At 43.5% G+C, this 288,358-nt stretch overlaps 1 protein-coding gene across 4 annotated transcripts; it reads left to right on the top strand.

The window, feature by feature from the left end:
• The first annotated feature begins 60,147 nt into the window (after window positions 1-60,147).
• Window positions 60,148-183,183, top strand: TMEM72 (transmembrane protein 72). 4 transcript variants are annotated; one of them, XM_077454830.1, is made up of 5 exons: window positions 60,148-60,425; window positions 142,864-142,930; window positions 149,479-149,550; window positions 151,209-151,348; window positions 181,349-183,183. In XM_077454830.1, exons 1-5 carry the CDS (start codon window positions 60,356-60,358, stop codon window positions 181,816-181,818), a joined length of 819 nt encoding a protein of 272 aa, XP_077310956.1. In that variant the 5' UTR covers window positions 60,148-60,355; the 3' UTR covers window positions 181,819-183,183. The 4 variants fall into 4 exon arrangements, with proteins under 4 accessions (XP_077310956.1, XP_077310957.1, XP_077310958.1 ...); XM_077454832.1 differs by lacking the exon at window positions 60,148-60,425 and adding an exon at window positions 65,547-65,569; XM_077454831.1 differs by lacking the exon at window positions 149,479-149,550 and having other exon boundaries at window positions 60,149-60,425.
• The last annotated feature ends 105,175 nt before the right edge of the window (window positions 183,184-288,358 follow it).

Genomic DNA, 288,358 nt, shown 5'->3' on the forward strand with positions numbered 1-288,358 from the left:
AGACGATATGAGAAAACCGGAGTTAGACTTACCGGTAACTCTTTTTCTAGGAGTCTTCCAGGACAGCCTGGCTTCCCACCCAAAGTTGTTTAAATTGGACTAAGTGGTGAGGATGTGTATTAACGTGATTGTTAGTGTGTTATGTCTTTCAGAGCCTCCCGGCGGTTCTTGGAGTAAAACTGAGGAGGGCCTGGAGGACCACACCTTTTATTTAATTGGCTTGACATGTTTCCTGTCCCAGAGGGAGGAGCCCTATATCTCAAAGGCTGTCCTGGAAGACTCCTAGAAAAAGAGTTACCGGTAAGTCTAACTCCGTTTTTTTTTTTTGCTAGAAAATTACTTAGAAGCCCCAAACATCATATATTGTTTTTTTTCTAACACTCCTAGAGAATAAAATGGCGGTCATTGCAATACTTTTTTTCACACCGTATTTGCGCAGCGGTATTTTGGAAAAAAATCACTATTTTTAATAAAACAGTAAAATTAACCCAATTTTATTTTGTGAAAGATAATGTTACGCCGAGTAAATTGATACCCAAAATGTCACGCTTCGAAATTGCACCCGCTCGTGAAATGGTGACAAAATTTTACCCTTAATCTCCCTAGGCAACCTTTAAAAAATTCTACAGGTTGCAAGTTTTGCATTACAGGGGAGATATAGGGCTAGAATTATTGCTCTCGCTCTACCGATCATGGCAATATCTCACATGTGTGGTTTGAACACCGTTTTCATATGCCGGCACTACCCACGTATGCGTTCGCTTCTGTACGTGAGCTCGTCGGGACAGGGCGCGTTTAAAAAAAAAAATAATTTTTATTATTATTTATTTTACTTTTTATTTTTACACTGTTGAAAAAAAAAAAAAACATCCCTTGTAATAGAAAAAAAACATGACAGATCCTCTTAAATATGAGACCTGTGGTCAAAAAGTCCTCAATCTCATATTTAGACAAAAATGCAGGGGGGCCCTCTCCCGCCACCTATAAAAGTGATCTTACGGCGAATCCACCGCAGGCACCACTTTTATCTTATAGTGGACTGCCCGCTGAAGAAGGGGATACCAGGGTTTATGGCAGCTAGCTGCTGCCATAACAACAATATCCTCCTTCAAACAGCTGCCGTAAAACTGTGGCAGGCGGTCCATAAGTGGTTAAGGTTTGACCTCATATTATATGTTTTGGTAAATCCGAACACAAAAATCTGCAGAAAATTGAATAGTGTGTGTATGGGGGTCGTACTTCAGCCCTGGAAGACTTACCCCCTTGCAATACGGCACTGTAACTAACAATTTAACTGACAATTGCGTGGACAGGTGACATTGTACCCAAACAAAATTGATGTCCCTTCTTTCCCACAAACATGGCTTTCTTTTGGTGGAATTTGGTCACCTCTTTGGTTTTATTTTTTTTGCGCTACAAACAAAAAAGAGCAACCATTTTTGAAAGAAAAAAAAACAATATTTAAAAAACATATCCAATAAAAATATGTAAAATAATCGAATTTTTTCATCGATGTAGGCCAATTTGTATTCTGCTGCATATTTTTGGCAAAAAACAAATCCCAATTAGTGCAAAAGTTATCGCATCTACAAACTATGGGATAGATTTAGGGACAATTTTTAACGTGACTGCGACATTGCAGTATACAAATTGGACACTAAGTGACACTTTTTGGGGACCAATACAGTGATCAATGCTAAAAATAAAATGCACTGATACTTTATAAATGACACTGGCAGGGAAGGGGTTATCATCAGGGGCAATCAAAGGGTTAAATGTGTTCCCTATGTGTGCTTTCTAACTGTGTGGGGGATGCTCACACTAGACAAAGAGAGAGGTTGGTGTCCCTGATTAGTAGGAATCACAGATCTCTCTCTTCCTCTGTGACAGGACGACGGTGTACCTTGTTTACAAAGTGGTCGCGAGTGGCCGGCGGCCTTCGCGGCCGCCGGACCCACTGATTTGCACCCCTAAGTACAATCACAGTGGGAGCAGGTTGCCAGTGGCATGCAAGTGCGCCCCAGACAAGGAAGTGCAAACAATATACAGGTATGTTGTTTCGCGCAGCCAGGCCACCCTGCCACAGTATATGTACAGTCCGGAAGTAGTTAAAGTGGTATTAAACCCAAAACCAAAAGTGTAATATATCAATATGAATCATGAGATGTGTTGGTTGTATTAGTTCTCTTTTCTTAAGCTTTTTTCCCTCTGTTTTCACCTGAGCTCTGGCCAGTAACACATCATCTGTATTAGTGAGACACCACTCTGGAACGAGACACCTTTGGACAGCAGCATTGTCAGTCTGGGTGGAGGGGGTGTTAGATGTACTGGCACATTTAAATACGAAAACTCCAGCTCACAGCTATCTGTTTTAGATAGATTGAGTTTAAGGAAGTGGTGTGACAGCCAGGCTGATATAGCTGTTAGTAAATTAGTGAAACGTTAGTTACAGCAAACAGTTTTTTTTTTTCTTTTGCAATAAAGGTTTTGCATAGATCAGGGGCAGACTGACAACTCATGGGGCCCCTGGGCAACAGGAGGTCATGGGGCCCCCTGTGTCCCCGCCCACACTCCAGCCCCACCCCAGCTTGCACTCAATTCTGGGTCAAACCTGAGATAAACAGTGCACAGGGGGCAGCAGGGCAGAGCATGGGGGAACCATGGCAAAGTACAGAAGTCAGCAGGTCAGAGCACAGGGGTGTCAGGAGGGCACAACATATGTGTGTGTGTGTGTGTGTGTGTGGAAGGAAGGAGGGCACACTGCATGGGGAGCAGCAGGACACATTATGGGACACACCAGGGCACATTACAGGTTGGGGGGCACAGTAGGACACATTACATGAGGGGCAGCAGGGAACATATAGGACACATTAAATGGGAGGGGAGGCGGAGGGGCACATTATGGGGCACGGCAGGGCACATTACGGGGGCTAGCAGAGTACATTATGGGGCACAGCAGAGAACATTACATGGGGCAGGAGTGCACATTATGGGGTACAGCAGAGTATATTACATAGGGGCATGAGGGCACATTATGGGGCACAGCAGAGCACATTATGGGTGACATTACATGGGGCAAGAGGGCACATATAGGGCACAGTATGTTGAACACAGCAGAGCACATTATGGGGCACTGAATGATGCATCACGGGGCACACAGTAGAATGCATCATATGGCACACAGCAGGGTACAGAGCACATCACAAGTCCCACAGGAGGGAACTGGGCACACAGTGGGGCACATAGTAGGGCATGGGGCACACAGTAGGACACATCATGGGACACACCACAAGAGCACATCATGGGGCACACAGTAGGACATATCACAGGGCATACAGTAGGTCAAGGGACACATCACAGGGCACACATCAGGGCTCATCATGGGGAACACAGCAGGGCATGGGTCAGACAGCAGGGTATGGGGGCACGCATCAGAGCATGGGGCAGACAGCAGGGGATGAGGACGGGCAGCTGGGCATGGGACAGACAGCAGGCCATGGGGCACAGAGCAGGGTGTGGGGCACACATCATAGCATGGGGCACACATCATAGTATGGGGCACAGAGCAGGGCATGGGGGCAGACAGCAGGGCATGGGAGCACACATCAGAGCATGGGGCAAAGAGCAGGACATGGGGGCAGACAGCAGAGCAGCCAACAAGGTGCTTACTCAGGAACATGTCTCTGCCACAGACGTTGTTGTAGAACGTACAAGATAATGTCTCTGCTAGTGATGGCCGAACGGTTCGCCCGGCGGTCGTTTCGCGGCGAATTTCCGACATTCGCGGTCCGCACGTTCGAACGCCTTTTTCCGTCGTTCGCCGCGGCGGACTTACGTGTTTAATGTATACAAGAACTTTAACCTTTGGTGACACGTTTATCATGTGATACAGGACAGCCAATTGAGACATGACAGCACATGGACACTTGTACATTCCCCCTAACCTATAAATACACCCGATCCGGTGGCCATTTTACATTCTTTCTTCTGTTAAGATAGGGACAGGTTCCTGTGTGGAGTAGGGAGAGATAAACCACTAGCTATTTGGTACACAAAAGTTCTTTTCAGGACTGGTATAGGTGTTAGGTGTTGATAGGTTTGCTGTGCTGCTGATTCTTGCAGCAGCCTGAGTGTCTTTTGTTAGTTTAGAGAAAGGGAAAGGACGGTGTATGCTACAGGGACAGCCAGATTAGTCTTTCATCATCATCATCATCATCATCATCATTAGCTGTTACTATCAAGGTCCACAAAAGAGCTGTTCCAGTAACCACTAATCGTTCTCTTTTTTTGCCAATTTGTATAGGGACAGGAAGGAAGCAGTGTTGTCAGGCAGTGAGGGTAATTTTAAAGACTTGCTGTTATTATTAGTTCCACAAAGGTTCTTTTCAGGACTGGTATCAGTGGTACAGTAATAGGCTTGTACATGTATAATATTCTTTCTTCCAAATATAGAAAGGATATTATACTTGACTGCTGCCCTTCTGCTGCAGTCTGCTAAACATTCACAACTCACTTGTTCCACAAAAGTTCTTATAAGGACTGGTAACTTGGTATAGGGTGCTACGGTACATAGGCTTGAGTGCGGTACAGTCTGCTGTTCTGTAAGGACCGCTATCGGTCCACAATAGATAGGGTTGACGTGCACCACTGCTGACCGCTGCCCTATACTGCAGCAGTCCTTCAGCGGTATAGGGACTGACGTACAGTCTGCTAATCACTAACACACAACCTGCTTGTTCCACAAAAGTTCTTATAAGGACTGGTAACTTGGTATAGGGTGCTACGGTACATAGGCTTGAGTGCGGTACAGTCTGCTGTTCTGTAAGGACCGCTATCGGTCCACAATAGATAGGGTTGACGTGCACCACTGCTGACCGCTGCCCTATACTGCAGCAGTCCTTCAGCGGTATAGGGACTGACGTACAGTCTGCTAAACAATAATACACAACCTGCTTGGTCCACAAAAGTTCTTATAAGGACTGGTAACTTGGTATAGGGTGCTACGGTACATAGGCTTGAGTGCGGTACAGTCTGCTGTTCTGTAAGGACCGCTATCGGTCCACAATAGATAGGGTTGACGTGCACCACTGCTGACCGCTGCCCTATACTGCAGCAGTCCTTCAGCGGTATAGGGACTGACGTACAGTCTGCTAAACACTAATACACAACCTGCTTGGTCCACAAAAGTTCTTATAAGGACTGGTAACTTGGTATAGGGTGCTACGGTACATAGGCTTGAGTGCGGTACAGTCTGCTGTTCTGTAAGGACCGCTATCGGTCCACAATAGATAGGGTTGACGTGCACCACTGCTGACCGCTCACCTATACTGCAGCAGTCCTTCAGCGGTATAGGGACTGACGTACAGTCTGCTAATCACTAACACACAACCTGCTTGTTCCACAAAAGTTCTTATAAGGACTGGTAACTTGGTATAGGGTGCTACGGTACATAGGCTTGAGTGCGGTACAGTCTGCTGTTCTGTAAGGACCGCTATCGGTCCACAATAGATAGGGTTGACGTGCACCACTGCTGACCGCTGCCCTATACTGCAGCAGTCCTTCAGCGGTATAGGGACTGACGTACAGTCTGCTAAACACTAACACACAACCTGCTTGGTCCACAAAAGTTCTTATAAGGACTGGTAACTTGGTATAGGGTGCTACGGTACATAGGCTTGAGTGCGGTACAGTCTGCTGTTCTGTAAGGACCGCTATCGGTCCACAATAGATAGGGTTGACGTGCACCACTGCTGACCGCTGCCCTATACTGCAGCAGTCCTTCAGCGGTATAGGGACTGACGTACAGTCTGCTAAACACTAATACACAACCTGCTTGGTCCACAAAAGTTCTTATAAGGACTGGTAACTTGGTATAGGGTGCTACGGTACATAGGCTTGAGTGCGGTACAGTCTGCTGTTCTGTAAGGACCGCTATCGGTCCACAATAGATAGGGTTGACGTGCACCACTGCTGACCGCTCACCTATACTGCAGCAGTCCTTCAGCGGTATAGGGACTGACGTACAGTCTGCTAATCACTAACACACAACCTGCTTGTTCCACAAAAGTTCTTATAAGGACTGGTAACTTGGTATAGGGTGCTACGGTACATAGGCTTGAGTGCGGTACAGTCTGCTGTTCTGTAAGGACCGCTATCGGTCCACAATAGATAGGGTTGACGTGCACCACTGCTGACCGCTGCCCTATACTGCAGCAGTCCTTCAGCGGTATAGGGACTGACGTACAGTCTGCTAAACACTAATACACAACCTGCTTGGTCCACAAAAGTTCTTATAAGGACTGGTAACTTGGTATAGGGTGCTACGGTACATAGGCTTGAGTGCGGTACAGTCTGCTGTTCTGTAAGGACCGCTATCGGTCCACAATAGATAGGGTTGACGTGCACCACTGCTGACCGCTCACCTATACTGCAGCAGTCCTTCAGCGGTATAGGGACTGACGTACAGTCTGCTAATCACTAACACACAACCTGCTTGTTCCACAAAAGTTCTTATAAGGACTGGTAACTTGGTATAGGGTGCTACGGTACATAGGCTTGAGTGCGGTACAGTCTGCTGTTCTGTAAGGACCGCTATCGGTCCACAATAGATAGGGTTGACGTGCACCACTGCTGACCGCTGCCCTATACTGCAGCAGTCCTTCAGCGGTATAGGGACTGACGTACAGTCTGCTAAACACTAACACACAACCTGCTTGGTCCACAAAAGTTCTTATAAGGACTGGTAACTTGGTATAGGGTGCTACGGTACATAGGCTTGAGTGCGGTACAGTCTGCTGTTCTGTAAGGACCGCTATCGGTCCACAATAGATAGGGTTGACGTGCACCACTGCTGACCGCTGCCCTATACTGCAGCAGTCCTTCAGCGGTATAGGGACTGACGTACAGTCTGCTAAACACTAATACACAACCTGCTTGGTCCACAAAAGTTCTTATAAGGACTGGTAACTTGGTATAGGGTGCTACGGTACATAGGCTTGAGTGCGGTACAGTCTGCTGTTCTGTAAGGACCGCTATCGGTCCACAATAGATAGGGTTGACGTGCACCACTGCTGACCGCTCACCTATACTGCAGCAGTCCTTCAGCGGTATAGGGACTGACGTACAGTCTGCTAATCACTAACACACAACCTGCTTGTTCCACAAAAGTTCTTATAAGGACTGGTAACTTGGTATAGGGTGCTACGGTACATAGGCTTGAGTGCGGTACAGTCTGCTGTTCTGTAAGGACCGCTATCGGTCCACAATAGATAGGGTTGACGTGCACCACTGCTGACCGCTGCCCTATACTGCAGCAGTCCTTCAGCGGTATAGGGACTGACGTACAGTCTGCTAAACACTAATACACAACCTGCTTGGTCCACAAAAGTTCTTATAAGGACTGGTAACTTGGTATAGGGTGCTACGGTACATAGGCTTGAGTGCGGTACAGTCTGCTGTTCTGTAAGGACCGCTATCGGTCCACAATAGATAGGGTTGACGTGCACCACTGCTGACCGCTCACCTATACTGCAGCAGTCCTTCAGCGGTATAGGGACTGACGTACAGTCTGCTAATCACTAACACACAACCTGCTTGTTCCACAAAAGTTCTTATAAGGACTGGTAACTTGGTATAGGGTGCTACGGTACATAGGCTTGAGTGCGGTACAGTCTGCTGTTCTGTAAGGACCGCTATCGGTCCACAATAGATAGGGTTGACGTGCACCACTGCTGACCGCTGCCCTATACTGCAGCAGTCCTTCAGCGGTATAGGGACTGACGTACAGTCTGCTAAACACTAATACACAACCTGCTTGGTCCACAAAAGTTCTTATAAGGACTGGTAACTTGGTATAGGGTGCTACGGTACATAGGCTTGAGTGCGGTACAGTCTGCTGTTCTGTAAGGACCGCTATCGGTCCACAATAGATAGGGTTGACGTGCACCACTGCTGACCGCTCACCTATACTGCAGCAGTCCTTCAGCGGTATAGGGACTGACGTACAGTCTGCTAATCACTAACACACAACCTGCTTGTTCCACAAAAGTTCTTATAAGGACTGGTAACTTGGTATAGGGTGCTACGGTACATAGGCTTGAGTGCGGTACAGTCTGCTGTTCTGTAAGGACCGCTATCGGTCCACAATAGATAGGGTTGACGTGCACCACTGCTGACCGCTGCCCTATACTGCAGCAGTCCTTCAGCGGTATAGGGACTGACGTACAGTCTGCTAAACACTAATACACAACCTGCTTGGTCCACAAAAGTTCTTATAAGGACTGGTAACTTGGTATAGGGTGCTACGGTACATAGGCTTGAGTGCGGTACAGTCTGCTGTTCTGTAAGGACCGCTATCGGTCCACAATAGATAGGGTTGACGTGCACCACTGCTGACCGCTGCCCTATACTGCAGCAGTCCTTCAGCGGTATAGGGACTGACGTACAGTCTGCTAAACACTAATACACAACCTGCTTGGTCCACAAAAGTTCTTATAAGGACTGGTAACTTGGTATAGGGTGCTACGGTACATAGGCTTGAGTGCGGTACAGTCTGCTGTTCTGTAAGGACCGCTATAGGTCCACAATAGATAGGGTTGACGTGCACCACTGCTGACCGCTCACCTATACTGCAGCAGTCCTTCAGCGGTATAGGGACTAAGAGTTTTGTCACAGGGTCATTTAAAAAATGACATGCAGAGGAAGAGGCAGGCCCTTCCGCAGGGGTGGTAGGGGTAGGGCAGGAGCAACAGGCTTGAGCCAAAGTGGGAAGTTGCAGAAGGTGCGTTCAATTACTTTAAAGGATGCACCAGACTTGGTTGAGTGGCTCGCTCAGCCTTACTCTTCTGCACCCTCCTCATCCTCTCGATCTGCACCCTCTTCTTCACTCTCTGCTATGTGCACCCCCAAAGACACTACCACCAACAACACGACCACCACCACCACCACCACATACCTTCCGCTTGAGTCACTGGAATTATTTTCCGATCCATATCAAGAGGACATTTCTGATGCGCAGCCACTCTTGGTATTGGATCAGGAAGAGGAGGTAGCAACAAGCGCTACTCAGCAGTCTGACGCCAGTACCCAGATCAGCCCAAGGAGGAGGTTGGTCCCCGGTGTTGCTGCCTACTCTACTTATAGCGGTGGGGAAGGTGACGTTGATGATGACGTGTCTAGTGATGTCACGTGGGTGCCCACAAGAGAGGAAGAGGAGGGGAGTTCAGAGGGAGATATGGACCAGCAGATAGGGAGGAGAAGCAGCAATGACTTACATTGCACAGCAGGGACAAAGCAGACTGCAAATGTATCAGGAGCGAGTCATCGACCATGTACGGTCACATCTGGCGCTCCCAGGACACCGGCACATGGCTCCGCAGTGTGGGCTTTTTTTAACGTGTCCGCTGCTGACAATAGCGTTGCCATCTGCAATCTTTGCAGTCAACGCGTTAGTCGCGGTAAGCCCAATACTCACCTAGGGACGACCGCCTTAAGAAGGCACATGAGCAGCCATCACCGAGCCCAGTGGGAGCAACGGAACACACAAAGCCACACTGCAGGCTCTCACCGTCCAGCCTCGTCTTCTACTTCTCCTTCTCCTCTCTCCTCACAATTGTCCTCCACTCCACCTTCCATCACGCCAAGCTCACATTTTTCTGCAAAAAGGCAGGCTTCCGTGGGCCTAATGTTTGAGCGTAAAAAAATGATGACGCCGGATAACCCTCTTGCCCAACGGTTGGCGGCTGGCTTGTCAGAACTCATAGCCCGCCAACTACTGCCATATAAACTGGTGGACTCGGAGGCCTTTCGCAAATTTGTGGCCATTGGAACACCACAATGGAAGGTCCCAGGAAGGAAGTATTTCTCAGAGAAGGGCATCCCAGAGCTATATGGCCATGTTCAGCGGCAAGTGAATGTATCTCTGGCACACAGTGTCGGTGCCAAGATACATCTGACCACAGACACGTGGTCTAGCAAACACGGGCAGGGAAGGTATATCAGTTTTACTGCCCACTGGGTGAACCTTCTGACGGCCGTCAAGCATGTAACCCGTGGCACCCGTGTAGATTTGGTTTTACCGCCACGGATTGCATGCAGGCCTGACTCTTCTTCTCCTCCTCCTACTCCATCCTCCTCCCTCTCCTCCTCAGCTGCCTCCTCCTTTTCCGCTGCTAGCGTCTCTTCCACTGCACCGCCCAAGCTCCCCAGAACCTATTCCACATGCCAGGTGAGACGTTGCCATGCCGTGCTGCGTCTGTTGTGCCTGGAAGCAAAGAGCCACACTGGCCCGGCACTCCTTTCAGCTTTGCGTTCACAGGCAGATGAGTGGCTAACACCGCTCAATTTGACAGTTGGTAAAGTGGTGTGTGACAACGGTGCCAATCTGCTTAGCGCATTGAAACAGGGCAAAATCACGCACGTGCCGTGCATGGCACACGTCTTAAACTTGGTCGTGCAGCGATTCCTTGTCAAATACCCTGGGGTCCAGGACATCTTGCGGCAGGCAAGGAAAATCTCGGCCCATTTCAGAAGATCTTACACGGCCATGGCTCGCCTTGCTGACATTCAGCGGCGACACCATCTGCCGGTCAGACGTCTTATTTGCGATTGCCCGACGCGATGGAACTCAACCTTCTATATGCTTGATAGGCTGCTCCAGCAGAAACGTGCAGTTAACGTCTACCTGTATGAACTCTGCGAAAGAAACGGTTCTGGGGAGCTGGGTTTTTTTTCACCGCGCCAGTGGCTGCTCATGCGCGACACATGCAGACTTCTGCGGCCATTTGAGGAGATCACCAAACTGGTCAGTCGCAGCCATGGCGCCATCAGTGACATGGTACCTTATGCCTTCTTTCTGGAGCGTGCATTGCGTCGTGTCATTGATCAGGCTGTGGAGGAGCAGGAGCGGGAAGATGAGGAAGTCGCAATGCTGGATGAATTCCCAGGGGGGGCTACTCTATCTGAGACAAGTCAACAACAGGAGTCTGATGAGGAGTCAGAGGAGGATGGTGCCGGGGCGGATGAGCAGGAGCAAGAAGAGCATGCTTTAAACCTTTCTGGGATCCCTGTTGTGCGAGGATGGGGAGAGGAGAATGAAGAGGACGACATTATCCTGGATGATGAGCAGGAGCCAGGCCACCACACCGCTTCCACTTTAGTGCAAATGGGGGCCTTCATGCTCCAGTGTTTTAATAGGGACCCCCGTATAAAAAGCATGAGGGTCAAGGACCAGTACTGGGTGGCAACGTACTTAGACCCCCGGTACAAACACAAAATGGCGGAAATGTTACCGCCGTCGCAGAGGGCTGTCAGAATGCAGCACTTCCAGGCCTTGCTTCGAGAAATGCTGCATTCTGCTTTTGCGTGCGCTGGCAGAGGAGCAATTCCCACTCCCAGAGAAGGATTTGCGGGTACCAATCCAACAGCGCCTGCAAGAAGAGGCCGGTTTGAAGATGTGTTGGTGACTTCGGATATGAGGTCATTCTTTCAGCCGACCCATCGACAGGTGTCATCCGGATCCAGCATCAGGGAACGCCTAGACCGTCAGGTGTCCGACTACATTGGGTTAACGGCCGATGTGGACGCTCTGAGGAGTGATGAACCCCTAGACTACTGGGTGGGCAGGCTTGACCTCTGGCCAGAGCTTGCCCAATTTGCAATCGAACTGTTGGCTTGCCCCTCATCCAGTGTCCTGTCCGAAAGGACGTTCAGCGCAGCAGGGGGGATTGTGACCGATAAGCGTACTCGCCTAGCTCACCACAGTGTTAACTACCTCACATTTCTAAAAATGAATGAGGCATGGATCTCGGAGGAATTCAACACATGTGATCAGTAGACCATGTATATGTCTATAAACAATTTTTGGAATCAAGCACACAGACCTTCTTAATTCATTTGGCTCACTTCCCTGACCCAAAAAAGCACACCGTACTATATGCCCCTACCCTCCTCTTTGAAGAGGTTGAGCGGTGTCATATTTCTACTGGGGCTGCTTATTATGAGGGGTTCCCACCATCCCTGTGCTGTGCTGACTTCCTCCTGGGTGTTCTTATTATGAGGGGCTCCCACCATCCCTGTGCTGTGCTGACTTCCTCCTGGGGGTTCTTATTATGAGGGGATCACACCATCCCTGTGCTGTGCTGACTTCCTCCTGGGGCTGCTTACGGTGCTGCTGTCAGCGCTGTATGTCACGGAGCTGCTGTCAGCGCTGTATGTCACGGAGCTGCTGTCAGCGCTGTATGTCACGGAGCTGCTGTCAGCGCTGTATGTCACGGAGCTGCTGTCAGCGCTGTATGTCACGGAGCTGCTGTCAGCGCTGTATGTCACGGAGCTGCTGTCAGCGCTGTATGTCACGGAGCTGCTGTCAGCGCTGTATGTCACGGAGCTGCTGTCAGCGCTGTATGTCACGGAGCTGCTGTCAGCGCTGTATGTCACGGAGCTGCTGTCAGCGCTGTATGTCACGGTGCTGCTGTCAGCGCTGTATGTCACGGAGCTGCTGTCAGCGCTGTATGTCACGGAGCTGCTGTCAGTGCTGTATGTCACGGAGCTGCTGTCAGCGCTGTATGTCACGGAGCTGCTGTCAGCGCTGTATGTCACGGAGCTGCTGTCAGCGCTGTATGTCACGGTGCTGCTGTCAGCGCTGTATGTCACGGAGCTGCTGTCAGCGCTGTATGTCACGGAGCTGCTGTCAGCGCTGTATGTCACGGAGCTGCTGTCAGCGCTGTATGTCACGGAGCTGCTGTCAGCGCTGTATGTCACGGAGCTGCTGTCAGCGCTGTATGTCACGGTGCTGATGTCAGTGCTCTGTATTACGGTGCTGCTGTCAGTGCTCTGTATCTCCTGCACCCTCTTGTTTGCCTACCCTGGTCCCTGACCTTCCCTCTCCTCCATTGCCTTCATTAGCTCCATAGTCCTGAATTGTCAGAACAATTTCCCAAATAAAAAAAAAATGCTTGTAGTTATCGATCCCAAATTCACCTCATACATGTATTATGCTATTGTCCAGGTGGTGGGACTACGTGCTACCCCCTAATAATTACCCCGTGGCCGCAAATTCGACCTAAAGGTTTGCGAAATTCGCCTCCCATTGAAGTCAATGGAGCCCGCGGCGAACGGTCGTTTTCGCGAACGTTTGTGTCCGTTCGCGTTTCGCGTTCGCGAAACGTCCCGTCGGAAGTTCGTCCATCACTAGTCTCTGCCACAGACGTTGTTGTAGAACACATAGGAAAAGTAACTTGAAGAAGACTCATATGATACCTGAATCTTTCAGCTAGCTTGGCGACATCCACGAGACCGGATTCTCTTGGGTATTTCAGCCCTTCCAGGCTCTTACTAAGAAACCAACCCGCACGCGGTCTTCTTCTGAAGAGTCCTCCCCTGGAATGCTTGAAGTTACTGGGTCTCTTCCAAACCAGAGACAGCACCCAACCACCTCAGAATCCTCCTTTCTTTTCCTTGCCTCGGGCTAGCCAGCCACGAGACATCAAAATCAGGTGGATCCGCACCCCAGGCCATAGCCTTCCTGGGGGCTGGTCAAGAGGACCAGGACCATGAAGTCAGTACATCATTCTGGACCGGAACCCCGAACCACGTGACACCCGCATCTTAAAATACCCTCTCCCAGAAAGAACAGCGAGAGTGCCACTCCCACTGGGCGGGCTCTGAGAGAGAGTAACTTAAGCACCTAACCAGACCATAGTTCCAAGCCTGCCAGAAGAGACAGTGCCCCCCTGTGGCCAGGCTGAACATCTCACAGTCCAGTCAGACTGATGCCGAAGTCTAATTTACAATTGTATCAAAACCAAACTGCAGTTCAGCCATAACTTTAACTTTGAAAAACGCATAGCGCGTGCTCTTCAGGAGCCACAACTACATTTTTATAACCTAACCTTACTTTAAACGTATACACAACTTTATCCCTGACCTGCCTGCTGTGTTCCTTGGCCTTCATGATGCTTTTTGTTCACCAAGGTTCTTTAACAAACCTCCGAGGGCTTCACAGAACAGCTGTTTTTATACTGAGATTAAATTACACACAGATGGACTCTATTTACTAATTAGGTGACTTCTGAAGGCAATTGGTTCCACTAGATTTTAGGTAGGGGTATCAATGAAAGGGGACTGAATACAAATGGACGCCACACTTTTAACATATTTATTTGTAAAAAAATGTGAAAACCATTTATCATTTTCCTTCCACTTCAAAATTATGTGCCACTTTGTGTTAGTCGATCACATAAAATTCCAATAGAATACATTTATGTTTTTGGTTGTAACATGACAAAATGTGAAAAATTTCAAAGGGTATGAATACTTTTTCAAGGCACTGTAAATAAAAGCTGATCATTGTAAGCATTCCCGTCAGTGGAAGATGGTTTGTCTCAACCCTCTAACTGCCACTTCTGCAAGAAAGCTTAGTCCATTGAAAACAGACTTCCTGACCAGATTACCGGGTAAAAATGAGCGGGAAAGCTAGTACCGACGCTAGGAAAAGCAGCACCAAAAACGTGACTTTATCCACGTTTTGCATTGGTGTCAATGCGCATTTAGCTGCGCTAGCTTTCAGAAGCGTTTTTGGGTCTCTCTTCAAAATCAATGGTTCCCTATGGAAGCCCATTGATTTGAATAGAAGTTGCACCAGAAGTCAGATCAAGACAATCCGACTTGCGGTGCATCTTGTGTGCTGAGAATCTTGAAGGGGAACCCAAGCAAAATGTAAAAGCATTTTTTGTGTGAGTTTCCCAAGAGGTTAAGATCTTGAGGGGTCTCCCCAAACTCTAATCTGAGCATGCAGCCCAGAAGGTCAGGAAAGGGGGAGTGAGCGAGCGTCCCCCCTCCTGGACCCTACCAAACCACATGCCCTCAACATGGGAGTGGATACTTTGGGGCAGTGAGGGGCCCTGTGCCTACCCACCCCAAAGCACCTTATCCCCATGTTGATGAGGAAAAGGGCCTCTTCCCGACAACCCTTGCCATTGGTTGTTGGGGTATGCGGGCGGGGCTTATCGGAATCTGAAAGCCGCTTCCAGGGGATTCCCCAAGATCCTGGCCCCCCGTGAGGTACCTCTACCCATTCACCTAAAAAAAAGTATCAAAAATAAACACACTACACAGGTATTTAAAGTATTTTATTAAGTCAGCGCCAGCTCTTCTGGTGACATCTTCTTCCTTTGCCAGTCCTTCTCCCACTCTGGTTCTTCTCCTCTCTGCGCTGTCTTCTCTCTCTGCTGTCTTCTCGCTCTTTTGTTGGGTCTTTTCCCTCTGTTCTTCTTCTGATGTTGACTTGATGTGATCTCCCGGTGTAATGCTGGGTCTGCCGTGTGCAATGACTTATATTGACATGGGGCAGGGCCAGCCGATGATGTAATTTTAAGACCACGCCTCTTGTGATGTCATCACACAATCAGGCCCCTGGTGACATCAAGAGCACTTTTCTGATTTTCCAAGCTGCGTGCTCGATAAGGGTCTTGTATGGATCTTGGCATGGGGGGTTCCCCTTAAGATCCATACCAGACCGAAGGGTCTGGTATCGTCTTGGGGGGGGGGGGGGGGAGAACTTCACGCAACAACAATACAATGGTTCCCCTTCAAGATTCTCAGCACACAAGTCACACCGAAAGTCAGATCATCTTGATCCGACTTCTGGTGTGACTTCTATTCAAATCAATGGGCTCCCATAGGGAACCACTGATTTTGAATAGAGGCAGAGAAACACCGGACGAGGCTTAACGCTGTGCATACAGCGTTAAGCCTCATTAAAAATTGCGTTTAACACCTTTTACTGGCGTCTGGCATTTTTACAGCTCTAGCACTGGAGCCTCAGAATGCGCTGGTCCTGGTTTTTTTTTGGAGCTTAAAAATGCTTATGCCACCTAAACGCCTTGGTGGGCATGAGGCCATAGGCTAATATGGAGAGGCATTTTTTGTTTTTTTTTTTTTTTGTTTTTTGTTTTTTTCTTTCAAAATATTTTATTTTGTTCAGAAATGAAGTAGTACAGAGATGCTGACACATCAAATAGAGCTAAACAAGCTCAAGTAACAACAAAGATAATTTGAAAAATCATATAACAGTAAAGTCAATCTTAGAAGCCTGTTGGGGAGGTTTGGTAGCGAGACAATAATGTAGGGAGATCTGAACTAGATAGGTTACCGTTTCTCCTATTAGAGGAGGGGACCTCAAAGGGGTTCTACCGGAAGTAATAGTTAAGGCTTCTTAAAGTGAGGTAAGAGATATATAAGAGCCCCAGAAAAGATAAACTTGGAAAGAATAACTGAGGAAACCTTGTTCCCGCGCCCCAATTGGGATCACGCTGCACGAGAACCAGGTTCCTCCCAACAGAACTGAAAATGGGTAACCCTCCCCTTGTCATAACTGCATCCAACTAGAGGGGGTTGTTGTTATGGTTGATCAGTATCCCTGAGGGAAGAGGAGGATAGCCCTCCGAAGGGATAGATAAAGAGAAGGAAAGATGAAAGAAAGAAGTAAAGATAATAGGAAGGAGATAAAGCATTCTCAGTGGTCACTCTAACTTAGTGTTTGTACTGCGGGGATCCCAGGAATCAGAGAGATCCCCACATACTGGGCCCAGGGCTCCCAGGTCAATTCAAAACTTTGCTTCCTATCCAAGAGAGAACTAGCTAGTTTTTCTTGGGACATAATCCAGGAGATTTTTCTAATGGCGAGTCTGACGGAGACCCCGGGTTGTTTCCATGATTTAGCTATGGTCATTTTAGCCCCTAATAAAATAAAGTGGATTAGCTTCCGCTTATATTTAGAGATGAGAGGGAGATGTGCATTAAGTAAAGCAGTCTCGGGTAGCCTGGATAACTCGTGGCCGGTTACTTTTTTGATAATAGTGAATATCTTTTTCCAGAAGTGTCTAATTCTAGGACACTCCCACCATACATGAGATAATGTTCCCTGCAGATGACAGCCCCTGAAGCACAAAGGGTCAGCCGAAGGAAACATCTTGGCCAGCCTTGCGGGAGTGAGGTACCATCTGGAAATTACTTTTACGCTAGCTTCCATTAGGGAAGTATTAATTATTCCTTTAAAGGCCATAGAGAAGGCTGATTGCCAGGTTTCCAAGGTCCAGTGGAACTGAAGATCTTCCTCCCAGGACGACATATAAGAGGACTTCCCCGTAGGGAATAGCAGTGAAGTGTAGATAATGGATATCCCCCCCCTTTGTTCCACCGCCTGACCACACCAACGCTCATACTCTGAAAAACAAGGGGGATTTGGTTTTTCTAACCACAAGCTGTGTAGGAAATGGCTAATTTGTCCGAATCTGAACTTCTCCGAACTCGGGAGGTCCAATTTGCTAATGCAATGAGCAAGGGAAATTGGTCCAATGTTAGAAAAGAAGTGACCTATTCGGTACAGCCCTTTATCAAGCCACCATTGGAAAGCTTGGATCTCTAAACCGGGGGGGAATTTGGGGTTCCGGAAAATGTGTGACAGGGGGGTTGTGTTGGAGACGATATAAGGGTTCCGCTTTAATTTGTCCCATAAGGCTAAGGAGTGGGAGAGAGTGGGAGCCATGATCGGAGGTCTGCATTTGGGTGAGGACCAAAGTAGGAAGTCTATAGTATTGAGTGGGGCTGCTAAGCTTTCTATTTGTAGCCAGTCAGGCTTCTCCCCCTTAAAATATAAAACTGAGATTTGCGCAAGTCTGGCTGCTTGATAGTATTTATATAAGTGTGGGAGGCCTAAGCCCCCTTTTTTACGTGTTAAGTAAAGTGTTTGTTGGGGCAATCTGTAACCTGCTCCACCCCAGATAAATTTCAGAACCTTGCTTTGGAAAGCACGGAGATGATCCAACCGTATCAGGATCGGGAGGGCTCTAAAGAGATATAGGAGTCTTGGCATTAGGGTCATCTTAATGGCATTGATTCTACCCATCCAGGAGATATGATGTGAAGACCACACCTTTAGGTCTTGTTCGAGTTTGCGGAACATGGGAGGATAGTTCTTTTCATATAGGGTTTCGAACCTGGGAGTAAGATTTATGCCGAGGTATTTGATGATCTGGTCATTCCAGTCAAACTGAAAATTCAATTTAAGTGAAGCCACCGTAGGTGGGGGGAGGGAGACGTTGAGGGCTTGTGATTTAGAGAAATTTACTTCCAATCCAGAAATTTTCGCGAAGGATGATAAAGTGTTGCAAAGATTTGGTAGGGAGATAAGGGGGGAGGTGATGAAGAGTATCAAGTCGTCAGCGAACAGTCCGCATTTGTGTTCCTGCTGCCCACAGAAAACCCCTTTGATGTCAGGGTTCACCCTGATCGCAATTGCTAGAGTTTCGATCGCAATTGCGAAGAGTAGCGGGGATAAAGGGCACCCCTGTCTAGTACCTCTGGCAATCTTAAAAGGGGTGGATAAAAATCCCTGCGATTTAATAATTGCTGTGGGTGTAGAATAAAGTGCTTTTATCAATCCCCTAAAGCGATCTCCAAATCCCCAACGCTCCAGGAGCCCAAAGAGGTATTGCCAAGACACTGAGTCGAAGGCCTTTTGTATATCTAATGAAAGAATCATCCCCTGTTGTTTGGGTCCACTAGGCCAATTTGATTGGAGAATGGAGATCACGTCTATGGTTCGCCTAGTCTGGTCTGGGCCTTGTCTGCCTGGGATAAATCCAACCTGATCTTTATGCACATATGTTCGGATAAAGGAGTTTAATCTATTTGCGAGTATTTTAGTGAGGATTTTGAGATCGTTATTGATCAATGAAATGGGTCTGTAATTACTTACTTCTTCTGGGTTTTTGTCTGGTTTTGGGATCACTGTCAAGAAAGCAGAGTTCAAGTCCGGGTGTAAGGGAGAACCAGAAACTTTTTCATTAAAGAAATTTGTCAAGTATGGGGCCAGTGTCTCCGCAAAAGACTTATAATAGGGTACCGACAGGCCGTCTGGGCCAGGGGCAGAGCCAGTCTTTAAGTTCCGTATAACCGCTAGTGTTTCTTCTACGGTAATCCTCTCCTCCATGATTGCTCTATGTTCATCTGAGAGGGATGGGATAGGTAAAGAGTCCAAAAAGTTAGCGGAGAGACTAGGGGGTCCCTGACAGTCGTCTTTATACAATTTGGCATAAAATTCCCGAAAGGCCGAGATGATTTTTGTGGGGTCAGAAGTGGTTATGTGGTCATGAGTCCTGATTTTGGGGATAGTCCTGCATCTCATTTTTGGAGAGAGTTTATTGGCTAGCATTCGCCCCAGTTTGTCTGTGTGAGAATAAAATTTGGCCCCTGACCATCTCAACTGTTTCTCAGCCCTCGCCGTTAATGCTAAATTTAGTTCTAGCTTAGTGGAGTCTAGAAGAGCGGTGGGGAACCTGTGGGGATCTCTTTTGTGTTTGGCCCTGAGGTCAGCATAAGTGGTTTCGAGCCTGCGGATGTCTGCTTCCCTTTCCCGTTTGATCTGAGAAGCTATTTGTATGATCCTCCCCCTAACTGAGACCTTATGGGCAGCCCACAAGGTTTCCGCTGAGATATCGTCCGTCTTGTTGAGATTAAAATAGTCCAGGAGCGCTTTATTAATGTCGACCACCCTAGAGGGCTCTGATAATATTGACTCATTGAGTCTCCAGTGAGAAAGCTTGGCCGTATGGGAAGGTTTCTGTATAGTGATAGTAACTATAGAATGGTCTGAGAGAACAGTGTCAATAATTTTGGAGTTGATGAGATTGGGCAGTAGTCTTGTAGGAAGTAGAATATGGTCTATCCTAGAATAGGACTGATGCGGAACGGAAAAGTGGGTAAAGTCTCTATTTGTCGGGTTGGCTTCACGCCATGCGTCTACCAAACCGTGGGTATGGATTAATTTAGCGAATCTGAGACTGTTGTTGGAGGGGCGAGTGAGCCTACTTTTAGATGGGTTCGATTTGTCCAGACCTTGGTCTAGAGCGACATTGGAGTCTCCTCCCATGACCACCTTGCCCTCCATTAGGGGGGCAAGAGTGACCATCATGGATTGGAAAAATTTATGTTGACCTTTGTTAGGAGCATAATAAGAGACGAAGGAATAGAGCTGACCGTCTATTGTCCCTTTAACGAGGATATATCTCCCGTTTGGATCTTTGCGATCCATCTGCCAGACAAAATTACTAGATTTAGCAAATAGTATTGCTACTCCTTTTGTTTTGTTTACCGATTTTGCTAGGAAGAATTGAGGAAAATGTTGGTGTAAGAAATTAGGGCTGTACCGATCAGGAAAATGGGTTTCTTGGATTAGGGCTACATCCAATTTAAGGGATTTATAACTGTCAAATATCTTTTTCCTCTTGATAGGGGAGTTTAATCCCTGAACATTATGAGAGGCTATTCTGAGTCTGGAGCCCTGGTGGTCAGCCATGAAAACAAAGAAAAGGGATGCTTACCAATCCATCTACACAATTCTGCGGAAGGTCCCGTAGATCGTACGTCCCAAATTGTAAACCATAAATTACGATCATAGCAGTAGAAGAGGCGACTATGCGAGCCTGTAGGGAGAGTAAAAGTTGAGTGACCACTGAGAATATTGAAAGGTGAGCAGAAAACAGAGATGAAGAATCAGAGTAGGAGGAAAGAAGAAGGTAGAAGACAGAAGAGGGTGAAAAATCCAGAGGATACCCCCTCTGGTAAATCAAGGTCATCCCCTGGGGACCCAAACATCCCCCGGAGGAGACCCCAACCAAAAACGCCTGCATAACTAAAGGCAGGCACCCTAGCCCACAAGTCATAGGGGGTCTGTGGGATAGGGGAGGGCACATAGAACGAATCCAGCGCCCAACACTTTGAAGAGAAAGTAATAGTTGTCAAGTAAGCACCAATAGCATGAAATACTTAGATGATTAGTATCATAGAGTCTAACATTGTATGTAGGAATATTAACCAGAATCTTAGACATCAAATTAAACCTTTTAACAATCATGAATGAAAGGAAGAACTGTGAGCGGGGTAATATCCCGCTGCGGGCCCTAATATTGGACCTGGATCGAAACAATATCAACCTGGCGAGGTTTAAGGAAGATTTCCTGCTTTAGGGAAAAAATGAGGAAGAGAAAGGGGGGGAAGGGGGGGAGAAGTGAGGGGGGGGGGAGGAATGGATCGGAGGCAAGGGAAAAGTGGAAAGGGGTATTGGGGGGAAGGAGAAGAGGGAGGGAGGGGGGTACAGAGAGCTTAAGGTATGAGAGAGAACCAACATCAGTTCTTAAAGGAAGTGCAAATGTCTCTCTTGAGAAAGATCCAGCATGAAGGAATGTTCTGTATCATCCGATGAGAACAAAATTCCGTATGAATTGCAGGCTTAGTGAAAACCGAGCAGTATTTTCTGGTTAATGGTATGAGAGGGCCATCATGAGAACCAGTTAGTTAAAGAAGGGGAAACAAAAAGGGCCCGCAGTAAGTGGAAGATCAGCCACAGGAAGTTCAAAGAGCCGAAGCTCTCAAGTGGTGGGGGGAGGTTTCCCCGTGGCACTCCGGCATGGAGTGAGAATAGGGTTAGGGAAAATGAAAAACTTAGAAAAAGACCAGCCTCAGGTCTGAGTATGTTCCTTGGATCGTTTTGACTGCTGCTTAATCCACAGGGGGGTAATTGGGCTAGCAGGGGGCGGGCGTTTAGCTGGATTGTAGTTCGGGTTTGAGGTGTCCATGTCTGCTTCCGTTGAGATGAGCTTCAGGGATAGGAGAATCTTTTCGCCATCATGGAAAGTGGTGAAAAAATGGGTCTTGCCCATATGTTGGAATTTGACAGCAAAGGGGAATGTCCACCAATATTTGATTTCCTTTTGGGTGAGCACCAATAGGAGAGGTTTCAAGGCTCTTCTTCTCTGGATTGTGGAGGGGGACAGATCGGCGAAAATTTGGATTGAATGGCCGTGATAGGACAGATGTTTAGCCGCTCTGGACTGTTTCATAATTTCTTCTTTCACCTGGTAAAAGTGTGGCTTGGCTATAATGTCCCGGGGGGACCCATCCTTACGTGGAGGTCCGAGGGTTCTGTGGACCCTATCCAGCTCCAGGCGGTGTTGCGGTATGTCCGGGATCAGGGATGTGATGACTTCCTGGGTAGCTTGCGCCACATCAGTTATGGATTCTGGTATTCCCCTGATTCGGAAGTTGTATCTTCTGGATCTGTTTTCCAGTTCGTCGATTCTAAGTATGGCAGTGTCCAGTCTGTCTTGTAAAGTCTGGATATGTTCTGAGTTCTGGTTGGTTGCTGACACTGTCATGTCCAGTTTTTGTTCTATCGCTTCCATCCTGGCTCCCAGGTTTTGAAAGTCTGTCTTAATGTCTCCTGTTATTTTCGCGGCTGTGGATGCTAAGCCCCTTTCCAGAAGGGCTGACATTTTAAGGAGAAGGTCATCCGTGTGTGAGCCGGGGTCAGACTGAGGGAAAGGAGAGGATCCCCCTGGGGGCGGATCGAGGATAGGGCCTGCTGGGGAATACGGTGAGTCCCCAAAATTTCTGCCCAGCAGTGATTCTGTGGAGGCTGGTGATGGGGTGGGTGGATGCATTGCTCCACTTTGGTGAGATGGGGTATAGTTGAGGGAGGCCGGAGCAATCACTTGCCTTACTTCTGGGAGTGCTTCTCTCCCTGCAGCGTGCTTCAGGGCCGCGGCGGCCATCTTGGTACACCCAGACGGCGGGGGTCCGTCGAATTGCGGGACCAGGTCTCTGCGGACCTGTTTTTTGGGCATGCGGAGAGCTTCCCCGGGGTGAGGGGGTAGCGGGTCGCTCGTTTTCTTCCTCGGGCTCGCTGTCTGCGGTGCGTAATAAGTGTCGGTGGCGCTGGGTTCGGCGGAGCTCCGGCTCAAGCGTCCATATTGGAGACTCCGCGCATGCGCACTTGGAGAGGCATTTTTTAAGCTGTGAAAAAAGCTCCTAAAAACGGCTGTTAAAATGTCCGTAGGCATGAGGCCTAAAAACATGTAAACTGCAATATACTGTAATACATGTTTACTTTTGGGTTTATTACCACTGTAACGCTCATGTCAACCCAAGAACAAAAAAATAATTGTATTGCAGCTAACTGGTCCTTAGATATCGTGGCTGCATTAATTTTCTTTTTTCACACTTTTATTCCTTTATGTTGACCTGTGATGACCTCTGAACTCCAAGGATAATATATTTGCATATTTATATTGAGCCAGCTTGGCACAATGTAAGTATGCATTATACTTGCTCGGCCTTTGAGGAAGCTGCGGGTTACAACAGTCATAGCTAAAGTCCCCCCTGTGGTTATTATGCAGAAGGGCAGCCGCTTGGCACAACACTCAAAAGCCATCACTGTTCAGCTCTGGCCAGCTCGGGGCACTACAGTGTTGTTCAGCTTCTTAGACTAGCAGGGTAGTTTGGCAGGTAGAGGGTTAATAGAATATTGTCAGGAGTGGGACAACATGTGAAGACAGTGATTGGGTAAAATGTAAGTTAGGGAGGGGCAACGTAGGTGGGGAGGTGGGGTCATTAAGGCGGTGGGGCACTTGGAAGAAACGGAGGAAGAAGAAGATTAGCACCCTCCCGCCCCTGTGGATGTTGGACTTGTTGGGGGATTGTAGTGGTATGACGGTTGGGGTCCTTGGAGTCGTCCAAAATTTTCTGTGTAATATTAAGGAAGGACCAGTCTATGGTATGGTGTCCTATGCTTAATCTCAGTTAACAGTGGTTTGACAGGAATTTGTGGAAATGGAAGTGTCAGTGGTGGGAAATTTGTTATTGTCCTTGAGCTGATGTTCTGCGGCTGAGGACCCTTAAGTGGTTCCGCTGATACAATTTTGTGTTGATTCGGTAGAATCTCCAAGGATCTGCAACCTGGGGGTCATTATTGTTATTGTTCCATATTTTGGTTCTAAGGAATTTTTATATGTTGTTATGGTTAATAAAGGGCCACTACTGCCAATTTTACATTTTACTCCAAAAAGTGTGTTGGTCGTATCTTTTTAGTTATAAGTTGAAATTGGGGTTCAGAGGGCTATAATGGTCTACAGGAGTACATTTGGCACTACCTCTGTTATGCCTTCGACCCCTTTCACATGGGCGGGCCGTTCAGCTACACCTGTCAATTGTTTAGGCGGACCTGAACTGATGCTCCATGCTGGTCTATGAAGCGATGAGATCTCGGATGAGATCTGATGAAAACAAACATGCTTTCTGTTTTCGTCCGATCTCTCCATAGGAATTAATGGCGCAGAGATGGACCTGTCATATGCCGGCTAAGTGGAGATCAACGGAGTGATCTCCTGCTGAACTGGTTGACTCTGCTGAAATGGAACCGCCTAGGTAGGGTTGCCACCTTTCCATTTTTGACCCGGATAGTCCAAGATTTGAATCCTGTGGCTGGTTTTGAGTTCATCTTAAAACCGAACAAATCATTAAAACCGGATTGTGGGTTTCTCCATTGCTGCCTAGTGAGGAGAGCATGTAGTGCCCCAGACAGCAGTGGAGAGCGGAGGCAGGGCTATATCGCTGAAAGCACAGTAAGGACAGTGTGTGATAATGGAGAACACCTCCGGCCGGCTCAGGCTACACTCTTCTTTCCCAGTAACACAGACGGTTGTGCTGGTTCAGCTCTGGAGGTAGGGGAAAAATAATCTGATAGTGTATCACCATAGTGTGTAGCTCCGTATGTCTATTAGTCAGACAGTGTGTAGTGTCCCTGGGGTGGAGGAGGGGCTCTTCATTATTCAATGGGCTCCAGATGTCAGGAGTAGCACAGACCTGTGTCCTGCTGGTGCAGGGATGTCTCTGGGCTGTCCTCTGCTGTCACTGTCCAGGTCTCCTCTGCCCACACTTCCCCTGATTTGTCCTTCGTATAGTCTGAGCTGTGACCTGTCATATAGGGGGCTGTATGAGGTTATAGCCCAAATCTCTGCATGGATTATTCTATGAAGTTTACTCATCTTCTGCCTTTTATTGCGCGTTCACAAGTCATGTGACAGCTGCGTGTGGTAGTGCCGGTGTATTTCTGCAGTCAGCCATGCAGCACAAGCACGCTTACAACGCATTGCATCGCAATTCTGAGAGCACACATCGCTTCACATAGTACACATACCTTAGCATTGTACTGTATCGCACAATATTTACATCCATACATTGTGCTGCATCATACAATATTCACATCTGTACATTGTGCTGTGTCATACAGCACTCACACCAATACATTGTACCACATTGCTATACACTATGCCACATTGTACTATATTGAACATTACATACTTCTCTCACCAAAGTGTCCATTTACTTAACAGTAGCTGGTTGCTAAGCAGTCCCTGACTATTTTAGCCACTTCAATACCCGACACTTTCACCCCCTTCCTGCCCAGGAGAATTTTCTTCCCACAAATAGAACTTTCTTTTGGTGGTATTTAATCACCACTGGGGTTTTTATTTTTTTAATAAATAAACCTTAAAAATAATGACATTTTTGGAAAAAAATATGTTTTCTTCCTTTCGGGTTATACAATTTTGTTTTCTTCTTCACTGATGAGTTGGCACTGATGAGCACTGACAGGCGGCTGTGATGGGCAGCACTGATGAGGAGGTACTGATGAGGTACTAACAGGTGTTACTGTAGGGCGCTGATTGGCACTGATATGGGCACTGATGAGCACCTACAGCCGTTTCTGATGGGGCACTGACTGGCAGCTGATGGGCATCTTTTTGGCAACTGTGGTGGCACATCTGATGGGGCTGTGCTGATAATCAATGTGCTGATTATCAGTGCAGACCCCCACCCCCCTCTGACAGGGAGAGCCACAGATCGGCTCTCTCTATCAGCTCGAACCGAGGAAAGCCATTTCCAGGCACTTCCTGGTTCACGCGATGATCAGCTGTGATTGGTCACAGCTGATCACGTAGTAAGAAGACTGTCAGAGGCTCCTTGCCATGATCAGAGATGTGGCATGTGAGACTGACACGCCGCACTCGCGATCACCGCCATGTTGTCCTGCCGGACGTCATATGTCCTAAATGATTATGCTGAAGTCTATACATGCCTATGAGACACTTACTTGTGGCACAGCAAAGTAAGATTATTTTATGTACACAAGAACGCTTTAACTTTCTTTAACAATGCCCCTTCCACTGTTAACACAACTTGGCCACACCCACTCTTCACTGTGGCATGCTGTATGTGCCATATTACTACTCTCCTTGGGTCACCCAAAGGTATCCCAGATCTTTTACAATCCTATAGTGTATACTACAGGAAAAAAAATCCTGTGTGTCACTCAGGCTGCATTCACACCTGAGTGTTTCAAAGCCATTTTTACCATGATTTGACGCATTTTGCCACGATTTTCTTCAGGTCACCAGTATAAAAGGCAGAAAAACGCCTATAATCTGCCTCAAAGAAGCTCATGTTCTTTTTTTGAGCTCAGGGTGTTTTTCAGACGTTTTGCTTCAGGTGACAAAATGCTCATATCGGCTCTCTATCAGCTCGAACCGAGGTGACAGGTGACATTGAAATTAATGTGATTTTGCTTGTTGGGCGTTTTTCAGGCTTTTTTGGGCGTTTTACGAGTGTTTTATGAGCTGAAAATGCTCAGGTATAAATGCAGCCTAAAGTGTTCGGATTTGGCGTGGAGAAAAGGTGGCAACCCTAGATCTGCCTCCAGTGGAAGGGGCCTTAGTCAAGTACAGTGGAAGTTGTTACAAACTATTTACATGTGTGCTGGAAGAACTTGTATAAACAGTAGTTTGTGTGCCCTCCTGTTGGACCTTAGGTGCTCTTTTGACTGTCTTTGTCATTCACACCTCTCTGCTTCAGCTCAATCCACTTGCAGTCAGAGCATAAAACTGCGCTGTTGATCTGATCCTGGAAATGGAGATATGACATTAATCTTCTTGTTCATCCGCTTTTAAGTTTGGAGTTGCTCTCTTCCAGCTGTTGGCAAGCACATTATACTATTCTTTCTGCAAATCAAGTCTTTGTTAACTTCTCTGTACATTTTCAAAATGACAAAAACATGTTGTTCTTGTTTTGCTATAATATATTGTAAAAATATCTTTTCCATCACATGCTTTATTTGTATTATTAAAATGTATAAATTACTTTTTTTTATAAGCCTCAAAGGCAGTAAAAATCAATTAGAATTGTATTTAGATGACAGTGATGTTCTTTTCACAGTGTGTACATTTTTATAACAAGTCAATATTGTTTTAGAAATTAGGCTTACAATTAGGACCAATTCATACTAAATGCAATGCGCTGCAAGGTACATGTTGTCATGTGTTCCAGCAGGCTGCATTAAACAGCCCCTCACAATGAATGGCAACACAGTGCACAAATGCACAATAACACGTGTTACTGTATATTGCTTTAATGCATTAATTTGCCACACATTTCCACAAGTCCTTATGGGTTTTAAATGAAGGGTGGACACTACAATCTGACAATGCCTGTGCAATTGTCTCAATTAAATTTACCAAAACTAGGTAATATGAGGACAAACCCATGCATTCCAATCAAATCTACCCAATTACGCTGGCCCTTACATTACTTTATTGACAGATCTAAAGGAGATTATATAATTAGATTGAATAGTGTATGGTCAAATGAAGAGTGATAGTTTCCAGGAAACAACTAAATTCATGTCAATTCATTTCACAGAATATAACTAGATACTGTTATTTTGTTACATCGTTTGCATCCAATAAGGAGGACCAATATATCAAGATCAGTATGTTCAAGTACATCAGTATAGGCACCAGTGGCAGCTAATGCTCAAAATTTTAAGGGGGGTGCAAAGAAACTGTGCTGCCCCAAGGGGGCATAGAATTTAAAGCGGAGCTCCACTTTAAAAGAAAAATATTAAAAGCCAGCAGCTACAAATACTGCAGCTGCTGACTTTTAATAAATGTACACTTACCTGTCCAGGGTGCCTTCGATGTCGGCAGCAGGTGAAGAGCAATCGCTCGTCTCTCGGCTGCCCCCTCTGCCATCCTCGTTCAGGGAATCAGGAAGTGAAGCATTGCAGTTTCACTGGCTGGTTCCCTACTGCACATGCGCGAGTCACGCTGTGAGTCTTCACTGGTCCCCATTGTGTTCTGGGAACTGTGTGTTTCCCAGAACACAAGGGGGGGGGGGGCATCCGCGGATATACTGCAGCTATCTGCACCCCCCTCCCCCTAAAGGGTGGCACCGGAGGGGGGGGAGGAATACGATGAGCGTAAGTTCCACTTTAGGGTGGAGCTCTGCTTTAAATAGACTGTTTTCCTAACCAATTTTCTATGGACGTTTATATTTAGTTCACATTCTGCCATCTTCCTGTGTCATCAATGCAGCTACAAGCCACATGTAGCAGGGCATATTTATTCTGCATAGTAAGCAACAGACAATGTCTTTTGACCGCATAAATACTACAACCTATTCATCTGTTTGTATTCTGTCATCTGCTGTAACCTGATGTTCAGAATAAAAACATCTTGTGGATGGAATCTGTATTTAGAGAGTTCAGACTATCTGATGAGGATTGTCCTCAGGCCAGACATAGAGGTCTCACAAGGGATAATTGCTTCATAACAATCGGGGTCAGGATACAAACTGAAGAATACTGAAAAAAAACATCAATTGCAGCCTCACTGTGCCCCATTAAATGCAGCCACTGTGTCCATTAAATGCAGCCACTGTGACCATCAAATGCAGCCACTGTGTCCATCAAATGCAGCCACTGTGTCCATTAAATGCAGCCACTGTGTCCATTAAATGCAGCCACTGTGTCCATTAAATGCAGCCACTGTGTCCATCAAATGCAGCCACTGTGTCCATCAAATGCAGCCACTGTGTCCATCAAATGCAGCCACTGTGTCCATTAAATGCAGCCACTGTGCTCCATCAAATGCAGCCACTGTGCTCCATCAAATGCAGCCACTGTGCTCCCTCAAATGCAGCCACTGTGCTCCCTCAAATGCAGCCACTGTGCTCCCTCAAATGCAGCCACTGTGCTCCATCAAATGCAGCCACTGTGCTCCATCAAATGCTGCCACTGTGCTCCATCAAATGCTGCCACTGTGCTCCATCAAATGCAGCCACTGTGCTCCATCAAATGCTGCCACTGTGCTCCATCAAATTCAGCCACTGTGCCCAATTAAATGCAACCACTTGTGGGGTGATAGAGGGAGCGGAACCTGTGCGCCCCTAAATCATACATAAATCTGTACACTTCTGCTTGAAGTTGAATTACTGCTAAAGAATGAATACATTATAGCTTTATATGTATGGGCCTTGAAAGGGAAGCACTTTGCACATTCCTTACACTCAGTAAGCAAAAATATGGGGGTTATTTACTAAAGGCAAATCCACTTTGCACTGCAAGTGTACTTGAAAGTGCACTGAAAGAGAGCATTTTCAAGTGCAGTCGCTGTAGATCTGAGGGGGACATGCAAGGAAAATAAGAAACATTTTAGCTTGCACATGATTGGATGATAAAATCAGCAGAGCTTCCCCTCATTTCAGACCTTCCCCTCAGTTCTACAGCAACTGCACTTCTAAGTGCACTTTCAGTGAACTTGCAGTGCACTTGTAGTGCAGAGTGGATTTGCTTTTAGTAAATAACCCCTCTTGCCTCTAGTTGAGAGGTAAAATATGTTCAAGTATGGACCACACTTTGAAGAGGTGGCCAAATGTGGTAATGTGGCTTTACATATATTTGCAAATATATGCAAAAAAACCTCTGCTTTCAATCCTAAAGTAACTCACTGTGAGCAGGCAGGTTTTTTTTTTTTTGCAGGAGATACATGCAATATATTTTCACTATTTGCAATGCATTTTCAGTGGACTGCAGGGACAGCGGTACGGGCTGAAATCCGGAGGACATGTCTGCAGGAGTCCACATTTCACATGTGATCTACTGATTGCAGGTGCAATACTTTGTAAGCTTCTGCAGGAAAAAATAATAAATGCACATTGTTTTCCTGCAAAAATATGTGCATTCATTATATTTTGTATTACAGTGAACTTATCCTTTAACATTAGGGACTATAATTTGTAGTGGCCTTTTGGCATATCAGTGTGGCTTCACACATAAAAAATTACGTTTAAAATAAATGCAACAAAAGCCTATTTAAGCCCAGGTTCCCACTGAGCTGCCGGAATGAAGCCGTGTGAGTTCAGCTGAACTCACATAATTTCACTCCCGCATGTCAGTCCCGATTTCGGCTGTGATTTCAGAGACATCTGTGCAGGTTTCTGCACGGATGACAATGTAAATCACAGCCCAAAATCACAAAAAGTAGTACAGAAACTACTTTTTGAAATCAGTGCGGTGCCGCAAATGCAGTGTTGCACCAATTAGGACAGTGCCATTGCCGCTGATTTGACATGTGATTTGACATGCTGCAATGCATTAAGGGATTCCCTCTCCCCCTTTCTTTGCAGACCCTTCGGGTCCAGTTAAGGAGCGGTGACATCTCAGTGCAGCACCGGAGGATTTGCGTCTTTCAGGCCCCATCTTGACCGCAGACCGATGCCGGGTTGTGTGTGCGCTTCCCTTCACTGGCTTCAATGCCATGTGGGAGAGATCAACCGCGACCCTATGAAGCAGGGCCACCTTAATAGCATCATGGGCCCCTGGGTAATGCTCTGGAGCCCCTACAATGGAGACAGCATGGGTAAACAGACATCAAGTATGTAGGAGGCAGACAGGCGGAGGTTCCCCTTTTGAGTGGAGCTCCGCATTAACTACATGAACAATCATTCTGTACAGCAAATAAACAGTGGGAAAATACTACATACATAAAGTAACAAAGCTTTCCTGGGCATATAATATATCTGCTAGATTGATGTCTCCCCAGCACTTTAGCCCCTCGACACCACAGATATCCCCTCAGCACTCTGACCCCTCTACACCCCATATATATCCCCCAGCACTCTGACCCCTCTACACCCCATATATATCCCCGAGCACTCTGACCTCTTTACACCCCAGATATCTCTCCAGCACTCTGACTGCCCTACACCCAGATATCCCCCAGCACTCTGACCCGTCTACATCCCAGATATCCCCCTAGCACTCTGACCCCTCTACACCCAAGATATCACCCCAGCACCCTGACCCCTCTACACTACAGATATATCCCCCGCACTCTGATGCCTCTACACCCTAGATACTACCCCCAGTACTGTTACTATATACCATAAGATACCCCTTGTATTGTGACCTCACTACATCCCTGATACCCCCTACACTGTGGTCTCTTTACATCCCTGATACCTCTAGCACTATAGCCACCCAAGCTACCCCAAGCATTGCTACCCCCTATACACCCCTAAACATCCCCCCTCAGCATTGTTTTCCCCCATACACCCTTAATATTCCCCAGCACTATTATTCCATCCGTGTAGTCATTTTCCAGTGGAGATGCAGTGCATGTAAATTTTTGACTATGTGCCCTCTTCCAGCACTGGGCTCACCTATACCAATCAAGCAGGCAGAAGGAGGGGTGGAGGAGGGAGCATCCCTCCGGGCATTCCAAGCCCATCGGTGCAAACAGTGCTGGACAGCTCAGCTCACCATAACACCATCCACAATGCTACTTCCTCAGATGAGCTCTCAGTGCTGCCGACACAGCAGCTCCCACTCCTGGCTCCAACACCGCAGCCTTCGAGTCCTGAGCATTCAAGCTGTATGGGGCAGAGTCAGAGCATCACTGGCACTCCAGCCCTGCCCCTCCCTGCTGGCTGTGAAATAATAGGTATCATTCTGTACAGCACGGCGCACCGCTGCCAGCATGCCTCCCCTGTGTATCCATCACTCTTAGTGCCACCATGGGGCCACCAATTTTGGGGCAGCATGGGCATGGACAAAGTACAAGGGCCCCCCATACAGCTGGAGCCCCTGGGCAGTGCCCACTCTTTAAGACAACCCTGCTGTGGATTATAAATGGGAGGTACATCAGGTGGTGATATTTTTCCATTCCACACAAATGAATTGTGGTGCAACACTATAGCTCTCTGGTGGGGTTTTCTTCAGACAAGGTGTTTTTTTTTTCTCTTTTTCCTTTCTACAACTATCTTTTGGACATGAATTTCCTTTTTCTTTTTTTTTTTTTTTTTTTTTTTTTTTTTCACTATATTTATCTAGGTACACTTTATAGCAGCATTATTACAGTCACGATCGGGCATATAACCTAATTAGTCACATCTTTTCATTTTTTTTTTCTATAATTATTTTTATTTAGGGAAAATAGTAACATAGAGTTAATTGAGAGACAACTGGCAATGCATAAACCTTAAAGATATTGGTCCAATCCCGACTCATTCTACAGGTATGTATAACCAACAACTTGGAGCAACATGTAAATTAAACAAAATAATTTGTTCAGGGTTTCATCTATATATGACCCCACCCCCACATCAAATGTATGCAATGTAAGAATGTAAGCTCTACGAGCAGGGCCCTCTTGTACCTTTTTGTATCGAACTGTACTGTAATTGTGTTGTCCCCCCCCCCCTTATACATTGTAAAGCGGGGCGTAAACTGTTGGCGCTATATAAATCATGTATAATAATAATAAAATAATAATATATGATTATGGAGGTAGAGGCCATAAAATTCAGTTATGGTGTAGGTCAGGTCCAACGTTGGGGAGGGACTTGTAATAGATCGGGCTCATATTGGGCACGGTGTGCATTTAAAATTTTCCAAAAACTATGATTCTGGTACAAAGCATTGCAGAGTTATTTACAAATGAAATAAAGTGTGTGTTTGTTTTTTCTTTAAATTGTGGTCTTTTTTTTAAATGGGAAATGTGAAAATACATGTTAAAGGGGTTGTAAGGGTTCGTTTTTTACTTTCTAAATGGGTTCCTTTAAGCTAGTGCATTGTTGGTTCACTTACCTTTTTCCTTCAATTTCCCTTCTAAATGTTTTTTTTCTTTGTTTTCTTTGTCTGAATTTCTCACCTCCTGTTCCTCCTCAGTAAGCTGTTCAGTAAGCTGTTCTGGTTGACTAAACACCGCATGGATGATGATGTGAAGTTTACTGAGGAGAAACAGGAAGTGAGAAATTCAGACAAAGGAAAACATTTAGAAGGGAATTCGAAGGTAAGTGAACCAACAATGCACTAGCTTAAAGGAACCTATTTACAAAATAAAAAATGAAGCTTTACAACCCCTTTAAATGTGTAAACATACTAACGTACAAAACAAACCAAAAACAAAAAAAGCTTAAAGTATAAGTAAAATCCCCTATCGTTTTCAGGCAAGGAAGCTGCCATCTTTGCCTCTGTTTTAATCTACAACTGCCATGATGCTGCACATGTGATCAGTTTAGACACCAGCCATTGGATGGTGTCTTTGACAGATTGGTTGAGAGCACAACCAATGGGCGTGTTACATTTCTGGCAAGAGCCAGAAATGAAACGGTTTTATGGATGGGTTTACTTCCGCTTTCAATATTAATGGTTAAAGGAGTTGTAAAGACTGAAGGTTTTTTATCTTAATACTTTTTATGCATTAAGATAAAAAACCTTCTGTGTATAGCAGCCTCACCAGCACCTCCTAATTACTTTCCTGAGCCCCATCTCGCTCCAGCGATGTCCACGAGTGTCTTAGCCGTGCGGGACTCTCCTCCTGATTGGCTAAGACACAGCAGCGGCGCCATTAGCTCCCACGGCTGTCAATCAAAGTTAGTTAGCCAATCAGGGGAGAAAGGGGATGGGCCAGGTAAGGGCTCCATGCCTGAATGCATAGACAGAGCTGTGACTCGGGTGCCCTCATAGCAAGCTGCTGGCTGTGGAGGCACTTGACAGGAGGGAGGGTCCAGGAGCAGTGAAGATGGACCCAAGAAGAGGAGGATCTTGGCTGCTCCTTGCAAAACCAACTGCACAAAAGGTATAACATGTTTGTTATTTAAAAAAAAAAGAGAGACTTTACAATCACTTTAAGGAGTTCAATAGGTCTGATTAAGGGTTAATACAGGATTAAACATAATAACATATTTTTTTTTTTTAATGTAATTTTTTTATTTACTTTTTAGGTTCTTTTAACTGAAATCATATGCAGAGCAAGTTTATCCCTAAAGCCCCATACACACCATCAGATTGTCTGCTGATTTTTGTCTTCAGATTTACCAAAACCATGTAGTGCAAGGGCCTGATTGCATACAAATTGAAACTCTTAAGATTTGACCTCCATATTCTATGGTTTTGGTAAATCTGAAGACAAAAATCAGCAGAAAATCTGGTAGTGTGTATGGGGCTAAGGCTCCCTTCACATCTAGGCATCCTGGATCATGGGCAGAATCGGTGTGATTCTGCCCGTAATCTAGAATCAAACAAAATTGCAAGATTCCTGTCGCCCAAAAAGAAGAACACTAATTTATTTTGGGCAACAGTCATCCCGTGATTCTATTTTACTGCCATTCATCGGGCAACAGCCATGATAAAATCGCCACGATCGGGGTGCCATTGGATGTGATGGGGATCGCATGGGCATCCCGCAATTTGCCATGATTCAGGATTGCAGGCAGAAGTGAGATGTGAACAGAGCCTTAGTGCCGGTTCATACAGGGGCAGATTCAAGGTCGTTAGACTCTGAAGCTGCCACGTACAGCGCAGCTTGCAAAATGACTTCTGTATAGAATTCAATGCAAGCTGCTCCAAAGTCACCCCAAAGTAGTACATGAACCTTTTTCTAAGTCGGAGCGACTTGAGTCGATCCCATTAGAACGGTTCTATTGCAATGCATAGAGCGCGACTTGTCGGGCGGCTAAGTCACCTCACAGGTCACTCCTGTGTGAACCAACACTCATATCTGATAAATGAACAGAATGATACAAAAGTAACAATATGTTACACTGTGTGTTACATTGTATCTTTCTGCAGGTCTGAGCAAGTGTTATTTATAAACAGTGGCAGACTGCTTTGTTTGGCAGCTTAAAGAGGAGCTCCAGTCATTTTTGTGTTTATTACAAGAAGTCAGCAGCTACAAAACGTGTAGCTGCTGACTTTTAATAAACACAGACTCACCTGTCCCAGGATGCAGAGATGTGGTCACCTGAACCATCGCTTTCTCCCCCTGCTCTTTCCGATGCCGGCACTACAACTGATGTGTCCCAGAAAACTGCAGGTAGGGAGAGGAAGAGGAGAACTTTTGCTCAGAACGCCTAGGCGATGCAAGTGAGAGTGGGTGCCTGTCAAAACTAGGTATCCACTCCTCCCCCAAAAAATGACAAATATGTGAGGTGGGGGGGGGGGGGGGGTGCTTAAAGCAGACCTTTCCTTTTTGGGTTGAGCTCCATTTTAAAGTGCTATACACTCTATCTTGTCTCACACAGTAGACGTAACAGGGAAATGCAATTACTTTAGTAAATATAAACTGCTAAATTACTTTTCTCATCAGCAGTTTATAGCAGTCTTGTGACTTCTATCAGTGCCTGGTTGAAGCTTGAAAGAGGAGTTTTCATTATGCTCTGACTGTCCTATAAGGCTGCATGACCCCTGACCTTCTGTCTGGACTGTGCAACTACAAAAAATAAACTCTCTAGCAACACACACCAAACTGAAAATATGCAGATTGTCCCCAATGCTCTGTTCTATCAGGGGGCAGTGGAAGAAGAGGAGGATCAGAGAACACAAACAGCCTTTTCACACAATGCACAGTATTAACCCCTTAGATTCCACAGTGAGTATAACAAGCATGCTTTACTGCATATACTGTACAGATTGATTTTACTGTTGTGTGTAGCACTTTAAATTGCTGAGCTTCTCTGTGTATGCATTAATCTGGCTTTCATTAATCAAAGCTGAATTGCTGTGTACTGAAAGGTGGGAGAAGGACTTTAAAAGGACTTTATTATTATAAATACATAGGGGGTCATTTACGAAAGACAAATCCACTTTCCACTGCAAATGAGGGGAAGCTCTGCTGATTTTATCATCCAATCATGTGCAAGCTAAAATGCTGTTTTTTTATTTTCCTTGCATGTCCCCCTCATATCTACAGCGACAGCACTTCCAAGTGCACTTGCAGTGCAAAGTGGAGTTGCCTTTAGTAAATAACCCCCACAGTTCAACTTCAAATATCTAGTGAAATAAATATGGAGAATATCTGTAACAAACCTGTACATACAGTACTGATTGCAACAATGTCCATGCTTAAGATACTGGAGCCATGTTGAGAGCAGTTTTAATTGATTTTAGTTTTTTGGCAGCTTTTTGTGTTAGAATATAAATTCACCAATTTTAATGATACTTTATTTTGCTAGTTTTACAAGGGGGAAAACTTTACTTGTGGTGTATGTTTGGAAGTCACTTGCCCCTCATTTGTACTTAACCACTTCAATACCAGACACTTTTGGTCATTCCTGCCCAAGCCAATTTTCAGCTTTCAGCGCTGTCACAATTTAAATGACAATTGCGCAGTCATGCTACACTGTACCCAAACTAAATTGTTATTATTTTGTTCCCACAAATAGAGCTTTCTTTTGGTGGTATTTGATCACCTCTGCGGTTTTTATTTTTTGTTAAACGGATAAAAAAACACAGAAAATTTGGGGAAAAAAAAGTTTTTACATAGTTAGTTAGTCAGGTTGAAAAAAGACACAAGTCCATCCAGTTCAACCTTAAAACAATAAATAAATAAAATAAAAAATATTGTACAATCCAGTATACCCAATTTTATACCCACAGTTGTTCCAGAGGAAGGCAAAAAAAAAAAACCAGCAGAGCATGCTCCAATTTGCTACAGCAGGGGAAAAAAAATTCCTTCCTGATCCCCCGAGAGGCAATCGGATTTTACCCGAATCAACTTTACCCATAAATGTTAGTACCCAGTTATTTTATTTACATTCAGGAAAGTATCCAGGCCTTTCTTAAAGCAATCTACTGAGCTGGCCAGAATTACCTCTGCAGGGAGTCTATTCCACGTTCTCACAGCTCTTGCTGTGAAGAAACCTTTCCGTATTTGAAGATGGAATCTCTTTTCCTCTAGACGTAAAAAGTGCCCTCGTGTCCTCTGGGTAGACTGTAAAGAGAATAACTCAACACCAAGTTCACTATATGGACCTCTTATATATTTGAACATGTTGATCATATCCCCCGTTATTCTCCTCTTATCAAGAGAGAATAAATTCAGTTCTTCTAATCATTCCTCATAGCTGAGCTCCTCCATGCCTCTTATCGGTTTGGTTGCCCTTCTCTGCATTTTCTCCATTACCCCGATATCCTTTTTGGGAACTGGTGCCCAAAACTGAACTGCGTATTCCAGGTGAGATCTTACTAATGATTTGAACAGGGGCAAAATTATATCTCTCTCTCTGGAGTCCATACCTCTCTCAATACAAGAAAGGACTTTGCTCGCTTTGGAAACCGCAGCTTGGCATTGCATGCTTTTATTGAGCTTATGATCTACCAAAACCCCCAGATCCTTCTTCACCATGGATTCCCCCGGTTGTACTCCCCCTAGCATGTATGATGCATGCATATTCTTAGCCCCCAAGTGCATAACTTTACATTTCTCAACATTAAACCTCATCTTTTCTTTGTATCTGTTATAAAATTTTGTAAATAAGTACGTTTCCTCCTTCACTGATGGCCACTGATAAGGTGGCACCAATGAGATGGCACTGATGAGGTGGCACTGACGATGGGCACTAATAGGTTTCACTGACGGGCACTGATGGACACTATGAGTGCCCATCTTCAGTGCCCATCAGTGCCATCTATAAGTTCCCATCAGTGAAACCTGATAGGTGGCCCTGATATGCAGCACTCATGAGCATTGATAGGTGGTGCTGATGGGCACTCATATGTGGCACTATTAGGCACGGATAGGTGACACTGATGGGCACTGAAAGGCTGCACTGATGGGTACTCATGGGTGCACTGATAGGCGGCACTGATGGGCACTGAAAGGCGGCACTGTTAGATTGCACTGATAGGCATGACTGATGGCACTGGGACTGGCAGGTATTGTTAATGGGCACTGATTGGCATCTGCCCTGGCACTGATTAGCATATCCCTGGGCACTGATTAGCCTATCCCTGGTGGTCTAGGGTGGAATACCTGTTGGGCGTCCTTTATTGCCTTCCCTGGTAGTCCTGGCAGCATCCCTGGTGGTCCAGTGTGGGCATCCGTGGGGGGGGGGGGGGGGGCTGTGCTGATAAACAATCAGCGCAGACCCACCCTGTCAGGAGAGCCGTCGATCAGCTTTCCTCTACCCGCGTCTGTCAGGTGCGAGTGAGGAAAAGTCAATAAACGGCTCTTCCTGTTTACATAGTGATCAGCCCCTGGATGACGCAATTTTGTTGTGAAACGCGTAGGGCTGAGCGATACGCTAAACGTCACCTCGTGTTTGTAACGGTTCCAGGAGAACGGGTCTGTCTGTGTGCGTCCGGCCGGCACAACGGACTTAAGGCTTTCTGATCTTTTATACACTGTAAGTGCAATTTTACTTTTTTATCTCTGGTAATAAAGGGTTTTACACTATTTGGAGTTCTATCTCTCTTTTATGGTTTTGATGTCTCCACCCTGAGTCCTTTTTGGATCTATAAGAAAGACCCCTGGGAGTATTTACTTTACAACCCTTATTTAGGGTTGTGATGCAGGGAGAACACTAAGGACCCCGCCAGGCTGGAAGACGTGCTCATATCTAAAGGCCTTTTGTGACCCTCTGTAGTGGGGGGTCATGTCCTTCTGGTAAGCGGCAAATTTAATTGTGTTTCGGTGGTGGCTCAAGCACTATTGCAATGGACCCAGTAATGGATCTTTTCTGAATTTTTATGTTTCATTTGTGGAGGACTTTTGTTCACAGTTTTCTATAAAAAGTAGTCCGCTGTGACTTATACACTTGGACTCACTGTTCATACACTGGGTGTGTGTTTTGTGCAGAGTTTTTTATATAGGCATATGTTATGTGATTCTATACTGCAAGGAATGAGTGATTTGTATTTATAACCTACATATGTTTTTGTCATTTAAGACACAAGTGTACACTATTTTATGTGTAGAGGATATTAACTGTTCACGATTTTTCAATTGTTGCACAATTTGATGTTTATATAAGTTAGCGCGGCTTAGTATATTTTCCATGATTGGACATGACTGATCACGTGGTAAAGAGCCACCAAGATCAATGTAGCAGTGTTTCAGACTGACATGCCGCACCACTGATCGCCACGCTGCTCACCCCCAGGGTGCGTGCCGGCACTTATCCTGCTGGACGTCATATGACACCCAGTCAGGATAACAGAACTACCGCCCGCCAGTCATTCTGCTATAGGCTGGGTGGGAAGTGATTAAAGTGGTTGTAAAGGCAGAAGGTTTTTTTTATCTCTATGCATTAAGATAACAAAAAAACCTTCTGTGTGCAGCAGCCTCCCCCACAAACACATACCTGAGCCCCCTCTATCCAGCAATGTCCACGAATGCATTGGTCGGCTAGGACTCTCCCTCCTGATTAGCTGAGACACAGCAGCAATGCTATTGGCTCCTGCTGCTGTCAATCAAACTCAGTTAGCCAGTGAGGAGAGAGGGGCGGGGCCTAACCGCAGCTCTGTGTCTGAATGGACACACAGAGTTGCAGTTCGGCTAGGGTGCCCCCATAGCAAGCTGCTTGATGTGGGGTCACGCAACAATCACTTTAAAAATAGAATATACAGATTAAAAAAATGCCTCTTACTTATTGTAAAATACTCTCCCAGTTCCTAATTTTTTGTAAAACATTTCCTACAACAGTGCTAAGGATAATTTTATTTACTTCATAGATTTAAAGTACATTAACTTAAAGCAGACTTTAGAATCCTCTAAAGTTGCCAGTTCTACTTTTTTCACATTCCTTATATGGAGTGCTCAAGCTTTGTAGTTTTCCATGTACATGAATGAATTACAGTACATGTAAAGCTGTTAGTAAGAGGCATTCGGATAAAGACTGTAAACTTGCATGAAATAAACCATGCTCCTTTGAAATAGTAATTCCTCCATACTTGACACAACCATTGTATGCGTGAAATACAGGATATGCTTCTTCAAAAGACAGTGACCCTTAAATAAGATGACTATCATCTATATATTTACATTACAACGTGAACAAAGGAAAAAATAGGATGAAAAACAGAGTTCCTTCACTCACATAATTCTCTGCAGGCTGCATTCTTGTATTGAACTTTTTAGGAAAGCTAAAAGGAGAAAGTTGTGGGAGTAGTTAAAGCGGAACTGAAAGTGTAGCTAAAAGCAAAAGTTTTACTCTAGTTTTGGATAGAGTGGAAAGGGATTTTAACACCTGCCAGTTTTAATCACTGTCTGTGCCCCTGTTAGGAAGATTTACCCTCTCTTTTTATCCTGTTTTCTGTTATTAAAAATGAAAGTAAGGAAAATTACTAATTTTGAGTTGACACCAGAACAGTAATACAGGGGGAGTGGGGACACTGGTTTTGGTCACGCTGGTGACACACACTATTACTATTACTTTGCATTACTTTACTATTACTTTATTATTATTATTACTATTTATTTATTTATTATTACTTTACTATTACTTTTCAGTGATTTCCTCTCACTGTCTGTTTTGACTATGCGACACAGATGGCAAAAAAAAAAAAACTGTCGTGAGTTATACCCCTCCCTTACTCTATCCAAATTTTTTTTTAAAGTTTTGACTTTAGTTCTACTTTAACCATGATTTTTTTTTTAAATGTGAGCAGAAAGGATTTTTATTGCACAATAAATTTAATAAATAAATGCAATCCTATAAAAGCCCTCTTACTCTTCGCAAGATGGTTTTGAACAGTGATGGTGAACCTTGGCACACCAGATGTTTTGGAACTACATTTCCCATGATGCTCAGCTACACTGCAGCGTGGATGAGCATCATGGGAAATGTAAAAATGAAAAAATAGGAAGATGGGGTTCGGAGCTAACTAAAATATCATATAATATATTAAGTAATAAACTGACGCTGCGCCTAAAATTAGTAATGACTAATAAACAAAATGTGAAACAATAAAGGGCGCATCAGTTTCAAAGTGTCAAATGCACTAATTAATCATTATGTGAATACACAAATAATAACTTTCATGAATATAAGTCCATATTTGAATCAACCATTGCTGTGAAACGTTAATAGATGAATCTTCTAAATACGATCCAATCACCATTACATAGTTACATAGTTAGTAAGGTTGAATAAAGACACCAGTTCATCCAGTTCAACCTGAGTGAGTGTCCACAATTGTCCCTATCCCTGTACATTGCACACTCACATCGGTCCCTACCCTCAAGGAGCCCACAATCCAAGGTCCCCATTCATATACTGGGCCAATTTTGGACAGAAGCCAATTAACCTCCCTGGCGATATGATTATTTCAGATTTTAGGTCCTGAAAGCGGTACTATTATTTTGCATGGAAATTTGGCATTTTATATTGTAGTCCTGTAATTTTTAGGAATAACTCACTTAAATCTGTCCAAACCAGAGTCTAGCAGACATCCCGGGTATGATAAAGTTTGAAAAATGAAATCATAAATTATAATATAATAAATAACTATAAATAATTATACCAAATAATATAACAATAATAATAAAATATTCAATAATGTAATCAAATCAAAAACACTGACATTTGCTCAGTTGCATAATTGTCACTTCATTACTTTTCAGTATTTGATGACGGATCTCCCCACAAATCGCTATCGCTCAATTCTGCGAGTGATTCTAATTTATTATCGCTGTTTTCTAGTTGGTATAAAACCATTTTTGATGTAAAGGGACAGTTTTGGTTGCTATGGACAATCTCCAGTTTCCAGGCAGAAAGAACAGTTTTTATATTATAAAACTGCATGCAGGACACTGGACAGAACACTAAGGACAAAGGGGATGTGAAATAGTTACATACAGCAATGTAATCTGTATACTGTATGTAATGTGTATGTTTCACTTTTTGAATTTGGTGCTGTTCTCTGTCCCCGTGCGTTGCAATGCTCGCAGGGAACAGAGCTCCATGATGGATTGAGCGGAGGACAGCTTGCTTGTACAGTGGGGGGACATTACTGGATCCAGGGGACAAGGTAAGTAACCTCTTCCTGGATTCAGCAATGTGGTCCTGAGTCTGGCTGGGGGTTACTGCTAATGGTACTAAATTTTCACCCTGAGCCAGACTTGGGAATACTGCCAGGGGGTTAGCTTATATGCATGTCTTTGGAGTGTGGGAGGAAACCCACGCAGGTAGTGTTGTGGTTGGGATTTGAACCAGTGACCCTCTTTACTGCTAGGCGAGAGTGCTAACCACTACACCACTGTGCTGCTGCCATGTTATACTAAAGTGCAAAAATACTTCAAATAAAGTGCTTCACCCGAAGTGGTATATCAAAGTGCTCACCAGATTACATCGGCCACTAAGTGACCACCAGGCATGTACCGTATATATAATATACCATTTTTGCTTGTATTGAGATTTGGCTGATCCATAAATATCTGGCCTATGCTATAGACCCATGAAGGGGCACATCGAATGAAAGAAGTTTACTGTTTACTACATGACTGGTGGTCACTTAGTGGCCAATTTGATATAACACTTCAGGTGAAGCACTTTATTTGAAGTATTTTTGCACTTTAGTATAACACAGTGATTGGATCATATTTATAGAAGATTCTTCTATTTACGTTTCACAGCAATGTTTGATTTAAATATCGACTCATGAAATTCATTGTTTGTGTATTCACATAATGATTAATTAGTCCACTTGACACTTTACAACTGTTGCTCCGTTTATTGTTTCACATCATGGGCAATGTAGTTCCAAAACATCTGGGGTGCCAAGGTTCACCATCACTGGTTTAGAATGTACACTGAGCTGTGCATGTGCAGCTCAGTGTACTTTTTTGACACACATTGGTGGCAGGATGAATGAACTCCTATGTGCATGTCTGGGGTTTACATCATCCCAGCACAGCCAATCAAGGTGGCCAAAGACCTTGAAACCAGAAGAAGCTGGAAATGGAGAATAACTGTGAGCCCAATCAAAGTGGCCAAGGACTATGAACTCAAAAGCAGCTGTATAAAAGCTGTGAGCCCTGACAACGGAATTACCGGATGTCACATAACTGGAGGGGAGGGGAGTATTGGAAGGTTTATTTCTGCTTTAACTGAAGATTTTATGAAAATGTAGTAGGCTAGGCATTTATTTCCATTGCTATACACGGAATCTGTGCTTAGTTTATGTAGGACAAACCAAAGGTTATACTGATGCAGATCTCGCTCCTCCACCATTTGGTTCATCTGCCAGGAGTGAAAGGAAAACCCTGTGTAAGCTACAACTCATTGGAGATGTAGCTTACAGAAGGGTATGGACAGCTGATTGCTCACGAAGAGTGAATCACATATTCCTCCACAATGTATTTTCTTTGACTTCCAAAACTAAACAGAGTAGAGTAGAGGAGAGCAAAGGAAATATTGATAAATGCCACTAGGTATGGGAGATTAGAGCAAACCTGTTTTGTTTTTACCCTAACAATGAACTTCTCTTATTGACTCCCTTTTAAAAGCATTTGATCATATCTGTTCAGATGCAAAAAAAAAAAACAAATGATTGTGTCAGAAATGCATAGTTGCCTTGTGTACACATGACGTATTAACCCAAGGAGCTCTTCTAGTATTTATATTCCACTACAGAACATGCTTGTCCCTACACTTTGAAGAAGAGGCGAGTGGGTGGAATTAAAAAGTTTAAGATTAAAGACAATTGAGCAGGGCTGACACCAAAACTTGCAATTTTACTACACAAAAAGGCATATTGTATGATTTCACAGGTGGAATTAAGTAACTCAATATACGTTTCAGCACGCTGCTTGTGTGCCAGGATAGCTGAACTCAAGATGGCCAAAGACTGGCACCTGGAAAAAAACAGGGAGAAGGTGCCAACGAGGGACCCACTGGAGCTAAGGTAAGTATTTTAGACTTTAGTTCAGTTTTAAAAGAAGAAAAAGCAACATATAGATAACAGTGAAAGGCTATTGTATCTTCTCTATAAGAAAAGGAACAATCCTTAATAAACTACAGAAAATGGCCAGCATGATGGGATAGTTAATGGCCAGCAATTCAGACCCACCTACATCTACCTAAGCCTCATTCACACAGACATTTACACACTACTGAGTGTTAAAGCATAAAATATCCAGCCCTTTTCTGCACTGTGGGAGCTGTGGTACCGTGTACAGCTCACAAATGGCAATGGGTTTTGCATCAGCGTTTATCCACACATGTACAGCAAATTTCCCCGAACACAAAAGTGGTGCTACCAGGCAAATACAAGTATTTGCCAGCAAACAACCATTCACTTGTATTGGCAGTTGTACGCAAGCAAAGGAAAGCGCCAAACATTTTACGCCTGGCAGACTTTAGAGTTTGCAAACATACATGTGCTTTAGACCCGAGAACGTTGGGTAGTGAATAGCCAGAAAAAGATACTTTTTCAAATCAAAACATTTAAACATAAAAATTTCAAAAGCATTGCAGTTCTGTTTCATTATACAGTATAATAGCCTAGTGCCTCAGTATTTCTCCATAACCATTATGCCCACAGTGAGTACATGCAAGCATGTGATTGCAATGCTCATCAAATCAAAACAAGCTCACTGGCCCAGTAATAAAGCTTTAGCAAACCAGCAATGTGCCAAATGTTCAGATTTTGCAGATGTCCTCTCAGTGAATGTATCCTATACTGTATGTAGGTTTAAGTTTGGAGCTTCTCCATGGTTCGAAAAACTATTTTTTTCTAAGTACTCATGCATGCTTTTTTCAGGAGAATAATTGTCATTTTAAAATGTAACTCTGTGATTACTTCTCAAGTGTAATCAGATAGGAGTTTTGTTGTAAAGGTACTCAGAAGTTGGGTGTCAGATGGGGAAAGGGGAGCCGAGGCCTTGCATGTGTCTTTTGTTGAGACGGTTGGCCCTACTGAGCAGAGCTCAGTTCAGAGAAGCAGTTTCCACCAGATGCATTGTTGTGCATTTTGCTGCATTTTTTCAGAACAAAGAAACATGTATAGACTTCAGAAGAAAGAGCTGTCTAGTGTCTGAAAGTCCCTGACATCACATCCCAGGGATCAAAATGTATAGACAGAGCAAAGACGGGATTTTAAAGGTGCCAACACATGTAAATATGTAAAAATATACATACAATTTCTACTTAAAATAGTAGAAATTTCATATAAAACCTTCAAGGGATATTTATACGGCTTTTACAATGATGATGCAGTAACTTCATTTCTACATGTTTCGGCAGACTGGCTTCTTCAGGTACTTTGCAAAAAGTGCATACACGATCACTAAAGATTTCAAAAGCAGTATATTAGTTACCACCCACACACAAAGGATAAATAACACCTCATTTACTTATACATATATGTATATACAATAATAACACTGAATTGCAGTAAAAGGTATTCAAATATATGCACTTATTAATAGGTCATCTGGGGTGCTCCATCACCTGCGTTATAGCACTGTAATTCCACTAAACCCACGGTATAGGTAAAGCACCATCAGGATATTTTAAGGAGATATCAATGAGCCACTGGTGAGAATATGTACCCCATTATTGCCTGCCTAGGACGGGAGGTAAATAATAGGTGAAAACTGTATACTAGAATATAACCAAGCCAAGAAAGCCATATAATATCATACCTACCATTAATGTGAACAAATAGGAATCTCCACGGATAGGTAGGATGAGGTAATTTAGACTTCAGAAAATGAATTGTCCTTAACAAAGTAAACCTGACATTTGCACAAAAACACCTTTTTAAATTGTCAGCTTCAACTACTTTATTTCTGCATGTAATCAAAAGACAAGGAATTCCCTTCATCCACATATGGGGTGTCAGACTCAATTTTGTCATGGGCCACATCAGCATTATGGATGCCCTCAAAGGGCCAGTTGTATCTGTAGGACTATATAAATGTATCCATGGCTTTTTATCTCAGATAATAGGTGCAGAAACGCAACTATGCCCCCACCGCTGAACTGCATTGAACGACTGATGTTTCTAAATTACAGTAACAGTGGGGAGAGGAGCAATAAATACCAAGGGTGTGTTATGTATAGACTTCAGGGATGCGCTATGTATAGATTGCAGAGTTCAGGAAAGTTCTCTGTACAGATTACAGAATTGAGAAGTGTGCTACATACAGAGTGTAGGGTTTAGGGTTGTGATATGAACAGTGTATAAGCACTCTTTCACAGGCAGTCCACAATCCACGTCCACCCCACCTCAGCTCTGACCTCTGAACCACGCTTCCCATCCCCTACCACCTGCACACATCTCCCTTCAGAGCCCTCACCCCCCCCCCCCCCAAAGCTTCCTCGCATCTCCCCTACCTGGCCTGGCTCTAATACCTCCCAGCAGTGTAGGCAGCCACACCTTTCTCTCTCACTTGCAGGGAGATTATTGGTAGGCATCTGTGTACCTGGGCACAGTGCAGCTTACCACCCCATCCTACACTGTATCTCCCTTGTCCCTGCTATGAGTGCAGGGCAAACAGGGATCTGTGAGAGACACTGAGAGGAAGCAAGAAGCAGGGGGCCAGAGTCTCTACTAAATTCCAGCTGAAAAGAGCCCTGGGTGCAAGGGCCACATGAAATGGCCCAGAGGGCTGGATTCACCACACAGGCCTTGTGTATTACAGAATACCAGACTCATACCCTAGATGAGGTTCTGGTATAGAGGTTAATAGAAGGGGGGTCCCAACACAGAAAAAACATAGGGTCCCCCAAAAATTCATATGAGAATCTTACATGAGCATATAGCCTGGCATGAACCTCCTGAACCATACCAGGCCACATGCCCTCAACAGGGGGTCCCCACTGACTCCCTGGCAAAGCACATTGTCTCCATGTTGATGAGGACAGGGGCCTCCTCCCCACAACCCTACCCCCCCATGTAAATGAGTAAGGGGCACCTGGTACTTGCAACAAAGCAAAAGTATACAGTACATAAAAACACACAAATCACACTTTGGTTTTGACAAGTTATTTATTTAAAAAAAATGTCCTATGATGTACATCCATCGTCAATCACATCCAGTGATATGTACATGCTGAGGTCTACAGTGGTGTGAAAAAGTGTTTGCCCCCTACCTCATTTCCTGTTCCTTTGCATGTTTGTCACACTTAAGTGTTTCGGAACATCAAACCAATTTAAACAATAGTCAAGGACAACACAAGTAAACACAAAATGCAATTTGTAAATGAAGGTGTTTATTATTAAAGGTGAAAAAAAATCCAAACCATCATGGCCCTGTGTGAAAAAGTGATTGCCCCCTTGTTAAAACCTACTATAACTGTGGTTGTCCACACCTGAGTTCAATTTCTCTAGCCACACCCAGGCCTGATTATTGCCACACCTGTTCACAATCAAGGCATCACTTAAATAGGAGCTGCTTGACACAGTAAGGTCCACCAGAAGATCCTTAAAAGCTACACATCATGCCGAGACCCAAAGAAATTCAGGAACAATTGAGAAAGAAAGTAATTGAGATCTATCAGTCTGGAAAGGGTTATAAAGCCATTTCCAAAGCTTTGGGAATCCAGCGAACCACAGTGAGAGCCATTATCCACAAATGGCGAAGACATGGAACAGTGGTGAACCTTCCCAGGAGTGGCCGGCCGCCCAAAATTACCCCAAGAGCGCAGCGACGACTCATCCAAGAGGTCACAAAAGACCCCACAACAACGTCCAAGGAACTGCAGGCCTCACTTGCCTCAGTTAAGGTCAGCGTTCATGCCTCCACCATCAGGAAAAGACTGGGCAAAAATGGCCTGCATGGCAGAGTTCCAAGGAGAAAACCACTGCGGAACAAAAAGAACATCAAAGCTCGTCTCAATTTCTCCACAACACATCTTGATGATCCCCAAGACTTTTGGGACAACATTCTGTGGACCGATGAGACAAAAGTGGAACTCTTTGGAAGGTGTGTGTCCAAGTATATCTGGCGTAGAAGGAACACTGCATTTCATAAAAAGAACATTATACCAACAGTAAAATATGGTGGTGGTAGTGTGATGGTCTGGGGCTGTTTTGCTGCTTCAGGACCTGGAAGACTTGCCGTGATAAAAGGAACTATGAATTCTGCTGTCTACCAAGAGATCCTGAAGGAGAATGTCCGACCATCTGTTCGTGTACTCAAGCTGAAACGAACTTGGGTTCTGCAGCAGGACAATGATCCTAAACACACCAGCAAGTCCACCACCGAATGGCTGAAGAAAAACAAAATGAAGACTTTGGAGTGGCCTAGCCAAAGTCCTGACCTGAATCCTATTGAGATGTTGTGGTATGACCTTAAAAAGGCCGTTCATGCTCGAAAACCCTCTAATGTAACTGAATTAGGACAATTCTGCAAAGATGAGTTGGCCAAAATTCCTCCAGGACGCTGTAAAAGCCTCATTGCACGTTATCGCAAACGCTTGGTTGCAGTTGTTGCTGCTAAGGGTGGCCCAACCAGTAATTAGGTTTAGGGGGCAATCACTTTTTCACACAGGGCCATGATGGTTTGGATTTTTTTTCACCTTTAATAATAAACACCTTCATTTACAAATTGCATTTTGTGTTTACTTGTGTTGTCCTTGACTATTGTTTAAATTGGTTTGATGTTCCGAAACACTTAAGTGTGACAAACATGCAAAGGAACAGGAAATGAGGAAGGGGGCAAACACTTTTTCACCCCACTGTATGTGCATAACACTTATGTTAGGGTACAGTGGCTAACTGTCCCTAAAGCAGAACTCTAAAAGTGACATCCTGCTGATTCGCTCCCTCCCCCAGCCTGTAATGGAGGTACAGGTTTTATTTTTTCTTGGGGGGGGGGGTACCCACTGTCACCTATTGGTACTCACTCTCACTTCCACAGTCCTTGCCTAAGCAAGGATGATGTTGCTTCCCCCTACCCCCTCCCGCAACCTCCTGGGACAAGTCACATGCCTCAGGAGGCTGTAGGATGTGAGATCGCACATGAACAGTGAGTAGCCATTTGTGATTCCTCTGGAAATGACAGCCATCTCCCATGTGTAAGATTGCAGCACTGAGGACCGGAATGATAAGAAGAACCAGCTGCAGAAAGACAGTGCTGGACTACAGGCACTGGTAGCACCTGATTTTTAAAAGTCAGCAACTACAGTATTTAAAAAACAAAACAAAAAAGAAGCCTCTTGAAGGTATCTGGTCACCTGGAATGTGTCATCCAGTTCTGGGCTCCAGTTCTCAGGAAGGATGTGCTGGAAATGGAGCGGGTACAGAGAAGGGAAACAAAGCTAATTAAGGGACTGGAGGATCATAGTTATGAAGAAAGATTACAAACACTGAACTTATTCTCAATGGAGAAGAGACGCTTGAGAGGGGATATGATTTCAATGTACAAATACCGTACTGGTGACCCCACAATAGGGATAAAACTTTTCTGCGAAAGGGCATTTTAAAAGACTGGTGGCCATTCACTAAAATTAGAGGAAAAGCAATTTAAACAGGAACTGATTAAAGGGTTCTTTACGGTAAGAGTGGTAAGAATATGGAATTCTCTTCCACAAGCAGTGGTTTCAGCAGGAAGCATAGTTAATTAAAAAAAAAAACTATTAGCTAGGCACCTAAACGTCCACAACATACATGGATATACAATGCAATATTGACATAAAAGCGCACACACACAGGTTGGACTTGATGGACTTGTGTCTTTTTTCAACCTCACCTACTATGGAACTATATAACTATGTATAGCAAAATACTTTTTTGACTTGGATAGAGTAGAGAAGGATTAAAGAGGAAGTAAACCCATTGATTCCCTGCAAAGGTAAAGCATAATGGACTACTATGCATCGCATAGTAGTCCATTATGTGTCACTTACCTGACACAGGAGCCAGCAAAGTCACCGCTGTCCCCTGTAGTCTGGAGCATCCATCTTCTCGGTGGGTCTCCCTGCTCCGCCGCTGTCATTTGACGAAGCTGCGATGACGTCACTCCCCCGCATACGCACGGGAGCCGCCACTCGCGGCATATCGCCGTTGACAGCAGCGTGCTCAGTGCGCCTGCGCGCCGTTGTCTACGCATGCGCCGTAGACAGCGGTGCCTGTGTTTTGCCAAATATCTACTAAACCCTGTAGGTTTAGGAGATATTTCTTGGACCTACAGGTAAGCCTTAATCTAGGCTTACCTGTAGGTCAAAGTGGTTTGTACGGGTTTACAACCACTTTAAAACACCTGTCAGGTTTTATTGTTGGGGATTTTCCTGTTAGGGTGATTCCCCTCTCTATTTTTCATGTGTGCTGTTGTTAATGAGAGTAAAAGAAAATCCCAAATTTTTGGTTTTCACCTAAACAGGCATAGAGGGGACATTTTCCAGTGGGGACGCTAAATCTGGTTACAACCATGGATTCTGTAATTTTTAACCACTTCCCTACCGGCGCACGCCAAAGTACGTCGGCAGAATGGCACGGACAGGAAAATGGGCATACAAGTACATCCCATTAAATTTGCCGCCATGCCATTGCATGCATGCCGGTTGGGACCTCCGTGAGTCCAATCGCGGGTCCCACGGACTCGATCACTGCGGGGGTACCCGCGACCATCTCATGAGGAGGAAGAACGGGGAGGTGCTAAAGTAAACAAGCATCTCCCTGTTCTGCCTAGCAACAGTGACACTGATCTATGCTCCCTGTTCTTGGAGCAGAGATCAGTGATGTGTAAAACACAGCCACACCCCCCACAGTTAGCAACACGCCTCTAGGACACACTTAACCCCTACGCTGCCACCTAGTGGTTAACCCCTTCGCTGCCAGTGTCATTTACACAGGAATCAGTGCATTTGTATAGCAATGATTGCTGTATAAATGACAATGGTCCCAGAAATGTGTCAAAAATGTCAGATGTGTTTGCCATAAAGTCGGAGTCACAATAAAAATCGCAGATCGCCGCCATTATTAGTAAAAAAAAAAAATTTATAAAAATGCCATAAAACTGTCCCCTATTTTGTAAACGCTGTAACTTTTGCGCAAACCAATCAATAATCGCTTGCTGATATTTTTTTTAACCAAAAATATGTAGAAGAATATGTATCGCCCCAAACTGAGGGGAAAATTATTATTTTTTTATACATTTTTGGGGGATATTTATTATAGCAAAAAGTAAAAAATAATTAGTTTTTTTTCTAAATTGTCTCTCTTTTTTTGTTTATAGCGCAAAAAATAAAAACCGCAGGGGTGATCAAATACCACCAAAAGAAAGCTCTATTTGTGGGAAAAAAAGGACGTCAATTGTGTTTGGGAGTCACATCTCATGACCGCGCAATTGTCAGTTAAAGCGACGCAGAGCCGAATCGCAAAAAGTGGTCTGGTCTTTGGCCAGCAAAATGGTCCGGGGCTTATGTGGGCTTATGTGGTTAAGGGAATTCAAACAGAAAATGAAGGGAAACCTCCCTAATGGATGATGACAACAACAAAAATCACAACAGAGGTTATAACCCTCCCTTAGGCTCCATTTTTCGCCATTTTTTTTACCAAAGCTCCTAAACTCAACTCCATAAAAGCTTGAAGGAGGGGGGCGTGACTCGGTGGCGTTCCGAGATGGCGGCGTAGTTCTGGAGCTCCTGTCCGCAAGGCCCAGCACACAGTAACCACGGCGGGGAAAAGTCGCAAAAAACACAGCGGTAAGCAGGGGCCACCACAGGGGATGTCGGCGGCTAGATCCCGCTCCCCTCCGGAGCAGCATACCCAGCCGAATAGGCAGATCCCGGACCTCTTCCGCGCGAGGCCTAGAGGCGGCTCGCAAGCCGCGGCCTCGAGTAGATCGCGCTCCCACAGTAGGAGCCCACTACGTGCAAAGGCAGGTCCTGAGGCACGGGAACCGCAAATGCTGACGATTGAAGACCTAAGGCAGGTTGCTGCCGACATCAAGGGCACGCTATCCGCTGCCATTGCGGATCTAAGGGAAGACATCCACTCCATGTCTGTCAGGGTGGAAGAAATTGAATCAGTCCAGGCCCGCCATGATGCCTCCTTGTGCCATGTGCAGCAGATCACTGAGTCCCACGCTATCCATCTACGGGATATCAACAGGCACATGGAGGATCTGGACAATAGGGGGAGACGTCGGAACCTGAGGGTGAGAGGTCTCCCCGAATCTGTCGAGCCTGACCGCCTCACTCAAGCTGTCACCCACATTTTCAATGACTTGCTGGAAAGACCCCTAGAGACTCCTGTGGTTTTTGAGCGCATTCACCGAGCGCTTCGTCCGAGGGGAAGAGATGTAGACCCCCCGAGAGACGCAGTATGCTGTTTGATAGATTTTCAGCTTAAAGAGGAGATTCTTCGCAAAGCCCGTGAGAGAAACCAGCTCATGTACAGAGGAGCCGCCATTAAAATTTTTCAGGACCTCTCCGGTATCACATTGCAACGCAGAAGGGAGCTAAGGCCCCTCCTGGAGGTTCTCCGGCGTAGAGAAATTCAGTACCGTTGGAAATTCCCTTTCGGCCTGTCAGCCTCCCACCAGGGCCGTAGCGCGACCCTCAAGGTACCTGAGGATTTAGACCACTTCTGTGCTGCTCTGGATATCCCTGTTGTGGAACTTCCGGATTGGTACAGCGATTTCAAGCTCCCTTCTTTGATGAGAGTTTCTTCCATGGAAGGTCTGGAGGTAGCTGGTAATTTCCACCTGGGACGCCGACGCAGAGATTTCCAACAGCCTCCCCCTCCTCGTTCGCCACGGAGGGTCTCGGATGCCCCACGGAATGGTAGTCCCACCGACTCTCCTGTTCACCGAAGGCCTAGACATAATTGATCAGGTACTCGGCGTGTGCTTACCCACATAACATGTTCTATGTGACTTGAGTCTGTTCTTCGATTTCTTTGAAACCATGTGTGCTACCTCAGAAGAAATTTACTTACCACTTGGCCACGTTGGTCTTGGCGGGTCTGGAGACCCCATGTTTGGTGTATTTCAACCCCACTTTGTGACCCTCTCTTTTTATACTAGACCTGGCTTCCCCATATAGGCTAGCGTCCACCAACGCAAACCTCTGGTCTCTTTTCAAGCTGACTCTGTGCCCATATGTCAATTCGACTTCTACAGACACCTTTGCAGAGGTCCCCCCCTCCATAGCACAGATTGACTGCGGTAGAAACCACTTCACACAAAGACTCTCCGTTAGAGGGAGATGAAGGAGGATTCTGTGCTCCCTAGATACCACAGCTCTTTCCCTCCTCCACTATGTTATTCTCTTCTTGCTCACCTCTCCTGTATCCTTTGCCTATACCCTCTCCTCATCGTGTCTTTCAAACTTCTACCTACGTTTCCCTCCTCTCTCAACTTCTTGCTTGTTTACTCTGTCCTTGGTTGTTAGTTCTTGGCAGCCTGAGCCGTGACTAAACTGTTCTATTATACACCATTGGTTCTGTTTTCTATTGCAGCCCAACTCACAATGAAGATGTTGTTCGCCAAATAGCACTTGGGGGGAAGGAATCTAGCTCAGTATGCCTGAGGGTGGGTCCCCCCATTCTCCCTCCTGCTCGGAGGTTTCCAAACTTATGGAGAACATTTCCCAGATATTTTATCCCTTCTGCTACACATGTGGGCCCGAGCCCATGTTACACCTGACATATCAGGCAATTTGGTCTCATAGGTCCCAACATGGGTTGTGAGATAGAAAACTTGCACAGATTCCTTCCCCTCACATTTGTTGGTTTCTTGCTTCTCTCATTTTGCCCTGTGGTGTGGGTACTAGAACACTGGTTCCAACGTTATGGTTTCATTACTCTGTTGTGTGTTTTTATTATATTTTTTTTTATGTATATTGTATCTTTCTTTTTGAAAAATTCATTGGTACCGACAAAGTGATTGTTTGCTCAATTTTAAACCTTGCTATATCCTAGTGATGTCGTAATATATGTTTTTTCAGCTGTTATGCCGAGTACCCTGGCTGTGCATTACCCTTTTTCTGGCTATCCCCTTTGCGTGATAGTCTCTCTCAACCAGGTAATAGGTGATTGCGCTCCTGCATTGGGCCTTTCCCGGTGAAGGGGGCAAACTCTGAATCCCAGGCATTTTGTTTATCCTAGGAATTTTTGTTCCCTTTCACCAGATGACACCCGTCCATGTTCTACCCTAAGCATACCGTTTGTTTATGTGCGCTCTTATAGATGCACGTGCCCCGTAATATCTAGTTTAACCTAGGGTGGGCTACTACTCCCCTCTAGCTGTGGCTTCTAATAAAGTAGTCTTCCTTCTAACTAGTCTGTAGGGACTGCACATGATAGGGTGATAGAGTTGCTAGCGGCCCCTCTCCCCCCATCTTGACTTTCCATAAGTTATGTATGCTTCCCCGCCTCCCATATATCACTACCGGCCTTGTTAGGACCTAGAGCTGGTCTCCTCTCGAGTTACTCCGTCCGCTACCCCCACGCAACGGACGCTGGTAGTCACTGTTGACCACGCCGACCTTGGACTTTTTGAGAAGGTTGACGAGCTCAACCTACTCGTCGGCTTGATCCTTGACTCCCCTCTCCCCATTCCGTAGAGACCCATCTATCCAGGCCAACACTCTTCCCCCCCCTCCCCCTCTTTTCTGCCTTTCCTTCTTCCCCCTTTTTTTTTTTTTTTTTTTTTTTTTTTTTTTTTCCTTGTGTGTGTGTGTGGCTTTGCTTGGTTGTTTGTTGTTATCTATCTTCTTCTTAGTTCCCCTACTGACAATGCCTGCTCCCACTCCACGCCAACAGTGCGATAGACTAAAGATAGTCTCTCTGAATGTGAAAGGGCTTAATGTCCCGGAGAAACGCACTCAAGTGCTCTCCCTTATGCGATCCTTGCAGGCAGACGTCGTCTTCCTGCAAGAAACTCATTTTTGCTCTAAATCGATCCCGAAATTATTCAGTCCTAGTTTCCCCATTTGCTACCATGCCACTTCCCCCACCTCGAAATGTAAGGGGGTATCCATTCTCCTTGCTAAGGACTCCCCCATTCAAATAACAGAGACACTAGCTGATGAACAAGGTCGATTCATCTTCATCAAGGGTACATTTAGAAATAGGAATATTACACTTGCTAATCTGTACAGTCCTAACTCTGCACAAGTGTCTTTCTTCCGTGAGACTATAAACAGATTATCCGATTTTCAAGCAGGCCTTTTGATTTTAGGTGGGGATTTTAATGTTCCACTTGATCCTCTCATTGATACGTCTTCCGGCACCTCCAGCATCCCCTTCAGAGCAATTAAGCAAATTAAGAAATGTTTTCAAGAGGCGTTCCTTCATGATACTTGGCGCTTACTCTTCCCAAAAGAAAAAGATTTTACGTTTTTCTCTATTCCTCATAATCGATATTCACGCCTAGATTACATTATGGTTTCTCAACCAGATCTCCAACACCTATCGAGAGCTACCATAGAACCCATGACAATCTCGGACCATCATCCTGTCACCACAACCCTCGCATTTCCCGACAAGCTGACTCGCTCTAGTATATGGCGACTGGACGCAAGCATCCTGACGGATAAGATTAGGGAGATGGAAATTAGAGATTGCTTAAGACATTTCTTTCACGAGAACGATACACCCGACACGTCTTCCCAACTGCAATGGGAGGCCCACAAATGCGTAGTGAGGGGAAAACTGATTGCTATTACTGCCGCAATACGCAAGGAGAAGCAAGCTAGAATGACAGCTCTATTGGCCAAACTTAGAAAATTAGAGGCACGACACAAACGTTCCCTTGCCCTAGACACTCTGGCGGAATTGACAGAAACCCGTACATGCATCCAGGAAGAGCTAACTCGCCACACTAAAAGGAAATACATATTAACACAGAAGCTCTTTTATGAATCGGGCAATAAACCAGGCCACCTACTGGCACAAGCCTTGCGGGCTCAAAGGGTCAAGAACACAGTACACCAAATCCGATCTCCAACAGGTGATATACATGAGTCGAACCCCGCAATTGCGCGTGAATTCGAAAAATATTACGCGTCCCTTTATAACTTACATGGGCATTCCTCACATACTCAAGATACACAACAGAGACAGCAAAACTTTAAAAAATACCTAGAAAATTTACCAGTAGGTAAAATCTCGAAAGACGCTTCTGAGGCTCTAGAAGCCCCGATTTCCCCCGCAGAATGGGTAAAGGCAGTGAAACAATTGAAGCCGGGTAAAAGCCCCGGACCGGACGGTCTGACGGCAGCCTACTATAAAGTTTTTATGGAAACTCTTCAGACCCCTTTTTTAAAGGCTTTCAATACCCCCCATCTCTCTAGATCTTTCTCGAAAGGGCTTCTTGAAGCACATATTACGGTCATACCTAAGCCGGACAAAGATACTACTAGCGTGAGCAGTTACAGACCCATATCCCTCCTAAATGTAGACATCAAGATTTTTTCTAAAATTTTAGCTAACAGGCTCCTTCCACTTCTTCCCTCTTTAATCTCCACTGACCAAGTGGGTTTCGTCCCTGGCCGTGAGGCGAGGGACAATACAATTAAGGCTATTAACCTACACCATTTAATTACTAAATCAGGGCAGAAAGCCATGTTCCTTTCCTTGGATGCGGAGAAGGCGTTTGACAGAGTTGCATGGGACTACATGGAAGCGGTACTATTGAACTTGGGTTTGGGTCCCCACATGCTCAATCTGATTATGTCTCTGTACTCAACCCCAACTGCTAGGGTCAGGGTCAATAATACTCTGTCAGACGCCTTCTCCATCCTGAACGGCACGAGACAGGGCTGCCCTCTTTCCCCAATTTTATACATATTGACATTGGAACCCCTCTTACAAAAACTTAGACTCAATCCAGATATTAAAGGAGTACGATCCCCTTATAGAGAATTTAAATATGCTGCTTTTGCAGATGACATTCTTCTTTTCATTTCTGAACCCGTGACATCCATACCAGTGGTCCTCAAAGAATTCGAGTATTTTCAGTCGATAGCGAATCTTAAAATCAACTACAATAAGTCTTATGCTTTGAACATCTCTCTACATAAAAAGACGAAAGACCAATGCGAACTTAACTTCCCCTTTCATTGGAAAAGTGATTGTATCCCTTATCTGGGAATTAATCTCCCATCGGACCTGTCCGAATTATACACTAAAAACCACCTACCCCTACTGTGTAAACTAACAGACGACCTTGTCAGATGGAATAGGCCCACGTTCTCATGGTTCGGCAGGGCCGCCATTCTAAAGATGAATGTGCTACCTAGACTGCTATATGTGCTTCAAGCTATCCCTATACAACTGCCTAGCTCCTTTTTTAAGTCCTATAGGAATATATGCACCAAATTCCTGTGGGGGGGGAAAAACTCAAGAATAAACTTTAGACATCTCACCTATCCGAAACACTTAGGGGGGATCAGCCTCCCCGATATTTACAATTACTATAGGGCGATCCATTTAACTAGAATAGCGGATTGGAATCTTCATAGTCAATACAAGGACTGGATCCCACTGGAGGCCTCCTTTACTAGTCTTTCTCTAGCCACTATCCCCTGGATGGAGCAGACCCACATTCCGCCGGAACTATACCAACACCCACTAATAGGTCCTACCCTATTGTGCTTCAAGCAAATTTGCTCCCAAACAAAGCTATCGTCGGTGACAGGCCCCCTTACACCTCTTAGGCTCAACCCTAACTTTCCCCCGGGGATGTCTTCCCAATTCCTCGCAGACAGCTGGTCGAAAAATTTTGTTCAGGCCTTTCACTTCTTCGACGCGGGTAAACTACGTACGACCCAAGACATTGCGACTCAAATGGATAAAGGGCCCATACCTCCCTGGTCTTATTTGCTGATTGTACATTTCCTGAAATCGATTGACAAAGATTCGATTTGCTCTAGACCTCTTACTACATTCGAAAAACTATGCACTCAAAACACCCCACAGCGGCACCTTATCGCCATCACACACAATCTCCTATTCGGAGATATACGTCCCAGTTCGAGTAAGCCCTGCCGGAAATGGGAAGAGGATCTCTCTATAACGGTGACGGATGATCAATGGGAACACATATTTAAGCATATACACTCAGGTTCACTCAATGTGAACACGCAAGAAAACGGGTTCAAGATTCAGGTTCGGTGGTATCGCACGCCCGCTCTCATTAAAAAATTTTACCCTTCAACCTCTGACGCCTGCTGGAGATGCCGGAACGACATTGGAACATTTTTGCACATTTGGTGGGAGTGTCCGTTGATTCAGGCTTTCTGGAAAGATATTTGTCAAATTACTTCCCAGGTGACGACATTCCAGATAGACGCTACTCCAGCCCAATGTTTGCTTCATCTGACACCCCTATCACATCGCACATACCATAAATCACTGGCAATGTTTATGCTTAATGCTGCGAAACAATGCATTCCCATACTATGGGGCTCCCCTAGGGTTCCCACACTGAAAGACTGGTTTAATAAGATCAACAAAATTGCCGATATGGAAGAACTGATTCACATCTCCAGAGACACAACCCCAAAATTTAACATGATCTGGTCCTGCTGGAAACATTTCACTTCTACCCCAAGATACACTGAAGTTATGGCACCAATAAGATTATAATTAGGTTCCATTTCTTGGTTTATTCCACGAACTTATCAAAGCAGCCTCTGGGATGGGGGAAGTGGCAGAATTGATGGTGTAGCAGAAAGCGACATTCTCATCCACAATTTAAGGTTGTAACATCCTACTTTTTTATGTTTACCCCTGAGTGTGTGCAGGCCTCCTCCCTCCCCCTTCTTTTTTTTTTTTTTTTTTTCTTTTTTCTTTCTTTCTTTCCCCCTCCTTTCTTTTCTTTTCTCCCCCCTCCTACCTCCAATCCCTTGCCTACCCCTTTCCTTCACCTACCCTACTCTTGGTCGTTCCTGAGAATATGGAAACGTACATTTTACCGTGGAAAATACGGAAACTGGATACATTTCTATATTAAGTACATCTGAAGAAATCTATGGTGATAGCCTATCAGGTGTAGTTTAAGTAGTGTACTCTATGCCATGATACTGTGTACTCTTTACCCGTCACCATGAACCCGGGGTTCTTTGAAAGTTGTTTGGGGAAGATATTCCAACTACGTAAGGAGATTAGACGCTCCCCTCACCGAGTACTACACACGATCTTGCTACTCCGCACCTACTAGGTATTGAGGTCTGTTCCTTTTTTGTGTTTCGATTGTGCATGTAAGTGTTCACTTGTTAACTTTGAGAACTGTTCATGTTCCTTGGTGCTTTACGGCCTATAGATATGTGTTCCCGTAAGATATGATGGAATGTCCTGTACTTTCCTGTATACCTATGTTACTTCCCTTGTTTTACCCAATAAAATGTTTTAAAAAAAAAAAAAAAAAAAAAAAAAGCTTGAAGGCAAATCCACTATGCACTACAAGTGCAGTTTCTGTAGATCTGAGGGAAAGAGCTACAATGAGGGTAAGCTCTGCTGATTTTATCATCCAATTATGTGCAAGCTATAATGCTGTTTTTTATTTGTCTTGCATGTCCCCCTCAGATCTACAGCAACTGTACTTTTAAGTGCACTTGTAGTGCAAAGTGGATTTGCCTTTAGTAAATAACGCCCTATGCGTCCATGTACACTCTGGGGGTTATTTACTAAAGGCAAATGCACAGTGCATTTCAGTGCACTTGGAAGTGCAGTAGCTGTAGATCTGAGGGGGACATGCAAGTAAAATAAAATAAAAAACAGCATTTTTGCTTACACGTGATTGGATAATAAAATCAGCAGCGATTCCCCCCATTTCAGAACTTCCACTCAGATCTACAGCGACTGCACTTCCAAGTGTAGTGCACAATGGATTTGCCTTTAGTAAATAACCCCCATAGGCTTTTAGGATCGTTTGGGAGCTGCTGCGGTTAGGGGAGGTTGAACCTCTCCTAACCTCCCTCTCCTGAACACAGAAAAATCGCGTCAAGCACGTTTTGACCGACGGCCGCAAAACTTGATTGTCATGTGTTTATTAGACCAAAGCACAAACAACCTCTTTGCTACTCGGTCATCTGACTTGCAGAGGAAAGGTTAAAAACTAAAGGAAAAAAAAATAAAAAAGGAGTTAAACATGCAGAGATTAAGCCTTCCAGCGTCAAGGGGTTTAGATGCCTTAATCAGATTTCTAGGCTGCATTCAATGAGGGCAGCCTCCCTGCAGCCTGGTGCAGGTAATTATTAAACAGAACAATGGCACTAGCCAGTACACACAGGGGGGCTGGAGTCATGGAATGTACTGAGGAGGTGAGAACAGGAGCAGAGACTGGATGTTTGTGGACAAAGCCTGTTGTTTCACGGTCACATACACTCTAGGATTCTTGTTTTCAAAACAGAGAAGCACAACTTTCCACAGCTTGAAAGCGTGCTGCTTGTGATGTCTGTGATGCTGAAGTCAGTGACAGTGCAGTGTCTCTAGCCAGTGCTTACAATGCAGTGCCAGGCAGGCTGGGTGGTATTAGAAGGCATCTGTAGATTCCTGGGAGTATCCACAGCTGCAGGTAAGTCTTGTTTTTTTTTCACCCAATTGCAAAAATGTTTGTCGCCAAAGTGCACTTATTAGTTAATTAACACACAAAAGGCAAATAGGCTGTTCACTTTGCAGGTGCAGTTGCACCCTGTAAGGGAATTTGCTCCAGTGCTTAGCAATTGGGAGGGAAGTTTCACTTTTCGAAGAAACCCCAATCACATGCAACAACAAAAAAAACTGAATTTTTTTGCTTGCACATGTTTGATGGAAGTCAGCAAAGCTTCCCCTCATTCCCCTTTGCAGAGTGCAACTGCACTTGCAAAATGACCAGTCTATTTGCCTTTAGTAAATCAACCACACAGTATAGAGTTAAATAATGAAAACTTACAATGTAAAAACTTTGACATGTAAGAACACAGAAGTATTTGTAATTTTAACTGACTTATGTAAGTATGTATGAATTCTAAGTGAACTATTGTACGTCTATGCAATTCCGCAAATGTGCAAAAGCATATGTTGAGATGCCCATATGTCCATATTGGGTCAATTAAGCTGGCCATACACTGATCAAAACTTGGCTAGTTCAGCAGGGACCGGCCAAATTTCAATCAGTGTGTGACTATCCTTGCGCAACAAAAGTCAATCATTTGATCGAGCTCTGTAGAAACCTGCATACTGGAAAATGTTGTCAACTTTTTTGGTTCAAGAAAGGCCGGTAAAACCTATGCTCTAGCCCTGACATTCAACATGGATGGATATTCAACTGTTAAGATAACAGATGGCAGTGATTGATAATGCGATGCATGTGATTCCTTATGTAATCAATTTTATTGTTACCCTCTGTATATTCCATGTATGCCATGTTAAAGGGGCTTTTTGCTTGCATAAAGTATGCAATGATCTTCTCAATTTGTGTGCCTCTATCAACCAAATGGAGCTTTCCTGCTTGGACTTTTGTTAATCAGTTGTTGTCTGTCTTGGGGGTCTCTGGTAGTTAAAGAGGAGTTTCCCTTTAAAAAAAAATATAAAAATTAAAGTCACCAGCTACAAATACTGCAGCTGCTGATTTTTAATATTCGGACACTTACCTATCCCAGGGTCCAACGATGCGCGGGAACGAAGCCCCGCTCGCCCCACCCTCCTTTTGGTGGTGCCAGCATTGCAACTGTGGGCACCCGGCTGGCAGCCGAGCAGCCACTGCGCATGCACGAGCAGCGCCAAGCGCTGTGATTGGCCACGCAGTCATCTGGGACTTGTCATGTGTCCCAGGTGACTGACAGGAGGGAGGGGGTGGAGCTGAGCCCTTCCTGCGCCAAGGGGAAGTGACGTCAGGAGCCCAGGCACTGAAGGAGGCAGACTACGAGGGACCCCCTAGCAACAGGCATTTAGAGGTGAGTTAATTTTTTTTTTCCACATATTTTTTTTTTTTTAGGAATTTTAAGCATTTTATTTTTTTGGTGTGTGGAACACCACTTTAACAACAGGACTGGAATGATGAAGATGCTTCTGTTGGTGTTTCATAACAACAGTTGTCACTATACAGCAGGATCCAGCATTCAGCTCATATATCACATTTTTGGATTGTTCAGGTTGGCTATACTAGTGTTTGCTGTGATATATAACCAGATTTGGATTGATAATGTTTTATGATAGGGTCAGCTGTAGGTAAAGAGCATTTGTAGGTGATTACAAGATCTGTCTGTCTGGCTGCTGGATTTCACCACAACATTTCTTTCCAGTTTCCATATATCTCTTTTAGGTATGTGAGAAGTAGAAGTACCATATTATATTCTGATGGGAAAGGGAAAAAAATTAAGCATGTATGAATGGCCAACAAATCTGTAAAAGAGTTTTGCAACATTATGGTCCGTACACCCGAAAATCGTGTGAAAAATACCGCTTTCAAAATGATCGTACGATCTGATCATTAGTACACAGCTTTGGAGAGCCAATTATAACAGTTCATCCAATATTATCCGATGGGACAAGCACAAAGATGTTATATACCAGATTGTGCGGTTTTCCACCATCTTGTCACTCCAAAATACAATACAAATACACTACAACATATCACATCCCTTACAATTTTGTATTCTGTCGTATGAGAATTTTTGTCACTTTAGTAAACTCTTTATATTTAATATGAGACTAGCAACCAAAATAAAAGACAATCTGTTGAACGATTTTAATATTGTTTGTACGGGCCATTAGTGTGATCACATGTTACTGGCCCTAGATATAATATGTGCTAAAAAAGGATGTTGTATCAAATCTGGCTCAAATATGAATAATGATGGTGGAACATATTTGGATAATAATGCTTATTGTTCTCAATAGAATCTGGTACCAAAACTTACCACAGGGATGGGTACCTTGTTACAATACAACTCTTTATGGACCACATGTTCCAGCGAGCTTTGTAATCCAACTTTTTGCCATGTCTCTGAGATTTTTGCATAAAATATTTACTGAACCCCTTTTGTCTGATTAAAGCAAGTATGAATGGGTAGTTAGACTGTTACCTGTTGATAATAAAAAATTAAAAATTGTCTGAAACTTGGATTATATTTTGTAGCATAGGGAAATCTACAAAATGAGTCTGTAAAGTTCCACATAGCTTCCATAGGATGGTCACCTGTGCAGACCAAGTCCAATTACCTTAAGGGCTCTGGAGAGTGCTTTATCAATGTATAATACGTTCAGTCAACCTGTGTTAAGTAGCCCGACAGGTCAGGAAAGGGAGGGGACAAGCGGGTGCCCCCCCCCCCCCTCCTGGAGCATACCAGGCCACATGCCCTGAAAATAGGAGGGTGCTTTGGGACAGCGTGGATCTGCCCCCCAAAGAAACTTGTTGATGGGAAGATGGGCCTCTTCCCCACAATCCTGACTGACGGTTGTGGGGGTCTGCGGTAAGGGTTTATCAGAATCTAGAAGCCCCGTTTAACAAAGGGGCCCCCAGATCCCACTCCCCCTCCTTGAAAAAAATGTGTAGAGTAAAAAAGACATTAGTGTCAGAAACTATGAATCAGACTGAGAGAGAAGTACAGTGAAATCACACTTGTTAAATAATAATAAAAAGGTAAACTGAGTAAACGTAGTCAAAACATAGCCAGAGATCAGGAACCGGAATAGATAGTCAGACAAGCCAAAACATCAGGGAGCCAGCGATGATCATAGTAGAACAGCAAGCAGGACCTGGAGCCAGAACGAATGTCAGCCAAGCAAGTCTTTAACAGGAACACAGGAGAGCGTCTCTAGAGATGTGACCAAGGTGAAGGCAGAGATCATCTGGGCTGGACGGCTTAAGTAGGCAGGATTGACGAGTCAATGTGGAGAGAAAGGAGCTGGCAATTAGCTAACAACTGAGCGGCCAGCTTTGAGAAGGAAGAGCTGAGCCCAGCCCTGACAATTAGACAGTTTTTAATAAAAGTCCTTTATTTGAAAAATAAAAAAAATATCCCCCAGTGTAGACTCATCATCAATCACGATGCCACCGCCAACTCGAAAAAAGAAAACAAAAAAAGGTCCGCTTCTAGGAAGGCTTTCACTGTCACAGTTCTTAAATAACAAAGGGGCAGGAACAGCTGGTGACATCACTGAGTGACCACCCCCTTGTGATGACATCAACCCAGCATGCTCTTGGCTGATGACATCATGAGCGGGTCACCCGGTGACATCACCAGGTGATCTGCCCCTTGAGTATTTAAAACTATCAGATGATGGGAGCCTTCGGCATGAGCAGACCTTTATTTTTTATTTTTTCGAGTCAGTGGTAAGGACTTGTCAAAAACTGTCTGTCTTTTTTTTTTACACTACATTTTTTTATTTTGGTGAATGACTAGGGGTACTATGTGTGTGAATATATGGGGGTGGGATCTGGAGGCCCCCTTGGTAAAGGGGGCTTCCAGATTCCGATAAGCCCCCCAACCACAGACTCTCACAACCACTGGCCAGGGTTGTGGGGAAGAGGCCCCTGTCCCCATCAACATGGGGACAAGGTGCTTTGTGGAAGACAGAGCCTCCGCCCCAAAGCACCCCCACATGTTGAGGGTATGTGGCTTGGTATGGTTCAGGAGGGACTGGTGCTCGCTCGTCCCCTCCCTTTCCTGATCTGCCAGGCTGCATGCTTGGATAAGGGTCTGGTATGGATTTTGGGGGGACCCCATGCCATATTTTTTTTAACTTTGGTGTGGGGGTTCCGCTCAAAATCCATACCAGACCCAAAGAGCCTGGCATGAATTGGGGGGGACCCCATGCCATATTTTTTCTAAATATTTATTGCCACCGGTTCTTTTTTATTTAACATTCAGCTTGACTTTCACTCTTGTTTTATGAGGTATTTAACAAGTGTGTTTGCTTTATGCAGTAAATACCGCATAAAGCAGTACAGGCAGTCCCTGAGTTATAAACACAATAAGGACTGTAGGTTTGTTTGTAAGTGGAATTAGAGTGTAAGTTGAAACACTGCATTTGTAAGTGTAACTTCCACCTTTGCATTGATGTGGGATGTTCCGGATGCTTCTGGGCATGCAGTTATGTTATCTGGGGCTATTCTGGCCATGCAGTTCATGTAATACTGAAGTGTGCGGTGCTGTAAGATAGCTGCTCGGAGGTAGCCAGGACCAGTGTGAAGCACAAGCAGCCAGCATTGAGGCCATTTGTAAGTAGGAGTCTTTCATAGCTTGGGTGTTAGTAACTCGGGGATTGCCTGTAGTGAATTGATATTTTCAGGATCACATGCGGTATTTGGGAAAACACCTAAATACCCCATGCAATCTGGTTCTGTGAATGGAGCCCAATATAACAAGAAGTAAGTACATGTACATTCTTTTGTAATTCTGATAAAATGCACCTCATTTTCAGGATATTATAATTTCAGTAACACTAGCTAACACTCATGCAGAACGAACAAGCATTGGGATTCTTTCCAAACATATATTGTTACTTCATGAGATATCCACATTATGTAATACATTTTATAGGTTTTTTATTTGTCTTTAAGGCCAAGATAGGAAGAACAATGGTTAACAGTGTCTACCAAACCTCTGGACAAAGTCTGTTTTCCTGTAGTTGTAAACTGATTGAGTTTAGCTAGCACAAGTAATTATTCTGAGTGGTAAAGACAAGTTGCAGAATGCAGTACACAAGCTGGATTATGCAGAAACCAGTTATCATGTGAGTACATGGATTTACTTATTTTTGCTAATATGCCGATGATGTTCCACCTTGTGTTTTCGTTAAATTGTAATGAGAACATCTGGCTTGCATAAACAATACTGGGGATGAATAAATATTTTTTTAATCATGCTTTAGCACTACAAATTTTTTTTGATGTTTTTATGACATAATTTATTAGCATTATTTGGTCTAAGTTACCATTTCATGCAACAGGGTGTGCAGTGCAGAAACTGATATGACCGCTAAGCCCAGAAATACTGTATTACAGGTGTCCTACAGTAGTCTTTGCAGTTACTATTTTTTTTTCTACATAGTGGGTAAGGTTGAATAAAGACACCAATCCATCCAGTTCAACCCGTGGGGGTGTTTGTATGCATTTATGTCTCTACTGCCGCATACACACGAGCGGATTGTATGACTTAGTCCGTCATACAATCCGACGGACAGTCCATCGTACTTCCCACTGAACGGACTTGACCACACACGGATACACAAACAGTCCGTCGAAAGCTTGCGCGATGACGTGTACAGCACGTATGACGGGACTAGAAATAGGAAGTCCAAGACACAGCAAAGCACCCTTCCGCCGTGTAAATCCTTTCTGGGCATGCGCCATTCTTAGTCCGTCGAACTAGCATACTGACGACCGTATTGTCCGCTGAAACCAAAGTACGACGGACAGAATTTAGAAAAAACCGAAATACTTAGTACTCCGGACTGCACGCTGAAAAAGTCCGCTGAAGCCCACACACGAGCGGATTGTCCGCTGAAATGTGTTTCGACGGACTAAGTACGCCATACAATCCGCCCGTGTGTACGCGGCATAACACTTCCCATATTGTATAATGTATACGCTAAGATGCCTTCATTGAGAGGCCACACATTCTCTTGAGCAACCTGAGACTGAACAGTGTTCTCCCTATACTAGTGTAGCACTTACCCCCGAAGGAGCTGCTGGTAATTTATTGGGCCTGTACTCTGCTCTTTCCACCCCCAATGATTTGGCTCAACCCACTTGACACAGCTGTAACAGTGTTGGTGCAAAACCCAATAATAGTCACAGATTATATTCACTTTTCCTGTGTTGTCACCTGGGTATATACTGCTACACCTGTTTGGAGAATGAATAAGTCTCACAACAGATGGTATTAAACCAAAAGATACGTTTACTAGAACAGGTTCAAACAGCAAACACAAGAACCGTTATTGGTATACAATACTGCAGCAAATAGTTGTAAATGGCTATCACATGAGAGCTACCTGTATCGCTCCTGCAGGCGTGTCTCCAAGTGAGACCAATGCTCAGGCAACAACCTCAGCACTGGGCACCTTCCCACTTCCAGTACACTGTGCAGACACTATAAGATCTGTAATGTGCTACACAGTATGAGAACAAAATGATAAGACAGTATAATTTCTCAATATTTCCCCTAGAGTCTCTAGTAGGAGCAACACTGTTAAGGCCTTACAGTAAGGAATATAGTCTCTTGTCTTCTTATCTTCAGCTAGCCATTTATATTGCAGTACTTATAATCCACAGGACTTCCGACCAGTACAGCAGTGTAGGATAATAGAAAGCAGTAACTTCAATTGTGCAAAGTATTTGTGAACTCCTTCCCTGGATATGTACTTCCAGTTTCAGTTCTTGGTAATGAAATCAGGCTTGAGGCCTATGTACATGTAACTCTATCGAACTGAACTGTTCTGTGGGACTACCGTCCCAGCAACACTATAAACTTAGTATAATTATGTGAGGTGCAGCATTAGTCTTCTGGGCAACAGCCCTCTCACCACACCAGGTCCAGACAGATGGATGCCTCCGGTCCTTTGGTTCCTAGTCCTGCCACAGTCGGCTCCATCACACTGCACCGCTCCGTACAATGACCGGGACCTCTGTCTGGCTCTGTGAGATGTCTCTGGATCCTCCCCAATCCGACCACACTGCTGCTCCAGCAGGCCGTAGTGTAGACTTTCTCCAGTGGCTTCAAATGTTGCTCCGCACTGAGCAGGCCGCAGTGCTCTTCGGACGCACACCCACAGATCCCTGTGGGAAGGCCAGGTGTCCCAGCAAGAAGAGACAGAAAATGGCCACACAGGGCCTTTTATTACCTACCCAGCATGCATTTCTTCCACTCAGTGTTCATGGTTAAGTGAGTGGGAATTCTGAGTAGGTGAGTCTTTTGCAAGAAAAAACTATTAAGTCACTTCCTGTTAGGCTTTCCTTATGCTCTTGAAATGAGAAATAAACAAAGTCTCTTTCGCGTTTATAGCACTAGAGGAAGCCAAATATCAATTTATAGCATTGTCCACTGTTTAGCATTACAAGGCAAAAATACCAGCGCTACATTAGAATCCCCATATATTGTAATTATATCTCTTCTTTGGGGAAATGTCACATGCTTAAAGCATGTAACCTTTCCTCATAACTAAGGTCCTACAGCCATCTTATTCGTTTTTCTGCCCTTCTTTAAACTCTCTCCGATTCCAGTGCATCCCTTCTGAGAACCAGTGACCAGAACTGCACAGCATACTCAACATGCAAAAACTCTGAACAAAACTCTGAACCAGAGTTTTGTAAAGTGGTAGAATTATAGATTTACCTCTTGAGTAAATTCCCCTTTTTGATGCATGCTAGTAGTCTACTGGCCTTGCTTGCTGCAGCATCACATGCTGTTACTGAGTTTGTCATTAACTAGGACCCCCAGATCCTTTTCCCTTTTTTGTAGTGGTGTTACTCAGACCCAGGTTTTAGGAATATGCCAAGACACAACATGCACCCCTTAAATAACTTCAGACCAGGCTGGAAGCAGTTGAAACAACATTTACTGGAAACTTGGCACAACATGTATAACATGGATAAACACCTTTTCTCCTAACTACATCTAACTGTGGCTGTCCCAGGTTACTTGCACAGGTGAATTCGCTATGGGAAAAAGTCCATACTTCGCAAAGCTTGAACAGCGAAGTCCATGTTCTTGGGGTGTCCCAGCAGGCCTCAGCACATGTCCCATTCTTAAGCCCCTGGTTCCCCTAGGATCTGTACCACTTTCCTTTTATAATACACAGGAGGGAGGCTGGATCCCAGAAAAAGCTCACAAACACACTCAGGGAAGGCCGCAAGAAACATTAACCCCCTGGGCAACCAAGTGCTAGCTAAACAAACAATAAAGTGGGCCACCTGCCTACATGTGTTAATATATTTAGCCCCCTCCCACATGCATTACTATACATCAAACTTGTTTTGCCAGGTTCTTGTAAAGGTTCAATATCCTGTGGTGAAGTTATTGCCCTGCTTAGTTTTGTATCATCAGCAAATACTGAAATTTAACTATTTCCACCAACCTGATATGAGCTAGTTAAACAGAATTGCCACAGTGCAGATTATTACAGTTAATTTTAATGCGTGAAGGACATGTTAGCATTAGCTTGCTACTGGTGTTATTTTTAGGTTGAACAGTCGTTGCAGTGCAGGAGTTTACACGAAAAGTTAATTTTGCCGCAAGTAACCATAACAAGGCTAACAGAATTGGGTAAGGGCCGGTTCACACTGCAGGCGAGGCGAGGCGACTCCGACTTGCCTCGCCGCGACCTGCAGCGGCCTCGGCGGCGACTTGCAAATGACTTCTGTATAGAAGTCAATGCAAGTCGCCCCGAGGTCGCCCGAAAGTAGTACAGGAACCTTTTTTCTGAGTCGGAGCGACTCGAGTCGCTCCTCTCAGAACGGTTCCATTGTACAGAACGGGGGCGACTTGCGGGAGCGAGGCGAGGCGAGTCGTGTCGCCTCGCATCGCCCGCTGTGTGAACCGGCCCTAATAGATGTTTTACTTTATTCCTTGCATTGTTTGCATTGTCAGGTTGTGTAATATAATGGAAAATTTATATCAAATACTTACCGTAATTTTTCTTTCCTGATGGACTCCATGGCAGCCTTCATATGGGTTAATCCCGCCTCTCATACCTCATAGGACCCCACTCCCATAAATCTTTGCTTCTAGCCAGAGACCACGTTCCGTAACATAGCCTACTCCAGCAAATGGGAGGGAACTCCTGCTGCCATGGAGTCCATCAGGAAAGGAAAATTACGGTAAGTATTTGATATAAATTTTCCATTTTCCTGACAGACTCCATGGCAGCCTACGTATGGGAAATAACTAGCCATACACACCCGGGTGGGCAATTGCTGGATAAAGAAAAAAAGGTTTAATTGGCACCGTCAACAGATAAGACATTCAAACCAAAATTAACCGAAGACAAGGACGCTGGTTCTACACAATAGTGCGTCATAAATGTATTGATTGACGACCAAGAAGCCTCTTTACAAATCACTTCTGGAGAAACGTGACGGGCAGCCGCCCAAGATGTAGAAACGCTCCTAGTAGAATGAGCTGTCACCGCTTCTGGAGGAGCCAAACCGTTAGCCTTATAAGCCCCTTGGATGGCCTGAACGATCCAAGCTGCAATAGTTCGGGAAGAAGCACGTAAACCCTTATTCTTTGCGTAGAAAAGGAAAATGGAGTAAACGAGCCCCAACTTGCTCCGTCTGGACAGACCCCATATGAAAAGGACTTCGAAGCCTCCCGACCACCAGAGGAGGAAGCTTTTGAGGACTTTTGACCTGAAGGCTGGCTTCTTTTCCAGTTTTTCCTAAACTCGCGTCCAGGTCTGTAATGACGTGCATCCCTAGCACGTTCCAGTTCTTGTCTGGGGAGAACTCTTCTCTGACCAATGAGACGGCGATCCTGGGGCAGAAAACCCGATTTACCCCCGGTAGCATGGGTAATAGCTGAGTCAAGTTTGTTCCCAAAGAGAGAAGATCCCTCAAAAGGAATTTTACACCATGCCTGCTTAGAGGCAGGATCCGCAACCCATGGACGCAACCACAGGGCACGTTTAGCCGTGACCGAAGAGAGCATTACACGAGCTACCAGACGAATTATGTCCAGGGATGCCTCCCCCCAGGAACGCCGAGGCCATATTCAGTTCATGCACTGGTGAGCTCTTGACCAGCTCTTCAGAAATGCTTCCTAAGGTCGCACCTATATCATCAGTCCATGATTCCATGGCCTTAGATAACGCAGTGAGGGCTAGGGCTGGTTTACAAGCCATTCCTGCAGTAATGTAGATGCGCTTGAGGTCCGTATCTATCTTCCTCTCCAGACCATCTTTGAAGGAAACTGAATCTTCCAGAGGGAGAGTAACATGCCTCACCAACTTCATCAAAGCGGCATCGATAAGAGGGGCCGACTCAAGGTGTTTAACCTCATCGCTCTCAACCTTGTTCCACTCATCAGAAATAATTTCACCAAGTTCTTCCAAAAAAGGAAAATTTGGGCGGTCTTTCTTGAGATGCTTGAAGTATTTCCTCTGCTTAGAGGGAGCTTCCACCAGTTCATCCCATTTTAAAGCATCTTTGACTGCTCTAACCAAGAACGGAATCTGAGAAAATTCAAAACCTGCGCCAGGTTCATCCGTCTCCACCTCGCTATCGGAGGATCCACTAATATAAAGACTGTGATGAGAGGGACCTGGAGCCTCAGGATCAACCACCTCAGTAACTAGGGCTGGAAGCGAAGGAGGATTGAAAGTATGGCTGGAATATGACTTGTTCTTGGATTCATGGATCACCTTCCTGACCAGAGCCTCCACATGCTGGTCCTCAGAACCTCTTTCCTTCATAGCCCGAGAGTAACATAACTCGCAGAGAGATTTACCCTCTGGGACCTGAGTTTTACATCCCCAGCAAGTCCTTTCCACAGAACAGCTAGAATGGTGTCCAGAACCAGACTTTGAGCCTTCCTTCCTATGTCTGGAGGACGATCCGGTATGTCTAGTGCTTGAAGATGAATGATGGCGTTGTGACCTAGATTTGTCATTATCACTGTGTGTCAAGACTTGAGAATCAGACCTAGAGGGGCTGAGAAAAGAGGATAAATTGTTAACTTGCTCCAGAAACCCAAATACAAACAGGCAGAGGGAAACAAATTCCATCCTACCTGTGGCATAAGGGTTGGCCCCTAGGGGGTGGTGACACATCCATCGCAGCGGAGATTTAAACAGCTAAAGCAAACACAATTCAAATAAGCATGTAAAAGGTAGGAACATAGAGAGAGCAATGATATGCACAGTACCACACAATAATAATTTCCCCCCCCCCCCACCTTGAGCAGAAAAGGCACGAGCACGGGAAGTAGCTGCCTTGCTTGGAAACCTTCCAAAGCATAGCTGTCTCTGACAGCTATTTAAATCTGCCGCCATGATGATGTCATTACGTTAGCAGCGCACCTGCGCTGTAACTACCGCCACTCCTATGGCGTCCGCCGCCATCTTGTCCCAACTGCGCACACGCTAACCAAGCCTCGATCTCAGTCGAAGCCACGCAGCTGCGCAGAGAGAGCAAATAGCAGTGGACTGGAACGCAAAGCGTTCCAGCCGCCATGGCTACACCGGAGCAGGTAAGGACAAACAAACACACAAAAACAGGCTGCCATGAGAATGTTATACATCACCACACTGAAGCCAGCACAATCCATCCTGGGACTGGGAGGGTCGATACACTCTCTGCACGATTGGCACATTAATAAAGGGCCTCCCGCTAATAGCTAGGACGAATGGCCATGATGCAATCTGTCAACCAATGGATGACTTTAAGATCTTCACAGCAACGCTCTTCAGTGCCTGTGTCCTCCCTGCTAATAGCTGGGAAATATGGACTCCAAGAATAACCGCCATCATCATCAACGTGCAAACCACCAGGATAGGATTAAAGCTTCCAAAAGGTAAGAAAACACCTTGGTCCTAGGAGGAGGACAAAAAAGGAACGTGGTCTCTGGCTAGAGGCAAAGATTTATGGGAGTGCGGTCCTATGAGGTATGAGAGGCGGGATTAACCCATACGTAGGCCTCCATGGAGTCTGTCAGGAAATATGTATATATGGTATAGACAAGAATCCCCCCTTTTTAAAATAATCACATTCTGTTGCTTTGCAGCCTGAAATGAAGCAAGACACAGTTTTTGATTTATTCAGCTGTATTTACTATTGCAACTTATAACATCCAAGTGAAAGATATAACCAACATCTCAGAAAAAAAACACAAAAACAGAATCACTGAGTTGGAAAAAGGATCACTCCTTTTTGTCAGTATTTTGTTGGACCACCTTTTGCTTTAATTACACTCTTTAGTCTGTTGTGATAAGTCTCTACTAACTTTTCACATCTAGACTTTGCACTATTTGCTCGCTCCTTTTTGCAGAACTGCTCAAGTTCAAATACATTTGCTGGTGACCATTTTTGTACTGCAGTCTTCAAGTCATTCCACAGATTTTCAATGTGACTTAAGTCTGGGCTCTGATTAAGCCATGCAAGTACATTTTACCTTTTTCTCCTTCAACCACTGTGTGGTCATTTTTGCTGTGTGCTTTGGGTTATTGTCGTGTTGGAAGGTAAACCTTCTTCCCATTGATAACTTTCTTGCAGTGGGCAGCAGATTTGCCCCACAATTTGACAATATTTTGCCCCATCCATTTTTCTTCTATATTGACAAGTGCTCCAGTCCCTGCTGCAGAAAAATATGTTCATAACAGGATATTACCACATCCATGTGTTACTGTAGGAATGGTGTTAGTTGGATGATGAGCTGTATTGGATTTGTGCCAGAAATAGAGTTTGATGTTGAGGGCAAAAAATAAAATTTTAGTCTTATCTGACCATAACACCTTTTTCCATATGGCCTCAGAAACTCCAAGGTGCATTTAAGGTGGTCAGGTGAGACTAAAATGTAATTATGTGGCCTCAACACCAAATGATATGTCTGGTGGAAATTCAATACATCTAACCATCCAATTAACACCATTCCTAAAGTAAAGCATGGAGGTGGTAATATCCTGTTTCTCTGCAGCAGGGACTAAGGGACTTGTCAGGATAGAAGAAAACTGGATGGGGAAAAATACCCTCATTGAGGGAACCATTAATGCCAACATGTACTGTGACATACTGAAGCAGAGCATGATCCCCTCCCTTCAGAGACTGGGCTGCAGGGCAGTATTCCAACATGATAAAGACCCCAAACATACCTCCAAGATACCTCCAAGATGACCACTACCTTGCTAAAGAAGCTGAGGGTAAATGTGAGGAGGAGCGCAAAGTCTCTAACATCCACCAGTTCCATGATATCGTCGTGGAGGAGTGAAAGAGGACTCCAGTGGAGATCTGTGAAACTCTGGTGAACTCCATTCCCAAGAGGCAGCCCTAAAAAATAATGGTGGCCACACAAAATATTGACACTTTGGGCCCAATTTGGACATTCTCACTTAGGGGTGTACTCACTTTTGTTGCCAGCGGGTTTAGACGTTAATGGCTGTGTGTTGGGTTATTTTGAGGGGACAGGAAATTTACACTGTGATACAAGCGGTACACTCACTGCTTTATATTGTAGCAAAGTGACATTTCTTCAGTGTTGTCACATGAAAAGATATAATAAAATATTTTAAAAAATGTGAGGGGTATACTCACTTTTGTGAGATACTAATATATATATATATATATATATATATATATATATATATATATATATATATATATATATATATATATATATATATATATATATATATATATACATATAGATAGATAGATATAATTTATCCATGGTCACAAGGTGACAGTTGCCCATTTTTGGTCCTATCAGGTGAAAGTGTCTTATCTATAGTCAATGCAGATGTTTTAGGCTGGCATGTTTGCAGATTGCCTGCACAAACCACAGAGTAGAGGACAGTCAGGTTGCACCTTCCCATCCATATGTTTTTGGCCTCCCTTTGTCTATTTTATATATTTGTTTATGCATTTTTCTAGTTTTTCTTGATCTGTATGTTTATGGCTGCAGAATTCTTTGTATTGGTATCTATATTTGTTTATCTTTTGCATATCTCTGTGGCTTTAGCTGTCACTCTGCTGTTTATCAGTAAGTATTTGCTCTGTACTCTTTGTATGTAGGTTTTCCTGTTATCTATGGGTCTTGTTGGGTTTCTCAGTGTTTGTTGCCAATTCTTCAGCCATGCAAATACTCTAATGCTGTGTACACACGATCGGAATTCTCGTCGGAAAAAGCTCTGATGGTTTTCCCGCCGGAATACCTACAGAATTTGGCTCAAGCTGTCTTGCCTACACACGGTCACATCAAATTCCGATCATTTATAACGCGGTGACGTACAACACATACAACATGACTAGAAAAAGGAAGTTCAATAGCGAGTAGCCAATAGCTTCTGTCTCGTAGTTGAATCTGAGCATGCATGATTTTTGGCGTGTCGGAATTGCATACACACGATCAGAATTACCGATAGAAAGTTTTTCCGTCTGGAAAATTGAGAACATGCTATCAATTTTTGGCTGGCGGAAATTCGGACAACTAAATTCCGATGGAGCATACACACGGTTGCATTTTCCGTTGAAAAGCTCTCATCGGTCTTTTTCTGGCCGGAATTCCGATCATGTGTATGCGGCATAAGGCTTAATGAACACGGGACTTTTTTTTTTTTTTTTTTTTTAAAAGCCAAAAATAAAAAAACGCCTATAAACGGACTGCGGTACCGGCATTTAGCTGCGTTTAGCGGTGTTTGGCATCTGAAACATTGCAAACTTTGGCGTCTGAACTCTTTTTTTTTTTGCCTTCAAAGAAAAGCCTCTAAAGGCAACTGCCTAAAAATTACATTAAACTAACCTGTGTACATGTACACATAGGATAACACTGGATGAGTTCAGGGGCAGCTGAAAAAAGCAGCCAACTGCCTCTGAACGTCCGTTTACCAGCAGCAGTGTACATGAGGCCTAAAGCTCCATGCACACTGCTGTAAAAATCGCTGCTTCTACAGTAGTTTTGTGTTCTGCCTGTAGAAGCAGCTCAATGTTATCCTATGTGTCCATGCACATTGGGACGCTTATGCCGCGTACACACGAGCGGACTTTTCAACATCCAAAGTCCGACGGAATGATTCCGTCAGACTATTCGATCGTGTGTGGGCTGCAACGGACTTTTGATTCGCAAAAGTCTGACGGACTTTAGAAAATGGAACATGCTTCAAATTTTTCAGACGGAACTCCGCCGGACCCGGTCCCTTCGAAAAATTTGCTCGTGTGTATGCTATTCCGACGGACTAAAACCGACGCTAGGGCAGCTATTGGCTACTGGCTATAAACTTCCTTATTCGAGTCCAGTCGTACGTCATCACGTTCAAATCCGTCGGATTTTGGTGTGATTGTGTGTGGCCAAGTCCGCTCAGTCGAAAAGTCCGTCAGAACTCTGTCGGAACTCCGGCAGAACTCCGGCAGGACTCCTTCGGAAGTCTGTTGGACATAAGTCCTCTCGTGTGTACGGGGCTTTACAGGCATAATATTTTGAGATCAATGTTTAGAGGCAGGAAAAAGAAAAACCTTCTCATTCGCAGCTCACTGGCAGAAAAAACATAAAACTCTCCTAAACTTGTCTAAACTTTGTACAAAAAAATGCTCTATAAGAGTGTTTTTCACTCCAAAGAGAACAGATGATTTTTTTTAAGCTCAGTGTGCACGGAGCCTAAATGTCAAAACATAAAACACTTTATAATCCAGATTACATTTGATTATCTCGCAATTTTGGAAACTGAATTCAATTCTGTAGCCTGGTATGTCAAAGACAGTAAGATTGTCCTTAAAGTGTAGTTCCACCCAAAAATGGAACTTCCACTTTTTGGAATCCGCCCCCCCCCCCTCCGGGGTCACATTTGGCACCTTTCAGGGTATACTTCCTGGCATAGATCACCGCGGCGGTCACAGTGACCTACACCACTTTCGGCGCCTACTCTGTCCTCCCTCTCTGTCTTCTGGGAGACAGAAGACAGCAGGGACCAGTGAGGACAGGCAGCGCAACTCGTGCATGCGCAGCAGGGAACCAGTATTTGTAGCTGCTGGCTTTTAATATTTTTTTTTGGCAGACCTCCGCTTTAAAGTACAAAGGGAGGGTCAGTCATGCAGGCACAACCCTTCCACATGCAGGACAAGCTCCCATCAGGTTCCACAAAGAGTGTTACTAACATACTACATAAACTTAGCTTGGCAATGCTTATAAATTGTTTCAAAGGAAGAGAGAAATATGCTGGAGCTAGTCTTTCAGCAGGTAGCAATTGCAAACAGGATAAATAATCTAACTTCTCAAAGTGTATGTTCTTCCCTCCAGTAGACAGTTGCCAAGTTCACTGACCACCTTCAGACATCAGGTTGTTATTTGGGCATCGGTCATCTGTCCCTTTTATTAAAAATTTTTACCAAGCCAAAAAAATGCAAAGCAGGCTATAGTTGACTTAATAAAAGCAAGCAATGAATCTTATAGCAATTTTTCCATTTTTTTATATATTTTTTATATATTTTTATGCGTGCTGTTTTTTGGACTATATTATTTTTTTTCACGGCATTGTATGTATGCACATATTTATATTATTTTGAATTTGTGTATTTTATTTGAGTGGCTCGATTTGCACAGGACCCACCCCTTTATATTCAATCTTATAGCAATGTTTGAAATCATGGGTCCATTTCTTAACTACAAGAGAGCGATAGCACTTGTTATCACACAAGAGTTTGTTGGAAATCTCCTTTCTAGGATAATCCTTCACACTACTATTGACAAAAAATGAAACTCGTGTTTATGTACGTTCATGCATCTGTCATTAATGCATTCTATTGGCCTGAATGTTCATTTATTCTGGCTATTAAAATGCATTAAAATCAGATGTGCCAATGCGCATAAATGTGCCTAACTTTAACGCGTTTTTGCACATTTGCATGTTTTTTTTTGCCAAAATGTCCTCTTCAGAATGTGCAATGTTTTTTTCTATCTATAAACATCCCTGACTATAAACTTCTGTAAACACTTTTGTGTGCATGGACACATAGGTTAACATGAAGGGGCATTTAGAGATAGAAAAAAAAAACTTCAAACACCTGTAAAGCAGATGTTTTTGAGCTGCAGTGTGCATGAGCCCTTACAGGAACAAATTGAAATCTGATTTCTATCCTGTTCATTAATGTCTATATAAAATGGTCATTTGAGGCTGTTGAGTGCTGCCCCACAAACTCATAAATAGATTGCCACTGGATACAGTTAAAAAGGCCTTCGCTGTTTCTATAATCCCATGCATTAAATGAGGTATTGGTTCCTTTTTATAAACTGCATTCTGAAAAATGTACGCCAGAAAAGTGCAAAGCAAACTAGATTGTAGATTATACAATTTTCTTTCCTTCCGCCATAGGTGGAAGAAAAGAAAATTGCTTGATTCCCCCATCAACCTAGTCAGTGTAGATAGGGGAATCCCTCCCACAACACTACTGTGCTTTGCTGGTGGTGACTAGGGATGGGCTATCTGTTCTAGTTGAACATGTGTTTTAGTTGAACATTGGCTGTTCACCCGTTCGCTGAACAGCAAACAATATCGTGGCAAATTCGAAAAGCTGCGGAACACCCTTTAAATGTCTATGGGAGAAATATAAAGTTCTAATTTTAAAGGTTAATATGCAAGGTATTGTCATAAAAAGTGTTTGGGGACCCGGGTCCTGCCCCAGGGGACATGTATCAATGCAAAAAAAAGTCATTTAAAAGTACTAGCACTAGTGCCGGCTATTAATTAAATTGTTGGTCCCAACAATACACATAAAAGGCATTGAAAGTCATTGAAAAAAATGCATGGGGTCCCCCAAAATTCCATTACCAGGCCTTTCAGGTTTGGTATGGATATTAAGGGAAAGTCCATGCCAAAATGTAAAAAATAAATGGTGTGGGGTTCCCCCCAAAAATCCATGAAAAATTCTAGCTCATAATCAGTGGCATGTAGTTGCCATCAACCCTTCTAATGAGTACAAATTCGAAAAAAACCTCTATTGAGTGGGATTATAAAGGCAACAATATAAAGAAGAAAAAGTTATAAAACATATAAATTTATTCACATAATAAAAAAGATATACATAACACAAAAGAAAAAGCCGAATAATAGAGCAAGCACTACATATAATACATGGTATATAAAAACAATTAAAGGGTGAGAGAGTGATACTGTCCGCTGGGTATTTGAAAAAAAAAATAATCCAAAACCCAAAATGATCTTACCCTGTCAAAAGGGGATAAGGGGCTGAAAGGTAAAGCTTTCATTCAGGCTGTCCTGCTCGGATATATCCTGTGGCCTCTCCATCAAGGAAAATGGGAATGATGGCATCTGTCTCCCTTGGCGTCCTTTTATATGGTGGTGCAAATTGCAAAAAAAGTGCGCCATGGAGTGGTGCACATTGATGCGTCACCGCGCACGCCAATGATGTCACAGCGCACATTCATGCGCCATGGCGCATATCCGTGCACCATTGCGCATATCTATGCGCCACAGTGCACATTAAATGTATTACTTCATCCTGCATATTTATGCGCCATGGCGCATATTGATGCGCAATGGCGTTTCCACAACCCGTGCAACAATGCGACATGGCGCCTAATGACCAACAACACACCATTATATAATCAGTAAATGCATTTTCAAGTACTTACTAGTATAATTCAAAATAGCACAAAAAATGGTGCCCAACATCCAATTGGCCTATATTATTTTCAGCGCATACCTGGCCATAAAATATACGTTCTAGGCATACAAATATGCGCAAAAAAAATCTTTTTAGTATTAACAAATATTATATTTTGGACAACACAATGCAACCACCACCAAAATTAGAGAGCCAGAGCTGCATGTAACTGTGCAGCCATGAATCTCATATAGGGCTAATAACCAGTGGCAAAGATATTCTGGTATGTCCCTCCATTGAAAGGGGGGGGCTTCCAGAAGATAGGGGCTCCCTGCAAGTGGTAAATCACCACCAGGGGGCCCCCCCTTTTCTGGTCAGAGATGCTGAGCACAAGGGGGAAATACCTGCATAACCCCTTCCACGATGCGGAGGGGTGGGAAGGGGAAGATAAACTCTCCTCAAGCCTCCCAGGGGAAACCTCCCGGAGGGAAAGATGCTAATGCCTAGAATCAGAGAACCATACAAAATTAGTCAGCAGACAAACATTTCAACAAAGAATAAAACACCAAAAAATGCCCCAAACTGGGCTAACCTCTAATGCTATCAAAAAAGCCCTTGCCCCCCCCCCCCCCCCCACACCCCCCGGATCCATAAACAGGAAATTCCCAGTGGCCCAAGTCGGATAAATGATCCAGACCATGCTTCAAAAAAAGTTTCCCATGAAGAATTTATACATAATAAATTCAATTGACGTAACATAATAATAGAATTGATTACCATAATCCGAGTGGTAACTAACCAGCTCAGCCTGTTTTACCTGAGCCGAAGCCTTCTAAAAATGGTCTGAAACTCTCTGCCTCATTTAGGCCAGGAGGGGTTGTGGCTCTCAAGTGTCTAATCCAGCGCATTTCGTGCTGGAGCAAACACTTGTTCCAATCGCCCCCTCTTATGGGTATGTGTAACCTGTCAAGTGCTGTAAAATTCACCCGTCGAAGTCTATAGTTGTGTTGTCGAGCAACATGTCTACCTAAAGATACATATAGGTTGCATATGCGCATGCAGTGCATATGCTTTTCAACTCTTTTTCCAAACTCCTGTTTAGTTTTGCCTACGTAGAAGGCGTCACACTGTATGAGGTAGACCACCCCCTGAGTTTTACAAGAAGCATAATGCTTCAGGAGAATCCGCTTATTCCATTGCCACTAGTTTCTGGAGGTCTTGGAACGCATAATTCTTAATTGTTTTTAGATACCATGTATTATATGTAGTTTCAAAAAAAAACTTTTTTGCTTGCTCTATTATCTGTTTTTTTCTTTTGTGTTATGTATATCTTTTTGATTATGTGAATAAATTTATATGCTTTATAACTTTTTGTTCTTTATATTGTTGCCTTTATAATCCCACTCAATAGAGGTTTTTTCGAATTTGTCCCCCCAAAAATCGAATTTGTCCCCCCAAAAATCCATACCAGACCATTTAGGTCTGGTATGGATTTTACGGGGGAACTCCGCACCAAAATTTAAAAAAAATGTACCCCTTACCAATTCACACAGGAGGGGGGGCCTTCCAGATTCCGATAAGCCCCCCACCTACAGACCCCCGTAACCACTGGGCAAGGGTTGTGGGGATGAGGCCCTTGCCCCCATCAACATGGAGACATCCCCCCATGTTGAGGGCATGTGGCCTGGTACAGTTCAGGAGGGGGGCTCTCTCGTCCCCCCTCTTTTTCTGCGGACTGCCAGGTTGCGTGCTCAGAGCAAGGTCTGGTGTGGATTTTTGGGGGAACCCCACGCCATTTTTTTTTTTTTTTTTTTTTTTTTTTTTTTTTGCATTGTGGTGCTGATTTCCCCTTAAAATCAGGTCTGGTATGGATTTTTGGGGGGAACCCCACGCCATTTTTTTTTTTTTATTTTGACACGGAGTTCCTCTTAATATTCATACAAGACCTGAAGGGCCTGGTAATGGAATTTTGGGGGACCCCCACGCATTTTTATTTTTATTTTTTAATGACTTTCAATGACTTTTATGTGTAGTGTCATGACCGACAATTCATGAATAGTCAGAACAGGCAAAAAATTAGTTTGAACAAGCGTTAAAGTCTATGGGACACAAACATGAAAAATCAAAAGTTCTAATTTTAAAGGTTAATATGCAAGTTATTGTCATAAAAAGTGACAGGGGACATGTATCAATGCAAAAAAAAGTTTTAAAAATCGCCGTTTTTTCGGGAGCAGTGATTTTAATAATGCTTAAAGTGAAACAATAAAAGTGAAATATTCCTTTACATTTCATACCTAGGGAGTGTCTATAGTATGCCTGTAAAGTAGCACGTTTCCCATTTTTATAACAGTCCCAGAACAAAATGAAAGTAATTTAAAAGTACTAGCACTAGTGCCGGTTATAAATGAATTGTCGGTCAGACTATGCCATATGGATAAGTATATTGACTTACCTTAGAATGTAGTACAAGGTAAACTGATACACTACTTAAATGGCTTAAGATAATGACTTACCCTAGAATGTAGTAAACTGATACACCATTTAAATGGTTCAGCATTATTTTAACCAAGCTGGAAGAGCCCTCCTGCACACTTAGAAAAGGAGCACAAACACAGGGTATTTATGGCAAAAAATCATAGGTCATTCCTCTGAGCCTACCCAAATACGAACTAACATGCTGACCATACACGATAGTGTCCTACTTACTTTTGATCAATTCTCCCATGTCTCTATCTTTGTGTCCACCTCATATGTGCAAAGACAATGCTGGAGACTCTCCTTCCCTTTTCTATCAACCATTAATCCAGAATATGCATTCTGAAACCACCTCCCAGGGGACAGAACTCACCCCCGTGCTATCACCATGTCCAGTGGACACCGGTGATGCCTTACTGCAAAATCAATTATCCATTATCATAACGAACACTGCCCGAACACTACACCCACCTGCTCCCACAACAGCAGCACAGTGGCGCAGTTTATTGAACATGGGCTTGGAGCTAATAGCTTCTTTTAATTCAGAAGGCACACTAGCCTTCAAGTTGCAAAATAGTGCAGTCAAAATCCCTCCTTGTGGTTCCCAGTGTATCCAATTGTAGTGCTGGCTCCTGACGAGCAGGCGCTATGTTTTTTTTTAAAGTTAATTTGCCTGAAACCGCAGTTGGGTTTCAGGACTATTTCTCTACATTTCTGGTTTCAGTACCAGTCCAGCTGGGTTGCACTGGGTTATCCTTGACTGCAGGTGTTGCTGTCACCACCAGCAAGAGTAGAGACGCAGTCTGGCTGGGTGTATTAAATGCCATTGTTTTCTAGGAACCAGCCCAGTGGGAGTGTTTCCTGCTGTGCATTCTGGGAGGAGGTATTTAAGGTACAGATACCACGTAGTTCGGGGTTCCATCTTTATTTTCGGTCTGTTCGGTTCTGGTGGTCCTCCTGGCTGGCGGGCCCGAGGCGACGCATCTGCAGGGACAGGCCTGACTGGATTTCGGGGGCCTACTGATCCGGTGCCATCACATCTGAAGGGAGAGGCCCAGCAACTGAAGAACCCCAGGGTAGGACTCTTCAGGAGAAGGCCGTGCACAAGGATTGCTTCTCTGAAGGAGGCTGGAGGCTTAGTTGAAGGACGCAACCTGGATCAATACACATATGGTATCGCCGGATCGGCTGAAAGAACCTGGTACCGTATGTTAGCTCTTTAAATTTATCTACATCCCTCAGTAACACTCAAGTGTACATCACAAGTCTGTGGCAGAGACTTTGTCGAGCACCCTACCGGCCTAGTGAGAGGAGGTCTATTAAATCCAGTTGTGAAACGGTCTTTATTCTCTGGATTTTCTATAAGGACTTCCATTATTTTTGCAATCTAAGTACCTGAACTCATTCCTAACCCTCTACCCTTTATTCAAAGACTCTGTTTCTGTTCCAAATAAATAACCCAAAAGAAGATTCAGTGTCAGTTTCCACTTTCTTTGGGCCATCTATCACGGGAATCCCTAGTCGGGGAAGCAAACAAGGAGGTAACGGTAAGCTCAATAAAACCAGTAGCTCCTTCAGGGGTCAGTTCTACACAATCTAATGCTATAAAGCATGATAAGCAGGGGAGATCATAATGGTAATAGTGTGTTGCATAGGGAAAAATGAATCATGATCATTGATCCTATGCCTTGTTTGGGCTTGCTGATATAATATGTAGGATAGTAAATATATCATGCTGGAAGTTTTACACTACACAAAGTGTCTGTTTAACAGTACATCCCCATTTGGTAGTATGTTCATTTTATCATCATTAATGTATGGACAATAACTGCAGGATCTACATTTAAAGGATCCCAATTTATTCATGGATTAACTCATAAATTGCCTGTATTGTGACTCTTTGTTAATCTACCCTTGGGTATTGATTCACGTAAAAATATTTCAGGACAATCCCAAACAAGTTCCGACACCTTTGGATTTGCCTTAAGAACCTTGTTAATTATATTTGTAAATTTACATATCATTGGAGTACAACCATAAATAATATCCAACCAACTATTTTAATACACAATTTTTTTTTTTTTTTTTTTTTTTTTTTTTTATAAAATCAATGCATTTTAATTTACATCTATGTAATGATTTACAGTTTTCATTTTACACAGCAATAGAAAGGTTGAAAGGATGCAAGTTGACATGTAAGTAAAAGTTGAATTTAGAGCACTGATCTCTTAATCCTGCAGTTTGAACTATGCAGACTCTATCTAGATCAGGACAAAAGCTTAAGAACATAGCTTATTCACCCTGTTGCTATGTGTTGCTTTAGTAGGTGGCATTTCCTGACATAGTCGGCATAACTGAGAATTCTGTAGATGGGAGGAATCACGCCAGTAAAGGGTCTCTGTGCAGTTTTTACGGTCATTGAGTAGTTCTGAAATTTACATGGTTAACCCCTTTGTGTTATTTGTGACAATGACATACAACAAATATTTAGTTTTTAAAATTTTGAACCTTATTAACAATAAACATCATGCTTGAGATGATTGAAGGATGTATTCCTGCACTTGCAACAGCAAAAAATGAGTACTGTCTGTGATAATTTTTATACTTCCACTAACACCCACATTTTCAGGACAAGCTTTCTGGGTGTACCCCCTTCTTTAAAGTCCAACCAGTACTCCTTGGACCTTGGAGAAGAAGGTACAGTGCAAATGTTAGTGCAAATAAAAAATCTAAAAAATCACAGACAGTACTTGTTTCTGTTAAACAGAACAGAAATCCAGCAATTCCTTTTTTTTTTAAATACAGCCATCGCATAAATAGAATTATTTCTTCCAGGTGTTCAGATCATCAAAAATACAGTATAATCGAATTGAGAAATGAGATATAAGGAACATAATTGTCTTAATAATCTTTCCAAGGCTGGTGGATATGCATTCTGGGGATGTTACAGTGCCTTGAAAAAGTATTTATACCCCTTGAATTTTTCCACATTTTGTCATGTTATAACCAAAAACATAAATGTATTTTATTGAGATTTTATGTGACAGACTAACACAAAGTGGCACATAATTGTGAAATGGAAGGAAAATTATAAATGGTTTTCAAACGTTTTTACAAATAAATATCTGAAAAGTGTGTAGTGCGTATTCAGCCCCCTTTACTCCGATACCCTTAACTAAAATTTTGTGTAACTGATTGTCTTCAGAAGTCACCTGATTAATAAATAGAGTCCACTTGTGTGTAGTTTAATCTCAGTATAAATACAGCTGTTCTGTGAAGCCCTCAGAGGTTTGTTAGAGAACTTTAGTGCCCAAAAAGCATCATGAAGGACAAGGAACACACAAGACAGGTCGGAAATAAAGTTGTGGAGAAGTTTAAAGCAGGGTTAGGCTATTAAAAAATATCCCAAGCTTTGAACACCTCACGGAGCACTGTTCAATCCATCATTTCAAAAAGGAAAGAGTATGACACAGCTGCAAACCTACCAAGATATGGCCGTCCACCTAAACTGATAGGCCGCTCAAGGAGAGCATTAATCAGAGAAGCCACCAAGAGGCCCATGGTAACTGTGCAGGAGCTGCAGATCCACAGCTCAGGTGGTAGAATCTGACCACAGGACAACTATTAGGCCCTTTTTACACTGGGGAGGTTGGTGCGTTGGTGCTTTACCATCAATTTTGCGGTGCTATTCGGCCACTAGCGCGGCGCTTATACCCCCTGCTAGCGGCCGAGAAAGGGTTAAAACCATCAGTGAAAGGGTTAAAACCACGGCGGTATAGCCGTGCTGCCCATTGATTTCAATGGGCAGGAGCGGTGGAGGAGAGATATACACACACCTCTCCTTCACGGCTCCAAAGATGCTGCTGGCAGAATTTTTTTTAGCATCCTGCCAGTGCACCGCTCCAGTGTGAAAGCCCTCAGGCTTTCACACTGTAGAAACAGGAGCAGCTCTTTCAGGGCGCTTTGCAGGCTCTAGTTTTAGCGCTGTAGAGCCTGCAAAGCGCCCCAGTGTGAAAGGGGTCTTAGTCATGCACTACACATATCTGGCCTTTATGGACGAGTGGCAAGGAGAAAGCCATTGTTGAAAGAAAGCCATAAGAAATCCCATTTGCAGTTTGCGAGAAGCCATGTGGGGAACACAGCAAACATGTGGAAGAAGGTGCTCTGATCAGATGAGACCAAAATGTAACTTTTTGGCCTAAAAGCAAAATTCTTTGTGTGGCAGAAAACTAACACTGCACATCACCCTGAATACAACATCCCCACTGTAAAACATGCTAGTGGGAGCATCATGTTGGGGGGGATGCTTTTCTTCAGCAGGGACGGGGAAGCTGGTCAGAGTTGATAGGAAGATGGATGGATTAGAATCTGCAAAAGATTTGAGACTGGGGCAGAGGTTCACCTTCCAGCAGAACAATGACCCTAAACATACAGCCAGAGCTACAAGAATCTGTGGCAAGCCTCAAAAATTGCTGTTTCAAATGCTCTCCATCGAATCGGACAGAACTTAAGCTATTTTGCAAAGAAGAATGGGCAACAATGTCACTCTCTAGATGTGCAAAGCTGGTAGACACATACCCAAAAAGACCTGTAGCTGTAATTGCAGCGAAAGGTGATTCTACAAAGCAATGACTCAGGGGGGCTGAATACAAATGCATGCCACACTTTTCACATTTATTTTCCTTCCACTTCACAATTATGTGCCACTTTGGGGTACTATTACCATACCTAATACCAGGTTTCATAATGCATAGCTGTACTTTGACCTTGCAATGATATACTGTATATTATACTCTGACAGCAGCAAAAACATTTTGGAGGTTTGTAAGTTCATTAACACTATTGTGTTAACGCAGTTGTTTTTTACATAAACGTCATCTTGGTTTTTAAAGTCACAGATATTTTTTACAGTTAGAGTTACATAGTCTGGTTGAAAAAAGACACAAGCCCATCCAGTTCAACCAATAAATGGGGAAAATCGTTGACAGAAATGCCTTGAGATTTAAATATAAAGAGCACACTTTCATGCCGCTCACTATATCCCCTTAGGTGAAAAAAGCGAGAAAGCAACAAGAAAATACAATTACTGAACAGTGTAAACCCTAGTAAACACTATCAGGTTTTTTTCTCCATTGAACCAAGCGGATTGAAAAAAAACTGACCGCTCAGATCAGAACCGCTGTACTAACATTCCAATATTAGTACAGCAATCTCCCCCACTGAGCTATTGTGTTCTAACAGTGAAACGGCCCCCCGCTAGAACACTCCAGTCAGCACTCTCAGCTACTGGAACCGCCAGCTTCTGTCGGAATGGCTGCCATACACGTAGGCCAAATGTCTGATGTTTTTTATTGAACCGGGCAATGTTGCCCGGCATTTGACCGATGTATACTAGGCTTAAGTGAGTTCCCAGTGCTTTATGAGGTGAGAGATTTTCATCTCCTCTCCATCATTATTATATTAGGTAAAGTGATTGTAAACTCTCCCCTTGTAAAACAACCCATTCAGTTTAAAACATAAATGAAAAACAAAATATTTGTGTAGAGATATAAAAATGTAAAATATTCCCTTCATGATCCCATAATTTCTGCTCTCAGCTGCATAAAAGCAGGAGGAGGAGAAACTGAGCTTTCCAATGAAAAGCTGTGCAGGGGGAGGGGGTTCAGGACAAGTCTGGTCATTTGAGGAGAGAAGGCTAGGTTCCCAGCATAGCTAGAGAACTGACCATGCTGCGTTCTCCTGCTTAGTGTGGTCAGTTTTTAATAGAAAATCAGAGGGACTGACAGGAACACCAAGGATTTTACACAAAGGAAGCAATACAAAGAGGGCATGATACTTTTTTCATACATTCACTTGATGCAGTAGTCACATATCAGGAATAAGAAATGTTTGGTTTCCTTGCGCTTTAACTAATAGTTAAATCTATCATTTCAATTATTCTTTAACTAGATCAGTTTGCAGTCATTTCAGGATCAAAACATATCCAGATATGTCTGCCAGGATCAGTAGCGGCTGGTGGTTTTTTGTTTGGGGGGGTGGCAAACAAAAAAACACCAGCCATCACTGATCCTGGCAAAGCGGCGGGGATTTGGGCTCCAAGCAGCAGTAGAGGTCAGGCATCCAGACATTGATGGGATTAGGCATCCAGTCATCGGCCAGTGGCTCTTCTACTCCTTGCTTCCACTTTGTGTCTCCTCCCCTCCTCCTAGGCATCCAATAGTCCTAATTGGCCAGGAGGAGGATAAGTGTTACAACATGGACTATTAATGTTGCAACACAACTGGGTGGGTTCCAGAAGCAATGCTTTGTGGGCGAAGCCCACCCTGTTTTGAAGCCTATTCGAGCTTCTGGCTTTAATCAGGTGCTTCAAAAAAAACTGCCTCTGTAATACATGCACAGGTTCCCTGAAAGGGACCAGGCGCATGTATATAGGAGCGACGCCCATGCTCCTACAATGGATGGGCCACCCCTGGCCAGGATACTAAAACCTTCCAAACCTTGAAAAATATATACGTATCTATACTCCCAGTAGTATCTTTACACTGTTCATCCTTCATGCATAATGCATACCTCCCAACTTTTTGAGATGGGAATGAGGGAAACCTATTAGAAAAAGTATCTAGGCATAGGACACATTCCTGCCATTCCTCTTTAACCTCTCTGGACACTTTCACCCCCTTCCAATCCAGGCCAATTTTTAGCTTTCAACACTGTCACACTTTGAGTGACAATTACTCAGACATGCAATGCTGTACCCAAATTACACGTTGTCATTTTTTTGAGACATGTAAAGCTTTCTTTTGGTGGTATTTAATCACCACTAAATAACAAAAATACTGAACATTATTTTTTTTTTAGTTTTTGTTACAACATTTTGCAAATATATAATCTTTCTTAATAAAATTAGGCCAAAATGTATTCTGATACATTATTTGAGTAACCTAAAACAGTGTGTGTTATTTAGTCTGTATGAACGTTCTAGAGTCTAAAATACAATATACAGTATCTCCCAAACGTGAGTACACTCCTCAAATTTTTGTAAATATTTTAATATATCTTTTCATGTGACAACACAGAAGAAATGACACTTTGCTACTATGTAAAGTAGTGAGTGTACAGCTTGTATAACAGTGTAAATTTGCTGTCCTCTCAAAATAACTCAACACAGCTATTAATGTCTAAACCACTGGCAACAAAATTGAGTATACCCCTAAGTGAAAATGTCCAAATTGGGCCCAAAGTGTCAATATTTTGAGTGGCCACCATTATTTTGCAGCACTGCCTTAACCCTCTTGGGCATGGAGTTCACCAGAGCTTCACAGGTTGCCACTGGAGTCCTCTTCCACTTCTCTATGACGAAATCACGGAGCTGATGGACGACCTTCACCTTCCATTTGAGGATGCCCCACAGATGCTCAATAGGGTTTAGGTCTGGAGACATGCTTGGTCAGTCCATCACCTTTATCCCCAGCTTCTTTAGCAAGGCAGTGGTCTTCTTGGAGGTGTGTTTGGGGTCATTATCATGTTGGAATACTGCCCTGCGGCCCAATCTCCGAAGGCGATAACACCAAATTTAACACACGTGCTCCCCATTCACAACTGAGACCTTGGAACACTAACGAGTCACATGACACCGGGGAGGGAAAATTGCTAATTGGGCCCAATTTGGACATATTTACTTAGGGGTGTACTCACTTTTGTTGCCAGCAGTTTAGATATTAATGGCTGTGTGTTGAGTTATTTTTAGGGGACATCAAATTTACACTGTTATACAAGCTGTACATTCACTACTTTTACATTGTAGCAAAGTGTCATTTCTTCAATGCTGTCACATGAAAAGATATAATAAAATATTTACAAGTATGTGAGGGATGTACTCACTTTTGTCAGATACTGTATTTGAAATACACCCTAAAGCACATTCTGCTACTCCTCCCGAGTATGCGGATACCACCTGTGTGAGACTTTTCACAGCCCTGCCACACAGAGACCCCTGACAATAATGAAGTATCTTACCACTTCCAGTCTGGGTCAATTCTGACATTCCTCTCCTACATGTATAAAACATTATTTTTTGCTAGAGAACTACTTGGAACCCCCAAACATTATCATTTTGAGGGCATTTGCACAGGCTAGGCATACAGAGGGTCCCAAAATCCAAATTCCAAGGAGCACCTTCAGGCTTTCTAGGGGCATAGACTACCTCTCACATTTTTGGAGGCCTTACAGAATAAACACCACCAAATGACTTATTGGAGAGTAAACACCCCAAGGTATTTTTAAAGGCAGGGGGAGTCTTTTAAATTTTTTTGACACAAGATTTTGGAAAATGCGGAAAGAAAATTAAAATCTTTTTTTTTTCCCCACAAAGTTGATGATTTAATAAGATATTGCTCACACATAGCATGGGCATACTTAGAACAAAACCCCAAAACACATTCTGCTAATCCTCCCGAGTATGGGGATACCACATGTGTGAGACTTTTTTTACAGCCTAGCCACACGGAGGCCTGACACCCAAGAAGTAATTTAACCACTTTCAGTCTGGGCCAAATCTGACATTCTTCTCCTACATGTATAAAACATAATTTGTTGCTAGAAAAATACTTAAAACCCCCAAACATTAAATATTTTTTAAGCAAAGGTCCTAGAGAATAAAATGGGTGTTGCATATTTTTATGGCAGCCGGTATTTGCACAGTGGTTTTTCAAGCGCACATTTTGGAAAAAAATTAATTTAATACATTTTAATGCACAAAAAACACAATATAAAACCCAATTATTTGTTAAAATATAAAAGATGATGTTATGCTGATACCAAACATGTGATGCATTAAAATTACCTCCGCCTGTGGAATGGTGCAAAACTACAGTGGGTTAAAATTCCCATAGGCAGCATTTTAAACACCTTTACAGGTTACCAGTTTAGGGTTGCACAGGATGTCTGGAGCGAGAATTATTGCTCTCACTCTGCCGTTTGCATATACGTGCAGGACCAGCGTGCGCAATCGCATTTGTGCGCCAGCACGGGCAGCTGGGGACACTATACTGTATTTTATTTATTTTATTATTATTTTATAATTTATTTTATTTATATAACCGCATTTTTACAGGTCACTTTCTATTAGACCCCTGTCCTCTCCTCTGGCCTCCAATACAGTAGATCAAAAACAGATCGGTCTGATCGGCTGCTTCCCTGGCTGGTAATGGCCAGGTAAACAAAGAATCAAAAGCTTAAAGAAATCTTCGTTGCTTTGGTTTTTTGACATAACGCAGTGGGAGGAACATTAGTTCCTCTCACTGTGTGCCCAGAGCCAGATGCTGCTGGTAAATTCCTTGCCAGGCTCCCGATTCCTCAGGAGAGCCCAATAAAGGCTGTGGCCCCTTCCTCTCTTGTAAAAGCAATCTGAGCAGCTGGTTAGCTGCTCGTATTAGTTTTACCAGCTTCGGAATTGCCGGTACCAGTACGCTGCTAGGCCTGAAGCCTGAGGCCTATCCAGGTGACTTCTGACTGCTAGGTATGTCTGAGGCCTATCTGGATGTTCAAGTTTATGCAAAGGAAAGCCTGCCAAAGGAATTGATTCTAGAGGGATGAAGTTCTAAGGAAACACCAGGGGGGACTTTTCATGAGCTGGAGGCTATGAAGTGGCTGCGAGGATTTCAGAGAGAACTCATCCAAGGGAATCTGAATGAATGAAGCTGTGAATAAAGTTCAGTTACTAGAGGAGACAGCCTGTCCTACAAAGTACAGATGTGCTGGTTCAGCTTAAAGACTCTTTTTCCTGTACTGCTGTCTACCTTATCTCCCCTATTTTTGTCTAAGGAGTCTGCCAATCTGCCTGTTGCTGATCGCTACTAAGGGTGTCCTGTTCCCTATTCCACTCTCACATTTTTCAAGAAATAAGCCTCACTTTGATTGTATGTCAGCCATCCCTACCCCCGGTAGTCTTCATCAGGCTCCTGGAAAATTGGGGTAGGCGCTAAGTTCTGTTGTCAATGCATTTATGTAGGAAAATACATCTGGGTTTACCTCAAACATTTAGAATAACTGCAAATGAATGACTGCTTTGGTGTTCTAAAACAGCATAAATCCTGACTGCTTTCTTACGCTGACCTCAAGGAAACACCTTGACCAAACATACATTGGCACTGGTTGTCTCTGAAAGTCCATCACAGTGTAGTACATTTCATGTTATTGTTTGAGACAAATGTTTGTGTCTCTCCCTGCAATGATCTGACATGGCAGGAGGAGGATAGTCAAGTGAAGAGTTGTGCTGTCTCTGTGGAAATTGGTGATCTACTTTGAGAGGTCAATGCCAGATCTTTCAATCCAGTAGGAGCATGAATGCAAGGGCTATACTGTAGGTCTGAGTCAGTAGGTGGTGTGTTGGTGTATTGGACCTTTATACCACTGCTGAATGAGATTTCTATTGAAGAGAATGGGGATGGGGGTAGCAGTCCAGGATTAAGAAGCTTTTGTAGAAGGTCTATGCAGAATATGGCAGACCACACAGAAAAGCTCTCCATTTCGTGCAAATATAGAAGGGAGTTTAACAAGACACGTGGCCACTCATTAAAATTAGAAGAAAAGAGGTTTAACCTTAACCACTTTCAGACCGGACCATTTTGCTGGTCAATGACCAGAGGTCTTTTTTTACAATTTGGCACTGCGCTGCTGTAACTGGTAATTGCGCGGTCATGCAATGTTGTACCCAAACAAAATTTGCGTCCTTTTCTTCCCACAAATAGAGATTTCTTTTAAAGGTATTTGACTGACTCTGCGATTTTTATTTTTTGCGATATAAACGTAAAAAGACCGCAAATTTTGAAAAAAAAATATATTTTCTACTTTTTGTTATTAGAAAAATCCAATAAACTCAATTTTAGTCATACATTTAGGCCAAAATGTATTCAGCCACATGTCTTTGGTAAAAAAAAAGTCAATAACTGTATATTTATTGGTTTGCGCAAAAGTTGTCACATGTACAAACTAAGGTACGTTTTCTGGAATTTACGCAGCTTTTAGTTTATGACTGCCTATCTCATTTCTTGAGGTGCTAAAATGGCAGGGCAGTACAAAACCCCCCCAAATTACCCCATTTTGGAAAGTAGATACCCTAAGGAAATTGATAAGAGGCATGTTGAGCCCATTGAATATTTAATTTTTTTGCCTCAAGCGATTGAATAATGACAAAAAATGTTTTATTTATTTTTTACACAAAGTTGTCACTAAATGATATATTGCTCACACATGCCATGGTTATATGTGGAATTGTACCCCAAAATACATTCTGCTGCTTCTCCTGAGTACGGGGATACCACATGTGGTCGACTTTTTGGAAGCCTAGCCGCGTACGGGGCCCTGAAAGCCAAGCACCGCCTTCAGGATTTCTAAGGGCATACATTTGTAATTTCACTCCTCACTACCTATCACAGTTTTGAAGGCCATAAAATGCCAAGATGGCACAAAACCCCCACAAATGACCCCATTTTAAAAAGTAGACACCCCAAGCTATTTGCTGAGAGGCATGTTGAGTCCATGGAATATTTTATATTTGGCACAAGTTGCGGGAAAATTACAAACTTTTATTTTTTTTTATTTTTTTTTCACAAAGTTGTCACTAAATGATATATTGCTCACACATGCTATGGGCATATGTGAAATGACACCCCAAAATAAGTTCTGCTGCTTCTCCTGAGTATGGGGATACCACATATGTGGGACTTTTTGGGAGCCTAGCCGCGTACGGGGCCCCGAAAACCAAGCACCGCCTTCAGGCTTTCTAAGGGCGTAAATTTTTGACTTCACTCCTCACTACCTATTACAGTTTTGAAGGCCATAAAATGCCAAGATGGCACAAAACCCCCACAAATGACCCCATTTTGGAAAGTAGACACCCCTAAATTTAGGGGTACACTAGTGAGACTCACAGGTAAAAAAGCACCTAGGCTGTCAGCGACTGTATCAAAACGCTACAAGAAAAACTGTTAGCGATCGCAGGGATCAGGCCTGACTCTGCAAACGCTGCAGTTATGTGTGTTTTGTAAGTGACAGTGATCGATCGATACTGCACTTGGGTGGGCTGGTCTGGGCTTGGCGCAGGGGCTAAACGCAGGTGCTAGCAGGTATCTGGGCTGATCCCGCTAACAATGCGTTTTGGGAAACCTAAACTGCTGGCGACGCTAATATAGATCTGATCAGATACTATATTACTAAGGGAGGTGTATGCTTTGTGCGTGGGTGTTAGCGGTACTGGCACTAACCTGACGCTGCCTGGGGCGACGCAGACCTTATCTGACCCTCAAACTTATATCACCCGCCGGGTGATCAGGGGGTTAAACCTTTATTAGGTAATAAATGGCGGGTGCCCTGAAACTATAAAAAAATAACTAACCAACCAGCGTCACCTGTAACAGTTATATGGTGATCACTGGTGAAAGGGTTAACTAGGGGGCAATCAGGGGGCTTTATGCGGTAGTATATGGGGGTCCCTGGCACTATAAAAAGTTGCGGCGAACCTAAATACCTACCTGCCTAACTAGCGTCACCTGTGACACTAATACAGCGATCAGAAAAATGATCGCTTATTAGGCTGGGTTCACACTGGAGCGATGCAGGAACGCCACGAATCCGCGGCGGGTTCCCGCATCGCATGCCTCCCGGCGGCAGTTCACACTGCCCTATGCGAACTGCTGGGAGTGTCAGTGAAATGTTAATGACACCCCCAGATCAGTTCGCATATCGCAGTGCGATCTGCAAACTCGGATCGCATGGTGTGAACACCCATGCGATCCGATTCTGCTGCGGACCAAAAAAAGGGTCCCGTGCGAATTTGCGGCGGGTGTGGCGGGTGCGACGCAAATTCAGGCATACTATTTGTATGGCTGAACTCGAATCGCACAGAGATCGGATGTGATTTGCACTGCAGTGCGGTGCGAATCACATCCGTTCTCATAAACCGCTGCAATGTGAACCCAGCCTTAGTGACACTGGCGACGGGGGGTGATCATGGGGTTAAACCTTTATTGGGGGGGTTAGGGGGGTACCTTAGAACTAAAGGGGGCTAACCCTAACTGCCCTAACAGTTATTACAGTCACAAATGACACCAATGCAAAAAAAAAAAATGCAATTGGTGTCACTGTGACTGGGGGGGCAGGGGTGATTGGGGGGGTGATCGGGGGGTGAAGGGGGGGTGAGAGTGTGCCTGGCATGTTCTACTGTGTAGTGTCGTGTTGGTGCAACTCACCGATCCTCTCTCCTCGGTGCCGGAACGAAAAATACCGACACGGAGGAGAGATTACATCACTTCCTCTGCCTGTGTTTACATTACAGGAGAGGAAGTGATGTCACGCCTCACTTCCATTCGTCAGGAGCGATCGCGAGGGGGTGGCCATGAACGAATGGCCGCCCCCTCATCCCGGATCGCTCCTGAACAGATAACGACCGCCGCTGGCACCGGGGGGGGCCCGATCGGGCCCCCCACCCGCGGGAAGGCAGGGACGTACAGGTACGCCCATATGCCTGCCCGTGCCATTCTGTCGACGTACATCGGCGGTCGGCAAGTGGTTAAACTATGTAGAGGGTTCTTTACTGTAAGAGCGGAAAGATGTGGAATTCCCTTCCACAGGCGGTGGTCTCAGCGGGAAGCATCAATAGTTTCAAAAAACTATTAGATAAGCACTTGAACGACCGCAGCATACAGGGATATACAATGAAATACTGACCTATAATCACACACATGAGTTCACCGCTCCAAAGAAGCTGCTGGCAGGACTTTTTGTGAAGCCCTGCCAGTGCACCGCTCCAGTATGAAAGCCCTTGGGCTTTCACACTGGATGGAAAGGAGTCGCTTTTTTCAGGCGCTATACAGGTGATATTTTTAGCACTGTATCACCTGAAAAGCGCTGGCAGTGCGAAAGGGGTCTTAACAGGACAGGATGCTGGTCTTAAATGATGTGGGAACTATAGACTAGATACTTGTGTAAATTATTTTAGAGATATGTATAACCTGTTGTAAAAAGGGATACAGTAAAAATGCATTTATTTTAAAAATATTTTAAAGAGAAACACTACAAAACAATGTTCAAGGGAGATACAATGAACTGTTTTTTAATGGTATCCAAGCTAACTATACTTCAAAGTATGTTAATGAATTGAGTCATGAACAGTATTCCTTTGTTAAAATGCCTAAAACGATAATACAATTAATGTTTCACACGTTTAAGTAAGGAGTGACATGGGTACCACCACATAGTAATTCCCTTTAAGTTAAAGTGGTATTAAGCTCAAAAGCAAACTTTAATTATACTGCAGCTCACCAATTCTTAGATGTGATGGTGTATTAATTTGCTTTTTAGGCATTCTTTCTTCTAGTTTCAACTGGTGATCCAGCCAGCAAGTCTGTCATTTTTCAGAAGCTCAAGCTTTCCTGCAGAATGTATCAGTTTACACGGATAAGACAAACCACTTAGCACTGGCAGTGATGAATAAACTAATCTGCATTTATTTTTTCATGCCACACCTTTATCCCAAAAGGAAAAAAAAACAGTTGGCTGTAATTGATTATAAAGTGTGAGCAGGAGTTTGGTTTCCATTTGTTTAGGGTATTTAAATCTGCTGGTAAATTTAACACTCCCCACCCCCAGACTGACAATGCTGGCAAGATCACCAGGTGAAAACAAAAGGAAAAAAGCCAAAGAAAAGAATGCAACCACCACATCTAATAATTGTCAAGCTACAACATAATACATTTTCATTTTACAATTTTAATACCACTTTAATGCTGAATTTACTTCAGATTATATCATAGGGAACATGTATCAATACAGGCTATGCAACAGAGCATAGTTCATCTGATACAACCAGCATGTTTTTCTAAAAAAGGATATACAAGAAAAAGTTAAATTCTAGAACGGTTGAACATTCAGAATTAATATTTGAAAACTAAATATTTGAAATCCTTTGAAACTGTGAAACCCTACATATAAATGTAGCTGTGTGCAATTATTCAGTAAAATATTATTAAATGTCAATAAATTAATATTCCCAGGTTTGTTGTTGTATCTTCACAGTGATTTCCCCTTTATACTGTATATTATTTGTACAGTGTCATTGATCTTTTAAAATACCAACCATTTGTTCTGCCTTAAGGTACATATTCAGTTACAAGACAAAGTAATACATAGTATAAGAAATAATTAAATAATATTTTATTTGAAACATATGTGAAAGCAGTATTTTTTTTTTTTTTTTTTTTTTACATTTGGTGCCGAGGGGTACAATTAGTGCTAGTGCCAGAATTTGACAATGAAGGTGTTGAGTACTGAGGCTGAAAAACTTATTTTGACCTTGAGGTTAATCTCAGATCACAGCTTTCTCTCGGATTTATGGTCATACATAGTTTTACATTTAGGAGGGTTATATGTGGTAAAATGAATAACTACATAGGTCCAATTATTTGCTTTGCTGTCTTCTCTGGATATTCATGCTTGTCAGATATTTACATACTTTCTTTACAATTGTACACAATACAAGTACTGGTTCAGGGATTTTTGATTCACCTGAATTTCCATTAGTGATGAACACAATTTCACAGAATATCTACAGATTGCATTTCAGCCAATGCATTTCAGCCAATAAAAAGGGTGAAATGAAGGTTGTTTTTGGTGATTTTTAAAGTTGGAATGATAAGGCTCCTTGTACCACCCAAATCTTTTTATTCCCAAGAACCAGTAAAATAAAACATTTAAAAAGAATAGTAAATTAAATATTATACCCCCCCCCCCCCTAAAAAAAAAAACACACCCTTTTAATGGTAAAAAAAATGTTAGTATAAGGGTGAGTATTTTCACTGAAAGAACCATATTTTAAATCATTTCTAAGCAAACATAAGAAACAAATCATAGCATGCAGATTGCAGGACTATCAAGAGATACAAGTCTAATAAAAAATAAACTTTTTTAAATGAAAGTGGAACCTGCTGTGTAAGGCTCTGCCCCCCAGCCTCCACCATAAGGGATATTCAATGCGCGTAAAACAGGGAAGGGTTCAGTCAACTCTCGTAGCAATCTTTTTGAGCATGTGGCAAACCCTATTCTTGTGTGAATGGCCAAGAAAACCGGTGGATTTGCTCACGTGCAGGTGGCAGGGAGAATGTGCTGCCTAGGTGAGAAATGCAGAAGTGCTGTTTTGCAGTGCAAATAATGTACATTGTAAATAAAAAATTCATAATAATGTAAATTTGTAAAAACTAAGGGAGTGGAGCCAGGGCAGCAATGTTTAACATTTAGTGAAGGTCCGCTTTAAGTAGAGAGTTTCTCAACTACTTTATTAAATCAGTCCAAATGTGTGACACGTCAATTGGAATAAAGCATACTTGTTCTGAGTTAGTGATTCTGAAATTATAAAGATAGGAGATAAGCAAGAAAGTCAAGCAACTAGCATTTATTAGAAGCAAGTCAATGATAGTAGCCTACACATATCTCTCACTAATACTATTGCCAAGTTCAGATAAAGAGATCCTGTAACCAACTTAAAAAAATGGAGGTAAAAGCACAGAAAAAGTATTTTACATGCCAATGTGCAGCATTTTTTCTTTCCAAAATTAAAATTTTATTTTCAATCTGAACTTTTTAAAGATTTTCATATAAACAAGATAAAGCAAGGAAACAAAATACTGAGCAAATAGATAACAAATCCAACCTTGCAACAATACAAAAAAAAAATCATATCACTTACTCTATAAACAAAAATTACTGCATGTAAAGGTCATAAAACAGAGGAACACTGAGGCGCCTTTAACACTGGGGCGGGAGCAGTGTAGCGGTGTACCGCGGTAAAGCGGTGCTATTTTTAGCGCCGATTTACCGACGTTTTAGCATCAGTATTCAGCCGATAGCGGGGTGGTTTTAAGCCCTCCGGCTTTTTTATTATTATTTACTTGCAATGTGCCTTTGAACTTGCTAGACAATTTGAATAGTCAATTCCCTTGCACTCTGCATCCCCATCATAGCCCTCTCGTCTTCTGGGAATGTCTAATCATTCTGTGCTGGCCTAGGTCCCCCCCCTCCCTCCACCTCCCTATGTAACCTTTTACAGTATGTAGCTGCTGTAGGACGAGCTACAGCAAGTACTTCAGTGTAATTTGAGTGACAGCTTTGAGTCTGCTTGGGAGGCTGATATCACATGGAAGATGGCAGTGCCAAGCAGTCTCAGGGCTTTTGTATTTCTGTGCAATGCTTTTTACTGGTAAATAACATGCAAGAAATGCATTACATGTATATCATCATTTTTATTTTATTTTTATCACATGTGTAGCAGTACCTCCAAAAGGGCTACTGATTGGTGATGTTTGAATATAATACAAACACAGTCACTGCACATTTCCTCATAACAGGAGCACAAATGATGATGCTGATTAGGGTTATTTTCCTGATTATGCATAGGCTGCTAGCACACATCCAATAACGATTCCATGCATACTGATCCAGTAACCAGTCTAGGGGATGTCTTTTGAGCTGAAAATGCTGAGAAATTTGTAACAGGGGAGGGGTAAAGTGCATCGGATACTCCGATAACCAATGCTAGCTCCAAAGAAGAGGACACTAACCTCAATGTCCTGTAAATAGCACTTCATGACCTCTAAGACTGGAAGGAATGACCAATCAGGAACACTGTGGGAGTTGTACCCTGGAAAGTTACACTGGCTCTTATTTCTCAGACTGGTAGGGAAACCTCATACTTTAGCCAGTGATGCTAATGACCCCTACTGATAACATTGAGAAACCACAACTTCACTAAGCTTAGGGAGAAACCAAATGCACAACTATACAAATCAAAAACTGGGCTGACTACCACCCAGCCAAAAACTAGATTTTCCTGTCACTTGGCAATCTATCTAGGCATGCACTACACACACTTGGTTGGGGACAGGATCTTTTGTAAGAAAGCTAAAAAGCTAAAAGAGTGGGTTTAATAAAGGGTTCAATCTAACAGTAAATAATCCAAATGTCAGAGACTAAATCATATATTGGTTCTGTTCTGCTCATTGTCTCTGTGATGCATCCCATAAAAATGTATCCCAATTACTGGGGCAAATAAAGATCCTGTGAAACTGATGAACTGACAGTTGCAAGGCTCTTGAGAGCGTCACCTCATATACATTAGCAGCTAGAGAATCAAAAATGACAGCTCTGAAACCAACACAGGACTGATTGTAGCATGTTCACAGAAAGGATTAAATGCTCATTACTGGCATTATATTCATGTTGATGATCTCAGTGTCTCACATAATGTTCAATGTCAAGAAGAAAAGCATAAAGTTGGGTTAATTATGTATTATTTTGTATCTTTTCCCACTGAGAAATAAAAAAAAAAGAACAAACAGCTTTACATCCATTCTCATGACTGTAATAAAGCATATATATAATTGAAAAAAAAATGGCAAGTGTGAAAAAAACCCCATCAAGTTAGAGAAACAATATAAAATAAATAAACGAACTGGAATCCGGTTTCAGAATAGAATCATAAGCAATCTTGCATTAATCACTTGACCTCTGTAGGATTTATCCCCCATCATGATCAGGTCATCTTTTTTATACAGTATTGCATTAGTTTAACTGACAATTGCGTGGTCATGTGACACTGTACCCAAATAAAATTTATGTCTTTTTTTCCACAAATAGAGCTTTCTTTTGGTGGTATTTTATCACATCCAGGTTTTTTATTTCTTGCACTATAAACAAACTTTTATGGAGAAAAAATTCTCAATCAGTTTGCTCAAACATTATAGTGTCTACAAACTATGGGATATTTATATTTATTTATTTATTTATTTTTAAACTAGTAATGGCTGCCATCAGCAACTTATAGCAGGACTGTGATATTGCAATGGACATTCTGACACTAACTGACACTTTTTGGGAACCAGTGACACTAATACAGTGATCCGTGCTAAAAATATGCACTGTTACTGTACTAATGACACTGGCTTGGAAGGAGTTAACATTAGGGGCAATCAAAGGGTTAACTGTGTGCCTAGCCAGTGTTTTACTAAACTGTGGGAGGTGCTTTTACCAGGGGAAGACATGGATCCTAGTTCCTGCTTTGCAGAGACACAAGATTCATGCCTTTCCTCCTGTCAGAACATCATTCTGCCTTGTTTACATAAGCAGAGTGCAGTTCTGTCTCTCTGGCTGATGATATGCAGGTGCCAGCGGACATCGAGTGAGAGTGAGCCGACGTATATAGGAAACTGTATATGGAGGTATTGAGGAACAAAAGAATGAGTAAAGCATATTTCTTGTAGGGCTATTATCTCCACCTCCAAGGAGCAGTAGAAAGAGAAATCCTTGATGCATTTAATTTGGGAATTTAAACCTTGCACGTTTTGAGAGACCATTTTAATAGTAGAAGACAAAATAGGCGATAATGCCATAAATAGGATGAAAAAAATAACAACACTTGCCCACCCAAGAGAAATGAAACAAATATATTATGTCCCCATGGTGTGACTACCATGGACATACAATGATAAACTGTGCCTCTCCCCTATGAGACATGTGAAGTTAAGGGGACCAAGAGAAAATAGGACTTTAAGGGCACTGTACCAATAAACAGGCATATGTAAAATTCAAACATAGAGATTTATTGAAAAGTAGTAGAAAAGACATACTTAATAAAAAACAAATTAAAAACCCCTGGTGTTGTGTATGCTGTTAAGCCTACCAACCTCCCAACAAATAGGTAGGGAGCCTCCAAAATATTAACAATAGGTGTTCTACCAGTGGTTAAGAGAAATCACCAAATGGAATACTAATGATGGAAGATGATAGCTATTGAGGGATGAGTAGCTTCAGTCTAGATAGAATACAATGTGCTCAACATGTTTTGTGTTGACATAGAACGCTTCCTCAGGAGCTTGAGGGGTTATTGTTTTGATTCTAGATCCTGTGAGGGGTAATCACAGAGATATTATAGTAATATCAAATTCATGAAAATCCAAAAGTACTTCATACATTACACGTATTAGCATATAGTATAAATATATCAACTTACAAAAAGCACTCAAGGATCAAGCAGAGTTCCGATGTTACAAGTAGATCAAGAAGTTCTGAGTGTACAATTAGCACCCCATAAAGCCCGGATATGGGGATACACCTAGATGAGTAGTGATGATTAGTATAATTAAACCATCAGTGGGCCATTTATTCAGTGAGCATGTGCCGATGAAGTCGGCAGCAGTGCATATAGTGAATATCTCCTAAAATCTCCTTATTTACCTTATTATAGGCTTACCTGTAGTTACAAGTGGTGCAACAGAGTTTACAACCACTCTAACGTAAGGAATGTCAATGCTAAAAAATTACATATTCAACAGAAATATCTCCATCACAAAGAATACAGAGACCAAGAAAGAGGAAGAAAAAAAATCCCATTATAACTATTGTAGTAATACATTTAAAAATTGAATACAACATTTTCAGGAGGAATCTTTTTGTTTTCTTTTGCTCTGAAAATAATAAAATCATAATAATAATCAAAAAATTTAAAATAGGAAATATAGGATATATATATGTATACATACTGTACATACTGTATATATAAAGTACTAAAAAAAAATCATGGACCCCCCACGGACAAACTCCAAACTAGTATGATGAAGTACCTAACCACAAATAAATACAATTAATTACAATAAAAAAAAAAATAATTTAGCAAAATGACAAGTCAATCAAGAACTCCAGCAAGAGTAAAGCTTTCCCAAATAGATGTTGGCTGGTATTAATCAAGTCGGAGAACAAGTAATGGTGGATTTTTTTAAAGTCGACAACCAGAGTGGATGTAACAGTACAGATCTGTTAGACATGATGTTCCGATTGATAGGGGGAGTGTAAATGAACCAAAATCAGTTAGTACTTATTCACATTCAGATAGCATGGACTAAGTTTGTCCTTTGAAGGTAAATGAGAGTCTGAAGGGATACATCTGACGATAATGTATATTGTGAGAAGTCATAGGTAGCAGCAGAAGTTTTAAGACCTTTCTCTTCTGGATTGTTATAGGTGCAAGGTCTGAAAATACTTGGATTGTATATCCCTAGAACTCCAGGTCTGGATTTTCTCTTGCATAATGCATAACTGCTTCTTTGGTTTGGTAGAATTGTGGTTTTTATAGCAATATCCTTGGGTGGACCATCAGGTTTTAGCACTATCAGGCCTCTTTGGATCCTGTATTAATATCCATAACAGATTCTGGTACACCTCAACAGCAATAATTATATCCTCGTGAACAATTCTCCAAATCTTCTATTTTAGCATAAGCTTCAAGTTATTCTTGGAGCACCAAGATTTAAGATGAACATTTCTGGACAGCTCTATCTACTGTGTCATCCCATATCAGGTTGATGCATCAAATCATTGGCCTATCTCATGAAAGTCAAGTAAAGGTTACCGTAATATCAGCATCAGGTCAGAGGCCATTTTGTGCAGCTCACACTGTAATAATCAGTAAATCGGGGAAAAAGAAGAGAATCACCTGAATGAGTAATAGGAGCTGGTGGTGTGGAAGCTGAAGCAATAAAATCATTAGGTTTCAGAGGCTGGTTATATTGCTGATTAATGAATGCCATATTTATATTCACACTGAAAGGAGAAGCACTGGAGGAAAAGGAGGCCGGAGGCCTACTACTGGTACCTGAGCTGAAACAGATTTCTGAGGTTTACTGAGCCCCTCCTACACTGTCAAGTAATTATGTCAAACTTTCTAGAGAATGGACAGGATTTGGGTCTGTTTGGATAAATGATGGCAAATTAAATTTCTTAGATCGCTTAATTCCATTTGATACAAAGAGTTAGGGCTCAATTACATCAGCCTCCATGTTAATACAATACATGTGTAGTGTGAAGAATAGTGTGATATGTTGTTACAGTACATTGCACATTTACGTTTTCTCTTTCTTAACTTTATTGAAATGTAATTTCATTCAACTCTATATGGTAACATGCACGTTTTGTGGGCTGCTCTGCATGAAAATTAAGGCATGCTGCACGGAAAATGATGATCCCGATTGATTCAATAACAGATTTAGGGGCTCTCTTGTTACCTCAATCAATTAGTGAAATGCTTCAGAAAGTAGAAGACTCACTGTTCAACAATTCATAACCAATACGTGTAACACCAATAACACAAATTATTGCTCAATGTACTGTATATAACAAACATTTTAAAGTTCCCACTCATGATCCAGTGACAAATAGAAAAAATCTTCACAGATTAATTCAATCAGAAAAGTCTCATAAATGTGCCACTCCAGCTTCTTTGATAGATAATCCCAAATTCACTCCGTGCAAGATCTTGCAAACTGTGATAAAAAGGTAAATCCAGAGAACTTGCCGGAGTTTTGATGCACCAAATCCGCAGGATATAATAGAAGTATATGGCTCAGTGCAGCTAACCCACAGGAAAGTCACAGGTGCACTGCACCTGCAGAATAGTGTGAAAGCAGCTTAACCACCTTTTACCCGCACTATAGCCTAATGAATGGCCACAGTGCGGGCCTTAATTGTTGGGAGTCCATCATATGACTTCCTCCCATGCATGAGCTGCCTGCACGCCCCCTGTGGGGCATGCTCTGTGACCACCAAGTCTATCACTGTTCCCGTCCCCTTACCACGTGATCAGCTGTCAGCCAAAGACAGCTGATCATGTGATGTAAACAGAAGATTGGTAATCTTTTTTTTTTTTTTCAGCCAATCACTTGATTTGTTAGAGGAACATCGGTCTCTCACACAGAGACTACCTTCTGCCTCATCTGTGCCCACCAGTGCCACCTGCCAATGCCACCTATCAGTACCCACAGTGCCACCTACCTTTGCCCAACAGTGCCACCTATTAAGGCCCATCAGTGCTGCCAATCAACACCCATCAGTGCCTCAGCATCAGTTCCATTGATCAGTGCTGCCATCAGTATCACCTACCAGTGCCCATCAGTGCCAATCATCAGTGATCATCAGTGCCGCCTATCAGTGACACCCATCAGTGCCCTTAAGTGCCACCAATTAGTGCCAACCATCAGTCCCCATTAGTGCCACCTATCAGTGCTGCATTATCAGCGTCCATCAGTGCAGCCTTATCAGCGCACATCAACAAAGGAGAAAAATTTGCATATTTTCTAAATTTTATAACAGACTATGAAACAGTTTTTTCTTAGTTTTTTTTTATTTTAGGTCTGTTTTCATTTTTTTTAGCAAAAAACAAAAAAACCCAACAGGGATTAAATACCACCAAAAGAAAGCTCTATTTGTGTGAAAAAATATATAAAAATTAAATTTGGGTACAGCATCGCATGACCGCGCAACTGTCATTCAAAGAGTGAGAGTGCTGAAAGCTGAAAATTGATCTAGGCAGGAAGGGGGCCCAGTAAGCAAGTGGTTAACCCTTTTTTTTAAAGTGCCCATATATGCCCATTGGAGAACTATGATGTTTAATAGATATGTCAATTGCTAAGCTGTGATATTTAATAAACTGACCTTTCATCTTGCAGATTTTGCTGGCATTGCTGGCTGTTAGAAAGATTCCTGTCTCAGGCAGAGTGATACCAAATGTACTTCCCTTGGAACAGGAAAAGGTGCTATAGAGGAAGCATCAGCTTTACGTGGCACCTGATCCCTCTGCATTTGCTTGCGTCCTCCCGCACTGGTTCCACCCACTCTGACACTCTGGGAAGGTGGGTTGGCAACCCACGATCTGGGCTTTCCAACACATCATCCCAGAGCAGGAGGTCCTGGGCCACATCAAAGGGCTATGTGGGCCACCACATGAGCACCCACGATTTAAAGTGAGTTAATAAACCCTCTGTCTACATACAGTATTGCTGGATTGTCCCTCATGTAATCCCCTCCATGTTCACTAAGAAGAGCTATGCATTACAGGTCTTTGAAAAACCTGAATCGGTTTATCTCTGAAAACAGAGCTCATAGTGAAATACCATTAAAACTGAATAGCTTGCGCAAACTAGGCGCCACTTACAAGACAGCTGTACAAACAGGCATCAGTGTAAAGTATCCATACCTGCCGCTCATCTGCCTGCTTTACACGGAGGGCGGAAATTGGGTCAGTAGGTAATGAAACCCGAAATGTGTCAACGCCCCTCCTCCAGGGTATCATGAAGGAAACAGTTGTGGTCTCCACCCAGAGGCTGGCTACATCAGTCACCTTGCAGGTGAACAGGCAGATGGGGAGAATGCAGCTTAGCCAAAAACAGGATGCTGGAATTAGACCAGCAGCTGTCATGGAACAAGAGTATTACACAATCATGACAACTGCTTTATATATTTAGGCCTGTGCTTGTTGTCTTGAAAGTGTGGCTCCAGTGATCAAAATTATTTCCAGGATTTGGCCCTCGTATATAATTAGACTGGCATGTATTTTTGGCAGTGACTGCCGCTCATGCAGGGCTAGAGATGTAACACTTCTGGAAAATTTGAAGCTCGAAAAAAACCCTGTTTCTTTCATTTGGGGGGTGGGGGGTGGGGGGGGACTGAAATTTTTGGAAAAATTTAAAAAAATGCTACATTAGCACTTTTGTGTCTTTTTAAGATTGAAAGTCATTCTGTTACAAGAACATTGAGAAAAACTACAGTATGTGCATTGTCATCATTGCTGTCCTCTTCACTTCGATCCATGAAGGATTTTTTAATACCTACAGGACACTTATTACATACTAGAATGTGTTTTGTCATCCTGGTAGCATTTGGAAATGCATATTTCATCTGACTATATTTGTAAATCACATTTTTCTTTTTCAGAAGAACTTGTAATGTGAAAATGCCTCCATATGCTAGATGTTGGTCTCACCATTTTTCTAAGGGGAGTAGGAAATAAAAACAAGAAAAAATTACTACTTTGCAAGAAGACACTAATCTATGGTTGTGTGTGTGGGTGTGGGAAGAACCAGATTACTGGTACCGTATATACTCGAGTATAAGCCGAGATTTTCAGCCTCTTTTTTGAGGCTGAAAGTGCCCCCCTCGGCTTATACTCGAGTCATCGCTGTCTGCCTGCTCGATCAGCGTGTCGAGCAGACAGACAGCGGACATTCTACCCTTCAAACGCCGCGCCTCCGCCTCCGCCTTCGCCTGTGATAGGCGGAACACTGAATTTCCCAGCAGCCTGTGTTCCGCCTATCACGGACATCGTCTCATCCTCGTACTACGGACGAGGATGAGACGATGTCCGTGATAGGCGGAACACAGGCTGCTGGGAAATTCAGTGTTCCGCCTATCACAGGCGAAGGCGGAGGCGCGGCTTTTGAATTTTAGAATGGCCGCCGAGGCGCCGACGAAGAGCGGCGATCCTGGCAAGGCACGGGACGGAGGCAAGGCAAGGCACGGCACGGGACGGGACGGAGGCAAGGCACGACACGGGACGGAGGCAAGGCACGGCACGGGACGGAGGCAAGGAGGCAAGGCACGGCACGGGACGGAGGCAAGGAGGCAAGGCACGGGACGGAGGCTCGGGACACAGGCTCGGGACACAGGTAGGCTGGACACACACACACACACACACACACACACACACACACACACACACACACACACACACACACACACACACGGACACACACACACAGGGATGGATGGATGGATGGATGGAGACACACACACACAGGGATGGATGGATGGAGACACACACACACAGGGATGGATGGATGGATGGAGACACACACACACAGGGATGGATGGATGGATGGACACACACACACACAGGGATGGATGGATGGATGGACACACACACACACAGGGATGGATGGATGGATGGACACACACACACACAGGGATGGATGGACGGACACACAGGGATGGACGGACACACAGGGATGGACGGACACACACACAGGGATGGACAGGCATGTCTCACCCTCGGCTTATACACGAGTCAATAAGTTTGCCAGTTTTTTTGGGGGTAAATTGGGGGCCTCGGCTTATATTCGGGTCGGCCTATACTCGAGTATATACGGTAATTAAATTATTATTTACACAAAAGTTTATAAAGACAAACTAATGTAGCGAAATGATTCAGTTTTCGAGATTCAGAATAAGAATAAATGTAAACGCTTAGCTTTTTTAATTAAGTATATACTTTCATGTCCTTTTTGTTGCTCTGTATTTTCTTCCAATGTTCTCTTGACACCTAGTGAAGAGGATAGAACAAATCAAACACACCCACTAACATGCAAAAGCAAAACTGAAATCTTTTTTTTGTTACAATAGCAGCACAGCACCTCCTAAAGGAAGAAATGCATACTGTTCTTGCATTTGAGAGTTCAGTTTGTTATCTAGGACTTGCTTGCCCTTACTCAGTGCACAGAAATTAAAATAATCTGATATCATACATTTTTTTTAGAAATGATTTGGAAAATACTTGAAAACCATGTCTTAAAATATTTTATTCATCATGTTAAAATAAAATATTCCACATTTTTTTTTCTTTTTTCAATTTTACCAATTTTTAGGAAAAAACTAAAAAGCCTTCAGGAAAAAAAACAGAAACATTTTTTTTCTTCATTTTTTTTTCCAGGCCTTCGCATCTCTATGCAGGGCTCACAGGTGCAGCCCCCTCTGTCCATCTGTCCAGCCCCTTAATATACCTGGATCAACTTTACATGCATATTTTCCTTCACTAACTACCCCAGCATTCTATGCTGGGCCCATACACACCTAGCCTAGTAATGTAACAATGTTTTTTGACAGCTACATTTTTGTGCGTACCCTCAAAACCCCCTAAAATGTCCAAATGTTATTGTTGTCCTCCAATTCAGGCAGAGTGCAAGAGGCCATTTTTTGGGGGCCCAAACTAATTTGTAACTCTCTCTCCCCACCAAAATGCTAAGTCAAAAGATACAAAAACTCTATCTGCTGACTTTTCAAAACCCATACATACACAGACACACATTTTAGGAATGGGATCATGAGGGAAATAAGAATGTTAAGGCACAATTTGTGGGCCGCTTCAAATTTTGGCTTTGCTATTCTTAAAAACACAGGTCCTAATTTTCCTCAGGAATACCCTTTTATCAGCTCTGATTCTTCTTAAAATCCTGGCTGAATTTGGAAACCTATCTGGCCTCAAATTTAATACACAAAAATCCAAGGCACTAAACGTATCATTATTGCCTGAACTTCATTTGCAACTACACAGCTCTCTCTCATTTATCTGGTCAATGACTCATATCACTCATATCACCTATTTAGGTTTTAATCTCACAGCTAATCCAAGTGATCTTTATCTATATAACTATCTGTCCAAATGCATAAAAAAGGTGATTTTACAGAGAGAAAACACTGGATGAGTGCCAACATTGAAAAAGTCCTGCAGTTGCCCCCTACCCCTCTTGTCTCCTATGGGATAGGAGATATATGATGATCATTCTAGCAGACATGACCTGTGTGACTGTGATCCACGGGGGGCCTCTCGTCTCCATGTCTACACTGGCGAGGCTGAATTAATAGGCACTGATGAACCAGGCAGCAACCTGAAAGTGTTCTTTACCCCTTAAGTTCTGCCCTAAGCCCATGGCCTTTGGCCCACCTAGAATCACACCTGTCGATCAGTATGTTTGAAGTTGTCACTTACATTTTTTGTGGGAAGATGGCCTTGCTGCCTCCCCTGTTGGGGCCCGAGCAAGGGTAGCCCCCCTTGTCCCTTCTGGTGGCTTGGCTGTAGTCTAATTTTTTTGGTGCCTCACTGTTAAAAGAAGAGAAAAAAAATTAGGTACAAAAATAAATAAATAAAAATAAATAAATGTCAAAAACATATCTGCTTTCTATTTTACTTCATCTTTAAAATAACAATTCAAACAAAGATTATAGAAAACATTATATATAATTATCTTGATCTACTTGGAGAAAGCACATATACAGACAGTTCATTTACACTTATACATATTGGTTAGATACAAATATTGCTTACTTTTTTTTTTTTATGTATAGACTCCATCTGGTCTTGCTCACGGTGTTTGAGATCAGACCATCGTTTTCTGATTTGGTCCTTTGTTCGTTGCACCGAAAATTCACCCTGCAAAATGGCAATGACCTTATCCAAAATGCTGTCCTTTCGGCCATTGGGCCTTTCATAATTGCGCAGCTTGCAGTCATAGTCATGCTTCTCTAGGATATGCACCATCTCCACCATTTCACCCTTGCTCATGGGGGTTGCTTTGTGCCTCCTCTGAGCTCCACCACCATGGAGATGCCTGTAATCCACCGATTCCGCCATGTTGTCCCTCCCGAATGTTCCGCCGTGTGTCGCATGTAGAAGAGGATTGGTCATGCCCCAGCATCATGACGCATTGAGAGTGGAGTTTCATGCACAGTGTATATAAAGCTGAATGCACGGCCCAAGGAACAGCCATAGGAACGATCTTGGAATGAAGGACGTTCGCTTGCAAATGCAGGAAAGGAGCCATAAAATGAAGGGACAATTTGAATTTGAGGCATAGGTGGTTAGTGGCCTATACTGCTTAGATTGAGGCCTATATTGGGACCAGCGTATGAGTTAAGCCAGACATTATGGTCTGTCTTGTGTTCTGTCTTGTAGGCATCATATTATTTATCATGGTGGATAAGTTTACAGCACCTGATTTTTTTACCACAATTCATCAACCTGTCCTGGGAGCTGCCCTGTCTCTAGAAGGTCAAGAGTCAAGATTACTCCAATAAAATCTTGAGGAAGGCAGCATTGGAGAAACTGCTCGACTTGGTGAAGCCTTTGTATCCCAGGGCAGGCATCAACTATGTGAAGAAGAATATTTTCAACCTGAGGAGTACTTAAAAGGGAGCACAACAAGGTCATGGACTCCGAGAGATGTGGAGCAGTAGTGCATGACCGATATGTCCCCTGCCTGTGGTTTTTGACCCACCAGGCAGAACCCAGACCATAGCTGTCTACGCTCCCTTCTACATCTGCTGAGGCCACAGCTCCAGATGTCCACACAGGTCCTGCTGCACAGGATGAAGTTGTGGACAAGCTCAGCTTGACCCAGGTATAGCATTGTTGAACATATTTGTATCCAAAAATACAATGATGATAAATAGACTTCATTGTTCAAATATTTCTGCCTTAACAAATTGGTTCCATATCAATAGACAGTAGTGCTCAAAAATGATTTGAAGAAGAATGAAAAATGATGGGGTCATAATGATAGTCTTTGCTATTTGTCCACATTCAATTTGCAACAATAAGGAGATCAAAATGGTGTGTGATTGATGACCAAACCCTAAAAAAAGCCCATGGCCAGCAGCCAGGCGGAGTCGCAGATTCCTCCCCTATGCCCTCCTGCTAAAAGGGCAAGGAAGAGCAGGAATCTGGATGAGGCCACGGCTTTCTTCCACAGCTAGGCCACTACTGCCATCCATATTGACCCAGATGAGTGAGAGGGAGTTGGCGTGGTGACAGTCAATAGGTTAAGGGGGTGACTGGTGAACAGAGAAGTTGCGAGGAGTTCATCCTGCAGCTCCTCAACAGGAGGGCGATGGGCAAGATCTATGTTACCTCCCACCTATGTGATTTTTGTGGGCCCACTTATACAACCTCTGCAGCCAACCCACCCACCACAGCCACCCCACCCACCACAGCAGCATGGCGTTCAATAGCAATACTGGCCCCAAGACCCCCAACAAGGCCGCTAGTCTGGGGATGTTCATCCTTTCTACACTTACTAATTATTATTTAATTTTTTGGTTGAATAATGATTTGATTTGTTATATCTTCTATATTTTTGGATGCATAGAATGCACTTTTTGGTTAAGTTCTATTGGCAGATAGCATGTCTAATTTTATTTGTTTTCTTTTTTTAATGCGCAATCAAAAAATTGTGTCGAATAATACTTGACTATGTGTTTTACTTCAAATGACAGTTTGGGAGTAGGCCAGTACATTTTCAAAAATGCAATGCAAAATGATCAAAGGACACCAATATAGGTGTATCTTTGAGATTAAAAACTACAGGATACTAGTGTTGTGGTAACTTGGCCAAAAAAAAACAAAAAACAAGCATAATAATAATATTCTTGATATCACTAGAAAACAAAAGAATTTTCAAATACGTTTGCCATAAGGAAGAAGAGAATTGTGTGCTGCATTCTGACAATTCATAATTTGCCATGTCACAAATGTTAAATCTCAATTACAAACGCTAGTTTACAAGACCAACTGCTCCTGGCTTGTCCTTGCTTCCCAGCATGCGTGTTTGTGATTTGGACTTTTGTGTGACGGAATTGTGTACACACGATACGAAAATCTGAGAACGGATCGTTGTCCACCAATAATGTACTAGCCTGCCATCCAACATTTGTTCGCAGAAAGTTGGACAACAATTGTCTGAAGGAGCATACTAACGGTCCGATTTTAGGCAAACAGTCTGTCATCACTCAATTCCCTGCCAAAAATGTGATCGTGTGTGTATGAGGCTGAGGGTGACCATGTGCATTGTCTTTGGTACACAGTCTTTTTCCATTATTTTTCTTTCCAAAGGATGCAGTGAAGTGCTGTGAAATAAAGACAGCTGTTGAACTGTGAACAGCAACTGCCTGATGTATTCTAATCACCCTAAATTAAACTCAGTAAAGGTGTTGACGATTTAAGAGCTAGATATCAATCAGTTGTTGCCGGACAGAAGGGAGTACAGGTCTGTACACACAGGTGGGAAACATTAAGAAGAAATTTACCCCAGGACGCAAGCATAGTTTGTTAAAAATAAATAAATGTGTGTATATGTGTATATATATATATATATATATATATATATATATATATATATATATATATATATATATATGTGTGTGTGTGTGTATGTATATATATATGTATGTGTATATATATATATATATATATATATATACACACACACAGCATAAACCCAAATATTAAGACCCCTTTCACACTGCAGCACCTGTGCTGTTAGTGTTAAAGCGCAATTCGTTTTTATGGCACTTTAGCGATGCTTTAACTGCGCTTTTCAGATGCTAGCGGGGAGGTTTTTACCTTAAAAACAAGGTGAAAAGTCAAGTTTAGTGGCGCTTCCAAAGCCCTTTTCAGGTGCTTTGGAAGCGCTCCCCATTCACTGAAATGGGCAGGGCGTTTTGGGAGCGCTGAACAGAGTGTTCCCAAACCACCCCGAAGATGCTGCTTGCAGGACTTTTCGTAACGTCTCGCTAGCGCATCGTCCCAGTGTGAAAAGAGACACTGCAATGAATGGGAGGCGCTTTTCAGAGGCTATTTCTAGTGCTAAAGCGCCTGAAAACCAGCTCAGTGTGAAAGGAGCCTAAATCTTATATAAGTTTTAACATGATATTAACACTCGGAAAGCCTTTTTTTTATTATTTTAATTGCTAGTTTCCATGCAAAATAGCAACTGGTGATACTGATATAAAGAACCTTGTTTGGGCATCTTGTGTTACGGGGGGGGGGGGGGGGGGGCAACGCTGTGGCATGTCTTCCACAATTTCCTGCCTTTAAATCATTTTGTCACATGCTCTCTGGAAGGAAACTATAGGCCTACATGCTGATGTGCATTGCCCAGTCATATTCTACTGTTTAAAAAAATTCCTGTGAAAAAAATTATTGTAGCCAGCAACAATTACAAAATATGACCTGTGAAAAAAATGCACGCTGTTATCACTGTAGTGCATTTTGATAGAGAAGGGGTACAGGACATCATTAAGAAAATGATGCAATTACCTACATACATGACATTCAGTAAGGGTTTACATCTATCTTAACAGATCTGCCAGTGCCTACAAGTCCTAATCCTGTTATATATGAATCGAAATTCTTCCGGTTCAGCAGGCACCAGCTGAATTTCTATCCATCTATGGGCAGGCTGGTTGTATAGAAGTCAATCTACTGATCAACTTCTGTACAACCAGCCTGTTGGGTTTTCCCTGCTTTGATCAGCGCCGCTGACTATAGCTGGCAGCACTGATTGGTGTATTCTGGCTTCCAGGGAGTCTCTCCACTGTCAGAATAGTTATGTATTCGAGTGTGTGGATGGGGGAATCGAGTACCCACTGGTTGAGAATGGGTTGCGGTATACCAATCTTTCCCTATGCAGTTTGTCAGCATCAGTCCCCATGCTTTCCCTATCAAAAATAAAGAATGTTGTCACTATAACTGCTGTGACCTCACCCTTATATAGTGAGGGGAGCCTGCTTAGCCAAAAGCACCCTTACAGGCCTTTTTGACCAGTTGATCTAAGTTCAAAGACAAAGCAGTGCATTATGGCTACAAAATATCCAGTCTTGCAAATTCCTGCCTAAATTCATCAGGAATGCAAACCTTGAACATGCAAGGTTTGTCTCAAACTATGGTAGCGGTGAACACAAACCTGATCCTTAGAGGGCCATGGCAGTCTGTTATGTTACATTATGGTTGCTCTGTAAGTATGAAATATAATAGTAATTTAGATGAACAACCATTTTCCCTCATATGGCTGTCATCCACATTGTGGTTACACATACCCATAGTATTTGCAATAAATTACAGCCTCTCATAATTAAAAGCCAATTTGGGCTTGAAATGCTTCAGTTCATTTTACAGTACAATTTATAAAGTCTGTCATAAAAGTGAAAATGTAAAGGGTGAATGACAAAGAATACATTACACGCATAAGATATAAAATAATTAGAGCACACAATGAAACATGTTAATCTCTCCAGGATTCTAACCTACTTAAGTTGCTGAGAGGAAAAACAATATAATGTCATCGTTGCTTCATTGTCTTTAGAACTGGGCTGTTAATTGGAGAGTGATGAGAGAAATCTCATTAGTGAAGTGTGAATTGTTGAGTGCAATCAATTTTTGCCTTGTAGTAAAATACATGTGAAGACATGTATGGTAATAAAAATAAGGAACCTCCGGTTTTCATATTCTTGGGTAATTTTTGTAAATGGACAAAAATGTAACCTCTGACATTTTAAAATATATATTATGTATAAAAGTGTCAGAACTAGAACATTGTTAGAGGATAATTAGAATAAAGCTGTATGTGTGTAGCACTGACCCCCAAAGGAGCTGCTGGTTTTGTTTGGCTTACCGTTACCTTCTTGTTTACTTCTCCATCTAGGGGTTCCCGTGGTAGATGGCCCAAAGAATGTGGAAACTGACACTGAATCTTCTTTTGGGTTATTTATTTGTAACAGAAGCAGATTTTTTCAATAAAGGGTAGAGGGTTAGGAATGAGTTCAGGTACTTAGATTGCAGAAATTCTGGAAGTCCTTAGAGAAAATCCAGAGAATAAAGACCGTTTCACAGCTGGATTTAACAACCCCTGGATAGACCTCCTCTCACTAGGCCTAGCAGCTGATAGGGTGCTCGACAAAGTCTCTGCCACAGACTTGTGATGTACACTTGAGCGTTACTGAGAGCGTAGATAAATTTAAAGAGCTAACATACTGTACCAGGTTCTTTCAGCCGATCCAGCGATACCATATGTGTATTAATCCAGGTTACGTCCTTCAACTAAGCCTCCAGGCTCCTTCAGAGAAGCCAGCCTTGCACACGGCCTTCTCCTGAAGAGTCCCCCCCTGGGGTTCTTCAGTTGCTGGGCCTCTCCCTTCAGATGAGACGGCATTGGACCACCCTTGGATCAGTAGGCCCCGAAATCCAGTCAGGCCTGTCCCTGCAGTTGCGTCGCCCCGGGCCAGCCGGCCCCGAGACTCAGGATGCATGGTTTCGCACCCCAGGCCTGGAGTGCCATGGAGCTGGCTCAGGAGGACCAGCAGAACCAAACAGACAGAAAATAAAAAGCTCCCCCGCCAAATGGTGTCATTACCTTTTAATACCACCCCCAGAATGCACAGCAGGAAAACACTCCCACTGGGCTGGTTCCGAGAGAACTAGTGGCATTCAATGCACCCAGCTAGACTGTATTTCTACTATTGCCGGCAGCGACACCTGTGGTCAAGGAGAACCCAGTGCAACCCAGCTGGACTGGTACTGAAACCAGGAATTCAGAGGAATAGTTCTGAAACCCAACTGTGGTTTCAGGCAGACTTTTCAAAAAACCATAGCGTCTGCTCGTCAGGAGCCAGCGCTACATGTGTATTTAAAATGTTAACGTGAAAGGAACAATCAGCGCACACATATATAAAAAAAACTCTAAATGATTGTGGGCTGAACACCTTAAAGTGAAATCACAACACCTCAATATTACAATACAAAATAAAATGGTGCAGCGCAAACTATAATGAAGTCAATATATCAAATAGTGAATCGGTAATGCAGAAAGACCAAGTGAGGCCACCCCGTGATAAAAGAGATCTTCTTATCACAGTGACAGATCCTTTCCCCAGCACAATATGCTGCTTACCGAATCAGTTGGACCACTGAAATTCAAATGGTCATACAGGCATATACAGGATAGGACCATACAGCATCACTCCATAGGTAGAGACGGCTTCAGGTGTATATCATCACATGGAGACCACTGAAGATCACATCACTAGGCTGTACACCCAATACCGATAATCCATCCACATGAATGCAGGTATACAGGTCACTAAAAAAATTATGCAGCTTCTTGATGTCAGGTGGTCATTGTACCCTTAGACATACTGAATGACATTGACACTGGCAGCGCCCCTAATACTTACCTGAGCATCACCTCTATCCAGCGATGTGCACAAGTGCCTCGGCCATCCGGGACTCTCCCTCCTGATGGCTGAGACACAGTAGCGGAGCCATTGGCTCCCGCTGCTGTCAATCAGCCAATCTGGAGAGAGAGGGATGGGGCTGAGCCATGGCTCCATGTCTGAATTGACACACAGAGCTGCTGCTGGGCTTGAGTACCCCCATAGCAAGCTGCTTGCTGTGGGGGCACTTGTCAGGAGGGAAGGGCCAGGAGCGCCAGTGAGGGACCCAAGAGGGGAATTCAGGCTGTTCTGTGCAAAACCATTACACGGGGCAGGTAAGTATAGCATGTTTATTATTTTTAACAAAAAAAAAAATTTTAGTATTATGATTCCAGTACAAAGCATAGCAAATTTATTTACAAATGAAATAAAGTGTTTTTTTTTTCAGTTTCATGCTTTTTAAATGGGAAAATGTGTAAATATATGTTAAATGTGTAAAAATATTAAACTAAACATAAACAAAAACGAAAAATAATATTAATAGTTAATAGACTAGAAACAAACAAAAAAATTACAGAAAAATAATAGTTGAAGCGAGAAGAAGACTTAAGCCGCGTACACACGGGCGGACTGTCTGGCCAACTTAGTCCGTCGAAACACATTTCAGCGGACAGTCCGCTCATGTGTGGGCTTCAGCGGACTTTTTCAGCGTGCAGTCTGGCGGGCTAAGTATTTCGGAATTTCCGTAATATTGTCCGTTGTACTTTGGTTTCAGCGGACAATCCGCTCGTGAGTAGGCTAGTTCGACGGACTAAGTATGGCGCATGCTCAGAAAGGATTTACACGGCGAAAGGTTGCATTGCTGTGTATTGGACTTCCTATTTCTAGTCCCGTCTTACGTGCTGTACACGTCATCGCGCACACTTTCGACGGACTGTTTTGCATCCGTGTGTGGTCAAGTCCGTTCATTCGAAAGTAGGACGGACTGTCCGTCGGATTGTCTGACGGACTAAGTTGGCCATACAGTCCGCCCGTGTGTACGCGGCTTATTAGGAGTTAATTAGGGCTGTTTAGAGTGAAATAGTTGTTAAAACAGAGGAACATTTTATTTAAAAAATAAAATTAAAATTACTTGTCATGTAGCTTTATTGTACATCGTCTGCAGATCTAAGTTGATCCTCTGCAGATGAATGAACAGAAAGATCCAAATTTAACAATATGCAACATTGTATGGTCTGATCTGAGCAGTGTTGTTTATAAAGTTGCTTTTCTGACAGCCAGAGCTGACGCCTTCTTTTCTGAGTAAATTGTAATGCCGGTATACTGGAAAGAAGGGTGGGGGGTCCCAGCAGTAGGGCAGAGAGACTGAACGTGCTACACACAACGTATGTTTGGCCGTATGTGGCACACCCAGGGCTTTTTTTCTCAGAGAAGAGGTGCAGGAACCCACCCTCCCCAGTCAACTCCCCACCCCCAATCCCACCCCTACTGCCCCAATCTAGCCATTCCTTGGAGAGGAGAAGTAAAACGATACCAAATAATGGGTGTGGTCAAGGTTCAGAACTGTGTTTCGCACACAATTCAAGGTTCAGGAAAGTGAAAAACACAGAGTTCAGTGTTGAGGAGTATCACAAAGTGTGCAGAAAAAATTAGCATCCCCATTCACAGCTCAACTCCCCCCCACCCACAGCTTGCCTTCTCTTCCTCCCTTCAGGGAGGTCACTCTCCACAGGTCTCACCTTCCCTCTCTCACCTTCCTTCCCCATCAGAAGCTCACCGTCTCCCACCTGTCTATAGGTCACCCTCTCCCCCATCCACAACTCACCTTCCCTCCCCATTCACAGGTCACCTTCTCTCTCCCCCATCAACAGCCCACCTTCCCTCCCCACCTGAAGCTCACTGTCTCTTCCCATCCACAACTCACCTTCCCTCCCCATCCATAGCTCACCCTCTCCCCCTTGTGTACAAGCCACCTTCTCTTCCCCCCTGTCCACAGGTCACCCTCTCCCCCATCCATAGCTCACCCTCTCCCTCTCTATCTACAGCTCACCCCCCTCGCATCTCACCCTCTCCCCTCCAGCTCACTCCCCCCTCACAGCTCACCCCCCTCTGGCTACAGCTCCCCTTAATCCATAGCTCTCAAGTCTCAACCTCCAATATTTCACCTCTGCACCCCCACACAGCTCTCATTGTGCACTAATAACCCACCCCCCCATCCCCAGCCCTGACCTCTGCAGAACAACATCAACATCTCAACAGCTGTCTTTCTGCATGGTCACCCCTCCCCGCTCCCCACCCCCTTTCCCTTCGCAGCTCTTATGCCACGTACACATGATCGGAATTCTCGTCGGAAAAAGCTCTGATGGTTTTCCCGACGCAATTCCGACGGAATTCGGCTCAAGCTGTCTTGCCTACACATGGTCACACCAAATTCCGATCTTTTATAACGCAGTGACGTACAACACAAATGACGCGACTAGAAAAAGGAAGTTCAATAGCCAGCAGGCAATAGCTTCTGTCTTGTAGTTGAATCTGAGCATGCGTGATTTTTGGCATATACATGATCGGAATTACCGATAGAAAGTCAGCAAAATAGAGACCATGCTATCAATTTTTGGCTGGCGGGAATTCAGACAGCTAAATTCCGATGGAGCATACACACGGTCACATTTTCCGATGAAAAGCTTTCATCTGTCTTTTTCTGGACGGAATTCCGATCATGTGTATGCGGCATCAGATCATCAGTGTACACAGAGCAGAGGAGGACTTTCACAGCGCTTCAATCGGCTCAGTACTACACTGATCTGACAGGCAGCAGGAGTGGACAGAAGCTGCCTCTGGAAGCCCCAGATTAAAAAAAACTCCTTACAGTTCCAGCATTTGGATCCGGAGCACCTGTCATCTGGTGTGGGGAAGGTGCCTTGGGTGCCGGCGCTAGCACACAGCCAGGGGAGGAAGTATAATAGAGAACTTCCTTCACGTTCCACCCCGTTCCGGCTGAACAGAAGCCCTGGGCATGCCCACAGTTCGCCCCAATTCACATTGTCCCTTCTATTTCTGAATATGGGTGATGGAACTGTAAATATTAAAAAATAAATAAATCCAAGTACCTTTTTACTATTTGATATACAGCCGTCACATGACCCAGCTCTTTCCCAGCCTATCTGCAGGGAAGTATAAGCAGAAGGAGATTATAGTCCTCTGCTGCTAATCACATGTTCAAAATGAAAACAAATAAAAAAAACAGCTTTTGGAATACAGCGTAAAAATAAATAATTATTATCAATAAACAGTTTTTAATTTTCATACAAATATATATTTGAAACAAAATCATTATTATTTTGGGTAATAACATTGTGTGGGTGGATTTCTGCCAATCAAAAGCTGTGTCACACCCCTCCAGGTTGTGTCTTAGAATAAGAGGGAGGTGAAGCTTCCATAAATCTACATGTAATATCCCACCCCCATTGTGTTTAGCTGGTTATTGGGCATGGAGGAGGAGGGAGGGAGTGGGCTGTCATTAAGCACTATATATGACCAACTGTGTGACTCTATAGTCACATGGGCTTCTCAGATGTGACAGAGAGGAAATGTTCAGCATAGAAACTCACTTAAAACTGAGCATGTGCAGAGCTGCCAACACTGCTCTGCAAAATCTCTAGCTGAATTGGGGATTTGGACAGCAAGGTAGATAGAGAACAGCAGGATCAACCAGTTTTTTTTTGCAGAATACAGAAAAATAATCTGATAGTGACAGAGTGAATATGAACAGCATGTAATACAGCATTTATTGATAGCTTTGGAAATTTTTCCATCTCATCAGTTTAGTGTTAACCATAAAGTATGGCCTTGGGTGAGCCCTGAAGCTTCTTTAGCCCAAGCAGATGGGTTTACAGTCTCACCAGATCACTTCTGTTACAAAGCCCTGTGCATGTTTACATCCTATAACTGGTATAACGTAGTCCATTATGGAAGTAGCAGTCATATTTATTAAAGTGGTTGTAAACCCTTACAAACCACTTTGACCTACAGGTAAGCCTAGATTAAGGCTTACCTGTAGGTCCAAGAAATATCTCCTAAACCTATATGGTTTAGGAGATATTTGCCCAAAGACAGGCACCGCTGTCTACGGTGCATGCGCCGTAGACAGCGGCGCGCAGGCGCACTGAGCGCGGCATCATCAATGACGAAGATGCCGCGCGTGTCGGCTCCCGTGCGTATGCGCGGGAGTGACGTCATCGCGGCTTCGCCGAATGACAGCGGCGGGGCTGCAAGACCCCACAAGAAGTTGGATGCGCCGGACTACAGGGGACAGCGGTGACTTCGCTGGCTCCTGTGTCAGGTAAGTGACACATAATGGTCTACTATGCGATGCATAGTAGTCCATTATGCTTTGCCTTTGCAGGGAATGAAAGAGGAAGTAAACCCATCAGGGTTTACTTCCTCTTTAAGGCATATTTATATCTCTGCATCACTAATTTTGAGATTTTCCCTTCTCTTCCCCTTTCAGTGGTCACTGTGTCCAGGTGATATATTCCCAATGGGGATAAAAACAACCATACAAACCTGATAGAACTAACTTTTCCCCTATCCATTTCCAACTAAAGGAGAGTTCCTATTACTCCTTTATACCCTGTATGTAATAATATCATTTTATATATTCCTATAATAAATTCAATGTAAACACAATAGAGGTTTCCCCAATACATATTTATTTATTTATCTCATGCTAGACTTTTGGGCTAGAGAAATATTTTGACAGCAGTGAAACTGAACCTTGTCAGTCCATTGCCCGTGATGTGACTGCTCTGGAACAAGGGTTGGTAGGACTCTTGGTCCAGATCTTTGAGCCGGCGCCACTGTCTAGAGTTAGAAAAGAGTAGATTACATTTTTAGATAAGCCCCAAAGCTTGGATATGAATATGACTGAACTCTGGAGCATAAAACTTTGAAATTCTGCAGCTGCTTATTTTAGTACTAATTCGCATAACTGCCATACAGTTACAGTGATATCAAACCCAAAACAAAAAATGTAACATACTGCGGTTTACCAATTATTAGATGTGGTGGCTGCATCAGTTTTCTTTTTTCCCTCTGTTTTCACCCAGTGATCTGGCCAGTAACACACCTCCTGTATTAGGGTGCTCCCATTCTGGATGAAGGAGCACAGGGGGGCACCTTTTGACTGCAGCATAGTCAGTCTGGGGAGAGTAAAGCCCCGTACACACGAGCGGACTTTTCAACATCCAAAGTCCGACGGACTGATTCCGTCAGACTATTCGATCGTGTGTGGACTGCAACGGACTTTTGACTCGCCAAAGTCTGAAGGACTTTAGAATATGGAACATGCTTCAAATTTTTCCGAAGGAACTCCGCCGGACCCGGTCCCTTCGAAAAATTCGCTCGTGTGTATGCTATTCCGACGGACTAAAACCGACGCTAGGGCAGCTATTGGCTACTGGCTATGAACTTCCTTATTCGAATCCAGTCGTACGTCATCACGTTCGAATCCGTCGGAGTTTAGTGTGATTGTGTGTGGCCAAGTCCGCTCAGCCGAAAAGTCCGTCAGAACTCTGTCGGAACTCCGGCAGAACTCCGGCAGAACTCCTTCGGAAGTCTGTCGGACATAAGTCCTCTCGTGTGTACGGGACTTAAGATGTACTAGCAGATTTATATCAATTCATATGTAGCACTCTGATACACCAAAGTAAAAGTGTTCAAAAAGTGAAAAAAAATCACATATCACACGCCCAGTCTGTGAAAGGCCCCTTTCACACATGCGGACGATATGTCCGTATTTCATCCATCCGTTTGCGGATGAAATACGGACATACATTCATCCCTATGGGATAGCGGGTGTCTGCGGATGAGCATCCGCAGACACCCGATTTTGTCCGCCTCCGCAACAGTCCGATTCTGCAGACGGAGGAAAATTCTATTTTTCTATCTGTCTGCAGAGCGGATCGGATGAACAAGGACAGACGGTCCGTACTCGTCCGATCCCCATAGAGGAGAGCGGAGAGCTGACAGGGCGGTCCCCGCACAGTGTGCGGAGACCGCCCTGTCCGCAGCCGGGTCAGCGGGGACAACGGAGCGATCCCCGCTGAGCGAGCGGATCTTCACGGGGCGGATCATTACTGATCCGCCCCGTGTGAAGGAGGCCAAACACATATAATCCTATAATCACACACATTTTGATTCGTGTGTGTGTGTGTGTGTGTGTGTGTTTTTCTGTGGGTTAAACTGGATGGACTCGTGTCTTTTGTCAACCATACAGGGGCGTAACTATAGGGGGTGCAGCCGTTGCGACCGCAACTGGGCCCTGTGCTGCAGGGGGCCCATGCAGCCCCCTCTACATATGGCCGGCAGCAGCATAGGCAGCTAGGGGTACCAGTGCACCATGCACACGGGTGGCTGGAGGTGGAGGGTGACTAGCAGAGCTCCATGCTCGACTATCACACTGGCTGCTCTTTAGTTGTGCATTCCCCGCATGACCTGTGTCCTCGGTCGGCTCCTCAGAGTACCCCTCTCCTGCTCCATGCATTGCCGCTCAGTCCGATGTCTGTTCTCCCCAGCCAGAGTCCCGCCCTCCCCTGAGTCCGGCCCACACTGCACTGCATACTTTTCCCGGATAAACAAACTAAGCACACAGATGCAGTGCAGCCCTATGAGAGCCCCCCGGAGGACACTGCAGGCTTGTCTGCCAGCCCCCTTCCTCCCCCGTCATACACAGATGACGAAAGGTCTTTCTGGGAGATATGCTGATCACCCATCCAGCACACTGGATGGAGCCCAGGCCAACATGGATGAGTGCGTGGCTTGGTCATGGTGAGTGAGAGGACCCCATCCCCCACACACCATTACATACCCCCTCCATCTCCCCCTGGGGACAGGGACCCCTTCTCAGGTGGGGACAGGGACCCCCACCTCCCCTGGGGACAGGGACCCCTTCTCACCTGGGGGCAGTAACTTCATCTGCCCTGGAGAAAAGGGCCTCATCTCTTCTGGGGATGGGGACCCCATCCTGCCTAGGGACAGTCCCCCAATGGGGCACCTAAAAATAAAAAATTAAAATAATAAAAAAAACTACTGATGCCAGTGGTGGAACTACAGGGCTCACAAAGGTCATACCTGTGACCACGCCCTGGAGTTCCACCGCCGGACTCGGAGGGAAGGGCCCTGGCTGGAGTTCAGGGGGGCCCTTCATGGTTTCTTGCATCGGGGCCCTGAAGGTTCTAGTTACGCCTCTGCAACCATATTAAAGTGTTAATAAACCCAGGATCCTGCATTCACCCTATCTGGTCTTACACAGTACACAGAACATGGAAATTCAATAATTTTAGTAAATAAACTAAACTACTAAATCCCTTTTCTCACCAGTAGTTAGAGCAGTCTTGTGACTTCTATCAGTGTCTGGTTAAAGCTTGTAGGATAGCAGAAAAACAAACGCTCCTGCGCACAAGTGGATTACCAGACAGTCTATAGAAATGTCACAGGCCTTGCTGCCCTCAAGGATAAGGGTATCCTAATAGTCAAAGATAAAAAAGGAAAAGAAGGGCGCACCAGCTTTGTGCATTATCCTTTGGATATGTGTTTATTAAAAGTAATTATAAAGAAAACTACTCACAAACTACTGTAAAATTCTTGTAATATAAATAATCGCCAGGAGGCCACTGCCAGCTAAGCTCTGTGATTTCCCCCGTGACCTCTGGAGTGTATTGTTCATCTTAGATGGATTGCTGCTATTTGGCAATTATTTCTATTGCAAGAATTCTAGAGTTGTTTGTGAGTAGTTTTCTTTTTAATTGCTTTTAATAAAAACATATCCACAGGATAAAGCTTGTAGGAGGAGTTTTCATTCTCTCATGGATGTCTTATAAAGATGCAGGATCCCCTGACCCTCTGTCTGGACAGTGCTGTTTGGCCCTGTGCTGACCACATTCACTCGCCAAAGAAAAAAAAAGCTCTCTAGCAATACATACCAAACTGCTTGTCCCCGACCTCTGTAATATTAGGAAATGATAAGGGGACATGGAAGAAGGGGGGGATCAGAGGAGACAGGATAAAACAGCCTTTTTACACAATGCAGAGGAGTAACCTCTTAGGTTCCACAGTGAGTATAACAAGCATGCTTTACTGCATTTACAGACCGATTTTACTGTTGTTGGTATAGTAACACTTTAATTATAAAGACATGTCCAATTCAATCTCAGTGCAACTCTCAAAGAAATATGAATCTCCAATCCACAGTTTTCATGTGTTAACCACTTCCGGACTGCCGCGCGCTGATATATGTCCTAACTTTGAAGAGGAATATCTTTGTTATGGCAGCAGCTAGCTGCCATAACCCTGGTATCCTCTTCTTCGGCAGGCGGTCCGGTTTCCAATAATAGTGGTCTCGGATTCGCCACGAGATCACTCTTTTTTCGGTGGCGGGAGAGGCCCTACCTCCCGCCACACTCCTGTGCCCTCCGCTGCTTGCCGGAGCCGTAGGTAGGGATGGAGGCGATCAGATGCTTGTTCTTCCTGGGTATGGAGATGAGTGAGGGGAAGATGGCCCCCACCTGTCTCCATACCATTGCACGGCACAAGTGACGTCAAAACGTCACTTCCACCAATAGCTCTTAAAGGGCCATTTTTTTATTTTATTTTTTTCAAATGACAACATTTTATTATTATTATTTTTTTATTGCATTTTAGTGTAAATATGAGATCTGAGGTCTTTTTGACCACAGATCTCATTTAACCACTTGCTTACTGGGCACTTAAACCCCCCTCCTGCCCAGACCAATTTTCAGCTTTCGGCGCTGATGCACTTTGAATGACAATTGCGCAGTCATACAACACTGTACCCAAATGAAATTGTTATCATTTTTTTACCACAAATAGAGCTTTCTTTTGGTGGTATTTAATTACAGCTGGGAGTTTTATTTTTTGCTAAACAAACAAAAAAAGATGCAAAAAATAAATAAATTAAAAATCATGTTTCATAGTTTGTTATAAAATTTTGCAAACAGGTCATTTTTCTCCTTCATTGAAATGCGCTGATGAAGTGGCACTGGTGGGCACTGATAGGCTGCACTGCTGGGCACTGATAGGCTGCACTGGTGGGCACTGATAGGCACAGTTAAGGTGGCACTAATAGGCACAGGTAAGGTGGCACCGATAGGCACAGATAAGGCAGCACTGATGGGAAAAGATGGGCACAGATAAGATGGCACTGATGGGTGGCACTGATGGGTGGCACGGATGGGTGGCACTAAAGGGCACTGTTAGGTACCACTGATAGATGGGACTGATGGGCACTGATAGGTGGCACTGATGGGCGGCACTGATGGGTGGCACTGATGGGCACTGATGGGCACTGGTAGATAACACTGATGGGCACGGATATGTGGCACTGGGGTGCGGCACTGTTGTTGAGGCAGATTGTGGGCACTAATAGGTGGCACTGTGGGCACTGATAGGTGGCACTGTGGGTACTGATGGGTGGCACTGTGGGCACTGATGGGTGGCACTGATGGGAAGCCCTTTTTTAATATTTAGGTGGCACTGGCAGGGGGCAGGTGGGCACTGATGAGCTGGCCGTGATCGGGACTGAAGTCCCTCTCACGGCCGCCGGTGATCGGCTTTTTTTTTTCTCCTCGCGCTGAAAGGAAAAATAGCCGATTACCAGGTCTGACCGCTGCACCAATACGGTGTAATAGAAAGTATTACAATGACCTGTATAATGTTTTGGGGTTCTAAGTAATTTTCTAGAAATAAAAAAAAAAAAATGTTTTTAACTTGTAAACAACAAATCTCAGAAAGAGGCTTGGTCCTTAAGTGGTTAAAAAATCTACCATAAGTGATACACTCATGCTTATGTGCCTCACTCCCCAACAGACAGACACTCAAAAGATCTTAATGCTTACCTTATAACAGATTGGCATATATCGTTTTTATACAATGATTCATCCACCCAGCTTGTCCCCCTGTGATTCCCTTCTACATATATAAAATATATATAAAAACATATAAAACACTCCAATAATGTAGTTTTGTAAAAACAAGCAATTTTTTTTAGAAAGGAAAATGACTCACAAGATTAAACAAATATGGTAAAATTATAGTAAAACCCTCTTCTATATAGCTGTTTAACCATTTGACCTCCAGAAGATTTTACCCTTTAATTCTTACAGTCCTTAAGTAGTTAAAGCAACCTACTGAGCTGGCTAGAACCACCTCTGGAGGGAGTCTATTACACATTTTCACAACTCTTACTGTGAGGCCGGGTTCACACCACAGCGATGCGGGAACGCCGCGAATCCGCGGCGTTTTCCCGCATCGCATGACTCCCGTCGGCAGTTCACACTGCCCTATGCGGACGGCTGGGAGTGTCAATGATATGTTAATGACACCCCCAGATCCGTCCGCATATCGCAGTGTGATCTGCAGACTCGCACAGGAATCGGATCGCATGGTGTGAACCCCCATGCGATCCGATTCTGTTGCGGACCAAAAAAAGGGTCCCGTGCGAGTTTGCTGCGGGAGCGATGCAAATTCAGCCATACTATCTGTATGGCTGAACTCGCATCGCTACGGAGATCGGATGTGATTTGCACTGCAGTGCGGGTGCGAATCACATCCGGATCTCCCCCCGCAGCAGTGTGAACCCAGCCTGAAGAAACCTTTACGTATTTGGAGAGCTTTTCCTTAAGTCTTTTTTTGTAGATGTAAAGAGTGCTCCCTTGTGTGATGGCCTTAAAGTGAATAACTCAACACCAGGTTCACTATATGGACCCCTTATGTATTTTTACATGTTGATCATACCCCCCCCCCCCCCCCCATATTCACTAATTAATAGCCTTGAAATCTATTTTTCATTAAAGCTTTTCTTAGGCCGCATACACACTATCAGATTGTCTGCTGAGTTTTTCCTTCAGATTTACCAAAACCATGTAGTAGAAGGGCCTGCCTGGTTGCATACACATTGAAACTCCTAAGGTTTGACCTCATATTATATGGTTTTGGTAAATCTGAAGGAAAAACTCAGCAGACAATCTGATAGTATGTACGGTGCTTTACTGTGTTTTTCTGCCTGCGTGTGTGTTGCTCTGTAAGCTCCAAGACCTCTTTTTCCCTCTCACTTCCATTTGCAAGTGCACGTTGGTTGCAGTCACATGCTCTGCGCATACTACAAATCCCATAGTAGATAGTCCATCTCAGGAGTGAGTAAGAGAGGATAGCTATGTTCCCACATATAGTGGGGCCATGGGGAAAAAAAAAATGTAGCTGCCTTCTAACAGGAAATCGACTTACTGCCACAAAAAAAAGGAATTTGAGATTTGGAGGAGGCTGGGAGCAATAGAAAGGACTTATCTGAGCTAAAAATACACACTTGAATATTTTTTTTTTATACATTTTCCTCAAAGAAAAAAAAAGTTGGTCTAAAAAGAATTTATACAGCAGCACTGTTGTAAAATGCAGTGTTTGAAATTGAACCTGGCACACACCATAGATGCATTATGCCTCTTCTCATTTTTGAGAGACTGCCAGATACAAATAGTACATTTTCTCAAATAAAACTATTGATTAATGGCATATCTTGCACTTACTACTTGGGCAAACTACTTGGGCCTTATGTGACATGAACAAACTTCAACTTCTAGTGCTGGAGATGCGCTGCACCCTTAGCTAACTTCTTCATGCGTATTTTCTGGGAATGCCCACTAATTAAATCTTATTGGCAAGCCATTGCCTCCTGTATAAGATCGGTCACCTCAATTTCTATCCCTATGTCCATCAAAGTATGTCTTTTACACTTAGTGGAGCCCTTGGCCACTACCAGGGCCACATGGACCCTTTTGTAAGAAAGAGAAGAAGTTCCCCGTGGGGTTTTTAGGCAGCAATGAGGATGCAAAAGATTCATAAAAATTTACTTGGTTTTATTGGTCAAAAAACTAGTCATACCATATACAATACATGCAGGAATTAAAATGTGAGCTCTGATGTACAGCAGACAATAGATCCTACTGTGGTAAAGATACAAGGTACAGAGTACAAATATAATGCATACATTCATTCTAAAAGAGTAAAAAAAGTATTCAAATCAATATCCATTTTGTAATTCCAATAACCATCTGGCATGCTTGATACCCAAGCATGCCAGATGGTTATTGAAATTACAAAATGGATATTGATTTGAATACTTTTTTTACTCATTTGGAATGAATGTATGCATTATATTTGTACTCTGTACCTTGTATCTTTACCACAGTAGGATCTATTGACTGCTGTACACCAGAGCTCACATTTTAATTCCTGCATGTATTGTATATGGTCTGACTAGTTTTGTGACCAATAAAACCAAGTAAATTTTTATGAATCTTTTGCATCCTCATTGCTGCCTAAAAACCCCACGGGGAACTTCTTCTCTTTCTTCCATGTTTGTTACGGGGTGTGCAGCTAGCTCAGCTTGTCCTTTGGGTGCCCTCTTTCCTTTTTGATATGGACCCTTCTTACCCTGTTACTGTTTAGCCATTAATTAGCCATGTCACTATGGAGTGGGGGGTATATCTGATGGGGGAGCCGCAGAATTGTATCCTTGTGTCATGGTAGACTGCCCCCGGATGGAGTTAGGAACTATGTGTACCTGTCTGGGCAAAGTTAGGGGCGATGTATCACAAGTTTCTGTGATAACGTTTATGTTGTATTGTTTTTCTGTGGTGTACCGTCAAATTTGTGGCCGGTTGCAGCCCACATTGTATGGCTTGTTATAATATGTATTGTATAAAACAAAATAAAAATAATTAAAAAAATAAATAAATTCAACTTCAAAAGAATTTAGAATTTATTTGCGTGCCTGAGTTGCTTAATTCCTCATTAATCTCTGTGCTGACCATTCACTGGACATCAAAGCATTACTGCAGTCATATAGCTTCTCACTTACCCATATTCCGGGTGTGCTTAACCCAGGCTAAAATTACATGTTAAAAGAGTTAGGTTGTAGTGTTCTCTGGGGTCGCAGATTATTAGAGTGCAAAGGATTGTATTATTATGGTACTATTATGCAGTATTGTACTGCCATCTTCTGGTTAAAACAATAAAACATATACGTTCAATCATAACCTAATTCATTCAGAATATCAGCATTTTCAGCCATTTGCTTCTCTCAATACAATTCACACCTCTATCACAGGAGACCACATTGATAACTTAGGGTACACAATTAGCCTGTGTCCCAACTTTCTTTGAGGTTCTCAATGAGCTGGCATTACCTGCTGGTCTCTTCACAGCTTTGTGTGTCTCTTAGGGCCTTTGTCTGCAGACTTTTGATCCTTTCAAAGACTCTTGCATACAAATCTATGAGAATGCAAAACTCACTTGAAGGGAGGAAGTCAGCTGTAGGTGAAACGCATTTGTTCATTAATTCTTAATCTTCTCAGAAGCTTTTTATACGGATACCATTGACACAAGCCCTAAACATGTCAGCATAGGCCCTTACCTAATCCTTTTGCTCAGTATAGCCATCTCACCATGTTGGCTGCATTCAAACCTCATCGTTTTGAATCGGGGGAAGATTTGTCACGATTCTGCCTCACGTTTTTAAAGCGCTGAGGTGTAAATGGAAAACTGCAGAGAGCACACATGGGATGCCATTCCACCTAAAATTGCAGCTGCCGTGATTGTTGCACGATAAATCGCACAACCCACATTGCGTAAAGTTTGTCACCCAAAAAAAGTTCAGGAGCTACTTTTGGGTGAGATGCTTCACGTGATGCGGGTTGCTGCGATCGCAGCATGATTTATCGTGCTACCATCGCGGCAGATCAAATGGCATCTCAAATGCATTCTGCGATTTGTCATTCAGACCTCGGCGCTTTGAAATTGCGGGCAGAATCACAGAGAAACTGCCTGTGAGTAAAAACACAGAGGTGCGAATGTAGCCTTTATGTTGCAATATGACATTGTTATCCTTTTTGATTTCTTTAAAGGGCGAACCATAGCTTTAAAATGAATTATTGCTGGCGGCTTTTAATGCACCAGTATGTCTTCTGCACTTAGTGTCTAATCTGCCCATCAACAATGTTTCTTCAAAATGTACACTGATCCACACATATGCAACTCAATGTACATTCTTAGCATATCTTGGTGTCGGGATGAATTACTGTAATTCCAGTGTGTGGGGTTTCATCATCCTGGAACAGCTAGTCAAGATGGCTGAAGACGCCAAACCTGAGGCTGGGAAGGAAGCTCGCTCTGCTGGTCGGGGAGGTGGGTAAAACAGAGTTTAGTTCCACTTTAAGCAAACACTTCACTTTGTATCTGCTTATGTACTTTTATTGTTACTGGGTCAACAACACTCATGTAAATTTCTCTACTTGTTGCTGTTACTGAATTTTACATGTTGCTTCACAAATGGCTCTTCCAGGAACAACAGAACATAGCCAGTGTTGGGGTGGTTCAACCTTTGTATTCTAGACACTGGTCCCAAAAAAGTCTGCACAAAGAAAACCCTGGGGGAACATAAATCTTAAAGGTCTACATGTCACAAACCACAACTTTAAACTTGATGAAAAGGGACAATATTTATAGGAGCAGAATGTGGCATGCATAGTACACCGCTGTGAAAAGTGGAGGCGACCATCAAAAATGTGGGTGTAGGATATACATGCAGCACTTTTGATGAGAATCCCACCAAGCACTGAAAGATTTAACATAATAAAGTCATAAATACATCTAAGAAAAAAGTATTTATGTATTTGTATAGCTAGCTACAACTTTTAGTATAGTCTATTTGTAGTGCAACAACCCAACAGCAGGGAATATAGTTATAAACACCACATTACAATGCAAACACATTTGGCATAAAATATTTGGAAAATTTCATTTGACCCTGACCTTTTTTTGGAGGGGTTTTATACTTACCTAGGTGGATGCAGCATCAGACCAATGCTGCATCTGTCCCCCCAGTGTGTCTGCACTGAGAAACGAGCCACCGAACACCGCCGATGGCTCGGTTCTCACATATCCCAGAGAGGAGAGCTGCTGACTACAGTGAGACGCTAAGACTGCCATCAGTCAAGGCAGCTGGCGGATCCAGACATCTGAAGTCGGGATGACGTGCTACCTCGACTGATGGCAGTGACGTCAGCGGAATTGCACTCCTGTGACCCTTGTGGCCCAGCCTAAAAAGCTGGATTTCTCCTTTAAACCTACTCACTGTATATACAGCATACATATGCCACATTACCCACAAAATATGCTTTAATCACTGTGCCATAAGTAACAGGTACAAACCTGAGCACTATCATATTTAAAATAAAGAAACTGTTCCATTACATATGCTTTTCTGCGCACAGTCTACCTTAAAGTGGCGTTTCGTCCCTCCCCCCACAAAAACTTTTAATATTAGGACACTTACACAACAATGTCAGCACCCCAGCCGATGTTTCCATCAGCTCTAGGGTGCTGCCGCCACCATTTGTAGTCAAAAGGGAACCCGGTAGTGAAGCCTTTCTGATTTACAGCCGGTTCCCTACCGTGCATGCGATAAGTGCACTGCGCTTTCTGAATGGCCTGACGACGGGGGACGGAGGAGGGGGCCGAACTTCCAAGTGATCTCACCCCAATAAGATCTCTCAGAAGTGGGGACCGTTACCTGTCAAAAACAGGTACCCGCTCCCCCCTGAAAGGTGCCAAATGTGGGTGGATGAGGGTGAAACTCTGCTTTAAGGAACACGGATAGTAAGGGGATAAGCCAAAGGTCAGGGCGACTAACAGACAAGGAAAAACATAGAACACACCAAGGGTCAGGGTCACAAACAAACAGGGATAGTCGAGAACAGGCCAAGATCGTTAACTGGAACCAGACATTGGAGATACAGCAAGTACACACGAAAGCTAAACATGCAATGGTTGATCAGCAAGGTTGGGTTGCAATGCACAGGTTACAATAGTGTTCCTAATTAGAGGCTGAGGTGTAGCTATGCTGAGGGAAGATGTAAGCAGGCAGGTGAGAGTGGCTGGCTTCTAAAGGTAAATACATGAGGAGAGGTAAGCTGACAGACAATATTACTGCATAACCATGACAGTTGGGAGTGTGTTATACACACATTACAGGGGTCAGGAGTAGGTAGGGGTGTCTGAAGTACAAAATAAACAGGTAAGTATACAGGATACAACCAAAAACGACCCTTACCCCATCCCAAATGCTATACATTTGCTTGTAGTACAGTAATATCACTGTAAATAAAGTAATTATTTAACCAAATCATGGAAAGGCATAGATGCTTATATTGTGCAACCTGAATTTAGGTCTGTGTGAATGTGTACACATAGTGCAGTCTTAATAAAATAGAACAGTGTGATATAAACATGCCATACAGTAACTTTATATAATGTATAAGTACTTGTTTACACTAATCACCGGTATAAAGGGTATGTGTAGTGTTTTTACAATATAACTGAGCATTGCAGGTTATATTTCATTCACATTGTCAAAGCAGTCATACAGTAAGGGTGCTCAGTATATTGTCTAAATATCCAGCCAGCCAGGAGAAGAAATCTGTAATTTAAATGTGTACATAAAATAATAATCATGAACATATGGTACCACCAGTAAGGACACATATGAACATCAGATTGATACTTTGAGAAATAAGCAATATAAATATTCAGGTATGACTTTTAGCAGTATCCTAAAATGTCTATTAATAATATTTGATGGGTTCTTTTAAGAATTTGAGTCACTTGAGAAGTCTGTTCATATTGGCAGTTTCCCTTTAGCCAATATTTAGGTGCAGTGTACTAGTATAAATCTTACTGGAAGATATGTAACTAGAGAACATAAGTGCCCATAACCAAATAAAACATTATATTACAGTGAAAAAAAATGGTTGCGGGATCAGATTCATCTGCTTCCATGTAGATTATTTTTTTTGTTGTTATTTTGGACAGAGCAAGAAAGAGTTAGAGCCTCTCAGAGGTTTCTATTGCTGTCTTTGTCCCAGCTGGATAGAATTCCGTTCAGTTCCTGCTCCTCTGCCCCTGGGGAAAATAATTGATGGGAAAACTCTTCACATAAGAAAAAACTCCCAATGTCCTAAATAAAGATATTTCTATTCAGGGCCAGTGCAGGGATTCTTGTCTACTTAGGAGAAGGTACATTTTGGTGCCCTCACCCTGCCGTCCTCTTACCACCTCCCTCCCCTTCACAATGTAACCCCTCACCCCTAGTGTGCACAGATGCACTGAGACTTCCTTCACATTGTGCCGTATTTTTTATGGGGTGTAGTGTGAAGGGTGTCTCTTCAAGCCCCCCCAGGACAAATCCACCCTAATCACCCTCTCAGCAAAACTCTCCCCACTTCTAGCACAGATCCTTTCCTCCGGTCCTCCCTTTCAACCCCCCCCCCATCCTGGGTCAACCCCCCCCCCCCAAATCCCCCACACCAAGTCCTCTACCCAACACCCTACCATTCCTATCTCACCACACCAGCACCCTGCCATCCCTGCTTACAACACCCTACCATCCCACTGTTAGCATCTTGCCATCCCTGCTTCCAGCAATCCTTGCTCCCAGTACCCTGCCATCCCTGTTCCCAGCACCCTACCACACCAACACCCTGCCATACCAGCGATCTCCACGCTTGTCCTCTTCCTCCTCTCTGCGGTACTGTCACAGGCTACCTGACAGCAGGAAACTGTGGAGCCTCAGAGTGGCCCGGGAGGGGGGGGGGCATTGCACCCCTGTCCAGTGTGCCCCTGACTGGAGCCCGGCACTGGGCTTTGAGGTTCAGCTCCTGGGTTGAGCTCCTTGGATTTTACGGCCCTCCCCTCCTGGCACCCTCAGGCGGCTGCTTAAGCTGCCTATTGCTTGCACCGGCCCTGTTTATGTTCAATTGTTTAATTGCCATTTCAGTGAAACCCTGTGTGTTAGGGGTTGGAACAGTGCCACTGAGGCTGAAATGAGGGAAAACTGGATGCTGGAAGTTATACTTGCATAATTGCAATTGCTGGATGCTGGAAGTTATACTTAACTATAATTGTTAGCATTTTCAATCATTTTCAGGACCATGTGTAACCCTGCCCCTTCTTCTTCCGTTTTTCTTTGCTCTTTCAGTTACTTTCCCTGCTATAGCAAATAGCCCATGAAGGGCATTCTTTAAATGTGCCTGTTCTTGTATTCATTGTTATTTAAAAACTTTAAAAGAAAAGTATGTGTTTGAGCTTTTTTGAAGATTCATACTTACCTTGGTGGACGCAGCATCGGTCCAATGCTGCATCTGTCCCCTGGTGCCTCTGCACCGAGAACTGAGCAATCGAACACTGCTGATTACTCTGTTCTGACAGCTCCCCAAGCAGGGAACTACAGACTTCAGTCACAGCTCTGCTCTGCCCCCTCCTTGCTCACTGGAGCTGTGGAGAGGGCGGTGGCAGCTGGCTTAGGCTCTCAGCGGCCCGCTGAGAGGCTGAGCTGGGTGTCGGTCCAGACTTACATTGTCGCAATGACGTGGTGCCTGGACCAACTTCTGTGACATCAGCAGAGAGTGGACTTCATGCTGCTCTCTGCTGAAAATGGGTCACAGGAGTGCAAAACGAATTGCACTCCTGTGATCCATAGGAGAAGTACATCCAAACAAACTTTGGCCATACTTCTCCTTTTAACAAAAATTGCTTTGTGTATATAACAGACAAATAAGTAAAGTAATACTAAAGTCTCTTTTTTTTTTTTTTTTGTTTAAAAATAACATACATGTTATAGTTACCTGCTCTGTGCAGTAGTTTTATACAGAGCAGCCCAGATCCTCCTCTTCTCGGGTCCCTTGCCAGTGCTTCTGGCACCTCCTTCCTACCAAGTGCCCTCCACAGCAAGCAGCTTGCTATGCATGAACCCGAGTCACTGCTCTTTGAGTCCATTCAGATATGGAGCTGCAGCCCAGACCCGCCCCCTCTCTCTCCTCATTGGCTCACTGACTTTGACTGACAGCAGCAGAAACCAAGGGCACCATAGCTAATGGGGAGGAAGAATCCCGGACAGCTGAGCCTCTTGTGCAACATCTCTGGATTGAGATGGGCTTGAGTATTAGTGGACTGAGGGGGGCTGCTGCACACAGAAGCTTCTAAACTGCCAGTAAAACATTAATCGATTTTGAGGCACTTTTCGGGCACTTCTGAAGAGCTTTTCAGGCACTTTTGAAGAGCTTTTTGGGGCTTTTCAGGAGTTTTTGAAGCTTTTGAGGCGTTTTTCATTTATTTCAATGGAGAGGGACATTTTTAAGGTGCTTTTTTAGCGCTCTAAATATGCTGCTCAAAAAGATGTTTGTTGCAGGAGTTTTTTCACTACCCTGCCAGCATACTGCCCCAGTGTGAAAGTATTCAATGATTTTAATGGAAATAGTTTTTTGTGAGTTTTTCAAGCACTTTTTTTTAGCGCAAAAGCACCTGAAAAGTGCCTCACTGTGAATGGGGCCTTAAGATAAAAAACATCTGCCTTTAGAACCACTTTAAAGCTGGAGGACACAAAGTTGTCATAATGCAATGCTTTATCTTAGTAGCCTGTGAAAAGAATGACATCATCAACCCTGTGTAAGCTCTGACACAGACCTTACATCGTTGTCTGCTTGAGCAACATAGAGATTGATTAGGAAGACAGGGAAGATGAGTCGGGGTGAGCTTTAAAGAGACTGAGGAGGATTCAGTAAAGCTGCTGCGTCACTTTTCTGGCATTAATTGCTCTTCTGCCTAATTCAAGAAACATCTGTGATAGTTTTGGTTCTGACAGCGTCTCATGAACCAAATTACGGTAGGTGTAGTTTTCACCACTTCTACCTTGTGGTGCAATGCCTGTACCAAAATCAAAATAAATACCAACAGTTCATATCCAACTGCCTTTTTTTTATATAGAGAGGGAGGTCAGAATGGACCCACCAAGATACAGTGCCCTGCGAAAGTATTCGGCCCCCTTGAACTTTTCAACCTTTTGCCACATTTCAGGCTTCAAACATAGATATAACATTTTTATTTTTTGTGAAGAATCACCAACAAGTGGGACACAATTGTGAAGTGGAACGAAATCCATTGGATATTTTAAACTTTTTTAGAAAATAAAAAACTGAAAAGTGGTGCAAAATTATTCGGCCCCTTTACTTTCAGTGCAGCAAACTCACTCCAGAAGTTCAGCGAGAATCTCTGAATGATCCAATGTTGTCCTAAATGACTGATGGTGATAAATAGAATCCACCTGTGTGTAATCAAGTCTCTGTATAAATGCACCTGCTCTGTGATAGTCTCAGGGTTCTGTTGAAAGCGCAGAGAGCATCATGAAGACCAAGGAACACACCAGGCAGGTCCATAATACTGTTGTGGAGAAGTTTAAAGCCGGATTTGGATACAAAAAGATTTCCCAAGCTTTAAACATCCCAAGGAGCACTGTGCAAGCGATCATTTTGAAATGGAAGGAGTATCAGACCACTGCAAATCTACCAAGACCTGGCCGTCCCTCTAAACTTTCAGCTCAGACAAGGAGAAGACTGATCAGAGATGCAGCCAAGAGGCCCATGATCACTCTGGATGAACTGCAGAGAACTACAGCTGAGGTGGGAGAGTCTGTCCATAGGACAACAATCAGTCGTACACTGCACAAATCTGGCCTTTATGTAAGAGTGGCAAGAAGAAAGCCATTTCTCAAAGATATCCATAAAAAGTCTTGTCTAAAGTTTGCCACAAGCCACCTGGGAGACACACCAAACATGTGGAAGAAGGTGCTCTGGTCAGATTAAACCAAAATCAAACTTTTTGCCCACAATGCAAAACGAAATGTTTGGCGTAAAAGCAACACAGCTCATCACCCTCAACACACCATCCCCACTGTCAAACATGGTGGTGGCAGCATCATGGTTTGGACCTGCTTTTCTTCAGCAGGGACAGGGAAGATGGTTAAAATTGAGGGGAAGTTGGATGCAGCCAAATACAGGACCATTCTGGATGAAAACCTGTTGGAGTCTGCAAAAGACCTGAAACTGGGACGGAGATTTATCTTCCAACAAGACAATGATCCCAAACATACAGCAAAAACTACAAAGGAATGGTTCACAAATAAAGTATCCAGGTGTTAGAATGGCCAAGTCAAAGTCCAGACCTGAATCCAATCGAGAATCTGTGGAAAGAGCTGAAAACTGCTGTTCACAAACGCTCTCCATCCAACCTCACTGAGCTCGAGCTGTTTTGCAAGGAAGAATGGGCAAGAATTTCAGTCTCTCTATGTGCAAAACTGATAGAGACATACCCCAAGCGACTTGCAGCTGTAATCGAAGCAAAAGGTGGCTCTACAAAGTATTAACGCAAGGGGGCCGAATAATTTTGCACACCCCACTTTTCATTTTTTTATTAGTTAAAAAAGTTTCAAAAATCCAATAGATTTCGTTCCACTTCACAATTGTGTCCCACTTGTTGGTGATTCTTCACAAAAAATAATTTTTTTTATATCTTTATGTTTGAAGCCTGAAATGTGGCAAAAGGTTGAAAAGTTCAAGGGGGGCGAATACTTTCGCAAAGCACTGTATGTATGCATGTACAGTATTTGTGCTCAAATCATTAGCCTAGACCTTCTATTGTCATAAGTATAAATGTGTGTATAAAAATACTTAAGAATCATATTTGTTACTGCCATGTATTTTTATTTTTTATGATGTAATCGAACAAAACTAATCTTAATATTCGGCATAGTCTTGGGCTCACTTGTTGACATGGACTGGCTTCAGTAACTTCATATTAGTAAGGTCTCATTTACAAGAGCTTGTTTACAAGAGTCTCTGAAGAGTGATCTGCATTTTTAGGGAGCATTTGACAGGCAGTATGGAAACATTGTATCACCTCTTCACCACCTGCTTTAAGGCCTTGATTGCGGCAGTAGTGCACTGCAACCACAGACATAACATTGCATTGGTGGGGTACTTACAGAATAGCCCCATTCACTGGAATGGGTCACTTTCTGTGGGTGCTATTTCTGCTGAAAGTGAGAGGGGTCACAATTCCTGCCTTGGCCACAAAGTAAAATATTACAGTCACAGTATGTGTACACCCCTGGCCACTGCCACTGCAGCTAAGGTCGGTAATGGTTGAAAGGGGAGGTAGAAGCTCAACCATGGGATTTTACGGAGCCCTATCTGCTAGTGTAAATGAGCCCTAATTGTATATTCAAAGTATTCAGCAGTAATGAATAATTGCTAGGTCAGTGTAATGGTTAGTTTTTCTTTCTCCAGTATACACTGTATGTATAGCTGTAGGTTCAAGACTACTAAACCTTTTATTTTTCCAAAAAAAGTACTGTTCTTGTTTAAAACTAATATTAAAACTCCTATCTTGTCTATGTTACCTCTTCATCTCCATCACATGAAACATTAAACCATGACCATTTCACCTACATTACAATATTAGAAACAATATTAGAAACAATTGGAAATCTTAGAAAAATTTTCAAATAGGGATTTTAATCACTCGGGTATAGTAATTTGATTACAATGAAAATCCATTACTTTGAGAATTTTTCTTCAATAGCAAGTTTAGACCACCAGTTTTCCTGAAAGAGATGCTTGTGATGGTCGTAAAAGCATTATGCCAAAGTCAGGTACAAGATCTACACAGGTACATGAATTTGGCACACACCATGCCACATTTAGACTGCCCTCAAGACACTTTCACAAATTCTGTAAAATTCCAGGGACTCTTTAAGTCTAAATATTAATATGCCGAGTCAATACAATGGCTAAATAGATATGATGGGCCAAGAAGTGTTAGGTATCCACATATTCATATTTATACAGGATTTTTCTGCTACAGTCTTTGCTATGTTGTACAACCACCTATAAAACTGTGTGGTTTTATGTTTGGACTTCAAGTCTACTTCAAAGTGATATTCTATACCCACACTGTAAAAAATATTGTGCTGGGTCTACTCAAAAATATTGATGTTTTACCCCCCGCTGGCGGCCGAGAAAGGGTTAAAACCTCCAGCAATATGCCGCAATAGCGGCGTTTTGCCAGTGGTATTACAGCGCTGCCCCATTGATTTCAATGGGAGCAGCGGTGGAGGAGCAGTTAACACACCACTCCTTCACCACTTCCAAAGAAGCTGCTGGCAGAACTTTTCCCTGATGTCCTGCCAGCGCACCGCTGTAGTGTGAAAGCCCTCGGGCTTTCACACTACAGACAATGGTGCAGCTTTTTTAGGGTAGATTGCAGGCGCTATTTCTAACGCTATAGCGCCTGCAAAACGCCCTGGTGTGAAAGGGGTCTGATAAAAAATGAGAGTGCTATATGAAAAAATACACTATACCAATATGCTTGTTTTTCCTGCCAATGCATCATAAATATGGTAGATTTGCTTTTGAAATGTAATAACATGCAAACAGTGCGAAGCGGGCAGAGTTTTAGGTTACATAATCTAAAGTTGAATGTCTAATATCTCAAAAATGTAACAAACAGTTTGTTTTTGTGCTACAAATCAGCATAAACAAATGGTATAATTGTTTTTAAAATGTAATAACGTGGTGCAAAGTGGGAGAGCTTTCATCAACTATAATGCACAATATCTCTGAAAGCAAACATATGTTCATTTTTTACAGCAAAAATCAGCACAGATGCAGTGCAACCGAATGCAATGTTTGTTTTTAAAATGTAATAACATTGGGTGCAAAGGGAGCAGGGCTTGATTTTACATAATCTGAATTTGAATTCCAATATCTCAAAAACCAAATTGGCTGAAACATTCATTTTTGTGGTAAAAAATTGTTTTTAGGCTTAACAGCTGGCGGTCTCTCACCCTGCATCTTGGTTGCGTTCTGCCGCATGCAGTAAGCGCAAACTTTGCATGTGCATTGGGAAGTTGACTCAAACAATGTATACAATGGACAAATGGCCATTTATTATAAATATATTAATTTGCAAATAAAATAAACATTTTGAATGGTATGTTAGGCAACATTTAAAGCATGTGAATGATAATTTGTTCAATGTTCACTCTTACCTTTCAATGGCATTGCATGGCTTTGTAGTGACTTGGAAAAATTCTTGTAACTGGTGGCGCTCTTTTGTCCTGATGGGCCTCAAACATATGGGAACCGCCTTGTGCAGGCTTTCAAAGTTTCAAAAGACGTCAAATTCTTTAAAATATACAGCATCAAAACTTGTGCGTTTGCACATTTGCCAAACATATGCATCCTGCAATTTCAGTCAAATGAAAAGATACATTTTTTGAGTAAATGTAACTTAATTAGAATATGGAAATGCACATACATTAAAAGTTTTGTCTAGATTACTCAATATTATAAATTATTTTTGTAAATGTAAAAGGTGTGTTTTAAGAACTAATGAAAATTAAGTAAGGTACTTAAAATATCAAAGTAAATTAATTACCATTTATTTTTATGTTGACAATTATAAAAATTTTATGTTAAAATTACAAGTCAACAGAATCATTTTTAAAAGTGCAGCTAATGTTACTGTCCTGGTGATACAGCATGCAAAAAAAGGATACAGAAAAAAAGTATTTAAACCTCTGCTGATTTTGTACGTTTACCCACTGACAAAGAAATGATCAATCTATAATTTTAATGGTAGGTTTATTTTAACAGTGAGAGACAGAATAACCAAAAATGCAGAAAAAAGCATTTCAAAAAAGTTATACATAAATTTGCATTTTAATGAGTGAAATAAGTATTTGACCCCTTCGCAAAACATGACTTAGTACTTCGTAGCAAAACCCTTGTTGGCAATCACATAGGTCAGACGTTTATTGTAGTTGGCCACCAGGTTTGCACACATTTTAGGAGGGATTTTGTCCCACTCCTCTTCGCAGATCCTCTCCAAGTCATTAAGGTTGTGAGTCTGATGTTTGGTAGCTCGAACCTTCAGCTCCCTCCACATATTTTCTATTGGAATAAAGTCTGGAGACTGGCTAGGCCACTCCAGGACCTTAATGTGCTTCTTCTTAAGCCACTCCTTTGTTGTCTTGGCCATATGTTTTGGGTCATTGTCATGCTGGAAGACCCATCCATGACCCATTCTCAATGCCCTGGCTGAGGGAAGGAGGATCTCACTCAAGATTTGATGGTACATGGCCCCGTCCATTGTCCCTTTGCTGCAATGAAGTTGTCCTGTAACCAGAAAACACCCCCAAAGCATAATGTTTCCACCTCCATGTTTGACAGTGGAAATTGTGTTCTTGGAGCCATAGGCAGCATTCCTCCTCCTCCAAACAAGCTAGGTTGAGTTAATGCCAAAGAGCTTGTTTTTGGTCTCATCTGACCACAACACTTTCACCCAATTCTCCTCTGAATCATTCAGATATTCATTAGCAAACTTCAGACGGGGCCTGTATATGGGATCTCTTAAGCAGGGGGACCTTGAGGGCGCTGCAGGATTTCAGTCCTTCATGGCATAGTGTGTTATCAATTGTTTTATTGGTGACTTCCTTAAGAGAGTGCTCTACTCAGCTTGTTACCTGTATAGAAGACACCTGGGAGACAGAAATCTTGCTGATTGATAGGGGATCAAATATTTATTTCACTTATTGGAACACAAATCAATTTATAACTTTTTTGAAATGCGGTTTTCTGCATATTTTTGTTGTTATTCTGTCTCTCAATATTAACCACTGGAAGGATTTACCCCCTTCCTGACCAGAGCACTTTTTTCAATACCACACTGTGTCACTTTAACTTCCAATTGTGAGGCGTGCGATGTTGTACCCAAACAAAATTTTTCCACAAACAGAGCTTTCTTTTGGTGGTATTTGTTCATCTCTGCAGTTTTTATTTTTTGCGCTATAAACAAAAAAAGTGACAATTTTGAAAAAAAGGCAATTTTTTTTTACTTTTTGCTATAATAAATATCCCTCAGTTTAGGCCGATATGTATTCTTCTACATATTTTTGGTAAAAAAATTTTTTTTGCAATAAGTATATATTGATTGGTTTGCGCAAAAGTTATAGTGTCTACATAATAGGAGATAGATTTCTAACATTTTTATTATTAGTAATGGCGGCGATGTGCGATTTTTATCATGACTGTGACATTATGGCGGACACATCAGACACTTTTGACACCATTTTGGGACCATTGTCATTTATACACTGATCAGTCAGGGAAGGGGTTAAACACTAGGGGGTGATCAAGGGGTTAAGTGTGTCCTAGGGAGGTGTTCTAACTGTGGGGGGATGGGCTTCCATTGACATGACAGCGATCACTGCTCCCAATGACAGGGAGTAGAAGATCCCTGTCATGTCACTTGGCAGAATTACCTCTCCATACCACAATCGTGGGCCGCTGGTGAACATCAAGTTCCGTGACCCACGGGCATGCTCCCGTGGCAGCAAATTTGAACTGACATACAGGTATGCCCATTTGCCTGCCTATGCCATTCTGCTGACGTACATCTTTGTGCGGTGGTCTGCAAGCGGTTAAAATAAACCTACCATTAAAATTATAGACTGATCATTTCTTTGTCATTGGGTAAACGTAAAAAAATCAGCAGTGGATCAAATACTTTTTTCCCTTAATGATTAGCGATCTGTAAAATTAGTTAAACAGTTCAAGAATATAACTGCATTGTTGCAAAGTGTTGTTAAGTTTTATTAAGTCCTGTAAAATGTACCTCTCTGTTCGTTCTACAGTGCTTATCGGTGTTGGTATTGAAACTCTGCAAAAGGGACAGTTTCCAAGTCTGGCCTATTATTTATTGTGAGTATTGTGGTATGTACATTAAAATACATTAAACTTTTAATTTGTAAGTTGATATACAGATTTCAATACCCTATTTATCATTTTGTATGATAAAAGAACATTCATTCATTGTCTACTTTTTTAACCATGCATAGAACTACACAGAGCAAAATGAAAACGTTGATGTTGTTAAAGTATACTTAAAACCATTTGTTTCATTTTGGATAAAGTTGGAAAGGTTTTAAACAACTGAGAGCCTATTTTTTGCCATCTACGATGTTTGTTTATTAAATAAAGAGACAAATAACGATTAAATAACTTCTCTTTATATGTATTACAAATATTCAATATATTCCCCATTTGCACTAATACATTTCTGCAGTCTTGTTCTCCACTGGTCGAAGGCATGGAGAAAATCAATTTCTATCAGCTGTTTAAACACATCCACCGTTTTCTTCTTTACAGCATCAACTGACTCAAAATGTATCCCTTTAGGCACTGATTTAACTTTTGGGAATTAATTCTCACGTCCCTCGCTGAATCTGTGCCACTCAAACACACGTGCATGAGACAGACCACCATTCCCATATGCTGTAGTAAGCATTTAAAAACATTCTGTTGGTGTTTTGTGCAATTTTACAAAAAAATTCTAATTGACACATTGTTCAACTTTTAAACTTAGCATTTTTTTTGACAAACAAAAGGAAACACAACCAAACTAAATGGCGACTCACAATCAACTGAATGTCATAGAGTGTTGCTGCTTGTCATGCAGGTTTAAATATGTTCAAGGTCACCACGCCTGCAGTTATAACTGGTTCTGAGTGCTTTTTTTAGTAGGTGGGATCACAGTCTCATTATTTAATAGACATACCTTCTATTTTCCATTAGGGATATTTTACTGCACTTCCTCATCTGTAGACCCAACAGGACGTGAGAAGATATCGTTGGCTCTGGCTCACTGTGGTTGCTGTGTTTTGTTGTTCTGGTCTGTTCTGTGTTCCAGTGGATGCAGGATTGACTGCTTCCCCCAGTTGTTCAGAAAGATATTTATGCAGCCCTGGCCAAACCCTAGAGAAATGCCCAGATGGTGGCTGGGAGTTTATATAAATACTTTGAGCCTGGAGCAGAGGTGTCTTTTTTCCTGAGGAGGAGATATCAGCCTGGGGGGGCTGTTAGCCCCCTGGAAGATTTGGATATGTGCTTGTGGCTTATTAAGGCCTCAGTTAGGCTAGCTGGAGGCCTGCTTTGCTGAAGCTGACTGAGGGGCTGTCATCTGAGGATCTAGTCTAGTACCAGGGATGAAGGTGTCTGGAGGATAGTGGAAGAAGGCAACCGATTTTCCAAGAACATAGTGGTGTGAAAGATCCTAGAGACTGTGTGCTGCTTCCATCACTCTTATGAGACAGCGTGTTCAGTGGGAACATTGGACTCCATTCACAAAACTGTAGTGTTCCCCTTAACACAGGGGTCTCAAACTGGCAGCCCTCCAGCTGTTGTGAAACTACAAGTCCCATCATGCCTCTGCCTGTGGGAGTCATGCTTGTAACTGTCAGCCTTGCAATGCCTCTCATGGGACTTGTAGTTTTGCAACAGCTGGAGGGCCGCCAGTTTGAGACCCCTGCCTTAACACATAAAAATAAATATTCAGGATTTTTCAAAAAGGTTTTTGGGCATTCACAAAAAAAGCTACTAAAATACTGCATGAGTTATTTCATGAAGTTTTGTGGTATTGTAGTAGTGAAAGCATGCAGTAATTTAACGCCTGGCATTAGCCGACTTATTCATTAACATGAATAAATAGGCATTGTTAAGGAGCGGGCAGACGCCTGTGTCCTTAACAGCCACTAAACAACATGGTTGTTAATGAGCAGTTACGTACATACCTAATTCATTAATACAGAATACATTACCTAATACATTACTATGTATTACATAACTGTGTATGTACCGCTACTCATTCACCCTCAAAAAATGTGTAGTGTTAAAAAAGACAATAGACAGTTTTTGACAAGTCCTTTATTTAAAAAATAAAAATAGAAAAAAAAAGGTCCACTCATGCCAAAAGCTCCCGCTGTCTGCCAGCTCTGCATTCTGACAGTTCTTAAATAACTAAGGGCCACAGTCTGAAGAGTGATTGGAATTGTGTGACTTGGGAAAATGAACATTGGACGTTTACTTAGCAGCTCTTAGGGGAAGCGCTACACAAGGAACAAAAAAACGCAATAAAACCGGATAGTGATTCTAACTTTGCATCATGTTATCATAGTTACATAGTTACATATAGTTACATAGTAAGGTTTAATAAAGACACCAGTCCATCCAGTTCAACCTGAGTGAGTGTCTACAATTGTCCCTATCCCTGTACATCGCACACTCACATCAGTCCCTACCCTCAAGCAGCCCAGATATTCACTATCCACTATCCAAATATTAAATAAAAAAATGCCTATAGCCGCACTTTAATGGTCAAGTTACCTAAAGCAAGCATCTGAGATTTTAACACACCTTCTGCAATGTATCATACAAGTAACACTTAGTGTATCTCCAGACAAAACTAGATAGGGTGGGGAAATTAAAGAGAGATCTCCAATGTAGAGAAAAAATTACATTGCTGACATCACACAAAATGTTCTATCATTTTATGTCCCTGATATTGAGATTTCTACTTATTTTCTGTCCCACTGGCGAAGTTAGAGGAACGTTTTAACACAAGGATACGGTTTTCTAATTCATCCATGTGATTGTCATTTTCAAATATCATTGGAACTGTAAATAATTGTAATGTAAATTATTGTAAAATACTTATCCTGATGTATTAGGGCTACTATACACCTCTCAATCTGACCATGCAATCTTTATTATTTTCAGTTAGATTTAGATATGTATGTATGTATGTACTGTATGTAATACAAGGACCCACCTAATCTAGCCAATCATTTTGTATCCAATCAGGCAGGCCCTTGCACTACATTGTTGTTGGCAGGCCTAAAAATAGATTGTACAATCAGATTACAGTGTGTGGTGAGCCTTAGGTTTGTGAGCCCATAGTAATAAAAACCTGCGTCGCTTTAACTGACACTTGCACGGTCGTGCAACGCTGTACCCAAACAAATCTTGTTCTTGTACTTTTTTGTACCCAAAAAAGTGTTCTTTTTTTCCCACAAGTAGAGCTTTCTTTTGGTGGTAATTGATCAACTCTGCCGTTTTTATTGTTTGCGCTATAAACAACAAAAACTGACAATTTAAAAAAAAAACAATATTTTTTACTTTCTGCTATAATACATTTGGTGACCAATGACACCAATACACTGATCACTGTATTGGTGTCCTTGGTCACCAAAAATTATAAATGGCACTGGCAGAGAAGGGATTGACATTAGGGGGCAATGAAGGGGTTAAGTTTTCCCTAGGGAGCTGTTTCTAACTGTCAGGGGGACGGACTGACTGATAGTAGAGAGAGATCGCTGTTCCTGATTACTAGGAACAGCTGATCTCTCTCTCCTCCCCTGTCAGAATGAGGATCTGCCTTGTTTTCATAGGCAGATCCCTATTCTGCATCTGTTCACCGCAATCGCAGGTGGCCGGCGGACATCGAGTTAAGCTCCTGCGGTGCACAACGGGCACGCGCCTACAGTACCACATGGACAGACCGACGGCTTGGTACTTGCTGCAGTATATATGCCGAAGGCGGTTGGCAAGTGGTTAAAGGGTTTTTGTAAGCTAGAGCCAACAGTGATGTTGAATAAAAGAAAATTAGATTAATTTTAGTGAGATGAGTAATTCCATTTGCTTACAGATAAAGAATGTAGTTCAACATTACTCTTTCTTTTTAAGCTGGGTAATCAACTCTAGCCAGTGGTGGCTGGTGAAGTTCTAGGATGGGGGATCGCCAGACCCCACCCTTCCTTTTGACCCCTCCCACTTTGCAGCATCACAGACAGGGTATATAGATCAGCATCATAGATGGGGTATATAGATCTGCATCACAGATAGTATATAGATTAGCATCACAGATAGTTTATATAGATCAGCATCACAGATAGGCTATATAGCTCAGCAATACAGATAGTATATAGATCAGCAATACAGATAGTGTATAGATCATCATCACAGATGGTATATAGATCAGCATCACAGATAGTATAGAGTTCAGCGTCACAGATAGGGTATATAGATGAGGAGAATAAGGGGTGATATGATCAACATGTTCAAATATATAAGGGGTTCATATAGTGAACTTGGTGTTGAGTTATTCTCTTTACGGTCAACCCAGAGGACAAGGAGGCACTATTTACGTCTAGAGGAAAAGAGATTTCATCTCCAAATACGGAAAGGTTTCTTCACAGTAAGAGCTGTGAAAATGTGGAATAGACTCCCGACAGAGGTGGTTCTGGCCAGCTCAGTAGATTGCTTTAAGAAAGGCCTTTACTTTACTGAATGTACATAATATAACTGGATACTAACATTTGTAGGTAAAGTTGACCCAGGAAAAATCCGATTGCCTCTTGGGGGATCAGAAAGTAATTTTTTTCCCCTGTTGTAGCAAATTGGAGCATTCTCTGCTGTGGTTTTTCCTTCCTCTGGATCAACTGTGGGTATATAATTGGGTATATTGGATTGTATGATATTTTTTATTTTATTTATTTATTGTTTTTAAGGTTGAACTGGATGGACTTGTGTCTTTTTTCAACCTAACTATGTAACTATATAACTATCACAGCTAGGGTATATAGATCAGCATCACAGATAGGCTATATAGATCAGCAACTCACTCCTCATGCTTCCTCTGCTTTGTTCCTTTTCTGCCAAAGCGCTGGGCATCCAATAGCCTGGTGCTTTAGTCAATCAGGAAACAGGTCTCACTGACCTGCCTCCTGGTTGGTGGGGAGGCATTGTGGTGTGAAAATAGTAAAAATGATTTTGCTTTGGTCACACAATTTGGTGGGATCAGGGCGCACTCTCTGTGCCCAGAGCCCACCTTTTTTGAAGCTCTAATCGGGTGCTTAAAAAATAACACCCCCTCCCACCCCTGCCATTGGAGTCCATGTGTCCATGGTTCTGAAAGGGGCCACCACTGGCTCTAACTTTCTAGGGCTGGTGAACAATCTTGTCACTGATGACAACTAGCCAGGGACAGGATTACTGACAAGCCACTTACCTTTTCCTATGAAATCACTTATTCACTAGCCAAATCAACAAGGTGTAGTTTTCTGACTGCCCCCTATCTAACTAGTGAGTCTGCAGCATTCCAGGCCAGCAATAGTGTTTACCATTGGTGAAGTTGCTCCCTTGCCTGGTTTATTCAGCAGTGTTACTCATTTCACATGGACCTTATAGCTCATTCTTAGAAACCTGTGCCCATGCAATTAATCAGATAGTAACCTTTCAATATTTAGCATACCGCCCATTTTAGAACCATAAATCTATAAAAGGGTGTCCCAACATGCATGGTTACCATGAACCAGCTTCAAAATGTTCTTATTATTACTGTTCATTTACCATGCAAAATTGTCCACAAAAATATTTGAACTACAGAAAATAGTAGAAAGTAGAAAACAGCATGAGGCGGCACAGTGGTGTAGTGGTTAGCACTCTCACCTAGCAGTAAGAAGGGTCGCTGGTTCAAATCCCAACCACGACCACGATGTACAGGGATAGGGACAATTGTACACACTCAGGTTGAACTGGATGGACTGGTGTCTTCATTTAACCTTACTAACTATGAAACTATGAAAATCTATATTGTGAAATGATAAAATATGTCTTCCACTGTAGAAAAAATAATTTTAAGTTCGGAACAGTAATCAGGAATTATGGGGGTTTTTTTTTATTATAATTTTTTTGTAGGGCTTGGTGACAAAAAGGTGTTTCCCAAAACATTATGCATATCAGTGCATTTACTACACTGATGATAGCCAACAGCTGTATGCAGTGTGGAAATATTGGCTCTATAATATTAGGAATAATCATAATAAAGAAGACTGGTCCTACTGTTATCGATACCACAATTATTATTATACATACAGTACATGAACAATAGTGGGTGGTAGAGATTTTTTTAAGGTATCACAATAATGTACAAATACAACTAAAATAAATTATTCATAAAATCTTTTACATATTATACACAAAGGAACGTAAACATATACAGAATAATTACACTAGATTAATAGATGTAATTATGCTCACATGGACATTGAATATATGAACTAACCTTTTACCAACCATGGCTAGAAACCGCTCACATCAACTACGCCACAGATGGTTGGTGGTATAATATTAGGCTATATCAGTAATATACACCTTTGGATCTGGATGTACAGTAAGTCACTGGGGCAAAAAGGAATAATCTACATGGCTCTGCCCACTGTCCAGAAGTTTTTGGAATATGAGATGGAATCACATTTTTTTTTCCTCTGTAGATTAAACTGGATGGACCTATATCTTTTTTTTCAACATGGCTAACTATGTAACTGTGAATACTGTTTGTTCTATTGTGCTATACTTTATATGCATGAATTCAGATTCTGTATTCTTTCATTATCTCTGTATTTCTGCTTCAGGTTTTCATCAGCAGCAGTGTCATTCTGTGAAGGGGTTTTCTTCATACACATGTTTCTAGCGCAATGCATAAGGTAATACCTGCGTCTTAATTTGCTCATTACCTGCTTACGAACTCCCCATCGTCATTATACATCGGTACTTTGAAGAGGGATATCCTTGTTATGGCAGCAGCTTTCAGATATAAGTGGTCTCTGTGGCAGATTTGCTGTGAGATTACTTTTATCGGCAGCAGGAGAGGACGCCCCCCCCCACTCTTCGCCGATTACCGGACCCATTGGGTAGCGGCGGAGGCGATCGGGTCCTGTAAGGTATGGAGATGAGTGAAGGGAAGATGGAAAAACATCACTTTCGCCCATAGCTCTTAACGTCCCTGGTGGTATGATTAGTTCTGTTCAAACCAGAATCTAGCAGACATCCTGGGTATGATAAAGTTTATAATATAATAAATAATAATAAAAATTATTCAATAATGTAATCAAATCCAAAAACACAGAAATTTGCTCGTTTGTAGAATTGTTGCTGTTATTAGATTTAGTGTTTGATGACGAATTTCCCCACAAATCGCTATCGCTCAGTTCTGCAAGTGATTATAATTTATTATCGCTGTTTTCTAGTTGGTCTAAAATCACTTTTCCTTAAGGGACACTTTTTGGTACAGTATTTATAATATAAAAGTGCATGCAGGGCACTGCACAGACCACTAGGGACACTGTGTGTGTTTTGTGTATTTTAACTTTTTTGAATTTGGCACCGATCTCCGCTCCTGTGCACCTTAACGTCGCAGGGAACGGAGCTCGGCGGCATTCGGGCACTGTGTGAATCGAGCGGTGGACAGCTCGATCACACAGCATTGAGGACATCGCTGGATCTAGGGGACAAGGTAAGTAACTTCTCCCTGTGTCCAGCGAAGCGATCCCGAGTCTGGCTCGGGGTTAACACTTATGATAGTAAAATCCTAACCCGAGCCAGACTCGGGATTACCGCCAGGGAGGTTAAATAGACTTTTTTTCTTTTTTATGACATTACAAGGAATGTTTTTTTTTTTTAAAGAACACTGTAAAAATAAAAAAATAAAAGATAAAATAACATTTTAAATGCGCCCCGTCCCATTGAGTTTGCGTGCAGAAGGGAACGCATACGTGAGCAGCGCCCGCATATGAAAACAGTGTTCAAATCACACATGTGAGGTATCGCTGTGATCATTAGAGCAAGAGCAATAATTCTAGCCCTAGACCTCCTCTGTAACTCATGCAACCTTTGAATTTTTTAAACGTTGCCTATGAAGATTTTTAAGGGTAAAAGTTTGTCACCAATCCACGTGTGGGCGCAATTTTTAAGCGTGACATGTTGGGTATCAATTTACTCGCCGTGACATTATCTTTTACAATATAAAAAATATTGGGCTAACTTTACTTGTCTTTTTTTTTTTTTTTATTAAAAAAAGTGTATTTTTTCCCGAAAAAAGTGTGCTTGTAAGACCGCTGCACAAATACGGTGTGACAAAAAATATTGCATTAACCGCCATTTTATTCTCTAGGATGTTATAAAAAAATGTATAATGTATGGGGGTTCTAAGTAATTTTCTAGCAAAAAAAAACTGTTTTTAACTTGTAAACACCAAATCTCCAAAAGAGGCTCGGCCCTTAAGTGGTTAATATAGAAACCTCCTTTTATGTCAAATACTGCTTTGTATATAACGTAATACAAACATGTGCCTCTTTCAATGTAGGTGGCAGTCAGAACCCCGTCTGTACGTTTGCTTAAGGAAAACAGCACGAATGGGAGGATTTCAAAAATTCCTGGGGTATGGCATACTTTCAATAGCCTGCTTCCTTCACCCAGTATTGGTCTGGCATGTCACAATTCCAGGTATGAAAAGTAGAATGTAGTACCCCTGCCTAAGGTTATCATTCATTTATATATGTTATGAACTGCCCCATTGCTGACTTTTGGTCATTGTCAGGGCTGTGATCCAGGAAATGTCTATGGAGAGATCATCACTTCTAGGCAAACCTTATTTTCTACTTTCAGATACAGCAGGAAAAAGTTTGAACTTCTGTCAGATACTTGTTGTCTGTGTTTCTATTTATAAGTTTTACTCTAAATTTCTCTCCATAGACCACTGCCACTGAAATAGAAAGTGATGGGAAATCTACAATACAATTTTACAGTTGTCTCTGGAACAGGAGGTGAGGATAAATATTTCATTGAGGTCACTTGTTCCAGTGGCAACTGCCAAAGGTTGGACTTTCCCTCACTAAAAAAAGCTTTGAATGGTGGTCCACGTCAACTTTTTTGAACTAATCAAGGGGATACTGAAACAATGAATTATGTACTCTCTCTGACAGACTGTAAACCTTTAAGCCCCGTACACACGAGAGGACTTATGTCCGACAGACTTCCAAAGGAGTTCCGCCGGAGTTCTGCTTGAGTTCCGACGGAGTTCTGACAGACTTTTCGGCCGAACGGACTTGGCCACACACGATCACACTAAACTCCGACGGATTCGAACGTGATGACGTAAGACCCGACTCGAATAAGGAAGTTCATAGCCAGTAGCCAATAGCTGCCCTAGCGTCGGTTTTAGTCCGTCGGAGTAGCATACACACGAGCGGATTTTTCGAAGGGGACCGGGTCCGGCAGAGTTCCGTCGGGAAAATTTGAAGCATGCTTCATTTCTAAAGTCCGTCAGACTTTGGTGAATCAAAAGTCCGTTGCAGCCCACACACGATCGGATAGTCTGACGGACTCGGTCCTTCGGACTTTGGATGTTGAAAAGTCTGCTCGTGTGTACGCGGCATTAGAGTTCATTGTACACATGGACGTACCAATCCATACCCCCCATGCAAAGAGGCCATCTTCACCCACGTGGAATGCACAGTTGTACTGTCCAGACCTGTGTAGGCAGTCTGTTTAGTTCAATGACAGTTGGCTGGCTGCACAGACCTGCACGGATCTGCAGATGCTTCCTGAAATGTACTCCCATGTGGGTTTGATGCAAGGATCAGAACTCAGGCAGGCTGCCTGCATGGGTCTGCACAGAATACCTGCATCTTGCACAGGTGAAGACAGTCTCTTTGCACAGGTGTACATATCGGTACACCACTGTGAATGAACCTTAATGAGGTATTAAACAGAAAAATATAAAATATTGTAGCTTACTAATCATTAGCTGTGGTGGCTACATTTGTTTTTTTCAGGCTTCTTTTCTCTCTGTTTTCACATTATCATCTAGACACAGCTCCTGTATTAGAGTGCCTACACTCTAGATCAGTGATTCTCAACTAGGGTTCCTCCAGAGGCTGATGGGCAATTTCTACCTCTCAGATAAGTTCCCACTGATACCATTGATCTTTTTAACTATCTATAAGGAGGTAATTCTTCCCAATGACCACAAGTGTAAGGACCATTCTTCCTACTGACCATCACACTAATGTATCATGACTTGTAGATTTCAAATTTTTAGCAGGGGTTCCCTGAGACCGGAGAACTATTTCAAGGGTTCCTCTGTGTTGAAAAGGTTGAGAAAGGCTGCTCTAGATGAAGGCACAACCGAGACCCCTTTGGACAGCAGCATTGTCAGTCTGGGGATAGGGGAGTGTTAAGCCCCGTACACACGAGAGGACTTATGTCCGACAGACTTCCGAAGGAGTTCCGTCGGAGTTCCGTCGGAGTTCTGCCGGAGTTCTGCCGGAGTTCCGACGGAGTTCTGACGGACTTTTCGGCTGAGCGGACTTGGCCACACACAATCACACTAAACTCCGACGGATTCGAACGTGATGACGTACGACTGGATTCGAATAAGGAAGTTCATAGCCAGTAGCCAATAGCTGCCCTAGCGTCGGTTTTAGTCCATCGGAATAGCATACACACGAGCGAATTTTTCGAAGGGACCGGGTCCGGCGGAGTTCCTTCGGAAAAATTTGAAGCATGTTCTATATTCTAAAGTCCTTCGGACTTTGGCGAGTCAAAAGTCCGTTGCAGCCCACACACGATCGAATAGTCTGACGGACTCAGTCCGTCGGACTTTGGATGTTGAAAAGTCCGCTCGTGTGTACGGGGCTTTAGATGTACTAGATGATTTAGATACACTAAACCAGGGGTGCCCAACCAGTGGCCCGGGGGCCACATGTGGCCCGCAGAGCCCTCTGATGTGGCCCGCAACCTCCTTCTGTGGGATGGCGGATTGGCAAGCCCAGATCATGGGTTGCAGACCCACCATCCTAGAGCATCTGTGTTATTAATGAAGCCGGCAAAGCAAGCGGCTGTGGAGCAGAGCTGTATAAGCCGATGCTTCCTGTATAGCACTGTCTCCTGCCACAGGCGGAGTGATACCAAATGCACTCTGCTGGGAACAGCAACAGCAGGCGATACATGAATGGAAAACTGTTATTAAAGGTCAGTTTATTACTAAAATTGCAGTGTATATATGGGCATATCTGCGGATTGGTTACTGGGCTGCTTTCAAAGTGATCCACAGGTGCAGTGCACCTTCAGGTTACCTGCACTGAGGCATAGACTTCTGTTATTACCTGCGGGTTTGGTGAGCTTTCAGAAAGTGCACCATACCTGCAGGATATAATAGAAGTCTATGGCAAAGTGTAGGTAACCCGCAGGAAAGACACAGGTGTCCTGCGCTGCATTAGTGTGAAAGGCCCCTTTCACACAATCGGACCCTCCATTCACCTCTATGAAACAGCAGATGTAAACAGATTTGTGTGCATTCACACCTGCCTACCTCCAATCTGATTCGCTAAAAAACAAAAACAAAAAAAAAGTCCCCTTCCGTCGTGGTTGAACGGATCGGAGGACCCATAGGGAAGAGTGGGCTGTGTCCGTGTCCACTCTGCATGGACCTGTCATCCACCTGCTCTGCTCATTGTGGCCCGCGATCGGTTACCAAGTCGCTTAAGTGGCCCTCGCTCAAATAGTTGGGCACCCCTGCACTAAACTGATTGGAGCCCAATTCCAGCTAACACTTTTATAAGTCACAGCAGCTGTTCTTTCCTGTTAGGGTAAAGATTTTCCATAAATAAAATTTGATCATTGTAAGCACCCCTGTTAGTGGTAAATGGTTTGACTCAACCCTCTAGCTGCTACATCTGCAGGACAGCTTGTTCTGTTGAAAAACAACAGACTTATTGGCAGGATCACCAGGTGAAATAAAAAGAAAGACGGTCTAAAGAAAATGCAGCCACCACATCTAAGAACTGGTAAACTGCAATAAAATACATATTTGCTTTTGGGTGGCAGCCTGGAAGGAACAGAGAAATACCCTAGATCCATGGACATTGCTGCCCATTAATACAACTGCACATAGTAAGGGGTGCAATGCTATTTACCAGTGGATTGCTACAGACATTGTTAGGCATGATTTTCTTTAAAAAAAACTTAGGATATTACTCCATATTACATTTTAACAGTGGACCAACTAGGTATTATATAAGTTATCCACTATATAACCATTTTATGATGTGCATTCAATACACCAGAAGTTTTGCTTTTATTACCACTAGGCCACAAAACAAAAATAGGTAGGCTGTTGGAATGGGCAAAAGGAGATCTGCATGTAAACCATAATTTTAAATGGATTGAGAGCCAGTTCACACTACATGCATTCCAGTGCGTTTTTTTCTGCATCAAAAACACATGGAAAGTAGGTTATATGGTTTCCAATGGCATAGTTCACACCAATGTGGTCAGTTCCAGGGCTTTCTAATTCCAGTAAAAAAAGTAGAACATACTGCACTGGACTGTACTGGAACTCAGTAAAATCTAAATGCACTGGAACGCATCAAAAATGCAACAAACTGGACGCTAGTATAGTGAAAAAAAAAAACTGGAAAAAAAGAAGAAAACAAGCACCTGGAATGCATCCAGAAACGCATAAAAAACGCACCGGGGCACATCAAAAATGTGTAAGCCCTTATACACACGGTCGGACATTCCGACAACTAAATCCGTTGTATTTTGTCCGATGGATTTTGTCCGAAACTGTTGCATACACACAGTCGGACAAATTTGTCGGAAAATCCGATCGTTCAGAACGTGATGACGTTATTTCATTACGATGGGACTACGTTCAGGCTAGTAGCCAATAGCTTTGGTCTAGGAATTTGATCTGAGCATGCGTGGCACTTTATCCGATCGGAATTCTCTACACACAATCGGACTAAGTCCGATCGGATCATGTTGTCGGAAAGTTTTACAGCCCAGCTCTAAAACTTTGTCCGTCGGATATTCCGATGGAAACAGTCCGATGGAGCCACCACACAGTCGGATTATCCCACAACACTGTCCGATCGGACATTTTCCGTCGGAATGTCCGACCGCGTGTACAAGGGCTTAAACATGTTACTTTGTAATTTAGATTATTGTCATATGTTGGTACATTTCTATATGCTGGTGAAATTGTGGGGTTGATTTATTAATACTGAAAAGTGCAAAATCTGGTACAGCTGTGCATGGTTGCCAATTAGCTTCTAATTTCAGCTTGTTCAATGAAGGTTTGACAAGAAAAAGTGGAAGCTGATTGGTTTCTATTCAGAGTTACAGCAGGTTTTGCACTCTCCAGTTTTAGTAAATCAATCCTTGTGTCTGCTGAGCTATGGAGTGTTTAGCTTGTAAAGATATTTTAAACACAGAGCTGTACATGGCAGTCGATTAAATGTAAATAGTAGGCATATATTTTTAAAAAGCATTGGCTAATAAATTCACTAGTGAATCATTCTGGGCAGTTGATCTACTGTACATTCACCTAACATTACTCAGTCACATTTACCCTATTTATAAAAATGTGTGCACTGGGCTTATGTCAAATGTTGTAAGCGAATTTGCCTGAATTCTGCATAGTGATGAAACTGAGTTCTATTTTGTTTTAATAAAAAAAAAAGCCTGACGAATTTGCTAATGAATCCTTTATTAATATGATCCTTAGGGGCCTAATAGATAGTGTTAAATCAGGTTAGGGAGTCTCCAAAACAAGACATTCAGATGAGATAGTAGATCCAGATCTTTGTAAAGTATAAGTAGTTCTTTATTCATACACTGCAGTGGAGAGACACAACACAGTTCTTAATAAAGTAGTAAAGTTAAAGTGTTTCTGAGGCTACATCTACAGGCTATACAATTTTATACGTATGAATAGGCATAAGGTCTAGGCGTGTTATAGGTGTGACCGTATATTTAGTCCAATCAGCATTCATATATTCTTAACAGCAAGGGAACAGTTAAGTAGGTGGTTACATCATGTGACTGATAGAAAGTGAAAGAAAACATGGGCATTGCTATGACGGTACTGGATCAGACCAGCTAGTTAAGACTGTCCATTTCTCAGAGCAAAAAGGGAGTAAACTGTTGTTTCTTATCTCCCGGTGAAGGTCATCATAGACTGAAAGCTCTGTGTCTAAAAAAAAAGCAAGAAAGTGCATTACAAATTCAAATTTACAAATATATGTAACTCAACATTATCAGACCCCTATAATTCCACTCAAGAGTAAATGGGATTTTCACCAAGCATTCACTGGTAAAGAATCGATCACTGCTATTTAAAACACATGCACCAGGAAAAGACACCTGCAGTGAATATATGGTGAATGGCAGATTTAGTGTTTTACAAATAAAATCATTTTGGGAGGCTCCACCATCTAAGTGCAGTGTGTTATTGGCAGATAAAAACAAGCATGTTAATAAAAATTTGCAATCACGTTTATTGAAGCGTTAAAACATGTACAGTATTCCTAATGGAGAAACTGCAGAGCTCGGTAGGGTCGCAGCTGGATCTCAAGGTTTGGGCTGTGGGAGCTGCTGGAAGGTGATGTTGGTCTGGCTGTGGAGGATTTGTGGGTGGCGGCAGGTCAGCCACAAGGCAGAGGGCAGCTGGAGTATGTAACAGTCAGCTGGCAGGCTGGAGCAAAGGAGCCTGAGGCAAAGCAAAGCTGGAGCCAAGACAGAAATGCAGGCAGGTTCCAGGAGGAGGATGTGGGAGGCGTGGGATTGTGGCTATGCCTTTTGGGGCAAGAAGGAGCGCCCCTTTGTCAAACCATGTGGTCCTTTTGGTTTAAATGCTAATAAAGGCAAAGGGGAAGGGAACTGGGTGGGGGTGTGCAAAAAAAAAAGGCAATCTTGCTAAACAGATTGAAATGGAAAAAAGCACTTTTATCTGTTGTATATATCTCGCCTTCTAGCACAAAAAAAGTGTTTGGGAAATCCATAGCAATAAAACATTTTGCAAAAAAATAAAAAATAAAAAAGGAAAACATATAAAAATAAAAGGAAAAAATAAAAAAAATTAAAAATAATTTCAGGAAATATTAAACGTCCGATGGGGAAAAAAATGGGAGGATTCTTGTACAGAAGTACAATTGTGTGGGGGAACAAAATGATTGGGCAGGTGAAGAAAAAATTAACTGAAAAAGAAATATGTTAGTTATCAAGAAACACGATTGTATTTTGGAAATTTTTGTGCATTAGGCTAGAAAGATATCTGTCGAAGATGTATCTAATATACTGTAACTTAACAATGTCAATCCTCTTTCTGGCTTAATGTACAAACATCTCCCAATTGCACTCTGTTTTTTGATAACTAACATATTCCTATTTCAGTTTATTTCTTTCTTCATCTTCACAATCATATTTGTTATTATTTATATTTTTTCTTTTTCCCTTTATTATTTAGTTATTTTGTAAATTATTTTATTGATATGGATTTCTCAAACATTTCTTCTGTGCTACAGTAAGTAAGTATTCCATTTTCCTGACACCAATATGGCAGCATACCTGTGATAAATAACTAGCTGACAGGGTGGCAAATCAATTTTAAATTAGGATGTGACAGAAGACTAAGTAGTCCTTCCTCCAAAGTCCAAAGGGGGGGGGGGGGGGGGGTGTCTGTATGTATTATAGCAAACCCACCTTATTTTTTGAGGCGAATCTTGCAGCTTGGTGGAAATGAAATGGTCTGGAGGAAGAGCAGTGAGGAATTTCCCAAAATGACCATGAGTGACTGATACCTTCACCCAAGAATCTGCTTTCCAGATACTTACGAATGTGCCAATCTAGCTCCTATTGTGAGAGTCTGGTCATGTGCTCATCAAGAGGGCTTAGTGGGTTCCTGCAGCACATTCAAGTTTTTTTTTTTACTCGGGTGCTTGAGAAAGATTGCCTGTGTTCACTTCCATCCTCTACCTGGGGCCCAGGCCTTACAGCTGGTTCTAATCTCACTGGAACTAGAGGAGCTGAATCTGGTGGGTGAAAATTTTGATCCCTTTTGCTTCTCATTTTGCTTGGGATCAGACCAGACTTACCTCCTGTCATTCCTGATATGGCTGTCTCCTGCTTACTGCCGAACAGAGATTTTCTGTCATAAGGTATCTTACACCAATTATGCTTTGAAGAAGCAAACACAGCCCAGGGTATCAACCATAGGGCCTTCTTAGCCATGACCGCCTGACTGATATCAGCTTTATGGATTACCTGTTCAACTCCTGCTTCTATATCTAGGATCCAAAACCCTAGAGCATTAGCCACAGAGGGAAGGGTGACTGGCGGACGGCAGGCCCCCCCAGCTGCCTTTTTACTGGACTACAGCCGCATCTATTCAATCACAGGAATTCAAGCAATGCTATATCTGATTTCTGACATGGATATAACTTGTATAGAGGATTGAAGGAGAATCTCTCTTCAGTCTTTTGCCATTCCTGCTTTATTACCTGTTTTAATTTCTTCCATGAACAGAAAAGGGATTGCCGTTTTGAAGAAAGGGAAAATACGACTTTGTCTCTTTACCAATGTAATAGACTGCTTGCTTGCCTGGATGCATGATTCCATAAAGGAAAAACTAAAACCAAGCAGCTCTGAGTTTTTCTCTGATGAAGAGGACCTACTATTGTCTGGAGGCTGCCCACTCACCAGGGTAGCAGAACTAAGATGTTGAGCGCTACCTGCCGGGTTGCTCTTCCAGGGGTTTGACTGGCACCTAAAGGGGGGCGGGGGGCTGCCTGGCCAGGATAATTGCAGTGAGTTTGAAATAGAATCTTGCGCCACCCTCTTTAAAAATGATAATATTTGGGCGTTGACTGCAAACTCCTCCAGCCTATACACCTCCAATCTATTGGGCATAGATACTGCACCATATGCCCTGCAGGACTTTTGCTGGGGTGCTGGCATTGCTTTGGGGAAGAGGAGGTAAGAAATGTTGACATTTTTTCCTTGAGTGGGAGTGGCATCTAGGGCTCTTCTGAAGAACGTCTGTCCGCTCTGGCTATTGATTTTTTGAGAGTATGAGCATGCGGGATTGAAATAAGCAATCCGCATAAAAAGGCACCCTTTTTGAAAACTTGCCGACAAGGTGGCCCCCTTCCTTTGAATTTAAGGGTCTTTTTGCATAAGCGGTTACTCACGGTTTGAGTTAAAATTGGATGACCAGCTGAAATGAGGATAGCTAGAAAGGAAAACAGTAACAGATTATTAATTATTATTAATTATTAATTTAATTAATAATAATAATTAATTATTATTAGTATTAAGATGTAAAAATCCCAAGGAAAAACTAAATAAATATTCCCACAGATTTTTGGGGGGTGCTATACTTGGAAATAACAGCAGAGGGTGCCAGAGGAAAGCCTGCTGATTCAGACTAGGAAGGAAACACAGCCAGGAGCCATATTAAGAAGGCTGTGCAATGTCCAACAAACAATTGCCCCAGGAGAGCGAGATACCCCCCAGACTCCCCATCCACTGATAACAAGAAAGCATCCCTTGCCCCAAACCAAAATGGCGCCAAACCTTCCCTGCTGGCCAGCGTGCATGTGCGGCCCCGATGGGGCTGGAATACATCATCAAGAGTGACCTTGGTAAAGAAAAGCAGCACTGGGTCGCTCCTCTGGCCCTATAGGGACACAGTGGATGTCCCAGGCAGTGTGGCATGGATCTCCGCCCGGGCAAGCAAGAGGGCAACAAAAAAGTAAAAACTTTCCAACAATGGAGACAAAGGGAGGCAAGAAAAGATGTAATAAGACAACAGATAAAGAGAAAACACATATGTTTGGGAAATAAAGGGAAAGGCACCCCTGTGTGGTACAAGGGGCCAAAAGAAAAAAGGAATGAAATAGCTGCCCCCCCCCCAAACTCCAGACCGCAGCCACTTACATAATGGCAGATTTTGTTCTTAATGAGGAAACACTGCATGCCCCATCAAGACCCACAGAAGGGGCTCCCAGGCTTTTTAGCACATTTAGCAGCCCGAGCACTGGGACTGTGCACTGGGAGAGGATGAACCCAGATAGATACTGCACTGAGGAAGAGGTGGGGACATAGTAGTACTTACTCTTTACTGGTGCGTTGAGGGTTGAAGAAAAAAATAATAGGGGGGGCTAACTAATCCTTTATTTATGCCTTTCATTGGTCCTGAGGAAGTGGTTGAGGGGCAGAGCTCTATCACAGGTATGCTGCCATGTTGGCATCAGAAAATTATTTTTTTCGGTTTCAATCTGTTTAGCCAGATTGCCTTTTTTTGGCATACCCCCTCCCAGTATCCTCCAACTTTGCCTTTATAAGCACTCAGACCAATAGGATGGAATGGTTTGACAAAGGGACAGTCCATATTTCCCCGAAACACGTAGCCACACCTCCCACGTCCTCCTCCTAGTACCTGTCTATATCGCTATCTCAGCTCCAGCTTCAGTTTGCCTGCTGCTCCTTTGCTCCAGCCCACCAGCCGATAGCTACACATCTGGACATCCATCCCTTCACTCCATCCTGTTAGCTGGCTGTTACATACTCCAGCCGCCCTCTGCTTCATGGCTGACCCACCGCCACCCACGGCAACTCCACAGCTAGACCAACATCACCTTCCAGCAGCTCCCACAGCCTGAACCTAGAGACCCAGCCGTGACCCTGCCGAGCTCTGCAGTTCCTCCATTAGGAATGCATGTTTTGAACTTTTCAATAAATGTGAGTGCAAATTTTTATTAACATCCTTTTTTTAATCTGCCAATAACACACTGCACTTAGATAGTGGTGCTTCCCACACCTTCTTCTTTACATAGATCATGAGGTTTTCCATTCTTCCTTTGGGATCAGCCAGACTCCATGTGCCTGCCACTATCTCTCTATTACACTGACTCCAATGAAACTTTTTCCCAGGAACCATCCACAAGTCCCTATGTCAACAACCTCCCCTTACTTAGCTCCATAATTCACTTCTCTTTCTATGTGTACTCTTTTATAAATATACTGTTTACAAAACATTATAAATTGCTCCACTATTTTTATATTGTATTTAATTAGTTAACAAAGAATACTTCCTGAAGTCTAAATAAGTGTCCCGAGTATTGTATGAAAATTCCAACCTTGCCTAGTTTTTCAGGAGGCCCAGCTTTGGAACAGTTCTGATCCAAGTACTTGGTTTACTCACTCAACAAATTAAGTATTCAAATCCCTCAACTCCTACTTTGGCAGTCTTAGGGATTCCCCCAGCAATTTGGAAGCTGAATGAATTCAGTGTAAGCATCAGTGACCATTGGTTCATATTAATTTAACTGGTGTCAGGAGAATAATATTACAATTTTGGCTGCAGAACCGTTTCTCCATTTTCGAAGGAATATGCATGTTAAAAAATCATTGTTTATAATCCAAGCACAACAGGTCAGATATGGATTTAAAGAAAAGCAATTAAAAAAATAACCAGCAATTCTATAGGTATATATATCATATCTTCCCTATAAAGTTCATTTCAAGCATATCTATGGCCAAAAATTGAAATCATACATCATACAAACAGCATATGATGTAATAATCCACTGAAGCAACATTTTCCATGCTCTTCCTCTGATCCACTTATTGGCCAAAATAAATAAAGCCCATATAAATCTTCCTTTCGCTAACCAATAGCTATATGTGCTCAAAGTAAAATAAAAGAGCAAACACTCCACATAGTGTGCAATCCCACAGGGATATTTATTAAAGCCTATATTGCACTTACAGGTATGTAAGATTTATTGAGCAATGTTGAGAACAGTTCTGGCTGGCACATAGGCTCACTTCCGGGTGACTTCCAGTGACGTGGTGAAGTCAGCATGCAGCTCTGTCCATTTCCATATTTCTAGTATACTCCTATTAATATGAACAATCTTGAACATACTTCCTTGAATTCTGCAGCACGCATTCACTATGTACTGTGAGCAGGTACTGCTGTGTTACACATTTCACAGAGCCTGCCTTCTGAACTGCAGAAGTGCTGAGAAGGATAATTTCAGGAGGTGCTGTCAGTACTGGAATTACTGCTTGAAGGTAGCAAGGTGCCATGGATATGTAGTCCTTAGAAATTGAAAGTAAACAGCAAAGAAGAAGCTGCAAAGCATGCTGGAAATTTAGGAAGTTGTGGAATGCCAGCAGACTGGACTAGGACTAGATTTTTCAAGAAAGCTTATTAAAAAAAGCAAATGTTTGTATTACTATTACAAGCTTATCGTAGAAAAATAAAGTGTATGCTATGACTTTGGAACTCATTAAACAATTCTATTGTTGTTTAAATACATTTTGCTTTTTGGTTTTCTGGATCAATGCACATCCCATTATTACACTGTGTAATACCTTAACCACACCCTAGACATGCTTGACAGTTCCATTAGGTGTCTCCACTGAGAGCACCATAGTTGAGTAGTCTTGAGCATCGCCAGGTTTACAGTATTTCCATTTGATCTGACACAAATTTGGCAAGGTCAGACTGGGATCACTTGTCAACAAACTGGCTTCATGGCCGGTTCAGCTTGCGCTGCTGTGGTGTTTCTCTCTCCTCTTTTCACAAGGTGAATTATGAAGCTATTAAAACAGAACATATCTACCTTTCAATCTCAGTCTCTGGGTGTGCTGCTAGGACAGGCTTGACAAATAGAGGCACAAGCCTCCTCATGTCACATTTCATAGGCTCATGTAATGTGGTGTAAACTGGCAGCCAAATTCCCCAGTCCTTTGCACTGCCAGCACCTTATGTGCCATGTCTCTCTCACAGAAGACATTCCTTTTATGCTCGGAGGCTGTTCATACCTGGCACCCACAGGTCTCACTCATCTCCCTAGTGGCCTATTTACCCCTTGTTATCCTGTTTCCAGGGGTTACAGGCTTGGTGGGCAGATCCTGGAGGTCTGTATCAGTATGTTGCTCCACATGGGACACCAACTCATCCACACACTTTTGGTACCTAACACACTGATGTATCTTAACAGTTTAGACCACTCATTCCAGAATTTGGGTATGGTTGAGCACCTCTGGGTGCAACTGGTTATTTGTAAGGTGGAACAAATCATACGTCTGGACCCTTGCAGGCTTTTCAAGATCATATTTCTATGTGAGCACACCTCATGCTTCGACAGCCACTGTAACCCTGTGCCACTGTGGCTTGCATGTGGATTTTGTGAACACAAGTGGAATTTTGAACTAAAGTGGAGAGTTAATAACCAGGAGTTGTGCTTTTGACTGCTTCTGCTTGCACGTGTTGTTTTTGGGGGGGGGGTTATTTTATTTTTTCCCTCCTTTATTTGATACATTTGCTAGCAGTTTTTAAAAGACCTTTTTTCCCCTCCTTTTTTTCTGAGACTTTTTAAACAGCATTTTTTTTCTTTCCTTCTGCTAATTTAGGGGAGGGGTTAATTGTTCACGGGTGTATAAAAGTAGTTATACAAACTCCTCTAGGAGCATGCTCCCTGATGGTGGCTTGCATGTGGATTTTGTGAACACAAGTGGAATTTTGAACTAAAGTGGAGAGTTACCGTATATACTCGAGTATAAGCCGAGATTTTCAGCCTCTTTTTTGAGGCTGAAAGTGCCCCCCTCGGCTTATACTCGAGTCATCGCTGTCTGCCTGCTCGATCAGCGTGTCGAGCAGACAGACAGCGGCCATTCTATTCTAATTCAAAAGCCGCGCCTCCGGCTCCGCCTTCGCCTGTGATAGGCGGAACACTGAATTTCCCAGCAGCCTGTGTTCCGCCTATCACGGACATCCGCTCATCCTCGTACTACGGACGAGGATGAAAGGATGGCCGTGATAGGCGGAACACAGACTGCTGGGAAATTGTGTTCCGCCTATCACAGACAGGGAGGCGCGGCATTTGAACAGGAAAATGGGCGCCGACGAAGAGCGGTGATCCTGGGACGGGACCGGACGGAGGCTCGGCTCGGCTCGGCTCGGGACGGGACGGGACCGGACGGAGTCTCGGGACGGGACGGGACGGGACCGGACCGGACGGAGGCTCGGCTCGGGACAGGACGGGACCGGACGGAGGCTCGGGACCGGACGGAGGCTGGGGACACAGGTAGGCTGGACACACAAGGCCTCACACACACACACACACACACACACACACACACACACACACACACACACACACACACACACACACACACACACACACACACACACATGGATGGACACACACACAGGGATGGACACACACACAGGGATGGATGGATGGATGGATGGACGGACACACACACAGGGATGGATGGATGGATGGATGGATGGACGGACACACACACAGGGATGGATGGATGGATGGACACACACACACACACAGGGATGGATGGATGGATGGACACACACACACACAGGGATGGATGGATGGATGGACACACACACAGGGATGGATGGATGGATGGACACACACACAGGGATGGACAGGCATATCTCACCCTCGGCTTATACACGAGTCAATAGGTTTCCCAGTTTTTTGGGGGTAAATTGGGGGCCTCGGCTTATACTCGGGTCGGCCTATACTCGAGTATATACGGTAATAACCAGGAGTTGAAAACAGGAGTTAAGACAGGAGTCTCTAACCTGTAAGTAACATCTTAAACTTCCTTTAAGTAATTGCATTGTAACTGGGAAATGAGTGCTAGCAGGGTTGAAGGTTTTGCTCAGTGCCACATGTATGCAAAACTGGTGCAACAGCTCCAGGATGCATACCGCTGTGACAGATGTGAGCAGGTTGCCCTTCTGGAAGCTCACATTAGAGATCTGGAGGAGCAAGTTGCAACACTGGGCAGAAAGGACAACCTTGAAAGGGGTCCTCTGCTCGCTGAACAGGTGGTCAGTAGGGTTGATGTGGAGGGTGGAGGGGCATGTCAGGATTATCACATAGGAAGATGGGTTAATGTAGTTAGAGGGAGTGGAAGGGGCTCGCAGAAAAGGAAGGCCAGTCCTGTGTTTGTGCATCAAAACAAATTTGCAGAGTTGGGTGGCAAACACAGAGGTGGCAGCCCTAGATGTCACCGCTCCCCCTAACAATCGGGAGAGCAGCCCATCTAGTAGAGGAGGTGAGGCGAGTGCAGATAGGCCTAGACAGTTGGTGGTTATAGGGGATTCTATAATCAGAAGGACTGATAGAATAATTTGTCGCCAGGATCGCCTCAACCGAATAGTTTGCTGTCTCCCTGGAGCTAGGGTTCGGCATGTGGTGGACTGGGTGGATAAATTACTGGGAGGGGCTGGGTATGACCCAGCAGTCTTGGTCCACGTTGGAACCAATGACCGTATACATGGAAGGTGGAGGCTCCTTAAGAATCAATTTAGAGAACTAGGCTGCAAGTTGAAGGGAAGGACCTCCAAGGTGATATTCTCTGAAATATTGCCTGTGCCATGCGCAACACAGGAAAGGCAGGGGGTGGTTAGAGAGCTGAATGCATGGCTAAAGACCTGGTGTAGGGAGGAGGGATTTGGGTTTCTAGAGCACTGGGCTGCCTTTTCATTGGGGTGCAACCTATATGCTAACGATGGTTTGCACTTGAATGGAAGGGGGTCTGCTGTGCTGGGGGAGAGGTTTATGGGAAGGCTGGAGGAGTATTTAAACTGGGTTTGAGGGGGGAGGGTGAACCAGAATTACATTGGGCATACAGGTCAGTTAGGGGTCAGACATTAATGGAGGGTGGAATGGGGATAGATGGGGGGCGGGATATGGCAGGTGACAAGACATTTCCCATGTTGCAAACAGCCATTGAAAACTATAGTGCAATTTGTACTACTAAAAATAATATGAAACACACCAGAGCAAAATTTAATAATGTACACCAATGCCAGAAGTCTGCCAAGCAAAATAGGTGAGTTGGAAGCTGTGGTGCATGAGGAGAGCTATGATGTAATCGGTATTGCTGAAACTTGGCTTCAATCCTCACATGACTGGGCTATTAATATTTCTGGCTATGCATTCTTTCGGAGAGACAGGGTAAAAAGGAAAGGTGGCGGGGTCTGTCTCTATGTGACAAGTGATCTCAAAGCAAGTGTGAAAGAGGAGCTGGTGGATGCAGAGTGTGATGAGTTTGAAGCATTATGGGTGGAACTGCATTTAGATGGGTGTAGTTCAAAGTTAATCGTTGGAGTTTGTTATAGACCACCCAATGTGAATGAGGAGGTGGAGACTCGGCTCCTTGCACAGATGGAAAGGGCTGCAAGGGCTGGGACAGTGATAATAATGGGGGATTTTAACTACCCAGATGGCACTGCTGGGACAGTTAAAGGGCAAAAAATGATAAAACCTATTACAGGACAATTTTATGGTCCAGTTTATTGAGGCCCCAACTAGGAATGAAGCTCTGTTGGACCTGGTAATCTCAAACCATGCAGAGTTTATTACTAATGTCCAGATAAAGGAACACATGGGTAGCAGTGATCATAACATGATTTCCTTTGATGTTAACGCTAAACAAGAAATACATACGGGTAAGATAACAACACTTAACTTCAAGAGAGCAAATTTTCCAAGGATGAGGGCTACTCTCCAGGACTTAGACTGGGAGAGAATATTCGCTTCAATGGGCACAGAACAGAAATGGGAATTCTTCAAAAAGACTGTTTGGGACCTCACTGCAAAGTATATTCCCATGGGCAATAAGTTGAAAAGGCTAAAAACAAAACCTATGTGGCTCACGGCCAAAGTTAAAAAAGCTATAAACTATAAGAGAAGAGCTTTTAAAAAATATAAAAATGAAGGATCACTAGTGTCATTTAAATGTTACAAAGAAATTAACAGAATATGTAAAAAGGAAATCAAGGATGCAAAAATTCAAAACGAACGACAGATTGCAAAAGATAGTAGGACAAACCCCAAAAAATTCTTCAAATATATTAATAGTAAAAAGGTCAAGTCTGAGCATGTAGGCCCTTTACAAAATAATCTAGAGTTGGTGACTGGGGACAAAGAGAAGGCTAATTTATTAAACACTTTCTTCAGCTCTGTGTACACAAAAGAGCATAGGGGAGCGCATGTCCATAATGGGGGTGATAGTGACACATCCCCAAATGATCCACAATTGCTCAAAAGTGATATGGTCCAGAAATATTTAGACAGAATAAAGGTGGATAAAGCACCTGGCCCTGCTGGCATCCACCCACGGATCCTAAAAGAATTGAGCTCTGTAATTTCAGAGCCATTGTATCTAATTTTTAGGGACTCATTAATGACGGGAATAGTCCCACTGGATTGGCGCAGGGCGAACGTGGTGCCTATATTTAAAAAGGGATCAAAGTCTTTACCAAGTAACTATAGACCTGTTAGCTTAACTTCTATAGCTGGGAAGATACTGGAGCGTTTAATAAAAGACCACATTGACGAGTTCTTGCTGAACAAAAACACTTTAATCAACAGACCGCATGGATTCATGAAAGACAGAAGTTGTCAGACAAATCTGATTTGTTTTTATGAGGTGGTAAGTAAAACCTTGGACAGAGGGGTGGCAGTGGACGTGATATACTTGGATTTTGCAAAAGCGTTCGATACAGTTCCGCACACACGGCTCATGTGTAAGGTAAAGTCTACAGGTTTGGAAATATCAGTTTGTAAATGGATAGAAAATTGGCTAAAAGACAGAATTCAGAGAGTAGTGGTTAATGATTCTTACTCTGAATGGTCTAAGGTTATCAGTGGTGTACCCCAAGATTCAGTGCTGGGACCCTTACTTTTTAACATCTTTATAAATGATATTGGGTCTGGGATCAAAAGTAACATTTCTGTCTTTGCAGATGACACCAAGATATGCAGTGGAATAACATCCTTACAGGATGTCTCCAATTTACAAGCCGACCTCAATACACTGTCTAATTGGGCGACTATGTGGCAGATGAGGTTTAATGTTGATAAATGTAAAGTTATGCACTCGGGGGCTAAGAATATGCATGCATCATACATGCTAGGGTGAGTACAACTGGGGGAATCCATAGTGGAGAAGGATCTGGGGGTTTTGGTAGATCATAAGCTCAATAACAACATGCAATGCCAAGCTTCTGTTTCCAAAGCAAGAAAAGTCCTTTCTTGTATTAGGAGAGAGATATAATTTTGCCCCTGTTCAAATCATTAGTAAGACCTCACCTGGAATATGCAGTTCAGTTTTGGGCACCAGTTCTCAAAAAGGATATCGGGGAACTGGAGAAAGTGCAGAGAAGGGCAACCAAACTGATAAGAGGAATGGAGGAGCTCTGCTATGAGGAGAGATTAGAGGAACTAAATTTATTCACTCTTGAGAAGAGGAGAATAAGGGGGGATATGATCAACAGGTCCAAATATATTAGGGGTCCATATAGTGAACTTGGTGTTAAGTTGTTCTCTGTACGGTCAACCCAGAGGACACAGGGGCACTCTTTATGTCTAGAGGAAATGAGATTTCATCTTCAAGTACGGAAAGGTTTCTTCACAGTAAGAGCTGTAAAAATGTGGAATAGACTTCCGCCAGAGGTGGTTCTGGCCAGCTCAGTAGATTGCTTTAAGAAAGGCCTGGATACTTTCCTGATGGTACATAATATAACTAGGTACTAACATAGGTAAAGTTGATCCAGGGAAAATCCGATCGCCTCTTGGGGGATCAGGAAGGAATTTTTTTCCCCTGCTGTAGCAAATTGGAGCATGTTCTGCTGGGGGTTTTTTTTCGCCTTCCTCTGGATCAATTGTGAGCATAAAATTGGGTATTTGGATTGTACGATTATTTTTTTATTTTATTTATTTGTTTTTAAGGTTGAACTGGATGGACTTGTGTCTTTTTTCAACCTGACTAACTATGTAACTATGTAACCCCAGTCCTAGCTTGGGTTTGTTTGTTTTTTTGTTTTTTTAAGGAAAAACAAGATTTGCAACAATAATTTTTTTTTCACAACCTCTATACCATAAAACACACTATAAATTTATTTGTTGTTGGACAGTTTCCAGAATCAGACATGTATCTGCAAATCCCTAGTATTAGATAAAAGGAGGAAGAGTAGGAGAGAGACACTGCTCCCTCAAAAATTATGGGATTTTAATTGGAGATATAAGTGTCTGTTACCAAGGTAAGCACATATACACCAGAGCATGGTTTAAGAAAGTATTACATTTATTTTAAAAAAATCATCACATAGTCATGAACCATTTAGACCATGAATTGATACTTAGTATATGAAACAAAATGCTTTCATATGCAGAGGAGCTGACATGTTTCGCAGATTCCTGCTTCTTCGAGGCACTGCATACATCTATAGTTTCATCTAGGTTACATAAAACATGTAATTAATGTAATAACAATTAATCAATATTAGATTTTACACAATAGGAAAATGCATAGCATAATAATGTTAATTGCACATGCCCACCTAGCTTGCAGTTTTAAAAGATTTATTGAATGATTTTGGCATCTCATTGTGCAAGGATCAGCCGTCAGGAGTACCACCCTGCAGGGCGCATGGGTAGCACACTGTGATCACTGAGTAACGGAGACTCAGCTGATCACCGATCCTAGTAAGGGGCCGGTCCTGGCCCCTTACCATGTGATCAGCTGACAGCCACTGACAGCAGATCGCATGATGTAAACAAAAGCTCGATGAACGTTTTTTTTTCTCCTCATGCTGACAGCGTGAGGAGAAAAAAAAGCCGATTACTGGCTTATGTTAAAGGAACATCGGTCCCAAAGAGGAAGGAGGCACATCTGCCTCCTCTGTGCCATGTAGTACCCCCTGCCAATGCCACCTGTCATTGTGTCCACAGTGCCCACCAGTGCCACCTATCAATGCCCACAAGTGCCACCTATCAGTGCCCACCAGTGGTGCCAATCAGTGCCACCTAGCAGTGCTGCCTATTAGTGTAAGCAATCAGTGCCCATCACTGCCACCCATCAGTGCCCATCACTGCCACCTATCGGTGCCCATCACTGCAGCTTCATCAGCGTACATCAATGAAGGAGAAAAATTACCAGTTTACAGAATTTGATAACAAAATATAAAAAAAATATAAAAAATCAATCCGTCTATGTGCTAGTCTGCTGGAATTTTGAAATTACTTGCTCACACAGAGAAGAGTCTGTTCATTTTAAACGTGGCTCCAGGTAGACGGGACTAGTGCAGGAAGTCAATGTCGCCGCCTCCATCGGCGAGATTGACACCTCGCTGGCTCCGTCACCTGGTATGGACTTAAAGGGGAAGCCCTACGCTGAAAAAATGGCGTGGGGGTCCCCACCAGGGTCCATATCAGACCCTTATCCGAGCACGCAGCCCGGCCGATCAAGAAAGTGGGTGGGGACGAGCGAGTGCTTTGGGTAAGGGGGAACACCAAAGCACCTTGTCCCCATGTTGGTGAGGACAAGGGCCTCTTCCCGACAACCCTGGCCGTTGGTTGTCGGGGTGTGTGGGCGGGGGCTTACCGGAATCCGGGAGCCACCTTTAATAAGGGGGCCCCCAGATACCAGCCCCCACCCTATGTGAATGAGTATTGGGGTACCATGTACCCGTACCCATTCACCTGGTATAAAAAAGTGTAAAGAAAAAAACACAACACATGTTTTTAAAATAATTTATTGGACAGCTCAGGTGGTCTTCCGTCATGGGGGGTCTTCTCGCCAGACTCCTCCGCTATATTCTGCTAGCTCTTTTACTAGCGGAGGAGCCCGTCTTTCTTCTTCGTCATCGTCACTGCCGTCCAGGAGTCTTCTTCCAACTTCGGGGGTCTTGTCCCCCTCTTCTGGGGTCTTGTTCCCCTCTTCGGTTCTTCTTGCCGGGCCTCCGCTTTCTTCTTCCAGCTCTTTTACTAGTGGTGGCCCGGTCTTCTGTCACCGCCGCATTCTCATCTTCTCTTCTTCTTCTTCCTTGAGATGTTTACTCAACGCTCTCTCTGGCCACAATGACAGGGATGTGTTGTGCGGCGACTTATATAGGGACAAGGGGCAGGGTCACAGGGTGATGTCACATGGTGACCCCGCCCCTTATGATGTCACAGTCCCGGAGAATGCTGGGACTGTGACATCATCAGGGGCGGGCCTCAGCTGCAAAGTCCGGCAGGTGTTCCGCCGGACTAGGTCCACCGTACTAAGTCCGCCGGATAGTCCGATCGTGTGTATGCGGCATAACTGACACTGGGGGGGGAACTGCCACTGACATCACCAGTGACACTAAAATAGTGATCAGTGCTCAAAATAGGCACTGTCACTGTACTAATGACTGGCTGGGAAGGGGTTAACATTTAGGGGCAATCAAAGTGTTAACTCTGAGCCTAACATTGCTTACAGAGTGTGCTGTGTAATTTACCTACACAGAACTCTCTCCTGTCATTCACTCAGCGGGTGTCCAAATCATTGGCTAGGACACACTGATCAGCTTGTGCTGAAGTGAATGGCTGGACAACCTGGGTGATGGGCGTACGTGCATGCACCCCCTGCCCCCTGCCCTAAGCGAATCACGTACGTGTGATCTGGCGCCTGGGGCTGCTCTGCTGCAGTACATCTGTGATAGGCGGTCCCCAAGTGGTTAAAATATCACTAAAATTATAATACTGGTACACACTTAATGCAAAGTTCTTTACACATGACATAAAGTGTTTTTTTGTTTTTTTTATATATTTTGCGCTTTTTTTAAATCGTAAATGTGTAAATATATGTTAAATGTGTAAAAATATCAACAAACAAAACAAAAATAATTGAAATTTAATATTAATAGTTGATCAAATAGAAAAAAACAGAAAAATCTGAAGGAGAATAATAGTTGAGAGAAGGAGACTAATGCCCGTAAACACAAGCGGATTTTCCGTCGGAAAAAAACTTGGATGATTTGTCCAACGGAATTCCGCTCAAGCTTGGCTTGCATACACACGGTCACAGAAAAGTTCTCTGAACTTTCAACCATCAAGAACGCGGTGATGTACAACACTACGACAAGCCGAGAAAATTAAGTTCAATGCTTCAGAGCATGCGTCAAATTGTTTGAGAGCATGAGTAGGAATTTTGCGTGTCAGAATCGGTACCGACGATTGGAATTTCCGATCAGAACTTTTTCCGATCGAAAAATTGAGAACCTGCTCTCAATCTTTTGCTGGCTGGAATTCTGCCAGAAAAAGTCTGATGGTGCATACACATGGTTGGAATTTCCGAACAAAACCTCACATCGGACTTTTGATGGAGGAATTTCCGATTGTGTGTACCGGGGATAAGGAGTTAAAGTAGTATTAAAGGTTCTGCTTTTAAAAAAAACATGTCATACTTACCTGGTTTTGCACAGAGCAGCCCTGATGCTCTTCTTTTCGGGTCTCTCTCTGCCACTCCTGGCTCCTCTCCCATGACCAGTGCCCCCAATAGCAAACCACTTGCTATAGGGCACTGGTGTGTGCTCGCTCTCAAGCCCTGCTCTGTGCATCCATAAGACACATAGGAGGTTATTTATGAAAGGCAAATCCACTTTGCACTGAAAGTGCACTTGGAAGTGCAGTTGCTCTAAATCTAGGGGGTACATCTGAAATGAGTGAAAGCTCTGCTGATTTTATCATCCAATCATGTGCAAGCTAAAATGCTATTTTTTATTTTCCTTGCATGTCCCCCTCGGGTCTACAGAGACTTTACTTCCAAGTGCACTTTCAGTGCAAAGTTGATTTTCCTTTAGTAAATAACCCCCATAGAGTCACTGCTCGTAACCACACCCCACTCTCCCCTCATTGGCTCACTGGCTGTGATTGACAGCAGTGAGAGCCAATGCCTCCTGCTGCTGTCTCAGCCAAAGAGAAGAGGACTTCCCGGGACAGCCGAGGTTTCCATGCACATCACTGGATTGAGAGGGGGCTCAGCGAAATTAGAGGGGGCTGTGGGGGGAGCAGCACACAGAAGTTTTTTTGCCTTCATGCACAGAATGCATGAAGGTAAAAAACCTTTGGCCTTTATAACCACTTTAACCACTTGCCTACTGGGCACTTAAACCTCCCTCCTGCCCAGACCAATTTTCAGCTTTCGGTGCTCTAACACTTTGAATGACAATTACTCAGTCATGTAACACTGTACCCAAATACATTTTTTCTCTTTTTTTTCCATACAAATAGATCTTTCATTTGATGGTATTTGATCACCTCTGGGTTTTTTATTTTTTGCGCTATAAATGAAAAAAGACCGAAAATTTTGAAAAAACAACGCATTTTTCTTTGTTTCTGTGATAAAATTTTGCAAATTATACATTTTTTTCAATTAATTTTGGCCACAATTTATACTGCTACATATCTTTGGTACAAATAGCCCAAATTAGTGGATATTATTTGGTCTTTGTGAAAGTTATAGAGTCTACAAGTTGTGGTGCAAATCATAAAAAATTGATCACACCTGATGTACTGGTGGTCTCATTTCTTGCGGCCCGAACAACCAAGGAAAGTACAAATACCCCCCAAATGACCCCTTTTTGGAAAGTAGACATTCCAAGGTATTTAGTAAGAGGCATGGTGAGGTTTTTGGTGTTGTAATTTTTTCCCACAATTCTTTGCAAAATTAAGATTTTTTTCCCCACAAAATTGTCATTGTAATATGTTATTTCTCTCACATGGCATGTGTATACCAAAAATAACACCCCAAAATACATTCTGCTACTCCTCTTGAGTATTATGATATCACATGTGTGGGACTTTTTTTTACAGCCTGGCCACTTAGAGAGGCCCAACATGCAGGGAGCACTGTCAAGTGTTCTATGAGCATAAATGACACATCTAACTTGTTGACTACCTATTACACTTTTGAAGGCCCTGGAGCACCAGGACAATGACACATGGCACTGATGGCAGATGGCACTGATACGTGGCACTGATTACACCTGACACTGATGACAGATGGCACTGATACGTGGCACTGTTGACGTGTGACACTGACAGGTGGCACTGATGACACGTGGCACTGACAGGTGGCACTGGGGACAGGTGGCACTGGGGACAGATGACACTGATAGGTGGCCCTGGGGACACGTGGCACTGACAGGTGGCACTGGGGACAGATGGCACTGATAGGTGGCACTGGGGACAGGTGGCACTGGGGACAGATGGCACTGATAGGTGGCACTGGGGACAGGTGGCACAGGGGACAGATGGCACTGATAGGTGGCACTGGGGACAGGTGGGCATGTGTGTGTGTGTGTGTGTGTATGTGTGTGTTTCACTGTGTGTGTGTTTTACTGTATGTGTGTTCTTCTCACTGACGCTGCAGCTGCAGCCGTTCATGTCTCCCTGCTCACACGCTGTCTTTTTATGAGGAGGGAGAGCCGGCGATGAGAGATGATCTCATGTGTTTACATATGAGATCACCTCTCATTGGACATGCCGATCGAGTGTTAAATGGCCGCTGTGATTGGCCATTTAGCACGATCTGTGATTGGCCGTGGACGGCCAACACAGAACTTCCCTGATGCGCGGCAGAGGGAAAGTAAACAGGAGGACGTCCAGGGACGCCCTCCCGGCAGTTAGTGTCCATGCTGTAGCCATCTTTTGGCTATAGCACGGGCACAAATTGGTTAATTACAGCTGATTAGAGTAAACTAAGGGGTTAAAAAAGAGGAATATTTTGTTTTGAAAAAAAACACTTTTTTTAAACTTGTTAGGTTTCTGTAACTGCCATACATTTGCAGAACTACATTCATCCCTGGTGTCTGGAGCAGTATTGTTCATAAACAGGTTCAAACAGCTTTTTTTTAAAAGCTACCCCTGTCCACACCTTCTCTCAGTATATAGTAATGCCGACTTTGATTAATCAAAGCTGACAATTACTGTATACGGGGGGGGGGGGGGGGGTGTCCAGAAGCAGGCTTGTATAAAGCCGTATAAAGTAGGTTTCTGTGTCTGTGATGTCACTCCTCCTCCTATATATTTTCTTTGACTGCCTATTTCCTTGCTTTGCCTGTCCTGATATTATATGTCCCACGATCTTTTGAGCCTCTGTAGTTTCAGGGCAGGCTATGGGAGTCATTTGTACCAGTTCTGGGAGTTGGTGTTGGTGGGTCTAAGGGTTACTGTGGGTGTTGCTGGGCCTTCATGTGGTTGGTGATTGGGGTGGAATGGAATTGTTTTATCCCCACCCACACCCCATTCCTGGGAACAAGCAGGAAGGGGAACTAGTCAGAAAATGAAAGTGATTCTAGCCAATTTTTTTTATTTTTTTAAATAATAAACATGTCATACTTCCCTCCTCTTCCCCCACTGCTGCTTGCTAAGAGGGCCCTCATGCATGCTTGCATCATGCAACCCACAGAGAAAATGTATGGCTACGCCCACCAAACACGCGTCGCTTTCACCAGGGCCATCTTTAATATTGATTGGACCCTGGGCAAGAATTTTCTTGGGCCCCCCCCTCATGCAATTTCACTCTGCACCTGCTCTGAGACATACAATAAATAGCAGCTAGACTTAAAATAAGTTTAATGTATCAGATCAGGCAGCGATTGCGATTGGTTGTCATTGGTTACAGCATATCATTACTGCTTAATGCCTGGTTGCTAGAGGTTACAGTGCATATTACGGTACACTGATTAGTTGCTAGAGGTTACAGCAAATTATTTCTGCTTGTTAATTGGTTTCTAGAGATGAATGTGCAGTAATACTGCTCACTGATTGGTTGCTAGAGGTTACAGCACATCATCTCCTCACTGCAGGGGAGCATGATACACACATGAATGCCACCTTTATTTACATATCAATGCCGCCGGCCGCAGCTATTTACTTAGTAATGCCACCGCTATTTACATATGAATGCCGGTTATTTACATGTAAACACAGGTTCTGCAGGTGAGTCATCTGTACACAACAATAGGGCAGAGCTGTGCAGCATTAGTACAAGCACTTTACACTGAGATATCGGGACACAGCACAGGACTAAAGCTTCAAGGGACAAGGGAATTTAAACTGGGATAGTTGGCAAGTATGAGGCAGCTGCTTTGGGCCCCAAAACAATGGCAGCTGCCCCTTTTGCCCTGCCTTAAAGACGGCCCTGGCTTTCACAGTGTCATTTATGCTGGGTTTGCACCTGCGTGTTTCTGAATGCATGGAAACCCGTGCAGAAAATATACACCAAGGTCACACAAATACATGGTTCACAATCCTGCCAACCAGTGCCTCTATATATTATATATATATATATATATATATGTGTATATATATATATATATATATATATATATATATATATATATATATATATAATATATATTTATGGCTGAAGCCCTATGACCGATATGTATCTGAACAATACAAACTTATCATGAGATACCCTATATGAAATGGACCTGAAAGTGTGCCCTGGTCTAATGGACGGTATACCAATATAAGGGGGCATACCCAGTGATTAGAAATGAATGTGTTTGAAGAGAAATGTTTAGAGAAATGCCCTAAAAAAGGGGATGGAAGGGTGGGTATTGCGCACAGGAAACCGACAAAGACCACAGGCGAGTGGGCTGGTTAAATACCCCCCGGGCTCCTCCCATAAATTCAGGCCACCATACTGGCCTTCTTACTTATGGCTGAAGCCCTATGACCGATACGTATCTGAACAATACAAACTTATCATGAGATACCCTATATGAAATGGACCTGAAAGTGTGCCCTGGTCTAATGGACGTTATACCAAAATAAGGGGGCAAAACACTTAGGTAGGGGTAAGAGAGTTTTATTGTTTCCAGCTTAATCTTTATTGAGCCAGTTGGGTGAATGCCCGAGACATCTCTGCCTGTGGGTTAGGGATGTATCGAGCGAAGCAGGCCGATTTCCACCTGCCCAATCTTTTGATGACGTGGTCCGGACCCCATGTCGGGATGCGGATGAAGCTGCTCCGATGCAGAAGGAGTGGCCAGAGTACCCACCGGGATTGAGGAGCAAGTTGCGGAGGAGAATCCTAACATGTTTAATGAACTGGTAGTTCGTTAATGGTTTGACCGGGAAGGGCAAAAGAGGGCTAGAGTCCGGGAGCTCGGGTAGCAGAGAGAGTAACTGCGTAAGCACAGCGACCGGGCACCAGGCGTTGTTGGTTTTGTAGAGGTGGATATCTACGCCGGTGCCTGCCTGCTGGGTCTTGGTTACCGAGAGGTGGAGGATGAAGTGGTCCTGGTGACGGAGCAGATGACGTCTGCGAAGGACTGGACTGTGTGAGCTGTTATGAGTGAACTCGCTGGGCCGTAGGAAGCCATAGTAGGCCAGGTAAATGGCTGCCTGTATGACCAGACTGGGGAGAACACCGAAGGGGTAGCTGGTAAGCATGGTGGACATGTCCCTGAAGATGGAACTGGTGATGGGGAGCCGTTTGACTTTTATTGGCGGCTGTTGCTTCTGGATGCTGCGCAGGATGGCTCGGATCGCGTGGGACGAGAAGATGGATGGTTTGGTAGGATCCTGAAGTGAGAGGAAGTGCTGTATGCCAGCTAAGTATAAACGGATGGTGTTGAAGGACAAGGCCAGTTGATTATGGCAGTATGAGGTGAAGGCTAGTATATGCCTGGCATCTGTGGGGGTGCCTACTGTGGAGGCAACCAGAAATGTATTGAACGCTTTCCAGGCTACCCGGTAGGCTCTCAGAGTATTGTCTGAGAGTGATCGGTTGATGAGCTGAGTGGCTCTATGTAGATGCGGCTCTAGTCCAGGGTCCATTGAGACCAATGCGGGATAGGAGCTGACACCGTATCTGCTCCGGGAACCTGCTGAAAGAAGGACAGGAAATTAAAGCGAGACAGTGCGTCAGCTGCAAGGTTGTACTCTCCTGGGACAAACGTGCAGTATACATTAAACTGATGCTGCAGATACAGCTGCACCAGCCTGCGTAGGAAGGACATCACAGAGAGAGACTTAGACCTGCCTTTGTTGACAATTTCGGCTGTGGCCTGGTTATTGGTGGTAAAACCTACGGTTTGTCCTGTCCAGGTATGACCCCAGAGCTGGGCGGCTGCTACAATGGGGTAGAGCTCGAAAAGGGATGAAGACTGACTAAACCCAGGGATCATGAGTATTTGAGAAGGCCAGGGTCCGGCGAACCAATGGTGGCCAAAAATTGCAGCTGCACTGCGGGGTGCCGATGCTCGCAGCCGACGGTCACAATGACGCTGGCCACGAGTGATCGCGGGCATGAGAGGCAGAACAGTGAGTGTGAGGAGAGACAGATCGTGAGTTCCTAATAGCTAGGAATCATGATCTGTTATTTCCTCTAGGTCAGTCTCCTCCCCCCCTACAGTTAGAGAAACACACAGGGAACACAGTTAACCCCTTGATTGCCCCCTAGTGTTAACACCTTCCCTGCCAGTGACATTTTTCCAGTAATCAGTGCATTTTTATAGCACTGGTCGCTCTATAAATGTCCATGGTCCCAAAAATGTGTCAAAAGTGTCCGATGTGCCTACCATAATGTTGCAGTCCTGATTAGTAATTGCAGATCGCCGCCATTACTAGTAAAAAAAAAAATAAAAAAAAAAAATGCTATAAATCTATCCCCTATTTTTTAGACGCTATAACTTTTGCGCAAACCAATCAATATATGCTTATTGTGATTTTTTTTTTTACCAAAAATATGTAGAAGAATACATATCAGCCTAAACTAAGAAAAAATTAGCTTTTTAAAAAAAAATGGGGGTATTTATTATAAGTACAAAATTTTGTGTTTTTTTTTTTTCAAAATTATCGCTCTTTTTTTGTTTATAGCACAAAAAATAAAAACTGCTGGGATGATCAAATACTACCAAAATAAAGCTCTATTTGTGGGAAAAAAAGGACGTCAATTTTGTTTGGGTGTAGCCTCGCACGATCACGCAATTGTCAGTTGAAGAGACACAGTGCCAGATCGCAAAAAAATGGCCTGGTCATTCAGCAGCCAAATCTTCCAAGTGCTTAAAACAGCATTTCCTGATCCTATGTAAGAACTGCAGAGAGTTCTATGCTCACTTCTGACAGCTGACAAAAAAAAAAAAAAACAGGCAGTCTGCCAAGTGTATCACAACATCTGAGTTAGAGAAACATTGTAACATATAGTTCTTTAGGTCAAAGGGATGAGCATAGGTCTGTACATGAGATCAGTTTAATCACTTAAAGTGGAGGGCCACCCTGAAAAAAAAAAAAATATTAAAAATTACAAAAAAATCTATTTTTTTTTTTACTTACTAGAAATGCCCGTTGCTAGGCACATAATCCTAATCTTCCTCTTCCTCCTCCGCGGAGATCTTCTTTCTTCTCTCCTCGTTGCGTTGTCTTCTGGGTAATGGGTCGCGCTGTGTTCTGGGAACTGTGTGTCCCAGAACACAGCGCGCCCCATTCACAAAGCGCTGTGCGACTCGCGCATGCGCAGTAGGAAACGGCAGTGAAGCCGTAAGGCTCCACTGCCTGTTTCCCTTAGAAGGAATGGCGGCGTCGGGACCCGAGAGCTGACATCGCGGGCACCCTGGAAAGGTAAGTGTGCTTATTAACCTCCCTAGCGGTAATCCCGAGTCTGGCTCAGGTTGGGATTTTCATTACAATAGCGGTAACCCCGAGCCAGACTCGGGTTTGCACCGCTCGATGCAGGGGAGGACACAGGGATCGTTACTTACCTTGTCCCCTGGATCCAGCGATGTCCGCCGCGTTGTGTGATCGAGCCGTCCTGCGCTCGATTCACAGTGCCGAATGCCGCCGAGCTCCGTTCCCTGCGACGTTACGACGCACGGGAGCGGAGAACGGCGGCAAATTCAAAAAAGTAAAAACACACAAAACCCACACAGCACTGTAATCTTACAGATTACAGTGCTGTAGTAAAAAATACACACCCCCTTTGTCCCTAGTGGTTTGTGCAATGCCCTGCATGCACTTTTATATTATAAATACTGTTTTTTACTGCTTGGAATTTGGAGATTGTCCATAGCAACCAAAACATGTCCCTTTTTCAGTTTTTTTTGGATTTGATTACATTATTGAATAATTTTTATTATTCTTTATTATATTATAAACTTTATCATACCCGGGATGTCCGCTAGACTCTGGTTTGAAGAGATTTCAGAGCGTTATTCCTAAGAATTACAGGACTACAAAATAAAAGCCAGATTTCCATGCAAAATAATTGTACTGCTTTCAGCACCTTATTCCAGACTGAATCATACCGCCAGGGAGGTTAAGTCAGCAGCTGCAGTGTTTGCAGCTGCTGACTTTTAATAATTTTTTTTTTTAAACGGCCCTCCTCTTTAAAGACAAAACCTTTTTCTGACATTTGTTGTTTACAAGTTACAATTAGTATTCTTTGCTAGAAAATTATTAAGAACCCTCAAACATTATATATATTTTTTTTGCGGAGACCCTAAAAAAATCAAATGGCTGTAAAAAACACAATTTTTCCGGAAAAAATACACTTTAATGAATAAAAAATAAAAAAAAGAAACAGTAATGTTAGCCAATTTTTTTGTATAATGTATAAGAGAATCATGATCTTTATTCTAAGCAAAAAAAAATATGTGATTCTCATTTTAGCCAGAATCGTGCAGCTTTACTTTATCCAATGTTGTTCATTGATGCAAAGTTTGTTTTTATGTACTGTTACCCCTTAACTGGTAGTCTATGCAGATCTAACCTAGAAAATGTTAGTACAATATAGAAAATCAATAACTTATCAAGGCTAAAACAGCTTCCTTATATCTGCTCACAGGAACCATGTTAATTGTCACCGGTCTTGCCTATCTTTTCTTGAGTAAACGGAAGAAGACTAAGAGCAAGGATTGCGTTTTGCAGGCTGAATATTACACAGACCCCTCTACAACAGCCATTGCCATGACAAGAGCTGGAGACACAGAACAAACTTACACATTCAATGGCTCCCTGCGGGAGAAGAAAGAGTCTCTACTAACCCAAATGAGGAGCATACTCAAAGTAAAGAAGGATCGCCAACCATCTAAGACAACAGACCAAGGTCACATAGATACTTCTATAGACTCTTCTGCTAAAAAGAAACAAGTTCACTTTGAGGAAAAGGCTATCAAAATTATCCCCCTGGAGGAGGGTATTCTTGAAGAACAGGACAATGAGCATGAGGTGACAATTTCTGACACTATTCCTATCATACCAACCGAGCTCAAACAGGTTCCCAACACCTTACCCATGACTTCTGGTATTTTTTAGGGATTTGGGTTAAAAAAAAGTAACACTCTGTTATTCAATATTATTTTCTTGAGAACTGTGAATCTAACCCAAACCCTTGCAGACTGTTTTTGCAAGAACATTTTTTTTGGGTGAAATACCAAGTATATCCTTGACCAAAGAAATACTTGCTCTTTAATATTATGCTACATGATGATTATACAATGGATCCCATGGTAGTTTATGCTGTAGAGTGAAGCAAAGGTGTTTATTGTGAGATTGAAGATAAACTGTTGTAATTTATTTGCTACTTCATGCTTGTAACATACTGTAGATGTTGAACACTGTGATCAATTTTATTACCTAATGTGGGTAAACACATTTTAATGTGATTATACCAACCAGCAAATGGATGATAGAAAAGAGTTTGTGGTAAACCTAACATTTTCTGTTCTCAGTGGGGGTAAAGCTAACATGCAGCCCAGCAACTGGTACCCTGCAAAATATTCAGTCCCTATGTCTTGAGGTGAGGTATGCCAATGAAGCATCTTTAGATACTTTGTTAAGGTTAGCTCCACTATACAGCTCATGTCCGTAGCAAGTGTGCCAGCACATATGAAAAGTCAGTAAACTTTTCACATTTGTGCTGTGGTCCTGCTGACATAAGTCTTCTCTACTTCCCATCAAGGTTTCCCCCTCCACCCATACACACACACACACACACACATTTTTCAGGTATACACTACATCACCATGTCACTCCACTACAGAATGTGTAGAAATATATTGATTGACAGCAGAGCTAAGAGATCGGAAATGTTTCTACTGCATTGGTAAAATCTAAGCTTTCTTACCTGATTCAGAAATGGCCAGCAATAAAAAGCTAAGTTGCGGGGGTGTCTACACAACAGGAAAAAAACATATCACTGCATGGATAGCAGTTAAGAACACAAAAAAGTAATTTGTTTCACAAAAACATCTGCAGTTTTCCTAAAATTACCATGGGTAATGCTATGTGACAATTCTAGATACGAACATTTGTTTAGACAGTTTCTTAGTCCTTTCGCACATATTATTCTAGGTAGCACAAGAGTGTGGATTAAATTTTGGTAGATTAATGAGAGTTACTACGTTGTAGATTTGAAAGTAATATTTGAAAGTCACTAATGATTTTTTTCAGCTATAATTCATGTGCGACATATTAATATTTAGACCTCTGATTCTTGGATACAGAGCCTGTGGCCCATTTCATTGTTTCCCCAGTTATACAAACATGGCCTACCTATGTACTGTATGCTTTTTCATAGATTTAGGCATCACATCTACTGAAACCTTAATCTTGGTGTGTCAGTTAATTTAGGTTTCCAATTCTGTTGTAATAATATAAAAGTTTCTCTTCTACACTAAACTAAGAGTTCTGTGTTGCCTTGTATGAGCACAGGATCAGTTTCTGTTATATTGGCCTTGGTGATGTATTGGATCCATAGCTGGTAAAGATTTCTTTAATCATTTCCTTCATAATATATAAAAAAAAGCAGCAGGGTTCAGGAAGCTTAACATTAAACTGCCTGTATGAATAACAGCTGTTTGGAAATCTTTATATACAGCTAAAAAAAAAAAAACATTCAAACAATTATTCTTTTGTTAAATTTCCATAGAGATTTTTTATGAGAATTGTCATCACACCTAAATAGCTAAGATCAGCATTTAGCTATCAACCAACACCTGCAATAATGTTGGCGTATGGACAGCTCATTTCATGTTGACTAATGATGATGACAACAGAGACCAGAAACTGTATTCACCAAGTTATCAAATGTGAGAAAAACACAAAGCTCTGTACTTATGTGAACCTAAATACATGTAGAGATTGTGTGTGTGTGTATGTGTATATATATATATATATATATATATATATTTATATAATATGTGTGTTTGTGTATATATGTGTATATATATATATATATATATATATATATATATATATATATATATATATATATATATATATATATATATATATATATATATATATATATACAGTATATGCATGCTATATACTCATCAGCACAGTCACATGAACTAAAATCCAAAAATTAAGGCTGACCACCAAAGGAGGTTATATGTAGTCCATCATGTCAGTGTTTGCTTCATAAATGGAAACAGGCTGCAAAAATCTGGCAAGGATATAGAAGAAATAAGGCAGACATAGATTACAGATTGTATGCAACCAATTATCTAGAATGATGCTATTTACCCCATTATACTTGTCTGGCACTCTGCCGGACCACTGAAAACTAGCAAGTGAGCCATAAAACTGAATTACAAGACCTTATAGTTAATATATGTTTTTATTCCTAAATGCAAGTTGTAAAGTAAATTGCTTTAATGTAAAATGCATTGAAATACATACATACTTTTTTGTGCTGAATATTACTTGTAATTAAAATCTGATCCTTATTTTACATAAGACTGTTGTTATTCTGTACAGACTGTGTGCTGACAGAGCAAACAGAAATCGGCATTCGGCAACTCTTCATTGTGTATTTTGCTACTGAAATAAACGAATTTATAACCCACATTTTCCTAAATCCCATGATGGAGAAAAGGTCAAAGGGTTATCTTTTAGACTTCATGAATACTCTGACAGAGTGGAAGACTAAATAGAAAGGGTCCTGCCCTGCCAGAAATGCCATGCTTTTAATACAATGTGATGATAACCACAGTAACAGGGATAACCTTGTACACCTATCCATTACACATACTGAACATATTGGTTTATTCCATTTTATATTTAATTATTTGTTTAATATGACACAAAAGTTACCCAAGTGATCTCTCTAAACATGGAACTTCTCAAGATGTCTTTAAAGCTAGCTTGCTGCATAACCATATTTTCAATGGCAATTGTATTTAGTTTCAAACTAGTTTAAAATACCATTTTCCCTAAGGACTCCTGGTGGCATCTACATTTATAGACATAAGGCCATTATTTTTGGCACTTATAGGAGGAGTTGTTTGTTGCTGTAATGTAACATCATCCCATTAGTCTATTACAAGAAATCTTAAACAGAAATGTGGAGGGACTTTCAATATCAACTAGTATACATACACATTAGAAATAGATAAAGTTACAAATTTTCATAAAATACAATAAAAAGATTGTGTAAGGATTGTGTGGATGACCCAATAATATGATAAAATGTAGGAACATCACAGAGTGGTACCATTATACAATTACACTTACATAGAGGGTACGCGGTTTGTACATAGCCAGCCATATTAAAACAAAGATTTGTGTACAATCAGTGTCTCTCACAGATGGAGCCCCGACCCATAGGCAACAAAGGTATACACAAAGAATACCCAGAGGGTCTCCCCACTGTAAACTGTAGATAACAAAAACAAACTAGGTGTCACCTATTATTAATATATAATGGCCATTTGGATCTTCACCTGTATCTACTACATATGACAGCTAGAGAAAAAAAATGTAATATGCAGCTTGCCCGGTACCCACTTGTGTTAACAGTAGCCCAAAAGGACAGCGAGATGTATATAAAAATAATGCTCACATGGTCCCTTTAACTGTGAACTGTAGGCAGCAATATATATACAGTGGTGCGAAAAAGTGTTTGCCCCCTTCCTCATTTCCTGTTCCTTTGCATGTTTGTCACACTTAAGTGTTTCGGAACATCAAACCAATTTAAACAATAGTCAAGGACAACACAAGTAAACACAAAATGCAATTTGTAAATGAAGGTGTTTATTATTAAAGGTGAAAAAAAATCCAAACCATCATGGCCCTGTGTGAAAAAGTGATTCCCCCCCTTGTTAAAACATACTATAACTGTGGTTGTCCACACCTGAGTTCAATTTTTCTAGCCACACCCAGGCCTGATTATTGCCACACCTGTTCACAATCAAGGCATCACTTAAATAGGAGCTGCTTGACACAGTAAGGTCCACCAGAAGATCCTTAAAAGCTACACATCATGCCGAGACCCAAAGAAATTCAGGAACAATTGAGAAAGAAAGTAATTGAGATCTATCAGTCTGGAAAGGGTTATAAAGCCATTTCCAAAGCTTTGGGAATCCAGCGAACCACAGTGAGAGCCATTATCCACAGTCCACAGTCCCTTCAGAGACTGGGCCACAGGGCAGGATTCCAACATGATAACAACCCCAAACACACCTCCAAGATAACCACTGCCTTGCTAAAGAAGCTGTGGGTAAACGTGATAGACCTGCCAAGCATCTCTCCAGACTTAAACCCTATTAAGCATCTGTGGGGCATCCACAAACGGAAGGTGGAGGAGCGTAAGGTCCCTAACATCCACCAGCTCTGTGATGTCGTCATGGATGTGTGGAAGAGGACTCCAGTGGCAACCTATGAACTCATGCCTAAGAAGGTTAAGGCAGTGCAGCAAAATAATGGTGCCCACACAAAATATTCACACTTTGGGCCCAATTTGGACATTTTCATTTAGGGGTGTACTCACTTTTGATGCCAGCGTTATACAAGCTGTACACTCACTACTTTACATTATAGCAAAGTGTAATTTCTTCAGTGTTGTGATATGAAAAGATAATAAAATATTTACAAAAATGTGAGGGTTGTACTCACTTTTGTGAGATACTGTATATATAATCACACAGTGTTCCCATAAAATGGCTGCTGAAATTCCCACCTATATTAATAACAAGAACTAGTAAAAATAATCAAATATACCTATATAGATCCCACCGGGTACAGTCTCAGACAATGCAGCAATAGCTGCAGCTCCAGATGTTGAAAAATCACAAATATGTGCCTGAACATGTCTTCATATATATATATATATCCAAAAAGGACAGCGAACCATATTCAGGTGACACTCCTCCGCCAATAAACTTCTTTAATAGAACATGCCACATCACACAGAGCTGCAAAACTTGCCCCAACAGGAAAGGAAAGCCCTCTTCCTGTATCCATCATTGCTTCCAGGTCACAGAGACGTCACATTCAGTGCAATGAAAGTACAGTATATACACAAATAGTTACATAGTTGGTAAGGTTGAATAAAGGCAGTTCAACCAAATACTGTAAATATTTCTAATCAGTTATTCCCTGAATATTTTATTTTTATTGGTTGAACTAGATGGCTTTATGTCTTTTTTCAACCAGACTAACTATGTAGAGCCGCGTACACACGGACGGACTGTCTGTCCAACTTAGTCCGCCGAAACACATTTCAGCGGACAGTCCGCTCGTGTGTGGGCTTCAGCGGACTTTTTCAGCGTGCAGTCTGGCGGACTAAGTATTTCGGAATTTCCGTAATATTGTCCGTCAGACTTTGGTTTCAGCGGACAATCCGCTCGTGAGTAGGCTAGTTGGACGGACTAAGTATGGCGCATGCTCAGAAAGGATTTACACGGCGGAAGGTTGCATTGCTGTGTATTGGACGTCCTATTTCTAGTCCCGTCGTACGTGCTGTACACGTCATCACGCAAGCTTTCAACGGACTGTTTGTTCATCGTGTGTGGTCAAGTCCGTTCATTCGAAAGTAGGACGGACTGTCCGTCGGATTGTCTGACGGACTAAGTTGGCCATACAGTCCGCCCGTGTGTACGCGGCTTAACTTTGTAAAAAGTAAGAAAGATCCCAGTGGTAAACCATACTGAATTCGGATTTCTATCATTAAAATCCAGTATACGTCTCTTTTACATAATCTTAAGATTTTCTGTTTCTTTTTTATTAAATAAACACACACTAAAACTCCTTTGTCTCTTTTTTTATTTTTTTAATGCATTGCTCTATATGTGGCCTTATGACTATTTTATATGAAGGTAATAGTAAATTAGCAACAATTTATTTCTCTTTGATAAATCTTAAGATTTTTTTCAGTATGTGACAATCTGTGGAAGTGTCAGATAATTTACACAGAAGGAAAAACAGCTGGTGAACACAAGGTAAGCAAACTTCTCTATTTCATTTAAATAAGAAAATTCTAATTTCATGGATTTGCGGTTATTTCCAAACCAACCTTTCATCCAGATTTCAAATTTCAGTTTACCTTGTAAACAACAGTAAATTTGGAGTCTATAGCAAGACGGCAGGATCTCTTCTGTTGACAAACACCAGTTACAACTAAAGTGATTAATCAGCTTTGCCAAGAAAGGAATTACTTAACTTAATCAATCAAAGTAAGGAGCAAATGATTTATTTTTATCAACACGCTGTGTTTGATGTGAGGACCCTGGGGACAGAAAGAAGGTTGTTATGATGGCTTCTGTCATTAGGTGATTTATTTTAGTTTTAAGAAAAATGATGTGTCAATTAAATTGCCGCTGCCACCTCCGATAATGCGATTCTTCTACGCAGTATTTTTTACAGGTCACTGTCAGTGTGTGGTATGAATTCAGGGTGGCATTTAATATGAAAACTGTCTTACAGTTAGGGCAGATTCAGGTATTGTATTCACCCATTACATTTTTACTTTTTCCAAAATGCTGCATTGCATTAGACAGTAATGTACATATGAAATTACACAAAAAAACAGCACTCAGTGGGCTACATAACTCCCCAAAGTGGCGTATATAAAGTTAATAAGTGAAAATAATAAAGTCCTAAAAATGTCATTAAAAAGCTGCTGTCGATCCAATCCACAATTTTTCCACGAATCAACGAAAATCTCTATTCTTGTAAACAAAAATTTTTTTATATAGATGGAAGCTCACCAAACACTGTTGAGTCCTTATAAGTAAGTAAGTCTAGTAGCGCTTTATGTTTTGTTTTAGCAAGCAGAGATACACAAAACAAGCAATTCTATATCCTCCTTTGAATAAAGTAAAATATTAAGTTTAGATGGGAAGCTCACCAGAAATTTTGACTCATCAAAGTAGTTATAGAAACGTTCCTCAACATATATACTGTATCCAAACAGTCAAAAAGTTCCCATCAGTAATTCAGCTCTGGGTCAGTTCAAAGTCCGTCCATACTCCGGCATGGGAAACAATATTTAAGACCCGCTTGGTGGTAAGGGTGCATTTGCAACTGGTACTGTAAGCAGGTCTCTCAAAGTGGATGTTGAATGATGAACATACTACTACACTATGGGGGAGATTTACTAAAACTGGTGCACAGGGAATCTGGTTCAGCTGTGTATAATAACCAACCAGATTCTAACTTCTAACTCAATTTGTTAATTTAAGCTTTGAAAATAAAACCTAGAAGCTGTTCAGTTACTATGCACAGCTGCACCAAACTCTCCCCCAGTAAATGTTATTGTCTTATCACAAGTCCTGAGTTGATGTGGATGAAGGAAGATTCATGGCCAAAGCAGAGATACTGGAGTATGGAGAAACTTTGGACTGACCCAGAGCTAAATTACTTATGGGAACTCCTTGGCTGTTTAGATATATATGTTGAGGAACATTTCTATAGGTTTTTTAATGAGACGCAATTTCTAGTGAGCGCCCCACCCAAAAGGGAAAATTCTGCTTTAAGGCCCCCCCTTAGAAAATGGCACTTTTTTGTGTGTGTGGGCGGGTACCTGGTTTTGACAGGTACCTGCTCCCACTTCTGCTCAAATTGCCTAGTCAGTCCAAGAGGAAGTTCTCCTCCCCCCTTTCCCTCCCAGCAGTCTTCTGGGACACATCATATGTCCCAGAAGACTGCGGGACCATTCACCATGAGCATACTGTGTCTGAGCCATTTACATAGTTACATAGTTAGTCAGGTTGAAAAAAGACACAAGTCCATCCAGTTCAACGACAAAAAAAATAATAATAATAATAATATCATACAATCCCACATACCCAATTCTATACCCACAGTTGATCCAGAAGAAGGCAAAAAACCCAAGCAGAGCATGATCCAATTTGCTAAAGCAGGGGAAAAAATTCCTTCCTGATCCCCCCGGAGGCAATCGGATTTTCTCCGGATCAACTTTACCTATAAATGTTAGTACCCAGTTATATTATGTACACTTAGGAAATAATCCAGGCCCTTCTTAAAGCAATCCATTGAGCTGGCCAGAACCACCTCTGCAGGGAGTCTATTCCACATGTTCACAGCTCTTACTGTGAAAAAACCTTTCCGTATTTGGAAAAGAAATCTCTTTTCCTCTAGACGTAAAGAGTGCCCCCTTATCCTCTTTGTTGACTGAAAAGTGAATAACTCGACACCAAGTTCATTATATGGACCCCTTATATATTTGTACATGTTGATCATATCCCCCCTTAATCTCCTCTTATCAAGAGTAAATAAATATATTTATTCTTTTTGAGAACTGGTGCCCAAAACTGAACTGCATATTCCAGATGAAGTCTTACTAATGATTTGAACAGGGGCAAAATTATATCTCTCTCTCTCTCTGGAGTCCATACCTCTCTTAATACAGGAAAGGACTTTGCTCGCTTTGGAAACCGCAGCTTGGCATTGCATGCTATTATTGAGCTTATGATCTACCAAAACACCCAGATCCATCTCCACTATGGATTCCCCCAGTTGTACTCACCCTAGCATGTATGATGCATGCATATTCTTAGCCCCCAAGTGCATAACTTTACATTTCTCAACATTAAACCTCATCTGCCACAGTCGCCCAATTAGACATTGAGGTTGGCTTGTAAATTGGAGACATCCTGTAAGGACGTTATTCCACTGCATAGCTTGGTGTCATCTGCAAACACAGAAATGTTACTTTTGATCCCAGACCCAATATCATTTATAAAGATATTAAAAAGTATGGGTCCCAGCACTGAACCTTGGGGTACACCACTGATAACCTTAGACCATTCAGAGTAAGAATCATTAACCACTACTCTCTGAATTATGTCTTTTAGCCAGTTTTCTATCCATTTACAAACTGATATTTCCAAACCTGTAGACTTTACCTTACACATGAGCCGTGTGTGCGGAACTGTATCGAACGCTTTTGCAAAATCCAAGTATACCACGTCCACCGCCCTCTGTCCAAGGTTTTACTTACCACCTCATAAAAAGAAATCAGGTTTGTCTGACAACTTCTGTCTTTCATGAATCCATGCTGTCTGTTGCTTAACCACCTTCAGACCGGACCATTTTGCTGGTAAATGACCAGAGGTCTTTTTACAATTTGGCACTGCGCTGCTTTAACTGGTAATTGCGCGGTCATGCAATGTTGTACCCACACAAAATTTGCGTCCTTTTCTTCCCACAAATAGAGCTTTCTTTTGATGGTATTTGATTGCCTCTGCGATTTTTATTTTTTGCGATATAAACGTAAAAAGACCGCAAATTTTGAAAAAAAATGATATTTTCTACATTTTGTTATTAGAAAAATCCAATAAACTCAATTTTAGTCATACATTTAGGCCAAAATGTATTCAGCCACATGTCTTTGGTAAAAAAAAAGTCAATAATTGTATATTTATTGGTTTGCGCAAAAGTTGTCACATCTACAAACTAAGGTACGTTTTCTGGAATTTACGCAGCTTTTAGTTTACGACTGCCTATCTCATTTCTTGAGGTGCTAAAATGGCAGGGCAGTACAAAACCCCCCCAAATGACCCCATTTTGGAAAGTAGACACCCTAAGGAAATTGATAAGTGGCATGTTGAGCCCATTGAATATTTTATTTTTTTGCCTCAAGCGATTGAATAATGACAAAAAAAAATTTTTTTTTTTTTTTTACACAAAGTTGTCACTAAATGATATATTGCTCACACATGCTATGGGCATATGTGAAATGACACCCCAAAATAAATTCTGCTGCTTCTCCTGAGTACGGGGATACCACATATGTGGGACTTTTTGGGAGCCTAGCCGCGTACGGGGCCCCGAAAACCAAGCACCGCCTTCAGGCTTTCTAAGGGCGTAAATTTTTGATTTCACTTCTCACTACCTATTACAGTTTTGAAGGCCATAAAATGCCAAGATGGCACAAAACCCCCACAAATGACCCCATTTTAGAAAGTAGACACCCCAAGCTATTTGCTGAGAGGCATTTTGAGTCCATGGAATATTTTATATTTTGCCACAAGTTGCGGGAAAATTACAAACTTTAATTTTTTTTTATTTTTTTTTCACAACGTTGTCACTAAATGATATTGCTCACACATGCTATGGGCATATGTGAAATGACACCCCAAAATAAATTCTGCTGCTTCTCCTGAGTACGGGGATACCACATATGTGGGACTTTTTGGGAGCCTAGCCGCGTACGGGGCCCCGAAAACCAAGAACCGCCTTCAGGTTTTCTAAGGGCGTAAATATTTGACTTCACTCCTCACTACCTATTACAGTTTTGAAGGCCATAAAATGCCAAGATGGCACAAAACCCCCACAAATGACCCCATTTTAGAAAGTAGACACCCCAAGCTATTTGCTGAGAGGCATGTTGAGTCCATGGAATATTTTATATTTTGCCACAAGTTGCGGGAAAATTACAAACTTTTTTTTTTTTTTTCACAAAGTTGTCACTAAATGATATATTGCTCACGCATGCCATGGGCATATGTGAAATGACACCCCAAAATAAATTCTGCTGCTTCTCCTGAGTACGGGGATACCACATATGTGGGACTTTTTGGGAGCCTAGCCGCGTACGGGGCCCCGAAAACCAAGCACCGCCTTCAGGCTTTCTAAGGGCGTTACAGTTTTGAAGGCCATAAAATGCCAAGATGGCACAAACCCCCCCCAAATGACCCCATTTTGGAAAGTAGACACCCCTAAATTTAGGGGTACACTAGTGAGACTAGGTAATAAATGGGGGGTGCCCTGAAACTATAAAAAATAACTAACCAACCAGCGTCACCTGTAACAGTTATATGGTGATCACTGGTGAAAGGGTTAACTAGGGGGCAATCAGGGGGCTTTATGCGGTAGTATATGGGGGTCCCTGGCGCTATAAAAAGCTGCGGCGAACCTAAATACCTACCTGCCTAACTAGCGTCACCTGTGACACTAATACAGTGATCAGAAAAACGATCGCTTATTAGGCTGGGTTCACACTGGAGCGATGCGGGAACGCCACGAATCCGCGGCGGGTTCCCGCATCACATGCCTCCCGGTGGCAGTTCACACTGCCCTATGCGAACTGCTGGGAGTGTCAGTGAAATGTTAATGACACCCCCAGATCAGTTCGCATATCGCAGTGCGATCTGCAAACTCGGATCGCATGGTGTGAACACCCATGCGATCCGATTCTGCTGCGGACCAAAAAAAGGGTCCCGTGCGAGTTTGCGGCGGGTGCGGCGGGTGCGACACGAATTCAGCCATACTATCTGTATGGCTGAACTCGAAACGCACAGAGATCGGATGTGATTTGCACTGCAGTGCGGTGCGAATCACATCCGTTCTCATAAACCGCTGCAATGTGAACCCAGCCTTAGTGACACTGGCGACGGGGGGTGATCACGGGGTTAAACCTTTATTGGGGGGGTTAGGGGGGTACCTTAGAACTAAAGGGGGCTAACCCTAACTGCCCTAACAGTTATTACAGTCACAAATGACACCCGCCGGGTGATCAGGGGGTTAAACCTTTATTAGGTAATAAATGGCGGGTGCCCTGAAACTATAAAAAAATAACTAACCAACCAGCGTCACCTGTAACAGTTATATGGTGATCACTGGTGAAAGGGTTAACTAGGGGGCAATCAGGGGACTTTATGCGGTAGTATATGGGGGTCCCTGGCGCTATAAAAAGCTGCGGCGAACCTAAATACCTACCTGCCTAACTAGCGTCACCTGTGACACTAATACAGCGATCAGAAAAACTATCGCTTATTAGGCTGGGTTCACACTGGAGCGATGCGGGAAATGCCATGAATCCGCGGCGGGTTCCCGCATCGCATGCCTCCCGGCGGCAGTTCACACTGCCCTATGCGAACTGCTGGGAGTGTCAGTGAAATGTTAATGACACCCCCAGATCAGTTCGCATATCGCAGTGCGATCTGCAAACTCGGATCGCATGGTGTGAACACCCATGCGATCCGATTCTGCTGCGGGCCAAAAAAAGGGTCCCGTGCGAATTTGCGGCGGGTGCGACACGAATTCAGCCATACTATGTATGGCTGAACTCGAATCGCACAGAGATCGGATGTGATTTGCACTGCAGTGCGGTGCGAATCACATTCGTTCTCATAAACCGCTGCAATGTGAACCCAGCCTTAGTGACACTGGCGACGGGGGGTGATCACGGGGTTAAACCTTTATTGGGGGGGTTAGGGGGGCACATTAGAACTAAAGGGGGCTAACCCTAACTGCCCTAACAGTTATTACAGTCACAAATGACACCAATGCAAAAAAAAAAAAAAAAAAAAAAAATAAGAAATTGGTGTCACTGTGACTGGGGGGGCAGGGGTAATTGGGGGGTGATCGGGGGGTAAAGGGGGGGGGTGTGAGTGTGCCTGGCATGTTCTACTGTATGTGTGGTGTGTTGGTGCAACTCACCGAACCTCTCTCCTCGGTGCCGGAATGAAAAATACCGACACGGAGGAGAGAATACATCACTTCCTCTCCTGTGTTTACATTACAGGAGAGGAAATGATGTCACGGGACATTTTCATTCGTCGGGAGCGATCGCGAGGGGGTGGCCATGAATTAATGGCCGTCCCCTCGTCCGGGATCGCTCCCGAACGAATACCGACCGCCGCAGGCACCGGGCGGGGGCCCGATCGGGCCCCCGACCGGCGGGCAGGCAAGGACGTACAATTAAGCCCTTATGCCTGCCCGTGCCATTCTGTCGACGTACATCGTCGTGCGGCGGTCGGCAAGTGGTTAAAATATTTTTTTCCTGCAAGAACTCGTCTATGTGGTCTTTTATTAATCCCTCCAGTATCTTCCCAACTATAGAAGTTAAACGAACAGGTCTATAGTTACTTGGTAAAGACTTTGTTCCCTTTTTAAATATAGGCACCACATTGGCCCTGCGCCAATCCAGTGGTACTATTCCTGTCATTAATGAGTCCCTAAAAATTTGATACAATGGCTTTGAAATTACAGAGCTCAATTCTTTTAGGATCCGTGGATGGATGCCATCAGGTCCAGGTGCTTTATCCACCTTTATTCTGTCCAAATATTTCTGGACCATATCACTTTTGAGCCATTGTGGATTTGGGGCTGCGTCACTACCACCCCCATTATGGACATGAGCTCCCCCATGCTCCTTTGTATACACAGAGCTGAAGAAAGTATTTAATAAGTTAGCCTTCTCTTTGTCCCCAGTTACCCACTCCAGATTTTTTTGTAAAGGGCCTACATGCTCAGACTTGACCTTTTTACTATTAATATATTTGAAGAATTTTTGGGGGTTTGTCCTACTATCTTTTGCAATCTGTCTTTCATTTTGAATTTTTGCATCTTTGATTTCCTTTTTAAATATTCTGTTATATTCTTTGTAACATTTAAATGACACTAGCATCCCTTAATTTTTATATTCTTTAAAAGCTCTTTTTTATAGTTTATAGCTTTTTTTAACTTTGGCCGTGAGCCACATCAGTTTTATTTTTAGCCTTTTAAACTTATTGCCCATGGGAATATACTTTGCCGTGAGATCACAAACAGTCTTTTTGAAGAATTCCCATTTCTGTTCTGTGCCCATTGATGCCAATATTCTTTCCCAGTCTAGGTCCTTCATGCTTTTGAGGAGGAGGTAAGTCCAAGATCTAGCTGGAAGAAGGGTTTCAAGTTGAATTCTAGTCATTGAGGCGTTTATAAGGACCTCTCCTTGATAAAACCCGGAGGGGAAAATATACAGTATTTTTATGTTCACAAGGTTGGAGACTTTCCGTGATTTGTGAAAGAATTATGGATTAGATAGACAGCAGCTTTATGGATATTTTTAGGACTTTATTATTTTCACTTATTAAATCGATATATCACTTCGAGGAGTTATGTAGTTTAGTATTGTACACATTGAGTGCTGTTTTCTTGTGTAATTTGATTTAGCACCAGGGGGTGTTTTATTTTCCAGAAGATGTAATTTGAGGTTAATTAGGGATTTTACTTAGTGTGTTGAGTAGCACAGGGTTAAATATAAAAATATTCAGTATATGTACACATATCAACTAAATTCTCTTGGGGCTCTTATTGTAGAAAAATCATATGTGTCCCAGCTAAGGATGCTATAATGTCAGACAGAGGCATGGTGCAACAATATTTCCCTAAATTAATACATTTCAGTCCTATGTACAGTATCTCACAAAAGTGACTACACCCCTCACTCACATTTGTGTAAATATTTTATTATATCTTTTCATGTGACAACACTGAAGAAATTACACTTTGCTACAAAGTAGTGAGTGTACAGCTTTTATAATAGTGTAAATTTGCTGCCCCCTCAAAATAACTCAACACACATCCAATAATGTCTAAACTGCTGGCAACAAAAGTGAGCGCATCCCTCAGTGAAAATGTCCAAATTGGGCCCAATTAGCTATTTTGGCAAAACCCTGAAACACAGAGAACAGGCCTCGTCATGGTCGACCAAAGAAATTGAGTGCACGTGCTCAGCATAATATCCAGAGGTTGTCTTTGGGAAATAGACGCATAAGTGCTGCCAGCATTGCTGCAGAGGTTGAAGGGGTGGGGGGTCAGCCTGTCAGTGCTCAGACAATACGCCACACACTGCATCAAATTGGTCTGCATGGCTGTTGTCCCAGAAGGAAGCCTCTTCTAAAGATGATGCAGAAGAAAGCCTGCAAAGAGTTTGCTAAGGACAAGCAGACTAAGGATATGGATTACTGGAACCATGTCCTGTGGTCTGATGAGACCAAGATAAACATATTTGGTTCAGATGGTGTCAAGCGTCTATGGCAGCAACCAGGTGAGGATTACAAAGACAAGTGTGTCTTGCCTACAGTCAAGCATGGTGGTGGGAGTGTCATGGTCTGGGGCTGCATGAGTGCTAGTCTCCAGACCTAAACCCTATTGAGCAGCTGTGGGGCATCCTCAAAGGGAAGGTGGAGGAGCGCAAGGTCTCTAACATCCACCAGCTCCATGATGTCATCATGGAAGAGCACTCCAGTGGCAAAGGACTCAAGCTTTGATGAACTCCATGCCCAAAAGGGTTACGGCAGTGCAGGAAAATAATGGTGGCCACACAAAATATTGACACTTTGGGCCCAATTTGAACATTTTCACTTAGGGGTGTACTCACTTTTGTTGCCAGCAGTTTAGACATAAATGGCTATATGTTGAGTTATTTTGAGGGGTCAGCAAATTTACACTGTTATACAAGCTGTACACTCACTACTTTACTTTGTAGTACCAAAGTGTAATTTTTTCAGTGTTGTCACATGAAAAGATATAAAATATTTACAAAAATGTAATGGATGTACTCACTTTTGTGAGATACTGTGTGTGTGTGTGTGTGTGTGTGTGTGTGTGTATATAATACAATTGTCCTTGGAACAATTCAGAGAAATGCAACCATGCACTGTTTTCTTCTCTACATGAAGAAAGTCTTTCCATCTTGAGTATGGCACACATTGTTCAGATATTGATGTCCAAGCTATTTCTAGAGCTCATCATTCATTAAGATCGTACCAGTTTTACAATTCATCACAAGAAAAAATGGTGATATTAAAACTTTGATACCCTGCTATTTCAGCTATATTTTTTCATTACTTCATAGCATCATATCTGTCACAATTTACTCCAGGCTTTATGCATATGACAAAGCAGGATCGTCCAAATGCCACTTCTGGTTGTCTGATGAAATTTAAGGAATTATATACTAGAGCTGTTATCACAGGATACAGATGCACTTGGATTATCAATTTCACTAGTATAATCATATGATGTTATGTTATGCAAAAATATATATGCTATATAAACACTGTGAGCTGTGACCATTAATTTTGAAAGTGACTTACTCATGTAAACAAAGTGCGATTTTGTTTATTTTATAGTGCATGAAGTTTGAGTCATATTCTGACTTAAAAAAGCATATCCATCTTTTGAAAGATAATTCTTACCATCGTGGATTAAAAAGGGCTTATTATGTTAAAATTTTGATTCACTGTATGGCCATTTTATAAAAATAGTTTGTTTTTGCCACATATTTGGTTACATTTTGAGGACAGCTATACCCGAGAGAAGAAACCAATGTATCATACTTTAAAAAATATTACAATTTATACAATGATTTATAGACAGATGGATTTTGGAGTTTCCATGGCTTGCATATTAGATGTAAGTCTATTGAATATATTTAGGCACAGTCAAAGTCCCCTTTCTAGCCCTTCCCCAATTTCACTAAGGCATTTTTTTAGATTTATAACTACTCATATTCCTCATACACAACTTCAAAGTCCAGGAACAGTCACATACTCTGTTTTCTATGATTCTGTTTTCTATCTGATTCTGTAAATAGACTCCAAAGCATATATGTTTGATCGTTGTGCAATTTCTACCCAAGACTTTGGAATGGTTATGGTTGTTTATACCTAACTTATGTATACCTAACTTAAGGTTCACTTCCTCAGTTAACTTTCTAATATTTCTTCTAGAAATGTATCTGGCTGTGAGTTACTTTATGATGTTTATGCATGTAACTCTGCAATACAACATATTTTTGAAGAGAACACTCAGAACTCAAAAAATACTCCAGAAACCATTTAAAGAACACTACAGCCTTAAAAAAAAACACCTTAATTTAACTTCTTTCACTGACTCCAAAGCATTTTGGAAATTTTGTCAAAATTGTGTCAAAGCAGAAACAGTCAATTCATCCCTCTTTGTAAATATATTAGGACCATACATGTCCAAAACCATCATGTCCAAAACCTCACATAAATCCAGCTCTGTAACCAATAACTAAACAGCTCTCTCTTTAAGACAGTCAGAGCTACTGAAAGACATGTGAGAACCAAGGTACTTGACTGTATTTGAATCTAGATGTTATAAATAATTGAACCAATCCATCATCCAGTTTTTGAGTAACACATCCTTTGCCCATAAAATAACCCAACCCTGATAGACAAAGTTTCAGCGCTATTTATACATCTGCAATGATGTCCACATAATACATGCAGAAGGTCCCCATAGGCAGACACACGCAGCCCTAAAACTGCCAAAAACTGCCAACCATGACACAGTAGGCCTTCCTTTAAACCAAGGCTGCTGGGAGTGTGTTATATTAATCCTGTGTTCAACACAGATACTAAAAAATTAAGAGCTATGCAACATATAATTTAGCACAACATACTTTATGTTTACAAATGCTTACACTTAAAAAAAATTGTAACTAGTTTACGTTCAAAAGTTTTTGTTTTTAGCATAACCGTAAAGAAAGTGTACAATCTAAAAGCCAATATCAGAGTTGTTCAGAGCTTTACAAGACATGAAGGAGGTACATGTTAACCACTTAAGGACCGCCGTATTGCCATTGTACGTCATCACAATGGCACAGGCAGACACAAGCACGTACATGTACGTGCCTGCCTTCCAGCGGGTGGGGGGTCCGATCGGACCCCCTCCCGCTGGATACGGCGGTCCGGTTCGCTCCAGGAGCGATCCGTGATGAGGGGATGGCCGTTGGTTTCTAGCCACCCCCTCTGGATCGCTCCTGGCCAATGAGAAGCTTCCTCCCACTGTGTATTGTTTACACAGGAAGGAGGAAGTGATGTCATTCTCCTCGGGGCGGTCTTTTTGACCGGACTACGAGGAGAAGACACAAAGTAAGTGTGCACCAACACTACACTGACATGTAGGTACACACAGGCACACAAACCCCCCCCCCCCGATCGCCCCCCCCAGTCACAGTGTCACTGATTGCATTGATCATTTCTTTACTGATCACTGCATTCAGTGTCAGTTGTAAAAGTAAAAACTGTCAGGGCAGTTAGTGTTAGGTCCAGGGTAGCCCCCTATCACCCCCCAATAAAGATTTAACCCCCTGATTGCCCCTAGAGTTAACCCTTTCACCCCCTTTTGCCAGTGTCACTAAGCGATCATTTTTCTGATCGCTGCAGTAGTGTCGCTAGTGTCGCTAGGTAGCTAGTTATTTTTTTAGGTTCACCGCCAGGTTTTTATAGCGCTAGGTACCCCGATATACTACCCAATAATGGTTTTAACCCCCTGATTGCCCCTAGTTAACCCTTTCACCCCCTTTTGCCAGTGTCATTAAGCGATCATTTTTCTGATCACTGCATTAGTGTCGCTATTGTCGCTAGGTAGCTAGTTATTTTTTTAGGTTCACCGCCTGGTTTTTATAGCGCTAGGTACCCCGATATACTACCCAATAATGGTTTTAACCCCCTGATTGCCCCTAGTTAACCCTTTCACCCCCTTTTGCCAGTGTCACTAAGCGATCATTTTTCTGATCGCTGCATTAGTGTCGCTAGTGTCGCTAGGTAGCTAGTTTTTTTTTTAGGTTCACCGCCAGGTTTTTATAGCGCTAGGTACCCCGATATACTACCCAATAATGGTTTTAACCCCCTGATTGCCCCTAGTTAACCCTTTCACCCCCTTTTGCCAGTGTCACTAAGCGATCGTTTTTCTGATCGCTGCATTAGTGTCACTAGTGCCGCTAGGTAGCTAGTTATTTTTTTAGGTTCACCGCCAGGTTTTTATAGCACTAGGTACCCCGATATACTACCCAATAATGGTTTTAACCCCCTGATCTCCCCTAGTTAACCCTTTCACCCCATTTTGCCAGTGTCACTAAGCGATCGTTTTTCTGATCGCTGCATTAGTGTCACTAGTGTCGTTAGGTAGCTAGTTATTTTTTTAGGTTCACCGCCAGGTTTTTATAGCGTTAGGTACCCCCATATACTACCCAATAATGGTTTTAACCCCCTGATTGCCCCTAGTTAACCCTTTCACCAGCGATCACAGTATAAGTGTCACTGGTGATGCTGGTTAGCCAGTTAGTTATTTAGGTTCCCCGTCAGGTTTTTATATAGCGCCAGGGACCCCCATATACTACCTAATAAAAATTTGAACCACCTGATTGACCCTAGTTAACCCTTTCACCACTGATCACCGTATAAGTGTTACGGTGACTCTGGTTAGTTTGCTTTTTATAGCATCAGGGCACCCACCATTTATTACCCAATAAAGGTTTAACCCCCTGATCACCCGGCGGGTGATATCAATTAGGTTTTAGGGTCAGGGTCTGCGTCGCCCCAGGCAGCGCTAGGTTAGTGCCAGTACCGCTAACACCCACACGCAAAGCATAAACCTCCCGTAGTGGTATAGAATCTGAACAGATCAATATCTGATCTGATCAGATCTATACTAGCGTCCCCAGCAGTTTAGGGTTCCAAAAAAACGCATTGTTAGCGGGATCAGCCCAGATACCTGCTAGCACCTGCGTTTTGCCCCTCTGCCCAGCCCACCCAAGTGCAGTATCGATCGATCACTGTCACTTACAAAACACTAAACACATAACTGCAGCGATCGCAGAGTCAGGCCTGACTCTTTTTTTTGGTAGCATTTTATATTTAAATCCGGAAGGCAGTGCTTGGTTTTCGGGGTCCCGTACGTAGCTAGGCTCCCAAAAAGTCCCCCACATGTGGTATCCCCGTACTCGGGAGAAGCAGCAGAATTTATTTTGGGGTGTAATTTGACTTATGCCCATAGCATGTGTGAGCAATATATCATTTAGTGACAACTTTGTGCAAAAAAAAAAAGTTTGTAATATTCCCGCAACTTGTGGCAAAATATAAAATATTCCATGGACTCAACATGCCTCTCAGTAAATAGCTTGGGGTGTCTACTTTCCAAAATGGGGTAATTTTGGGGGGTTTTGTGTTATTTTGGCATTTTATGGCCTTCGAAACTGTGATAGGTAGTGAGGAGTGAAATCAAAAATTTGCACCCTTAGAAATCCTGAAGGTGGTGATTGGTTTTCGGGGTGCCGTGCGCGACTAGACTCCCAAAAAGTCCCACACATGTGGTATCCCCATACTCGGAAGAAGTAGCGGAATATATTTTGGGGTGCAATTCCACATATAACCATGGCATGTGTGAGCAATATATCATTTAGTGACAACTTTTTGTAAAAAAAACTAAAAATTATTTTTTGTCATTATTCAATCCCTTGGGACAAAAAAAAATATTCAATGGTCTCAACATGGCCCTCAGCAAATAGCTTGGGGTGTCTACTTTCCAAAATGGGGTCATTTTGGGGGTTTTTGTGCTATTTTGGCATTTTATGGCCTTCGAAACTGTGATAGGTAGTGAGGAGTGAAATCAAAAATTTGCACCCTTAGAAATCCTGAAGGTGGTGATTGGTTTTAGGGGTGCCGTGCGCGACTAGACTCCCAAAAAGTCCCACACATGTGGTATCCCCATACTCGGGAGAAGTAGCGGAATATATTTTGGGGTGCAATTCCACATATAACCATGGCATGTGTGAGCAATATATTATTTAGTGACAACTTTTTGTAAAAAAAAAAAAAAATTTATTTTTTGTCATTATTCAATCCCTTGGGACAAAAAAAAAAATATTCAATGGTCTCAACATGGCCCTCAGCAAATAGCTTAGGGTGTCTACTTTCCAAAATGGGGTCATTTGGGGGGGGGTTGTACTGCCCTGCCATTTTAGCACCTCAAGAAATGAGATAGGCAGTCATAAATTAAAAGCTGTGTAAATTCCAGAAAATGTACTCTAGTTTGTAGACGCTATAACTTTTGCGCAAACCAAAAAATATACGCTTATTGACATTTTTCTTACTAAAGACATGTGGCTGAATAAATTTTGCCCTCAATGTATGACTAAAATTTAGTTTATTCGATTTTTCTTATAACAAAAAGAAGAAAATATCTTTTTTTTTTCAAAATTTTCGCTCTTTTTCCATTTATATCGCAAAAAATAAAAATCGCAGAGGCAATCAAATACCATCAAAAGAAAGCTCTATTTGTGGGAAGAAAAGGACGCAAATTTTGTTTGTGTGCAATATTGCATGACCGCGCAATTACCAGTTAAAGCAGCGCAGTGCGAAATTGGAAAAAGACCTCTGGTCCTTAAGGTGTTTATTGGTCCGGGGCTGAAGTGGTTAATGGGGGTATCAGTCAGTAAGTGATAAACTTAGCAATAACTGAAATACAGTTGCAAACAGCAGCCCCCTCAAATGGGGCATGTTGCAGGTCCAAATTGTAGCTATTTTATAAATCTGTCCACATGGTGTCCACCATGACATAGAATACAACAAATTTAAGAAGAGTCATAAAAGTGCAAATGAGGTCAGCGACACCAGTTTAGAATATCAATAATCCAATAAATATCTAACAGTCAGTATTCATCATGTGGCTTTTGCAACAAAGAGGCTCAAAACTATTTTACCTATCACTTTCCAAAGCTTGCCGCCTCAATCTCCGAAACATCTCTAAACGATGTCCCTTTCTAACCAATGAAACCACAAAGCTCCTGATTCACTCCCTGGTTATCTCTCGCCTTGACTACTGCAACTCCCTCCTCATTGGCTTACCTTTAAATAGACTAACCCCCCTTCAGTCCATCATGAATGCTGCTGCCAGACTCATCCACCTTTCAAATTGCACAGTGTCTGCTACCCCTCTCTGCCAATCCCTCCATTGGCTGCCACTTGCCCAGCGAATTCAATTCAAAATACTGACACTTACTTACAAAAACCCCCACAATTCTGCCCCCAGCTACATCACTAGCCTAGTCTCAAAATACCAACCTAATCGCCCACTTCGTTCCTCCCAAGACCTCTTGCTCCCTAGCTCCCTCATTACCTCCTCCCATATCCGCCTCCAGGACTTCTCCTGAGCCTCGCCCATCCTCTGGAATTCATTACCCCAATGTGTCAGAATGTCTCCAAATTTATCCACTTTAAGGCGATCCCTGAAAACCTTCCTCTTCAAAGAAGCCTACCCTGCCTCCATCTAACAACTGCACTATTTTCTCCATGAGCTTATCCCCCACAGCTATTACCCTTTTGTATAACTTGACCCTCCCTCCTAGATTGTAAGCTCTAATGAGCAGGGCTCTTTGATTCCCCCTGTCTTGAATTGTATTGTATTGTAATGTCTGCCCTAATGTTGTAAAGCGCTGTGTAAACTGTCGGCACTATATAAATCCTGTATAATAATAATAATAATGTACTATCATTTGTGAAAAAAACAATGATCGTTGTAAAATGGGTTATAAAGCAGCCTGGTTAAACAGAACCAGAATGTTTCCAATATAAAAAGTGACAGTGTAACACTAGGAAATTCTGCATACAAATAATAGCATGCATAAATGAAATGCTGGAACCCTGCCGGGAAGAAATCTCCCGTGCGCATGCGCGGGAGTGACGATATCGTGGCTCTGGCCACTCACAGCGACGGAGCCGCGATACCTGGAAGACACGCCGAGGGAACATGTCCGCTCCCTCGGTGCGCATCGGGCGAGATGTCAGGGCCTCGTTATAAGGTAAGTATTTCATAATGAGCTAGTATGCGGCGCATACTAGCTTATTATGCCTTTTCCCTTGTAGGTATGAAAAAAAAAGATAAAACTCAGCGGCTTTACTACCGCTTTAACTGCAGCTAAAGTAAGAGCATAGAGTCCAGCAAATCCACAGCTTCACATTGCCATAAGATGAAAAAGCTCAGAAATATTTAGACCTTCTGTGTCAAACACCAAAATTACCTTACAGAATTTTGTTTCATTATCAATGTTCCTAAAAATGTGAAAGTTAAAAAATATGAGTCTATAAGCTATAATTTAACCACTTGCCGCCCGCCCTATTACAAAATGACGGTGGCAAAGTGGTTTCATAATCCTGATCGGACGTCATATGACGTGATCAGGATTATGAGCCGCTGCGCGCCCCCGGGGGTGCGCATCGCGGCGATCGTTGTTGCGGGGTGTCAGTCTGACACCCTGCAACTACGATCTCGGTAAAGAGTCTCCGATGGAGACTCTTTACCACGTGATCAGCCGTGTCCAATCACGGCTGATCACAGTGTAAATAGGAAGAGCCGGTGATCGGCTTTTCCTCACTCGCGTCTGTCAGACGCGAGTAGAGGAGAGCCGATTGGCTGCTCCTCTGACAGGGGGGGCCTGTGCTGATCTATTATCAGCACAGCCCCCCCGAGGATGCCCACACTGGACCACCAGGGATGCCACCAGACCACCAGGGATGCCCAGGATAAGGTATGCCACCCTAGACCACCAGGGATTCCAGTCAGTGCCACAATGGATGCCAATCAGTGCCCATAATGGATGCCAATCAGTGCCCACAATGGGCATCACTGATTGGCATGCATTATTGCTTGGCACTGATTGGCATCCATTAGTACAGCATAATACAATGCCGCCTATCGGTGCCCATCCATGCCACCTATCAGTGCCAATCCATGCCCACCTGTGCCGCCTACCCATGCCCACCTGTGCCGACTACCCATGCCCACCTGTGCCACCTATCCATGCCCATCCATGCCGCCCATCCATGCCCATCCATGCCAGCTATCAGTGCCAATTTGTGCCACCTATCAGTGCCCATCAGTGCCACCCATCAGTGCCGCCTATCAGTGCCCATCAGTGCCGCCTATCAGTGCCACATATCAGTGTCCATCAATGCCACCTCATCAGTGCCACTTCATTGGTGCCACCTCATCGGTGCCCATCAGTGCCGCCTTATCATTGCCCATCAGTGTATCCCCATCAGTGCCCATCAGTGAAGGAGAAAATGTACTTATTTACAAAGTTTTGAAACTGAAACAAAAAAATAAATGTTTTTTTTCAAAATTTTGGTATTTTTTTATTTGTTTAGCAAAAAATAAAAACCGCAGAGGTGATCAAATACCACCAAAAGAAAGCTCTATTTGTGGGAAAAAAATGATAAAAATTTCATTTGGGTACAGTGTAGCATGACCGCGCAATTGTCATTCAAAGTGTGACAGCGCTGAAAGCTCAAAATTGGTCTGGACAGGAAGGTGTTTAAGTGCCCGGTATTGAAGTGGTTACGTTTTGTAGCTTTTTTATGGCACATAAAAACTGCATTTTCATAACATAAATCAGAAATCATTGTGAAATAGAATGCATGTGGTAAAAACTGTGTACATTGGGGTTCATAACCTCAGTTTTATATACTTAGAACAGTGGGCAAAGTGCCAAGGCTGCAATGTGCTTTCAGAACACTTTTCATGAGTTTATTACAATTTTAAAGCTGTTGCTGAGATGTTAATGGTCAGTTATTAATAAAGAATACAAAAATAGTAATGTAGAGTATTGGGATGTTGTTACTGCATAACTTTGAAACAGATATAGTTGACATTATATACATGCAGTGCTGTAAAGTGACGAGAAGCAAACGTGTTCAATTCAAACATCTAACCATGTTAGATTCAACTTTGCTTGAATGAATGTTCCTTGAAAGAATTTTTGTTATATCTGTCAGGAATCCAATGGGCTTGTAACATTACGTGCACTGTGACTTTACTGCACTGAAATCTCAAGCAGTGTCATCAGCCTTTGGGTCAGCAGTGGTAGTAGCAGGAATTACAAAACATGGGAAATAACCTGTAGTTTGGTCCCTTCTCCTCCTGATGCATTACATTTCCCAACGTGGGGTCACATGTGAAGCACAGTGTCATGGTTTTGCAATAGTTTGCTTACCTGTGTTAGGTACCTGGGTGGTGAGCCTGACTTGGTGGAAGGAGACCTCTCTTACGGCTCTGGTTCAAGTCCCCCTGAAGTGGGAACAGAGGGACGAGCACAGCGGGGTAGGAGCGTCTGGCCAGATGCAGCAGCGGATGCTGATGAGGTGGAGATCTTCTAGATGCAGGAACCTCAGCAGCAGATGGCAGCTGATGATGGTTGGTAAGCTGACTGTGGCGGCTGGGTGGACGGTCCACAGACCTTGAGAGGCAGTAGCAGGTTCAGGAAGGTCTTTGAGCAGGAGAATAAGCAGGACCGACAATAAGCAGGAAACAGCAGGGGAGAGGCAAGAAGAAACGTCAACAAGCAGAGGTTCAGCAATGGTGATCAGTCCGAGATAAGGTCAAACAAGTCGAGGTCGGGGCAGGAGAGAGCAGCGGAGTCAGACAGGAGCCGGGTCGGGTAATCAGGTAACTTCAGGCAGAAAAACGGGTTGCTTCAGGTACTAGCTGCAGACGAACAGCACAGAACATCTGCAGCTGTACCTTTAAAAAGGGCCACTGGCGCCAATCACGCTAGCGCGCACACGTGCACGCAAACGGAGTGCACCCGCGCGCGCCCGGCGTCGCACGTGCACGCGCTGACCCGCGGCGCGAGTGTACATGCGCGAGCGGCGATCTGTTCGCACGGAACGGGCGGAGCCCTGACACCTGTTTCCATGTGTTCATCTCTAGAGACCAGCCGACCCTCACCTGACTGCTTTTATAATCCATCCTCTGGCATGGCTCCACCCTAGCTCCTATCAGAGAACTCTATATTAACCTGTGCACTGCAGGCCAGCCCTGCTGATCAACCTTTGTGTGTTAGCTTCCTGTTACCTGCCGTGTGCTCTGCTGTTATTCTGTTACCGACTTTGGTGTGTCCTTGACTATCCCTGTTTGCCTGTGATCCTGACCTTTTGGCGTGTCCCTGACTATTCCTGTCTGCTTGTGGCCCCGACCTTGGCTTTGTCCCTCACCATCCCTATCCTCCTGTTGCCTACTGTGGGTGTGAGCTGGGGGACCTTGGGGTTCGCGACCCGGTGCCAGTTGCAGCCAAGTCCGTCCTCACCACTAGAGGCGCTGGTGAACACCTGCTGGCTCTTAAGTCGCGTACACACGGGCGGATTGTATGGCCTACTTAGTCCGTCATACAATCCGACGGACAGTCCGTCATACTTTCGAATGAACGGACTTGACCACACACGGATGCACAAACAGTCCGTCGAAAGCTTGCGCGATGACATGTACAGCACGTACGACAGGACTAGAAATAGGAAGTCCAATACACAGCAATGCAACCTTCCGCCGTGTAAATCCTTTCTGAGCATGCGCCATTCTTAGTCCGTCGAACTAGCCTACTCACGAGCGGATTGTCCGCTGAAACCAAAGTATGACGGACAGTATTACGGAAATTCCGAAATACTTAGTACGCCAGACTGCACGCTGAAAAAGTCCGCTGAAGCCCACACACGAGCGGACTGTCCGCTGAAATGTGTTTCGACGGACTAAGTAGGCCATACAGTCCGCCCGTGTGTACGCGGCTTTAGACTCCGCGCCCCAGGGAATCTTACACTCTAACCCCAGTGGGATCTGTCTCCCATCTGCAGCAGTCAGCCATAGGGTCCACAATCTTGCGGTGCACTCCTGATCCCTACGGTGTGCATCTGTCACCTCGCCTCAAGATGACCTGACACACAGGGCTACATCAAAATGTTTGTATTTTTGTTATTCCTTTGTGGTGATTCACAGTATGCACACATGAAATTGTTAGTGTGAAAAGATTATTTTCAATATCTACATGCATTTTTTAAAAGGTGGATTTTGCTCTAGGAAACATGTTGGATGGGTAAAACATCTGCATACTGTATCTCTAATTACACTGGACACCTATACTCTGTGAATCTATGTGTAGCACTCACCCCCGAAGGAGCTGCTGGTTTTAGTTGGGCTTACCGTTACCTTCTTGACCTCGCCCCCATCTAGGGGTTCTCATGGTAGATGGCCGAAAGAAATGCAGAAACTGACACTGGACCCTCTTTTGGCTTATTTATTTAGAAGATAACACAATTTCTTAATAAAAGGTTGAGAGTCAGAAAGGAAGTTCAGGTACTTTTGGAACTGCAAAATCCAGAGAATAAACGTTTCACAGCTGGATTCTCACAACCTCCGGATAGACCTCCTCTCACTAGGCCTAGCAGCCGGGTGTTAACCACTTCAATACATGGCATTTATACACCCTTCCTTCCCAGACCAATTTTTAGCTTTCAGCACTCTCACACTTTGAATGCCAATTACTCAGTCATGCAACACTGTACCCAAACAAAATTTTTATCATTTTTTTCATACAAATAGAGCTTTCTTTTGGTGGTATTTAATAACCACTGGGTTTTTTATTTTTTGCGACATAAGTGAAAAAAAAGCGAAAATTTTGAAAAGAAAAAACCCTTTTTTTTAGTTTCTATGATAACATTTTGCAAATAAGTCATTTTTGTTCATAAATTTGGGCCAAAATTTATACTGCTACATCTCTTTGGTAAAAATAACCCAACTTAGTGGATATTATTTAGTCTCTTTGAAAGTTATAGAGTCTACAAGCTATGGTGCAAATCATTGAAAATTGATTACATTTGATCACACCTGATGCACTAACGGCTCTCATTTCTTGAGGTTCTAAAAATGTCAGGAAAGTACAAATACCCCCCAAATGACCCCTTTTTGAAAAGTAGACAGTCCAAGAGGCATGGTGAGTTTTTTGAAGTTGTAATTTTTTCCCACAATTCTTGGGAAAAAGAAGAATGTTTTTTTTTTGTTTTTTTTTTACAAAATTGTCATAATAACAAGTTATTTCTCATAGCATATGCATACTTCCAATTACACCCCAAAATACAAAAAATAAATATTAAATAAATAAATAAATTCTGCAACTCTTCCAGAGTATGGCGATACCACATGTGTGGGACTTTTACACAGGCTGGCCATACAGAGAGGTCCAACATGCAGGGAGCACCCTCAGGGGTTCTAGGAGCATAAATGACACCTCTAATTGCCTACCGACCTATTACCTTTGTGAAGGCCCTGGAGCACCAGGACAGTAGAATTACCCACAAAATGACCCCATTTTGGAAAGCAAACACCCCAACGTATATTCTATGAGGCATAATGAGTCTTTTGAACGGTTCATTTTTTTCCACAAGTCTTCGGAAAACATGGAAAGAAAATGAAAACATATTTTTTTTTTTACACAAAGTGGTCAGTTTATAAGATATTTCTAACTCAAAGCATGTACATAGCAAAAATGACACCCCAAAATACATTCTGCTACTCATCCTGAGTATGGCGATACCACATGTGTTTGACTTTTACACAGCCTAGCCACATACAAAGGCCCAACATGCAGAAAGCGCCGTCAGGTTTTCTAGGAGCATAAATGACACCTCTATTTTCCTAAGGACCTATTACATTTGTGAAGGCCCTGGAGCACCAGGAGGACAATGAATTACCCACAAAATGACCCCATTTTGGAAAACAAACACCCCAAAGTATATTCTATGAAGCATTATGAGTCTTTTGAAAGGTTAATTTTTTTACACAAGTCTTCAGAATACGTTGAAAGAAAATGAAAATCTTTTTTTTTTAACACATAGCATGTATATAGCAAAAATTACACCCCAAAACACATTCTGCTACTCCTCCTGAGTATTGCAATACCACATGTGTGAGACTTTTACACAGCCTGGCCATATACAGAGGTCCAACATTGAAGTGGTACCTTCAGGCATTCTAGGAGCATAAATTACACATCTCATTTCGTTCCTACCTATCACAATTTCGAAGGTCTTGAAGCACCAGGACAATGGAATTACCACAAAATTACCCCATTTTGGAAAGCAAACACCTCAACGTGTATTCTATGAGGCATGGTCTGCAAATAGATACTCGGGTACTTTGATGGGCTGGTGACAGGTACTCAGGTACTCCGACGGGCTGGTGACAGGTACTCGGGTTCCCCCGACGGGCTGGTGAAAGGTATTCGGGTACTCAGATGAACTGTGACAGGTACTCGGGTACTCAGATGAACTGTGACAGGTACTCAGATGAACTGTGACAGGTACTCAGGCACTCAGATGGGCTGTGACAGGTACACAGATGGGCTGTGACAGGTACTCAGGTACTCGGGTACTCAGATGGGTTGTGACAGGTAATCAGGTACTCGTATACTCAGATGGGCTGTGACAGGCACTCAGGTACTCGGGTACTCAGATGGGCTGTGACAGGTATTCAGGTACTCGGGTACTCAGATGGGCTGGGACAGGTACTCGGGTACTCAGATGGGCTGACAGGTACTCAGATGGGCTGTGATGGGTGGTGACAGGTACTTTGATGGGTGGTGACAGGCCCTCTTTATTGGGGGTAATCAGTGTGTGTTGGTGTGTATACTGGGTGGTAACGAGATGTTACTGCAATCTCCTCCTCACACACGATCAGTGTGTGAGGAGGAGAACCCGGTGTAGTGTCATATTTTGCTGCCTATCACAGGATGCTGCAGAAGTGACGTTGCCGCCAGAAATTGCGTACTGCGCATGCGCGATGCATTCCAAACACTCGCGCCGTGCGTTCCAACATAGTTTCGGCAATACAGTTCAGCGAAACCATCACATAATGTTACGGAAGTGATGTTAAACACAACACAAACACTGGGCCATGCGTTACAACACTAATACTTCCCTTGTTACCTAGTATCATTTTTTACATGCTGAGCTACGTGCGCTGTTAGGTTTTGCATTGCTGGGACTTGTAGTGCCTATCCTGAGCTACATGCTTCAATGTTCAGTGTCCTCATCCTTATCCCCGAGCTTCAATGTTCACTGTCCTCATCTCTATCCGCGAGCTTCAATGTTCAGTGTCCATATCCCTATCCGCGAGCTTCAATGTTCAGTGTCCACATCCCTATCCCCATGCTTCAATGTTCAGTGTCCTCATCCTTATCCCCATGCTTCAATGTTCAGTGTCCTCATCCGTATCCCCATGCTTCAATGTTCAGTGTCCTCATCCTTATCCCCATGCTTCAATGTTCAGTGCCTCATCCTTATCCCCGAGCTTCAATGTTCAGTGTCCTCATCCTTATCCCCGAGCTTCAATGTTCAGTGTCCTCATCCCTATCCGCGAGCTTCAATGTTCAGTGTCCTCATCCCTATCCCCATGATTCAATGTTCAGTGGCCTCATCCTTATCCCCATGCTTCAATGTTCAGTGTCCTCATCCTTATCCCCGAGCTTCAATGTTCAGTGTCCTCATCCTTATCCCCGAGCTTCAATGTTCAGTGTCCTCATCCTTATCCCCATGCTTCAATGTTCAGTGTCCTCATCCCTATCCCCGGGCTTCAATGTTCACTGTCCTCATCCTTATCCCCGTGCTTAAATGTTCAGTGTCCTCATCCCTATCCGCGAGCTTCAATGTTCACTGTCCTCATCCTTATCCCCATGCTTCAATGTTCAGTGTCCTCATCGAAGCAGGGGGATAAGGATGAGGACACTGAACATTGAAGCACAGGGATAAGGATGAGGACACTGAACATTGAAGCTCGGGGATAAGGATGAGGCACTGGACATTGAAGCACGGGGATAAGGATGAGGACACTGAACATTGAAGCACAGGGATAAGGATGAGGACACTGAACATTGAAGCACAGGGATAAGGATGAGGACACTGAACATTGAAGCACAGGGATAGGGATGAGGACACTGAACATTGAAGCACGGGGATAAGGATGAGGACACTGAACATTGAAGCAGGGGGATAGGGATGAGCACACTGAACATTGAAGCTCGCGGATAGGGATGAGGACACTGAACATTGAAGCTCGGGGATAAGGATGAGGCACTGAATATTGAAGTACGGGGATAAGGATGAGGACACTGAACATTGAAGCAGGGGGATATGGATGAGGACACTGAACATTGAAGCACAGGGATAAGGATGAGGACACTGAACATTGAAGCAGGGGGATAGGGATGAGGACACTGAACATTGAAGCTCGCGGATAGGGATGAGGACACTGAACATTGAAGCTCGGGGATGAGGATGAGGACACTGAACATTGAAGCATGTAGCTCAGGATAGGCACTACAAGTCCCAGCAATGCAAAACCTAACACCGCACGTAGCTCAGCATGGTTGGTAAAAAATGATACTAGGTAACAAGGTGTTTGTGTTGTGTTTAACATCACTTCCGTAACATTATGTGATGGTTTCGCTGAACTGTATTGCCGAAACTATGTTGGAACGCACGGCGCGAGTGTTTGGAACGCATCGCGCATGCGCAGTACGCAATTTCTGGCGGCAACGTCACTTCCGCAGCATCCTGTGATAGGCAGCAAAATATGACACTACACCGGTAACCTCTTGTTACCACGGTTTGTTTACATTCTGTGACCGGCTGTGGTTGGACACATCCGGTCACATGTCCAGCCCAGATAATCTCTGCCTTCACTTTGGTCACATCTCTAGAGACGCTCTCCTGTGTTCCTGTTAAAGACTTGCTTGGCTGACATTTCTTCTGGCTCCAGATCCTGATTGCTGTTCTACTACACTCATCTCTGGCCTGACGTTTTGGCTTGTCTGATTATCCATTCTGGTTTCTGAACTCTGGCTATGTTTTGACTACGTTTACCTTTTTATTATTATTAAACTAGTGTGATGTAACTGTACTTCTGTCTCAGTCTGATTCATAGTTTCTGACTGTAGGCGAAGGCCATGAATTCAGAAGATGCAGTTAATCCACTTGTTGGTAATATTTTTTCCAAACTGGATGAGCAGGATCACTGCATACATCAGTTTGCCATGGCGTTACAAATGCTCCTGAGTCGCACGGTTCATCTGGAATCTCCCACTGTGTCTGCTCCGGTACAATCTGTGTTTCAGGCTGTCCCTCCTGCTGCTCCAGTCTCTGTGCAGTCACCTGCCTCGAATATTACCTCTATAAGAGGTATGTCTGGTTCCACTTCACTTCCCCAGCGATTTGGGGGTGATCCAGTCCAATGCAGAGGGCTTCTCAACCAGGTTGAGATATATTTTGAGATGCTGCCCCAGGCGTTTCCCATGGACAGAAGCAAAGTAGGTTTTGTGATATCTTTGCTTTCTGAGAGAGCCTTGGCCTGGGCAAACCCTCTATGGGAGATGCAAAAACCTGTTGTCTTGAGTTACCCTGAGTTTGTGGCTTCTTTTAAAAGGGTATTTGACGTTCCCGCATGCTCCGCTTCTGCTGCCAAGTGCCTCATGTCTATCAAACAGAGTATAAGAACGGTTGCCGGATACGCCATTGAATTCCGTACTCTGGCAGCAGAGGTTGCTTGGAACAATGAGGCCCTTGTGGCTGCATTTTCTTATGGGCTCTCGGATACCATCAAGGATGAGATAGCAGCCCGAGATATACCCACTGAGCTGGAGAAGTTGATCACGTTTGCCATCCTCATTGACTCCAGACTCAGAGAAAGACTTCCTTTTAAGGAACGCTTGCGGAAGCCTCCTGTACATTTGCCTCCTGGTACCAAGTCGGTCTGTGAAGATGAACCCATGCTCTTTTGCTTCACGCGATGAGAAAACCCTTAGTAGGAGGGAGAGATTGTACCTTTATTGTGGCCAAGCAGGTCACTTTTTGAAGTCTTGTCCTACCCGTCCAGGGAACGGCCGAACCTTGAGGTCCTGTCACGGACAGACCTTAGTTGGCGTTGTTTCGTCCCCAGTTATCCAGAAGGATAAGCCCCGGGTTTTGGTTACCCTTTCTTCGGCTGAGTTGTCTTTTGAGATACAGGATCTAATCGACTTTGGGGCTGCAGGCCTGTTTATTGATGCTGCCTTTGTATCGAAGCACTCGATTCCGCTGCAGCTGCATGACACCCCTTTTGTCATTGTGGCTCTTGATGGCTCCATTGTCCATGGCCATAGGGGCTCTTCCCCATGAGATAATCCAATTCCAACTTCTTTCCTCACCTAAGTTTCTGCTGGTTATTGGTTATCCTTGGTTACAGAGGCACAACCCCTCTATTGATTGGCTCCATACTGAGGTTTAGGGATGAGCTTCGTATTCGAGTCGAACGTACGTTCGACTCGAACATTGGCTGTTCGTCCGTTCGCGTCAAATTCGTGTGGCGCTCACGGCCCACAATGCACTGCGATGGCGCAGTGCATTGCTGGCTCATGATTGGCCAAGCATGCACTGTGACCCCGCATGCTTGGCCAATCGCAGCGCCAGCAGCGAGGAGAGCCATGATTGGCCACAGGCAGGATGCCTGTGGCCAATCATAGCTCAGGCTGTGTAGTGCACGCCCCACACTATATAAGGACGCCATCGCGGCGGCCTCGTGTAGTGTGTTGGCGTCTGAAGCAGTGGGTGTTCTGTGTACCTTCAACACAGTACACACCGATCGTTTTCGGACGATTTTCTATCTTGCTGTTGTGTAGTGGTTATTGTCTGCATGCCCTGACCGCAGTATACACCGCTATATTCACCTCACCTATATAGCTAGTGATCTATCTTTTATAATAGAGCTTGCAGTCAGTAGTGTTAGGAGCTTGTGCGTGCTGTCTGCGTGCTCTGTACCCAGTACATACCGCTATATCCACCTACATAGCTGTTCTCTATTTGAGCCCACTTCCCATCTGCAGGAGTTATTGGAAGCTGTGTGTGCCTTCAGCACAGCACAGTATACATCTGTATATACCCCTTTATCTCTGGTGTTCTATAATAAAGGCATCTGCAGGAGTTAGGGGGTGTTGTGTGCCTCCAGCACAATATACACTACCCAACTGCTGTTTTACCCAACTCCCTTCAGGCCATTACCATGTCTGGAAGGCCAGCAAGGAGAGGCAGACAGGCGCGAGCCGATAAAAGAGGGCAAGCAGGCTCTGTGTCTAGAGACAACAGTGCTGGTCGTGGACGCGGTGCATTGTCATCAGCACGTGGCCATGGGACATGCTTGTGCTTCTTTTCGGCAGCTGGACATGTTGAACCGCAACATGCCAACGACTTGGTAGAGTGGATGACCAAGCCCTCTTCATCCTCCTCATCCTCTCTCACACAGTCTCAGGGTACTAGCAAAGCAGCTGCCAACGCATCGTCTTCCCTCCTCTCAATGTCATCATCAGTGACTCCTTCCCTAGACCCACCACGTCCTCCTGAGGAGTCTCCTCAACTCTTTGAGCACAGTGTTGGGTACATGCTCCAGGAGGATGCCCAGTGTTTTGTGGGCTCTGATGATGACACTCAGCTAGAGGAAGGCAGTAGCGTGAGCGCAGAGAGAGGGGATGCTCAAGAAGGACAGCAATCTGGCAGTCATGTTCCACAAGCTGCAGCATACTGCCAGGTTTGCTACAGCGATGAAGAGGGAGGGGATGATGAGGGCACTGACTCCACGTGGGTGCCTGGGAGGAGGAGGAGGAGGCACATGTCCAACGAGGCAGGATTCCCTCCGGGGGCCAGCTTAGGGGCAGCACACCGACTGAATCACACCGCAGAGCTCCGCCTGTGCAGAGCGCTGCCTCTGCGCGTTATTCTAAAAGTTCTTTGGTGTGGGCCTTTTTTGAGACGAGTGCATCAGATCGCACCGCTGCTATTTGCAACATATGTCTCAAGCGTATCTCACGTGGCCAAAACATCAGCCGCTTGGGCACCACATGCTTGACCAGACATATGTTGACCTGCCATGCAGCTCGTTGGCAAGCGTACCTCAAAGACCCACACCAAAGAACAAAGCGGACCTCTCCTTGCTCCTCATCAGCTGGCATCTCCAACCCCACTAGACCTTCAGTCCTCTCTGAAACCTGCTCTGAGAGGAATGAAGGTGTAGAATTAGGTGTGTCACAGCCAAGTGCTTCCGGGAACTCTGCTAGCGGTATACCCACGTCCGATTATAGCAGGCAAATGTCCCTGCCCCAGCTGCTGGACTGGCGGAAGAAGTTCACTCCCAGCCATCCACATGCCCAGCGGTTGAATGCTAGCTTGGCTAAATTGCTAGCACTTCAACTGCTGCCTTTTCAGTTGGTAGACTCGGCCCCCTTCCGTGAGTTTGTACAATGTGCGGTTCCTCAATGGCAGGTCCCCAAACGCCACTTTTTCTCACGGAAGGCGATTCCGGCTCTCTACCGGCATGTGGAAGGCAATGTCCTTGCCTCGCTGGACAGGGCGGTCAGCGGTAAGGTGCATATTACCGCTGACTCATGGTCCAGCAGGCATGGACAGGGACGTTACCTGTCTTTCACGGCCCATTGGGTCACTCTTCTGGCAGCTGGGAAGGATGCAGGACAAGGTGCAGTAGTGTTGGAGGTTGTTCCGCCACCACGCCTCCAAAATGCTACTATTGGTTGTGACACACCTCTCTCCTCCACCCCCTCCTCTTCTTCTTCCTCCATGGCCTCTTCCAGTGCTCTGTCCTCAGAACCAGCGGTGCTCCGTAGGCGTTCCAGGGGCTATGCAAGTACGCAGGCAAAACGATGCCATGCCGTGCTTGCGCTGATTTGTTTGGGGGACAGGAGCCACACTGGGGCGGATGTTTTGTCAGCTCTGCAGGGGCAGGCCGAGAGGTGGTTGACGCCACGCCAGCTTAAGCCAGGAATGGTGGTTTGCGACAATGGCACCAACCTCCTCTCCGCCCTCCGACAGGGACAACTGACCCATGTGCCCTGTGTAGCTCACGTCCTTAACCTGGTGGTGCAGCGGTTCTTGGGCAGGTACCCCGGCTTACAGGATGTCCTGAAGCAGGCCAGGAAAGTCTGTGTGCATTTCCGCCGATCATTTAATGCCTGTGCTCGGCTGGCTGAGCTCCAAAAGGAGTTGAACCTGCCCAAGAACCGCCTTATATGTGACATGCCCACCAGATGGAACTCAACATTGGCCATGCTGCAGCGGCTGCACACGCAGCAGAGGGCCATCAATGAGTACCTGTGCGACTACGGCACCAGGACAGGGTCAGGGGAGCTCGGTTTTTTCTCACCACGCCAGTGGGGCATGATCAGGGATGCATGCACTGTCCTGTCACCGTTTGAGGAGGCCACAAGGATGGTGAGCAGTGACAGTGCATGCATCAGTGACACTGTACCTCTTGTCCACCTCTTGGAGCATACGCTGCGTGGAATAATGGACAGGGCACTTGAGGCAGAACAGAGGCAGGAAGAGGAGGACTTCCTTGCCTCTCAAGGCCCCCTTTATCCAGACAGTGTTCCTGCTGTGCCACCCATCACACAGGAAGAGGATGAGGAGGAGGAAGAGGAGGAGGAGGATGATTGTGTCAGCATGGAGGTGGAGGCTGGCACTAAGCATCAGCATCAGCAGCAGCAGTCTTGTAGGGATGATTTACAGTCCCAAGAAACACGTGGACTTGTACGTGGCTGGGAGGAGGTAGCTGCGGATCATGTTGTCCTTAGTGACCCAGAGGACTCCAGGCCGAATGCCTCAGCTAACCTACGCTGCATGGCCTCCCTGATCCTGCAAAGCCTGCGGAAGGATCCTCGTATTCTTCGGATCAAGGAGAGGGACCATTACTGGCTGGCCACTCTCCTTGATCCACGGTACAAGGGTAAGGTTGCCGACCTTATCTTGCCATCGCAGAGGGAGCAGAGGATGAGACATCTCCGGGAGGCCTTTCAGAAAGGTCTGTGCAAGGCGTTCCCAGAGACTGGGAGGTTACAAACTCCTGGTCCTGGACAACGTGTTGCTGAGGCATCGGTCAGAAGGAGCGGTGGAGAAGGTGGCCGTCTGACTGATGCTTTCAGACAATTTTTTAGTCCGCAACCCCAAGGTATGATCAGTTCCAGCACCCATCGCCAGCGTCTGATTTACATGGTGCAGGAATACCTAGGGGCAAGGTCAGACTTGGACACCTTTCCCACCGAAAATCCTCTGGCTTACTGGGTCTTGAGGATGGATCACTGGCCAGAGCTTACACAGTATGCAATTGAGCTACTGGCCTGTCCTGCATCCAGCGTTCTTTCGGAACGCACCTTCAGTGCTGCTGGTGGCTTTGTTACCGATCACAGGGTGCGCCTGTCCACCGAATCAGTTGATCGACTGACCTTCATCAAGATGAATCAGTCTTGGATCACCCACAGCTACCAAGCACCTGAAGCTGATGTAACCGAATATTTTTTTTTGAAATACCACATCCCTTCAAGACTGCCTATGCTGATGCTGAGTGACTGTCCTGTTATGTTGATTGTCTATTCTCTTCCTCCTCCGCTGATATGTTGGAAGAACATTTCTGGTTCTGGTTGATGCCATCAGCCCAATTTTTCTGCCCCTGTTTAACAGAGGCGTTTAAGTACAATTTTTGATGCAATGCTTTGCAGCAGGGCTAATTCCTGCAATCAAACAAGAGTATATGGGAGAGGTTGCAGTGTGGTGACACCAGCACCAGTGCCTAAGGCCCAATTTTTCTGCCGCTGTTTAACAGGGGCGTTTAATTACAATTTTTGATGCAATGCTTTGCAGCAGGGCTAATTCCTGCATTAAAACTAGAGTATATGGCAGAGGTTGCAGTGTGGTGGCAACAGCCCCAGTGCCTAAGGCCCAATTTTTCTGCCCCTGTTTAACAGGGGCGTTTAAGTACAATTTTTGATGCAATGCTTTGCAGCAGGGCTAATTCCTGCAATCAAACAAGAGTATATGGGAGAGGTTGCAGTGTGGTGGCACCAGCACCAGTGCCTAAGGCCCAATTTTTCTGCCCCTGTTTAACAGGGGCATTTAATTACAATTTTTGATGCAATGCTTTGCAGCAGGGCTAATTCCTGCAATCAAACAAGAGTATATGGGAGAGGTTGCAGTGTGGTGGCACCAGCACCAGTGCCTAAGGCCCAATTTTTCTGCCCCTGTTTAACAGGGGCGTTTAATTACAATTTTTGATGCAATGCTTTGCAGCAGGGCTAATTCCTGCATTAAAACTAGAGTATATGGCAGAGGTTGCAGTGTGGTGGTACCAGCACCAGTGCCTAAGGCCCAATTTTTCTGCCCCTGTTTAACAGGGGCGTTTAAGTACAATTTTTGATGCAATGCTTTGCAGCAGGGCTAATTCCTGCAATAAAACTAGAGTATATGGCAGAGGTTGCAGTGTGGTGGCACCAGCACCAGTGCCTAAGGCCCAATTTTTCTGCCCCTGTTTAACAGGGGCGTTTAAGTACAATTTTTGATGCAATGCTTTGCAGCAGGGCTAATTCCTGCAATAAAACTAGAGTATATGGAAGAGGTTGCAGTGTGGTGGCACCAGCAGCAGTGCCTAAGGCCAAATTTTTCTGCCCCTGTTTAACAGGGACATGTAATTACAATTCTTGATATAATATTTCACAGGAGGGCCCCTTCCTGTACCCACCCAGAGTAACGGTGAGGACTTATAGTGTTGTGGCACCAGCACCACAACCACCAAAGGTCAATTTTTCTACCACTGTTCAACAATGGCATGTAATTACAATTCTTGATATAATCGTTCACAGCAGGGCGCTCCAGCGCCCACCAAGAGTCACTTTGAGGGCTTACAATGTTGTGGCAAAACCAACACCTTGTTCCGCCATTTCTGCAGAGCATATAGGGCAGGCCCCTACTTTCAAACATCCAACTTACAAACATCTCCTACTTGCAAACGGAAGGAGACAACAGCAAGTGAGATGAAAAAAGATGGACAACAAAACAAATTATACAGGGGTGATAACCCTTCCCTATGTTTTCCAAAAAGCTTAAAAATAGTTTTTTTGACTGGAGCTACACTTTAAAAATGTACCAGTTGAAAATTACAAACAGATTCAACTTAACACAACAAACCTACACAATCCCTGTCTTGTTTGCACCGCCTGTATATTGCTGTTCTGAGTATATAGGGCCTGGGGGCCACACGCATTTCCTTTTTTTAATATGGGTACAGGGTTCCCCTTAATATGCGTACAAGACCCAAATAGGCTGGTAATGGGCAGGGAGGGCTACCCATGCCATTTTTCTCAATGATTTTCAACCATATTGCAGGAACCAGATATAACATTAAAACCGCAAGCAGTTTTAAATGGTGTTATTTCCGTTTTAATGTCATTTTGTGCGGGGACTGTTCTAAACACGGGAAAGACGTGGCACTTCACAGGCATACTACAGACACCCCCAGGCACCATATTTAAAGGAATATTTCACTTTTTTTTTCACTTTAATCGTCATTAAAATCAGTGCTCCCGCCAAAACGGCCATTTTTAAAAACATTTTAGGCAATGACCCATGTCCCCTGGGGCAGGAGCCAGGTCCCCAAACCCTTTTTAGGACAGTATCTTGCATATTAGCCGTTAAAATTAGCACTTTTCATTTCGAACGTTCGAGTCCCATAGACTTCAATGGGGTTCTAACGTTCGTTCGAATTTGGGGTCCGTTCGAAAGTTCTGGTGCGAACCGAACCGGGGGGTGTTCGGGTCATCCCTACTGAGGTTCTCTCCTGGTCGCCACAATGCAGTAAGACATGCTTCCAGAAAGTAGCCAAGGTCATGTGCACCTCTTCACTCTCCTCCCTGATGGAAGAGTACCGTGCTTTTAGCAATGTCTTTGACAAAGGTCAAGACGGTAGTTTACCTCCACATCAGTCGTATGACTGCGCAAATGACCTTCAACCTGGTGCCATACCCCCTTGTGGCCGAGTTTACCCTTTGTCTGTCTTGGAGGATAAGGCCATGGAAGAGTATGTTGCTGACGCACTTTCTAAAGGTTTCATCCGCAAATCCTCATCTCTTGCTGGTGGTGGTTTCTTCTTTGTGAAGAAGAGTGGTGAACTGAGACCTTGTATTGATTATAGGGGTCTCAATCGTTTCACGTTTAAGAATGCCTATCCAATTCCGTTGATTGCGGAGTCACTTGACCGCCTCAAGAGAGCAACGGTTTTCACAAAGCTTGATTTGAGAGGGGCATACAATCTTGTGAGGATTAACGGTGGGGGACGAGTTGAAATCTGCGTTTAATGCCAGAACAGGCCACTACGAGGTAATTATAATAATTAGAAACCCTTCCAGGAAGAGGAAAAAGATGAACAGCTAGGCAGTGTATCTGCCGAATGAGATCAGTATACCACCCCATTAACGACCAGCATATCCCGCTGTTATAGAGTGTGGCTCTGATGCGCCATCCTAATTTGAGTACCCTGTGTGGGATTGTTAATGTGTTTGCAATAAATGTTCTTTATATACTACACTATGAAGTCCTCCTCTCTCTATTGATATATTGAGGCACAAGAGGGACCCCACTGGTACACTGAGGTATATGTGAAGTCCACCTAGGATTCCGGATATACAGCTGAACCATTTTAGGTTCTAAAGCATGTATTGACCTAGCCTAAACAGCGGGGTCACACGCTCTCTGAGGTGAGCGGCTAATACCTATGGGGGACAAAGGAGTGTGAACACAGCACTTTAATACTGATTTTGATTGCACAACATCCACTGAATCGCATGAAGGATTTTGCAGCACGTGTGGACTGAAATTGTGAATTTTGTACAGCGCACACTAGCACTTTTTATATTTTTTTCACATGCTTAATATATGTATGAACTTTTAGATTGATGATTTATATCTATATGGACTTTTTTATTATAAGAATGTTATGAAAATTTTCACGTGAGAGCACTTTATTTGCAGCATTGCATGTATATCGTGGCACCATTGTCACTGTGGATGATTTACATTCCTGAGCTACTGCTTCTGTAAATATTAACAAAAATGATGCCTCTGCCACTCAAGTTCATTGGAGACTGTTGTCATTACAGACGTTTCCTTAACCAATGTCACATATACTTTCAGATGAAAGTCCACAGCTTATGGCAGGGTAGATGCTTTGTGGCAGAGTTTACGGCTGAATTCACATGTTGGATTTCAGATACCACTTGGAATCTACTAGCCAAAAAATGACAGTTCCATCAAGGGCTCTCTGTACAAGTAGAGGAACAAGCTTGCCAGATTAGGGACTCCTGACGACCTTGAGGCTTTTATTAAATTATGTATCCATATTGATCAACAACTTACAGAATGGAGGAAGGAGAGACTGGGAATACATGCAAGCAGTGGAGGTATGTGTTTTTCTGCTAGTCAGTTCCCTCAGAGGGATCCAAAAATTCTTCCGAATTACAACATCCCTGAACTAAAGCAGGTGGATGCTATTAAATATCTAATTGTAAAGAGTGACAATGTGCAGAGAATTTGTCTTTATTGTGGGGACTTATGCAGTAAATTCTCCCAATAATTTTAAAAGAACAACTGAAATTACAGTGTCTGAAAAATAAATTACATTTCTCTGTCTGTCTCTCCTTTGATTTAGGAAGTAAATAACGTTAATTCTTTATCATCTAATTTTGTCATCTCTTTAAAATCCCTTGTTTCACTATGTTGGACTCCTGGGGCCAGGACAAAACTTTATGGACATTGATTTTGCCCAAAACAATAACATTCTAGTCAGAAATAAAACTGCCCCTATTGATATGGAAACTCGCCTTTATCTTCAGGACCTGTTATCCAAAAGATCAAATTGAGACTCACTATTATTATACAGGATTTTGCACAGCGCTTTACAATGTTAGGGCAGACAGTACCGTTACAATACAATTCAATACAGGAGGAATCAGAGGGCCCTGCTCCTTAATGCTTACAATCTATCATGAGCTTTCAGTTTATCACATCACCCAAGTTCCCTATCAACCTGGGCAATCCTTAGTTCTCTATCCATAATCCCTCCACCAACTGGGAGACATGGACTCTAAATTTTACATCCAACCATTGCAAGGAACATTGTAGTCTTACACTGTAAAAAAAAAATATTGTGCTGGGTTTACTCCAAATAATTGAGACAACTATTTGCATCAACTTTTTAAGTACTGTCAACTAAGCTTATTTTTGTTGGACTCATTCGATTTTTCATGTTTTCAATTTTGTTGTTACAAGTAAGGCCAACAAATTTTTTTCAGTTTATAGACCATAGTGTTTTAAGTTAGGAATACATACCCTAACTTGTCTGGAACTATAGTTTTAAGTGAAGCCAACTAAATTTTTCCAGTTTCTAGACCATAGATTCAAGTAAAGCCAACTCAATTTCTCCAGTTTCTAAACCATAAGTTTAAGTAAAGCCAACTATTTTTTTCTAGTTTATAGACCATAGGTTTAAGAAAAGCCTACTCAATATTTTCAGTTTATAGACCATAGGTTTAAGTTAGGAATACATACATATATGTATGTTGAAAATATGAAAAGTCTAATGAGTCTGGCAAAAATAGTTGAAAAGCTGATGCGGGGGCGGGGGAGGGCGTGACCAGAAGCCGACCTGTATGGACGTGTGAGCCTTTAGCTCTCTCAGCCCACAGCTACACGGCCTACTTAGGTTTTTTTTTCTACACCCGTACATGGGTGGGGCCAGGAGAACCTGATCCACCAAAGCCCATGGATCATCTCAACCTCCACCCGGCTCGTCTACGACCTTCAGAGGCTATTTTACTCCTCCTCCCATGCGGGACGGACAAGATGGCGCCGGCAGCCTCCTTCACCTCCTCCATGCAGACTCCACCACTGGGGCACCATGCTCTCAGAAGTCCATATTGGACAAAACGCATCGGGCGAGGTACTCTATTCCCCATATTACTTTTGTCACATGTGATTGTTTTTATACGTTTTTATATGTTTTTTGTACATTGGTTTTTACCCATTAAAAGCCGTCTTTTGACCTGCACTATCGGAGCCCCCCTTTTTTTCTTTTTTATGTGTACCGATGCAAGTGCTGCTGAGCTTCACCATTTGGTTCCAGCACCCTTATTAGGGTTGGTTTTGGTCATTCATTTGCCATCACTGGAGTTCCTGTCCTGGTACCGCCTGCAGTATCCATTATATCCATGGTTGATACCGTGTGAAGTTGGAGTAAGGCCACTCCGGGAATTTCCTGACATTTGTATATACAGTCATCGTGGACCTGTCTCATGGGTGCATTCATGCTCGATTGACTCGTTGTCTTATGATATGGTGAGCCACAGTAATCCACAGTGATATGGTAAGCGTATATGAACCTTGATGTTTATTTTGAAGACGCCTATAGATCACTAGATGCTATGCCCTGTTCGACTCTTGGTGGACCCTCCATCCCGGGGAGCTACAGTACACATTCTACTCTGCACTCCACCACATGCACTCTCATATAGATTATCTATTCATTAACAATGCCACACTACAGGTTACCGGTGATGCACAGATACTTCCAATCTCCTGGTCGGACCATGCCCCCATTCTCATGACACTGAATCTGGGCACCCCTACTCGCAAATCCTGTCACTGGCAGCTGAACACCTTCCTCCTACAACACCCCCCCTCTAAGATGGAGCTAGAATCAACACTACAGCTTTACTTTCTCAAGAATGCCACTCTTGACATATCCCCCTACACCCTTTGGGAAGCCCATAAGGCAGTCCTGTGTGGCCGGTGCATAGCGATTGGCTTGGCTATGAAGAATGACACGATGGCCGCTAAGCTGATGGGTCGAAGGGGAGCTTAGTGCCTTGGATCTTAGCCTGCAGGTCTCTCCTTCACTACCCCTTCTCAAAAAAATTGTCTGCCTATGCATGACACTCAAAGACCTTGCAATTGGCCAGGTGGAAAAAGCATTACGGAAACAGCTCTATTACGATAAAGGTAACAAGGCCCACTCCCTCTTGGCCTGCAAAACTAGTTAAAAAAATGCTCAAACGTGACCACGCCCCATCTAATCAAAAACAGAGAGGGCTGCCTAATCTCCCATCCCCATGATATCGTCCAAACCTTTGTGGACCATACTATGTAATAACCCTGAGATCCCCCACAACCCTCCCTCTCCTGAACTGACTGGCCGACTGACTCAATACCTGAAACGTAGCAGGATTCCCCGGCTCTAGGCATCTGACCTCCTTTTCCTTAATGCAAACATCTCCAAGGAGGAACTCACCTCCACCATCAAAACTTTGCCCATGCGTAAATACTCAGGCCCAGATGGTCTCCCCTATGAATACTATAAATCCTTCCTTCCTGTTCTTCTACTGCACATGTGTAAACTCTTTAATGCCTTCCTCCAACAAGCACCTATACCCTCTGACATGCAGAGGTCATTCCTCACACTAATTCCAAAACCTGATAATGACCCCTCCCTATGCGCTAGTTTTAGGCCAATTTCACTCTTAGCCCCTGTACACACGGTCGGAGATTCTGCCAACCAAATCCGTCGGATTTTGTCCGTCAGATTTAGCCAGACGGATTGTGTCCGAAACTGTTGCATACACACGGTCGGACTAAGTTGTGTAAAAATGCGATCTTTCAGAACGTGATGACGTAATTTCGTTACGATGGGACTAGATTCAGGCTAGTAGCCAATAACTTTGATGTAGGAATTTGATCTGAGCATGCGTGGCACTTGGTCCGATCAAAATTCTCTACACATGATCGGATTACGTCTGACCGGCCCAGTTGGTCGGGAAATATTTCCAACATGTTGGAAAATTGGGTCGGACAGAGATTCGGACGGAATCAGTCCGATGCATACCACACATAGTCGGATTATCTGACGACACGGTCCGATAAGACGCATTCCGACGGATTCTCCGACCGTGTGTACGCGGCTTTAAACTCTGACCTAAAAATGTTTACAAAACTCGTGAACACGACTAAATGCGATATTGCCATCCTTAACACATAAAGACCAGGTGGGCTTTGTCCTCCTCCGCCAAGCGGGGGATAATATGAGACGGGTCATTGATTTGATAGATGTGGCAAACAGGGAAGTCCAGGTGTCCCTGGCCCTGGACGCAGAAAAGGCCTTTGACCGCCTTGGCTGGCCTTTCATGTTTGCCTCGCTAAGATACAAGGAATTTTGGGGACCTTTTCTGCGGGCCATTCAACATTTATACACTAACCCCATGTCCCGGCAGGATGTCCGCTTTCCCCTCTATTGTTTGCGCTGTGCGTGGAGCCCCTGTCGGTGTCCACCCGCGGAAATCCGGATATCCGGGGTATCTCGGTCCGACAGAAGGAATTTAAATTTGCATTGTTAGCGGACTATATTATACTTACCCTCACCCAACCTAGGATATCACTGCCCAACTTATATGCCAAACTTGACACCTATAAATCCCTTTCAGGCTACAAAATCAACGCGACCAAATCGCAGGCATTCCCAATTAACATTCCGGCGCAGAAGTACAACACCTGCAGCAATGCTTCCCCTATCACTGGAAGACCTCAGCACTGAAATACTTCGGGGTTCAAATCACACCATCCTATGCATCCCTATACCAAGAAAATTCCTCCACCCCCTTTTCGGCACATAAGAGATCACATAAGAGATCTCTTGCAGAAATGGAAGGCCCACCGCATCTCCCTCTTGGGTAGAGTGGCATCTGTGAAGATGACCAATCTCCCCAAACTCTTGTATTTGTTTCAGACACTGCCCATCCCAGTCCCCTGTGGACAATTGCGGAAACTTCAGGCGGACCGGGTGTGCTTTGTCTGGAATTATAGGAGACACAGGATACCCTGCTCGGTCCTGGTGGCTTCCCGATCGGATGGGGGGCTGGCGTTCCCCGACCTAGTGAAATACTACCAAGCATCTCAACTACAAGCTCCTGGTTCCCCCAATGGGCATATAACAAATGGACGGAAATAGAAAAAATATGGCTTGCACCCATACACCCAAATAGCTTACTCTGGAGTACAAATGCGGAGGCGGACCCGGAGAGGCTTCTGGGGTCTATGACTTTATTAAGATCGCTATGGCGCAAACTTTCCCATACCCATGGGTTCAGCTCAGAGAGGTCATTGCTAACCATCTTCCTCTACAACCCCAAGCTGCCTTTTGGTCTCACATGCCAGATGTCCTTGCTGTGGGCGACTCAAAACCTTTTTCACTTCGGCCACTTGGTGGACCCTAGATCTCACAAAATGCTATCATTTACCCAACTCAGAGTAAAACATGACTTACCTCGCCAGGTGTTTTATGGCCATTTGCCAATACGCCACTACGCCCAATCTGTTGCTCCGAATCTCCAGTTTTCAGCGCCATCCCCTTTCGAGAGCATAATTCTGGAGGGAACTGCATGCCGAGGCCTGATATCCGATATCTACCGGCTGCTTAATTACCACCCAGGGTAAGCACACTTACATGCTTCGTTGGGAAAAGGTGCTAGGAGAAGAGATCCCGGAAGCGACGTGGTGGACGATCTGGTCTCAGGCAGCAAAAAGCTCCTATTGCACTCTCTATAAGGAGAACACCTATAAAGTTCTCTATTTTTGGTACCCAACACCAGATGTGCTTCATGCTATATACCCCTCCTGCTCGGATAGGTGCTGGCACTGCAAGGGAGACAGGGACACCCTCTACAATATATACTGGAGCTGCCCCAAGATTGTACCTTTTTGGACGGAGACACAGCTCCTACTATGCCGCTTTTTGGGAGTACAGATCCCCCTGACTTCAAAACTATTCTTACTAGGGGTATCATCCTTAAGGATTTCCAAACCTTCCAAAAAATTGCTAAGACATATTCTCACAGCTGCTCGATGCCTGGTCACCCTCTATTGAAAACGGCACCCCCACCCCCAAGAAGACCTATACACTAGAATAAAAGAAGTAGAACTCATGGAAAAGATGACAGCTAGACTACAAGATAGGCTGGATAAGGCATGATAAGGTCTGGGAGGAGTGGCCCACAAGGAGGATCCACCCTGAGTCGGGAGTCGGGCCTGTACCCCTGCCCCCCATCCCCACCTCTTAGTCCTTCTCCTTTCTTCTCTTTCTAATCTGTCTATTTTACTTCCTCTTACTCTTTTTTCTCTGTTCTTTTCTGACCTTGTAAAGAAAGGCCTGTGGCAGATTTTATTTAAGAGTTGATATTTTATGCAGCATGTCGGATATGACTATTTACCATTCACAGTGCTGTGTACTGATACAATGTATTAACTGGCTATATTGTTGCTCTAGCGATTTATGTGTACTACTGCGTTCAGTCTATGGTAATTTGCTGATTGATACGATCAATAAAAAATGTTATTTGAAAAAAAAAAAAGCTGATGCAAATAGCCTCAATTTTTTTGAGTAGACCCAGCACAATATTTTTTACAGTGTGTTAACTTGTCTGGAACCATCATTTTAAGTGATAATAACTTATTTTTTCTTGTAACTTACTCAATTTTTTTAAGTTGGTAAAACGTATTTTCCAAATGTATTTGGTATATGTTTGAAGGTTTTTATATAATAATAGTAGTAATAATAATAATAATACAATAATGTTTTAAAAAAAATTGGAATATGAAACAGGCTTTCAAAACAAATTAACATGTATTATTGATAAAGTGTTACAAATGTAATATTATTAAAGCAGCATCTAATGTAAACATCTTTTTTTTTTTTTTTTAAAGAAAAAAAATGCCTCTTTCTCGGAATGTATTAACTTTTTTTAACTTCTTCATTGGGTGATATTAAAGTCTTTTAGGAAAGTAATTTGCACTTTAATGTGTGAACTAGGGATGAGCCGAACACCCCCAGTTTGGTTTGCAGCAAAAATCCAAACAGGCAAAAAATTTGTTTGAACACGCGAACACCGTTAAAGTCTATGGGACACGAACGTGAAAAATCAAAAGTGCTAACTTTATGGGTTAATATACAAGTTATTTTCAGAAAAAGTGTTTGGGGACCTGGGTCCTGCCCCAGGGGACATGTATCAATGCAAAAAAAGTTTTAAAAATGGGCGTTTTTCCGGGAACAGTGATTTTAACCACTTAAGGACCACCTCACGCCGATATACGTCGGCAGAATGGCACGGCTGGCGGTGCGCTCCCGACCCGGTCCTGAGCTCCGTGACCATGTCTGCAGGACCAGCGGACCCAATCGTCGCTGGTGTCCCGTGATCGGGTCACAGAGCTGAAGAACGAGGAGAGGTCTGTGTAAACAAACCTCTCACCGTGCTTCCTAGTGTGGCTGTCACCGATCGTCTGTTCCCTTTTATAGGGAAGGACGATCAGTGATGTCACATGCTAGGCCACGCCCCCTGCAATAAAACACATAACATCATACAAAACCCCTACACTGCCCCCTAGTGGTTAACTCCTTTGCTGCCAATGTCATTTACACAGGAATCAGTGCATTTAAAGAGGGATTCCACCAAAAAAAAAATATTAAAAGCCAGCAGCTATAAATACTACAGCTGCTGACTTTTAATAAATGGACACTCACCTGTCCCGGGTTCCAGCGATGCCGGCAGCCGAGGCCGATCGATCGCTCGGCCCTCGGCTGCTGCCACCACCATTCTAGGTGAGGGAATCAGGAAGTGAAGCGAATCGGCTTCACTTCCCGGTTCCCTACTGCGCATGCGCGAGTTGCGCCGCGCAATAGGAAATCTCCGCGCTGTCACTGGGACCCGTGTGAGTCCCAGCAGACAGCGCGGCAGGGCAGGAAATGGCGTAGACTCCCACGGGAGTCTATGCCCGGAAGTGGGTGTAAATACCTGTCTTTGACAGGTATCTCCACCCCCCTCTCCCCTGAAAGGTGTCAATTGTGACACCGGAGGGGGGGAGGGATCCGATCAGCAGAGGTTCCACTTTAGGGTGGAATCCCGCTTTAAATAGCACTGATTGCTGTATAAATGACAATGGTCCCAAAAATGTGTCAGAAATGTCCGATGTGTCCACCATAATGTCGCAGTCACAAGAAAAATCGCTGATCGCCGCCATTACTAGTAAAAAAATATATATTAATAAAAATGCTATAAAACTATCCCTAATTTTGTAAACGCTATAACTTTTGCGCAAACCAATCAATAATCGCTAATTGCCATTTTTTTACCAAAAATATGTAGAAGAATACGTATCGGCCTAAACTGTGGAAAAAAAATGTTTTTTATATATTTTTGGGGGATATTTATTATAGCAAAAAGTAAAAAAAAAATTTCAAAATTGTTGCTCTATTTTTGTTTATAGTGCAAAAAATAAAAACCGCAGAGGTGATCAAATACCACCAAAAGAAAGCTCTATTTGTGGGAAAAAAAGGACACCAATTTTGTTTGGGAGCCACGTCGCATGACCGTGCAATTGTCAGTTAAAGCGGCGCAGTGCCGAATTGCAAAAAAGGGGCCTGGTCCTTTGGCTGCAAATTGGTCCGGGGCTTAAGTCGTTAATAATGCTTAAAGTGAAAATATTCCTTTAAATTTCATACCTGAGGGGTGTCTATAATATGCCTGTAAAGTGGCACATTTTTCCCGTGTTTAGAACAGTCCCTGCACAAAATGAAATTTCTAAAGGACATTTAAAACTGCTCGCAACTATAACGAATTAGATGAAGGATGAACAAAACTCTGGACAGCCGCACTCCGGATCAGATGAAAAGTAAAAAATGCCTTTATTTCTTCAAAATGAAAAACCTCACATCACACAAATAACAGCAGCAAGAGGGAAAAAGTATAAAACAAAATTACTGACGCGTTTCACGCTAAAGCTAGCGCTTACTCATAGCTGATTTTTGTTCTAAATGAGAAACAAATATATACCATACAAGTGTCGAACATGTGATCATAAAATCAAGAGTGAAAAGCAGTGACAGCTGATGAACCATCATCATGAAATCTCCACACATGTGACTCTTACACTCAATCACTGAGTGGTTAGGAGTAAATAAAAGTGAAAGGGAGGAGGGGGGGAGAGGAAAGAAGGAAAGAAGCCCCTTAGATCCAGATCAAATGTATGAAAAAATGTGTATATGGGTAGTGGATAAGTGAATAAATAAGATTGATCTTAATAGGTGAGAATGATAATGAGGAGTATCATAAATATATGTGAAAAGTATTAAGTTATTCGTTATGGAAAAACCAGTATTAATAAAAAAATGTGTACGGATCTAGAACCAAAATACAGGATGAAAAACATATAAATTATATGTGTAAGTGTTTTAAAGTGCTTATAGAGACTTGTATAGAGGGTGATGCCAAACCGGTGATGTGGAGTGAAGCTAATTTCCACAGTGCCACTCATTGGGTGATATTAATGTAAATTACCGAATGATAATACTTGATGTAAAGATTGGTTGAAAGGCATAAGAGCAGCAACATTATCTAAATAACGAGTTGTGTGCATGTCGGGAGATTCCAAGACTCTGTACAAACCGTAGTTGACAATCACTAACTAAAGCACACATACACGAACCAATCTTGAACAATTGTCATTAATAAACATAATTGAACATAAACATACAAATAATTCATCATAATATGGTTACAAATATATCCAAAAATAAATTAATAATGAACAACTCCTTGTAGTGCATAAAATAAGAAGAGCCATTATACACTTCCCAAGTTAAGAAAATTACACATTAAATATATAAAATCATAGGTTGTTCAAAGCAGACCAAGATCAGGCCACATTGTATTCGGCTGTAATCTTTGACCACCATTAGAGGATGCAAATGCCTCATAACGATGTCAATGATGGATAGTTCAGCGTTGAGGCTATATGCAGACATCTATGTGTGATCAAATGGACGCAAAAAATATTGCGTCCATGTCAAACGAGACATCGGTGTTCCCTTAGTAAACATATAAACAATGTAAGTAGAAAAAAGAGAACAGCCGGACATGAGAACAAAAAGGAAGGAAAAAGGGGAAAGATGGGGGAGAAAAAGAGAAAGAGGAGAGGGGTAAAGAAGAAAGAAAAAGAAAGAAAAAGAAAAGACTCAGAACCCTTACAGATGATAGAGTGGACACTGTTGCCAAAATTGGAATGTATATGTAATGAAATTGGGAATAGGGACGGCTAACTAGACAAACCTTGTATTATCACTGACAGACACATCTCTCCCATCTCAATCCCCACTAGCATGTGAAACCCCTCAAGGTGAATATTTATAAGTAAATATAAACTAAAAGAAGGGGGGAAAGAGAGAAGAGGATTGAGACGGGAAAATGTGTTTCTAAAACATTCAGTGTAAACCTATAAACATGTATATACTGTATACTGTCCCTCATCATTATATATGAAGAGATGACAATACTCCAGTTTTTTCTACATCTTATAGCTCAGAATTTACTGACATAAGAAAAATAGTGACAAGATATCTTCCTATCTTATTTAATGACCCTGCATACAATCAGATCCTCTCCGGGGGCATTAAAACAGTATTCCGTAGAGCACCCACATTAGGAAACATTTTGTCCCCCAGTCTTTTTTACAACGAAACAACCAGGCCAACATTGGCTTAATTTTAAGGGCAACTTCAAATGTGGTGGAACTGGTTGCGCTTATTGTGGCCACATCATGAGAGGCACACAGGTCACATCTTGCACCAACAACAAAACTGCTGACATTACATCTTTTATTAACTGCAATACAAAGTTTTTGGTTTATGTCATTACCTGTGATTCCTGTCATGTTCAATATGTGGGACGCACCGCACGCAGACTTAAGGATCGTTTATACGATCATTTATACGACATTGAAAAAAACAGGTCTACCAATGTGGCCAAACATTGGAATGCCATACACCATAAGGATGTTTCAGGTCTGTTTATACAGGGCATCGAGAAAATTGTCGCCCCCAGACAAGGTGGCGACAGTTTTCGCATGCTCTTCCTTCCTTTTTCTTCTTATGTCCGGCTGTTCTCTTTTTTCTACTTACATTGTTTATATGTTTTACTCAGGGAACACCGATGTCTCGTTTGACATGGACGCAATATTTTTTGCGTCCATTTGATCACACATAGATGTATGCATATAGCCTCAATGCTGAACTATCCATCATTGACATCGTTATGAGGCATTTGTATCCTCTAATGGTGGTCAAAGATCACAGCCGAATACAATGTGACCTGATCTTGGTCTGCTTTGATCAACCTATGATTTTATATATTTAATGTGTAATTTTCTTAACTTGGGAAGTGTATAATGGCTCTTCTTATTTTATGCACTACAGGGAGTTGTTCATTATTAATTTATTTTTCGATATATTTGTAACCATATTATGATGAATTATTTGTATGTTTATGTTCAATTATGTTTATTACCGACAATTGTTCAAGATTGGTTCGTGTATGTGTGCTTTGGTTAGTGATTGTCAACTACGGTTTGTCCAGAGTCTTGGAATCTCCCGACATGCACACAACTCGTTATTTAGATAATGTTGCTGCTCTTATGCCTTTCAACCGATCTTTACATCAAGTATTATCATTCGGTAGTTTACATTAATATCACCCAATGAGTGGCACTGTGGAATTTAGCTTCACTCCACATCACCGGTTTGGCATCACCTTCTATACAAGTCTCTATAAGCACTTTAAAACACTTACACATATATTTATATGTTTTTCATCCTGTATTTTGGTTCTAGATCCGTACACATTTTTTTTTATTAATACTAGTTTTTCCATAACGAATAACTTAATACTTTTCACATATATTTATGATACTCCTCATTTATTATCATTCTCACCTATTAAGATCAATCTTATTTATACACTTCTCCACTACCTATATACAAATTTTTTCATACATTTGATCTGGATTTAGGGGGATCCTTTCCTTCTTTCCTCTCCCCCCCTCCTCCCTTTCACTTTTATTCACTCTTAACCACTCAGTGATTGAGTGTAAGAGTCACATGTGTGGAGATTTCATGATGATGGTTCATCAGCTGTCACTGCTTTTCACTCTTGATTTAATGATCACATGTTCGACACTTGTATGGTATATATTTTTTTCTCATTTAGAACAAAAATCAGCTATGAGTAAGCGCTGGCTTTAGCGTGAAACGTTTCAGAAATTTTGTTTTATACTTTTTCCCTCTTGCTGCTGTTATTTGTGTGATGTGAGGTTTTTCATTTTGAAGAAATAAAGGCATTTTCTACTTTTCATCTGATCCGGAGTGCGGCTGTCCAGAGTTTTGTTCATCCTTCATCTACTTGGTTTGTGCAATCAGCCTGCACCTGGGACCCCTATTTGCCTGGGGAATGAGCAAACCAAAATTTAAAAAATATGTTTTCTTTAAATTGCGTGGGTGTCCCCCCTAATTCCGTACCAGACCCTTCAGGTCTGGTATGGATTTTAAGGGGAACCCCATGCCAAAATGTAAAAAAAATGGTTTGAGGGTCCCCCCAAAAATCCATACCAGACACTTATTCGAGCACGCAACCTGGCAGCCTGCAGGAAAAGAGGGGGGTGAGAGAACCGTACCAGGCCACATGCCCTCAACATGGGGAGAGTGCTTTGGGGTAGCCCCCTAAAGTACCTTGTCCCCAGGTTGATGGGGACAAGGGCCTCATCCCCACAACCCTTGCCCAGTGGTTGTGGGGGTCTGCGGGTGGGGGGCTTATCTGAATCTGGACACCCCCATTAACAAGGAGACCACCAGATCTCGGCCCCCCTTATTTGAAATGGTAACGGGTACATTGTACCCCTACCATTTCACAAAAAAAGTGTCACAATGTTAAAAAACCACAAGACACAACTTGGGACAAGTCCTTTATTTAAAAATAAAAAAATAAAAATGTCCCACGAAGTCCATTCATCTTCTTCTCTCGTTCCACCGACGGACCAGAAAAAATAAATAAAAAAGATCCACCTCCATGGGAGGCACCTGCCTTATGACGCTTCAGTGCGATGACAGTTCTTTTATAACTAAGGTCGGGGGCCACCCTTTTACATACCCATGTGACCCCACCCCCCCTCTGACACACGGGGACTTCCCAATGGCTTCCCCTTGGCATGTAGAGCCGACATGTTCCCTCTGCGTTTCTTCCAGGTATTGCTCTGGCGCTGTGAGTGGCCAAAGCCGCAAAGCACGCATGCGCGCAGGAGTCTTCTTCTGCCGGACCTTCAGCCAGGCCTTCACAGCGCATTCACCTCTGATGTCAGCAGCTGCATGCAAAGTAAATATCTCCTAAACCGTACAGGTTTAGAAGTTATTAATTTTACCTACATGCAAGCTTTATTATAAGCTCACCTGTAGGTAAAAGTTTTTCTGATAACTTCATAAGGCATCCCTCCAAGGTAATTACACCAACTATGCAGCTGATGAAGAGTAGTTTTACCCTACTGATGATGTGTTGTCGCAGTAGTAATCTTGCTACTTTTGGTCACCTGAGGTACAGTGTCACGTTCTGGAGACAGGCTCAGAGGCCAGTGACTGTAGCAGTTCAGAGATTCATGAATAAACAGCTGGATTAATACACAAACAAATCTGCTTGCAGATAACACAGTCTCACCCCTTGTGTGGGGGTCTAAGCACTATCTGGTCTTCACTAGAGCTTCTGATGGTGGAAATGGGTTATGCTGACTAGTGCATGGTCATGGCCCTCAGCATTGCCCCAGCAGGAAGAGAGAAAGTGGGGATCAGGTAGCATATGAAACACATAAGGAACAATCAGAAGTGTAGTTGATGAATAGGGATGGGCCCGATGTTCGAGTCGAATGCAAGTTCTATAATAAAAAGTTATAAAAATCCCCCCCAAAAAATCTAAAACAATAGTGCACCAAGCACAAAGGTTTTGCACCAAGCAACCTATTTCCATCTCACACTGTAAAATAAAATGTTAAAAAAATCCCCATCATGTCTGAAAGGCCAATGCTCACAGGCCACTAAAAGAGGGCAAGCAGCTTCTGTGTCCACAGTGAAAAGTGGAGGTTGCGGGTATGGCGCATCCTCTGCAGGCAGGGCACGCTTGTCCTTTTTTTCAGATGCGCCTTCACCAGAGCTCCTGATAGTGGAGATGGATTTTGCTTCATGCTAATGCCAGGTTGCAGCTCTCAGTATTTCCTCAGCAGGAAGAGACCAATCATGAATCAGGTAGTGGATGAAGCAGGTAAGGAATAAGCTGAAGCGTAGTTGATGAACAAGACAAGGGTCAGTTACAAGTAATAGCTGGATGGGATCAGAGAGAAGCATAGTCAATAAACATTAAGGGGTAAATATTCAGGAAGGCAGTCTTTTCAATATGAAACTAAAATCAAGAACATGGGGACATGATATCAAAATAACTGGAGCAAAGTTCAAAACTAATCTTAGAAAGTATTATTTTACTGAAAGAGTAGTTGATCATTGGAACTAACTACCAACAGAGGTAGTGAGGCAGTCAACAGTAAATAGTAAACATGCTTGGGATAAACAGATCTATAATCAGACAAGGTTAATGAGAGAAAAACAAAAATAAATAAAAATGAGCAGACTCAATGGACTACTCAGTCTTTTTCTGCCGTCACTTTTCTATGTTTCTAAATTGGCTGGAGAGAGCACAATAATCTGGCCAACAGAAATGCAGAGACATGGCCTTAATTTAGGAAGTTTATGGGAGGAAAAGAGTGGAGGGTTCAATAGAAACAAGGTACACAACAAGGTTGTCCAAGGGATCAGACATGCAGCTATTCAGCATCTTAGGTGGCATAGCGAGAAGATCTACAGCCAGATGCCGCAGAGGTCCAAGGTCCAGATCCTGGGTTGTTTTTTTACATTCTAGCAGCCAAGGATCTGTCATATAGAAGTGGTTGTGTGGCAGGCAAGTATTGTCGGACGGTGAGTCATTGTAACTGAGTAGAGATCTGCAATGCTGGACAACTTTTATGTAATTTTATTCAAATATTAATTTATGATGTTGATGTTTTTATATACATTTCAATTTTGAAATGAGTAATAAGGGATCCTAAGGTACTAATTTTCTTGGGAGGGGGCAGATATCGGGGCCTCCACATTCCTTTATGTTTCCCCCACATCCTTCTTGGGGGACTGGCCAGGTTTAATGTTCCCTATTTTACAGACAGATATAACAAATCTCTTTCAATGGTATATGTAGCAGACCAAAAGAAAGAAAATAATAAAAGTTAATTGGTAAGGTTTATATTTACACGTTGATGGAATGCAAATACTTTTGAAACTTTTTAGGGTGAGGAGGGTGAAGAAGGCTCCTTAGACAAACAGCAATATCAGAACAGAAGGTAAAAATCACACGTCCAACAATAACGTAGCCTTAATAGTTTTCCTTTTTTTGTTGATTTACCTGTTTATAGGTTAGATATCAATTCATTGGGTCTTGGTCTGATTTGTGCAAAAAACGTTTCAGAAAATTTAGATTTTTTGGTTCACTTGTCTCTGCACTGGACAAAGTCTAATATGTCTAATGCCACGTATGCACGACCGGACTTTCTGGCAGACTAGGTCCTTGTTTAGTCCCGTTTACGTCATCACGTTCGGAAAGTCCGTCTGAACTCCAAAAGTCTGTCGGGAAGACCGTCGGACCTAGTCTGCCGGAAAGTCCGTCGTGTGTATTCATTCATCTTTTGCACTGAGATGAGATTTAAGTCTAAACTGCACGCTAATAATAATAATAATTTGCTGTAAATGTAAGTTATGAAACATCAGTGTTTATGGAGATTTAAAAGCTAAAACTGATATAAATTGACTTAGTGAAGATCTCTTTGCTTTCTTCACAGTAAACCGTTTTTTAACCACTTGCCGACCGCCGCACGCCGATGTACGTCATCAGAATGGCACGGGCAGGCATAAGCACATACATGTACGTCCTTTGCCTCCCGCGGGTCGGGGGCCCGATCGGGCCCCCGCCCGGTGCCTGCGGCGGTCGGTTTTCGTTCGGGAGCGATCCCGGACGAGGGGACGGCCATTCATTCATGGCCACCCCCTCGCGATCGCTCCCGACGAATGGAAATCCCCGGTGACATCACTTCCTCTCCTGTAATGTAAACACAGGAGAGGAAGTGATGTATTCTCTCCTCCGTGTCGGTATTTTTCGTTCCGACACGGAGGAGAGCGGATCAGTGAGTTGCACCAACACATCCCACACACAGTAGAACATGCCAGGCACACTCACACCCCCCCTTTACCCCCCGATCACCCCCCCAATTACCCCTGCCCCCCAGTCACAGTGACACCAATGTCATTTTTTTTTTTTTTTTTTTTTTTTTTGCATTGGTGTCATTTGTGACTGTAATAACTGTTAGGGCAGTTAGGGTTAGCCCCCTTTAGTTCTAATGTACCCCCCTAACCCCCCCAATAAAGGTTTAACCCCGTGATCACCCCCCGTCGCCAGTGTCACTAAGGCTGGGTTCACATTGCAGCGGTTTATGAGAACGAATGTGATTCGCACCGCACTGCAGTGCAAATCACATCCGATCTCTGTGCGATTCGAGTTCAGCCATTCGCCGCACCCGCCGCACCCGCCACACCCGCCGCACCCGCCGCAAATTCGCACGGGACCCTTTTTTTGGCCCGCAGCAGAATCGGATCGCATGGGTGTTCACACCATGCGATCCGAGTTTGCAGATCGCACTGCGATATGCGAACTGATCTGGGGGTGTCAGTAACATTTCACTGACACTCCCAGCAGTTCGCATAGGGCAGTGTGAACTGCCGCCGGGAGGCATGCGATGCGGGAACCCGCCGCGGATTCGCGGCGTTTCCGCATCGCTCCAGTGTGAACCCAGCCTAATAAGCGATCATTTTTCTGATCGCCGTATTAGTGTCACAGGTGACGCTAGTTAGGCAGGTAGGTATTTAGGTTCGCCGCAGCTTTTTATAGCGCTAGGGACCCCCATATACTACCGCATAAAGCCCCCTGATTGCCCCCTAGTTAACCCTTTCACCAGTGATCACCATATAACTGTTACAGGTGACGCTGGTTGGTTAGTTATTTTTTTATAGTTTCAGGGCACCCGCCATTTATTACCTAATAAAGGTTTAACCCCCTGATCACCCGGCAGGTGTCATTTGTGACTAATAACTGTTAGGGCAGTTAGGGTTAGCCCCCTTTAGTTCTAAGGTACCCCCCTAACCCCCCCAATAAAGGTTTAACCCCGTGATCACCCCCCGTCGCCAGTGTCACTAAGGCTGGGTTCACATTGCAGCGGTTTATGAGAACGGATGTGATTCGCACCGCACTGCAGTGCAAATCACATCCGATCTCTGTGCGATTCGAGTTCAGCTATACAGATAGTATGGCTGAATTCGTGTCGCACCCGCCGCACCCGCCGCAAACTCGCACGGGACCCTTTTTTTGGTCCGCAGCAGAATCGGATCGCATGGGTGTTCACACCATGCGATCCAAGTTTGCAGATCGCACTGCGATATGCGAACTGATCTGGGGGTGTCATTAACATTTCACTGACACTCCCAGCAGTTCGCATAGGGCAGTGTGAACTGCCGCCGGGAGGCATGCGATGCGGGAACCCGCCGCGCATTCGTGGCGTTCCCGCATCGCTCCAGTGTGAACCCAGCCTAATAAGCGATCGTTTTTCTGATCGCTGTATTAGTGTCACAGGTGACGCTAGTTAGGCAGGTAGGTATTTAGGTTCGCCGCAGCTTTTTATAGCGCCAGGGACCCCCATATACTACCGCATAAAGCCCCCTGATTGCCCCCTAGTTAACCCTTTCACCAGTGATCACCATATAACTGTTACAGGTGACGCTGGTTGGTTAGTTATTTTTTTATAGTTTCAGGGCACCCGCCATTTATTACCTAGTCTCACTAGTGTACCCCTAAATTTAGGGGTGTCTACTTTCTAAAATGGGGTCATTTGGGGGGGGGGGGTTTGTGCCATCTTGGCATTTTATGGCCTTCAAAACTGTAACGCCCTTAGAAAGCCTGAAGGCGGTGCTTGGTTTTTGGGGCCCCGTACGCGGCTAGGCTCCCAAAAAGTCCCACATATGTGGTATCCCCGTACTCAGGAGAAGCAGCAGAATTTATTTTGGGGTGTCATTTCACATATGCCCATGGCATGCGTGAGCAATATATCATTTAGTGACAACTTTGTGAAAAAAAAAAAAAGTTTGTAATTTTCCCGCAACTTGTGGCAAAATATAAAATATTCCATGGACTCAACATGCCTCTCAGCAAATAGCTTGGGGTGTCTACTTTCTAAAATGGGGTCATTTGTGGGGGTTTTGTGCCATCTTGGCATTTTATGGCCTTCAAAACTGTAATAGGTAGTGAGAAGTGAACTCAAAAAATTACGCCCTTAGAAAGCCTGAAGGCGGTGCTTGGTTTTCGGGGCCCCGTACGCGGCTAGGCTCCCAAAAAGTCCCACATATGTGGTATCCCCGTACTCAGGAGAAGCAGCAGAATTTATTTTGGGGTGTCATTTCACATATGCCCATGGCATGCATGAGCAATATATCATTTAGTGACAACTTTGTGAAAAAAAAAAAAAAAAAAAAAAAGTTTGTAATTTTCCCGCAACTTGTGGCAAAATATAAAATATTCCATGGACTCAACATGCCTCTCAGCAAATAGCTTGGGGTGTCTACTTTCTAAAATGGGGTCATTTGTGGGGGTTTTGTGCCATCTTGGCATTTTATGGCCTTCAAAACTGTAATAGGTAGTGAGGCGTGAAATCAAAAATTGACGCCCTTAGAAAGCCTGAAGGCGGTGCTTGGTTTTCGGGGCCCTGTACGCGGCTAGGCTCCCAAAAAGTCCCACATATGTGGTATCCCCGTACTCAGGAGAAGCAGCAGAATTTATTTTGGGGTGTCATTTCACATACGCCCATAGCATGTGTGAGCAATATATCATTTAGTGACAACTTTGTGTAAAAAAAAAAAAAAAAATTTTTTTTTGTCATTATTCAATCGCTTGAGGCAAAAAAATAAAATATTCAATGGGCTCAACATGCCTCTTATCAATTTCCTTAGGGGGTCTACTTTCCAAAATGGGGTCATTTGGGGGGGTTTTGTACTGCCCTGTCATTTTAGCACCTCAAGAAATGAGATAGGCAGTCGTAAACTAAAAGCTGCGTAAATTCCAGAAAAAGTACCTTAGTTTGTAGATGTGACAACTTTTGCGCAAACCAATAAATATACAATTATTGACTTTTTTTTTACCAAAGACATGTGGCTGAATACATTTTGGCCTAAATGTATGACTAAAATTGAGTTTATTGGATTTTTCTAATAACAAAAAGTAGAAAATATCATTTTTTTTCAAAATTTGCGGTCTTTTTACGTTTATATCGCAAAAAATAAAAATCGCAGAGGCAATCAAATACCATCAAAAGAAAGCTCTATTTGTGGGAAGAAAAGGACGCAAATTTTGTTTGGGTACAACATTGCATGACCGCGCAATTACCAGTTAAAGCAGCGCAGTGCCAAAGTGTAAAAAGACCTCTGGTCATTTACCAGCAAAATGGTCCGGTCTGAAAGTGGTTAAAAGGAACTTACCAAATCAGAAGCAAAAGAGGAACAAACTGAAATGTTTACTGTAACTTCCCAGCCTTGTCAGCAAATGAACAGTGAGATTATCTCTAGAAATTTCACATAGTAAATGAGTCTCTCTATATTTAGACCTTGTACAGGAAACAGTAATTTATTGCTTGAATCTGGTGTTTTGTAGCTCTCACATAGTCTGACATTTCTATTGTCTATCAATATGCTGTAAATTGTTATTGCGATCAGAAAAAAAAAATATATATTGTGAATGTAATTATTTACAGATGCTGCAGCAGCAATGTTTTGTACTCAACATTAAGAGTTCACATGCATATGTTCTAAATTAGAATGCCTGATTTTTCCCTGTGCTGTAAATAATTATATTGTGTGGAACAATTCTCCACTGTTATACTTATATGACACTTTTAGGGCTCTTTTGTTAAATAAATTTTAATAAATTGATTTCACAAGTGTTTTTTATTAGCAGACACATTTTGCCTAAGGCGAGTTTTAAACATTCCAGTACAGACCATAAGCAATAATAAATTAAGACTCAGCACCTTTTCATAGCAATAACTACACCAAGGAGTTGCTGAATGAGACTTGTATTGAGCTGGCAAATGGCTAAATGCTCTTCTCAAAATGGGGACCTCTGGAGACCGTTCAAATATCAGTTCATTTGCTAGAAAAGATGCAGTCCCATTATTCCTACTATAAACTCTGAAAGACCACCAATTTATTTGTGTAGACTAAACTTGTTCATGCAGAATGTACGGCGCTAAAGTGTTAGTAAATCCAAAACCAAAAATGTATTATATTGCAGCTTACCAATCATTAGATGTGGTGGCTGAATTTGTTTTCTTTTTCTTCCTCTGTTTTCACCAGGTGTTCTGGACAGCAACACACCTCCAGTATTAGTGCGCTCCCATACTGGAAGAAAGAGAACAAGGAACCGCTTGGGACAGTAGTGTTAGATGTACTAGCAGATTTAGATAAACTAAACACTCAAGCTAACACATTATAAGCCGTGAAAGCAACAGCTTTTTCTTCCTTTTGGGAGTAAAGTTTTACAAAAGTAAATATAACCTGGTAATTGTAAGCATCCCTGTTAGTGGTAAATGTTTTTTCTCCTCCCTCTAACTGCTACATATGCAGACCAGCTTGTTCTTTACTGGCTAGATCACCAGGAGACAGATAAGTGAAGAAAATTCTAAAAAGAAATAAAATGCAGCCATCAATCTAAGAATTGGTAAGCATCCAAAGAAGTTGGACGAGAAACGGTTTAACCTCATAGTGAATAACGGGTTCTTTGCTTTAAAACGTTAAGGTTAAGATGTGGAAATCCCTTTCATAGTTGGTGGTGTCAGCAGTAAGTGTTGATAATCTGAAAAAACTTTTAGATGGGCATCCTAGCAAAAGCAATATACAGGGATATTGGAAAAGGTGGTGACATAGGCCCACTTATACAGGATGAATTGGATGAACTGGACTGGCGTCTTATTCATATTTACCAATTATGTAATTGTGTAACTATATAATAAATATTGAAAAAGAGAAAGGAAATCCGCGCTACAGTCTATAACAAGAAGAATTTTGTGATGCAGCAATTCTAGTACATACCAAAAGTGTTATATACGTGTAATAAAAGGAAAAAAAGAAAGAACTGCGCAATCCCTAATGTTTCTATTAGGATATAAGCCACCCCACCTTAAAAAAAGTGTTTCTTATGACTTATGATTCAAAAAACAAGTCTCATAACTAAATATAACATAAACCATTGCTTATAACTTGTGAAATAAACATATGTATTAACCCTCGTATATTGTGAACACTAAGGTGAGAAATACAATACTGGGTCAATAGGTGCCAAAAAAAAAATCATCAAGTGGGCAAGCGTCGGCCGATCGCGAACTCCAATCGATATCCCTTCTGGTACCAGTTTAGTTGAGGCAAATAAGCGTGTCACGCCACCCAACGCGTTTCGTGAAAAATTCACGTCGTCTGGGGTATGGGTGACACGCCATATTGCCTCCATTATATAATAAATGTCTAGCACAAGTCACCTCCTCTGTTACCCAAGAGCCTACTCCACTTCCGGGATCATCCCGGAAGTGTGGCATATGAGTTGTAAATCTATAACGTATCAATCCAATCCTTAAACTGGATGGTATGACTCAAGTGGACGTAAGCGCACATAAGTGTGTATCCTAAACATAACAAATAAAACACACCAGGGCAGTGTCACTGTCGGCCAGCGGGCCACCTCCTCTCGTACCCACGGAGAAGGACCAAGCCTCGCTTTCACATCCAATGACGTACGGGGTCAGAGGGCCAGAGCAGCGGAAGTGACGCATAACCGTGCAGTCACCCGCCCCTCTCTGGTCTGCGGCCGAACAGCGACGCCCCCTGTAGCAGCGTGACACCACGCCGTGCGTGCCAAGCAGATAGACAGCGCGCGTCACCCCCAACACGGAAGTACGTGCGCTCCATCCAATACCATGCCTCACTTACATTACAATGATGTAGCAGCTTGAGAACATCTATGCCAAATAGATCTTCCTTAAAAATGCAAGAAAGGGAAAGGATAAAATCAAAAATAGGCATAAAATAAATTAAGAAAGTCAGGGAGGAGGAGGGGACTTGTCCACACAAACAAAATATACAAGGATTACAATAACAAATGACAATTAAGAATCAAAATGAATCAATCATAAAAAGCACTTTGTAATAAATGCCTGACTCACTATGTGGGTAAGCCCTTCCTGATATTGTGTTACCAATGTTGACTAAAATGCAAAGCTCACCCACAGCTATGAAATGAGGGGGGCATCAACAACTGTACTATAAGTACCCCAGTCCCCGTCGAACTACCTGGACACTCCAAACCCAGAGTTTTATTGGGGGCTACCTCATCCATTTATGAAAATCTCAGAGTATTGTGAGAAAAAAGATTTTTTTGTAATGAAAAAAATCAGAGCTGCAAAGAAGGGAAACATCAAACGCTACAAAAAAATAGATGAATCCACAGGAAACCAATCCCTACAGGATTAAAAAGTTAATGAACACATTCACGTATACACCAGAAAATTGGCAGGCACATCCCATTAAGCATTATTGATGATAAATGCATTAACGTCTGTATCCGTGTTCATACTGTAAGGGGTGTAAGTTTTTAGCCTATGGATCCAGGACATTTCCAACCGTGAAATCTCTCTAACCAAAGCTCCACCCCTCCAATGGGGTTTGTACTTATCGATCCCCATGTACAAAGTATTGGATGGATCCCTACCATGTTTTTCGTCATAGTGCCTAGAAAGGGGATGTTTGTCAAAACCCCGTTTAATGTTGGCGATATGCTCATTCAATATGACCTTGAGGGCCCTCTTGGTTCTCCCCACGTACTGAAGCCCACAAGGACATTGGATGAGATAAACCACTGCTTCTGAGGAACATGTGATAAACGGCTCTACTATATATCTCCTCTGGGTACTAGTGGAGATAAATTCAAGGATCTTAGAATTTTTATTCATATTATAAGAGCACACTTGACAGTTCCTACATCTATAGAACCCTTTGAGGTTCTGAAAGAAGCATCTGTCTTTTACAGGGGGATCTTGCTGCCTAATGTGGAAACTCCTTTAAAAATCACCCTAGGGACTTCCGGTAGAATAGTTCCTAGAGTCTGGTCAGTGGTCAGAATATGCCAATGTCTACGGATAAGCTGTTTGACCTTCTGATGTTGCATCGAGAAGGTGGTAACAAAGGGTAATGAAAGCTGATTCACATCATCCTTACTCCCCCTGTCGGCCAGCAGGCTGGACCTGTCTCTATTCCGTGCATTGAAACATGCCTCGGATAACAGATCTGCCGCATACCCTTTTTCCAAAAACCGCTGAGATAGTATTTTAGCTTGCTCGTCAAACTCGATGATATCAGTACAGTTTCTCCTTAGGCGTAGATATTGTCCCAAAGGGACCGACCTTAACCAAGAGTCCAGATGGCAACTGCCCATAGGAATATAAGAATTCCTATCTGTGGATTTGAAGAAAGTAGAGGTGATGAAACTGTCACCGTTAACCCTGATGTTTAGATCTAAAAAATTCACCCCTTCCTTGCTGGCTTCATAACTGAATTTGATGCCTCTCGTGTTGTTGTTTAACCCTTCCATAAAGTCATGGAGCTCCCGTTCTTCGCCATCCCAAAGGAGGAGGACGTCATCAATATATCGTGCCCACAGCACTATCTCCGAACGTCTGGGAGAGTCGATGACGTCCTCCTCCCATTTGGCCATGAATAGGTTAGCCAAACTAGGGGCATATTTGGCTCCCATGGCAACCCCTTTGTCCTGACGATAAAACTGGTTATCGAACCAGAAATAATTGTGCTTTGCTGCAAAGTCTAAAAGAGCCAAAATAAAATCAATCTGGATCTGAGTTAAACCGGAGTCTCGCTCCAAATAAACTCTGGCCGCTTCAAAGCCCAGTTCGTGGGGAATGATAGTGTAAAGTGATGTAACATCCGCTGTCACAAGCCATAAACCTGGTGCTGGTTTGATGGTACTTAACATATTAAGGATTTGCTTGGTGTCCCTCACGTATGATGGAATTTTCTTCACAAGTGGCTGAAGAAAAAAATCTATATACCTGCCCACCCTGGACGTCACTGAGTCTATACCACTGACTATAGGGCGACCAGGGGGGCAGGTAATACTCTTATGCAACTTCGGGAAATAGTAGATGACTGGGGTTCTAGGGGCCATAGGTATGAGGAAAGACTTTTCCTTATCCGTGAGGATCCCTCTACGAAAGCCCTCATCTACTATCCCTGTTAATTCCTTTTTGTATTTGACCACTGGGTCCCTGCTGAGCAGGGAATAAGTCTCCCTGTCATCGGTAATTCGATGCAACTCCTTGAGATAATCACTCCTATCAAGGATAGCAATACCACCCCCTTTATCTGCAGGTCTGATGACAAGGGACTTATTATTACAAAGGGAATCCAAACCCTTCTGTAGGTCGCCCCGAAGTTTACATTTTTTTACCTTCATCTCGTCCAGATCCTTAAGTACCAGATCCCTGAAGACCTTAATACTAGGAGCCAGTGTCCCTGGGGGATTGAAAAGGGATGCATTGGCGAGGCCGGAATGTTGGAAAACCGATCTCGGCCTATTGTTCTCCTGGATGGGGTTGCCTAACATGTACCGCTTGATGTTTAATCTGCGTACAAATTTATGCACATCCATGTAGGTCTGAAACTTGCTCAAACACCTTGGTGGAGCAAATTTCAGACCCTTATCCAAAAGCCGTTTTTCAGGGTCAGATAGTGCCTGTGTGCTGAGATTAAAAATGCCCTCACCTAGGGCCTTTTTCGTTTTAGCTGATTGTATCCGCCTCCCCCCTCTGACTCCCCTCTTAGTTCTATAGGCCTTTTCAGGCCTCTGTGGTCCCTGGGAAAATCCCACCTACGATTGTTGCTGGAGTCATGACTGGGTTGGGAGGGTCTAAACCCTACATTATGGTCTACCTCCCGTGATCTAATCGGGTAGGGGGCTTGCTGAAAATTATCCTCTATCCGACTCCCTGTATATGGGGCTTCAAAATCTGACAGCGGGAAGAAACGATTTTGGGTCGGAACTTCCCAAGATTGATTTCTCCTATTAGAGTATACCGATCTTTCTTGGTCAAACCCCTGGATGGAGCCCCATGCAGGATAGTAGCCAGGTCCTTGAATTGGAGTAGGTCTCTGATGACCCCTCTGATAAGGACCCTTATTATTCTTATTCCTGTTTTTGTTTTTATGTCTCCCATTAATGGGTCCCCTCCCCGGGGCTGTCCACAGGGGTCTTGGAGATGGCAAAAAGGAAGTGTTGCCTAATGGCTGCCGTGGAACTGTACCCGAATTACCTTGGTTACTCGGTGTGTCTCCAACTGCCTGTACCCATTCTGTGGGATAATGAACTATATTATCCCTTGGGACTACACCAGAAGGACCCCTCTGAGTATTGTTGGGGACATTGGGAGGAAGAGTATCCATCTGCTCCCTCTCCATGGCCAAATTCTTCTGCCATAAAAAAACAATACCAGACTGGTCATCCTCCTTGTCCCTAATGAACTTCTTTTTCTTCTTAAGTTTTTGCTCTTTCTCCTCCTTCTCAAGAGTCTTAAGGAGGTTCTTAGAACACTCCTTATACTCTTCAGTAGTGCTCAAAGGGAATAGCGATTTCTTGATTAGTTTGATTTCTTCATCAAGGCGGGCCAATTTTTCGCTCTTTCTTTGAGCTAGAAATCGTAATAAACAAAGCCCTGAATCATTAAAAAACTTTTGCCAACCGTCCAAGTCAGACTCCTCCCTATGTGGGCTCAGCTCCCACCTGAGGCTCCTGGGGACCATGCCTTCTCTGAGATATGTCTCAAAAAAAGCAATGTCCCACTGGGCATGTATCTCAGAGGTGGTGAGATTTTTTAATCTAGTGAATAAACCTTTAATGTCTGAACCCGCAGACATGGGTGAGGAATCGAATACCCCAACGGTGTCTATCACCCTTTTGTTTCTAAACTCAAAGATATCCATAACGTAGGACTAAACCTATCTACTGAAGCCGCAGGATTATTTTTTGGAAAAGAACAAATGAAAAAGAGAAAGGAAATCCACGCTACAGTCTATAACAAGAAGAATTTTGTGATGCAGCAATTCTAGTACATACCAAAAGTGTTATATACGTGTAATAAAAGGAAAAAAAGAAAGAACTGCGCAATCCCTAATGTTTCTATTAGGATATAAGCCACCCCACCTTAAAAAAAGTGTTTCTTATGACTTATGATTCAAAAAACAAGTCTCATAACTAAATATAACATAAACCATTGCTTATAACTTGTGAAATAAACATATGTATTAACCCTCGTATATTGTGAACACTAAGGTGAGAAATACAATACTGGGTCAATAGGTGCCAAAAAATTCAGAAAAAAAATTCAGAAAAAAACATGTGAAGTAACACCCAACAGGACTATAAATATTATAAAAAGTAAATCAACATAAGTGTGGCAATATTATATAGTCCACAAAGAGTCCAACTGAAAAACACCCCGTGTTCAAAGAAATCTGTCCAATCCAAAACCCTTTAGCGTGAAGCAAGACCAGGTGCACCTCCACCAAACAAATAGCACTAGCCCCTTACCAGATGCCCCAGTAAGGAGCGCTTTATCATAGATCAGGTCAGAAGATAGGTCGATCTTGAGCCATCCGAGTGGAGCACTCTATCGTAAACCAGGTTAGGGGATACGCCAGTCATGAACCATCAGAAATAGGGAAAACGTTTTTTGGAGCAGGACTCAGATATGTTCCATTGGAGAATCAAAGAAGGTCCACCATAGGGAGGAAAAGATACTCCAAATAGTGTAAAATCATTTATTAAAACGCAAATGTAAAAAAGAGAAATACACTTACAAACATAAAAGAACATAGGGCATATCATCAAGTGGGCAAGCGTCAGCCGATCGCGAACTCCAATCGATATCCCTTCTGGTACCAGTTTAGTTGAGGCAAATAAGCGTGTCACGCCACCCAACGCGTTTCGTGAAAAATTCACGTCGTCTGGGGTATGGGTGACACGCCATATTGCCTCCATTATATAATAAATGTCTAGCACAAGTCACCTCCTCTGTTACCCAAGAGCCTACTCCACTTCCGGGATCATCCCGGAAGTGTGGCATATGAGTTGTAAATCTATAACGTATCAATCCAATCCTTAAACTGGATGGTATGAATCAAGTGGACGTAAGCGCACATAAGTGTGTATCCTAAACATAACAAATAAAACACACCAGGGCAGTGTCACTGTCGGCCAGCGGGCCACCTCCTCTCGTACCCACGGAGAAGGACCAAGCCTCGCTTTCACATCCAATGACGTACGGGGTCAGAGGGCCAGAGCGGCGGAAGTGGCGCATAACCGTGCAGTCACCCGCCCCTCTCTGGTCTGCGGCCGAACAGCGACGCCCCCTGTAGCAGCGTGACACCACGCCGTGCGTGCCAAGCAGATAGACAGCGCGCGTCACCCCCAACACGGAAGTACGTGCGCTCCATCCAATACCATGCCTCACTTACATTACAATGATGTAGCAGCTGAGAACATCTATGCCAAATAGATCTTCCTTAAAAATGCAAGAAAGGGAAAGGATAAAATCAAAAATAGGCATAAAATAAATTAAGAAAGTCAGGGAGGAGGAGGGGACTTGTCCACACAAACAAAATATACAAGGATTACAATAACAAATGACAATTAAGAATCAAAATGAATCAATCATAAAAAAGCACTTTGTAATAAATGCCTGACTCACTATGTGGTTAAGCCCTTCCTGATATTGTGTTACCAATGTTGACTAAAATGCAAAGCTCACCCACAGCTATGAAATGAGGGGGGCATCAACAACTGTACTATAAGTACCCCAGTCCCCGTCGAACTACCTGGACACTCCAAACCCAGAGTTTTATTGGGGGCTACCTCATCCATTTATGAAAATCTCAGAGTATTGTGAGAAAAAAGATTTTTTTGTAATGAAAAAAATCAGAGCTGCAAAGAAGGGAAACATCAAACGCTACAAAAAAATAGATGAATCCACAGGAAACCAATCCCTACAGGATTAAAAAGTTAATGAACACATTCACGTATACACCAGAAAATTGGCAGGCACATCCCATTAAGCATTATTGATAAATGCATTAACGTCTGTATCCGTGTTCATATTGTAAGGGGTGTAAGTTTTTAGCCTATGGATCCAGGACATTTCCAACCGTGAAATCTCTCTAACCAAAGCTCCACCCCTCCAATGGGGTTTGTACTTATCGATCCCCATGTACAAAGTATTGGATGGATCCCTACCATGTTTTTCGTCATAGTGCCTAGAAAGGGGATGTTTGTCAAAACCCCGTTTAATGTTGGCAATATGCTCATTCAATCTGACCTTGAGGGCCCTCTTGGTTCTCCCCACGTACTGAAGCCCACAAGGACATTGGATGAGATAAACCACTGCTTCTGAGGAACATGTGATAAACGGCTCTACTATATATCTCCTCTGGGTACTAGTGGAGATAAATTCAAGGATCTTAGAATTTTTATTCATATTATAAGAGCACACTTGACAGTTCCTACATCTATAGAACCCTTTGAGGTTCTGAAAGAAGCATCTGTCTTTTACAGGGGGATTTTGCACACTAGGGGCAATCTTGCTGCCTAATGTGGAAACTCCTTTAAAAATCACCCTAGGGACTTCCGGTAGAATAGTTCCTAGAGTCTGGTCAGTGGTCAGAATATGCCAATGTCTACGGATAAGCTGTTTGACCTTCTGATGTTGCATCGAGAAGGTGGTAACAAAGGGTAATGAAAGCTGATTCACATCATCCTTACTCCCCCTGTCGGCCAGCAGGCTGGACCTGTCTCTATTCCGTGCATTGAAACATGCCTCGGATAACAGATCTGCCGCATACCCTTTTTCCAAAAACCGCTGAGATAGTATTTTAGCTTGCTCGTCAAACTCGATGATATCAGTACAATTTCTCCTTAGGCGTAGATATTGTCCCAAAGGGACCGACCTTAACCAAGAGTCCAGATGGCAACTGCCCATAGGAATATAAGAATTCCTATCTGTGGATTTGAAGAAAGTAGAGGTGATGAAACTGTCACCGTTAACCCTGATGTTTAGATCTAAAAAATTCACCCCTTCCTTGCTGGCTTCATAACTGAATTTGATGCCTCTCGTGTTGTTGTTTAACCCTTCCATAAAGTCATGGAGCTCCCGTTCTTCGCCATCCCAAAGGAGGAGGACGTCATCAATATATCGTGCCCACAGCACTATCTCCGAACGTCTGGGAGAGTCGATGACGTCCTCCTCCCATTTGGCCATGAATAGGTTAGCCAAACTAGGGGCATATTTGGCTCCCATGGCAACCCCTTTGTCCTGACGATAAAACTGGTTATCGAACCAGAAATAATTGTGCTTTGCTGCAAAGTCTAAAAGAGCCAAAATAAAATCAATCTGGATCTGAGTTAAACCGGAGTCTCGCTCCAAATAAACTCTGGCGGCTTCAAAGCCCAGTTCGTGGGGAATGATAGTGTAAAGTGATGTAACATCCGCTGTCACAAGCCATAAACCTGGTGCTGGTTTGATGGTACTTAACATATTAAGGATTTGCTTGGTGTCCCTCACGTATGATGGAATTTTCTTCACAAGTGGCTGAAGAAAAAAATCTATATACCTGCCCACCCTGGACGTCACTGAGTCTATACCACTGACTATAGGGCGACCAGGGGGGCAGGTAATACTCTTATGCAACTTCGGGAGATAGTAGATGACTGGGATTCTAGGGGCCATAGGTATGAGGAAAGACTTTTCCTTATCCGTGAGGATCCCTCTACGAAAGCCCTCATCTACTATCCCTGTTAATTCCTTTTTGTATTTGACCACTGGGTCCCTGCTGAGCAGGGAATAAGTCTCCCTGTCATCGGTAATTCGATGCAACTCCTTGAGATAATCACTCCTATCAAGGATAGCAATACCACCCCCTTTATCTGCAGGTCTGATGACAAGGGACTTATTATTACAAAGGGAATCCAAACCCTTCTGTAGGTCGCCCCGAAGTTTACATTTTTTTACCTTCATCTCGTCCAGATCCTTAAGTACCAGATCCCTGAAGACCTTAATACTAGGAGCCAGTGTCCCTGGGGGATTGAAAAGGGATGCATTGGCGAGGCCGGAATGTTGGAAAACCGATCTCGGCCTATTGTTCTCCTGGATGGGGTTGCCTAACATGTACCGCTTGATGTTTAATCTGCGTACAAATTTATGCACATCCATGTAGGTCTGAAACTTGCTCAAACACCTTGGTGGAGCAAATTTCAGACCCTTATCCAAAAGCCGTTTTTCAGGGTCAGATAGTGCCTGTGTGCTGAGATTAAAAATGCCCTCACCTAGGGCCTTTTTCGTTTTAGCTGATTGTATCCGCCTCCCCCCTCTGACTCCCCTCTTAGTTCTATATGCAAAAAAGGAGGGGAATTTTGGGACTTTAAATGAAGCACAAGTATGTGCCTCCATCCCGGTAATCGGTACGTAATAGAGGAAGTTTGGGACTTTAAAATGAAGCACTTGGATAATGGAGGTAGATTTTAACCATATTTAAAAAAAAACAATAATAATTTTTTATTTTTTATTGATTGTTCAGTAACAGATCATAAAAAATAATAAAGATCAAATTCATAAAGTATATAGGCGTAAGTACAGTAGAAGCATGATATATAGTATTCACATATAGCAGCACATAGTAGTAATAAATAAAATAATTGGGTAGTATGGCATGGTAGTGCCTTTGACAGCAAAACCGACATCAGCAAGTGCATCCACATAATAGATATGCATCCACTAGATGTAAAACAAAAATAAATTTAATATATAGTTAAAAAAGTAAATTCATAATAAAATATAGTTCCGTATAAGATATAGCTGGGACATCATTTCAAAAGCTCGACGCGTTTCGTGGGTGTCTCCCCACTCATCAGGAGCTGATGCGACCAAAAAATTCCTATGGAATAGAATAAAAAATAATATAATGTACTAACCATATAAATAAAAATAAATTAATGGGGCTTTAATGCGTGTAAATGGTTGGCCAGGGCAGACTCACCAATCCGGATGGAAAGTGCAGTGTGCGGCAGTGGGCGTAGGGTGGGCCATGGGCAAGATCCCTCCCCGGGAACTGAGGCGGCATAGACATGGATGCGATATCAGGCAAAACCAAAAAGATACAGCAGTGTTGAAGAGTATCAGATATGGAGTGTGTGGCAATTGTTGAAAACAACATATCTAAAAACAAAATGTTAAAAGTATGTATGATTGATGAGAATAATGTGATGCGAAAGTAGTTTGAAATTGATAGTGACCCTCAAAGGGTACAGAGAGAGTGCTGGCCATAAGGCAAGTATATACTATGTAGTAAGTATATGCAGATGAATGTAAACAGTGAATGGTGTGCAAAATTAAAAATAATGTAATAGTGTGAAAGAAAGTATGAGTGTGCAGGTAAACAAAAAGTGAAGAAAATTGATGAAGGGGTGTACATAGACCATGATAGACAAGGAGAGTGACAGAATTACCAGTCAGCAAAAAAAAGTGTGAGTAGTAGGAGAAAAAAAGAGATTTTTCACCTAAACATCGCTCCTAAAACACCAGCAGACAAGATATTAGGATGAGAGATCCGTCCAGCCGGCGTCCTGCCAATAAGGTCTGCAGACACCAGTCAGGGCGGCTCTGATAATAAAGGCCCCTTTAACTATCAACAGCTAATGCTGATTGCACAACCAGCATGGAAAAAAAAAACGTCCCACCTGGATATTTAATTAATAGGGTCCAGTGCACACTCGCTGGCCGATTGCGGTTATTGTTATGTGTGGGGCGGTTGGGTATTTGGGTGTTGCTGGGGTCTTTTCTTCCTTGCGGGAACTGCGATGCGCCAGTTGGTCCTCCCCTCCTCCCCCTTCACATCTGATTGGGAGGTTCGGGTGGACTCTACTTTGCGCATCGGCGCCACACGTCCTACGTTGTGCAGGTGACGTCACCTTTGACGTCATCACGCTGACGTTTAGTGTTTTCCGTCTCCGTGTCTCTATTGGGGGATCTGGCGCGCCTGTCTCTGGTTTTTTTATCCAGGTTAGGTGTGGCTCCTCCCCCTATGTTTCACGCATGTGGCGTTGGCGGCATATTTAAACCCCACTTGGAGATAGCTATGTGTGCGGCGGGTCTCTGCATGGAGTCTGCACACACTGGCCGTCTTGCCTGCTGGTGTTGTTTTTTAGGAGCGATGTTTAGGTGAAAAATCTCTTTTCTCCTTCTACTCACACTTCATCTCTGTTCTGATTGCACTTTACCCTGTCTATGCTCATGGTTACTACTTTTTGTCTCAAGCTACTATACTAGCTTTTATAAATATCACCATTACTATCATTAAAGTTTACCTTCTATATTTTTTTTTTTTCCATGCTGGTTGTGCAATCAGCATCAGCTGTTGATAGTTAAAGGGGCCTTTATTATCAGAGCCGCCCTGACTGGTGTCTGCAGACCTTATTGGCAGGACGCCGGCTGGACGGATCTCTCATCCTAATATCTTGTCTGCTGGTGTTTTAGGAGCGATGTTTAGGTGAAAAATCTCTTTTTTTCTCCTACTACTCACACTTTTTTTTGCTGACTGGTAATTCTGTCACTCTCCTTGTCTATCATGGTCTATGTACACCCCTTCATCAATTTTCTTCACTTTTTGTTAACCTGCACACTCATACTTTCTTTCACACTATTACATTATTTTTAATTTTGCACACCATTCACTGTTTACATTCATCTGCATATACTTACTACATAGTATATACTTGCCTTATGGCCAGCACTCTCTCTGTACCCTTTGAGGGTCACTATCAATTTCAAACTACTTTCGCATCACATTATTCTCATCAATCATACATACTTTTAACATTTTGTTTTTAGATATGTTGTTTTCAACAATTGCCACACACTCCATATCTGATACTCTTCAACACTGCTGTATCTTTTTGGTTTTGCCTGATATCGCATCCATGTCTATGCCGCCTCAGTTCCCGGGGAGGGATCTTGCCCATGGCCCACCCTACGCCCACTGCCGCACACTGCACTTTCCATCCGGATTGGTGAGTCTGCCCTGGCCAACCATTTACACGCATTAAATCCCCATTAATTTATTTTTATTTATATGGTTAGTACATTATATTATTTTTTATTCTATTCCATAGGAATTTTTTGGTCGCATCAGCTCCTGATGAGTGGGGAGACACCCACGAAACGCGTCGAGCTTTTGAAATGATGTCCCAGCTATATCTTATACGGAACTATATTTTATTATGAATTTACTTTTTTAACTATATATTAAATTTATTTTTGTTTTACATCTAGTGGATGCATATCTATTATGTGGATGCACTTGCTGATGTCGGTTTTGCTGTCAAAGGCACTACCATGCCATACTACCCAATTATTTTATTTATTACTACTATGTGCTGCTATATGTGAATACTATATATCATGCTTCTACTGTACTTACGCCTATATACTTTATGAATTTGATCTTTATTATTTTTTATGATCTGTTACTGAACAATCAATAAAAAATAAAAAATTATTATTGTTTTTTTTTTAATATGGTTAAAATCTACCTCCATTATCCAAGTGCTTCATTTTAAAGTCCCAAACTTCCTCTATTACGTACCGATTACCGGGATGGAGGCACATACTTGTGCTTCATTTAAAGTCCCAAAATTCCCCTCCTTTTTTGCATATAGAACTAAGAGGGGAGTCAGAGGGGGGAGGCGGATACAATCAGCTAAAACGAAAAAGGCCCTAGGTGAGGGCATTTTTAATCTCAGCACACAGGCACTATCTGACCCTGAAAAACGGCTTTTGGATAAGGGTCTGAAATTTGCTCCACCAAGGTGTTTGAGCAAGTTTCAGACCTACATGGATGTGCATAAATTTGTACGCAGATTAAACATCAAGCGGTACATGTTAGGCAACCCCATCCAGGAGAACAATAGGCCGAGATCGGTTTTCCAACATTCCGGCCTCGCCAATGCATCCCTTTTCAATCCCCCAGGGACACTGGCTCCTAGTATTAAGGTCTTCAGGGATCTGGTACTTAAGGATCTGGACGAGATGAAGGTAAAAAAATGTAAACTTCGGGGCGACCTACAGAAGGGTTTGGATTCCCTTTGTAATAATAAGTCCCTTGTCATCAGACCTGCAGATAAAGGGGGTGGTATTGCTATCCTTGATAGGAGTGATTATCTCAAGGAGTTGCATCGAATTACCGATGACAGGGAGACTTATTCCCTGCTCAGCAGGGACCCAGTGGTCAAATACAAAAAGGAATTAACAGGGATAGTAGATGAGGGCTTTCGTAGAGGGATCCTCACGGATAAGGAAAAGTCTTTCCTCATACCTATGGCCCCTAGAACCCCAGTCATCTACTATCTCCCGAAGTTGCATAAGAGTATTACCTGCCCCCCTGGTCGCCCTATAGTCAGTGGTATAGACTCAGTGACGTCCAGGGTGGGCAGGTATATAGATTTTTTTCTTCAGCCACTTGTGAAGAAAATTCCATCATACGTGAGGGACACCAAGCAAATCCTTAATATGTTAAGTACCATCAAACCAGCACCAGGTTTATGGCTTGTGACAGCGGATGTTACATCACTTTACACTATCATTCCCCACGAACTGGGCTTTGAAGCCGCCAGAGTTTATTTGGAGCGAGACTCTGGTTTAACTCAGATCCAGATTGATTTTATTTTGGCTCTTTTAGACTTTGCAGCAAAGCACAATTATTTCTGGTTCGATAACCAGTTTTATCGTCAGGACAAAGGGGTTGCCATGGGAGCCAAATATGCCCCTAGTTTGGCTAACCTATTCATGGCCAAATGGGAGGAGGACGTCATCGACTCTCCCAGACGTTCGGAGATAGTGTTGTGGGCACGATATATTGATGACGTCCTCCTCCTTTGGGATGGCGAAGAACGGGAGCTCCATGACTTCATGGAAGGGTTAAACAACAACACGAGAGGCATCAAATTCAGTTATGAAGCCAGCAAGGAAGGGGTGAATTTTTTAGATCTAAACATCAGGGTTAACGGTGACAGTTTCATCACCTCTACTTTCTTCAAATCCACAGATAGGAATTCTTATATTCCTATGGGCAGTTGCCATCTGGACTCTTGGTTAAGGTCGGTCCCTTTGGGACAATATCTACGCCTAAGGAGAAACTGTACTGATATCATCGAGTTTGACGAGCAAGCTAAAATACTATCTCAGCGGTTTTTGGAAAAAGGGTATGCGGCAGATCTGTTATCCGAGGCATGTTTCAATGCACGGAATAGAGACAGGTCCAGCCTTCTGGCCGACAGGGGGAGTAAGGATGATGTGAATCAGCTTTCATTACCCTTTGTTACCACCTTCTCGATGCAACATCAGAAGGTCAAACAGCTTATCCGTAGACATTGGCATATTCTGACCACTGACCAGACTCTAGGAACTATTCTACCGGAAGTCCCTAGGGTGATTTTTAAAGGAGTTTCCACATTAGGCAGCAAGATTGCCCCTAGTGTGCAAAATCCCCCTGTAAAAGACAGATGCTTCTTTCAGAACCTCAAAGGGTTCTATAGATGTAGGAACTGTCAAGTGTGCTCTTATAATATGAATAAAAATTCTAAGATCCTTGAATTTATCTCCACTAGTACCCAGAGGAGATATATAGTAGAGCCGTTTATCACATGTTCCTCAGAAGCAGTGGTTTATCTCATCCAATGTCCTTGTGGGCTTCAGTACGTGGGGAGAACCAAGAGGGCCCTCAAGGTCAGATTGAATGAGCATATTGCCAACATTAAACGGGGTTTTGACAAACATCCCCTTTCTAGGCACTATGATGAAAAACATGGTAGGGATCCATCCAATACTTTGTACATGGGGATCGATAAGTACAAACCCCATTGGAGGGGTGGAGCTTTGGTTAGAGAGATTTCACGGTTGGAAATGTCCTGGATCCATAGGCTAAAAACTTACACCCCTTACAATATGAACACGGATACAGACGTTAATGCATTTATCAATAATGCTTAATGGGATGTGCCTGCCAATTTTCTGGTGTATACGTGAATGTGTTCATTAACTTTTTAATCCTGTAGGGATTGGTTTCCTGTGGATTCATCTATTTTTTTGTAGCGTTTGATGTTTCCCTTCTTTGCAGCTCTGATTTTTTTCATTACAAAAAAATCTTTTTTCTCACAATACTCTGAGATTTTCATAAATGGATGAGGTAGCCCCCAATAAAACTCTGGGTTTGGAGTGTCCAGGTAGTTCGACGGGGACTGGGGTACTTATAGTACAGTTGTTGATGCCCCCCTCATTTCATAGCTGTGGGTGAGCTTTGCATTTTAGTCAACATTGGTAACACAATATCAGGAAGGGCTTAACCACATAGTGAGTCAGGCATTTATTACAAAGTGCTTTTTTATGATTGATTCATTTTGATTCTTAATTGTCATTTGTTATTGTAATCCTTGTATATTTTGTTTGTGTGGACAAGTCCCCTCCTCCTCCCTGACTTTCTTAATTTATTTTATGCCTATTTTTGATTTTATCCTTTCCCTTTCTTGCATTTTTAAGGAAGATCTATTTGGCATAGATGTTCTCAGCTGCTACATCATTGTAATGTAAGTGAGGCATGGTATTGGATGGAGCGCACGTACTTCCGTGTTGGGGGTGACGCGCGCTGTCTATCTGCTTGGCACGCACGGCGTGGTGTCACGCTGCTACAGGGGGCGTCGCTGTTCGGCCGCAGACCAGAGAGGGGCGGGTGACTGCACGGTTATGCGTCACTTCCGCCGCTCTGGCCCTCTGACCCCGTACGTCATTGGATGTGAAAGCGAGGCTTGGTCCTTCTCCGTGGGTACGAGAGGAGGTGGCCCGCTGGCCGACAGTGACACTGCCCTGGTGTGTTTTATTTGTTATGTTTAGGATACACACTTATGTGCGCTTACGTCCACTTGATTCATACCATCCAGTTTAAGGATTGGATTGATACGTTATAGATTTACAACTCATATGCCACACTTCCGGGATGATCCCGGAAGTGGAGTAGGCTCTTGGGTAACGGAGGAGGTGACTTGTGCTAGACATTTATTATATAATGGAGGCAATATGGCGTGTCACCCATGCCCCAGACGACGTGAATTTTTCACAAAACGCGTTGGGTGGCGTGACACGCTTATTTGCCTCAACTAAACTGGTACCAGAAGGGATATCGATTGGAGTTCGCGATCGGCCGACGCTTGCCCACTTGATGATATGCCCTATGTTCTTTTATGTTTGTAAGTGTATTTCTCTTTTTTACATTTGCGTTTTAATAAATGATTTTACACTATTTGGAGTATCTTTTCCTCCCTATGGTGGACCTTCTTTGATTCTCCAATGGAACATATCTGAGTCCTGCTCCAAAAAACGTTTTCCCTATTTCTGATGGTTCATGACTGGCGTATCCCCTAACCTGGTTTACGATAGAGTGCTCCACTCGGATGGCTCAAGATCGACCTATCTTCTGACCTGATCTATGATAAAGCGCTCCTTACTGGGGCATCTGGTAAGGGGCTAGTGCTATTTGTTTGGTGGAGGTGCACCTGGCCTTGCTTCACGCTAAAGGGTTTTGGATTGGACAGATTTCTTTGAACACGGGGTGTTTTTCAGTTGGACTCTTTGTGGACTTTATAATATACTTATGTTGATTTACTTTTTATAATATTTATAGTCCTGTTGGGTGTTACTTCACATGTTTTTTTCTGAATTTTTTTTCTGAATTTTTTGGCACCTATTGACCCAGTATTGTATTTCTCACCTTAGTGTTCACAATATACGAGGGTTAATACATATGTTTATTTCATAAGTTATAAGCAATGGTTTATGTTATATTTAGTTATGAGACTTGTTTTTTGAATCATAAGTCATAAGAAACACTTTTTTTAAGGTGGGGTGGCTTACATCCTAATAGAAACATTAGGGATTGCGCAGTTCTTTCTTTTTTTCCTTTTTTTCCTCATATAATAAATATTGCTTTTGCTTGTATGGGCTTACGTAGTAATTATGTTAAACTGGAGCTCTCTTGAAATTTACTGTATCCTAGATGTTTGTATGCAAGTGGACCTCACTATTGACATACAAATTCCCAGAACTCAGATTGTTTCGATTTACCTCTTGATATCCTTAACCAATTCAATACAGGGCACTTATACACCTTCCTGCACAGACCAATTTTTAGCTTTCATCGCTCTCACATTGTGAATGACAATTGCGTGTCATGCAGCGCTGTACTAAAATAATATTTTTATAATTTTGTTCCCACAAATAGAGCTTTCTTTTGGTGGTATTTGATCACCTCTGGGGTTTTTATTTTTTGCGATACAAATAAAAAAGAACGAAAATATATATTTTTTTAAAGTTTTTCTTTGTTTCTGTTACAAATTAAATAAGTAAATAAGTAAGATTTCTCCTTCACTGATGGGCACTGATGAGGCTGCACTGATGGGCACTGACGAGGCAGTACTGATTGGGACTGACGAGGTGGCACTGATAGGCGGCATTGATAAGCAGCACTGATGGGAACTGATAGGTGGCACAGATATACAGCATTGATAGGTGGTACTGATGGGCATTCATAGGTGACACTGATTGGCACTCATAGGCGGCACTGATGGGCACTCATAGGTGGCACTGATGGGCACTCATAGGTGGTGCAGATAGGTGGCACTGGAGGGTATGTATAGGCAGCACCGATGGGCACTAATGGCACTGATAGGCAGCACTAATCAGAGGCACTGGCAGGCATCACTGATGGGCACAGAGTGTCATCCCTAATGGGCAATGATTGCCATCCCTAGTGGGCTCTAGTGGGCTTACCTGGTGGTCAAGAGTGGGCATCCCTGGTGGCCATGGGTGGGCATCTTTGCTGGCCATGGGTGGACACACCTGGTGGCTATGGGTGGACATCCCTGGTGGTCCTGGGTGGACATTATCAGGGGGGGCCTCTTGCCTCTTCCATGCTCCCTTTCCCATACCTTAATTCTACTTCCCAATCTTTGAGCTCATGCTCTCATTGTTTACCTGATGCATGTCCGTAGGCCATATACAGTACCTTTTTGTTATTGTTGTATGCCAAACGCATGTCTCTTATGGAATAATCTGTATTATTTCTAAGTCGTGAACCCGTGTACTTGTACGATGTTTCCTGTTTCTATTTAAATTCCAATAAAAAACACTTAAAACATAAAAGTGAACATTGGCCTAGTGTCTGCATTGTCCCTGCAGCCCTCATTCATGCAAATAGATCCTTTATGTGGGCAACAGTGCACAGGTGAGTTTTAAAGTGTTCTGAAATGTGAGCACTAGGGGGCACTCTAACACCTGGAAATCCTTGGCTTTCTACACATACAGTTTCTACACTCCAGGGAGCCAAATGAGGGGATTTGCTGAATGCACACACGCGTTAAGCAAGCCTTTTGTCCATGGGCTGTATAAAAATGAACAATATGATGTGAATAAATAAAGTCTGTGGTCATTGTAAAGAAAGGACGTAGTTATTAAAGCAAATTAGTACTATGTATTCACTCACAGTATTCAATCGAATTCTGGAATGAAGTATATTTTATTAAAAAAGACATTAACTGTTATATGCTAACTGTGCAATTGTATTTATATTCATACACTGGACAATTTTAAGTATCTAGTGTGCTCAGCATGAACATATGAGTGGGGCCATATTCCATTATTTTTACTCCCCAAACACAAACAATGATGTTAATACCAAATATAAGGACAGAGAATGTGTTACATAGTTACATACAGTAGTTAGTCTGGTTGAAAAAAGACACAAGTCCATCTAGTTCAACCAATTACTAAGTGACTTTGTGAAACTATAATTCTCAGACTTGCAGTCACAGGCTTCTGATGAGGTTGATTATGTTCTCGGTTTACATGTGCTGGATGGGATATGAAGAAAAACATTGATATATTTAGAGCTGAACTCTATGTACATGTAAAGTTAACATTTTAATGCAGCTTGGTAATTCTTAATACATCATTAGGTGTATAAACAATATACAAAAAATTGTAACTTTTTAAAGAAGTCCACTTTTTCATATATAGCAGCGCATATACACTCTTAAAAGATTTTTTATATATAAAGTGAGTTCATTGGAATTTTGATCCGTGTCCAGGATAGAAGGTGCTTATTTTATCTGTTCACTGTTGTGATTAAACTGTAACTTCCACCATAAAATTCACCACTTGTGGGGCACACACGATCCCCCTTTGGGGATGCACTCACCGAACAGCAAGATCAAAAACGCCTTTAAACTGCCAATCAACAATGCTTCTTATGGCCACTAGATGTCTCTCTTGTTGGAATCCAGTTTTCTCATATAAAAAAGCAAAGATGCCCAAACATAGTGTGATATTGTTTAACACTATTTATTTAGACAAAACGAAACCCAACATATATATGCGTACCAAATAAACAAAGTATTTAAGCATTGAAAAAGTACTGTGCCTTATCCCATTGGTTCAGCTATGATCGAGGAGGAACGAACGTTTTCGCTGTCTCGTGCCTTACTACCGCTCGCTGAAACGCAGGGATTGAAGCGCACTCGTCACTTCCGGTATAGTTTCGTCATATCCGACTTCATCTGAGGGCGTAACTTGTAATACCGGAAGTGTCTTTTTATCTACAGAACAAACCAATCAACATCCATCACCGCATGATGTGCGGGATTCTGCACCAATCGCTAATTTTATGTCTGAAGCAACTGTGACTAGTGCAGACCCACATCCAATGTAGAGATGTTTGAAAAAATTATGCATTTATAAACAGTATGCGCAAAGTTTAGCAATAGTCCATATGTAAAGATCCATGGTTCTCCACCAATCCAAAGGTATTAGTTAAAGAAAGTATAAAAAACGATCGTATATGCATATGAACACATACGTTAGATCTGATCGGCCGATACGACCGTTTATATTGTCTGATTACAGATTCCTGAGTTAACGTTTGTAGGCTTTATATAAACAGCTAATTAAAATATAGCCATATACGAATCATACTTGGCTATAGGTCACAACGTAATCTCACGTCATCGGCCGATGCGATCGTAATTTAGACATAATAAACCTTCTTTACATGATTATTTAAAATCAAAAAAACTATAAATAACAATATAAAATATCCAAAATAAACTACAATTGTAGATTACAGAATCAAAAATTATTAAAAAATTATTAAAAAATTATTAAAAAAAGATTAGTAGAAAAAAGTTAGAAAAGATATATTCTTTTTTATGCATAGGACTACACCTATATTAAACGGAACACCTATATTGAACGGGACGCATAGGCCTACACCTATATTAAACGGGACTGTGTTTCTCTAAAAACACCTAAAAATCGCATGTATAAAAAATCACATGTATTAAAAATTATATTGCTGTATGCACACAAATCCTATAAAATTATATGTATAAAAATCTTATATATAAAAAAAAACATATATCTAAAAAAGCACCAATTACAAAACAAAATCAAATTTGCCCAATCGTCTAGAATACCACACATATAAAGCAATTATCTAAAAATTTCAATGAATGACCGATTATAAGTGTGTCCCTAAGTGTCACTTATAAAGCAATTAATGTCTAGTTCTATATTTAAGCCCTTAGGGCTAAGGACGTCAGCAGAATATATCCAATAGGTTTCACGTTTTGACAATTCGCGAACTAAATTTATGCCTCTCCAGTGTGATTTTAATTGTTCCACTCCCCAAAAACGCAGGCCTGTAGCATCTCTATTGTGTTTGAGCTTGAAATGTAGTGACACATTGTGGTCTTTGTATCTGATTTTTATATTGTGTATATGTTCGGCTATTCTTACTCGTAATTCCCTTTTTGTTCTACCGATATACATCAGATCGCAGGGGCATGTTAAAGCGTATACCACGTATGTACTATTGCATGTAATGAATTGTTTGATTGGGAAGCTAGAGTTGTTTGATGGTGAGCAAAAATTCTCTAAAGATCTGATTGGGCTTGCTACTTCACGGCACGCCTTACATCTGCGACAGGCGAAAAAACCGTTTTTCTCCCAAAAAGTGGGAGGAGGTTTAGGAGGGTCTATGAACTTTTTTACAATTTTATCGCCGAAGTTTGAAGCTTTTCTATAGATGAACTGAGGTTGAGTAGGTAATACGGAATACAATTTTTTGTCTAGCATCAAAACATGCCAATGATGTTTAAAGATGTTTTCTACAAGTATTTTTTTTTTAAAATTACAATCTGTATATCATTTTATTCTTTTAGCTTGCATATTGGTTTCCTAAAGCGCAGTGTGGTGTACTAATTAGGCAGGCATTTATAGGAATTTTTTAGTACACTCTTGTATATTACATCATTAGGTGTATTTGCTTCTTTAGCTACAAGCAGTGTAAGAATGTAACACAATATAACAATAAAAAAGGTGCTGCAATACTCTGATAATACTAATGTTTTGTAGTAATATTTTTGGGCTATTGTATGTCTGTAGCGCTGAGTTGGGTGAATATATTTAAGCAGTGTAAGTACCAAAATTTGACCTGGTATGCAGTGGCGTAGCATGGGGGTGCAGTGGGTGCCGTGGCCCCAGGCGTGACATTTAGGGGGGCGCCAGTATGGGTCACTACTGGCTTGTCCTAATTTTAACTTCCTGTGTCCCCCGCGCTCCGCCCACCATGTTCAGTGTCCGGCCGGCACCCTGTGATTGGGTGTATGGGGGTCATGTGAGGCGTAGGGCTGGCCTGTCTGAGATTGCTCCTGAAGTCCCGCCTCCACACATGATCCCCATACGCCCAATCACAGTGCACTGGCCAGACACTGAACATGGCAGCTAGAGCGCGGGGGAGAGAAGCAAAACTGAACCGCCGCTGTCTTCTTCTATCTCTGGACCGATGCAGGTCAGGACAAGAAGATTAGTGAGACTCCCTTCTGAGAGTCGTGGTACTGGCGGGGGGAGAGGGAAATACACAGACCGTAGGCAGGTAAGTGTAGTGTAGTATAGTGTGGTGGTCAGTGTAGTATAGTATAGTGGTCAGTGTAGTATAGTATACTGGTCAGTGTGGTATAGTATAGTGGTCAGTGTAGTATAGTATAGTGGTCAGTGTAGTGTAGCATAGTGGTCAGTGTAGTGCAGTGTGGTGGTCAGTGTAGTGTGGTAGTTGCAAGGGGCGCAAATTACTTGCCTTGCCCCGGGTGCGGACAACCCACGCTACGCCACTGCTGGTATGAGCCTCATGCAGTCCCTGTACAGGAGGGCAGGAGTGTGAGAGGAAGAAGCAGCGCAAAGAACCAGATCATGTGCAGGCAAAAAAACATGCTGATAGAATGGGAGAGCAGAGAGATGAATTCATCACTGTGTTGATTCTCCTTTCATTGTCCAATCGAAGGCTGGGGGTTCAGCACAACTGGGGCTCAGAGAAAGTGGGGGTGAATTATGATTATCATCAGACTGAGGACACCTAGTAGAAGATTGAAGGTGATTATTGCAGAAAATTATGGTTTTGTAATTTTACCTTTTGATTAACTATATATTTATATGATTTTTTATTTTTTTTGTCTTGGGTTCTGTTTTAAAATATACTCATGGGAGGCGCCAGCCATATTTTTTACTGATGCTACTAGTTATAGTAAAAACAGACATAGAAAAATAGAAAAATTCTTAGTCAAGGAAAAATAAAGTTCTGTAGTAGGCAACCACAGAAAATGAAAAGTGTAATGGCATAAAGAAAGCTACCACTTGTGAAGAGATAAACACATGGGTCCATTACTGTTCTGCTATTTAGTGACAAGCACAGGGAGTAGATTGTTTAGAAGCGTAACTAGTTGTTGAGAGCAGCCTGTGGCCACATATGTTTTGACTTGATGTCCATAGCTTCATGTAGTGCTCTAGCAGAGCACTCATAGATACTGGTGTGGTGTTAGCAGGTACAGTGTAGTGTTGGTTGTACTTGACCATTCTATCCAACCACATGTACAGTGGGTATAACAAAAAAAAATCACCTCCCTTTAAATTAATCAAATTTATTTTGCTTTGCAGCCTGAAATTAAGACAAAATAGGATTTTTGTACTCGCCGTTTAATCCTTTTCTCTGTAATTCACCAACTGACACAGCTCCTCTCTGTAACTAAATGGGTTTGTTAGCCTGCCAGGAGAACTAGGCAAAAATTGTAACACAATACACAGAACTTTAGTCCCGCCCCACAACCTTCCCTGCTGCCCAGGCAGAACTCAGTACATCAACAAGCAGTATAACGTAGAGAAAAGGAGGGGTGGGTGCTGTGTCGGTCGGTGAATTACAGAGAAACGGATTTTACGGTGAGTACAAAAATCCTATTTTCTCTTATATTCACCAACCGACACAGCTCCTCTCTGTAACTAAATGGGACGTCCCCAAGCAGTGCCAAACGAGGGGTGGGAAAACACAGCATTAAAACTTCATCCACCATGGCAAGTGGGAACTAGTGAAACTAAACCCACAAAAAACAGCAGTGTACTGAAAAACACACCGCCATATAACAACAGGAGAAATCCCTAACACCGCAAACATTTTGCGGAAGTAATGCAACAAACAGTACTGCGTTTTAACGAAAAACCCGGAAAAAACTCAATTGCAACTACACGGCCGCCTGCAAAACTTTGCGGCCAAAACAGGCATCAGCCGATGCACTGATGTCTACCTTGTAGAACTTGGTAAACGTATGGACAGACTACCAGGTCGCCGCCTTACACACCTGAGCGACAGACGCTTGGTGTCGGAAGGCCCAAGACGTTCCGATTGCTCTCATGGAGTGGGCCGTGACTAGAAAGGGGGGCACCTGCCCCTTCAAGGTGTAGACTTGGACTACAATCTGTCTGATCCACCTGGAAATGGTGGCAGACGAGACCGCCATACCCTTCTTTGGACCAGCCACCGAAACAAATAGTGAGTCTGACTTCCGAAAGGGAGCCGTGGAAGACAAGTGCACCTTCAGAGCCCTAACCACATCGAGAGGGCCACCTCCTTAGGGTGCTTCAGTTTAGGATACGACAATGGTAATACAATGTCCTCATTGATATGAAAAGCCGAAACCACCTTCAGTAGAAAGGACGGTTGCGGATGCAATACCCCCTTATCCCTGTGCATGACCAGATAAGGCAACTTGCATGACAAGGCCACCAATTTCGAAACCCTCCTGGCCGATGTGATGGCCACTAGAAAGACCACTTTCTGTGAAAGGTTCAACAAGGGAATCTCCCTGATATTCTCAAATGGCGGCTTTTGAAGCGTCGACAACACCAGGTTCAAATCCCATGGAGGTAATGGTGGACACACCGGAGGGACTACATGTCGCACCCCCTGAACGAAGGTACTCACTAATTAATGAGACACCTGGGGTCTCTGGTAAAAGACAGCCGGAGCTGAAATTTGCCCCTTAATGGTGCTCAACGCCAACTTCTGGTCTACACCTTGCTGAAGAAACAGCAGGATCCTGGATATAGAAAAGGAGTGCGGATGCCACCCTTTCTCCTCACACATGGAGATATAGGCCTTCCAGGTATGATGGTAGACCCTGGTTCCTCAGCACCTGGCTTTCAACAGCCATGTCATTAAAGCCAGCGATGGTAAAGCAGGGTAAAAGATTAGACCTTGAGATAAGAGGTCCTCTCGCAGCACCAGGGAGCGTCTGACACAAGATGCACCAGGTCTGCATACCAGGGCCGCTGAGGCCAATCTGGGCCCACCAGGATCACCGGGGATTCCCTCGGCTGCCACTCTGCGCAGCAGGCGTGGCAACAGCTTTAGCGGAGGAAAGGCATAGATCAGCTGGTACTGATCCCATGGAGCCACCAGCGCGTCTGACGCGTCTGCCCATGGATCTCTTGTCCTGGACACGAATCTTGGCACCTTCCGGTTGAGGCCAGGTGGAGGCCAATAGATCCACATCTGTTGTGCCCCATTTCAGGCACAACCACCTGAATATCTCCGGATGCAATGCCCATTCTCCTGGGTCCAGCATCTGTTGACTCAGATAGTCAACAGATAGTCCGCCTGCCAATTTTCCACCCCCGGGATGTAAATGGCTGACAGGGCCGGAACCTGTCGCTGTGCCCACCAAAGTATGTGAGCGACCTCCCGACCAGCGGCTGAGCTTCTTGTTCCCCCTTGGTGATTTATGTACGCCACCGCCGTGGCGTTGTCTGACTGTATCCTGGTCAGACGGCCTTGAAGACACGTCGACCATGTGTGGAGGCACAGCCTGATCACTCTCAATTCGAGCAGATTGATCAGCAACTTGGATTCGTCCATCGACCATAGGCCCTGAGTCGACTGAATCCCCATCACTCCACCCCAGCCTGAGAGACTGGCGTCCATAGTGATCACTGTCCATTTCAGAGGAAGGAGCGATTTTCCGGACTGAATCACCAGGGACCTCAACCACCAGATCAGAGAGTCCCTGACTGGCTGGCTCACCTGGACCTGTCGATCCAGGGACAACAGAGATTTGTCCCATTTCGTCAAAATCTCCTTCTGCAGGACTCTGATGTGGAACTGGGCATAAGGTACCGCCTCGAAGGAGGATACCATGAGCCTCAGTACTCGCATGCAAAAGCGGAGCGACGACCACTTGCAGTTCATCAGTAGTTTGACCGCAGATCTGAGAGTCTGCAATTTGTCTGAGGGGAGAAAGACCCTCGTTTCCCTGGAGTCTAATAGTAAACCCAGGTACTCCAGATGCTGGGTTGGCACAACCACCGACTTCTTTAGGTTCAACAGCCACCCAAATTCTCGAAGAGTCTGCATGGTGATCGCCACATCCTCCTCTATTTCTGAGGCGGAAGATGCTCTCAGGAGGAGATCATCTAGGTAACCCACGATCGCAATCCCGCGTTGACGCAGCAACGCCAATACTGGAGCCAGTACTTTGGTAAAGACTCAGGGGGCTGATGCCAAAGCCAAAGGGAAGAGCCACAAACTGGTAATGGGCTTCCCCGACTGCCAAACACAGAAATTTTTGATGCTGAAGGCATATGGGTATGTGCAGGTACGCATCCTGGATGTCCAAAGACGCCAGGGAGTCCCCTTGATGGAGTGCAGCGACTACTGAGCGAACTGATTCCATTCTGAACCTCTGCACTTTTACAAAGTGATTGAGGGCTTTTAAGTCCAAGATTGGACGTACCCCTTCCTTCTTGGGAACCACAAACAGATTTGAGTAGAACCCCTGGAATCGTTGCGTCCGCAAGTCCCTTACTGCCCCTAACAGGGCTTCCCGGCAAACCGGGGACGTGGGTATGCTGGAGGGGAAGAATCTGTTTGGCGGCCAAGAGAGAAACTCTATCTTGTAGCCTGTGGAAATCAGGTCTCAGACCCATTGGTCAGATAACCGGGAGGTCCACCGGGCTGCAAACTCCCGAAGGTGACCCCCCACCCGATACGCAGGTGGGGGCAAACCTTCATGCAGTAGCACTTTTGTTCGCAGGCTTGTTAGGCTTGTGGTTCCAGGGACACTTTTGACCATCCGTGGACGTCCTGCCGGGCTGGGAACGTTTTGTCGAAGCACCGGGCGGACGAAAAAGCCGATTGTGAGCGGAAAAAGAGGGCCCTTGCCTGCGGCGTGGCTCCTTAGCCTTCCTGGCCTGTGGGAATAGTGTACTTTTACCACCCATGGCATCTTTAATAATGTCATCCAACAAAACTCCAAAGAGCCAGTCGCCAAGGAAGGGAAGATCCGTCAGGGTTTTTTTTAAAAAGCCTGGTCAGCAGACCAGCATTTAAGCCAAATCAGGCGCATCAGCACCACAGCTGACACTGAAGCCCTGGATAACAGAGGGAGAGTATCCAGGGCCGCGTCACAAGCGTACTTAAGGCCTTGCACTAGTTGGTCTGCTAGTTCCACGCAGACAGGGGAGGCGTTTTGCTCTCCCAATTAGCGGTGTAAAATTTTTGCCCACTCAGTCAGTATCTGTGACACCAGTGCGGATGCCAGTACTGGTCGCACGGCTGACCCCACAACCGTAAACAAGGAACGAGCCACCACCTTGGCCTTCCTATCTGTGGAGTACTTGAATGCAGGAGTGCCCTCAACCGGGATCGTGGTTACTTTATTTAACCTAGATACTGGGGGTCCACGACCGGAGGAGCCGACCATTTTTTTAAAAAGGCTTTCCTCAAAGGGGTAACGCACCGCCATGTTTTTGGGGACCGAAAAGGTCCTTTGTGGCCGACCCCATTCCCTGTAGATGAACTTGTCAAAATAAGCCAAATACGGGAACACCTTAGGTGAACGTGCTGGCTTGCGGGACCCAAAAGGGACCGATACATCAGCAGAGGGATCCGCTGGCTCCTGGATCTTCAGGGTATCACGCACAGCTGTGCTAAGTGCTCCAACAAGCACTTTGTCGCGCCTGGACCTGGACGGGGAATCATCCTCACTGTCCGAATGGTCCTGGTCAGCCTCGTCTGATAGGTCAGAGCAGGGGTCACTAGCCGCAGCAGGGCCCGAGTCTGCATCAGAGCTCTCTCCAGAGGACGGGGGGTAGGGGCCTTTTACGCGCACCTTTCCTTCCACGCACCGCCTCTATTTTAGCAACAAAAGAGTTAAGGACCGCTGTCAGGGTGTCCATGGGCACAGCGCTATCCGCAGGTGACCCAGTTGCAATAGCCTGGATTTCGGGGTAAGAAACACCAGTTTCTGAAGTCATGCTGACCATAACCTGTCTGCCACCTGCAAGGGGACTTAGGACAGTGAAGGTCCCACCCTCCTGCTGCCACCACGTGGAGGGGAGGGGTACCTAGCACCAGACTCACTCCCCTGGGGCGTTCTGTGAATGTTACTAGCCATGCCTGTAGTCCCCAGGAGGTTACCCAGTTGCAGAGTGAAGAAACTGTGTCGGCAGCAGCTGTATAGAATAGCGGTGAAACGATCTGCAGAGCTTGCACCAACGTTCAGGGAAGAGCCATCCAGCGTCCTGTATACTCAGTGGACACAGGAAACAGCATGTGAGAGCACATGTAATGCTGTCACAAGAGAACTGCGGTGAAAAGAGCGCTCGGGCTTCCAAAAATGCAACTAATAGGAAAATGCTATAGAAAATGGCTGCTGAGGCTCACAAGGGGAACCTGATTTGCCCACAGTCAAAATGGCCGCCAGACAGCGCCATGAGATGACAGGAAAAATCACAGAACAGTGCTGCCTGCATTCAGCAAGAACACCTCCACAGACACCTTTTGGGACCCCCCAGACCAACGCTAGCCGCACAGAGCCCCCTACAGGTGAGAGACCCAGCGAACCCCACACACACACCGCCTGCAGCACAGGCAGCCACCCCCCCGGAGGGGGGAAGGAGGGGAGATAGGGACATGGGAGAGAAAAGAAGGAGGTGAGGTGGCCCCCGAATGGACTTCCCAGGGAATGCCCAGCCGCTCACCCCACCGAAGCAGGGAGAGCCGTACTTACCAGTCCTGAAGAGCTGGGAGACATTCCATCAGAGACCTACTCCTGCGCAGTTACAGGGTAACTGTTGGCCCAGTATACTGTGATCCAGACATTAGTAGCCCGGTCATATGTATACCCCGGAGCATTGAAGTTCACCGACCACCTCTGGAGCTGAGGTATGTCATGGCCTGCCGAGCCTTAGCTGCGACCTGCACATGCTCAATGGCCGGATTAGGGAGACTACAAGGATAACTTAACCAGCCGGCAATTGATAGAAGATCCCAGGATCTTTCATCTTGTACAAAAAACATCAAACCTGCATCAAAAAAATGGACCAAAGGGCCCGCAGGGTTCCTAGGTCATTCTCCTTCACTAGGCAAAATAAGTGTTCTGCCTGGGCAGCAGGGGTTGTTAGCACAGGGTCCACCCCCCGGGGCGGGAATAATGTTCTGTGTATTGTGTTACAATTTTTGCCTAGTTCTCCTAATGGCAGGCTAAAAAAACCATTTAGTTACAGAGAGGAGCTGGGTCAGTCGGTGAATATAACAGAAACACAGTTTTTGTTTTATCCAGCTGTATTTACTCAGTGCAATTTACAACATCCAAGTTAAAGATATAACACCAACATATAAGAAAAAACAAAAAAAAGGATCACTGAGGCCGAATAATTAAATTTTAGTCTCATCTGACCATAACACCTTTTTCCATGTGGCCTCTGAACAGGGCAATTAGGGCAGCTGCCCAGGGCCCAATCACTGTTGGGGGGCCCAAAGCAGCTGCCAATTGTGCCCACGCTGCTGCAGTTCCGCCACTTGTTAGCTACTCACTAGTCACTACTGTATTTACAAGTGACAGCGCTCATCTTTCTGTCAGCGGCCGCTCCGATCCCTCTCCGCTCTACACATCTCTATATGAGAGCAGAGAATTGAGAGCGAGGAGGGAGGGCAGGGATGGGGCAGGAAATGTACACAGGCAGAAGTTCCTTGTGAAGCAGCCAGCAGCCTGCACGGACACACGTCATGTAAGTTTAGTTGATCTTTTGTAGCTGCGCTCTGACTGTGATGTTTTCTAGATGCTAGGAGAAGATTTGGGGAGGGACAAAATCTATACACTGGAGTGGGGGGGGGCTGGGGGGGGGAAGGGGGGTGAGCTCTGAACTGGAATCTGGGGGGGAAGAACTTATGCCGCGTACACACGACCAGACTTTTCGAGGGACTAAGTCTGACAGACTTTCGACGGAGTTCTGACGGACTTTCCGAATGAACGGACTTGGCCACACACAATCACACCAAAGTCCGACGGATTCGAACGTGATGGCGTACGACTGGACTAGAATAAGGAAGTTCATAGCCAGTAGCCAATAGCTGCCCTAGCGTCGGTTTTAGTCCGTCAGACTAGCACACACACGAGCGGATTTCTCAGTAGGAACTGGGTCCGGCAGAGTTCTGTCGGAAAAATTTGAAACATGTTCCATTTCTAAAGTCTGTCAGACTTTTGCAAATCAAAAGTCCGCTGCAGCCCACACACGTTCGAATAGTCTGCCGGAATCATTCTGTCAGACTTTTGATGTTGAAAAGTCTGGTCGTGTGTACGGGGCATTAGAGATACACAGCCCTCAGCCCTGCACTACATACAAAGTTTACCCCTCAAGCCCGCATTCCATAAGTAGCACACCCCTCAACCCCGCATGCCATACGTAGCGCACCCCCCAAACCCACATTCCATATGTATCGCACCCCTTAACCCCACATTCCATATGTAGAGCACCCCTCAACCCTGCATTCCATACGTAGAGCACTCCTCAAACCCGCATTCCATTTGTAGCGATCCCCCTCAAACCCGCATTCCATATGTAGCGCCCCCCTTAACCCCGCATTTCATACGTAGCGCACCCCTCAAACCCTACATTCCACATGTAGCACACCCCTCAACCCCACATTTCATATGTAGCGCAACCCCTTAACCCTGCATTACATATGTAGCACACCCCTCAAACCCGCATTCCATATGTAGTGCACCCCTTAATCCCGCATTCCATATGTAGTGCACCCCTCAACCCCGCATTCCATACATAGCGCACCCCTCAACCCCACATTTCATACGTAGTGCACCCATCAACCCCGCATTCCATACGTAGTGCACCCCTCAACCCTGCATTCTATATGTAGCACACCCATCAACCCCACATTCCATACGTAGCGCACCTTGTGTAGTTCGTTCCGGCGTGCAGGGAAATAGAAGCTAGATAGGCAAGGACAGTGTGTTCTTTTCTCAGGCATCTGCAGGAGTTAGTGGGTGTTGTGTGCCTCCAGCGCAGTATACACCTGTATCTACCCTTTATTGCTGTTGTTCTCAAGTACAGCCATCTGCAGGAGTTAGTGGGTGTTGCGTGCCTCCAGCGCAGTATACACCTGTATTTACCCTTTATTGCTGGTGTTCTATCATACAGGCATCTGCAGGAGTTAGTGGGTGTTGTGTGCCTCCAGCACAATATACACTACCCAATTGCTGGTTTCCCAATCTCCCTGCAGGCCATTACTATGTCTGGAAGGCCAACAAGGAGAGGCAGACAGTCACGAGCCAATAAAAGAGGGCAAACAGGCTCTGTGTCAAGAGACAACAGTGCTGGTCGTGGACATGGTGCATCATCATCAGCACGTGGCCATGGGACACGCTTGTCCTTATTTCGTCAGCTTGACGTGTTGAGCCGCATCATGCCGAAGACTTGGTAGAGTGGATGACCAAGGCCTCTTCATTCTCCTCATCCTCTCTCACCCAGGCTCAGGGTACTAGCAAAGCAGCTGCCAACGCATCCTCTTTCCTCGTCTCAATGTCATCATCAGTCACTCCTTCCCTAGACCCACCATGTCCTCCTGAGGAGTCCCCCGAACTGTTTGAGCACAGTGTTGGCTACATGCTCCAGGAGGATGCCCAGTGTTTTGAAGGCTCTGATGATGATACCCAGCTAGAGGAAGGCAGTAGCGTGAGCGCAGAGAGAGGGGATGCTCAAGAAGGACAGCAATCTGGCAGTCATGTTCCACCAGCTGCAGCCTACTGCCAGGTTTGCTCCAGTGATGAAGAGGGAGTGGATGATGAGGTCACTGACTCCACGTGGGTGCCTGATAGGAGAGAGGAGGAGAAGGAGGCACATCTCCAACGAGGCAGGATGCCCTCCGGGGACCAGTTTAGGGGCAGCACACCGACTGAATCACACCGCAGAGCTCCGCCTGTGCAGGGCGCTGCCTCTGCACGTTATTCCAAAAGTTCTTTGGTGTGGGCCCTTTTTGAGACGAGTGTATCAGATTGCACCGCTGCTATTTGCAACATATGTCTCAAGCGTATCTCGTGTGGCCAAAACATCAGCCGCTTGGGTACCACATGCTTGACCAGACATATGTTGACCTGCCATGCAGCTCATTGGCAAGCGTATCTTAAGGACCCACACCAAAGAACAAAGTGGACCTCTCCTTGCTCCTCATCAGCTGGGATCTCCAACCCCACTAGACCTTCAGTCCTCTCTGAAACCTGCTCTGAGAGGAATGAAGCTGTATAATTAGGTGTGTCACAGCCAAGTACTTGTGGGCACTCTGCTAGCAGTATACCCACGTCCGATTGTAGCAGGCAAATTTCCCTGCCCCAGCCGCTGGACCGTCGAAAGAAGTTCACTCCAGCCATCCACATGCCCAGCGGTTGAATGCCAGCTTGGCTAAATTGCTAGCACTTCAACTGCTGCCTTTTCAGTTGGTAGACTCTGCCCCCTTCCGTGAGTTTGTGCAATGTGCGGTTCCTCAGTGGCAGGTCCCCAGAGTCCACTTTTTCTCACGGAAGGCGATTCCGGCTCTCTACCGGCATGTGGAAGGCAATGTCCTTGCCTTGCTGGACAGGGCGGTCAGCGGTAAGGTGCATATTACCGCTGACTCATGGTCCAGCAGTCATGGACAGGGACGTTACTTATCTTTCACAGCCCATTGGGTCACTCTTCTGGCAGCTGGGAAGGATGCAGGACAAGGTGCAGTAGTGTTGGAGGTTGTTCTGCCACCATGCCTCCAAAATGCTTCTACTGTTTGTGACACACCTCTCTCCTCCACCCCCTCCTCTTCTTCCTCCATGGCCTCTTCCAGTGCTCTGTCCTAGGAACCAGCGGTGCTCCGTAGGCTTCAAAGGGGCTATGCAAGTACGTAGGCAAAAATATGCCATGCCGTGCTTGCGTTGGTTTGTTTGGGGGACAGCAGCCACACCGGGGCAGATATTTTGTCAGCTCTGCAGGGGCAGGCTGAGAGGTGGTTGACGCCATGCCAGCTTAAGCCAGGAATGGTGGTTTGCGACAATGGCACCAACCTCCTCTCCGCCCTCCGACAGGGACAACTTGTGCCCTGTGTGGCTCACGTCCTTAACCTGGTGGTGCAGCGGTTCTTGGGCAGGTACCCGGGCTTACAGGATGTCCTGAGGCAGGCCACGAAAGTCTGTGTCCATTTCCACCGATCATTTAATGTCTGTGCTCGGCTGGCTAAGCTCCAAAAGGAGTTGAACCTGCCCAAGAGCTGCCTTATATGTGACATGCCCACCAGGTGGAACTCAACGTTGGCCATGCTGCAGTGGGTGCAAACGCAGCAGAGGGCCATCAATGAGTACCTGTGTGACTACGGCACCAGGAGAGGGTCAGGGGAGCTCGGTTTTTTCTCACCACGCCAGTGGGGCATGATCAGGGATGCATGCATTGTCCTATGACCGTTTGAGGAGGCCACAAGGATGGTGAGCAGTGACAGTACATGCATCAGTGACACTGTACCTCTTGTCCAACTGTTGGAGCATACGATGTGTGGAATAATGGACAGGACACTTGAGGCAGAACAGAGGCAGGAAGAGGAGGACTTCCTTGCCTCTCAAGGCCCCCTTTATCTAGACAGTGTTCCTGCTGTCCCACCCATCACACAGGAAGAGGACGAGGAGGAGGATTGTGCCAGCATGGAGGTGGAGCCTGGCACTCAGCATCAGCAGTCTTTTAGGGATGATTTGCAGTCCCAAGAAACCTGTGGACTTCTATGTGGCTGGGAGGAGGTGGCTGCGGATCATGTTGTCCTTAGTGACCCAGAGGACTCCAGACCGAATGCCTCAACTATCCTACGCTGCATGGCCTCCCTGATCCTGCAAAGCCTGCGGAAGGATCCTCGTATTCTTCGGATCAAGGAGAGGGACCATTACTGGCTGGCCACTCCTTAATCCACGGTAGAAGGGTAAGGTTGCGGACCTTATCTTGCCGTCGCAGAGGGAGCAGAGGATGAGACATCTCTGGGAGGCCTTGCAGAAAGGTCTGTGCAACGTGTTCTCAGAGACTGGGAGGTTACAGACTCCTGGTCCTGGACAACGAGTTGCTGAGGCTTCGGTCAGTCACAGAAGGAGCGGTGGAGAAGGTGGCCGTCGGACCGATGTGTTCAGACAATTTTTGAGTCCGCAGCCCCAAGGTATGATCGGTTCCAGCAACCATCACCAGCGTCTGAGTTACATGGTGCAGGAATTCTTAGGGGCAAGGTCAGACTTATACACCTTTCCCACCGAAAATCCTCTGGCTTACTGGGTCTTGAGGATGAATCACTGGCCAGAGCTTGCACAGTATGTAATTGAGCTACTGGCCTGTCCTGCATCCATTGTTCTTTCGGAACACACCTTCAGTGCTGCTGGTGGCTTTGCAACCGATCACAGGGTGCGCCTGTCCACTCACTCGGTTGATCGACTGAAGATGAATCAGTCTTGGATCACCACCAGCTACCAAGCACCTGAAGCTGATGTAACTGAATATTTTTTTTTTAAATGTAACATCCCTTCAAGACTGCCTATGCTGATGCTGGGTGACTGTCCTGTTATGTTGACTGACTATTCTCTTCCTCCTCAATGATCCCGCTGATATCTTGGAAGAACGTTTTTGGTTCTGGGTGATGCCACCAGCCCAATTTTTCAGCCCTTATTTAACAGGGGCATGTAATTACAATTGTTGATCCAATGCTTTGCAGCAGGGCTCATTCCTGCACTCCAAATAGAGTATATGGGAGAGGTTGCAGTGTCGTGGCACCAGCCCAATTTTTCAGCCCCTGTTTAACAGGGGCGTGTAATTAAAATTGTTGATGCAATGTTTTGCAGCCGGGATCATTCCTGCACTCCAACTAGAATATATGGGAGAGGTTGCAGTGTTGTGGCACTAGGACCAGTGCCTAAGGCTCAATTTTTCAGCCTCTGTTTAACAGGGGCATGTAATACAATTTTTGATGGAATGCTTTGCAGCAGGGCTCATTCCTGCACTCCAACTAGAGTATATGGTAGAGGTTGCAGTGTATAGGCCCATTTTTTTCAGCCCCTGTTTAACAGGGGCATGTAATACAATTTTTGATGCAATGCTTTGCAGCAGGGCTCATTCCTGCACTCCAACTAGAGTATATGGGAGAGGTTGCAGTGTTGTGGCACCAGCACCAGTGCCTAAGGTCCAGTTTGTCAGCCCCTGTTTAACAGGGGCACATAATACAATTTTTGATGCAATGATTTGCAGCAGGGCTCATTCCTGCACTCCAACTAGAGTATCTGGGAGAGGTTGCAGTGTCGTGGCACAAGCAAACAGTGCCTAAGGCCCAATTGTTCAGCCCCTGTTTAACAGGGGCATGTAATTACAATTCTTGATATAATATTTCACAGCAGGGCCCGTTCCTGCACCCACCGAGAGTAACTGTGAGAACTTATAGTGTTGTGGCAACAGCACCACCACCACAACCACCAAAGGTCCAATTTTTCTACCACTGTTCAACAATGGCATGTAATTACAATTCTTGATATAATCGTTCACAGCAGGGCGCTCCAGCACCCACCAAGAGTCACTTTGAGGGCTTACAATGTTGTGGCAACACCAACACCTTAGGCCCCCATTTCTGCAGAGCATATCGGTCAGGCCCCTACTTTCAAACATCCAACTTACTGTTAGAAAAGTTTTAAATGTTTATTGTGTGACTATTAGAAAAACAATAGTCCTGAGACTGATTTGTTAAAAAGCTTACTTCTGAGCACATTATTGTATTAACTCATTGTATTGTTTTGTCCTAATTAACTCCATAGTAAGTAAGATGATTAGATTTAACTAAAAATGATAGCCTAAGAATGTACGGGAATATGGATAGCTAATAAAGTGCCAGCCTGTGCCATGACACGTTATTTATGTTCCCTCAGCCAATAGAAGCACAGAGATGTTATTCTTGTGGGATATGTGAGGGCGGAACACTTTCTTTTGTTGAGACTTTTTCTTCAGCTTTCGTCCTGTAAGCATGTCTCCCTGTTGTGGGCCACATCAGAAATAAATTGTTTGCTTCTCAGAACACCCGGAGTTTTTACTGATCACAAGGGAAATTTCCTAACATTTTTGGTCTTTCGAGCCGGGAGCAACACGCTGGTTTTCAGATCAGACGGCCCGACAAAACTTCGGTGAGTATTGGACTTTGAAGCTCACCGAACGCTTACAAGTCCCCCCAATCAATGTTATTTGGTGAAAAAGGGGCGGGGCCATAGATCTGAATTCCACTGTCTGTTTCCGAACCTTGTGTGATCCAGTCCAGGTGTTTGAGAGGTAAGATAATTTAAATTATTCTTAATTCTTTCTGAGTCTTTTCTTCTCTTTCTCTTGCTTCTGGTTTAATGTGTTGTAATTGCCGACATTGGTATTGATCGTATAATATCTAGATGATCCAGTGCTCGTAGACAGAGACACTTGGGGACGTTGTCTAAGGTAAAAAATTACGTCGCCCGCTGTCCGGACAGATAACAAAAAGATTTGAGGTATACCGAATGTCAGAGGTTGAATGCCTGACTAAGCGCTGTTTAGTTAAGTGATCTACAAAGATCGCAAGGCTAATTTTCTTCTGTGTGTGTTTACTTTATCTTTGTTCAGGTTTAACCCTTTTGATTCTCTCTATAGTGTGGGGAGTGCTGATGTTTTTTTTCTCTTGTATTGACATGGTTTTTGTGCTGCATATTTCTAAGCAGATAAGAAATCATTCTTCACGTAAGCACTGCACTCCCCCTCCCCTCATGGAAGGATGTTTTCTACAAGAAGTTGTAAAAGTTAACCCTTGATTAGCTATGACAATACAGAAGGGTTATATTGTAAATATTGAAACTTAGCATAAAAGAAAAAGAAGGTAGATGGCATTTTGGAGTAAATAGAATGTTGTAGAATTATCAGGTGGCTTGATGAATGTGAAAAGAAATGAAAAAAAAAAGGCTGAGAATGTTTTCATTGCTATGAAGGTCAAGAAGCTGTTTCTCAGAAACAAGAAAATGCAGATTGCCTGACAGAGGTTAATTTGTGCATCTGTGAAAATATTAGGACTTTTGGTGGGAAAAAGAGTTTGAAAAATAGTCTTAAAGTAAATATTTATATTGGATTGGAGTTATTTTTAGAATTCATAGACTTTCAACTGTGAAGTGTTAATGATGCAATGCTGTTTATATTTGGGTACATTTATAAGTCAAAAGGCTAAGTTCTGAATCAGAATACTAAAAAAAAATTAAAAAGAAAGAAAGTTCTATTTTGGGGTCCTGTGGATAAGCTTAAAATATCAGGACCCAAAGTTCAAAAAAGGTATGGGTTAAAAATGGCGAGTATTGGCTTCAGCATGCTAGAATTAGGGTAGAAGGAAGAACAAAGGAAAAATGCCAAGCCCAATTGCCCCTAGTGGACAAAGAGGATGATCTCATCTGCTGTACCCAGAGACCACCTCCCTATGGTGGTCCTCCCCCTCAGGTGCAAGTAACTGCCCAGAGTAACACCTTCCCTGTGACATCCACCCCTGTCAAAGGAACCGCCTCTGAACAAAACCCCAATTCCACTTCCTCAATCTCTCCAGACAGTAGTTCAGTCCTGGAGATGAACAGATCGATCCTTGAAACATTAACTGACGCCATAACTCATGCACTAGGTGCCCCAGCAGGAGCCAAGAGACTAAGTAAACCTCCTATTAGGTATGGTGTGGAGGACGGTGAGGAATACCCCTGCGCCCCAGAAAATGCACAGGGACGGGGGGATCCATTGCTTCCAGAAAGCCCAGACTTAGGAAACAGGTTGACTGCCCTACTGAACAGATGCCAGCTTAGAGGGGTACAACGGACTGATTGGCAAAAAAATAAATATGACAGTACAAGAAGACAAAGAAAGTGTCAGTGACTACCTAAATAAATTACGAGAGATTTTTAGAGTGTTCTCCGGGCTCCCCGAAGCTGAAGATGTGTATAGTGCATATTAGCAACAGCTAAAGATTGCTTTTTTACATGGATTGAAACAGGATCATAAGGATTACATTGTTAAAAACATGGTTACTTACCGAACTGCATCAGTTTTAGATGTTTTACAATATGCTAAGCATTCTGAGAAGTATTTGAAAGCAAAAGCAAAAAAGAATGTGAAAGTAAAGGTTCTTATGCAAGGTGATGAAAGAGAGGAGGATGCAGAAGAGTACACTGCTGAGGCAGAACTAGAGGGGTCTCATAGAGGAAGGATTACTCTACAGAAATAGACAGTGCAACGAGAGTACTTCCACCCTGTGTACAAGCACTGGTAGCATCAGCGGTGTAGTGGTTAGCACTCTCGCCTAGCAGTGAAGGGGGTCACTGGTTCGAATCCCAATTATGACGCTGCCTGCCTGGAGTTTGCATGTACTCCCTGTGCCTGCGTGGATTTCCTCCGGGTGCTCTGGTTTCCTCCTGCACTCCGGAGACATGCAGGTGGGTTGATTGGCTTCTGTTCCGGTTTGGCCCTGGTATATGAATGGGGACGTTGGATCCTTGGGGGTGGAGAATGATGTGGGTGTACAGGGGTAGAGGCTAGACACTCACTCAGGCTGAACCGGATGGACTGGTGTCTTTATTCAACTTTACTAACTGAAAAGGTACCACATGCAGTGTTTGTTATCCTGTTACAGCAAAAGAATATCACATTTGAGCCCAGCACGACACCTTTCCTGTATGACAATACTCTTGACACAACCTCACTTAACAATACAGAGGTGTACTACATTAAACCCATCCACGCTACTACTACTTCCTACTGACGGGTATAAACATGACTGCACTGTTGCCATCACTGAAAAGGTACTGCCACGAAGTGATCTGAAAGATGTACCATTATCTAACCCTGACATGATACTTTTTGTTGATGGTTCTAGTAAGAAAAATCCAGATGGCACAAATGCAACAGGATATGCAGTAGTGACACAGGATGAGATTTTGGAAGCGGGGCCACTACCAAAACATTATTCAGCACAAGTTGCAGAATTTGTAGCATTGACAAGAGCATGTATACTGTCAGAAGGAAAATCTGTAACCATATACACTGACAGTCAATATGCCTTTTCAACAGTGCATGTTTTCGCACAACAATGGAAAAACAGTGGGATGGTCACCTCCAGTGGTAAACCAATTTCACATACGGACTTCATTTTAGAACTCCTAGATGCAATACAGTTACCAAAAAAGCTTGCAATCTGTAAATGTCAAGCACACACAAAATATACGGACCCCATCTCAAAGGGAAATAAAAGGGCAGATGAAGCTGCACATAAAATAATGACGAGAAATCATAGTGATAGATCATACAGTCCTTACTGATATGCAGCAAAATGCCCCCCCTGGGGAAAACAATATTGGAAAACAAAGGGTTGCACAATAATTGATGACATTTACACATCACCTGAAGGGAAACCGGTATTACCAAAATCTTTATTTAGGTATGCAGCAGTATTGACACATGGAGTAACGCATGTGTCAAACAGGGGGATGACTGAGATGTTAAATAAAGTATGTACAGCCTATGGATTCACAAATTATTAAAAAAAAAAAAACTTTTTGCTCTCAATGTCTTATATGTGCAAGACACAATGCTCAGGGAGGTATAAGACCACAGAAAGGGAAGTTCCCTACACCACAATATCCATTCCAACACATTTGCATGGATTTTATTGAATTAGACAAATGTGAAAGGAAGAAATATTGTTTGGTACCCAGGCACCCTGACCAAATGGGTGGAGATATTCCCGACAGGAAGTGCAGATGCACAGACTGTAGCCAAAGCATTACTAAGAGATATTATTCCTAGATTTGGAATCCCTGAAAGGATTTACAGTGATAATGGACCCCATTTTGTAATTAACAAATATACAACATTTGATAGAAGTGATGAGAATTAAAGGGAAATACCATTGTGCCTATCATTCCCAATCAGCTGGATTGGTAGAAAGACATAATGGCATTCTAAAAAGCAAACTGAGAAAAGTTATGGAAGAAATAGGTAAAAATAATTGGATGTATTGCCTACTAGTAGCTGTGACCAGTATGTATATCACACCCCCAAAAGAAGATGAAAAGGTGTATGTGGGAGATTGGGTCTCAATAAAAAGTAATAAGAAAAAAAAGCAGTGGTAACTCCCCAAGGTGGGATGGTCCTTTCAAAGTCCTTTTAACTACCCCTACTGTGATAAGGATTGCAGAGAGGTCTACCTGGATTCACCAGTCCCATTGTAAGAAGGTTTTACAGGCAGAGTAGGGCCAGATGGCTACCAGAGGTTCAGAAAGTCCGGCTACAAAGGGAGGTCTCACACAAGGTGGGACTTGTCTCAAACCGGTGAAGTCTCCCTCCCCTTCCAACTCCCCTATCCTATCCGCTGGAACTCTGTAGCTGGTTAGGATGAAAGGGACAGTAATTATCCTTGGGTTACTGGTGACACTAGGAGAGGCATCCATAAGAGGGGGTAGGCGCTATGGAAGAGTAGAGGAACCTTTGGATTGGGAAAGAACAGGAAAAGCATTAAATCTAACCTTTATAGAGGGAATAACTAGCACTATACTGGTAGACTTCTGTCAGATTGCAGATTGTGGGGATACAACTGGGGCTAGAGGACTTCTATGGGCAGATAAATATATCTGCTGGCTCTGGAATAAGGCAGGATGTCAAGCATGGGATCAGGCCCTGTGGACTACAGCGCATCAAGATTGGGGGTATAATCAACCAGGGGCTAAAAAGAGTGGTATAAAGGAGAGACTCTTAATCACAAAAGCGGCCAACTCCCCCTGCACAAATAGTAAGAACTGTAACCAACTATTAATAACATTAAAGGAGCCGAGGAAGGAAGATCAGCGGTTGTATTCCATGGGAGCATGGGTGTCAGGAACTGACCCCTCAGGAATATTTTTCCCTGAGGTATTACTACCTAATAAAATTAGACAACAGGAAAAGGTAGACTCAGAAGGGAAAGAAGAAGGCCATACTAAAATAGAAGTTCTGAGTAAAACTATAAGATTCACTAACCTAACAATAGAACATGCCATAGCTTTGGAGACGGGCTACCAAGAAAAAAATGAGTGGTTAGAATGGTTGAGGTACACGGTTAGAACTCTGAAAAAGGAAAACTGTTTAGTTTGTGCCGGAGCCAGACCACATTTAGCAACAGTTCCCTTTTCCTCTAGATCACAATACAGATCCAGTAGGTTTAAAATGTATGTTGCAATTGTATAATAAGAGCTATAAACCTGAAACAAATTCTACTTGTCACACATTGAGTTTGTTGTTTCCCCCAGTACAGAGACCTCAGATACCTCCAGCGGTTACCGCTTATCCGGGCAACTTTACTTGTTTTGCACTCCCAGGGAACCGTAGCGCGGTGGATCTTGGGTCACTACCTGATGACTACTGTGTGGAGAGGATTAACATGGACAACGGTGACTGGGTTGGACATGACATTCAGAGAGCTGATGTCTGGTGGATGTGTGGGGATAAGAAACTGCGAGCTAGACTACCGGCCAATTCCCAAGGGGATTGCGCTATGGTCCAGCTGGCTATGCCCCTGAGAATCCTGTCAGAATACCCGTGGACTAAGAGTCACCGACAGTATCGTAGGGACACCTCTCCCTTGGGGTCATTTGACTCTCAGATCTACATAGATGAGATTGGGGTTCCTCGCGGGGTGCCGGACGAGTTTAAAGCCAGGAATTAGGTGACAGCTGGGTTTGAGTCTGTTCTCTGGTGGGTGACTATAAATAAAAATGTTGACTGGATTAATTATATATATTATAACCAACAACGATTTGTAAACTATACTAGGGATGCTGTGAAGGGCCTAGCAGAACAGTTGGCCCCCACATCTCTAATGACCTGGCAGAACCGAATGGTTTTAGATATGGTTTTAGCTGAAAGAGGAGGGGTATGCAAAATGTTTGGTAGCATGTGTTGTACATTTATCCCCAACAATACAGCTCCTGGAGGAACCGTGACCAGAGCCTTGGAAGGACTGACTGCGCTATCGAATGAATTGGCGGAAAACTCAGGTATTAATGATCCATTCACAACTTGGCTTGAAGGATGGTTCGGTAAATGGACTGGATTTATCACATCATGTTTGATCTCAATCGCTGTGGCTTTGGCTGTTTTGGTCACTTGCGGATGCTGCTGCATTCCCTGTATTCGAGGACTTTCACAAAAACTCATTGAAACTGCAGTCTCAAGAACAATGTATCAAACCCTCTCTACCTCCGAGGAGACCTATGTGGACATTGAAGCTCAACTTAATGACATACAGTCCGAAAGTGTATAACACAGGGACTTTCATCGAAATGTGTTGAGATAAAATAGTCACACAAAGAGGAGGGAATGTTAGAAAAGTTTTAAATGTTTATTGTGTGACTATTAGAAAAACAATAGTCCTGAGACTGATTTGTTAAAAAGCTTACTTCTGAGCACATTATTGTATTAACTCATTGTATTGTTTTGTCCTAATTAACTCCATAGTAAGTAGGATGATTAGATTTAACTAAATATGATAGCCTAAGAATGTACGGGAATATGGATAGCTAATAAAGTGCCAGCCTGTGCCATGACACGTTATTTATGTTCCCTCAGCCAATAGAAGCACAGAGATGTTATTCTTGTGGGATATGTGAGGGCGGAACACTTTCTTTTGTTGAGACTTTTTCTTCAGCTTTCGTCCTGTAAGCATGTCTCCCTGTTGTGGGCCACATCAGAAATAAATTGTTTGCTTCTCAGAACACCCGGAGTTTTTACTGATCACAAGGGAAATTTCCTAACACTTACAAACGTCTCCTACTTGCAAATGGAAGGAGACAACAGGAAGTGAGATGAAAAGAGACGTACGGCAAAAAAAATTATACAGGGGTATGTTTTCCAAAAAGCTTAACATTTTTTTTGACTGGAGCTACACTTTCAAAATGTAACAGTTCAAAATTACAAACAGATTCTACTTAACACAACAAACCTACACAGTCCCTGTCTTGTTTGCACCGCCTGTATACTGCTGTTCTGAGTATATAGGGCCTGGGGGCCCCACGCCTTTCCTTTTTTTAATTTGGGTACGGGGTTCCCCTTAATATCTGTACAAGACCCAAAGGGGCTGGTAATGGGCAGGGGGGGGGGGGCTACCCATGCCATTTTTCTCAATGATTTTCATCCATATTGCTGGAACCAGATATATTAAAACCGCAAGCAGTTTTAAATTACTTTTTTCCGTTAAATGTTATTTTGTGCAGGGACTGTTCTAAACACGGGAAACACATGCCACTTCACAGGCATACTATTGACACCCACCAGGCAAGATATTTAACCAGTTGCCGACCGCCGCACGCCGATGTACGTCGGTACAATGGCACGGGCAGGCATAAGGACATACATGTACGTCCCTTGCCTCCCGCGGGTCGGGGGCCCGATCGGGCCCCCGCCCGGTGCCTGCGGCGGTCGGTATTCGTACGGGAGCGATCCCGGACGAGGGGACGGCCATTCATTCATGGCCACCCCCTCGCGATCGCTCCCGACGAATAGAAATCCCCGGTGACATCACTTCCTCTCCTGTAATGTAAACACAGGAGAGGAAGTGATGTATTCTCTCCTCCGTGTCGGTATTTTTCGTTCCGACACGGAGGAGAGCGGATCAGTAAGTTGCACCAACACTCACACACACAGTAGAACATGCCAGGCACACTCACACCCCCCCTTTACCCCCCGATCACCCCCCCAATTACCCCTGCCCCCCAGTCACAGTGACACCAATGTCATTTTTTTTTTTTTTTTTTTGCATTGGTGTCATTTGTGACTGTAATAACTGTTAGGGCAGTTAGAGTTAGCCCCCTTTAGTTCTAATGTACCCCCCTAACCCCCCCAATAAAGGTTTAACCCCGTGATCACCCCCCGTCGCCAGTGTCACTAAGGCTGGGTTCACATTGCAGCGGTTTATGAGAACGAATGTGATTCGCACCGCACTGCAGTGCAAATCACATCCGATCTCTGTGCGATTCGAGTTCAGCCATTCGCCGCACCCGCCGCACCCGCCACACCCGCCGCACCCGCCGCAAATTCGCACGGGACCCTTTTTTTGGCCCGCAGCAGAATCGGATCGCATGGGTGTTCACACCATGCGATCCGAGTTTGCAGATCGCACTGCGATATGCGAACTGATCTGGGGGTGTCAGTAACATTTCACTGACACTCCCAGCAGTTCGCATAGGGCAGTGTGAACTGCCGCCGGGAGGCATGCGATGCGGGAACCCGCCGCGGATTCGCGGCGTTTCCGCATCGCTCCAGTGTGAACCCAGCCTAATAAGCGATCATTTTTCTGATCGCCGTATTAGTGTCACAGGTGACGCTAGTTAGGCAGGTAGGTATTTAGGTTCGCCGCAGCTTTTTATAGCGCCAGGGACCCCCATATACTACCGCATAAAGCCCCCTGATTGCCCCCTAGTTAACCCTTTCACCAGTGATCACCATATAACTGTTACAGGTGACGCTGGTTGGTTAGTTATTTTTTTATAGTTTCAGGGCACCCGCCATTTATTACCTAATAAAGGTTTAACCCCCTGATCACCCGGCGGGTGTCATTTGTGACTAATAACTGTTAGGGCAGTTAGGGTTAGCCCCCTTTAGTTCTAAGGTACCCCCCTAACCCCCCCAATAAAGGTTTAACCCCGTGATCACCCCCCGTCGCCAGTGTCACTAAGGCTGGGTTCACATTGCAGCGGTTTATGAGAACGGATGTGATTCGCACCGCACTGCAGTGCAAATCACATCCGATCTCTGTGCGATTCGAGTTCAGCCATTCGCCGCACCCGCCGCACCCGCCGCAAATTCGCACGGGACCCTTTTTTTGGCCCGCAGCAGAATCGGATCGCATGGGTGTTCACACCATGCGATCCGAGTTTGCAGATCGCACTGCGATATGCGAACTGATCTGGGGGTGTCAGTAACATTTCACTGACACTCCCAGCAGTTCGCATAGGGCAGTGTGAACTGCCGCCGGGAGGCATGCGATGCGGGAACCCGCCGCGCATTCGTGGCGTTCCCGCATCGCTCCAGTGTGAACCCAGCCTAATAAGCGATCGTTTTTCTGATCGCCGTATTAGTGTCACAGGTGACGCTAGTTAGGCAGGTAGGTATTTAGGTTCGCTGCAGCTTTTTATAGCGCCAGGGACCCCCATATACTACCGCATAAAGCCCCCTAATTGCCCCCTAGTTAACCCTTTCACCAGTGATCACCATATAACTGTTACAGGTGACGCTGGTTGGTTAGTTATTTTTTTATAGTTTCAGGGCACCCGCCATTTATTACCTAGTCTCACTAGTGTACCCCTAAATTTAGGGGTGTCTACTTTCCAAAATGGGGTCATTTGGGGGGGGGTTTGTGCCATCTTGGCATTTTATGGCCTTCA

The sequence above is a fragment of the Lithobates pipiens genome, unplaced genomic scaffold (assembly GCF_037356315.1).
Source record: "Lithobates pipiens isolate NorthernLeopardFrog02 unplaced genomic scaffold, aLitPip1_a1.2 Scaffold_25, whole genome shotgun sequence".
NCBI lineage: Eukaryota > Metazoa > Chordata > Amphibia > Anura > Ranidae > Lithobates > Lithobates pipiens.

Coding starts and splice junctions, on each gene's coding strand:
- TMEM72 (XM_077454830.1), top strand. CDS start 60,356: ATGCAGTGCCAGGCAGGCTGGGTGGTATTAGAAGGCATCTGTAGATTC. Junction 60,426..142,863: donor GGGAGTATCCACAGCTGCAG/GTAAGTCTTGTT, acceptor TTCGTTCTACAG/TGCTTATCGGTGTTGGTATT. Junction 151,349..181,348: donor CTGGCATGTCACAATTCCAG/GTATGAAAAGTA, acceptor ATCTGCTCACAG/GAACCATGTTAATTGTCACC.